Here is a 252822-nt window from a genome sequence, read left to right as displayed (position 1 = left end):
AGACGAAATAGTCTTGCAATATTTCGAGTTCACTCTGCATTCGTTTCGCGTTGCGGCACGCCAATCAAAATGGGTATAAATATGTGCGAGGTGGGCAACTTGCAATTGCAATGCTTCATTTGCAATCGTATTTACCATAAGTCTTCATTTTCACCAGCTTTCAACGCGCAATCGCGGCGAATAAAATAAACGGTAAGTTACGCTGGCGATCCGTTCTCAGACAAGCTTCACGCGAGTAGTATTCTTACTCGATTAATTAGATTCTACCAGCGATATTGCACCACGTGGACATGCAAGTACAATGTAATCAAGAATGAATGAATAGGCATAAAATAAACTTACTTTGTCACACTCTTTTTAAGATCTAACGCAGCGTTGTATAGCGTTGTAACTTTTAATTGCATGCTTTCGAGAAGAGAAGTGAAAATAGTGACTCACGCTTTTCTTTGATACATTATTTGATCGACAGTACGTTGCATTTAAAATAGTATTACTACAATATTATAACTATAATATTAATTAATGCTATAATATTATCGCATCAGGACAGTCAATTAGTTTTAAAGAGTAGCTGCGATTATTTCTAGTCTTTTCTTCATTTTGTTTCTTCGAATTAATTAATGACTTGTACATGTTGACTTGACAAAAAATCGTAAAACGATAATATCGTCGGTAAACTTTTTAGATTTCCATATCTTTGATCTCTTGAAATTATTATGTTTAACGTAACATCCATGGACGTACGGCGTACTTTATTAATTAAGTTTAGTGCAGTGTGGAAAGTATTTGTCCCTCAAATATATTCCCTTTGTTTTTTCTCTCTTGTGTCTCGGGAGCTAATGATAAATCGTTCATAAGCACGCGATTCCCAGCATTGACTGGACGCTGATAGGAACTGTGCGCGCGCGCGGAATAAAGCGCAAGCATATTAACTGTTACTCGCCGATCTGTTGAATCCTTCAGAATGCTCCCAATTAATTCAATGAACTTGAGGAATTTGTACGAGAAGATATCACTTAATCTATTATAGTTTTAAACGTTGTGAAACGAGTTCCGCCTTATACATTTTCCTAATTGTCATTGCATACGGAGCCGCTCTCTTTAAACGATTCAAACGGCACGTATGCCACTTTGACGAGAGTAATATTCAATTGCTAAACAAGCGCGACTGTCATGCATTATTTATCAAGTCGATTTTGTCGATTCGTTGTTAGCAATTTGGTTATACCGTTAAAACCTGACAAACGAAGCACAGCACTAAATCGTGCTAGCAATAAGGGTGCACCGTATAATCGCCCTATAATTTCGGGATCGATACACAACGGAAAGAGACGGGACGCACTGACATCAGCTGGTCAATTAGGTATAATGCGAAGAAAATTGTACGTAATGCTGTGTAGGGTTGTACGGGCCGCTAGTTAAATGCTTTACGACGACATTGGAGTCCGCTGCGAAACACGAGAATGTTACAACTGAAAAGTTACAAGTAGATACAACGTATATCTATTAATATAAACTTATTGATCATGTCAAAGATGATGGATTTTTGAAGATTAACACGACTGCAAAAGACATCCATATAAATCCAAGAAACTTGTAGAATTTGCATCAAAATTTGACTTTTTATCGTTTTGCAACAATTTTTATTTCAAGACAGTTTGTTATAATATATTACATCCTGTGTCAGTTTCTTCCATGAGAATGCGAGAGAATATTTCTGTTACACCTCTGTTGCAAGGAGAAAATAATAATAGTCATGTAATTTCTGCTGTAGCTAGAACGATATACTCACGAAAGTGATGGAAAGATGATGCATAAATTATCGCTGCGATGAAATATTTGTAAATCATAAAGCAATCGTTATTCGTGTCGGATAAACTTTTTTCAGTGCAGAAAAAAGAGCAGGTATTGTAAAGAAGCTTTGTAATTCGGCACTGAAAATTAGTAGGAAAGTCGATTAATTTTTCAACAAAAGTTTCACGCAAATTTTTGTCACCGGAACATGATGAGTATTCAGCGTAGTTTTTCATTGATCTAAAGGGGCATAAAATAATGAGGTTCTACATAATAAACGGCAATTATTTTTTAATTGATAGCGGAAAATTAATCGAAACGTCGGGTAACTTGAACATATCGCGTAAATCCTCTTAATAAATTGCACGCTGATTAATTCAAACGATACGGACAGATACGGGCAAGCGTTATTAAAGCTTTTAATGTCGTTCGTAACGCGAAGTGGTGAGCATTTCCTGAATTGTTAATAAGATTAGCCAACGCGTATAAACTGTCGAAATATTTCTTCATTTTCGCGGGGATTTATTGCTGATTCTCATCTGTTTCATATGTACGCATATCAAGAGTATCCTCGCGAATAATCTCTCATCTACTAGTAAAGAGAGGCTCATCTTACCTATCGCTTACGTGCTACGAGAATGTAACACTGTTCTCCGTCATTAGGAGTAGAAACCTTGTTCTGGTATCGCGTTGCTAGTATCTGATGAAATATTAATCATATTAAGATGATGTGACCGATACTAGTCAGAGGAGCAAAACAATTTGTGAACGATACCTCCTTGTCTCTTTCTATAATAATATTGTATTGTCTAAAAACATTGAATTTCTCTTCCGATAATCTCGAGCGGATTTCCTTTCTAATCTGGGATTTTTATTCGTATAGTGGACATACTTAGAAGAATAGCCTGAAGCAGCTGATGAGCTACCGGTACTCCCAAGATCGGATTTCCGTGAGATTTACTTGCTCGAAAAGCCGTGCGGTGAGTGTATCTTTTACCATTTATTTCGTGAAATAGTCGAAGGTGTTGATTCAGATAAATAGAGTAGTTTACACAGACCCACCCATAAAATATAGGATAAGGGAATTACCGGCAATGAGTGTATCGCGGATCTACAAAGAAACCCAAGGTGGTAGACAGCGTAAGATCGACCGTAGGGCGTGAGTGGATACGTGTTGGTGCGAGGACGATGGACGATGGTCCGTCGCACCATGTGCTAACTTAACTGAAGGGATTACGAGCTTAGTTAATGGATGCCTCTCGTACGGTCTGGGGTAACCACTGCGTTAGCCTATACCGGAGGTACGATGCCCCTTAGCGCTCGATGGATTTCCAAAATCTTTCGTAATAAATGCCGGGTTATGTGACTAGGGTCACCGCGGTGTTTCCGTGACCCTTGGGCCGTTTATGGTCTTTGGAATTAACGGCTTTGGCTAACATCGATTTTAGATTATCTTCGGCTAAGGGCCAGCCGCATTTCGCCAGACTTGCGCCACTTTTGCCACTTTCGCTCGTCGAAACAACCCTATTGCGGTTGAAAACACCACCCATTGTTGCGCCATTGGCAAAGCTCAAGAATCCGTCAATGACGTTTCAATTTTGACTGTTCTTTTAAAACAGTCGCTATTAATAAATAATATTAGACCTTCCAAACTCGAAAGTGCACTCGTTTATGCTTAAGAGAGTAAAGATGCTTGCTCCACATTTCGCTGATAAATCATAGAGGACCGATACTAAATTTCACGTAACTTTTTATAAGTTCTCGCGCGCGTTAGGCTTGATCTAGATGACCGAGAAAGTCGACGAATAATGCGCGCTCGCGTTATTTATCGCTGGCAGGTATGGTTGGTGAAAAGTTGCCTTGATATCTCGGCGAAGAGGCAAAGTGGAAGAGGCCCTCGGCACTCACAAATCTGCAGAAAGATATTGGCAGCTTGACTGGACTCGTTCTATTCTCAGCTTCTTATCGCGGTTCTGAGTTTTGAGTGACCACTTGCATTGAAACGATTTTTCCCTTTGTTACTTTGTTACAGTCTAATCCTTGTAGTGTCCACATGTGACTTTGCGCGTATTGGTGCATCAGCGTGCAAACGTGGAATTCCCTCTCTGACAATTTTTATCAAACCTGACATTCACGTATTATCAAAAACGCGTCATGAATGAAAGTCACGAAAAATTTCCGATTCAACATGATAGATTTAATACGGCAAACTGGAATGTCGCAAGAAGCAAAGTTGCGAAATTTTGCATAAAAATTGTTTATACCGGTAGTTTATTTGCGACAACAAAAGAGCCTTAATAAGACCGACCGTGTTGTTGCACGGGAATGCATATCACGTACCGTATGCAGTGAATTACACAGAAGTATAAACTGGTAGAGTAGAAGTCTGCGATCTGCGAGATACGGAATATGGCTGTATGTGCCAAGACTTTGTAAATGCTTTACAAGAAAAAGTCTCATCGTGAAAGCTCGCGAAATTCACGCTGGTTGTTTTCGTGACCACGATGATGGATGCGCGCGTCACCCCGATTCTATTCATAAAAATTGAAGTACGCAGGTGCAGGTTTTACTTTGGCGTATCCATTATCGTGTTCATTATTTTGCCAAAACGTAATTTTCCCTCCGGTTACATTTACGTTTTGTACGATGCATTTTTCGGTTTCGGCGTACGTACATACATCGTTGTTTCGCGCAAAATCGCCATGTCGCTTCTGAAATCGATACATTCATCTTAGCCGTACAATCGTCATGCAGACACATTCTGGCACCCCTGGATCGCCTTTGTTCGGCGTTACACGCAAATGGGTTTTATCATTAGCGTCCAAGCAGCCTCATGAATGCTTGATCGCCGCTTGCGTTCCGGCAACGGCAACTGCTACCACTGCTCGGTGGTTGCCGCGAATTCTTGATTTCTCGTATCCTCATTGGGGATAACTCGACAGAAACTGGCCGTGGCACAGGAGGTACATATACATAGGCGCGCCAATGGAATCCCGCGGGTTCAATTTTTTCCCCCGACCTCGTTTCTATTCGATCTCCCTTTTCCAACGAGCGATTCTTTCGCATTTTACATTCTGCCGTCCACGTTACTGGCCGCCAACACAATACGCACGCACGATCGACCGCAAAATTGCAAATGCATCGCGATTCTCTGCTCGCCGGTTCCCCCTTTTCCCTCTGTGTCTCTCGTCCTCTTTTTTTTTTGTTTCACGCACGTCTCTTTATCTGGAATCATAACTTTTTGCAGCCAGTCGATAAACTGCGCGTAACCATGCGTGTACGCGCACCGTTTGTCGCATCGCAGGTGCGGCAATACCGCAGGTGCTACATGCGCAAATCCCGTGTCGTAACAAATCCCCGGAAAACGGTAGCTACCGTGATTAACTCGTAATAAGCCGACGGAAAGGATTCGTTAATAATTGAGCTCGCGAGCGTAGGCGAAGTCGGACTCTCCGCGATAGTCGTCATACGGGGATACAAACTTGTCGTTTCACGGAAAGCAATTAAAACGCGTGGGTATTAAAATAACGACCTTAATTACGGCACGCCGTACGCCGTTGTTAATGCAGCGCTGCTGACGTTATTCCTGCACTTTTTGCATTAATTCAATCATAAGAATTTATTGCGTGTAATCACGTCTATTTAAATATTCCGATTATTTATTCACACGATATTTATCGAGACGAAGCTAACGCGCGTTAATCATCAATATCGAGCGTTAATTATCGATACGGTAATGAGAGCGACACAATCAGTGCGGCTGCTTGCTTGTAAAAAAGATTACAATATCCCCAATTGGAGTGACGTTCATTACCATGTTGATTTGTGAAGACAGACCGACATGACAGGGAGTACCAACGACTCCGTTGAAATTAGCGACGTCATCGTAATCTTTTCACGCATACGCGCGTATTGTCCTCGCGTGCATTAGGTGCGCGGTGGTCGGTCGGAGCTGTTAGGTCACTGTCATGGAAATATTTCCGCGGCAAACGGACAATTGCGTGTCCCGCGTTGGTTGCACGCGAAGAATTTTGCGGCCACGCCGTAGCCATGAACCGCATCGATGATGTGTGTATACCGGTCGTATATTTGACATATACCGCCGACATCGCTCGATCGATCGCTTTATTATTTTATACGTCACGTCCGCGATATCATTGAGGTGTCGCGACTCGTACACGTTTGACAGGTAATGGTGACTCTGATCATCAATAAAACCACAAGACTGCGATGCGAGAAGTCTTTAAAGATTGCTCTTTTTTCGCGGGATATCACGAAAAGAACCGAAAGACCAAGACAGCACTTGTTCCGTTGTTCAAGTTGCCGTTATTCCGAGTTAATGTCACCATTCACAACGCTACGCGAGTAATACGTAGTTTGCAAGAAGGTGACGCATTTGTCACGCGTTTAGATTTTACAAGAATTATTTTTGCCAGACAATTATATTTGATTTATGCAATTTCATCCAGACTGATCGCGTACCAGGTAAATAAGATCGCCGTTGATACAAGCGACCATCTAATGGCCGGTGCTTCAATAAAACAACGAGAAGCTGGGTGTCATTGACATCAGATTATCGATCAAAACTCGTTGAGTGCGCGGAGATCGTAAAGGCGTCGGTCGACGTTGCACCCTAAGGAAATAATAATTCATCGTTTGATGCACGCGATCGCGGATGAAGCATCGACGCTTGGATGAATTAATAATAAACACGTTGCATCCGCGTAGGATGTTGCTTCGCGAGGCGTACCGATGCCCGTCGCAACTGCGACTATCCTGACTCGGTCGATCGATAATATTAACGGTTAAATGGAAAATGCACGTCGAAGTGAAACGGCAGTTATTTGGGTCAGCCGCAGACAGATCGTGATGACCTTATTATTTCCGATAGGTGAGATCGATCGGAAATTTCTGATTTTCGCTAGCCGAGTTTTCTACTAGCGCAACGACACATCGCGGATAAGATTCTAGCAAACTTCAAAATATCCGCAATTTTTATACATTTCACGTTTGTCCAATTTTTTCTACGGTCGACATGGTTGGTCATGCGACTGCTTTAATTTTCAATGTTATATCGGGTACACATCTGATAGCCACATTAATCGTAATGCGGTTATTTATTAGCTTATGCGATTTTGCTCGAATTATGAATGATTCCCAGCTGAATTATCGGTAAGTGCGATCTAAATTAATTCACGCTTTAAACGGTAATAAGTGACGCAATCCGTCGATGCTGAAATTGCACGGTGTGTTTGATTAACGTCAGCTTATACACTCGAAGGTTTTTACTATAAAAAGCGAATGCACGTAAAGAGCGTTTGATTTTATTCGCATCGTCAGAAAAACAACGACAAAACTGCTTTTCCTGGTCAGTTATTTTAGGTTGACATTAAAACCTACGCGTTCTGCATCGTTCACCTAATTATATTAAAATGCGCGTAATGTGATGATACTCGCGCAGTTTGACAGGTGTACAAGCCGCTGAACATTACAAAAGCGAACTTCATGTCGAACAAAAGAATTAGACCACATGCGCGCGCGCGAGATATCGAATAAAAATAACGTCCGATGAAACCCTCGATTTTTACTGACAGTTTCCTCGCCGTCGAGTTTCCTCCTTAAATCTTCATTTCTATAAATCCATTCTCTCGTTCCTGGTAGCAGAATGGTGTAGTCAGTCTCGAGAAAGATTCGTATTAATGATCCTTTCTGTTCAACACCAATCGATTTCATTTACTGACTGCTAGGTGAGGAAAGGAGAGGAAATACGTATAATTCGTGTTATTCCAAAATTCTTGGGCAGTCAAACTTCAATCCTGATATGGTCGTCGTCATCTCGATTGCAAATGCAGTCAAATGAGAGTTTTAAGCTACTTTTTCATCTTTGCATTTTAATACAGTGAAAAATAGCAACTTGTTTTATTTTTTTTTGAATAATGCCATTAGTACAGTAGTAACGGGGAAACAAAGCAGAAGCATTATGCACGTCCAACACCGCGTGCCGTAATGATTGTTCTCTGCAAAGCGTTATCTTTCGCGCTTGAAAAGAATTGTTTCATCCCGTTTTATGCGCAATCGATCGCGCGCGCCGCGCTCAGCTTATCATGGACGACAGTGGGATACCCTGAAATTTACTTTTGCGTACTTACACGTACACGTTTGTCGCGTTTCGCCGAGCGGCTGATCGATCACACGCCCAACATCCTTGGGACGTGTCTTTTGTGCCTGTGCGGAGGATATCCGCGTCGAATCATCCTCTCCGCGCCAGGCACAAAAGTGTTCGATAGGCTCCTTCTCTCGGGCTTTGCCATGCCTACAGGTGTAAACCTACAAGCAGGGCTCCACCGAACCAAGATTCCGCTTAAGATTTACGAGGGTTTCACTTGTTCTCTCCGTCTCTCTCGGCACCTTTCCTCTTCGTTTCACTCCTTTGCGTCGTCTCGTCGCTCCTCTATTGAAAGGTACTTGAAAGACGTGGAGTTCTGTTGCACGGCCATGCAAATTAATACGGCAAATAGTAATCCTATCTCATCGTTCGGAACAAATCCGCAAAAGCTACAACACGTAAATCTCTTGCCGCATGTTCACAAATCTTTCTGAAAGATCGCGGCCATAAAAACAACCTTCATATCATCTCTTTGCATTTGTCACCGTTCCAAGCGCTCGTTTACAGTCTTTCATCCTTTAGCAGCAACAGGGGATTACTCATTAACTCGTTGCCCGTCAAATTCATATATTTAAGTAGCGACTGGGGAGAGGAAAAGAGGCAAAGTTCCAAATTGTAATGCTGGATGCAAGGGACGGTGAATGCGAGAGGATGGTCTCCATGGGATGCTCCAATTCCAAGAAACATAACGTATAGCTTTATAATTATTATTTAGGGGATTCTCTGTTACTTTAAAATATCTTACCGCCTCTCTCCAATTCATCTTATCAACATTTTTGCCGTCTCCATGTAAAAACGATATAAGAGTCAGGTTTATTTAGAGATTAAATATACCTATTGCTGTAGATTTTTGTCATTTCATAACTATAGATTTGTATAACAGTCGAGTTAATTAAATAAAACTACAGTCGATTGTACAGTGCTTTGTTTGAACCAAATGCACGTGTAGCATGTTGCTACATTATCGGACACTTGCTTTCGGTTGATCGAAGGATTTCATATATCCCGCACAATTCACTTGAAATTATAGCGCCGCATTCATCGTGTAATCTGCGTACATCGTTACGCGATTACGTAAATTCATGCTCTTGGAGCATGACAAACGATCGACCACGTGACGGAATATATTCCACACGTTGCAAGTATACAATTCAATTTTTATTCCCAAACGGATTCGCGTTAGCCGATATTTCGAGACAACCACGATATACGATTCGGTTCGGACATAATTTATGGTTTTCGCACGTTATCGTTTCCATCTAGCTCGGGAATAATCCCATCTTTACAGTTATCGATGTCTCGATGGTGGCTCAAACTTGGATTTCGCCCGACGATGTATCCTTGCAATCCGTTGTCGACCCTTCTTTGACGAAGGTCGGAATTGAACGATTATTCACTACGTGCTGTTTAAACGATTATGGCTGGACAAACTTGTGTGTAATGCAATATGTACTACATACACGTGTACTATATTACATTCATGCATTACACATGGAATCAGGAATTATCTATCCCTGTATGGTACTATTCCACTTTTTATACCCTCATTGCACTAATTAATTATGAATAAAATATTTTCTTCGACTAGAAATTCAAATTCATTTATCGGCTAATGGCATAAAATATTTAATTACATTCCTTTTAACTTACCGCGTAATGACGTCGGCCATAATATATATTTTTAACGTAATTTAATTGAAAAGCGGCGAAATTGCTCTGAAATTGTTATATTTATAATATTATAATATTATTAGCACATGATTTATCGAGTACCTTTACCAATGAAAATTAAGGATACGATAATTCATCCCTGCTGTTGTCGATTGGGGATTGAACCTAATCCAAAAATTACAAGTTTTCCATATTCGTACATTTATACATATGCATCTCTCGCAGGGAGAGTGCTTTGTAATCGACTGTGTTTACCCAAGCGTCTATCACGGTTTCTTCCTCGCTAGCGAGAGATAATATATCGCGGAAATTTATGCACGATCACGCTACGTTATGGGTAAAGCACTCTATAATTTGTCATGATACTATCGTAAAATATACGATATCCTGTAATGGCAATTATTATAACTCGTCATTCCGCGGTGATGGAGCACGGTGACACGCAGCAATTATTCAAATCGTGCGTACGACAAACCGATTAGTCGAAACTAACATAAGTTTCGGATGTTCGGAGATGAGACTCTCGAATAAGGGAAAAGTGTCTATTTCCTGTCTCGTCACCTTTTTATTACCATATCGATTCGCGGTCGTGCCATTTTTCCAATTTCCAACCCTGAGATTTGAGAGGTTGAACGCACCAGACTCCAATCACCGCGGACAGTAACGAGGGAACTGCTATACGGCAGTTTATCGGTATCAGTGATCCGTAATTATAATTAAACGTTAATCACGTAAAACCAGAGCCAGTATGCCGTTGAATTCGATTGCCTCGTATTAGGGGACGCGGGACGGAAGGCGGGGATTCAATGCTGGAGTACAGAAAACGATTGTTCTGGCAAACATTAATAATATAGTCCGACATTGTCCACTACATCCCCATGATCGAGGTCTCACTTAATTATCACTGATTTATCTCACTTTGACAGGTCATAATACAGTTCGCATGATTGATTATTATGCTTGATTAGATTTCGCTTATTAAACGTAAAAGCATAGTACTGTAAATGGTGTGGTTGATATTGTATCGTAAAATTATAGTACCAGTTAATAGTAGTGCGATCACTAATGGCATTATTTGTCTGTTTTTTTCCGAGCGTCAACAAGCTTTTGAAGCTTCGATCCTGATATCTCGAGCAAAATCCTTGTAATGATATTAAACAATTAAACTATTCTACTACGAATACACACGGTATATGTAGGAGAGTGTTTCTTGCATGGAATATCGCGTGCACACAAAATAATAATTATTATAATTAACGAGTAATATGTGTGCTACAGTTAATTACAGCTGCGTCCAAGCGTTAATTGATATTAGGAGTGTGATTTAGTTTTGAGGGTTTTGCAACGGATGGCTGTAGTGTCAGTTTGTTCCAATACCTGTTTCCAATAACTGTTGTTTCTTACAGTGTTGACATTATCCATCACATTTAGTAGCATTATAGCAATAGATGCAATAACAGTCGTGTTTATATCATCGTAAAAATGCAACTTCCGAAACAGCGTTTTCGACGTGCGTTGCTTTTGTTTTTTAATCAAAAGAAAACTGCGGCTGACGGTTATAGAATTCTTGTGGAAACTTATGGTGATTCTGCCCCATCAATTAAGACGTGTGAATACTGGTTTAGACGCTTTAAAAGTGGTGAAGGACAAAGAACGCTCGGGACAACGGGAAAATGCAGATTTGCAAGCATTATTGGACGAAAATTCAACACAATCCACTTCAGAACTTGCCAGAGCATTAACTGTTGATCGTACAACAGTTACGAAACATTTACATGAAATGGGAAAAATTCAGAAAGAAGGGAAATGGGTTCGACATGAATTATCGGAAAGTGCCATTGCGAACCGGTTGAACATTTGCATTTCGTTGATCGCCAGGCAAAAAAAGAAGAGTCTTTTGTCTCGGATTGTTACTGGGGATGAAAAGTGGATCTATTTTGATAATCCGAAACGCAGAAAATCATGGGTGGATCCAGGCGAACCATCAACATCCACTCCGAGACGCAATATTGACGGTTCAAAAGTAATACTCCGTATTTGGTGGGATAGTGTACTATGAGCTGTTAAATCAGCATGAGACTGTCACGGCTGATCGTTATCGACACCAATTGTACAAGTTGAAGCAAGCATTGGATCAAAAACAACCACCAATTGCGAGTAAACGACGGAAAGTGATTCTTCTTCGTGACAACGCTCGACCTGACGTTGCGTTATCAGTGAAACAAACACTGTTAGAGCTTGAATGGGAAGTCTTACCGCACCCCGCGTATTCTCCGGACATTGCTCCATGCGATTATTATTTGTTCCGGTCGATGCAACACGCTTTAGAGGATACACACTTTCATAATTTCGAAGAAGTGCGAAAATTCGTCGACGAATGGATCAACTGAAAAGAAGAGTGATTTTATCGTGGTGGAATCCATCTCTTGCCAGAAAGATGGGAAAAAGTGATAGAAAACGAAGGAAAATATTTTGATTAAGGTATTCATTCATTATCATATTGAAATACATGCGTTTTTGAGCAAAAAAAACCCTCAAAACTAAATCACACCCCTAATAGTATCGAGAGATAGGCAGAAAAGCATGAAAGCAATTAAATTCAGCGGATCTGTGCAGAGGAAGATGGACGGCGGGCTCAGATAGAGAAAATGTCTGTCGCGGCTGACGTTGAGTACACACGTTCGACATCGTTCTGGTTTCGAAACGTTTCCACGCTCGATTCATGGTCGTTAGGATCGAGAATCCGTACCGTACGAGCGAAATTATGCATCGGTCTCGAAGACGCGCTGTTATATATTATTCAGGCTCTTGTTCGTCGAAGTTGAACGACGGCACCGCACGAATTCATTCTATCTTGGCCCATCCGAGGAAGCACGGCTTTCTAAACGTTCTCTTTCAATCTTACAGGATAAATGAAATATTACTTTCATATTTGTGGCTAGCCTAGCTATGCCTGTGAAGCTATACGTACGTTCATGTCTCTCTCGTGAATGCCTCAGGGAACAGTCGCGTACTCTGCGTGGTCCGCGAGTCTTTGAAGAATTCTACGAGCACGGTGGCTGCACCGAGATTCAAGTCATGTTCCACGATCGTAATTGCAGAATTTTGATCGTTCGATTCTGGTTCTCTTGACGCCTGCGCGTTAAGAAGGTTTTTAATATAATCAATTAGATAGAGAATTGGACTTGATAACTTCATATTTTATAGAGATATGTCAGTTTACGAATTATCGATAAACGACAAGTCCGACAATGGATGTCCATCTCACCGCGAACGGTAATAATCATTTAATTGGATTACATTATCCACGACACCATGACCACAATATTCCACCACCGACTCGGACACACGTACGTACACGCACGTGTATACACACGAGTAACCGTCGGAGAGGGTCGTGCAGGCTGCAGTGGATTCATCTGACGCAATAATCCCGAATGACGTACTTTCGTGGCGAGTGCCTCAGAGTAAACCGATTACCACATCGGTCCGTAGAAAGGGGCGAGAGAGGTGGAGGACCGGGAGAATCGAATAAAGTTATTCACGCGAGCAGGGTGAGGGCACTGGCCAGGAATCCATTCCAGAGATGTACGTATGTGGCTACGTGGTATGCACCATCCACCTTTATTACTAGGGAGTCTTTCTTCGCTGCATCGTGTCCGGGTCGCGGGATCCACACATTCTCGAGGATGCGGCAACGATGAAGAAATTGCCGATCGCATGACGACTTATGATACGCGGGAAATTGAATCAAGTTAATGAGAAGGGTCGTCTACCTAAGGTTGAGCTATGCTCGTACATGCGTGCATGCGTTAATATCGCTCGTCGCTAATTATCGCTAATTTTGAAGAAGGAAAAGGATACTCCACGGGGAGGGGGGGGGGCGGCATTGTGAAATAAATATATAATAATATAATTGCGCGGAGAAGGATTATTCTCAGCAGGTTAACAAATGGAAGGGTTACGTCGAGACAATGAAATGTCTGGAAAATGCACAAGGGCAAAGCGACTAAAGTTATTCACGCGTGAGGGTCGGGGACGACCAGGAATTGCCCGCCATTCCATCTCGGAGTGGTACCTAGGTGTGGGCGAACACGAACATCGGGTATGTCGGAAATATCTTTCCTTAGCGTTAAACCTTGCGGTCTTTCAGGGACGAAGTTTCACGGTAATTTTATACCGATGTGAGTCTTAATTACGTCATCAGGCGAGCCTCTCTATATGCCGTCAGTAAGTCACGCCGTCCTTCTTTTTCGTCGCTTCGCTCGTCCTCTTCGATTCAATTACAAGCTTGTACCTTCGAATAAAAAAGAAAAAGACGAATTTTGCATACACTAATGATCTAGGATATTCCTGAATTTTTGAGCGATAATTCGGTCAATATATTTTGAAGACCTTTCTATCTATAATATAATAGACGTTTCTAGTACGGAAGGTCACTATAAAATTAAGCTGACACAACGAATCGATTGTCGAAACTGCATATTTCGAGACTCGTTCTTATTATAATAATTCAATCGGCTCTTACATTTTTACGTTACGTTACATTTATAGAAAACGGAAGCACGCAGCATGCCTTTCGTAATTACGATATCGCCATTTCGCAACTTGCTTCGTTTACAGTTTCTCGAATATTTCCCGAATTCTCTGTACACGTAGCATTCATACACGTAGCCGTACGCGAAAGTGCGATGTCTCGTATGAACGCAACAACCGCCGTGTCCGTCGCGTCGCGTCGTGTCGGTTGGACCAGGCATGCAGATGATGCGTCGCCGCCCAGGAACAGTGCCCTGAGTGCCCGCACGTCACCCAATTCGGATTCCTCTATATATCCGAGGGACCGAGTCGTCCCTCGCGATACTCGTTTCCACCATCCAATAAAATGGAAATGTCCCCGCTGCTGACATGCCAAGCGAAGAGAGGAAAGGCAAGGTGTGTCCGGGGAGAGAGAGACAGAGCCCGGCGCTTTTATTGTCCTGCAGCAGTAAGCAGCATGCTGGCACGCGTAACGTACATATATGGAAACACGCGTCAGCGTGGAACACACCGCGCGTCGGCGATCGTGTTTCTTTCGATGGGACGCGTCGAGTGCTTTTCATGGGGCCTGTATGTCTCGTGTACTTTTGTATCGAACGAACACGGGGGGGATGACGACGGCACCCTGTCGCACGTGGAACAATGTTATTGCGTACGCGGATCTGGGGGTCCGTAGCGAATAGCGCGAATCTCCGATCGATTTCACGGATGATGTAAGCTTCAGCTACCGAACTAATATTAGGCGATACAAAATGTAAAGAATATTGATCTGTGGAATGTGAATAATTCTGAACAATTTGAGTAGGCACGAGTCATACATAGAACATTACGAATATAGAATAATACGTATTAGCAAAGTTATCCTTGCAGTCGGAGTTTTTCGGCCGATGAGAAACGGAGTGACAATAGTGTAAGATCTGGAAAGATAGTCGAGACTGACAGGTCGTATAGAGGATCGAAATGAAAACAAGTTGATCACAACAGTAGGAGTATTGGCCGTACAGCCTAAGAGCTAGGCGTGTGAACCAGGGATCCCGGAGAGTTCGAGTTCAAATCTAAGGCAGTCTCCTAGTTATTTTTCGCCTCTTACAATTCAGAAGTGGGATAAAATCCGTTACCCCTCGAAGACAGTTGAGGTTCATCCGCTACCCCTCGGAGAGGAGGGAGTTGAGAAGCAGCTGGCCGGTAGTGAAGCCTGAACATGGAGGTCGGGACGGACTCAGAGGAGTGAACCAACATGGAGATTGGGAAGGACTCAGAGGAGTGAACCAACATGGAGATTGGGAAGGACTCAGAGGAGTGAACCAACATGGAGGTTGGGAGGGACTCAGAGGAGTGAACCAACATGGAGGTTGGGAGGGACTCAGAAGAGTGAACCAAAAATGGAGGTTGGGAGGGACTCAAGTGGAGTGAACTGACGATTTGGAGACATTCGGGGACGAATGTAATGTCAGGCTGGCCGAGCTGTAAGATCTGGAAAGATAGTCGAAACTGACAGGTCGTATAGAGGATCGGAATGAAAACAAGTTGATCACAACAGTAGGAGTATTGGCCGTGCAGTCTAAGACCTAGGCGTGTGAACCAGGGATCCCGGAGAGTTCGAGTTCAAATCTAAGGCAGTCTCCTAGTTATTTTTCGCCTCTTACAATTCAGAAGTGGGATAAAATCCGCTACCCCTCGAAGACAGTTGAGATTCATCCGCTACCCCTCGGAGAGGAGGGAGTTGAGAAGCAGCTGGCCGGTAGTGAAGCCTGAACATGGAGGTCGGGACGGACTCAGAGGAGTGAACCAACATGGAGATTGGGAAGGACTCAGAGGAGTGAACCAACATGGAGGTTGGGAAGGACTCAGAGGAGTGAACCAACATGGAGGTTGGGAGGGACTCAGAGGAGTGAACCAACATGGAGGTTGGGAGGGACTCAGAAGAGTGAACCAAAAATGGAGGTTGGGAGGGACTCAAGTGGAGTGAACTGACGATTTGGAGACATTCGGGGACGAATGTAATGTCAGGCTGGCCGAGCTGTAAGATCTGGAAAGATAGTCGAAACTGACAGGTCGTATAGAGGATCGGAATGAAAACAAGTTGATCACAACAGTAGGAGTATTGGCCGTGCAGTCTAAGACCTAGGCGTGTGAACCAGGGATCCCGGAGAGTTCGAGTTCAAATCTAAGGCAGTCTCCTAGTTATTTTTCGCCTCTTACAATTCAGAAGTGGGATAAAATCCGCTACCCCTCGAAGACAGTTGAGATTCATCCGCTACCCCTCGGAGAGGAGGGAGTTGAGAAGCAGCTGGCCGGTAGTGAAGCCTGAACATGGAGGTCGGGACGGACTCAGAGGAGTGAACCAACATGGAGATTGGGAAGGACTCAGAGGAGTGAACCAACATGGAGGTTGGGAGGGGCTCAGAAGAGTGAACCAAAAATGGAGGTTGGGAGGGACTCAGAAGAGTGAACCAAAAATGGAGGTTGAGAGGGACTCAAGTGGAGTGAACTGACGATTTGGAGACATTCGGGGACGAATGTAATGTCAGGCTGGCCGAGCTGTAAGATCTGGAAAGATAGTCGAGACTGACAGGTCGTATAGAGGATCGAAATGAAAACAAGTTGATCACAACAGTAGGAGTATTGGCCGTACAGCCTAAGAGCTAGGCGTGTGAACCAGGGATCCCGGAGAGTTCGAGTTCAAATCTAAGGCAGTCTTCTAGTTATTTTTCGCCTCTTACAATTCAGAAGTGGGATAAAATCCGCTACCCCTCGAAGACAGTTGAGGTTCATCCGCTACCCCTCGGAGAGGAGGGAGTTGAGAAGCAGCTGGCCGGTAGTGAAGCCTGAACATGGAGGTCGGGACGGACTCAGAGGAGTGAACCAACATGGAGATTGGGAAGGACTCAGAGGAGTGAACCAACATGGAGGTTGGGAGGGACTCAGAGGACTGAACCAACATGGAGGTTGGGAGGGGCTCAGAAGAGTGAACCAAAAATGGAGGTTGGGAGGGACTCAGAAGAGTGAACCAAAAATGGAGGTTGGGAGGGACTCAAGTGGAGTGAACCGACGATTTGGAGACATTCGGGGACGAATGTAATGTCAGGCTGGCCGAGCTGTAAGATCTGGAAAGATAGTCGAGACTGACAGGTCGTATAGAGGATCGGAATGAAAACAAATTGATCACAACAGTAGGAGTATTGGCCGTACAGTCTAAGACCTAGGCGTGTGAACCAGGGATCCCGGAGAGTTCGAGTTCAAATCTAAGGCAGTCTCCTAGTTATTTTTCGCCTCTTACAATAGTAACGGCTTAATTGAATTACATCGACCGCAAGATCGCGGCGTGCCAGAAGGAACATCATCGAATACTTTGTATGATGAATGAATGCTCCTATCCCGCGCGCGTTTATCGTAATCGTTCAGTTAAACTGGATTTAGACAAAAGTTGTAAGACAAATCTCTTGTACGTAGACTTCAGTAGTATAGATTTCAGTTGCGCATTAATTCGTTCATTTACTTGTTATCTATATATATATAAGCCAAATACCACTCACTCACTCACTCACTCACTCATCAACGTGCAGCCCGAACCACTGCACCTATCGACTTGAAATTTTAAGGGTATATTCCTACTATCACGTAGGTGCTCACTAAGGGTGGGTTTTCCGAAATTCCACCCCTAACGGGTGAGAAGGGGTAAAATGTGTTTTTATTTAATTCTACACACAATATCGCGGGCGAAGCCCGCGTGACGGGGGATGCTAGTGTATAATATTACAAGAAATTTCAAGATTCGCGTGTATCGTACACATGTGTCCGTTAATTGAGACTGCGTATTAGACGTTGTCTACATCGTCCATGTTATCAGAGTCGGTTTCCACCAGGAGGAGTTTGATGCGATATATTTGACAAGTTTCGCAAGACAAGTATGACACGACAATCCGCACTTGTTTGATCACGGACTGCACGACTATCCTAAGGGAGTAACAAGTAGGATTAAGGGATGATGTAGAGGGTTATCCATCCTTTGTGCGCACATGACATCAACGCCCTATCGCACACACATCTGTCACTTTTTTGATAAATCGAAATTGAAAGGTATTCGTTGAACAATCAGTCAAAAAGAAATTATACTAAAGGTAGGCTCGCTATCACGGGGTTGATGAAAATAGCACGACCGAGAGAGATTCTCTAGACAATTCTCTAGAGAGACAATTATATTACTCGGACAAACTCTTATCTGAAAATATTAAACGTAATCGTCTTTTTTTCCCAGATATCAGGTATCCATAAAAATAAAACGTAATAAAATAATAACTGACGATGTCACAGGTGCAAGAATGCAAAACGATCGATACTTTATATCGCGCTCATAAAAGATTCGCGTTATTTGCGTAAAAACAGGGAGGGAGATAAACAGTATTCGATACTACGCGAAGAAAGACATATACGAAGTTACCTTATCGGGGAGGTTCGATATAACGCGAGCTATTGGTATCGGGAGGTAGTAAGTTATCTGGTACATGTGCCCATCCAGCAGCCAAACAGATCCATACTACCGCCGAGTCGTCAGCGCGCGCGAATACATACGTCGCTTCCCAGCCTCGGAACTGAGATACGTTCGTTGGTCGCGGCATCGGCAACGGCAACGGCAACGGCAACGGCAACGGAAATCGTGTCTTCGCATACCGATGAGTACCGTACGTAAAGACGAAAGGGACGCGCTTGCGTTCTCGCGACGGGGAAGATTTTACGAGTAAAACGAGGCAAATCGAATATGCACTCAGTTGGAGAAACTATCGATTTTTGTGCACACGCCTGGAAAATATGGGTCACACGTGCGAACGTTAGCCTTGCGTGAAAATTTGTTACCGAGATATTCGTCGAGGTCGTCGAGCCATCGCCATCGCGCGCGGGGAAAGTCAATTTTGGGAGTTAAGCATGGATGCACTTTCGAACACTCATCTGACTTTATGAGTAACAGAAACGGGAGCGCCGCCAGCTCCCGTATGTATGCATGTAGGTACGTGTGTCCGTGTTCCCCGGATAGCTCGGTTGTTGGCTAGTCTCCAGAAAACCTTATTGTACGTTCTTCTATTACGTCGCGGAGATAGTAATAATTTACTTTGTATGTCGCACGTAGTCCCGCCAACTTTATGAGATTCCACCGGTACGCTTTCAATTTCGATTTTGCGTTTACAGAAGCCTGTTACGTTGTCGCGGTATTCACGGCGGCTTTTCTGTGTCGAGGACGATACAAGAGCGTTGAATAACTTAAGAAGAACACGATGCCGATTGCAATGTGGACCACGATATTTCGCCTCTTTATATTATGCTACACGAGTTCTTACGTGGTGCTTCGATGACGTCGATACTTGAACGAATTTCGTGAGGGTTCTTCGAAATCCGCACGAGAACTCGTGGAATGGGGAGAGGAGTGTTTAGGATCGCATATTTTACTGTCGGCAAAGGCCCAAGTACGAGTGCTCACGTTTTGGCTTTCTTCCAGGGCGCATTACAATACGCGCCTCTCGTTTACAATGCGAAAAAGCCAATTACGAGAAAATTTAGTGTAATCTTCAGTTTTTGTCGGATTCTTACCCACGCGTGTCTTATTTTCGCTTGCAAATGCATCATTATATACGAAAGATTGAAAATCTCACTTGAAATGTTCGATCAATTGAAATCAATCTCTGGTTTGCGCGTGCGGGCTATCGTCGAGTCGTACCAATCCTTTTACTGAAATAGGTGGAAAGAGTTGATGTCGCTGTTGTGTGCCCACTCTGCATCGGAGCAGTCGACGTGTAATATGTCCGCCTCTATAGAAAATCTATACAGGGTGTCCCGGGTTTTAACCGACAAACTGCGGGAGCATATTCTACTAGTGGAAATAAGAAAAAGTTCTTATATCGAGTTTGCTTAGAAATGCTTTATTACAAAGTTATAAACCAATATTCAAAAGAAATATCAGATAAGTAACAACGGAACATAGTGTAGAATTTGCAAGGTCGAAGATGTTTATGTTACGTGTATTCACATGTATTCATGTTCGCTATGTTGAAACGATTCAGTATGATTGTTACTTTCACAACAGTAGCCGTTAGATTTCAATCGTCGTGTCAACTAGCAATTACTAGCAATTACACTATCAGAATGCCAAAAGTGTTTTCAAATGAGGAATACACCGATATTCATTTCGTGTACGGATTCTGTGACGGAAATGCACGAGCTGCCGTACGAGAGTATCAACGTAGATTTCCTAACAGGAGAGTACCAGATAGATTTAAAGCAACGAATTACTAATTCAGTTACTGAGATGCAACAAAATTTTCAGGAATGTCGTACCGTAACAAATTCTGTACTACGTCGATGTCTAGCTTGTATCGATGTGCAAGGACAACATTTTGAAATGCGTCACTAAATCATTGCGTAGATAATTTATATTTTTGTGAAAAAATCCGTTGTTACTTATCTGATATTTCTTTTGAATATTGGTTTATAACTTTGTAATAAAGCATTTCTAAGCAAACTCGATATAAGAATTTTTTCTTATTTCCACTAGTAGAATATGCTCCCGCAGTTTGTCGGTTAAAACCCGGGACACCCTGTATAGTACACGGAAAATGGCGTACAGTACGCGCGTACGATAGGACCGCAAAACGTTGCATAATATGGAAACGAGCAGGGAAAGTGCCACTAGACGAGCATCTTTCTCTCTCGGTTTTATTCGTTCGTCGTAAATACGTAGTAGAATTACAGGTGTACACGGCGACAATGTCTGCCGAGTGCCGTTGGATTACGGCGAATAAATGAGCGTAATTAAGCTGCCCTGTTTTAAAAGACGGTAACTCTTTTGCATCGCTGAAGCTTTTGCATAGCTCGTATTCAAATTCAAGAATGCTCGATTTCTTCCTCGATTTTCCCTTCCTTCCTTCGCAATCTTTGATTATCGATCTACCCACTTACTTTGATCATGAATCGTGCATATTTTTAAATCTCATGTTATTAAATTACGATGCGTGCAATGGCCCGAATATAAGCATTGATTTTCATTTAACCTGTTATTACAATAATTTAAACCAGTTCATTTGAAAATAGAAAATTTAAAATGGAGGAATGGATTTTCAATGTTTGAAATCTAAAAGAGTTTTAAACGCATTCGTGTATGTATTCATGCGTAAAAAAAAGAGAGAGATAGAAAAATAGAACGTTAAAGCAATTTTCCATGGGGCATACATAATTTTTCTTTACTGTTACCAATTAGCAAATATTAAATTAAAGGTAACGCTATTTATCTCCGAAGCTAATGTAACGATAATAACGCGTATGCATGAAAGGAGATCTACTGAAAAGGTACTCCAAATTGAATTCAGTTACCACGGCTGGAGCCGGTATCGCATAATGCCGCTTTACTTGTAGCATGTTGTTGCCGAAGCGAGCGTTTGTATAATACTACTACTTCGTAACTGGGTACCTCTTAAGACTACCCCTACGTAGTCTCTTCGTGCAGTATACTCATATTACGTGTGTGTATGCGCTTTAAGACTCTTCTCCGTACAACTGACACGCAATTTTCCTGACTTTCCGTAACAACGGAATATCGTGTTGCATCGGACAAAATAAAAATATATTTCCCCGTTGTAGCAGTCGATATTATACCTCGTTACGTATGTAAACGTATGGCATTGGCATGTAGTGCAGTTAACACACCAAAGATGAAACTTAATTGCTTCGTGCCACGAAGGCTCGCACTATCGTAAATTGACCGAATTATTACGGAGCCTGTGAATGAACGGAGCTATGACGGAAACTCGGAATGATATTTCTTTTCCGGAAACTCGATTCGCGAATCTGTGAAATTGTTTTTGCAAGATGAGATATTTGGCAAGACGACATTAAATCCAAATTGTACGCTACGTACTTGGTCCATTATTGAGACGCTTGTTGTTCTCCTGATATCTCGAACGTTTCTTGATTCGATCTCATATCTGATCGCTTGCGTTGTGTTGGAGTATCACGTAAAACGTAACTTTTAAAAATAGCTTTGCCTTTTCACTCCGCACCCGAGTTCTCTTCAACAAGTGTTACGACAAAGGACCGTACCACGACTCACTGAGCTTTAATCGAGCACAGCTTGCTGCGCGAGATCGCTACATATGTAGTACATGCGTTACCGCAGAAGACGTTTCCGCCGCGCTTTGATTCACTCTTCGGAGGCACTTGCGAATGCCATGACGGAGAACGTCGATTTATTACCTTAAATCCTAAAGCTACCCCGAGCTTAATCATTCACGTTGCCCGGCGTAGCTCCACCATTTCGAGTGTTCTCCACGCATCTCAAATAAAGGTTCCTCAGGAAACTGACGGGATGGAATACTTTATAGGAGAAATGGAACGAATCAAACCCGATGCATCACGCTGTCTTTGAAGGAAAAACATGCACTTTACCGGGATGCTAAGTGTCGTAGTTTATCGAAGATGTTTTGCTTCTTTCAACCTCGTTTCCTTTTTGAATAACAAACCTAACGCAGACGCGGCGCGGGCGTCTCTCTCAAATATTCGAGATGACTTTCTCACTCGTATGTGTTTGCTGAACGCGAGATTTATCATATTCATGTCTGGGCTTGGATCTCAACATTTTCCATTTCTAAATCACATTTTGTTAAGTCGATCATTGTCACGGCGTACCATCACGAGAATAATTATCGCATATCGTATGTACTATTATGCGTTGCTAACGAATGACAATTAAGTACATTTAAGCTGTATGATATAGCTATAGTCGATAAACGCTGCCGCGCATTTATTGCGGCGAGAGCGTACGTGCTAAACTAAATATTTTTATTCAGTCAAAAACGACGACGAGATATTCCCAGCAATGTTTCTTAACCGGTCGTTGACTGGCGCAAGTAGCCCACGCATAGCGTGGTTCAAAATGTATGCGCTTTGCATTTTGCATTACATGGTATTATCGCATTACATGCGCGTCGGTGCGGATTCGTAAAACAAACACATCGGCTCGAATAGCGCAGTTACGGGCTGCACCCCACGGATGGCAATTTCGAAATTAAGGGGAAGGAGTCGCGTCGCGCGCGCGCGCCACATCCCGAAATTTAATAATCTCGGTAAGCACACGCTTTGCGGTGCATTATCACGGATAGAGCGAGTCGGTGCAGTACACCGCAAAGCGTTAAAAGGTAACAATGAACGCCGTGAGCTTTTCCCAGCGAGCCCGTGATTTAATGCGATCCACGCTTTTGCTCGCGCTTGTACGTGTCACGCAAGTGCACGCGCGCACGATGTATCACGTATGACAGAATGAGGGTACAGGATGAAAAAGTAGACATCTGCTGGTCAGTTTTTATCTGGTATAGTCTTTGTGGCATTTATATAATTGCCATTTTTATTGTTTCTCTAATTTCCAGTTTTAACCTAGGTTCTCTTTCTATTTAAAAAAAAAGAAAATATTACAGAATGTGCCACGTCTAAATGCCTATGTCGCAAGTGACGCCTGCATCTCGATTTTACGTTTGTCATTAAGTTAATTATCCCTCTGTCATTTATCTTAATTGACGCTTTTGTGAAATATTTCATATTTCATAAGCTAGAAACATACTTCGTTATTATTGCTCTTTCTTTCCCTCTTTATATTGCAGAATATTAATGTTTCCTAACAGAATACTTTTTATTCAACACCAATATTAAGAATTCGAATTTTATAGGGGTGGAATCTGAAATTTCAGATTCTCGTGATTAAGATTCAAGAATATGAAAGCGAATCGTGCTGGCGAGTCAGCTTTGAGAGTAAATGCTTTCATTAGTTTTGATGGGGCAAAGCGTAAAATGGTCGCCATCCCACCACTGAAGTAAATTTCAAAGGTACGGCATTGCTTAGAAAATGTCTCTTTGCCAATTATTTCATGTCGCTATTATTAAAAAAAAAAATAGAACAGGAAAGATTAATCAGAGAACTGGTCTAACAGAATTTTATTCGTGCATTGCATAAGAGAAATCGGTATGATTACGCAAATAGTAAAAAGGTATATATACGGTGCATAAAAAGAGCACGATTACAATTCATCATTTTCCGCGCACGAGTCGTCCGAGTGCGAAAAACGTATTTATGAAAGAACGAGTGATACATCTGATAGACGGCCATCATATTCACGGGGAGAAATTTTCTCTACTAGGGAACATTTATAAAAGGGTGCATACTGAAAGTAAAAATCGTGGACGCGCCGTATGACGCGCGGGAGGAAATGGAACTTTCGCACCTGCACCCTCCTTGACGAGGGGAACGGGTGGACAGAGGGGATGTTAAGAGCGTCGTCTCGAATCTCGCCCCTTCGCTTTAAGGAAGAAAAGGTTTAGTCACGTTCGCTCGAACATCGATCGGCCCTCGGCCATCGAGAACTCGACTCCGCTTCGTCGTGTGTTCCTGTCGTCCTCCTTTCGTACCTTTGCTTAAAAATTCTCTCTCGACTAGGATTAAATTCATGCACACTGTCGAGTGTATTTACCGATGAAAGCTGCGGGTTCCCATCGTTTCATCTTTCAGCGTTTCATGAAGTCGTGCAAGACATTGAAAGATGCCGTTAAGAACATTGGCGGCGTATAAAATCTTGAATCATTTCGCTTGGCAATGTGTCGCGTGATTCGTATTTCCGTGGCAAAACAAGATGGAAATATACGACGAGTCGTTACTCTTGGGAAAGATTAAAATTACGACAAGAAGAAAAAAGGCGGTAGCAGTTTCTGTGCAAACACACCGGAGTCACGGAGGATTTGTCTACCTTTCTGCGCGTTGCGCTTACTCGTATTATTCCCTCTGCTTACGTTGACAAGAAATTTTTCCGTCTTCAAATGAAATCGCGGTACTCTGTGCACACAGCGTGGTATTCGACGCGAATCTTTTTACGTTCCTCTCGCCTTTGTCGCGCGGGTTACTTTACGCTTCACCGCGTAGCCGGCCACTTTTGCGATTGAGGTTTGACTTTAGAAAGCCGACCATGGATCGACTCGCACTTCCTGCTCGACAGCTTCTTAGCCAATAAAGACAAAAAAGCGGTAATTTCCCAAATTTCTTTTCCGAGGGTCCAATGCGTCTGGCGATGAATAGAGATAACTTTTGTAAGATCTAGAAAGATAGTCGAGATTGACAGGTTGTATAGAGGATCGGAATGAAAACAAGTTGATCACAACAGTAGGAGTATTGGCCATGCAGTCTAAGACCTAGGCGTGTGAACCAGGGATCCCGGAGAGTTCGAGTTCAAATCTAAGGCAGTCTCCTAGTTATTTTTCGCCTCTTACAATTCAGAAGTGGGATAAAATCCGCTACCCCTCGAAGACAGTTGAGATTCATCCGCTACCCCTCGGAGAGGAGGAAGTTGAGAAGCAGCTGGCCGGTAGTGAAGCCTGAACATGGAGGTCGGGACGGACTCAGAGGAGTGAACCAACATGGAGATTGGGAAGGACTCAGAGGAGTGAACCAACATGGAGATTGGGAGGGACTCAGAGGACTGAACCAACATGGAGGTTGGGAGGGACTCAGAAGAGTGAACCAAAAATGGATGTTGGGAGGGACTCAGAAGAGTGAACCAAAAATGGAAGTTGAGAGGGACTCAAGTGGAGTGAACTGACAATTTGGAGACATTCGGGGACGAATGTAATGTCAGGCTGGCCGAGCTGTAAGATCTGGAAAGATAGTCGAGACTGACAGGTCGTATAGAGGATCGGAATGAAAACAAATTGATCACAACAGTAGGAGTATTGGCCGTACAGTCTAAGACCTAGGCGTGTGAACCAGGGATCCTGGAGAGTTCGAGTTCAAATCTAAGGCAGTCTCCTAGTTATTTTTCGCCTCTTACAATTCAGAAGTGGGATAAAACCGCTACCCCTCGAAGACAGTTGAGATTCATCCGCTACCCCTCGGAGAGGAGGAAGTTGAGAAGCAGCTGGCCGGTAGTGAAGCCTGAACATGGAGGTCGGGACGGACTCAGAGGAGTGAACCAACATGGAGATTGGGAAGGACTCAGAGGAGTGAACCAACATGGAGATTGGGAGGGACTCAGAGGACTGAACCAACATGGAGGTTGGGAGGGGCTCAGAAGAGTGAACCAAAAATGGATGTTGAGAGGGACTCAGAAGAGTGAACCAAAAATGGAAGTTGAGAGGGACTCAAGTGGAGTGAACTGACGATTTGGAGACATTCGGGGACGAATGTAATGTCAGGCTGGCCGAGCTGTAAGATCTGGAAAGATAGTCGAGACTGACAGGTCATATAGAGGATCGGAATGAAAACAAGTTGATCACAACAGTAGGAGTATTGGCCGTACAGTCTAAGACCTAGGCGTGTGAACCAGGGATCCTGGAGAGTTCGAGTTCAAATCTAAGGCAGTCTCCTATTTATTTTTCGCCTCTTACACTTTTGTATCAAGCGTCACGGCAGATATTAATCAGCACATAATAGATTTACATACAAGCAAATTGTCTTCGATCGACTTGACTAAAATTGACATCCTAGAGAGAGGTGACAATATCGTAAAGCTTCCGATACAACTTGCATACGTTTACATTAAACATTAAATGCGATTATCACTGAGTAAGCAAGCTGACACGCAGCACGACATTGCACTCGGTGTATTTGCATCACAGATAATCGACTAAGCAAGAACCCATGCTTATGAGAAAGATAATTTCATTTTATTCCTGTAAGATCACATAATCGCAAACTCACTTGCTGACTTTAAATGACAAACATGCGGCAAACTGATTGTCATTGTTGGAAAACATCAGTTGAATGGATTAATATTTTAATCTCGTCGAAAATGTTAAAAGCTTACGCATTGAGGTTTTATTTCATTCACAAAAAGCAATGTTTATAAGTATTACTATAATGTTGCGAACCATGGCGGTTTACCAAAGCGATGTTATTGAGAACATCGAAATCGCTATAATATGCCATATATGTATATGTATAATATATACGAAATGTTTTTAAATGTAAAATTAAATTTCGAAATTTGCAAGAGTGATACAACATACACAAATATTTCCATGCGATTCTTGTTTGATTTTAATCTGTAGAGTGGAGAAAAAGATTAAAATATATATTTGTAGACTCTGTGAAGAGTTTCACGATGCGCCAGAAATTCGATACGTAGCATGTTTTTACTGCACGTTTTTAAATCCGTTATATATCCGTAATATAGATATTATTATAGACGCATGTTAAAGTATTCAATTTCATACGGTAGAACGTATTAGTTCAATCGCTGTATTTCATATATTCAATCACATTTGGATTGCCTGTTGTAATTATATCATACATAACCCGGCAATCACACTGTATTATTAAAATGTAAAATTATTATAATATTACTTTTCTTTCGAAAAACGTTTATTTATGGTAAATATTACAATAAACGTGTGTAAATTTTAATTGACTCAACATTAACTCATGTCAGTAATAGTAGGATTATATATACATTCGCGTCTGAGCATTTTTCTCGTAATTCGTAAGTCACAATTTACCTAATTTTGAGTATTAGTACGCTACGTAACATGTAACTGATAATCTGCGAAATAGCCGTAAATGTGTAAGTAAATGTGTGTGGAGAGGGAGAGAGAGAGAGAGAGATTTCATAAAATTCAAAAACAAAACATGTATAAACATAATGAAGTTTTTAATCATCATAACTAATTGACAAATTTCGATTTGCGTATTGCCAACGAATTTTGATGATGTTTCACATGGAAGTCAGACTAACAAATTCATCTTGTAATCCAATCTGGCTTACTTCGTGCGTGTAACTCGAGATGTACATTTTCCAAAATTGATAGCGTTTAGGTGCATTGCAACAGATTTACGACTCATGCGACGCAATCGAAATATTTGATTCTATATACTATACATATTATCAGTAACATGAAGAAAATACTTACGCTTTGAAAAACACATTGATGCAGTAGCTTAATGACAAGAAAAGTAATTGTGGTATTACGTTTACGACACTTAAAACGTTTCATTACTTTAAAAGTAACTCGACATTTTTTTCAAAAACTCAGACCATATCAAATTTTAAGGTAGATTTCGTCTTTCATTATCATAGTCTCCTCCTCTTATTCGCTTTTACGTCAGTCTAGTTTCAAGTCGTAATTTTGTCTTTTTCTAGCGCCGAACTATCCTCTCTCTTACTTCTCTTAAACTCTTAAATTATACGAGTACCCTACAGTCCTCATACACGTTACAGAGTCTTTCCTTGGTCCTTTTTTGTGTATGTGCATGTGTGTCACTAACATGAACAAAATCTTTCTAGAAAGAAACATTGTGATATACTCTCGTTGGCGCTAAAATAAAATATTGTTTGCGCTTAAACGTTTTTAACGTAACATTTTCAAGCTGGGGAAAGCGTTGGAAACAGTTATAAAAATTACCATAGCGAATGATGTGTGCAAGCAGCGTTGTTTATAAGTAGTTTATCCACACGTAACTCGTAATTGCTAAATAGTCGTACATATTTTCGGTAAAACTGTATGTTTTCTCTTCCCTTTTTAGCAATTTGATACATTGTAATAGCAAACTGAATTGCTTTTAGCAAATTGATATTCAAGTTGATATCGCGTAGATGAATGTCGCTTGATATAAAATTAATAGAGTATGGCCCTCGAGTTTGTACGTACGAGAAAAAGCTGTTCCACTTATATGGGTCAATGTATGAATTTCATTAAGCGCTGCTCCCATTGGAACAGATTTTACCTTTCATTTAGCTATATTGGCTGAAACTTTCCAAAGCAGCCATTGACGATGTATAATGGTGTTTTGTATTCACGTATATAGAGTTTATGTATATCTGAACAGCTATGTATTCGATACATTCGACTTCATTGTTGAGCGCAGTCTCGGCCCGTAGGAACTTTACGAAGATCTCTCTGCGATCCAGTAGATCGACTGGGAGTCTTTGTTCGCCTTTGTTCGGTATCGTATCAACATCCGCATCTCCGCACAGTGGAGATCCTCCTACAGTAGTTTGCGTTACGTATGTATGCGACAAACGGCATTCACGGCTTTCGTTTTCAATGAGCGACAATCGCAGTAAGAGCAGCTTCATTTATTCGCGGATGTACTACTTACTGCTCGTTGTCATCGAGCGTCAAACTTTGCTGCCGAAGCGGACAACAGCGAGTACGTCATGCCGTGATGCATGCAGCGAATGATACAGAGTAGCATAATACTTCCAATCGACTTTCAAACTGTTTTCTTTTCACTTCGGAATGCCTGATCAAAAAAACGAGCAACTATATAATTTAACAAATAATTCATTTTCTACATCGACAGTCTCGATTTTTTTTTTTTGAACGTTGTTTATTTAGACCTTTATACCATTACATTTGATTACAAATAATAAACAAAATTTCTTCCGTTACAAATGAATTATGCTTCTGCGGGCATCTAAGGCACTCTCGGAAGACGTACACTGTATGTGATTTAATAACTTATAGCGTAAATGTATTAATGTGAGTACAATAACTAGGGCTGCGTTATGATATAATCGTTCTGATGTTTTGCCAATAAAAAAGGTTGTACCCAAAACATTTGGCAGACTTATTTCTTACGAGTGGTTTTTGTAAAATTTAAATAAATATTATGAATATATATATCGTCATTTGACGGGTCTTGTTCGCTAGGTGGGTGTTAGCCACCAATATTTCTTTGTATTTAAGCGGTGGGTATCCTTTCTATCACGTGTCGCACATGCGAAGCTGTATTTGAGGTCGTTTCCGTCCACCGAGCAGTCTGTTCGGGGTTCGAAATTAAGTTTTTTGTTTCTTTTGTGCCTTTTTGCATGATAGATTATCGGGATATTATTTTTATCTCGGATATAGTTGTTAACGTCTAAATAAAGAAACGCTTCAGAGGGCACGAATCCCGTTTTAATCGTCCTTTCAAAATATTCGGGGTTCGGATATAGTGCGCTATTGATTAAATTATTGTTAGTAATGTTTCTTATATTCGCAAAATAGTCTCTGGTTAATTTTAAGATAAAATTATCTACTCTACTGATGTTAGCTGTGTCGTAAAGCCTTGCGTTATTTACTTTTCGTTTGTATTCGTGCTCAGGAAGATTATTTAAGCCAGTACAAATTCTCAAGCATTTCCTTTCGAATTTACGGATCTCCTCCATTACTGAAGGACCGATATTGTACCATATCGGGCAGCTGTATGTAATGACGGGCCTGATTAATAGCTGATAGCATAATAATTTAATTTTTGTATGTAGATAACTGGAATAAAAGAGCCTCTTATGTAGGAAGAATGCTTTCTTTGCTTTCTCTAGTCGTATTTTTATATGATCATCAAATTGCATGCGCTCGTCTAAGTTTATGCCTAGATATTTTACGCTTGTTTTGTGAGGAATTGTCTCTCCTTCTTCCTCTCGATCAATAAGTTTAAAAGACTTATAATACTTTCTGACATTTCTATTCGCATTTTGCAGTCGTGTCCTAAATAAGATCGATTCGCACTTGCCGACATTGATACCCAATTTCCGTTGATTATAATAATTTTTTAATACAGTTAGGGTTTTTTGTAACGTTGCTTGGATTCTCGAGGGCCATTCGTCCCCATGGTAAAAAACTAAATCGTCGGCGTATGCAATCGTTTTGACGTTTCCGTTTGACCGTATCTTGATCTTGTCATGCACGTCCGACGTGTATATGTTAAAGAGTGTAGGAGCGTTCACAGTGCCCTGTTGTAGTCCGTTGCGGATGTTAAAATCTTTGGTCGATAGATTTTCACAGAGACTCGTATGGAACGAGCGCCCGCTGATCATGTTCCAGATCAGATGCACTAGGTCAGGTGATCGACAGTCTCGACACGCGTACTTTTATGTACGTACATAAGATGTCTTGAAGATCTTTTTGTATAACTAAAATGCCCAAGTTTCAGTAATGCTTCTTGCAACATCGCTAAAAATTAATAACGCGCAACGTTCGTTCGCAACAAAATGGACAATAAGTTTTGCTAAGGGATAAAAAACAGACGCATGATATATAGATTGGATTAATTTAATTGAGTAATCGTGAGTGGGAGTAGAGGCAGGGACCGGAAAACATCTCGTTGCGGAAGCACACGCCATGCACTCGTTGTTTTGAAAGAATAAAACGATCGTATGATATTTATCCGCTATGCATCGCTTTAATTGAAATCTACATGAAACAGAAACTACAATACCTTGCGCCCATGCAATTGTTCGAATCGACGTGATTTTAACCGACGACGTTACCGTTAAAATTTACACCAGTATCATAAAATCGTTTTCTCTGTGCTCCATCTTTACTTCATCCTTCCTGTTAAAAATAAAAGTACATCTTTAAGCTCTTCGATCAACTAGGCTGCTTACCAAGAATTATTTTTTCAAATGTCGCTTGCTTCATGCTTCTTAGCTTCTTTCCTTCTCAATGCCTCTCATATTTTATGTAATGCCGCAAAGCTGGTAAAAGAGCTTTTTGCATCGCGCAAATGACTGCAAATAGAATTCGATAATGCAAGATAACACAAAAAGACGATCCCGCGGCCTTTTAAACTTTGGAAAATGTAACCGAGTGTGGATGGCGCGCGGAATGAGAACCTTCATGTCTTTCATTTATTTCTGTGGCATCGCAAGTCTGCTCACGTTCTCATCCGTTAAGCTACTTCCTCGACGAGCAAACATCCAATAATTCCGTTCGTGCTTTTTTTTCCGTAGGGTAAAGCGTCACGGTTAAGACAGATTCCCAAGATTCGATTGCTTCCTGACAGCGCGCGTATGGGAAGCTCAGCTAAAGTATTTTCAGGGTTTTGTATAAACAACGAGAAATATAATCGCTTAACTGCCTCGTACGTGTCCGCAAGTTCAATAATCAGTTGCGATATTATGACTGCAATTATGACGTACACGTATAAAATCTTGAATGCTTTAACACAATATTTGTAGAGCTGTTCGTACTCTTCTTTTAGTACACATATACACACATATAGAATAATGCGTCGTGCACATTCAGTGCGAGCTGCGTAAAATAATCCGTATCCAATGTATTCGTACATATTCTATATATACGATAATACAATATATATCTCTTTTCCTCTCCGTTGCGCCGAAACAGCAGGTGCAAACGGCACAAGCAGCCGTTGTTATTTTCAAATTAAGAAAATTAATGTGAGAATGCGAGTCTCCAGTACTTTACAAAATTCTCTTTCTCGTATTGCGCGAGAGTCTCCAATACATAATAAAACCCGCGGGTGCAGTTGGCCTACGCTGGGATCATTACAGATTATTATTGGCTCTCTCTCTCTCTCTCTCTCTCGACGATGTTTAATATAATTTATTATCATAGATATATATATATACATAAATGTATTATCACACTGCCGTTTGCCTTCTCTTTTTGCGAATTTCTCATTTCCAATAAACATTGAAGAGTGTACGTGATGCAGGCCGCTCTCCGTCTCTCCAATTTTCCGTCATGTATGTGAATTCAGAAAATCATAAAAACCGATAAAACGGCAAACAACAGAATGTTTGCATTGAAATATTTTAAGCGAATGTGTTACGTCCCTGTTTTAGCGGGAACGAGCGCGTTGAATATTTTGTCATTCGTAGAAATTGAGTAAATAGCATTTTAGAATTTCTCCAAACAGCGAATATTCGATATGTATAGCATAGGATGCGAAAGTACCTTTGTCTCGAAATTTTTGTTTGCCGTTATTCGCTCGGGCGCGACGCGTCAAAATAAATGATAAATGTAGCGGATAATGCGACGTCGTGCGACTCCACGTGTCGCTTACTTGGCGAAGATTAGCTAAATTTAATGCATTTTACCAGCGACTTTTGCCCACATTTCTCTAACGCTCGTTTGTACGTTATAGCGTTATGTTTAACGGTGCGCGCGACTCCCGCTCGTTTCGTACTCCCGCTTTCTGGCAACGGGTGGAAATGAAATTTTCCAGCGTTACAACGAATTGGTTATTGCCACCAGCGATATTTCCTACGGTGTGCGCGCGGAAATTTACGGCCACCGTAAACGATCGATTATCTTTCGTTATAATATACAGTATATGTGTACATGTATACTGTATGCAGCTGCAGTATCCGTCTGTGCAATAGTATGTCCGAATGTGACAGTAGATGTAGTTCAAGTAACGGTGATAATCTTTCAGAGGAAGAATTCTAGAAAAGAGTACTCGGGCGAGTTTTTGCGCTATTGTTGTCGATATCAATAGCAATGCATTGTTTCGAAATCTGCCTTGTGCATTGCGGGATCATAGTTCTCTTGTTTATTATGATGTTCGTCGATAGTCGCGTAATCAGTTATCCGATACAGGATATCGCTAGGCTATTTTTTATTTTTCAAGTAGACAGAGATTGTGCTTTTTTAGGTTTTTTTAAAGGTAATTGAACTGTTTTGACATTTTTGTCGTATACATTATAATTCTATTCTAATACTAATTTAATGTTAATTCTCAAATCATTACTTGATATTTGCAAGTGGTTTTTTAGAGAATTTATTTAATTTCAAGTCACATAAAATGCACCGATACAAGATATTATTAATACATTTATCGTTTCGCGTTTATTTTCTCTTTTGGTGAGTAGCAATTCGATAATACAGAAACTAAAAGAGGATATTGTACCATTATGTTTACTACATTGTATAGTTGAAAGTAAGAGAAATTTGATAATAGAATCAGAAAAATATCATTGTTACGTGCATTTTAAACATTAGTATTATATTCGAAAGCACGCGGCATTCAAATATCGTGACGAGAATCGACAAATTTGACGCAGTTTTTTCCATCTGAATGCCGTTTTCAACATGAGCAACAATTCCCATTTATAACGAGAATTATTCGCTCTCTGGCAACGATAACGAGACGCGGATAATAGGAGAGTAACTGGTATCACGGAAACGTAACAATTTAGCTAGCCAATTCACCTTCGTGTACGAATACATTTTACCGATAATTACTAGCCATTTGATATAAATGCGTGAAAATTGGCTATTTTAATTGCTTATGTATATTGTAGTATGTTGAAGAAGGAAATTTGTATTATTTGCTCAACCGATTACAACATTACTTGGAAAATATCGAATAATATACGAGGGGAGATTCACTGTCTGTTATTTTAGAGACACGTAGATAGATTATCCTATGAAATATAAGTCCTAAATAGACTTGGACACAAATATCATTTTATGAGTTAATACTGTCAAGGAATTTTATTGTCGTTCCAAAAACTTCTTTTTACGTAACGGAAATAAATCCAAGGTAATTATATAATAACGTGGTTATTTCTAGATTAATTAACTCAGAACGCGCGGTGATCCGTCTATAATTGTTCTGATCAAGTTAGTTGAATTTTAAAATATGTAGTTATATGAAACTATATTTGAATTTCAATCGAATATGAAAGAAAATGTCCGCAATATCGATTGTATTGAATCGACCGGAGCGGGGCAATTTTTCATTCCCTCGTCGCTATCTTGGGACTGAGTTTCCGGGTTGTTATCGTACGTTGTCGGGAACGTAGAAACCTGTCGTTCATAATCCCGCAAGACAACGAAGGATTGGTAAAGCTATCGATGAAATGTTTCAGGGCGTATTAACATCAATCGTATTCTTTCTTCAGTGTGAGTATAGCGTGCGCGCTCGCTAGTCGAATAGAAATGTCGGCATGTAATAATAGAAATCTGGTTGCACTTGATAAAATGAAAAAAGCTGAAAAGATCCGAAAATAGGGTATAAATGGAGTTACAGTTAGAGTTATGATCGATTCAATTTCAACGATCCATATACGTATATATAGCTCGTTATATTGTGTCTACATAGATATTAAGAGAAAAACTCGTCTTTCGTTCTTGATTTCCAATGTATTATTAATCCACGTTATGCAGTCGTAACAAGTTAATACGTTGATACGCGGTCATAATAACGGTAATACTATAACTCGAAAAGACAGACAGATTTTCATTCGACCCACGTTTAAATTATTAATCGTCTCTTCGTTTCACGAATAAAAAAAGTTATCTTTTTGAATCGTTCATGGGGAGGACAAAATGAGCATCCTGTCGCGGATAATCTGATTGGACGGGAAATTTTGGAAGGACTCGGCATTTCGCATCGGATTAACATGAACTCGACCGATTCCGAACCTTCTCGCATCTCACCCCTTGGCTTTCCCTCGCCGTAGGGTTACAAAGCACGCGATACAAGTATCGAAGTCCCTGCTCGCTCTGCCGGCTCGGTCTTATCAGATGCCCAAACACATCGTGCAAATCCATCGAGATGCCATCGCGATAAAGACTATTCGAAGAAATAACTACATGGCGGAGCCGACGTTGAAATTATACACGCACTGTGTCGTGTATGTATATCGCCCTTTGTCCATGGCGATATCGTTCGGTGCGTGTCGCCGCGAGAAACAGCTACGGCTGATGGCTCGAAACGCAATTCGTTTTTATTAACTGCTCGGTAAAAAGTTTACGATGGCAGGGTAGCACGGGAGGAAGCTTAATGATTTATCGTGTCACCCCGATGTATCGATGTACAGTGATCGGCGCGATGCAGATCCGAAAGGAATAACACGACATTGCGCCATTGATGTTGATCCAATAGAGTTTGCTGAGTTGGTTTGATTGATTTAAAGTTGTTTCAAGTGACTACGTACATTTTTCACGGAATTTCGACAGCACGCGCGTCGTGAACGATTTATCGAAGAGCTTGGACGCTCGAAGCAACGTGATTTGTCGAAGGAGAGGGCTATTTTAATTCCGCACGCGAACCGCGAACGACGAGAGACCGCGGTATTACGTATCGGATCCGTAATTTCGCGGCGCTGTAAGGGGATAAGGGGATTCTCTGCGAGAGAATTTAGCGAAACGACAACTACGTCGCATCCCGTGCCTACCCTACGTCAGTGCTAATGAATTGAAGAGACTTAATTAAAAGATGTTTTCACGGTAAAAAAAAAAAGAAGGGGGAGCAAGACCTCGACGAATCGAGAAACTCGAGCGTACAACCCGTTTAAGTTAAAGGCACGGGAAAAGGAAGAGAAAATAAAAGGAAATAAGGACGAATACTCCAGCATAATGGAAGGGTTGTGTCTGCAGAAATAATTTACACAGCGCGTAACGACGTATTTTGGAAATATTACTCGGAATATCATTCGCGGTGCGTGGATACTTTACCTACTTCGCGTAATTACAACATCCCTCCATCATGGGAGAATCCCCGGCGTGCGTATATAATTTTAAAATACGCATTAAAAATTAAAAACGTATGTATAAAAATGCAAATTGTATTATTAAAATAATACAGCAACGTCAGTTGCACGTACATTGCATGTGCACGGCAAATGAATTTATAGTACGCGCGTGTTGCGGAAGGTAACGCGCGCATAGTGGTTTTCTTGCGCGATGTTATCGCGCGTATCTCTGACAAGGTAGCTTAACGCCATTTCGAAAGCGGAAACACGTTATGACTAATGCACTTACCTCGGTTTCGCAGTCTGGTTCCGCATGCGCCAGGTGAGAGATATCGGGAGGGGTACGGTGGTCGAAAAAGAGATCGTAAGCATGGCACAAAAATGTGAAAGCGTTGAATATTTATTGAAAACGAATTCGCTATGTACAAACGTATTAAATACAAGTGCGTGACATTTATACAGAATCGCCAGGGAAGAGAAGTACAGCCGGGGTGATACGTCTGACCACCGCCCGTACGGTAGTCAATACGCCCGCAGATAACAATAGATAACTGGCCCTGTACTAGCCGTTGTGCGCAATCTGCTTATTTACAACCCATTTCGCCGTTTATATTTGCACGCAGAGATTGCCGCGTGCGCCGTCGTTTTGTCGTGCGTGTGCAGCTTGAAGTCTAGCGGTCTGAAACGGGGATATTTATCTGTCCAAAGTGAGACTAGCGTGATGAGCGAGGGATGATGGAAAAGAGAAAGGAGGACAGAGAGAGAGAGCACATTATCTACTTAAATTATCTGATTGCTAACGGATGAACCAAAGGTCTACGACAGTCTACGCGAAGAAAGTCTCGGAGAATAAAATTACATTACGCGGAAATTTACGAATCATTAAATCACGATACATGCGGATTGTCGACTTTTTCCAAGTTTAGTAACTCGCCGAGCATTCTGCGAATGCGATTAGCAGAGATCAAAGAATACAAATGCCAAATTGGCAAACGCGATACCAGTCAAATAGCAACGACGGTGTTGCAATGCAATTTAATTAATTGAATTTGTTGTTCCAACTCGTTTCTCGTTTCTCGACTGGTGGATATCACATGTTTGAAGCGAAGAAGATCGCGTCTCTCGACCGATACCGGTCTCGATCGTGTTGAGAAACGAGCGCAAAGAATGAATAGCGGTAGCGGGTGGAGGACGAGTGGAAAAGGGCGAAAAAAGCACGACCGCGTGTTTCGTAACGAAGGCAGCAGATATTAAATTCCATCGGCAAACGTGGAATCCGCGTGTACTCGGAGCGTCCGAGTTTCGACTTTTGTTTGCGTCTAACGGCGAGAGGCGAGCGCGCGCGATCGGCTGCCCGCTGCCATTGGCTGCATACGCATGAAAAATAGAGCTCGTTTGAGCCAGTAAAAGAGAGAACGCGCCGTTCAATGAGAATCAGACTCCAACGAACGTGGATACGCTCGAGCGATACCCGAATAAATTGTGTAAATCTTTTTCGTTCGCCAGAGAAATGGTAAAGTTAAAGTTATTTTCTCATTGAAATAGTATTTTATATTTCGTACCAGCGATGACGTGCACTCTGTCGATATTGTCTCTTTCGATGTCTCGAATGATTACGTATCATGCGCTACATGTTACACTAAATGATATTCCGTTGATATTTCGAGGCGATATATCAACGAGTATAGGCGAATAGGGAAATTTTATTATGTCAATTTTGCTTGGTAGACATGTTTCTCTTAGTTTAGTCGGAAATACGAAACACGATGCTGCTTAACATGACCAACGGTCAACGGTAACGTGATATAGGACAGATATACCTATAACGGTATATACGCGCTGCATTCGAGAGGTATCTGCAGTCTTGTTTTTGCGGCTTCATCCACTCTTGCCGAGATGCACTCGTTCGAATAAACACGAAATCGCGGAATCGATACGTTTACAAATGGGATTTTCTTATGAAAAATTGTACAAAGTCCCTCCATTGTTCAGCTTAATAGATTATCGCTACGATGGGCATAAATAATCCGCAGAATTTACCCGATTAAGTAATAATCTACAACAATCCCCATACGAACGCTTTCCTCCAAGACATCCAAAATGCTTCCTACAGAAAGAACTGTCGTCGCGGACTATCCGTTCAAATGAACTGTCTCCTTTCAATTAAAAGAGTAACGATATGTGTGTGATATGTTGAATTTTTCCGTATGAGATATGTCAAGATATGATGAGGTTTTCTTACGGTACAAAAGAAGCTATACTTGTCTCAAATACCGACACGACTCTACCTACTTATGCAATTTTCTCAAAATTGAAAATAGACGAAATCAATGTAAAAAACTATGCGCGAACAATTTCCTTTTTACATTTCTTTTTGTAGGAAGAAACATGCATCAACGTAACTCGAATTGTATTCGATCACGCAAAAAGCCTCAGTCTAAAATTACAGCCGTATTATGTATTTATATTTTCAAGTAGTTATTATATACATATCGGATCCGTGTAAAAGATATATCCGCGAGTTCTGCATGATCGAACATTCGACTTTGGATTTTTTCCAGCGATCATATTCATCATATCGGACATTTCAAACGTTGAACACGAATGTACAAACAATCGGGAGAAATTTATATAAAGGCTGACTGAGATCGAGAGGCTGAGCCTCGAATTAGTTGCGAATTAAGATCGCAATAGATATCACTCGATATACTTGCTTCACTATCGCAAGTGGCAGTAGTGCTCAAGAGAGTTATCGTCTTTAGTTTTGTCTAGTACATTATCGTTGCGTACCGCGTACCTATAGACGATATTACAAATTTACTATTTCCACTGTCATCATTTAGCTCTATATCCTGTAATCGAAAAGTGAAAATCAGTATCGTTGAGAGAACGCCGCTCATTTACACATACAAGAGTTAAGAACTGGTATCTTATCTCGATCCTATTTTGCTTTTAATCTCGATATAGACGCTAAAGAAATATAGATTTGTTTAGGTACAATAATAAAAACAATGAAAATCTGTCAACTATTTAACCATACACACATTCACCGTTTCTAGGTCTTACCTATCTTACAGAACACGAGAGAAAGCGTGAGCTCCTTCTAGCTTGCACGAGACAACGTATCGGAATTTACGTGAATTTACGCAAAATTTTTTCCGATCACTTTGAACGTCGCGGAATATTTCTGTCACGTTTTGCGCAGCTCTTGATTTTTTTCCGCGGTTGCTCTCTCTATTGCATCTCATACGGAATCACTCTAACAAATATATAAGCCTTTTGTTATTTCACATTAACGATGGCGATTTACCTGGGAAATGAATTTTGCTGTTGGAGCATAGCCGATCAGATAAAGGACCTGGAGATTTCGGGTATAAAATTGGTTAGTTGCATAACTTTGCTCATCACGAGACGCATAAACAATTAAGCTTCCCTTAATAGAAAATGTTCGTAGTCCGTGGACCGTTTACAAAGTCACGAGCTATCGGATACTAGTTTGCATGTTGTGCCGAGCAAAAATATTTTGCCGGGTAAATCGCCCGTCTTTATTCCATGCTATAAACTTAACATCAGATCACACATGCTTCTCTTTTTTTTCGCTTCAGGATCGCGTTACATCCAGCTTGATAGCAAAGCTTTATGACTTGATAGGGCTTGCGATCCGGAAACGATTATGAGATGCGACCGCCAGTAGAAACATCGGTCCTAGACCGATGACCTAATCATTTTTACATCATCCATTAATCTTGTAACGTTCTTTACACATTCTACATATGAATATATACTGCAACCTCTAATGGTATTGTCAAACATTTATGCACTTTGGCTAAGCGCATCTTAAGCTTAATAGTAGTTTCAGGGAACTTAACGCAAACTCATGGCTTAAAATTACTTCTTCCGAACTCTTGGAGAAATGTTTCTTATATATAATATATGGCGCAACGCTCTGATTAATTTTACAGAACCTTTCTCTCAGAAACCATTTCGTTATTCTTTGTGCACTGATAAGCTCCTTGAAGCAACGTTCGTATAATTCTTTCTGCGCGCTGCTGCGGCGGGTATTCAATTAAAATGTTAACGAGGAATCGTCGTTCGAGTGAATCGGAGGGAAGGATATTGGTCGCGCGCGCAATTAAACCTGGTCGGATCAACGATAATTAGCTTGTCTATACATTTGTCTTCTCGAATGTGAACTTTGAGAATAAAACGGTCCTGCAAAGAGAACGAGTAGTTTCGCCTATGTTAAACTCCATCAGAAGCACATCGATCAATAGTACAGTCGATTCAGTTGTATGCACTCGCAATAAATTTCTCGCTTCCCTAAAACCAACAACTCACTTAATTAATTGTCTTAGAAACGATATATGTATACGCGCGCGCGATGTGTGTGTGTGTGTGTGTGTGTGTGTGTGTGTGGTGTGTGTGTGTGCTGTGTTGTGTGTAGATTTATGTTTCCCGAAGAAACGAGTTTCTTTCGCAAACGCGTCTATATGAAACTGATGTGTAAAAGGCTCAAAAACGGATAACGCAATCCCACATGCGAAAGTCGACTGACCTCAAGTAGGGATAAAGGTCCATTTTTTCCTTCGTTGAAGCGAATCGACTACGTTATTCGTCGATGGGTACGTACCACGCGCGATTTTCGAGTCCGATCCACGTATATCCCGAACGTGACGCGAGTGCTGTTACGGTGGGAATATCATAAGCTTGTTTGCTGACAGTATCAATTTCGGAACAGCGTATGTGCGATTTATCGAACGTGCTCCCCGCGTATTGCCGGCGCTAGTAACGTTCCATTTCGCGTATCGAATGCCACGGATCAAAATCATAATCTATCCGTTTCGATTGCGCGAGTGTGGATACGGTACCGTGGATACTCGTAATCATTATCGCAAGATCGAGTTGACTGGTCGATGATGTAATTTTTCTGGGCGATCGATGTGACGCCAGCGAGATGAAAATGCAAAGCAAGTTGCATTTTAAAGACCAACTGGAAGATCGAGCGATGTACCGCATACGTTCGGGCGTGTATAATTAAATATATAAATTTGATACATGCAATCCCACGTTATCCAATCACACGTATTTTCGAACAATATATGTGATCAGACTGTGAACGAACGTTGATTCATTCTTGACAACGTTAATGATCCGCAGCGCTTTGATTCGCGTAACGGCATCTCCAACGAGAAGGTAATTTTGCGCAGACGATGTTTTCGCGGTTTGAACACGAGTACTGCAATGACAATGATGTAATTTGTGCGATTTATACCGATTAGTAATTAAATTCGCAGAGACGCCTGGTCGGTCGAACGAAAAGATTATCGTATTAATGTAATGCCTGGTGAAATGCAATTCGCGTGCGATCAGCACGTGGCGGCGTGCTTGTACGCGCTTTCTTCGTGAACGCAGTTTCATGCTACAATATCATCGATACGCATACGACCACGGACCATCGCGGACGATTTACCTACGTCCATTTCGGACGATTTATGGATCGTCAATCTAGGTACTAACTTGGTCTGACTTGGTCTAGCTTGGTCGATGAGGGGCAGTTCCACCAATTGCCATTTAGTTCGCCGATCATAGAAAGCCGGATAAGGTTCCAGCCTTCCAGTTCTCTGTATCAGGTATCATTTGACTCACCGGGTTTGTAACCGAGATTTTTTCGTTGAAGAAACAAGTGAATCTCACGAAAGCTGGGTCGGTTGATGTCGTTCCTTTGCCAGCACTCGCGCATCAGGTCATAAATCTCTTTAGGGCAGTTCTTTGGCAGTGGTAGTATCATCTGTGCAAAATAAGCGAAAGTCCAATCTGGTATCACCAGTTACGCGCTACGTAAACTGCGCATATATTGGGTTGGCCAAAAAGTAATTACGTTTTTTTTTATATAAATAAAAGGCGAATTTTTCATGGGAAACAAAAACTTTATTAAACAATATATTGTCCATTTTTTTTATCTTTTGCCATTTTTCAGGCAACTTCATGATTCCGCGCTCAAAAAAGTTCTTATCTTTTTCAGCAAAAAACAATTCCAACAACGATTTCATATCCTCATCAGCAGTAAAGGTTTTACCATTCAAGGCGTTTTGCAAAGAACGAAACGAATGGTAATCTGATGGTGCCAGGTCTGGCGAATATGGTGGATGTGGTAACATCATGGTAACACATCCCATCCAAGCTGCAACAATTTTTCACGAGTGACCAAACTTGTACGTGGTCTAGCGTTATCATGGTGAAACACAACACCTTTGCGATTCACCAATTCTCGACGTTTCTGTTTGATGGCATCATTTAATTTATCCAGTTGACGACAGTATACGTCTGAATTAATGGTTCGATTCCTTGCAAGCAGCTCAAAATACACAATACCTTTAAAGTCCCACCAGACTGACAGCATAATCTTTCTTTGGTGAATATCTGCTTTTCAAGTGCTTTCAGCAGGTTCATCACGCTTGCTCCACGATCTTTTTCGTTTGACGTTGTTGTAGACGATCGGTTTTTCGTCGCCTGTTATCATACGTTTCAAAAATGGATCATTTTCCTCACGTTTCAAAAGAGAATCGCAGATGTCAATACGCTTAGTGAGATGAATTTCTTTGAGCTCATGTGCTACCCAAATATCGAGCTTACTAATGTATCCAAGTCGTTTTAAATGGTTCTCAACACTCGATTTCGGTATGTTAAGATTCTCAGCAATTTCTCGTGTCGTTAAACGCCGATTGGAATCGATCAGTGCCTGTATTTTGTCATCATCAATTTCGATTGGCCTTCCTGAGCGTGGTGCATCTTTCACATTAAAATCTGCAGATCGAAATTTAGTAAACCAATTTTGACACTGCCGCAGCTTTAAAGCATCTTCGCCATATACATCAGATAACTTTTAATGAGCTTACACAGCGTTTTTCCCTTTTCGGAAGTAATAAAACAAAATATGAGGAAAATGTTCTTTTTGATTTTCCATTTTGAAATCGACGGTAAAGAAACAATTGTTAACGAAATCGTGTAGTTTCTTTTTCTAAAAGAAGCTTGAACTGTGAGTTGTTAACCTACATAATGAATTTGCGGTTTAGAATGAAGTTAGTTACATTTCAAGACATGTATGTCCATCTATTGGAAAAAAACGCAATTACTTTTTGGCCAACCCAATAGTTTTGTTCAACACATTTTGTGTACACATAATGCAATACAAAAAGACATACGTACACTACTTTCATGTCACCATATTGACAATGAAACGGAAAATAGAAAATATCGCGATTTATAATATAATACGTAAAAAGGTATACTGTTATAAAAATCGCGCGCGACGAAACATACAACTGTATAAAAAGTATATGAAAAATGTTTCACGTTCACAATTTAATCATATCACGTGTACGGCCTGGAAAACCGGGAGGGCGGAATATTCGCACAATTCTTACGGTACGCGTGTTATTTTGACGCACCGTCGACACATCGCTCGTTGCGAAAACGAACGCGACGGACTCGAATGTGCGGTGCAGTATTTATTACAATATATTATATAAATTACGGCAGACAAGTAGTTTTGCCATTTTCATGGAAAACTCACTCACGCGCGACTCACTTTTATAATTACACGTTCGGCAATGCGCGCAGAGGTTTATGCAAACCTCTGTTTTCGTCAACGACATATTTGCGCTTTGTGATCGTTCCACATTTACTCTCACAGAAACACGAAATGTGCTAGCACTATCTTTGAGAGAAGCTGCGCAAAAAAAAACGGAGCAAGGTTGTAAGAGTCTACGGAGTGTAAGGTAATCAGAAGCCTGAAAGACCGAATAAATAGCAATGTTCAGAGCGCTGAAAGCACCGCGCGAGATACTCGACTCGTGAAATCAAGTACTCAGTGCGCTCATTACGTTAAGTACGTTGGGGACAATGAAGGTGAGATGTCGAAGGATTATTCCGTGAACTTACCTTTCGCTCATCCTCCTGATAAAAGTAAGTCGCGTTCTCCACTATTCGATGATCCGGGAACTCCTCGAAGGGTTGCTCCCGTGCGAACGTCAAAAGTTCCCACAGTGTGACGGCGAACGCCCAGACGTCACTTTTGCACGTGTATCTTCCCTGTGCGAGGCACAAAGCACATCCAAGAAAATTTCACAAATGTTTTATTTATTATGCAACGTTCGTTTAAGCACTTGCCTTCCCTTTCTCGTTTTACCCATTTTCTAATACGTTTATTTTCTGTTTACTTTTATGCGGTACAATCGTAAATAAAAAAATGCCCGGTCTTTCTTCTATTGGGTTGTTCGGAAAGTAATTTCGTTTTTCACAAAGAGATGTCGTTAGTCGCGTTCCTCGATACTTAACCTTACTCTAAGCGGCAAATTCGTTTTATATTTTGACAACTGACATTTCAGACGTTATTTAGTATCTTATTGTGTTGCGATCTGTCAAGTCATTTTTTTTGGCATCACATCAAACATGGAAAATCAAAGTGAGCATTTTCGTAATATTTTACTTTTTTACTACCGAAAGGGTAAAAATGCAGTGCAAGCGAGAAAAAAATTGTGTGCCGTGTACGGAGAAGATGTATTGAGTGAACGTCAGTGTCAGAATTGGTTTTCGAAATTTCGTACTGGAAATTTCGATTTGAAAGATGCACCACGTTCAGGTCGGCCAATTAAAGCTGATGACGAGAAAATAAAGGCTCTGGTGGATGCAAACCGTCGCATAACAACACGCAAAATTGCTGAAAGGTTAAATTTATCGAATTCGACCGTTTACGATCATTTGAAACGCCTTGGATTCGTTTCAAAGCTCGATATTTGGGTTCTACACAATTTAAAGGAAATTGACTTGATTCGACGCATTACCATCTGCGATTCATTGTTGAAACGTGAAGAAAATGAACCATTTTTGAAGCGAATCATAACTAGAGATGAAAAATGGATTGTTTACAACAATGTTAAGCGAAAACGATCATGGTCCAGGCAAGATGAACCTGCTCAATCGACATCCAAGGCAGATATTCATCAAAAGAAGATCATGCTTTCTGTATGGTGGGATTGGAAGGGAATCGTATTTTTCGAGCTACTACCAAGCAACCAGACGATTGATTCGAAAGTGTATTGTCGTCAGCTGGATGAATTGGATGCTGCCATCAAGCAGAAGCAACCAGAATTGGCGAATAGGAAAGGTGTCGTATTCCATCACGACAATGCCAGACCACACACAAGTTTGGTCACTCGCTAGAAGCTTTTACAGCTTGGATGGGATGTGCTACCACACCCACCATACTCTCCTGATCTGGCACCATCCGATTACCATTTGTTCCGGTCTCTACAAAATTCTTTGAACAATGTAAACTTCGATTCAAATGAAGGCGTCAAAAATCACTTGCTTCAATTTTTTGTCAATAAGGAGAAGGACTTCTATGAGCGTGGAATCTTAAAGTTGCCAGAAAGATGGCGAAAGGTAGTGGAACAAAATGGCCAATACATCACTGAATAAAATTTATTCTAAATATGAAAAAACCGCTTTTCATTTTTCCTTGAAAAAACGAAATAACTTTCCGAACAACCCAATATAATAACGTTCCTTCTATTTATAACACATTTTATCACGTTGATATTCGATTCGAGTAAGTTGGAGAAAAAAGATTAAAAGTAAGACTCGCTCGGCATAGAAACCTAATGTTTGAGCGCGAAGGAGTAATTTATGGAAACTGTATGCGTCTTCGAGTTTCCTAAAGTTCAACCGGGTAACTGAGTTAAGTCCAAGCTTCGCGGAACGCCGTAAAGCAGTTACTCGGTTTTACTCTTTTCCTCACATTGATAGCAGTGTACCTTCCGCTCCCATTGGCATGCGTATGATCCGTCAAGCAAACTAATTGTATGATAAAATATCAACGACAATCTACCGGCAACAACGTGAAAGTTTTAGCAACCGGTTCTCACTGAAAAAAATTAATGATACAAGCATGACGTTGTCTCAAATGGTACAAATGTATGAAACCTTAATGTGCCTTTTGCCCTAGTTGGGGAAAAATTGTGCAAGCGATCATCCGCTTTTGTCGAGATTTATAATTAGAGATTCGTCGAAACATTTTTGAAATTATCTTACTTGATTGCTCGAGATTGCGAAAAATATAATAGTGGGAAAAAGAGCAACGTAGACGGAAAACGTATGAAAAAGATGATGGAAAAGGCTTCGGTCGTATGCGCAGGAGCAATTTTGAATCGATTTACGACGAGCGATTGCGCACTTGACGTAAAATTACCTCGACTTAAGTACTTAAATTAGATAATATCTGCGCTGTGCCGGCAATACGTTGGGAAGATTGCACATGCGTGCGAAGAGTTTGCAGTTCGCGCATGTTCGGGAAGACTTTACGACATGATTCGATTATTTATCAAGTGAATAATACACAATCACGATGTCGTACATTATTACTTGTACGTTAATTCAGATTATTCGAGTTAAATAACAATTGAGAAACGATCTGCACGGGAGATGAATCGCAGCGTATAATAATGATGAAAGCATAATGTTAAGTATGAAATTATTCTCGTTCTTGCACTCCAAATGATGGTAATTTAAGATCGATGTTTCTTTTTACGGAAATTTTACACGAGCATCAGAGCGCGCAGGAAACTCGCTGATGAGATCGCTCACCGAATGATCTCACTCATGGAGAACGATCGTCTCCACGATCGCTAGACTTGATACGATCGACGCGAAACCATTAAATCGACGCTAATCCCGGATAATTCTTGAAGCGGTATTTCGCGCGTAGAAACGAGGTCGTTTCATTAGCGCGGCACAATGGCGGAGTTCGGATAAATGATGGGCAATAATGAAACATTAATGGCGTAGTCAGTTTGAAGCGACGCTGCCAACTAGCTATTCGATACTATATTTTCCATCCTCATTTCTGTTTCGTCGAATTACCATTTTCATATTAATTTGCCATTACGCGATTACGGCTCATATACGACTTCCGTAAATTCCCACGGCAAAGAATAGGGATGTTGATGCACACGTGCGCAATGCATACGTGTATAGTTAACGAACAACTAAATTAAATTTATATCCCTGATGCACGATTAATTTCCCAAATGGGAAGAAAACACTCTCAATTATATTAAATCGTAATTATATTAAATCAAAACTAACATAATTTCTCATTATGTTTTGGGGCTACTCTGACAAGGAAAGGTTTTTAGGTGTTACACTCGGATTTCAAAAATGTTTTGCATGCAGGTAGGGAGGTCCCCAAATAGAAGAAAAATTATAAAAGTAGCGGCCCAAATGCATATTTGCGCGCTATGTGCGCAATTTTCGATGTTAGGTTAATTACTCAAAAATGCTATTTCCAATCGAATTCTTTACATTTTTTATTTCACCTAATGCACAACGCTTTAAAAAGAAATCAAAACCAAAATTAAAACTGAAAGAATGAAAAACCTCCCTTGACCAGATCTTTTATGTCCTCGTTATGGATTCTGATCAAATCTATTTAAAGTCGCATACAATAAATCACGCAGAAAGAGCAAACTACGATTTGCGCGATGTACAATTATTCCAAATTGTGTGCATTGGCAGTTGCAGTAAAAAATTAAAAAAGTTACGATGCAAATACCATTTTTGAGCAATGGGCCTTTTTATACGCACTGTGCTCGCGCGGCACGAGATTACATTAGACGCTCGTATTTTCTAAACACACACACGCGCGCACACCCATACACACACACACACACACACACACAAAATTATTCAAAGCAATATAAATGTGCATTAGGTGAAATAAAAAATGTAAAGAATTCGATTGGAAATAGCATTTTTGAGTAATTAACCTAACATCGAAAATTGCGCACGTAGCGCGCAAATATGCATTTGGGCCGCTACTTTTTTTTTTCTATTTGGGGACCTCCCTACCTGCATGCAAAAAATTTTTGAAATCCGAGTGTAACACCTAAAAACCTTCCCTTGTGAGTAATATTTTCAATTCTGACGCGCGCGAAAAGTTTTCTCTCGTACAGTACAGTACATATATGTATATTAAAAGTAAATCGCGCGCGATCGCGCGTAAACAGGCTGTTTCGCACCGTTTGCTGCGTTAGCGGCGTCTGATCTGACTATACCCTCAGAAAGCATTTCTGATAACAAGACGAAAAATATTCTTGACTAATTTAATCATATTACAAGTATAAAAAATATGAAAATAAAACAATTTTTAATTTAAATCAGTAATTTCTATTCTTCTCTCTCGAATTAAATAAGATTGTCTTACTGTCTCGAGACAAGAGTAACATATACAAATTTATGCTTATATATTCTTGTATGTAGAATAAGTTGATATTAGCGCCACTTTATAGTAGGCTTTGTCGATGTCGACGCATCATTTTCTCACAGTTGCTCGTCGACTCGGCGCCGTCCTTTATTCGGATAAAACGGCCAATATTTATGTGTTGCAATCGAAAATCGGGAAAGTGTTTCTGTTACTTACAATGAATAAGTGCAATACTCTACAAGAAATATTAAAAGATATGGAAATGTAAGTAAGTATATACAATATACTTACTTGAGAAATAAGATTCGAGATAAGACATTTCCATATCTTTTGCACTTATTCATTGTAAATAACAGAAACACTTTCCCGATTTTCGATTGCAACACATAAATATTGGCCGTTTTGTGCAGATTCTACAAATTCTCTTACAAGAATAGAATAAGATGTCTTTTAGATCTCACAATATTCTGAAATCAAGAATATTTTGAACTTGCTACAAATTTTTATCTAAATCCTTCTGAGAAAATTAATGTGATAGCACCAAGATTATTTGAATCTAGATTTTCGAATTTTCTATTCAAGATTAAAATATGCTTCTTTTCAATAATAAATATGATTGTCGCTATAGCGATCTTATTTTATGATAGATTAAAGAGTAATAGCATTAAGTCCAGAAATCTTTTCTGTGGGTGTATAGGCGCGGACACGCTGCTGATGCAGCACGCTTGCATCGCTTCTAAGCGCCGGCGGAAAAATTTCGCTCTTTCCATCGGAATCTAGTTGGCATTGGTATTTTTTCCGAATTCACCACAAGTAAACGCGAACATCTTCCATTGCCGTTCACGTTGTACTTTCAGCGAAAACAGCCATGTTCCGATGTCGAAACTCGCGAAGCGGAACGATTTGCGTTCGGATTGTCGAGCTGTTAAGCCGGAAAAGCCGCTCAACATTGAATTTTCAAACGGGTATCGCGCATATTTTCTCCAGCACTTTTATAGCTCAATTACGCGTATCGTGCACTGCGATGGGCAAGCTCAATTCGTTAATACCAACGTGACCGCAGACGGCTCTATCAGCCTGATGTCGGGTGGTTTCGCGAATCGACAGTTCGATATTGGTCGCGTCAATCGAGAAATTAAAAGCAAGATATTCTAAATGCAATGCAAAACTTCATTTTCACTTCGTAATAACGTTGTTTAGAAATAAACGGACTTTGTTACGTAACGGATTAGACTAACGAGAAAGATAATGATTTATGGTTTCAGATGACTTTTATCGTGTAACGCATCGTTTTGCTTGGACGAATAATATTATAATAATTTCAATCCAATTAGCAATTTCTTTGAAGAGAAGAAGGCCAGCAAATATATAACAATCCCATTGGTAACAGAGTGATTTTTACGGTTGCAACTCGCTGTAATACACGAACAAAGCACTTGGTACAAGCGAACCACATGTATGCCAATAAGAACGATATTTTTATCGCGCCTATAAATCCCTAAGAGATCGTGCTTCTTCGATGCAGTGACCGCGATATGCATTTATGATGGATGGATGAAAAAATGATCACGACTTGGACAGAGTGCGCGATACGGCGGGAAGGTTTTACCTCCGAATGTGAAAAACAATGAAAAAAAAGTACGCATCCGAGTGAAACCGAATTTCATCGCGTGGATGCGTGGCCGTACTTCGTCAAAACGACACGTCCAATCCATGCGTGGAGTGAAATCAAAACGAGCCGACGTGTTCTCGTCTCGTGCCCCTTTCCTATTTCGTCCGTTTACGAGTGCAAGTCGTTTGCGCCAATTTGATTTATCCCCTCTGGTTTTATCTATAATTCTATCCAAGTTTTCGCATCGGCGATCTTTATTGCCAGTAACGGACGCGAGCTAAACTGACAGCTTCCGGAAAAAGGCGCACACTGTCGAGAAGTATACCGCGCGAGTGCTGAATTTTTCGATGTCTACTGGCGAAAAGAGACTTGAGAACGAGCGAACATAATGTACCATTTTAATATATAATATGAAGCAAGCATCTGTTGCCTTTATTATACACTCACCATTAGCATCGATTCCCATGCCATCCACCTAATTGGTAACGGAGGACGGCCTTCGATACGAAAGTAATCAGCCGCGTACGTGCTTCTTCCACTGCCTAAATCGGACACCTTAATGGTACATCCGCCGCACACTATACAATTCCTGAAAAACATTCCAACGTATTGATTTGTTAATATGCAGCCGTTTTGAGAAGATTCATTTTTTCCGCCAACTCGCAAATTTTCAACCGAAAATTCAATCATTTTTCGATCAAATTAACACTTTCATTCTTTTATTAACGCTGCCCGTGAGATCTCCGCTATGCTGTACAGCTGCGGTGTTCTATCGGCTTGTATCGAATGTAACGGCCAAATGAACATTTGTTTGAGTGCTTTATTTTATACAATATAAAAATATTCTACACACGCGGCAGCTCTCTGTATCAAAAAAACAAACAGTGGACTTTATCAAAATATCACGCGAGTATTTTTTATCTTAGCTCCCCCCTCTCTCTATTATACAGTATGCACGCGCGCGCGCGTGTAATTATAACTATTTTATTTATCCAAGTTGCATCTCTCTCTCTCTCTTTCTCTCTCTCGCAGCCTCACAAACTCAAGCAAACGATCGCGTTCAAGTTACTCACGGTAAGATCGTTGCGAGCATGTCGAAAGTGACGCTTGTGCAAAGTTTTGCGCTGATTTGCGCGTAAACCTTGCCGTTCATCGCGTTCCACGGTAAAAGGGGTGGCTCGCAGAATCGCGCGGGGATGGTTTAGTAGCTGCCACGACGCTTTTATTTTATGCGCACCAGTGGATACTTTCACACCCGTTATCAACGTCTGTGTGTTCCGCCAGATTTGCCAGCAAGTTTTTCTACTTCTGGTACCGTAAAAATCGAGCTCGTGTTGCTTTTTTTTGCTCGAGCATTCAAATGCAATCACGCTTTTACGATTTTTCGAATCGCTTCGAAACGTGCGGACGTACGCATCATGTTACAATTATTAAGAGACGAATTAAATTAAATTCTGCTAAAATTAATGCTTAAAAAAATTTCTACTTAAAATAATTCTGCTAAAAATCATTTTTGTGCAAAGTCTTTTGTAAAATATATTACATTATGAAATTAAAGGCCCATTATTATATATTATATTATGAAATTAAAGGCCGATATAAAATAATTATAAATATAAAATAATTAAAAATAATTATAAAAATTTTATAGCATTTTAGTGCAAAAGCGCACGACGTGAAGATCATTTGCGAAGCGAGTGAAAACATTGATTCATTGATTCGTTCTTCAACAGCTATGATTATTATTTTTCTGTTGAAACGTTGGCGGTTGACACAACTTATAAAACTGATGCAATTTGTCGAAAAAGTGGCCAGTCGCTATTTGCGTACATCGCTTAGTTCGGGACTCGCGTTTCTAATTAATCGCCAATGAATTTCACCCTTTTCGTCTAGCTTCTTCGTACCCTGGCTACTGTCGCGACAACGATCGCGCCAAGGGGCACGATATAATTAAGGTTTACGATTAGAGTTAATAATTCAAACACGTGAGCGTCAAACCCCTCCGGTCCTCCCATTCCCTTGCTTTTAATAGCTCTACGATATTGGTTGTCGTGCCGCGCTGTCGGCGTTGTCGGGGTTCAAGAGTTTCAGAATCGCGCGGAGGGTGGAAAAGCGTGGTAGATCTAGAGGCAAGAGAAATCGTTACGTATACAGACGCCAGAAGGGGAGACGATAAAACAATCGGCTACTGTAACAAAGCAATCCCGTCGTAATGTTCGGAAGCATGCTTTCGTACGCTTACGGAAAGACCTGGCTAGTGTATGCATTTATTGTTTGTTCGTTTGACGCGCTAAACGATTCCGTTGAGTGATCATGCCATTCAGCGAGGCCACAGTCGGAGATAAAAGCGTTTCACCTGAAAACGAATCTAAGATCGGTGGAATTTAACGAATGAATCAAAGGACACAACGGCTGTACCGGAACCATGCACTGTACTTCGATTACGTTATTTTACAATTACTTTGTAACAGCGAAATAATTAATTAATACACAAAGTTATGATGTAAGCGCATGAAAAAAGGCATGCCGCGCATAAAATTCTTTCAGAATTTGTAATTATATTAGGGGTGTGATTTAGTTTTGAGGGTTTTTTTGCTCAAAAACGCATGTATTTAAATATGATAATGAATGAATACCTTCATCAAAATATTTTCCTTCGTTTTCTATCACTTTTTCCCATCTTTCTGGCAAGAGATGGATTCCACCACGATAAAATCACTCTTCTTTTCAGTTGATCCATTCGTCGACGAATTTTCGCACTTCTTCCAAATTATCAAAGTGTGTATCCTCTAAAGCGTGTTGCATCCACCGGAACAAATAATAATCGCATGGAGCGATGTCCGGAGAATACGCGGGGTGCGGTAAGACTTGCCATTCAAGCTCTAATAGTGTTTGTTTCACTGATAACGCAACGTGAGGTCGAGCGTTGTCACGAAGAAGAATCACTTTCCGTCGTTTACTCGCAATTGGTGGTCGTTTTTGGTCCAATGCTTGCTTCAACTTGTACAATTGGTGTCGATAACGATCAGCCGTGACAGTCTCATGCGGATTTAACAGCTCATAGTACACTATCCCACCAAATACAGAGCGTTACTTTTGAACCGTGAATATTGCGTCACGGAGTGGATGTTGATGGTTCGCCTGGATCCACCCATGATTTTCTGCGTTTCGGATTATCAAAATGGATCCACTTTTCATCCCCAGTAACAATCCGAGACAAAAGACTCTTCTTTTTTTGCCTGGCGATCAACGAAATGCAAATGTTCAACCGGTTCGCAATGGCACTTTCCGATAATTCATGTCGAACCCATTTCCCTTCTTTCTGAATTTTTCCCATTTCATGTAAATGTTTGGTAACTGTTGTACGATCAACATTTAATGCTCTGGCAAGTTCTGAAGTGGATTGTGTTGGATTTTCGTCCAATAATGCTTGCAAATCTACATTTTCAAGCTTTCTTGGTTGTCCCGAGCGTTCTTTGTCCTTCACCACTTTTAAAGCGTCTAAACCAGTATTCACACGTCTTAATTGATGGGGCAGAATCACCATAAGTTTCCACAAGAATTCTATAACCGTCAGCCGTAGTTTTCTTTTGATTAAAAAACAAAAGCAACGCATGTCGAAAACGCTGTTTCGGAAGTTGCATTTTTACGATGATATAAACACGACTGTTATTGCATCTATTGCTATAATGCTACTAAATGTCATAGATAATGTCAAGACTGTAAGAAACAACAGTTATCGGAAACAGCTATTGGAACAAACTGACACTACAGCCATCTGTTGCAAAACCCTTAAAACTAAATCACACTCCTAATATATAGTTTTAAAATGTACATAAGATACGTCGTATTGAAAAAGACTTAATTATTCGCGCAGATATATTCATTTTCACATGATATATCCTTGTCAAAACGGAGGCAAGACTGGTGGCATCTGCGGTATATATCCGTTTAGTTGTGCCTCCGGAGCAACGAACCGGTAATACAGCAAACAACTGCTCATTAACGAGCAAGCCCTCAAAGCAACTTATGAGGAAACAGCGTACGCTTACCTTGTGGCAAGGTCCCGATGCACGAAGTCCATTTCCTCAAGATACTTCATGCCGGATGCTATTTGCGTAGCCATGTAAACCAATGTGCCGAAACTGCAACACGAAGAACAGGGTCGGTTACGTTGTAAAGTTTACTTGCAGAAACTTCTTGGTATACACACAGACGAGACATTTGCAACGGCGATACCGCAAACGGTGGACACTGCAACTCGCGGCCGAGTTATATATTTTTAACGCAAGTATATATGTAGTAATAAAATGAGATATTTTCCGTTACTTTATAAGGTAAATCTAACGATTCGAATAAACTTGCTAAGCACTCTCCGTATTTCAAGAAAGTACCAACTATCGTTTTTCTTTCTGTTTACAAGTAGGCAGACTAGTACTTTAAACGAGCGGCAAATTATTATTAATAAGAAAATGTTTCAAACAAGAAAAACAATTTTTAGGCAAACGTGAAGTAGATTAAAAAGCTTTATATTTAATTATCGCGTTACATATATACGCTTCCGTGCATTATTTCGTAACAAACAGAGTAGCTAGAGTCTTTTACATTGAAATTTTTTGCTCTTTTGTTTTATTTCTGATAAATTCAATTTAAAAATCGGACGAAGCGAGATGTGAAACGTACGCGTTAGTTACGATCGAGCATTTGCATTCGTTCGCATTCACTGAGAACGCACGTAGGTACGTACTACGTTTTTACTATTTACATTTTCCTAGTGCATAGGACGCGAACCATTTGCGTCGAAACGGTCCTGCGTGGTATTTCTGTGAGAGATACGCCGATAGAACCATTGCGATGGAGTAACGTATTGTCCTTCCTTAATAAAGCAAGTTAAGTCGTAACTTAACGGCGTTACGACAGAAACGTGCGTGACTTATGCGAAACAAACAATAAAATGTAAAACATGTTTTAGAAAAATCCATGCTGCGTAGTGATTGTTCGAATATATCGCCGTTATCTGTTTATTCGCCAGATTGGATAAGCATCCGCTGAAAGAAATCTTTAAGGTCTTCAGCTCGTTATCACGTACGTGCTTACTATACGCCTCTCGTGTTCTCGGATTTAATTTTCGGTATAGCGTCAAATCCCGTGGGAGCAGACGTGAATTTTCCAATGGCAATAAGACGCACCGTCTGATACGGTACCGTGTAAAAATTTGTCGGGCTGCTCAGCGTCGCGAATCTTAAAGCTTCATTTGCGACGTTGGCAAACTGCAATTCGGTTGCCGGTGCGTAGAAGCTGTGCCGTACTAAAAGCTCGGCTATCCAGGCTGATCCTAGATATTGGATTCGTTCGTGCGACGAACTGATTGCAGTTAAAACGACGACACGGGAGGATAAATGATAACGATTTCGTTTATGAATGACAGTACGTATGTCGGAAATTTAATTAACTACTTGGGATATGCGTCGCAGATGTGGTCGTTCAGCACAAGTTATTCAAATGCATTGCGCGCATTCAGAGCCGCGCGCAATAAAGCTATGCGAGTTAATGGAGCAACTGCTGTCGCAATGCATAGATGTGTGTCGTAGATTGCATTGGGAGAATCATTAAGTGGAAAAAATCAGTTGCGCAAAGAATGGGAGAAAAGAACACGTATGATGTACATATCATGTACGAAGTTGTCATTTGTATTATTACGATTTCATTACAGTCGTGGAGTGGTAATACGCATTCACGCGAATTATCGAGCATCCCACGCGCGTCAATATTTTCCGCGACACTCGATGAGAACAAAGCGAGATCTCCTACGGCTGCCTCATCTCGCGCGAAAGCTGAAAACGATCGCGCGGGAAAACACGCCTCGCCGACACCTGTCATGAGCACCGATGATCCTCTCCGTCGCTCACCTCTCATTTTCAGCCGATTTCTCGCATTTCGAGTACTTTCCGCATAGTTCTGGCCATCGCGCGTTTTCACGCGCCCTGCGGACGTGATTGGAACTGACGTTCTTCGCGGCGACAGAATAAAACAAAAATTCGCACGATCGCGTTCGACCGCGACTGCCTATCGTGCAGCTGCTCGCGAATTTGCTGCTCTCGTCGTGCATTTATCGTTTAACAAAATCCCACAAAACAGTCCTTTTACGCGAATGCGATGCGAATTAATTGCCGCGTATCCGATACTTTTACGATAGCTGAAAATGCTCGTGGCTTTTCGTCATGAATCTCGATAATTAATTATTGCAGAATTTCGTTTTAATTTATTGTTAATTAATCAAATGAATTTATCGTTAGTTTTGACTAAGTGCGTTTATCATTGATAATTTAAAGCCGATGCTACAACATGTACAATTAATATGAAAGTGCAATGATCCTACAAACGTAGAATATAGGACATGTCGAAATATGGTTCATTGATTTCTGTGTCAAAATGCTGATGATCGTATAATTATTTCTATTTTCGATGATACGCTATTTACTTTGAATCTCGTGATGCTGATTGCCAGTGTGCGAACGGACATTGATAATGCGTATCGCTTTTAAAACGATGCAATGTTACTGACGTTACAAATTATTATATATTATACGTGCCATAATATCAAATTTGTGCCCATTAAATTATGTTAATTACTCGAATAACGAACGTTCTCGCGGTACACGTACGCATATGCATTTTTCGTGATATGCCGTTTGCGTTATGTACCTGGGTGCAAATCGAATTCGCAAACGGTCTTCGCGACCAACCAACTTGGAAATACCGTAATGTAAAAGTACAAAAGTATTAAGGAGATTTTACCGAGAAGATCGCATCACAGATCTATTGTATATAGTCAACACAAAAGTTAAAGTCAGACAAAAATATCGTGTTTATCGCACCTGAGTGTCTTGGCAGTATGCAGGCTCGACGTTTCGGCGATGTGACTCTGCAGGTATTGATTCAAATCCCCATACTCGCCGTTTTCCAATACGATGCACATGGGATCGTCTTCGAGGCTGGCACCGAGTAGCCGCGCGACATTTCGATCGACGAGTCGTACCAGTCTCTTTGCCTCCTGTTGAAATTCTATCCTGCAAGACACATGGAGGCGTTTGGAAGTAATATCTTTATAGGTGCTCGGACGCGGTACAACGGTCGTGGCTATTGAATGCGGCGGATATATACATATATATATGTATGTATGTATATATATGCCGGAAATAACGCAGATGCTTTGCTCTCCCTGACGTTGCTCGAAAGAAAGAGCAGGAAGGTGCAAAAACACGTATAAGGATCAGGCACAGCGACCATTACGCGCTAGGCGTATCAGTAAATTCCAGCATTCGCGCGCACGCGACGGCAAGCGATGTAGAACGAGATGTAGATGTAGATGTAGATGTTCTATCGGATGGTTTATAGATTCGATCGTGGTCGTATTAAAATTCTCCATCGATTTATATCTCGCTAAATTTTCGCAAATTTTAGCCCGCGAGACGACGCTTATCTCCTCGTATCGTTAATCGTTGAAACGAAGAAAATGCATTATATGTGGAATGCATGCAATTAACGGAGCGATTGCGTTTCGTAACTGATTCATGGATTTTATCCGACCGTGAATTAAATGAAAAAAGTAATTAGTTCGTAATAAATATCGTACCATGTGGTAATTTGTGATATTCGTGCAGCAATCATTTGAAAATTTTGCATTTTCATTGACTTTTACGCTTTGAAAGCGCGTTTGCACTGCACGCGTACGCTTTTGTTTCGGGAAATAAACGGGAACACATAGTTTGGGTAAACGCAATTGTAACGTATCCAGAACAAACTGTTTTACAGATTTTATTAATTTTTGAGGGGTATCGTGAATCGATTTGGATATTTCATGCCACGCGTGCACGCGAGATATAAAATGATCGCGTAACAGAAAGTGTCACAGCGGAAAAAGAGATCTTCCTTCACGCGTTGAACAATTCAATCGTCAAACGACAAAACGTAATGGGATCAGATACGAAGAATCTATCAGGAAGGATGCGCGCGCGGACTTTTCCAGAATGTTGCAGCCGAACAAGACGAGAGCGCGGAAAAGGATAAAGGCCACCGGAGACGATCGTGTTCCAACGCGAAGTTGCATCTGTTTCGCGCGACGACACGGGTTCCGCGAGTTTCTCCAAGTCGGCAAAATGTATTTTGTAGACAATGCCATCGGTGATCCCGTCTGTGAGGATCATCCTTTCGCTACTGCGCGACGGCAATGTGTCGTTCGGCCGGGTGAATCCGGTGCGCTCTGTCGTCTGTTTCTACCTGTATCGGCCTACCCCGAACGAAAATCGCAATCGTCTGACAAACAAAACGTTCCTGTCGCGCACATCGCGAATGCAATGAAAGTAAATTTTTTCTATTGGCTGAGCCGCAGCGCTTACGGTCCCAGTTTCCCAGTTGCGAAAAGCTTTGTTCCCGCGCAGAATTTAATGTTTTTCTGGAACATTATTTTATATTTCTATACACGTTATGTAGGATAAATACGTGCTCGTGTAAACGAACGAAATAACGTACACCACGTAATCACGTACGGCGTTCCGTAATTCGAGATATTACTCGCTGCAATTTAGAGTTTTTATTCACATTGTATTTTATATATATGATATATTATGTATCGCGCCGAATTATTTTCTTCGTTTAATAATATTGAATAATGTATTAAACGTATTGCGCAGTGTCGCTGTGATCGGTGGTTATACTGGTTTTCAAATATTTCGTTGGAAAAAGCCTAAATGTGTGCGCGTGAGCGTTCCGGTTCGCCAAGTGGGTCGCAATGGTGGATTTAGGCAAGCGCGATTTCACACGTGAAAATTGCGAAACGCAAATAACATTCAACGTAAACAAGATTATCGATAAATATTTTATGCCGATCGGTAAATTGCGTGCTCTGTAGAGAAAGATATTTTAATGCACGCACAAGTTTTATGTTTTCAATTTTCTAAAAGCGCACAGAACTCATCGCTTTATGAAAAATTATATTGACGCGGACGTGTGCGCGCGCGCGAACGCGCGCTATTCGATTACGTGCCAATCATCGATCGCTTAAAGCCCTTCCGCATTATCCGGTCGCATCTACTTAATGCGCATAGCGTGTCATTACATTCGAAATCACTTTGTACCGGCGTTATTGAATTACGTCGTTAACCCGACGTTCTATAATTTACTGGAATAATTTTCTATCCGTCTATACGTACCACTTTCAATTTTTGTGTTTATTTGCCGCAGCAGCGGCCGGCGCGATATTACTTCTCGATTAAAGCTCCCGTATTGTGTATGTGCGATTGATGCTTCAAGTAAGCGTGTATCGTTTTGAATCCGATCACTGTGGAATCTCGTAAAAGCAAAGTTTCACGCTCATAGTATGCTCGCCTTACGTTTCACGTTCTAAATGAAGAAACATTTACACCGGATTCTCTTACCTAAGAGCGTCGGAAGATCCCGGTTTCAGGGATTTAACGACGACCAGATCGCTGCTGGTATTCTTGAAGACCTCGTCGTATCCGGGAAATCTGTCGACCTCACAGAGATGAACATCGCCAAAGTATCCGCAACCGAGATTCTCAACAATGTTGAGTTTCTCTCGCGGAAAGTCGAGGATACACTCGGGTGTTTCTTCCTCCTCCTCCGTGAGCATATCTTCTGGACTGTAGCTAGTCATACTGCTAGAGGCTTTTGCGCTCATCGGTGGCGGTGTACTCGGCGTCGGCGAGGGTGGCAAGGGTGGCAGGGGACTCTACGAATGATACGTGCAAAAAACTGCCACTGATTACTCTTTCTTTCACGAATACAATTATTCGCAAGTAAAATGTAAAAAGTAGTTTTTTTACTCGTGAAAGATATCTTTGATAAAAATGTTTGTACAATAAAAATTAAATTAATTTCAAGTTAAATCATTTCTGAATCGTGCGCTATACAACGTGTACATCTTTATGCGTAACACTGAAGATATCAGAGCTGACGTACGGATTATACAAATGGAATCGCGTTAGAAAAATGCTATAACGTTATTAACACGATCACGTAATAAATGTAATCACGATATATTCCTTTCAATCTTGCCTTCCTATAGAACCGAATCTAATAGTACGATCTAACGACTTGTACATGCACGTCCCATGAAACTGCCGTAATCAATAACCACGCCCTTTACATTATCGCTTTATAATCTGTGTATGTCCACAAACGACGGTTTTCTTCGCGGTAGTTATGATTGATAGTACTGCGTTGTTTCCTCGTTTTTCGGTCATTAATCCTCATAATTCACAGGATGAAGTATTTTGCGTCGTGCATATTGTGTAGAATAAACAAGCCCCGTTGAAAACGAGGTCGGAGCCCATACAATGGTGTATACATGCCATTAGAATATATTTCACGTAGCCTTAGATCGTTATCTCCTATAAAATGTATGGAATGTATCCTGATGTTATTGGAAACGATCAAGTAATATCGTTGTACAGTGCGCGCAAAGTAACTTTCCGAAATCCGGCGCTATCCACAGGCGTTCGACGATTTTTCTGCAACATTTTCATGCCGCGCTCTGTTAATCGTGTCGTACGAATGAATCTTACGCGAGAGTCACAATCAGTGACCGGTTTCGCACGAGGTTGCCTCCCTTTCGGCGATCGTGACGGAAATTCGATGGTCACGAGAGTGGCATTTGACACAGTTTCGCGTTCTAAGTACCCGCATTAATGCTACAGGAAGGCTTAATCGACTTAATCGGATCGCATGTCTGCGGTACATTTTTGCGCGACTCACCTTACAGATCTCTGTACTGGCGTAATACTTTTCCGGCGGAGGTGGTATGGGCGGTGGATTAGACGGATATTCTTGGACCGCTGGAATTGGCCGGGTGAGATTGATCGACGAGTTAAGCAAGAGCGGAATAACCGGTTGCACCTCCGAGGTGATCCCTGTCCGTGTAGTCCGGCGGAAAGGAATCAAGAAATTTGACAAAGTTAAAAATATAATCATAGTTGGTTGCCGACGAGAAAAATTGCCATCTGCAACGCCAACGTGCTGTTCTTTCGCATCGAGTTTCCAAGTTTCGGGAGATTGTTACTATTTTTTTAACGAGACTCAGCCAGCGGTGCCGCAAAACTCGTCACCCAACTGCCGCGAATCAAGTTGTTTCGCAAACTCCAAGGCAACGAGGGATTTCTATTCTGAATCTCTTGCCAATTTCTTCGCAATTTGTTAGAAGACTATTGCTACGTTTCGTATCGATTCGCGCAACATTGCGGCATGCATGAGCTGAAAAAAGCAAACGTACTTCATTTCCTTCGATGAATCACGACTGTGATATGTCGCGTCCGATAGTTAATTAATCAAGGGCTTCAGTCTAATTCGATTAAACAAGGTCGCGCAATGGAAAACAGTTTCTCTGCAAACTGTGGATCCCGCTGTGTCCAGCAAGCTGTGCCAACTACGAGACGCAACGGAATAGTTGGTCGACTATTCCAATTACGTCATGCGGCCACGGCGAAACCAGGCGCAGAGATTCGAAACCCCGACTTGACCGTCACTCGGGACAGCCCGTTAGAATTCCCGCGATAACACGAAACTGTCCATGTCGATACGAGCCAAGTCGCCGGGTACGGAAGTGAAAACGTCTTTGCGAAATTGGACGTAGCCAGGATGCCGATCGACCCCAGATATCATCGTTGCTTCCAAGCTGTGAGCTAATGTCGGCTAGAATTTATCAATTCCTCATGTTATTCACGTACGTATCTGTCTTATGTTAGAACGAATCATCGATTACCGATAGAAAGTAATCCCGCAGAGAAAGATAATTTCTACATGCATATTTCATTACGTTATGTAACTATTTGGGTAAAAGTATAGACACTTCTGCAAATTCAAAGTAAATCTATAAAAATGCGGAAGAAACCCAACGATACGAGACACTAAAATGCGAGCGGTCGCAGCGTTGATCGAACTAGTGGGCTAGAGGTTCTAGTATGAAGCGTTTCCCGATGAAGGAAAGTCAGGTCAAAGCTGAATTTATCGATCATTTTTCGAGTGCCCTCTCAACGCTAGTTCGAATTCGGTTTTGTGCAATATTCTACGTGCGTGCATGGATGACGATGACAGACTGCAATCTTTCCTATACTTGAGCGTGCATTTTTTAACTCTTTATACGAACCAGTATAATCCGTAACAGTTTTATGTAACTGCGGCGTCGTCGTGCTGTAACCGGCTGGATGATATTGCGTGGGAAGCGGAGGGCAAATTGGTCCTTTGTCATCACTCTCCTCCGGCACAGAGACCTGCAAACCCAAATATCGCGCGTCGATACATCTGACAATTGTGCACATGCGGCATAGGAGAACAGGACAATGTCAGAATGATTTCTTTGAAAAACTTCACAAAAACTTGTCCCGTATAATTTATCCAGTTTCCTCGTATTAGTATTATTAGGGGTGTGATTTAGTTTTGAGGGTTTTTTTGCTCAAAAACGCATGTATTTAAATATGATAATGAATGAATACCTTCATCAAAATATTTTCCTTCGTTTTCTATCACTTTTTCCCATCTTTCTGGCAAGAGATGGATTCCACCACGATAAAATCACTCTTCTTTTCAGTTGATTCATTCGTCGACGAATTTTTGCACTTTTTCCAAATTATCAAAGTGTGTATCCTCTAAAGCGTGTTGCATCCACCGGAACAAATAATAATCGCATGGAGCGATGTCCGGAGAATACGCGGGGTGCGATAAGACTTTCCATTCAAGCTCTAACAATGTTTGTTTCACTGATAACGCAACGTCAGGTCGAGCGTTGTCACGAAGAAGAATCACTTTCCGTCGTTTACTCGCAATTAGTGGTCGTTTTTGGTCCAATGCTTGCTTCAACTTGTACAATTGGTGTCGATAACGATCAGCCGTGACAGTCTCATGCGGATTTAACAGCTCATAGTACACTATCCCACCAAATACAGAGCATTACTTTTCAACCGTGAATATTGCGTCACGGAGTGGATGTTGATGGTTCGCCTGGATCCACCCATGATTTTCTGCGTTTCGGATTATCAAAATAGATCCACTTTTCATCCCCAGTAACGATCCGAGACAAAAGACTCTTCTTTTTTTGCCTGGCGATCAACGAAATACAAATGTTCAAATGGCACTTTTCGATAATTGATGTCGAACCCATTTCCCTTCTTTCTGAATTTTTCCCATTTCATGTAAATGTTTCGTAACTGTTGTACGATCAACATTTAATGCTCTGGCAAGTTCTGAAGTGCATTGTGTTGGATTTTCGTCCAAAATGCTTGCAAATCTGCATTTTCAAGCTTTCTTGGTTGTCCCGAGCGTTCTTTGTCCTTCACATCAGTATGACCACTTTTAAAGCGTCTAAACCAGTATTCACACGTCTTAATTGATGGGGCAGAATCACCATAAGTTTCCACAAGAATTCTATAACTGTCAGCGGCAGTTTTGTTTTGATTAAAAAACAAAAGCAACGCATGTCGAAAATGCTAAAGAGCTTTCGGAAGTTGCATTTTTACGATGATATAAACAAGACTGTTATTGCATCTATTGCTATAATGCTACTAAATGTCATGGATAATGTCAACACTGTAAGAAACAACAGTTATCGGAAACAGCTATTGGAACAAACTGACACTACAGCCATCTGTTGCAAAACCCTCAAAACTAAATCACACTCCTAATAGTAACGCAATAATCCCGAGAATACAATCAAATTTAGCATAACGCGAAAATGCACACAAAAATACATGAGAAGATGAAAACGAGATCGCTCCTATCACGTTATCCGTATCACGCTGTTTCAGCAACTCGATTTTCCAATTCTTCACTGTAATTGAAGGAATAATTTGAGGATCTGACGAAAAACCTGGTTGAATTTGGAATTTGTCGAACATCTCGCAGCAATGACGCGAAACACCGGTATCACTCGGTAATTCTCAACCTATTCTCAGCGCCGCATGGCGTAGTCGCATTTGCGTTTCTCCATTAGCGGGATTCGTCATAGTGGCGGGCTTTCGTCTGAAATGCGACGTAAAATCGCCCACCCGTAAAGCTCTTATCTCGCGTCACTTCCTCCCGACGCCTTTATCTCGGTTTGCAAGCCGTACGGAGGCGCATGAGGTCTTGAAACGGTCGAGCGATCGAGCTCGACATGCCACCTCAGGAAATTAACAGTTTTATTATAACAAACAAAGCGCGCGCTGGTCCCAGCCATTTGCCGGCATAAATGCGTCCCTCGTCTCTCTCGCCGTCACACTCTCGTTCTCTTGTCGCGAATAAAAGAATTGCCGAGAGAAACGCGAGGAGAGAAGAGTCGCGTGTATGCGAGTTGCGATATAATATCCATTGATTTTTGCGTCGCCCCGGGCGGGCACGGGCGTCGGGACTGACTCGCGGAGGCGTAGGGATGGGTGTTAATTTCCGTTTAGGGAGCGTTAGAGGGTGCCAGACTGGTGAGATGCTGCGGCGCGGTTGTTAAGATAAGATAACCACTTAGCCATCGGGATTCTACGCGAATCTCGTTCTACTCTTCTCTCATTCTCTCCCATTCGCGCCGCGCCGTCTCACCCGCGTATACAAGCGCGCACATGTACCGTGTAAGCACTGTGTGTGTTTCGCACCATCCTCGTCGCTTCTATCTTTCCCGATCGCTCGCGTTTCTAGTATGGGGGTCCGCCATCGACCTTGCCCATCTAACATCTCTTTCTCCATTAGGGCTATCTAAAGTCCTGTCGCGACTTCCTGCGCCCTTACGGTCGGGCATACAAAGTAATGTCGGCAGCTCGTTCTCATTCTCGTTCGATCGGACGCAGAAACGGTCTCCGACGATGGCAGTGTGAAAGTATTGTTGCCCGAGAGATAGTATCCAGATTATGGAACGGTTTTGTCGTACAAATAGATGCGATCCTTGATGAGACTAGCAAACCAAGTTGCAAATTCCAACTTTATATCCGTTTTTTTTTTTTGAATTGACGCTTTGATCGACGCTGAGATCGCATGATTAGCGAGACGAAAGTTGATCTCCGATTTTATAATACGTTGCCGATTAAACCTCACTTGCAAAGGTTTACTTTACGCGCACTCTCGATATCCAATAAGAGGAAAGAAATGGCATCATATGTGAGCAACCACTAACAATAAGAATTTATTAATACGCCAAGTTGTGTGACGGCGTCGTTAATAAGACGATATCTGGAACAACCTGAAATAACTCGTTTATTTTTAACGATAGAAAATAACGTTTTAAAAATAAACAGCTTATACGTTATCTAGAAGCTATAAAGAAGCTTAAGAAAATAAATTTCTCAAAGTATGAACTATATGTTCGACGGGTTGACAATTACACGATCAAGTAACTCGGAGAGGATGATATTTAATATTTTATGGTACGAATAAACGGTTTCTCGTACGTATGTACACAGTTGGAAAATTTGTGTTTTCTTGTTAAAAAATATGCCGGTTAACATTTTTGTGTTAAATATTTAACACATTCATGTGTTAATTTAACATGTTGCTGTTGTGTTAATTCAACTCAAGTGTTAAATTTTTAAAACAACTAAAAAAAAGTGTAAAAATCACACATTGTGCACCTATTTTTAATTTTACACAATAGATATGTTCCGTATTATTAGTGACAAGTTTTATCTGTTAAAATTTACAGAAAACTATGTTGAGAGTAAAGATGTATGTAAAAATAACTTTTTTTCGAGTTAATTTTATCATTAAAAATATGTTGATTTTACACAAAATTTATTTCAAATTACTTCGCATTTGCATTCATTTTGGGTTAAAATATTAACATAATATTAGTGTCACCATTTAACATATCCATATTATGTTAAATTAACACAAAAATTTATGTGGACCGTTTGGGACATGTGATATCTGTTAAATTTAACACAAATGTTTCAACTGTGTATGTATGTATGTATGTATGTATGTATTCAACACATTCGCGAGGCGCGAGATAATTCGGTCTCTTCTCCTTTGGAGCGTGATTTGTACGATCAATCGATCGTACAAAAGACCCCCCAAAGATTCGCGTATTCGTGACTCTTCACAAATCCGAATATGTTCGATTGCCGAAGAACGCTTCTATCAGTGTATCAGTCATCCAGTTCGATATTGTCCGACATCGAGAGCGGAAGACCGTTTCAATATATTTTCCCTTGAACGTAAGTTTGGTATTCCAAACGGAATATCACCTTGCGAAATATTATAAATTATTGAAGTTATATAGATAGATATAGGTAGGCAGAGAGAGAGAGAAAGCTTATACGTGTACATGTTCCATAGGATTTACCGAAGCGGCGTATTTGTTCAGAGATATTGCGTGTTTGCCCGCATACTAATCGCGTATCGAGTTCAACCGCGATTACGAGATCAGCAAACGATAGCGTCGAGTAATCTCTTAACGAGGCGGCTGAATTAAAGGCGCGGTTAAATTGAGTGGATTATTGATAATTTACGCGTGCCGAGTTTCCCCCGTCAATTTTGCCTCCTTATCCGCGTGGGACAGGAACGTGAAATCTAATTTTTCCAACGGAAGAATCGAAAAAATCTTGCTCCCATCTTCGTCGTGTTACGCATAATGCGATACATGCGCGATTAAAGCGCGAGGAAGCAATTACGAAGGCATTTACTACGCAGAGAAAGCAATTATGTAGCGTAACAAAATATCGGAAACTGTAATCTCATGATACACGCACGCAACACGTTCTCTGTATTTATACATGTAATATTTACACGAAACGTTGCCCTCGTATTACGGGTGTTACATTTCTTCTTTTTTTTTACTTTTTCCGCGTGTATGCCGTACTAATTTGAAAAAAATGTTAAAGCTGTTAATGCAACCGCCGGAAGTACAAACACCGATGCGAAAGGCGAGCGCTGTGCGCAAAGGCGGAAACGAGAATCGAAATCACGGAACGAGTTAGTCGACGAAATCCCTAAAGTGCTAGCGAGAAGATTCCGAGCACAAAACGATCCTCCATTAATTAGCACCAGAGTGCTTTTTGCCATTTTCATTACCATGAGTACATCTTTGCCTCTTTCCCGCAAAAGCTGCGCGACCCGTCCAGCTGTTTGCACATTTCCCAACTCTGTCCAAAAGTGTCTCGTTTCTCTTGTTTCACCTTTTTTATTAATTTTTCACGGCACTGACCTGCTTTTAATTAACGCGCTCTCGTCTTCTTTCTACTTTGGCACATTCTGCCGTTACAAAACGACCAAAACTTTTACGTGCGCATATTTATACGCTTGCGCGTTGCGTGTTCCTTGGATATTACATAATTAAAATATCCAAAGAGCACTTGAGCATTTTCAACTGTCATTGTAGTGATGTTTTTGGGCATGCGAATGCATGGAATGCATGAGAGTAAAGTTTTAAAACGTCGTTTCTCTTAACGAGTATTTTTCGGTGTCGAAACGCGTTCTCAGACGTCTTCGCTAATTCGATACGTAATCCTCAATTTGTCGAGCCGATACAATGTGCAAAACGTACACACGCGTATCGACCTTACATATGGTTAGAATTACAGCGCGAAAATCAGAGAGCTGGTTATTTGAAATTAAAATAATCTATTTTCGCGTTCGACCGTCCCTCGTATCGCGACGAGTCCCACGCGCTAAAGTCGGTAATCGCATTATCGTTCACTTTTACATGGGGACTTGCTCTGGCTCCGTTTGGCTCTCTTTTTTGGCGCGAATGCAGATACGCATGAATGCACATTCGTACAATACACATCACAATCGGACCACGTTCGATGATAATAAATTTTATAAAATTGAACGAAATCACGAGCGCGTATCGTCGCACTGCTGTTTAACCGTGGCATACGATTGCACGAAGCGCGCCCGCGCGCGCGCGCAGCCCTTAAACCGACATCGTCGCACGCGCAACGATGGTTTATTTACTGCAACACGCTAATACGTACATGTAATCATAATTCGATTTAATGTGATTTGTTAGTCGTGTAAGTAGCTTCACTTGTAACGCGCGAATAAGTGCTCACGTAAATTGAATAATCTCGCGCAATGAGAAATCTGGAACAAGAATTTGCTGCATCGTAAATTCTCGGGTAAGAGGAAAAAAAGCACAACACTTTGCGAAGCTTTAAGCGATATACTATCCCGCGGAGTTTCCCTTGAAACGTTTTAAAGCAGACCGATGGAGCTAGAGCGCCAGTCCAAAAAGAGAGGTTCTTCCATCATACTCGTTCGAAATAGGATCAGACGGATCGATGTGACGTCGTTTACGAAACAAAGTTTAGTTTTCACGGTCCATGATGCCGGGTAAATCAGAGTCGGAGTTTCGCGTCCCCTGTGAAGCGTTTTTGTGAATCTGCGAGGACTCGGCTCAGCTAGAGGAGACGGAAGAAAGAGCGGATGAGATCGCCTAAAGCGCTGAAGCTTGATATCGTCTAAAAAAAAACGTGAGGAATCGTGTTTTTAAGCGCAAAATTACTCGGGATCAATAGAGACGAACTGATTAATAAGTCATATTTCGCGTTATAGAGAGATTAATTAATTAAACGCTGATAGATGATAACACGATATTTAATTAACGAGATGCAATGAGTAATTATGCTATAATGAATTGCCGACTGTTTAATTAATAACAGTTGGAGATGTCCGTTGTGCGTGTGCCGCACGTCGAGATGACTCTCGAAGAAAGAAGTTATTATATTTTCTATGTGATTATGCAGTTACTGGCTCAACGTCGAATTGAGACAAGCGAGAGTAGGAATAAGCGATACGACATGAGTGGAAGCTCTTCTTGACCCATGTTGCTCGATAAATTGACAGAGGCTTTTCCATCGAGATAGACGTAGTCCGCCATTCTAGAGATCCACACAAACGAGGGTCGCAGGTTGCGCGAAGGGCAATAGGGTGATTTTCGTTGAAGAAGGGGATTGGGCTGCCTTACGTTCATGACGGGACAAGTAGCAGGTGGCTAATGCTGGGAACGTGAAGCAGTGCGAGAGCAGAGGGAGGCCGGGCAGCGAGGATAAACGAGAGGAAGAAGGCGTTTCGAGTGTATATGACGCCGCTTTAACGGCGGATGAACGACGAAGATAACGCACGTCTTCTCGGCGACGACGTTGCAATACGGCCATCCCGGCAGGTCTTTTAATTAAGTAGAGTCAGCTCGACTAACCGTGCACTTGTTCGGTGGCTGGAAAAAACTTGGCCGGAGACGGTATTGGGTTGTCGAAGAATACTTTGAGTGATGTATGGCAAGGAGGGAAGGAGACCTCGTGCGCATCTGTTCGAACTTCCTCGGGATGAAAAATATTATGAACATGTTTTGCTCTCTCTATCTCTCTCTCTACTTCTTACTCAATTTATTGGCAGCTGGAAATTATTGGATGCGCTTAATTCTATGTCATATGTATTTACGTGACCCACGACTACATGATAGACCGTTACCATACTGATACTGTATCAGATGTGACCAAGTTTTGATGACAAAAGACAATACAAGTTTGAAACTTTTCTATTGCTAGAATATTCTGTCGGTTCATTAATCACAATTAATATAACGCAAAAGAAAATATTTCAGACAGACTAATTAAACCCTGATAGCTAATGCTGTGACGGCGAATCTTCAATTCGTTTCGATAAGTTGTTAGCCTCGTTATTAATCGCCGGTTGTCGCTCCGTACGTTTCTCTAGTCGCCTTCGCCCGTGCAAACAGTTAAGTTAGGAAAGCTTCGAGGGTTTGCAAGCTCAACTGTCTGGCACTCATTATTTCTCATCGTTCAGCGGGTCGTTAATTACTGTCTTCCGTTATATCCCGCGAAAAAGGATGGAAAAGCTGTCCATTTCTACAAAGTTCACTTCACTTCGCTATTAATCCAGTTAGAACAACAGTGGCTTGGTAAACATACGCCAAGTTCTTCGAGTTCCTACTTTTCAGTCTGCCTCACTTTCCACGCCCGACTTGGGCCCAAGTATTAACTTTTTGCGTAACTGGTTAAATTCTCTTCTAACGTTATATTCCTCATCCTTACTTTCTCGTCTTCCACGAACGGCACTTTTATCTGTAGAGGTTGCTTCCTGCAGAGCTCACTTTTTACCTCGTTACCTCGCGTTGACCATCGCCGAGTAGTCGACCATCGCAAATCGTTGGTTTGATTTTGTACATTTGATAGCGGCCGGTCTGACAAGGGAAGGTTTTTAGGTGTTACACTCGGATTTCAAAAATTTTTTGCATGCAGGTAGGGAGGTCCCCAAATAGAAAAAAAAAGTAGCGGCCCAAATGCATATTTGCGCGCTACGTGCGCAATTTTCGATGTTAGGTTAATTACTCAAAAATGCTATTTCCAATCGAATTCTTTACATTTTTTATTTCACCTAATGCACATTTATATTGCTTTGAATAATTTTGTGTGTGTGTGTGTGTATGTATGGGTGTGCGCGCGTGTGTGTGTTTAGAAAATACGAGCGTCTAATGTAATCTCGTGCCGCGCGAGCACAGTGCGTATAAAAGGCCCATTGCTCAAACATGGTATTTGCATCGTAACTTTTTTAATTTTTTACTGCAACTGCCAATGCACACAATTTGGAATAATTGTACATCGCGCAAATCGTAGTTTGCTCTTTCTGCGTGATTTATTGTATGCGACTTTAAATAGATTTGATCAGAATCCATAACGAGGACATAAAAGATCTGGTCAAGGGAGGTTTTTCATTCTTTCAGTTTTAATTTTGGTTTTGATTTCTTTTTAAAGCGTTGTGCATTAGGTGAAATAAAAAATGTAAAGAATTCGATTGGAAATAGCATTTTTGAGTAATTAACCTAACATCGAAAATTGCGCACATAGCGCGCAAATATGCATTTGGGCCGCTACTTTTATAATTTTTCTTCTATTTGGGGACCTCCCTCCCTGCATGCAAAACATTTTTGAAATCCGAGTGTAACACCTAAAAACCTTTCCTTGTGAGATCAAGTAGAACGGAGAGACACACGCGTGCGCTGCAGTTATCGATCCTTTCTTCTTTTTTTGCAAATTTTAAGTATCTTGATATCTTCTATTATTTTGGAATGGTGACGAGAATCGACGGACAACAAGTCGCCATAATCTGCGTGCGAATAAAACAAGAGTGAGAGAAAACCGGAACTAACGTTATAGACCGTACATCGTGTGCAAGTCGTGTGCAAACTGTCCACCAGCGAGAGTGGTAAACGCGCAACGTTAATAATTCTTGTTGTTTCGTAGGACAGGAGTCGGAGCGGAATTTACGACAAAGTTAGACATTCCGCGTTAGAACGAGGTGTGAGACTGAAACGTCTCTTTCGCCGGAAAACGTTTTCAGCGGTAGAATGCTACGGCGGGGAGAATGCGACGTCAGAGAAAAATATCGTCGTTCGTGCATCACAAGATATCTCTCCGCACCTTTCCAGTTGTTTGTTTTATTACATTTTATTACATATTATTAAAATGGATGAAGCGTTAATATCTGCTGATTGAGGATCGTTGCAACTTTCCAACAAACTTCGTTACTGTTGATTATTTTATATTACGTAATAAAATTGTTACTGGGCCGAATAATTAATTTCTAATTGGTATGGAAATTGTATAGTTGTTTAGAGTACGTGATCGCATAAACCTCACGAATAAGAGCGGACAATCTCAGAGCTTCTCTTTAATCGTCGCAGCTCGATCTCGTTTGCGCCTCCGCCTTAAAGAAAATATTTGATCGTCGCATCTTCCCCTCTAGTTATGCGCACGAGCGCTCGTATCTAAACCGATGTACGTAATAGCTAGATATAAGCTGTTTTGCGCGATTGCTCAAAAGCCTCGTAGAGCGACCTGGAAGTGCAAAGTAAATAGATGTGCCTGTTCGGTTTATTAGAGCCGGAGGCAAAACTACTGGCGTTCAACGTAGGTCAGGAACACCGTGGAGAAATACCGCGATTGAGAAACAGAATCGTCGTCATTTACTAAATTGAAAGCGTCGAGGATAACGCGCGCGCTTATTCGCGCCATTCAATTTATGAATCGAACGATCCCTCAGGGATCAGCGGCTCGGCTCATCTATATTTGGCTTTTTAAGAGAGCTTCCACACACAATATTCTCATGTCCTCGTGTTGGATGACACGGTAATGGGGTTCGAGAGAAGCAGAATTATTTTATAGATTATATCGTACAGTACGGTAATATCTCACACGTCGCGTGAATAGGAGGCTCGCCCTATGAAAGTAGGAAAGGAAGGACTTTCCTGACGTGGCATTCTTTCTATGTTTCATATTTTATTGGGTTGGCCAAAAAGTAATTGCGTTTTTTTTTATATAAATAAAAGGCGAATTTTTCATGGGAAACAAAAACTTTATTAAACAATATATTGTCCATTTTGTTTGATTATCTTTTGCCATTTTTCAGGCAACTTCAAGATTCCGCGCTCAAAAAAGTTCTTATCTTTTTCAGCAAAAAACAATTCCAACAACGATTTCATATCCTCATCAGCAGTAAAGGTTTTACCATTCAAGGCGTTTTGCAAAGAACGAAACGAATGGTAATCTGATGGTGCCAGGTCTGGCGAATATGGTGGATGTGGTAACATCATGGTAACACATCCCATCCAAGCTGCAACAATTTTTCACGAGTGACCAAACTTGTACGTGGTCTAGCGTTATCATGGTGAAACACAACACCTTTGCGATTCACCAATTCTCGACGTTTCTGTTTGATGGCATCATTTAATTTATCCAGTTGACGACAGTATACGTCTGAATTAATGGTTCGATTTCTTGCAAGCAGCTCAAAATACACAATACCTTTAAAGTCCCACCAGACTGACAGCATAATCTTTCTTTGGTGAATATCTGCTTTTCAAGTGCTTTCAGCAGGTTCATCACGCTTGCTCCACGATCTTTTTCGTTTGACGTTGTTGTAGACGATCGATTTTTCGTCGCCTGTTATCATACGTTTCAAAAATCGATCATTTTCCTCACGTTTCAAAAGAGAATCGCAGATGTCAATACGCTTAGTGAGATGAATTTCTTTGAGCTCATGTGCTACCCAAATATCGAGCTTACTAATGTATCCAAGTCGTTTTAAATGGTTCTCAACACTCGATTTCGATGCGTTAAGATTCTCAGCAATCTCTCGTGTCGTTAAACGCCGATTGCAATCGATCAGTGCCCTTATTTTGTCATCATCAATTTCAATTGGCCTTCCTGAGCGTGGTGCATCTTTCACATTAAAATCTCCAGATCGAAATTTAGTAAACCAATTTTGACACTGCCGCAGCTTTAAAGCATCTTCGCCATATACATCAGATAACTTTTGATGAGCTTGCACAGCGTTTTTCCCTTTTCGGAAGTAATAAAACAAAATATGAGGAAAATGTTCTTTTTGATTTTCCATTTTGAAATCGACGGCAAAGAAACAATTGTTAACGAAATCGTGTAGTTTCTTTTTGTAAAACAAGCTTGAACTGTGAGTTGTTAACCTACATAATGAATTTGCGGTTTAGAATGAAGTTAGTCACATTTCAAGACATGTATGTCCATCTATTGGAAAAAAACGCAATTACTTTTTGGCCAACCCAATAATTTCTTTTATTATCTTATTTTATATGTGATAAAATCATACAAACCTTGAGATCACCCTGCTGATCGTAGAAAGTCGATGGGGCGAGAGCAGCCTTGAGTCTACGGTTTCTATAGAAGATAAACATGATCGCTGCGAGCAGCATCACAATTACAGTCGTCAGGATGCCAATCACTAAGCCGACGAACTGCCTCGATTCCGGTTCCTTGCTCTTATCTGGAACTGAGAACCGGATATACGCTTACAGAATGTGTGCACATAGTCTATATATAGGCGCGATCGAGTATATATAGTAAACAGATGCACCCGTCATGTTCGGGGATACGGAGGGAATCGATTAGCTCAACGATTAACGGTTACACCGCAAGCTCAGTGATCTTGCACATTGTCACTGGCTTACATCGCGCTCCAGAGGCAATTTACATTAATTAATCAGGCATCGCGCATCGTAGCGCCTAGAATTGCTTTTTAGGATGTGTGAGCAAGTAACGAGTAGTATGAGAGGAGGGCATTATTTCATACAATCTTACCTTTTATTTTCCTTAGTCGCGATTAAATAAATACGAATTAACCGTATTTAATGTTTAGAATCTTGAAAAAATCTCATTTCTCTTTATACTTTGATTTTTTCCACTCTCTTTTTATGAAAATTTTTGCGAAAAATTATTTATTAAATTAACACTTTTTTTTAAGTACCGACAAACTAATCTATTTCCGATGTTGAAAAACATTGTTTCTAAATGAAAAAATTGTGTTTTATTGAAAATAATTAGTTTCAATCTGCGTTGTTACGAGTGACAAAACTCTCGAGTGATCTTGACGGTTGACTGCGCTTCGAATAAAGCAATAGAACATAGATAACAACCGCATAGCTGTACTGAAAACAAACGAATTTTCCATTAATAATACCTCGGCGTCGCGACAGACAGCTGATCCGTGTGTGTATACGCGATAGTGAATTCACTCGCTCATGACGCTTGATGCATCAAGCAGCACGACCTATCACCGTGGATAATACCGCCGAAGTAACCTCGCATAATGTACGATGGAGCGATAATAATGATTGCGTTTATCACGAAGCTCTCGTAAACTGGCTCATGGGTGATCAGTGCCTCGATGAACAAAAATAATAATCCCCTGATGGCTTTCGTAATCGATCGGCGGGAGAGTGATCACTTGGATATTTTATAAATCAATAAACAGATGAAACAAACTATGATAACAAACTGTCATGACTTTTATTATAATAGAAGAATAATAGTACAGTTATCGATAATACGAAGAAACATGAGAAAAACAGAAATTTCTTTCCTTGTTTTCTTATAAAAAAGACTTTTATTTGGAAGTTTTGTGGATTACTCCTTAACATGATATTGCATAATAACGCAGAGAGCCAAGTGCTTTTTTAAACGAGGAAGCGTTATTTTTTCCGATATCTCAAGTCCTATTTTTGCTCCATGTATTCACAGATTATTATCGTTGGTGTACATTGGTACCTTTCTGTACGGGATAGCATGTAACGAGCATTAGGCACGTCGCACTTCAAGCGAGAAAACATAAATGCCTCGTCTCGCTTTCTTGCATTTTTTCCTCAGCGTGTTGAGTGAACACGCGAATAGTAGTCAAGTAGTTGTACACAGATATACTTCGAACAGGCACGCAAGCTTAGAACTGTTAATGGTCATAAAAAAATTTCAGCAATTTCGAGATTGTCGTTACGTAATTGAAAAATCTTGCGCTAAACAGTGTAAGCCACGGCGCGCCAGTAGAAAGAGATGCAAATTAGTACGTTTGTATCGATCCTGTCTTTGAGAACATTCAGAGTGTAATCAATCGACATGAAAAGTTTCGTTACCGGACCCTTTTCTTGTCCTTTTGTAACGGTGTCTCGGTACGCTTCAACGTCTCCCAATCGAATAAAAAGAAAGTTGAGGAGTTAATCAGATTAATTGCGTGACTCTTATTTGCCGTTATGAAGACGGAAAAAGTTGCCAATGATCGTCTTCTATTGATTAACGTACGGTTTAGTGCCATGTAAAATGCTCGAAATAATATCTTTTATGTTAGCAGATGTCTGGTTATCATCGAGTATACAATAATCTTTCTCGCCGATGATGTATCGAGCTCGTTGTTGGAAAGAACAGTGAGAAGATAATATCACGATACGACGAATGTCAATCACGCGGGAAATCATGAATGCATCTTACCAAAATAGTAACGAAAAAATCGGACTTACAAGCGTTATCTTTGCTGTCGTCCTTATTAAAAGTAGCCTTCACTTCGTCCCTCTGCAGTGGACCCTCGTTAGTCTGATAGGGGCTGCCGGTCGCCAGTACAATGGTACTCTTGTTCTTCGCCTCCTCGTCCTCAGTATTATTCCATTCGGAGATAACTGTGCATTCACAGGATTAAAGCCAATGAAATTTACGCAATCCTGTCAAGTTTATCAAATATTCGCAAAAAGTGTTTCGGTTATACGTTTGCACAACGAGAAACGTGCCGTTGCAGCTGTCAAGCCAATAAAAAAAAACAAACTCAATGTGAATGGTCAATGAAACTTGACGGAGATAGTTATTAAAAGTGAGTTTGGCTTTTGGCTGAAATGCGGAAAAAACGCAAAGGAACGCGCAGCGTCAACTCGATCCAGTCGTGCAAACACTCTTCGCGGCCACGGTATAGACGCGAAGAACTTCATTTGTATTCGGGGTAGTTTTCTACTACGATATCGACCGTTCGACGAAAAAGAACAGACATTGCGACCAGAATTTAATTCGTGTCACACGCAGCTGGAATTTCTCGTTAGGCAAACTGAAAATTAGCGCCGCGGCAGTTTATCGACTAATGGACACCAAAAAAATATTTCAATTTTCGGGCAGTTAGACGCGGTTCGTACGCGCAATTCATAAAAAGGAGAATTAATCGAAGTCGGACGAAATTGCCCTCGTAGCTTTTGCCGGGGTACGTGGCGTTCGTCCGCGCGGTTCGGTTCGTTCGCTGGAAAACTCGGTGCCAGTGCCGGGGAAGAGGTGGAGGGAAAAAGAGACGATATATTTTCCTATCGATGACGCGGCTCAACGAAGCGTTCGCATCGATGTGAATACGAGTTATGTGGTATACAGGTGACGAGGAACATTGGTCGCCCGTGTTGCCTCTGGACCGGTCGGTCCAACTTATCGCTCGCAGTCGAGGGGAGCGCACCGGAGTACGTCGAATGATTAACGACGTACCCACTCCCGCGGCTGACTCGGTGCAACGAAGCGGTATGGAACTTTCGAAAGCTTGCGTTGCCGGCAGCCTGGACCGGCAACCAGCAAGTTCCGTCTCGGATCGTTTGAGACGGATTAAAAGAAATATCGGTGATCGATAATGCGGTACCGTCGTTGTCAGATAAACAGTCATTGGGTAAGCTGCCGTAACAGTTGCGTTTTGCCACTGTCATCTTGGAACTGCGCGGACTCGGCCTTTCTCTCTTGAAACTTGATGCAGTTGAAAGACGATGTCAGTTTGCAATTGTACGAGATTGTCGATTGTTACAATTGTGCCAACTTGCATGATGACTGCATTACTATGATGCAAAACCGCTCTTAAAAACCATTACTAGGAAATGTTTGCAAGCGTTTTTCACATCGTTTTGTTACAAAGATCGCGGAACAGGGGAAAGTTTTCGCTTTTAAACTTTAAACCATAGTGCAACCACGATAACTACACAACTGTTAGTTTACAATCGTTTCATCAAATTTCAGAGAATGTCCCGGTCACATTGTTACGAATAGTGCGGTATTTTTCTGTCCTGTACTATTTTCCGCGTATGAATTACGCAATCTATATGGCAAGATTCGAGTCATCTTCTATCCGAGCAAAGCCATCGTTTCTAGAACAGGAACCTAGAAAAATGTCACAAACTGAAAACAATTAACGGTCAGTGCACCATTGTCCTTTGCGAGTTTGCAGAGAAAAGATTTTATTCTGGAAGACGTAACACAGAAATTTCTGTCTTGATGAGACGACATTGTCACATTTATTTATACAGGGTGTCCCGGGTTTTAACCGACAAACTGCGGGAGCATATTCTACTAGTGGAAATAAGAAAAAATTCTTATATCGAGTTTGCTTAGAAATGCTTTATTACAAAGTTATAAACCAATATTGAAAAGAAACATGAGATAAGTAACAACGGATTTTTTCACAAAAATAAAAATTATCTACGCAATGATTTAGTGACGCATTTCAAAATGTTGTCCTTGCACATCGATACAAGCTAGACATCGACGTAGTACAGAATTTGTTACGGTACGACATTCCTGAAAATTTTGTTGCATCTCAGTAACTGAATTAGTAATTCGTTGCTTTAAATCTATCTGGTACTCTCCTGTTAGGAAATCTACGTTGATACTCTCGTACGGCAGCTCGTGCATTTCCGTCACAGAATCCGTACACGAAATGAATATCGGTGTATTCCTCATTTGAAAACACTTTTGGCATTCTGATAGTGTAATTGCTAGTAATTGCTAGTTGACACGACGATTGAAATCTAACGGCTACTGTTGTGAAAGTAACAATCATACTGAATCGTTTCAACATAGCGAACATGAATACATGTGAATACACGTAACATAAACATCTTCGACCTTCCAAATTCTACACTATGTTCCGTTGTTACTTATCTCATATTTCTTTTCAATATTGGTTTATAACTTTGTAATAAAGCATTTCTAAGCAAACTCGATATAAGAAGTTTTTCTTATTTCCACTAGTAGAATATGCTCCCGCAGTTTGTCGGTTAAAACCCGGGACACCCTGTATAAAAAATATGCCTACGGTGTGATAAAAAAAAGGAAAAGAAAGTAAAGTTTTAAGTCATGCAATTTGCGCTCACATGTAGGTGATACAAATCAGTTACCAAAGAATTTTAGTAGTAAAAGTTGTTTGTCGTAAAAGAGGAGAATACTGAGAGAATGATTAACGATAGCTTGGTTCGTCTGGTGCAACGTTCCGGCTTCTCGAGACAAAACTTTTTGAGAGTGTGTGCTCGAACGATAACTAAGTTTCGTTTCCGTTTCGCGACCACGTGCTCTCATTCGCACAACGTGCCGCGGATACTCTTGCTTTTTGTTTTCTGCCCCAAAGTCGAACGAAAAGCAACGTAGAACTGAACGATTTCGGGTAACGGAAACTTTAAATGCTTCACGCCGTCTTCCGTTCGGAATACAATACTATTGCCCGACAAATACGGTAGGTTGTGCGCGTAAACGTGACAATCGCGTTCGTGTCTTCTTCGTTGAATGGGAGTGCGTCGCTTAAAATTGGAAATTGTGCCGGATCGCGCGATCACAGAAGAATGCTCTGAGACTGTTCTGTTTCAATTTTCTGGACCGCCTATTCTGATTTTCCGTTTAACTAAAAACGCGGTTATAAAATCCCGGCGAGAGAGCTCTCTCTTACCCGAAAGACTCAACCCCGGATGGAGGCTTAACTTTACCATTACTCTCGGGCGTCTCTCGATGCGACGCGAGAAACGTGCTACCGTGCGAGTGTTACCGTGAAAGTAATATCGGAAGATAAATCTCGATTGTGTGTGGCATGGTACGACGCGAAAGGCAGGAAAGAAGAGAAAAGGAAAGGGAGGAGGAGAATCGATTTTTCTCTTACCTGATTCGAAGATTACCTCGCTGAGCATGATCCACCGCGCCGCGAAGTAAAGTTGCAACTTTAGGAAGCGGCCGGCGCGCGAGTGCAGCTTTATGGTGACCTCGCGCGCCTGTTCGAGCACCTGATCAGGTATATAAGAGAAATGGACAGGTTCGCCGGTGAACTGATTTCCACCTGTGCCGAGGTAGACCTTGGCGTACGAGAAGACCTGCGAGAATAGAAAAAGAGATACGTGAGATTGTATGCGGGTCTCGTAACGAAGCGATTGGATGACACTATGGAACATGATCCATCCACGAGTGTGGTCCAGTCGCTTCCTCGTCCAGGAGTATCGTAAGACGAATATTCATGTATTGTATAACAATATATGAATTATTGTAACACGATGCATGGAAGGACTATGCTCGAGCGCGGCATCGATACTTTGCCATCGGCGGAAACGCTAAGCTCGAGAACAGACGGCAGAGCTACGCGAGCGGTAAATCGAGGGGAAATGTTTTTAAAACCGTTTAGAAACGGTGGAGGCGTGCAGCCAAATGTGTGATCGTGAAATTTACGATAGTTCTCCGAGCTCGTAATTCCCGAAATAATACTGGTAACGGCGCGAAAGGCGATACCTGCACATCCTTCGTGAAGTAATTGTTCATGTGTAGGTGTATGGCAGTGAAGTTCCTCGAGTAGTCGAACTCGAAAGTTATTTCCACCGGACGTCCAAGCATGTTGGGTGTGTCGTTCCGCCAGCCGACCCATTCGTATCCTTGAACAAACGGATTACCCGTTACAGAGTGTATTGCTCAGGTCCAGAGAAACCTGAGAAAAAGGTGGAGAAATCGCTGTCGGCGCGCTACGCATAACGAAATCTTTAATGTATTCATCATTTAATTCAAGCTTATAGAGCTTCTCAAGCATATCGTGAAATTAATACAATAATAAAAAAATTGCGGATAATTGCGGCTTTAATTAATTTCGAGTTGATCTTTCTTTGACAAAAAATTGATTGGGAGCGAAGCGGAAGGTTGACTTAAAAGTAAAACTGGGGACAATTTTTACATTATGTTAAATTTCGTTATAGTTTATCAATAGTTTATCAATATTTGACAGTAATTAAAGGTTTGCATGCGTTATTTGAAATTTATCCTTTGCGCATGGAGAACGCATTTAATGAAAATTGCAACGTAAACATGTCACGTAAAAAGATTTCGATCCGATCGTTTTAAATTAAAAACGGGGGTTCACGCGCTGCGGGCTGTGCGACGCGGCAGACCATTTATAGGTGCGGTGCACGCACCTCTACATATAAACCTATATAAACAAGACAATCAAATCTCTAACGTGAATAGTGGGAAATGTTTGCGTGACATCGAATTTATTTGGATTTATTTAGGTAAACGGAAAACGTGTGTCAAAAACGTAAATGTGTCCAACACCATCACTCGCACAGGTAGATATTTATTATATGCATATTGCGTCATCAGCGTGGATTACGAGGAGATATTAGTAAGAGAATGTCTAGAAATGATGGCTCGTTGTCATTTAAATCCCAGAGAGAGAGAAGGATTTTACATTTTTCTTCGCAATGTAAAATCCAGGGTAAAATCTTCGATATTCAGTGGGATACTATTAGAAAGAAAGAGTCTCGTATTTCGATCGAAAATCGTGGAGGAGTATCGCGGAATATCGTATCTTGTACTCCTTTTTACCATTTTAAGCCAAAATGTAGGCACGTAATTCTCACGTACGATCGTCGCAATTTTTAAAGATGTTTTCTCCCGCACAACTGCCAGAAATCGCGCGCAAGTGTTTTAGTAATAGAATTTAAATTACCCGTTTCAGATTCGCAAGTTGAGCTTCCGCATGGGACTCGTATGCTTTCTCTCTAGAAACGTTAATTACGTTTCGAGTTTGTTTTCGTGCTTTCTGTTCCTCTCGCTTCATTTCTCCCGGAAATGTTCCACTTGGTATATAGCAGCGCGAGAAGCGTAGTACGCGATACGGAAGAGTTTCGAGCTATGGAGCAGCAGCGGGGCGGGTTATTGCACGAGTCTCGCCATTAGACCCCACTATATGAGTGCATGTGGAAACACACGTGTCCCGCGGGAATATGCGGATTGAAAATGGACTGCAATAACCCTAAAGCCTGGCCGGCATAGCGTGTTATGCGTTTCTCAGAAATGCTCCTGTTACTTTCAACATTGGTTTCGAAATCCCTAACTCCGCCGCGTTGCAGCGTTTCTATTTCAACATCCGCAGAGAAACGCGGGCTATCGCTGTTCGTCATCCATCGCGCGCCAACTTACCGGATTTAATAACAAAACACTATAAAAAGCCATGCTATTCGAGCAGTTTGCGTTATTATTGGGAAACAGGAATGTACCATAGCAATAACTGAAATCATTTATTCGCTACTAGTGTGAAGTTTTCCAACATTGAACTTTTCATTAACGTCATAACGCTGAATCCGTTCCTTCAAATTCCTTTGCCTTTGTCTTGAACGAATTTGTTTCGTCAAGAGAGACGTCACGATGCATTTGCAACTAACAATTTGCATATGTTATACTTATTCGTCGTATTCATATTTCTCTACATGTTACGAAATACAGTTCGTACGCTCCGGTACACCCACAGAAAAGATTTCTGGACTTAATGCTATTACTCTTTAATCTATCATAAAATAAGATCGCTATAGCGACAATCATATTTATTATTGAAAAGAAGCATATTTTAATCTTCAATAGAAAATTCGAAAATCTAGATTTAAATAATCTTGGTGCTATCTCATTAATTTTCTCAGAAGGATTTAGATACAAATTTCTAGCAAGTTCAAAATATTCTTGATTTCAGAATATTGTGAGATCTAAAAAGACATCTTATTCTATTCTTGTAAGAGAATTTGTAGAATCTGCACAAAACGGCCAATATTTATGTGTTGCAATCAAAAATCGGGAAAGTGTTTCTGTTATTTACAATGAATAGGTGCAAAAGATATGGAAATGTCTTATCTCGAATCTTATTTCTCAAGTAAGTATATTGTATATACTTACTTACATTGCACTTATTCATTGTAAATAACAGAAACACTTTCCCGATTTTCGATTGCAACGCATAAATATTGGCCGTTTTATCCGAATAAAGGACGGCGCCGAGTCGACGAGCGACTGTGAGAAAATGACGCGTCGACATCGACAAAGCCTACTATAAAGTGGCGCTAATATCAAATTATTCTACATACAAGAATATATAAGCATAAATTTGTATATGTTACTCTTGTCTCAAGACAGTAAGACAATCTTATTTAATTCGAGAGAGAAGAATCGAAATTACTGATTTAAATTAAAAATTGTTTTATTTTCATATTTTTTATACTTGTAATACGATTAAATTAGTCAAGAATATTTTTCGTCTTGTTATCAGAAATCCTTTCTGAGGGTGTACCGCGCGCGCGTAGAGAGATTCATTCTCCGCGTTATAAATTCCTCGTACCTTTATCTCTGCTTCTCAACGAGATCCTTGAAAAGTGGGAAGTGCACGGCACCGAGAGATGCAAAGAATAACGGGGATCTCTCCTATAGTCTCGAGTCCATCGCATCACTGCTATCGCATTTCGACATCACCGAAAGAGAATCGCGGGTTTCTTAATAGCGACATAAGACCCTTAGAGTTTATTAAAACTTGCGAGAATTGCGATCGCGCGGCTTGCATTGTGTACCTGTATCTATACGCGATTTTGCGATTCCTGTGCGACAACTACCACGATATCGTCCCTTCCGTTTTCAACAATATACCCGGATCCGCGCGCGCGGTGGCGTTATATCGCCCTGACCTATCCGCTTTTATACAACCCCGTTCCTCCCTTAATATCGTCCCCCGAGTAAATAGTTTCCAGTTTCCTGTCGTCGCCGCCTTCGGTCGCTATCTACCATCAATTCTGAACCTTCACGAGGATCGTAAGATAACCACCTAGATGGGTATACCGTATCTACAGCTCTGTCCGTTGATGATTTTCCTCTTTAAACCGTTTTCGAACCGTATACAGTGCACGTAAATCGAAACTATGAATGATCAACTTGACCTGCCAACCCCTACGGATGTTCAATACTTTACTAAGCGAGTCAAAAGTTTGTTGAAAAAATATGGTTGTACGAGTATATTTGAGATTGATGTAAGCTACAAAAGCCACGCGGTATACAAATTGTCTGTAACGAGAGACAAGACAAGTGTGCAACAAGTCTGTTCACAAACTTTTCAAAAGCGTGAGAAAAATAATAAAATAATAAATATTAATCTATATCTATACTAATATATAAAGAGGTAAAGTTTGTTCCATTGTTCGGGGTAATCTCAGAAACTACTAAACCGATTTGAAAAAATCTTTCACTGGTGGATAGCTTAGATCTTCCTGAATAACATAGGCTATGTGCAATCGTCTTGCAGCTTCTAAAAATGTGCGCGTCGTAAAAAAATACGTTCTTTATGCTTTATATTTTCCAAATATACCGAGCGCCAGCTAGTATATTTATATACGACTTAACTCGTAACGAATAATTCTTGTACATCGTTTTTACAAACACTTAAAATGATTTACAATTAAATTGAAAATGTCGTTAACGTAGTTCAGCGCAGATCATCATAGGAGAAAGTTACGATGATTTTGGATGCAGGGATGAGGAATGTCGACGCGCGCAGTTGTGCCGGGTTTAAAAGTTTAAGATGGTCGAGATACGGCGAGATGGTGGTGTATCGGCGAGTGTACCAACGATGGCAAGAATGTCCCATGGCGTAAATAGAAAGACACAAATGTATCCAGAAAGCGAGTAAACCGCGGTCGGTTGCAGGTTAGCTCGTGGTTCAATATAAATGTAAATTGGAACAGATTCGAGCGGCACGATGGAGCACGGTTCGGCTTCGGAAGAGTCCAAGCTCTTTCGTCGACTCTGTTTCTCCGGCTTCCACTGACCCTTCTCACAATCGTACGCATCACGTTCAGAAAGAGAGAGAGAGAAAGAAAGAGAGTCGACCGATGGAAAATTTCATTTTCATTCTGGCATGTGCATCTCAGAAATGGACGCCATAGTATATTCTATCTGTTCAATTGAATGTAAAACCGTTTTCGTACATCCTTCGCAATTAAATTTTAACGGTCATTCACTTCGTGGGTGAGATTCACTGATGGTCAAGTATAATTTGCATCAGACCATGTTGTTCCGATTGTCGTCACTTTATTAAACGGGATATAGGAAAGCTGGTCCACATTGATCGAATCGTATAAAGAGACGAGATTATAAGAATCCGTTGCAAAGGGCAAATTGTGGCAGAGAAAAGCATGTATTTTTCCAATGTACCCAATGAGCCAAGTGAAACGATAAATTCATAAAAGATAAAACAAATGAAAATTCGTTAAATAATCATACGATTACGTCCGTATTTTAAAGCGGAAGAATCCGAGATACTCTTTAGCGAGATTCTCGTTGTACGTTACAAGTGTACCCGTATATTATACGTGCCACTACGCGAAACGTATTACGTAACGGCATCGTACGTAATGTCTCGACGTTAATCGAAATACCCCGCGCGTGTTCGAACAACGAATAACTTGCTCCACTGTTTTCTCACTGATAAGATAGAGTAAAGTGTTTGGAGCAAGAGCGTAATCGCTCGGAGGAGCGTGCAGCGCCTTCTTGGGCATTACGAAATTACAAAGGGGGATACGGGGGAGCCTCCGGACCGCTATTTAGTTCGAAGAAAGAAATTAACGAGTACGATAGCGTGAGATACCGATAGAATAAGGAAACTGGGCGAGGTTGGCGAGTAGGGGAATAACGTGGAGACGGCTCTATCACGCTAATCTAAGACACGATCTAGCGCCGGCGCTAATCTCGTTCCAGCACGAAGCACTCGTGTGCCTTACCCTTTCCGTTGCCGCTGACGTCCAATCTGAAGTTGTCGGGACCCTTTTGCCCGTCGACAAGTTGACCAAGTCCCCCGGAGAGGTAACCTCCTTCCTCGCGGCCGTCGTACGTCCTGTCGGAGAGGTCAACCTCGGAGCCTCTCTTGATTCCTTGGGGCATGGAATACGAGACGAGACCCTCTGGAAGAACAAGGAGCGGCCGGATATAAAAAATATACAAGCTTCTGAACTATGCATCATCACGTTGCTACGTGGTCGGACCATGAACGTTTTCTCCCGACAGTACGTGATAAGATTGCGGACGGTTACCGGTAAAGCGCACGTCGTCGGGAAAAAGTAACGAGGATCAACATTTCTAATCTCGGTGTCCCGAGGATTACTGGCATTGATCGATCTGAGAGTCTACAATGCGACACAGGCGTAGCACGCTTCAACGCCGAGATCCGCCGACTTTTCATTCTCGCGACGTTGATTCTCTTTCGATTTCTTGTTGCGCGACGCGTCGCATAGTTTTCGTTAAAAATGCGTCGAAGCGGGCGATTTGCGTCAGCAGCAAATGTACTCCTGGATTGTCAGGCGTCAATAAGCGCGAATGAGTTACATGGTTCGGTACTTGGAAGAGAAATGCCTCGCCATTCGCTCATATTACTCCACTATTTTTCCGTCCAATGCCGCTGAATTGTCTTTACGGATTTCAGTGAACGCACGAAGATGTTTCTGTCAAATTGCTCGACGTTTGTTTGAAACACAGTTGAAAGACGGTCCGTAGTGATCAATACATCGTGACGAAGCAAAGAATTTGAGTCGTCGAAACGTTCGTCTCGTATTTATGTCGTATTATTATTTTATTTTTCATTATCAGTCGTCGTCGATGAACGAGTAACGAGGAAGCAGCAGTATACCGTAATCGCGTAACGATAACTGCAAAACGTGTAATTATACATTTCTCGCTTCCATATTTCTCTTTCATCATGCACGCGCACATACACGAGTACGGTCCCCGGTAATGATATGGACGTTTGCTAATGCCATTCGTAGGTCACAATTTATTTTGCAAGTCGATATTATTGGCAGCTGCCGTAATTGTGCGTTAAACGATATAACGATGGTCGCAGTTATGCAGATGGCACGGATAGCGGATGCCGCGTAGTTCGTCGAGACGGGATTAATGTAGACGCAGCTGTGGCTCATAGCCCACGGTGATCGTAAATCTAAGTTAATCTCAAATGCGAGAGAGCCTGACGCGTTACATCGGCGTCTCGTCAAGACAGCCAGCAAAGGTCAATGACTCGTAAAATTTTTATCGCAAGATTTTTTTCCGCTGAACGAACCGCAAATTGGCTACATGCGTTTCAGTCAGTGCGTCATCGCGTATCCTCGTACATACACTTACAAACATCTGACACGTGAATAATAAAATTTCTCAGATCGAGCTCCGTAAAACGTATTTTATAATTTCTCTTTTTACACATTTGTCACGAACAACTAATGGCGAAAAAAAAGACATTATAGCTTGAAATATGTCGACTCGACTATATTTTTGCTGCCTGTAAGGGAGATAGACAGCAAGCTGTTTGCAAATAAATACATGATCGAGAAACATGGTAAAAAGGACAGTACGTGTACATTTCACTCACCCGTCCATGGACAGCCATAAAGCTCCACGCGCATGCATACTATGCGCATATGAGAGGTATAGGGAATAAAGCGGAATTTTGTCGCGACTATGGCTGGATCAAAGACCTGCTCCTTTTCCGTGTACGGATTATTATTGCCTATCAAAAGCTGTAACAGAAAACGAAACGTTTTTTAACGCAATTATCAGTAGGCTATTCGTAGATAAAAATTATCAGGTATCAGAGAGAGACGACATATGCCGGAGAAATATGGCAACGCGTTATCGAGAAAGGTTGCAATTTGAAATTCAACAATTTTTTATCACTGTGCATATGATATTCGTGTAGCGAAACGCGGAGTTTTTATGTATGTCGTGTTATACACAATGGCAATATACAATGAAATAAAGTTACCTGTACTCACATCCAGATATTCCCGTTCCGGTTGGAAAGTGGAAAAACATGCATGTATGCATGATTCGCACGGAGGGGGTGAATGTGTTTTTTCCACTCTTTTCTTTCTAATATTTATCGTGCCAAATTTTTTGTACTTTATTATACAATTTTCAACACAATGGTATCGTAACAAAAATGTATTTATTATTTTATCGTGATGCACACGATACGATTTCTGTTTATGATTTTCTGATTTCGTCAAACCTAGACGTGGATCTGATACTTCGCAAATTAATTATATGAGGTAGATATTTATCCTAAACTTGTGGGTTCGTTGGAAACACTAGATACTTAGCTTTCAAATAAAATTGTTTTTATTTATTTTGCCGCGACTTCTTTGCACGAAGATATTGATAATATTAATCAATCCGTGATCATGATCTAACAGCAGAATATAGTAATAGCCGGGTTACATGGCCGGATCACTGACCAATGAGTGTCGAGCACGTGCTCGCGTCCACGTGCTCGCGCGCGAGCATACATCGCGTTGAAAAATTACCTTTATATTGGGTTGGCCAAAAAGTAATTGCGTTTTTTTCCAATAGATGGACATACATGTCTTGAAATGTGACTAACTTCATTCTAAACCGCAAATTCATTATGTAGGTTAACAACTCACAGTTCAAGCTTGTTTTACAAAAAGAAACTACACGATTTCGTTAACAATTGTTTCTTTGCCGTCGATTTCAAAATGGAAAATCAAAAAGAACATTTTCCTCATATTTTGTTTTATTACTTCCGAAAAGGGAAAAACGCTGTGCAAGCTCATCAAAAGTTATCTGATGTATATGGCGAAGATGCTTTAAAACTGCGGCAGTGTCAAAATTGGTTTACTAAATTTCGATCTGGAGATTTTAATGTGAAAGATGCACCACGCTCAGGAAGGCCAATCGAAATTGATGATGACAAAATAAGGGCACTGATCGATTGCAATCGGCGTTTAACGACACGAGAGATTGCTGAGAATCTTAACGCATCGAAATCGAGTGTTGAGAACCATTTAAAACGACTTGGATACATTAGTAAGCTCGATATTTGGGTAGCACATGAGCTCAAAGAAATTCATCTCACTAAGCGTATTGACATCTGCGATTCTCTTTTGAAACGTGAGGAAAATGATCGATTTTTGAAACGTATGATAACAGGCGACGAAAAATCGATCGTCTACAACAACGTCAAACGAAAAAGATCGTGGAGCAAGCGTGATGAACCTGCTGAAAGCACTTGAAAAGCAGATATTCACCAAAGAAAGATTATGCTGTCAGTCTGGTGGGACTTTAAAGGTATTGTGTATTTTGAGCTGCTTGCAAGAAATCGAACCATTAATTCAGACGTATACTGTCGTCAACTGGATAAATTAAATGATGCCATCAAACAGAAACATCGAGAATTGGTGAATCGCAAAGGTGTTGTGTTTCACCATGATAACGCTAGACCACGTACAAGTTTGGTCACTCGTGAAAAATTGTTGCAGCTTGGATGGGATGTGTTACCATAATGTTACCACATCCACCATATTCGCCAGACCTGGCACCATCAGATTACCATTCGTTTCGTTCTTTGCAAAACGCCTTGAATGGTAAAACCTTTACTGCTGATGAGGATATGAAATCGTTGTTGGAATTGTTTTTTGCTGAAAAAGATAAGAACTTTTTTGAGCGCGGAATCATGAAGTTGCCTGAAAAATGGCAAAAGATAATCAAACAAAATAGACAATATATTGTTTAATAAAGTTTTTGTTTCCCATGAAAAATTCGCCTTTTATTTATATAAAAAAAAAACGCAATTACTTTTTGGCCAACCCAATAGTATCTCTAATACCGGCCTAATTTCACCGTTCAATTCGCAATTTCATATAATACTTTGCGAAAGGTGATAATAATGTTTTTAACTTGGTAAATGAATTTTAGGGAATAAACATCGTCCGCGATGTGTTCGCCACGACGCATTAGAACGTGTGCCGTGGTTATATTAAAGTACACTGATGACCATTGGAACATGTTTACAGCGCGAAGAACGTATCTCACGGGCCGAGAGCACCATTTTCTGGATCCGATTAGTAAACAACGGTCTTCCGTGAACCTCCTCTAAATGTAAATGGAAACGCTAAATCTGGGCTGAAATAGTCCCCTTTCCTTTCTACCCGCATCGTCGCGTACCTTTCGTATCGCATTGTACAAGTGCACGTAACGGTCGTCGCCATCGACGACGACGAATACGAGATTAACCATGAAATACGAACGTTGGCGTGCGTTGGCGTCCGAGGAAAATCAGGCTACCAGCTAGGATCGACAGGATTGTTTGAGAAACAAGACATACGTGTATATTATCGTATACGTTGATAGATGTACTAGTAAGGATAATAACGTTGTACCTACATCGTTCGCCTAGAGCGCTATGTAATTCAGTAGCTACGTTTGCATCCCATCCTGTTTTGCATTCTGGGCATTTGGACGGATTAGCGGGTCTCATCTCCCGTTACATTCGCGTCGTCGCGTTTTATCCGTAATTATAGGCTTATCTTAGCTCCCGAACAGTGATGATGCGCAGCGAACTACTGGTGCAAGTAATGTACATATACTCGTCACAAAAGATATTTTCAAAACTAATAATTAACGTTTCTTTCGAATTGCTAGAGTTATTAGAAGGATTAAAGGTAATTACCCCGAAAACGATTCTCTTACGGGAATAAAAAAAAAGTTACAATGCAATTAGATAATAATTTTATCCGTTTACTCTTTGTTAATGTTAATTTGCCGCCTAATTGCTAATTCATATTAAAGTGAAATAATCTGTTCCACCATGCAGATTATAGAATTGAGCAAAAAGCAATACAAGACACGTCGGATTGTTCAAACACGTTGAATGTCGTCATCCCAGAGAGCACCGAGTCCATGTTGAAGTATGAATATTCGCACGACATCAGCTCTCTCTCTCTCTCTCTCTCTCTCTCTCACACCACCACGCGCGCACGCGCGCGCGCGCTGCATGAAAACCGAGTGCGGTTCTAAACACAAGCGTGCACAAGCGGAGTAGATATGACACAAACGCTAATATACTCTATACACAGAAACGGAGCGTGGACCGACTTGGGGACATCAGCGACCATTGGCCTTTGCTTTGATTTGTGTCACCAGTGGTGCTACGATTAGAATTTCTAACCAGGAATCTGTTATTTCACGTTAATCGTATAAAGTACAGTATCTCGTGTCCACAGAGATAGAGGTTGAGACTTGGGATACTCACGCGGTCGGTAGAGCGCGGTTTTTCAGGATTATATAATAACACGTAATGAAATATTTCACGTGTTTCGATGCTGACAGCTGTCATTAACAAAAGTTCGTAGCAAGTTTTTAGTAACATTTATTTACAATATTTATTTCGAGACAATTATTACATATGTGTATAGATATTTATTCAAGTATATATATGCGCTGTTTTTTTCCACTACTATTTGTCATTTTTGCGGTAGCGGTCTTTATGATTTCTTTCTTCCGAACACGCAGAACTTTTTATGTTTTTCATAAGAAAAATTAAACAACGCTACGAATGTTTGTTACAACCCAATATTTGTTATCCGTCTATATTCCGCGATACGTTTGTTTTATCTAAATAATCTGTGACTTGTCTCTCTCTCTCTCTCTCTCTTACATATAATACAGGGTGTCCCGGGTTTTAACCGACAAACTGCGGGAGCATATTCTACTAGTGGAAATAAGAAAAAATTCTTATATCGAGTTTGCTTAGAAATGCTTTATTACAAAGTTATAAACCAATATTCAAAAGAAATATCAGATAAGTAACAACGGATTTTTTCACAAAAATATAAATTATCTACGCAATGATTTAGTGACGCGTTTCAAAATGTTGTCCTTGCACATCGATACAAGCTAGACATCGACGTAGTACAGAATTTGTTACGGTACGACATTCCTGAAAATTTTGTTGCATCTCAGTAACTGAATTAGTAATTCGTTGCTTTAAATCTATCTGGTACTATCCTGTTAGGAAATCTACGTTGATACTCTCGTACGGCAGCTCGTGCATTTCCGTCACAGAATCCGTACACGAAATGAATATCGGTGTATTCCTCATTTGAAAACACTTTTGGCATTCTGATAGTAATTGCTAGTTGACACGACGATTGAAATCTAACGGCTACTGTTGTGAAAGTAACAATCATACTGAATCGTTTCAACATAGCGAACATGAATACATGTGAATACACGTAACATAAACATCTTCGACCTTCCAAATTCTACACTATGTTACGTTGTTACTTATCTCATATTTCTTTTCAATATTGGTTTATAACTTTGTAATAAAGCATTTCTAAGCAAACTCGATATAAGAATTTTTTCTTATTTCCACTAGTAGAATATGCTCCCGCAGTTTGTCGGTTAAAACCCGGGACACCCTGTATACTGACGACAGGGCTAGAGAACACAAATTCCGTAGAAAATATCAAAAGAACTAAATGGAATTTGTAATTATGAAAGATTCGCAATTGTGAACGGTGCTCGAAGTTGTAAATGGTACGCGAATGGAACATGCTCCTCTTGAACGGTAGGACGCAGCGGTAGAGTTTCCGCTACATCGGTCGTCTCGAAACGAGCGACCGCGGATGCATTACAACTGCAACTGCAACGTGCTGGAATACAAGCCAGACCGGGGTCTACGCGATAGGAATAATTAATAGGCCTATATATAAAGACCGTGCCACGGGGAGACGCTCCTACGGTATCGTTTCACCGACGTATAAAATTGATGTCTACCCTAGTGGAAAGTAAAATCGTCCTGAACGCTTTGCTTTAGTCTATAATATATTGATACGCGTTACCAAAAATATTCTTTATCATGGGCAGTACGATATAACGAGCAAGCGACACAATTATCAGTTTATTCTGAAAAACATTTCAAAGTATTTTCCTGAAATGACAAGTAATTATGGACAATATAACTGCAAATTGATTGTACAAAATATTAGCGGACATTGCATAAATTTTACGCGATTTTATACTTCAATTATATTATACGCGTGTGCATGTGTAGCACATTCCATAGAGCTTTTTAATGTCAGTGATTTCTCGCTATTAAAATTCGTATCACGTTGCAATGTACAACATATTCGTCGGTACTTTTGTGAAATTTATATGATTAATATCACCGAGTTCGTTTATATATATCGCAGGATTACGGATTTTATTTTTGCGAGCTTTGGTGATAAAAAGACTCACGCCTTATCCTGAGATCTCTTTCCACTGCAAGCATAAAGACAGTTCTCAGGAGAGAGAACTTGAGAAGGTTAGTGGGTCGATCGAACGTATTTCGGTAGAAGACAACGAAGGAAGGTTCATGTTATACGCTTGCGCTTTTATAGCCTCGCTTCGAGCCGCTTAAGATTGCGCCGTTTCTTAAACGGTTTTACAACAGTGTTGCTACGTTATGTATGCTGTATGCATACGCGACTGCGTTTGCAGCTTTGTACTGTAAAGCAATTGTGGGCGCATCGATGTTGCGACCAACGACTCCTTAAAATATTATAAACGAGAATCGTCGCGTATCTGTTTGCGGTTTCTTTAAGTAAGTTACGTAACCGATGTAAATCGTATAACGTAAATCGCAGTCGCGATTGCTTCTTCAGGCAGTCGGAAAGATTGTCTCAGCGAGGTGACGAATGTTCTCAAAGAGTCGACCGTTATACCGTAATGTTATAACAATCGGTACGTTAACGTGGTTTTCATTAACTTGCCAGGATGAAGAGTAGGTGGTTCTCGGGCAGGTGAAAGTGGGATCGTCTTACGGAGGCGAAAAAGTGGAACGAGCTTACGCGGCGCGTCCCATTTCCGCTTGCCCGGCGTGTAGGCAATTACTTGCCCGGGGCACCCTCGTGGAAAGGAGACCACCTCTAATCTGTTTGCGGGCGAAATCAAGCTCCCCGCGTTCTCCTAATGAAGACTGTTTCATTTTAACGCTTTTAATCTTGCACCAAAAGCAGTCGCCAAAAAGAGTCTTACACCTGTTTGCCGACGTCGACGCGTCGTCGATTCGCGACGATGTCATTACTGCATTGTTTTTTACACCTGACCTTTAATCTTCTCTTTTGCTAGATATATCTAGATTAGCCTAGATTGCCTCGGTGCTGCAAGTGATTTGTTTTAACCCGACAAATTATGCTTTCCCGCGCGCTAATGTCGTTGACCTCGTTGTTAATCGTAACGTTACCGCGATTTGCGACAGCATCGTGGCGATGCAAGCCCTTCTAATCTGTTTGCGGTCGCCACTAGATTCCCAAATATCCTGCTAATGAACAAGTATTTAATTTTAACGTTCCTAATTCAAGGGAAAGGAATCCTCATTTGGCTGGATTAACGTTAATTAATAGGCTAAATTTTCTTTTCTCCGCTAAGCATGTTATAATAATTCCGACTAAACGACTAACTAAGGTAACGACGAAGAACGCTCTGTATAATGTGCCCACAAGACTAGTCAAAGCAAAGAAACGACTGTAGACTCTCTCGTATGGCCGAGTCCGATATGTGTCTAAAACCGATGGAAACAAACTTCGAAAAGCAAGGGGAAGGAAATTTAACCCTCCCGGTTTTGCTACTGTGCTCTGTCCGAGAGCTCTCAAGCGGATTGAAGCGCTCTCCTATCGAGATCGGGTTTCTAACGAGACTAGTATAAAAAGAGAGACGGAGAAAGAGGATCGATGCTGTAAAGTAGGAGAGAGCGCACAAAACGTAACCGTGGAAAATTGTCGCCGGTCCATGCGGTAATCCGCTAATAGCATGTCCGCGTACGGCCACGTACGGTAATCTATAATCCATCGGTACCAGTGTAACCAACGTGCATATGTCGACATAGCAGAGAACGCGTGCGCCGCAGCGTGCCACGCCGCACCGATGTGTATATATTTTATCTGCACATATTTATGTCATACCAACGTGGATTAAGAGCAATTTTATGGGGGCTTTCCTGCAATGACTATCCATTATTGAATTATTACAGAAAAACGGAGAGAAGGGAGAGAGAAGAGGAAGATAGGTGGATACATACGCTCGTATGCGCGTGAGGGGTTGCTGTTGTTACATGTACAAAAGTTTGTTGTTTCCGTTAATTCCGCAGTTCGATTAGCGGTTTCTTTCACAATTCACGGTATACGAGTGATTTTTCAAACAATTGTTACGAATCCAGTGCAAAAACATGCAACGATATCCGCAGTCTGATTCGCTTGACATCGAACGGCTCTTCTCCTTGACTAGTCTGATCAGAGACGGACCTTCGCTACTGGCAGCAGTACCGATAGTGACATGCAAACTTTCCGTTTTGAAGTAGTTATCAAAGTTTGAGCTTGCGGATGCAATTTTCTGCAGCAGTTACGCTCGGAAAGGTAAAAGTTCGATTAATCCGATTACGTAGTCACAGATAAAAGTTGTTTAACTCTCGGCTTAAGATTTATTAGGTGCAAGATATTCGCGGTCGGCGGAATCATCGCTCGGCTTACCTCGCGCTCATATTTTTCTCCTTAAAAATCTCTATGTAAAATCTTTATAGCAGTGTGATATCAAAATTCGCTGCGTCACCTCGGTCGGTTTAGCCAGCGGCTACATAATGAAAGCGAGCCCTTAGCCGCTTCTAGTTTCCTTTATTTTTTAATACCATACATCTGAGCAATATTATCGCGCGCGTACGGTCCGCGTTAATGGCCGCGGCCGTAATGATCGCGAGAACCGAGCGGAGTCTCGAGCCGAGGCATCTCGTAATGGTGTTCGCCATATTGCGATTTAAATTTCGCTGAAAATCGGTGAAAAAAGGGATGCCGGGTGCCGTGGAATGAATATGTTAATTGGCTCTGGAATTGGCTGTCCCTATCGGTGATTGATTAAAATTCGATACGTCGTGACGCCCGCGCGTTGGCCGAGCGAGCGCTGGACGAGAGGATGAAGAGAAACGAAGGGATAGCGAACACGGTCGGATAGGAAGGGAGAGTTAGCACGACTGGCAACGAACCGGTCGTTCGGCGAAGTTACTTTGCGGATAAACGAGATTGAAATTTCGATGGGAATTACCGTCGATACCTGTGGACTTAAGCGAACTGTCACCAAGTCAAACAGCAGCGCCGACTTGTCGATTACATCGAAGCGCGTGCCATTATCCAGCGCACCAGACCAAGAGAAATGGAAAAACGTCTCCGTCTGTTGCTCGCGTCTTGGTCTTTGCTATTCGACACCTGGCGTATATTGAATTGTTTAAGAAGTCGTTTGTCGAATCGTCTGAATTTTGGCTGAATGATGTTTTCGAATATTATGGCGATAGTACGTACACTGAGATATTTACCTATCCGTGTGATTAGTGGTTATCTCAATATAATGTTAGCCTCATGCGTTTTTAAAGGCTGCATTTACATATAATAATACGCGTGTATCTCGCGCGCATCTCCCGCAATGCGTGGAATCCCCCTGCTACGTAATAACTCTCGCGTATAGGATTTATCATAGTGCATCTCTGGGAATATTATCGCTGAGAGAAACCACTATGAGTCTTGTTTCTCGTATGCGTCATCAACCTTTTGCCGGAATTCGCCAGGTATACAGAGCGCGGCGTAATTTGTGGTACAAAATGGAAAAAGGGGCGATTTTACATGTAAAAATAAGCAGAAAATGTGGAACAAATTTTTTTCATGCGGTGATTACTTTTCGAGACAGTTGGTTTGAAAAATAAAAACAAAAATTAATAGCATATTTATATTTTGAAGTCTAGCTTAGATGAATTATAATATTTAATTAAGACTTTAAAGCAAATCGGAATCTGAAGACAACGCGTGTTGACATTTGACACCGTAAATTTTCAACTATCGACATAAACTGTCACATTTATCACATTTCGAGGAAAATGGGGCGTAAGCCGAGTGGCATAAAAGTACGAAAAGTGCGCAAAAGGACAGATAGAAATAAAATTCTAACATGAAAGAATAAACAGATTCATTTAGCTCGGTTGCGACAGGACAGGTAGGTACGTTGAAGAGGGCCGCGGTGCGAGGACCGCTCGTATTACAGAGAAGACGTATACGAGTTATACCGTGGATGTGTCTCACTCTTTCTCTCTCTCTCTCTCTCTCGCAAAGCCTCGTCCGCGCCGGTGTGTCGGCGTTAATGAAACACGTCCACCGTTGGCAATTGTCCCGCCGCAGGCACGACAACGACCGTCCAAACGTAAAAGGGAGAGGCGCTAGCTGGTTGGCTGCCGTATTCCGCTCCGTTTCCATCAGGTTGCGTCTAGTAGGTCCGAGGTCCGGCTACTCTCCGGCGTTTCGTGAATTTAGATGAGCCCAGCCTGTCCGGCTTAATTCGCGTGCACCTCATAAGAAGCGAGTCATAATCTCCCCCTCGCACGCAGGAGCGCTCGCACGGAGGACACTATTTCTTTTTTGTACCATTATTGGAGTAACGTCACGACCGTAAACCTTTTTTTTCGGTGCAAAAGTATAACTGGTTCGTTGCACGCGTCAGCCCGACACAAACTCAAAATATATCGTGCTCCTCACGCAAGATCGTCCATCACGTTTATTGTGCGCCACGTTTGCACGATCGCGCAAATTATCGCGCAAATTATAGCATTTCTAGGCACGAGGCACGAGAATTTTATTCTTGAAAATTTCCAACGAAATTGCACGACAATGCAAAATCAGATAGGCGTATTTTCCAACATGTCCGTATCGTATCGGTGCGCCATCGGTGACGCTTTTTTTCCTGAAGGAAAGCACGTGGCATGTCCACCACACTGCTGTCTCGATCCCTAATTGTCACCTATATTACCTCCGCGTTGCCTCTACGTTACCTCCGCCTCATTGCCGTTACAGCAAAACGAGCGAGCGCTTGATCGGATACCGGAAAACCCTCTTTCCGGTGCACTCACGTTACCCGCTTCGTCTGAGATGCAGGAGCGACGACCACGTCTACCGTGGAAAAATGCCTGCGGAGAGCTCGGGTCACGTACAATGGTGCGATAACGTAGTCGTTCGTTCTATTTCTTTCTTTCTTTCTCTTCCATGTCTCTCTTCCGCTCGCACTCGCGCGCCCGCGCTCATCCCCTCTCGTTTTCTCATTCAGTTCTCGGCCGTTCGTTCTCCCTGCCGGTATTCAAAGTGCAACGAGCAAAAGGAGTGAGCGCGTGTACGAAGATCACACGCCACCCAGATTGAGGCTGCAGGGTAAACGTTCGTGTTCCCTCGTACTCTTTCCTTTCGGGCGTTCTGTCCCTCCTTCACCTTCGATTCCGGCTTGCTCCGCTCTCTTCCTCTCTCTTTCTCTCGCTTTGAGCAAATCTGCGTGAAAATGGAAAGAACGTCTGATACGAAGCTCGCTGGAGGGAGAGCGTAAAGGTAGAAGTACGTATGTGCCTATACGTGTATGTGTATTCGTGCGTCCGTATAACCGGGTATGCATGAGGTACCTGAGAAAGAGCGAGCGAGCGAGAGAGAGGGGGGGGGGAGGGAAGGGGCGAAAGGAGAGAGGATGAGAGGTAACGGTGGCAAATATCAGAGCCCTTCTGATGACAACGGGGTCGAATAACGAGGCCCCGCCATCCACGATAGAACACGGTTCAGAGTTGAAAATTACTTCCGCGTCACGGAGCTTTTCCTGCGGGGCCGGACGACGACCCTCCGACGAGTACCAGCCGGAGGTGAGTTATGATAGTCTATCGAAGTAAGTTCGTTACCGATGAGATTCTTGATTTTCTATTTATCGGGGGAGACCGTAAGGTAGCTAGGTAATAAGTCTCGCGTAGCCATTGCCTCTTCTGGACGAAATTAGTTCTTGAAGAAAATATATTGCGGACGCCGCCGGTAAATACTGAAAAATCCCGGCTACGCTTTAACTAATCTCTTTTCTATTACCATCGGCAATTTGCGACGGGGCGCGATAAATTCATGCGAGCCAGTAAATTTTAACACTTATACCTGGTAATATCACATCGCGACGTTAAATAATGTTCATGAAGAAATAAAGTGCTGGATGATGAAGCGAGCGCGGGCACTCAAGAAGATGGCTACCGAAAAAGTAAATAGCGAACATTCATAAACGGGAGAATTTGAAAATGAATACGGAGGTGAAAGAAAGAAAGGAAGCGAGCTTTATGAAAGCTACTGCAAATGCGGTAATGCATTTTCGCGTTTAATTGTACAACTCATGGATCCCATATTACTATATTTATAGGTTTGCGCGCGTGCATTTTCCACATAATGGAATAGAGATGTAATAGTGAGCGCACCTACCGATACTATCTGAAAAATGAACCACGCTCGTTACGATTGATTATGACTTACTACACTGTTTCGGCGAGCGGAATAAATGCACTCGCTTTATTGTGCGTCCATTAAAATTCCATTTACCAATGGTAGATTGTGGGCTCGTAGGATAATAGCTGCAGCAGCACTCTACGCCCGATACAATAACGTTAACTACCGATTTATCATTTTCAATTATACCGTTTGATCGATTTAGTGTAAAATTTCTCTCTCTCTCTTGCACTTTTGAGTAATTCACAAAGCCACTTTACAATAGAAAATCCCCACAAGTAGTATCCCGATGTAACACGTACGATGAACAAACCGCGATCGATAAGAGGAAATCGAGGTAAATCAATAACTCGAAGCAAGGTAATAATACACATTTTTATGATAAATAATTGTATTCCGTTGCATATGTTATAGAATAACCTTTTCTTCTTCTATTAGGAGTCTTATATATTTTAATTTATCATTTTCTACTAATAAAAAGTGGTGCAAATATTATTTGAAAGCTGAGATTATAGCGTTTCTAACAAGCTATCATTGATCTCTGATAATTAACTAGCGAAATATAATTGACTAATTATAAAAAAGATTAAATTTCTACGAAAAATCGGTCATCCATATCATACATATTCGCGTGTCGTGTTGATCGCATATATTATATAATATAATTGAATCTGAATACATTTCGGTTTTGCGCTATGAATATTTTTGAACTAATTTTAATTTTGGTTGCCTAACATTTTTGATTAGAAAATGTAAAATGCAAGATATATGGATCGCTGGATTACGCGATTCGCGATTAAATTTTAAATAAATTCTCACTTTTTTATGTTTTTGAAAAGTTAACATCGAAGTTTGTAAAACATCATAATTTAACAATAAATACAACTTCGAAAAATATAGAAATAACAGTAAACGCGAGCAATGAAAATTAGGAATTTGCGAAAACCTATTAAACAAACATTTTTTAAATTATGTTTGTCCATCTTCGCGTAATTTCGTCGCCGCAAGCAAATCGCTTAACCGCCGTGATGTATTTTGACGGGCTAATGGATATCGCGTATGGATTATCATGCTAAAGAGACGTTAATTAACACGTCGCATCCAGTAATGGCTGTTCAACCGGGACAGAGGTTCTCACGTAGGCAATATCTAAATTGTTTATGACGCGTTCCCTAAAGAAATAAAATAGCGATACATTCACAAATATCATATAAATGAATTATGAATTTTATAATATCGTATATCTAATACCATAATTCGTGACCAGGTAAAACCAAAAATAGTGACCCGCATATAATATAAATGCTATAAAAAGTAAGAAAAAAGTGTATTTGGAATACTATATTCCATTAAATTTTTATATATGATTATACTTACAAAATATCACATTTCGCGTTTGTTTTATAAAATTACGCTGGAACCACCACGCTACATTTTTAACGTTGTGGTGAAACCGATTGCGATATTTGCGGATTAGACATTAATTTGTAACGTGTTCGATAAGTTAAGGGAGAAGACCCGTGTTAAATACAGGAAATCGAGCCATTTCGCATAGAATTTGATAATTTCCCCTCAATATGTATCTACACATGTATTATATGTACAAAATGAAATACAAATTATTAATATCTGATAATTAATTTCTGGCTATATTATACTCACACGTGAAAAGATTTCGGCAGATGTTCGGATATATAGATATTGTCGCGTTAAAATAACAAACATGTATGCGCATTGACTAATAAACATATAGCGCAATGACACGTACCGAAGATTAGCGTAGCTCAATTGCTTTTAGATACGACGATATTATATTTAAATACAGCTATATCAAGTAATCTATCTTCGCAATGCGACATCAAATTATGTAATTTACTGGCGGAAAATAAATTTCTCTCGTTTTGCAATTTTTCAATATTCGATCTTCAATTCTTGCCGCGTAACAATTCTTGCATTAAACTCATTTAAATAATCGAGAAAACTTAAATTTAACATATCAAACTCAAAATGAAACTCGAGCAAAGTCTGATTATTTGTTATTGCATTTCCTGTCGAAAGTCGGTAAAACGTGCAACGTGTTAAAAAATATGTAAAATTTCGATACTTTAAATAAACGAATCAATTGTTAGCTGCTAATCGATAAACCGGTAAAAGGTATGTGTATTTCAAATGCAAAACTACGTCTCTTCGCAGAGCGTACAGATGGAGAAATCCAAGGAATCACTTAATATCTGCAGACATGCAGTCAATTCCATCTTACGGTCCCCAGGAAAGAAATCTCGGGCGCGATTCGATCGATGACCTAGCCAGATGGTACCTACCTCCATGCCGCGCCGATTCCTCCATCGCACCCACTTGTTGAACCCCGGTCGCCAATACTCGACAAAGTACTCCTCGGTATACTCGACCCCGTGACCGTTGCCGAATCTGCCCTGCGTTCTAGTGGACGTCAATAAACGCGGAGTGTGCAGATTCACCTCCAAGTATTCCTTGCCTTCCTTGGTCACCATATTTTTCGGGCACCAAGCGCCGCCGCCCTTGTCTTGCCGTAGCCTGAGAAACGGAGGAATTATACTGGGAGTTATTACGGCCGTTCTTGCGGGAGGTACGTCGCGTGGAGACGGGCGAAGCACGCGCACGTAGAGTAGACACGACATATAATACATACATACATGAGCACGTTATGCTTTGTCAACTGTGAGCGAGTCATAATGTAATCGCACACTCGAGAAAAAGACAAAACAGTAAAACTGATATATCCAAGCAAAAGAGATACGTCCGCTTTGACTACCGTGAATTCATTATGTGGATGATGTAATTAATGGACCTTCCGTTCTGCTTTCTTTTCAAGACCAACGGCCGCCTGCGTGTAAATTAATGATGTGGCGATTGATTTACGGACGATCTTTGAATCTGAGCACGCCACCTTGTCGAGATTGTCGAGGTTCGCGCGGTTATTGATTATGAATCACTTACTTTACACCGAAGCTTTTATCGTGATAGCAGCTTCTTGTGGACAGAGGAAAATGGAAGTAATTTTTTTTTCATTTTGGCTATTGGAGCACGTGCAAAATGGAAAAAAGAGTCTCGAGAAAAGTGATCGATAGATTCTGAGAATAAAAGTAATGATTGTGAAAAATTACGTGACTGCATAGAAATTGATAATCTGTATAATCATGTAAGATCGGACGTTATTTCCAACGCATCGTGACACGAGCACGTACAGGGTGAAATGCATTGAAATACGTATATCCATACGCGCTATTATGTCATAAAGGGAGGGAGGGAGGATCACCATGGAAATATTTCAGCTGGTTCAGTCGTGGAGGATTGCTATACACATAGATGGCATGCCCGCATGTAAACAATAGACCAGGCGAAACCCACTGAAAGCGTTTGCGGTTAATTAGGCAGCAATGCTGTTAGCAATGTCCTGGCTCCAGCAAGCCCTCTTCCGTAACCTTGCGTTACAACATGGTAATCCGTAAATGTGGTATCCGTAATAGTTACTCGATTCAATAAACATGATTTTCTTCCAGTAAATTTCGCAATCATGCATTTTCTCCTACTACTACGAGTGCCTTGATGATCCGCTAGTTATCATCCGTGACTACCAACGAGGATTTAATCGCGAGAAAAAATTTGGAATTTTCCATAACTTAATACTGATTGCCCTGATGGAAAATTCACATGGCTAAACATTTTCAACAAAACGAATTGTTTTATAACACAATACGTTAGTTATTTGCTGCGCGAATCGCGGTTGATTTATTGAAATTTCTATTCACCGTTATCTGGTCGGGTGCACATCGACAATGACGCTCTCCCTCTCTCCTCTCTACCCACGTTTATTCATGATCGCCATTTTCTGTTCAACTTCCAATTCGCGATAACTGATTGTAATTTGATTTTTCATATAAAATAAGTTGAATTGTGCTAATTCAGAGATACCAATACATTTTATTATAAAATCAATGTGACGTCAATAAAACGGAAACTTTTTCGAATTCTCAGTTTTGGTTGAAAGGATATGAGAATAAAATTACTGCAGATTCTATTATACGATGGTTCTCCAAATATTATTTTGTTATCATATTTGGAGAAGTGACTTTTGGTGATGTACATACAATATTGACCGTGCTGCAGCACTTGTGCCGGTTAATTGTACTATCAACGTTTCCAGATGCTTCGCAAGTTGGACGTAAAAATAAAAGGAAACGGCGTTCCGGGAGTCGTAAAAATTCCCTTACGTGCCTTCTTCGAAGCAGAGGGATTCATGGCGCGGAAATGTCTCGGCCGGCCTCGTTGTTAAACGAAGGAACGTGAATGTGAGTTCGAAAATGTACTGTTTAGAATCCTTTAATTCACAAAGTAAAGTACTTAATCAGAAACTCTCATAGATTTTTATGGACGCCAATCGTAACAAGTTGGTCAAATACGCCGGGAAGGTGTATCGTTGTAACTGCGAATCGTTATCATGGCAATTAAATTTAATCGGTCTATCGACTAAGAAAATTGGCACAGTTTATAATTGGAATAATTTATTATTGCAGCATCGGAAACGTTGACTGCAGCTTGTAAAACATGTAATATAACGTATATCTTTAGCATTTTTGTGACGTCCGAATATATAAAGTGAGATTGGACATACAATATAATTTAGAATTGTTTGAATATTAGATTGGCAATATAAATTTTCTCGGGAATTTCACGAGGGATTTCAAGCAACAGAAAGATGCATATGCGGCGCGATTATCACCGTGGTATCGATCGCTTTCTCCGAAAATAGGTGTGGAGGGCGATCCTAATAGAAAGCCAATAGTCTCCTCGGTACAATTTACGGCAGCGAACCGACTAGCCATCGTATGGCGCGGTTACTCCAAAGTAGTCTCCTCGAGAAATGCATTAAGAGAGAGAGAGAGGTCTGCCCATGGGTCGACCAGAGGCATTACGCCACCTCATCAGTCGAAAGGTGCATTAGCATTGCTAATGATCCCCGCGATCGTTACCGCCGCACGCCGCACCTCGCGCACGGTGCACGTTTGTTATTTGGAAGTGGGCCACGGCGAACAGGAGGGTGAAACAAGACCAAAGTCGGAGGTGGCTGGCATCCCCGTTAGCTCGCAATAATTTCCGCGCGACAATATCTTGCAACGCGTAGCGTAGATATGCCTCCATTGTTTCATTCGGCTAAAAAAGGGTGGAACGCGTCATTCGGCCATAGAACCCAGTTGCCTTTTACGCGATATTTCCATGGCTATTAACAAATTGATGCGTTAAATTCAGTCCCCCAATTCAGCCGTCGCGTTTGCGAGTTTCAATCGCTCCTCGCTTTCCCGAGTATCTCTCGTAATTCTGTAAAACGTCCGACTCATGTGATTCATTCAATTAAGATTATTATTTTATCACGATAAACAGAGAAAATTCACGCGAGGCGGGCAATTTCCAGTCATTAGCATGCAAGAATATGCCACGTGCATTCGCGAATGTTACCTATGTACAGGTATAACGTACGCACGGTAAATATTGAATGTGGAGATACTATCGCGGAGTCGAATTACTTACGATCGATAAAATCCTTTTGTGATTTACATTCTCCTTGCGTACGCTGTCGTAATCATAATTTTTCATAGCGCGAATCGAAAGTCACGATCGTTATTCCAAACACGTCTGCGCGCACACAGGTACTTATGTACATACGTATATCTCACGATAGCTACATCTGATTTCACTCGGAAAGCTTGAATTTTCCAGGTGCAACAAAACGTTGCGCGCGCCAATCACCCTCAACTTCTTCTTTAAGGCATATTTATATTCAGGCTGCGCACACGAGCTCGCTTGTTTTCTTCTATTATCCCTTGGCGTGGCCAGTTTTACTTCGAGCTTTACTCTCCCCGTCCGCGTCGCTTTGAATGTCTGGTAAAAACTAATTAAATTTTCCCGTAATATGGCGATTTCGATGATAACCGTTATTACGTTTACGGGGAGACTGTGAAGAGAAACGCGAAACGAATAAAAGTGGCAGTGCGCAGTGGCATTTTACGTATTTTCAGGCTAATCCTCACGCTAATTAGACGCGAAATGAGCAAAACGATTACGTCCACACACAGTGGAAGACAAAAACGGCCTCTGTGCGAGCGACGCGGACTCGTCTGGAAACAAATGTTTCTACCTAGATTGCGGAGACTCGGCGGCGTCAGTGAAAGGCTTTTGTGCTTTCGGGCAAAAGAACGGAATTACGCAAATGTGGGGCGAGCGCTTTCTAAAAGATGCATGATTGTCATCTCTACATTTCGATTGTGTTCTTACGCTGTGTCCTCGAATAATCAAAACCTTTTACTAAACATCATGCCTTAATACGTGATTCAAGTTCACAGATAGGTTTCCATGAGATCTCTACGTTTTCGTCAACTTTGGTCATCAGATTTTCCATCATTCGCACACACACACAATTATCTTGATGCCGTCTTGTCCAACGTCGACTAACTACGTCGGGATAAAGAGATAAAGCAGGTTTAGCCGCGTTAGGCACGCTGTCGCTGTCGTGATTCAAAAGTATTTTTCCAAATCGAACTGTGATCCTATGTGCCGTCACTGAAACGGATTCACAGGTGACCTGGTCCTCACGGTCTATTCGCTTGATCGAGCTTTTCAGATAACACGTAGGACCATCATGGACTGCATGTGCAGCGAGCGCACACAGGGACACGCTTCAGCAGGGCGGGTTATAGCGTGCCGATGTGAGAAAGAACGACGCATATGACGCGTATATTCGCGCGCTCATCCACACACGAGCGTCATTCCTTCCCTCTTCCGAGCTTGCCGGCATTGTTATCGAATATGCCAGGAATGTCGCTGCCGAATATGCCATCAGCCAAATGATCCGTGAAAATTCCGACTGGCCTGTCCGATTTTACGCGAGCGCGAGCTTTTTCCTTTTTTCCTACGCGCTGCAACACCGAAGCGAATAGGATAGGACCATCGTGGAAAGAATGAAGGACGGATAGAGCGCGAGATGATACCATACAGATCCGGAATGTCGAACCATCGATATTAAAACGTTCGCAAATGGTAATAACATTTCGGAGTAACGCGCTTATCGTGCAACGTTATTGGGTAAACCTGAAGAAAAGGGGAGCAGTCTCCGATGACCTTGACCTCTACATATGTTATAACGGTGACCCTCCCGAGTGACCTTCAAAAGATTTTAGCCGGCGCTCGTTGTTTATTAACAAGTTATTAACAAAAGAAGTTTCGAAATAGATAATACTGAAGGAGAGTCTCCTCCTCACCGTTTTCGCGGGATTCAAAAGCGGGAATCAAAAACGGGGTTGGGTTGGGTTAGGTTATATTTTCCGACTCTGGAGCCCCGGACAGAGACGCATCGTTTTCAGCTCGCTTCGCGGGAGGGCGGGAGGCAGGGGCTTCGCCTCCCCCCCCCCCCGCCGGGTTCCGTCCCGTGTACTACGTGATCACAATAGATCTGTTCTTTTTAGCTGCACTACTGAACTAGTGCAGTTAGTTAGAATGAGACGAATATACTTTCTTTCACTCTAACTGCACTAGTTCAGCAGTGCAGCTAAAAAGAACAGACCTATTTTGATTACCTATTACACGGGACGGAACCTGGCGGGGGGAGGGGCGAAGCCCCTGCCCCCCGCCCTCCCGCGAAGCGGGCTGAAAACGATGCGTATGTGTCCGGGGCTCCTTGAGGGATTCTCACCCTCTCGCGTGGATCTCCATTCGTGTGGAAAATTTGTATAAAATTATTAAACTTCTTTTGTTAATAACTTTTTTAATAAACAATGACAGACGAGTAAAACCTTCTGTACGTTACTTAGGGTCCTCTATAACATATGTTAAAGTGAACATGATCGCAGCTGCTTCTCCTAATATATATAATTACACGAAAAAATCGATATCTCGAAAACTAATAGAGATTTAAAACTTTCAGATTCTTTTTTCCCATCCAAAATCCTATAAGAATCCACTGTCAAACTTTGGGACCACGAAAATTATAATCTTGCCGAAGATCCGGAAAACTATGTTGGAAAAAAATAGTTATTGTAAAAAAATATGAAGGGTGTATATTTTGCGGGCTCCCCCGATTGATTATCAATGTTAGAGCCACAACGAAGATTTTTATCAAAAAGCCAAAAAAAATCGAAATTCGGAAAAGGCCTTATTGTAAATAATTACCAAACTTTAGGTTAAAGCAGAGAATACTTTGTAAATACTTATAGTAAAACAAACTATTCTAAATAGTAACGATTCACTGCTTTAAATGACTTTCCTTCCTTCGTTCATGTACATATTCGTTGTTTATGTCTTTGAATATTCAAAATAACTACTACATTTTCGAAATTTCTTTTGTTAATAACTTTTTAACAAACAACGAGCGACGGGTGAAACCTAGTGCGGGTTATTCGGGAAGGTGACCTTTGTAATATATGTCAATATCATGTTCTTGCTTTGCGTGGACAGTTGAAAATTCGTGCAAAATCATTAAACTTTTTTGTTAATAACTTTTTAATAAACAACGAGCGACGGCTAAAACCTTTTGAAGGTCACTCAGGAATGTGTTCTCTATAATATATGTCAAGGTCAAGGTCATCGGAGACTGCTCCCCTTTTCTTCAGGTTTACCCGTTATTGTCCTATGTTGAAAGTGAGCCCAATTGCGCAAAAGAATTCATAATGAACGCATTGTGATACATAATTCTTTTCAAACAATTTTCTATATTTACACGGAACTTGCGTTAAGCGTAAGAATCACATAATCGAAATGTAAAGATGACCGATTGTTAAACAGCAATAACAGCAGTCGACGCTATTTAATTAGCGATAGTTAATTAGCGATATTTCACTGAGAAACCTGATCTCGGAGAAGAGTTTTCCCCGGAAGAACGTGCTTGATTATACGATTGAAAGTCTTAGTTATCGCACAATATGATTCGTCGCTCTGAGATTATCCTGTAGGAACGTTCGTATCGATTTCGCGACTCATCAATAAACTTCCATTGTGGATAACTTAATTAAAAGATAAAAATATATATGACTCTGTCTCTCTCTCTCTCCTCAACAAAATTGTGTTATTTAAAAAGCTTCTCCGACTTTAATTATTTCAATTTACCGTTCTTCCGAGAACTGTAAGCTTCGTTAAAACTTCTTCATTAAAGTACTTGAAATATTTTGTCCGCTTTGATTAAAATAATCAATCATGTTGAATTAACACTTTACTTAATCTTATATTAAACCCAGCTGTCAATATGATGTATAATATTTCAAGCGCATTGCATTGTTTGTAGTTAAAGTCGAACATACTGCATTAATCACGTTTCACGTTGTTCTTTTAACGATGTTTTTAAGAACACTGATCGAGAATCCTTCAGTCTGACGTTAAGGACGATAAATGTGATAAAACGGTAATGACATATACATTTATAATGCGTGCATCGTCTTATCGCGCCGCTCTTGCTTAAGTGCGAGTAAATAGTAGGGAGAGTCAGGATACATCCGGATCGATCCCGTGGGACGCCCTCGAGCAGTCAAACTCAATCTGCAAATGGGACAATCCCATTTTCGACGCCTCGACGGTGCTTGATCACTTTCCTTTAAAGTCCCTTGTAATGTACCTCGTATATTTCCCCTTAGGATCGTTACGATCGAAATCATGTAAAACGATGCGTTTTATTTGTTGCGTATACCACGATAACACTTGAATTATAATATATCATTATTCGTGGCTCGGATGTACAATAATGGATAGACCTCAATGAAGGAACAGACGTTGTTAACGCATTGAAATGAATTTATGTTGAGACTATTAACCCCTTGAGTGTCAATGACGGAAAAATCCGCCAAAATAAAACTGGCCAAAAGTGCTTCATGACGGAAAAATCCACATATTTCATAACGCCAATAAATCACTTTTGCAGTGCAGCAATTGAACTGATAATGCATACTTTAATGTTTTTGAGGTCGCTGATTATAAATTTGATATCAGATTTTAAAAATTGAAGATCACGGATCCAATATGGCGGATAATAATGTAAAAAATTTTTCCAAGTTTCATAAAAATTGGTATCCGGTAGTTTGGGTTTTCTAAAATCCAAAATGGCGGATGTAATGTAAATAAAATTTATGTTATTCTTATGGATATCTATATTTGATTTTGAAGGTGTTTGAGATCGTCATCTCTGGAACGCTCTACTAGGTCTGTAAGTTCATAATCAGCGACCTCAAAAACCCTTAATTCCAAAGTTTTTAAAGGAATTTGTCACATAAAAAAGTTCATGCACAGATAGCGAAAAAAGTCGAAATTTTCAAATATTCAGTCCGCCATATTGGGTCGGTCATTTTGAATTTTGGAATTCTGACCTTAAATTCCTGATCAGCACCACAAAAAACCCCGGAAAAGTGACTTACTTTATATTTCTAAGTTTATGTCATTGATAGCATCCTTGACACACAAACGTTTTTCTTGACACTCAAGGGATTGACACGTTTCGACCGCACGTTTTGAACGCATCATATCGTAACTATTCCCTTACTATTGCATACGCGTATTCCCAATCTTTACGCAAGACGATCGAGATCATTCTTTATTTCGACTTTACCTTCACTCTCAAAAATCAGTCCCATTGTCAGGTTTTCGATGACAGATATCCTCGGTAGCAATTTTCAATCGCTCGCAGCGCACAATGATTCAGCTGCCGTCCAGCGCGCGGCTTGCATAAATAATAACGCCTGGATCAACCCTGTGGCGATTCTATCGCAACGGACAACAAGAGAACATTAATATCGGCAACAATTTAGAAACTTTTCTGCAAAACCTACATGGCATCGCTTGGAATGGCGATGAAAATTGTCTGCGCGATCATATTTCAGCGCCGACAGCCCGCACAATTCGCCTCGACCGGAAACTATCTCGGACGAATATTTGTCTCGCGGGTCATGTTAAGCGGCCGAACGTTTTTTTCGTTGTGCTACGCTGACAGAATTCGGCATTGTCAACGAATCTAAAACTTCGAGTCATGTAGCGAATGTATCGATATCCAGCGCGCCGCACGGCGGTCGTTAGTGAGAGTTTCGTTCAACTCGCTTCGTGATTTTTCGAAACAACGAGAAATGAAAAGTTTCCTCTAACTGCACGGCAGCGCTCAATGTCCAGATATGAAAAATCGGGCTCGCTGCTAACGAATCTAGGTGCCTATATTTGTATATAATGGCCGGCATTGTTTTAACAACTGTTGTCGTCGCGCGTGTACGTGCGTCTGATCAGTATCGACTGGCCACCTTCAGACGGGTCGTAAAAAGCGTTCTTTTCTGTTTCCAGCATTGCCCAAACGTGATACTCGAGTCGAAACAAGGTGGAATGGCGTCTTCGCAAACGACCGTGCGCGCGCGATTACATCTAATTACAAAAGTACATTTAATCAGTTAAGCGTGATATTATCGAGTCGAGAGAGATCCGCTTTTTGACATTTCGTGCCGCGATTCCTGTTTCACGAAGCAACATGCTGCGATATAACTTTCAACACGCGTAAACCCAAGCTCTCGTTTTGAGAAAGAAAGTTTCGCGATTCGTGCACCAGTTGTACGTCCGTCTCAGAGCAAGGATATATCCCTCGTGAAGATTTCTTCGCACTTTGCCATTGCTAAGTAAAGCGCTATCTCAGTCGTACACGTGTATACGGTTGCTCAAGTGCTGCGACAGCACATTCGGAAGCAACGCGACTCGTCGAAATTCGGCCGAATAAAAAATATTTCGTCTCACGTTGCGTCAACTTAACAAGTGTAAGAGGCGAAAAATAACTAGGAGACTGCCTTAGATTTGAACTCGAACTCTCCGGGATCCCTGATTCACACGCCTAGGTCTTAGGCTGTACGGCCAATACTCCTACTGTTGTGATCAACTTGTTTTTCATTCTGATCCTCTATACGACCTGTCAGTCTCGACTATCTTTTCAGATCTTACAGCTCGGCCAGCCTGACATTACATTCGTCCCCGAATGTCTCCAAATCGTCGGTTCACTCCACTTGAGTCCCTCCCAACCTCCATTTTTGGTTCACTCTTCTCAGTCCCTCCCAACATCCATTTTTGGTTCACTCTTCTGAGTCCCTCCCAACCTCCATGTTGGTTCACTCCTCTGAGTCCGTCCCGACCTCCATGTTCAGGCTTCACTACCGGCCAGCTGCTTCTCAACTCCCTCCTCTTCGAGGGGTAGCGGATTTGATCCCACTTCTGAATTGTAAGAGGCGAAAAATAACTGGGAGACTGCCTTAGATTTGAACTCGAACTCTCCGGGATCCCTGATTCACACGCCTAGGTCTTAGACTGTAGGGCCAATACTCCTACTGTTGTGATCAACTTGTTTTTCATTCCGATCCTCTATACGACCTGTCAGTCTCGACTATCTTTCCAGATCTTACAGCTCGGCCAGCCTGATATTACATTCGTCCCCGAATGTCTCCAAATCGTCGGTTCACTCCACTTGAGTCCCTCCCAACCTCCATTTTTGGTTCACTCTTCCGAGTCCCTCCCAACCTCCATGTTGGTTCACTCCTCTGAGTCCGTCCCGACCTCCATGTTCAGGCTTCACTACCGGCCAGCTGCTTCTCAACTCCCTCCTCTTCGAGGGGTAGCGGATTTGATCCCACTTCTGAATTGTAAGAGGCGAAAAATAACTGGGAGACTGCCTTAGATTTGAACTCGAACTCTCCGGGATCCCTGATTCACACGCCTAGGTCTTAGACTGTAGGGCCAATACTCCTACTGTTGTGATCAACTTGTTTTTCATTCCGATCCTCTATACGACCTGTCAGTCTCGACTATCTTTCCAGATCTTACAGCTCGGCCAGCCTGATATTACATTCGTCCCCGAATGTCTCCAAATCGTCGGTTCACTCCACTTGAGTCCCTCCCAACCTCCATTTTTGGTTCACTCTTCTCAGTCCCTCCCAACATCCATTTTTGGTTCACTCTTCTGAGTCCCTCCCAACCTCCATGTTGGTTCACTCCTCTGAGTCCTTCCCAATCTCCATGTTGGTTCACTCCTCTGAGTCCTTCCCAATCTCCATGTTGGTTCACTCCTCTGAGTCCATCCCGACCTCCATGTTCAGGCTTCACTACCGGCCAGCTGCTTCTCAACTCCCTCCTCTTCGAGGGGTAGCGGATGAATCTCAACTGTCTTCGAGGGGTAGCGGATTTGATCCCACTTCTGAATTGTAAGAGGCAAAAAATAACTAGGAGACTGCCTTAGATTTGAACTCGAACTCTCCGGGATCCCTGATTCACACGCCTAGGTCTTAGGCTGTACGGCCAATACTCCTACTGTTGTGATCAACTTGTTTTTCATTCTGATCCTCTATACGACCTGTCAGTCTCGACTATCTTTCCAGATCTTACACAAGCGACAGGGAGAAAATAAACGTATCTGTATAATATAATGCGCATTGAGGTAAAGCAATCGGATATACACTTGCACGTGAAAGATCTTGTTCGTGAAGGTAGATTGGAAAATTGAAATACGCTCATCGACAATCGTGCGAAAGCACCCCGGTAAAGCGCGAAAGGAGAGTGAACGCTCGCGTCAGTGACGATTTCATGCGCGAATCTCCGCGATCGTTAACGGAGAATTCGTTTCGGTTGCTCACGATTTCCTGACAGTATGAGGAATAGAGAGAGGGAGAGAGAGAAAGAGAGAGATAGAAAGTCCCGATATGTCAACCTCGCTGATATTCGATGAATCGCGGGACTGAAAATCGTGCCCGTGTATGCCCGTGCCGATGCACGCGTACACACACGTGGACGCGCGCATACACATACCGAGGTATCGTATGCACATAAATGCATATATATATATATATACCTATATATACGCCCCGTGTGGCTATATACGTGTGTATTACGCGCAACGGGGTGTGGGTTTGCACGTACACGAGGCGTCCGTGTGTGCGACTAAATATAGGGAGCACGTTCACACGCTCGACACGAAACGCGGAAGCGGCGAAATAGATTTTCGTTATCGCCACGTTCTCCCCGGTTCGCATACGACAGAATAATATCTCTCTGAGGCAGATCGACTGCCGAACTTCTCCATGGAAATTCGATATCGCGATACGCCTCTTGCACTGATATTTTAAATCGCGTGATGCGAGATATTTTCGTGCGATCGTCACAAGTATCTCGGAAAGATGTTGAACAACATGTTTTTATATACGTTAAAAAACCTTCCACAAAGAGGCACATTATCCTTGTGCGAAAAAATATAATCAAAAACTATTGAGATGCAGCAGTTTTACCGCAAACGGATAAGACATGCCTAATATCTGGCTGATAATTCCATGAAAGTCTCGCTCTATTCTGTCTTTAACTCTCTGTGTTCACCGATCGTTAACCGTATCGACTTTTGAACATTCTGCAAGATGCATCCGGGACACAAATCTCTAACCGCCAAAAAGTCCGTTTCGCGCATGTCGCACGTAAATACAGCGTATCGTGTAGTGCATGCCTGTTTCGTTTATCAGAAGAATTCCACTGTTCTTGGCTAGGATCCCGGAAGAATGGATTGCCGGAACTGTGGATATCAGAATGTTGCAAGGCAGAGTCGCTGTTGCTCGAGAGTACGCGCGCAAGACTGTGCAACCTCTGCAGTTCCCGAAGATTTATAGCGCAAAAGTACTTTGTCACGCAAACGCGAGGCCTACGCCACGAAACTCGCGCGATGCATTTTGACAGTCGCGATATGAAACGCATCCGAGTGCCTGTTCCATCAGACGACGACGAAGACGATGGTGATGACGGCAATGACACAGTTGCACAAGCGATACAAACGCGAGAGAAAAAAGGAAACATGGAAACGCTCCGCGAGCGAGCGGAGGAGAGGATGGTGGTTACCATAAATCACCGAAACGAGAGAGCTACCGGAGGCACGGGGTTTTCGAATCGTAACAAAGTGGAAGATAGCCCAAGCTCGAAGCCTGGAAGAATATGGCCACCATTTTTCCTCGGCTTCGGCTGTTGAAAGCACACGTAACGGCGTAGGACAGTTTATGTCCGCGTGATTCTGGCTTCCCCTTGCCTGCGATCCTTTACCCTCTTCCCCTATTGCTTCTTCCGCACGTCGAAGATTTCGGCTTGTCACGCCTGGGGGGCCTCTGCGCCCCCATTTCTCGTATCCTTTTCCTCCTCGTTTCTAGATTTCGCTCGATCCCTGCTTCTTACGTCGAGTTGCCACCTCGCACACGCCTCCTTCTCGTGCCAACTCTAAAGCGATATGAATGGTCACCAACGCCACATACACAACGAAAAACTTTTTCGTTGCACCTAGCGGTACGCTACGTCCAGAGGCACTCTTCTTCTGTCCAGGCCTTTATCGATCGTGTCTCTTTGTGCGTGGACGCGCCGTCCCGCGTCCTCCCAACCTTCTTCGTTCTTTTGTCCTATTTTGTCCTATGTCTGCTCCTCCTCCATTGTCTGTCCTCGCATCGTTATTTGCGTCGATCTTGTCACCGTCACACGATCCCGTAAAACGTATATTAAAAATTAAGAAAAAGAAACTGTGATTCAATGCGCGTTGAGATCTCGGCGCTCGAGATTAATACAAATGAGAATTGCAAAACCGGGAGATACAAGACACACATACGTGTATAAATCATGGTAATGCATCTCGCACGTTACAATGTTTAACAAAGTGGCGTATTGCAAGGGATTTTACGAAACACCGTATAAAACTAATTGGCTTGTTAAAAGTATTACGTAGATGCGCGCGGAAATTACGTTTCCGCATTTATTTACTATGTATATCCTACTTATCCAGCCGGCGGAACGGATAACAATGACTTTAAAATATCACAGCGCTGCCTTGTCGCAACTCTCTCTCTAATAAAATGTCGAGCGATGCAATTTCGCAGTTGCGCCCAGAACCCGAGTGCGTGTACTTTGAAATGTAGTGCTTTAACGCTACGTGCATAACGTTGTATCATATTCCACCAAGTAGCGCATGCTCGAGCAATATCTTACTCGGGCCCTTTATCCCTCTCTCTCTCTCTCTCTCTCTCTCCCTGCTCTCTCCCACTCTCTTTCTCTCCACCCCGTTTTCCCAAAGGCAATTTCAATCTCACAATGGAAATCTATCCCTTAATCTATAATTATAATTGTGCGTTAGCGTGATGCATTTTACGTTATCTTTGCGGATTGTGCGATAGCACATGTGTATCGCGATAAACATCAGCTACTAAAGTACCGCGGCTGAGACTAGGTTCAAGGCTAAGATGCCCGTGGTATACCGCGAATGTCTTCGCGCGAGCATTCACGCTTCGTGCCACCGAAAAGATTTTATCGCGCGACGAGAGCTTCTAAAGTGATTATCAACCGGAAACCTAGAAACCTCCAATTATACAATCGTGATTTGTAGCGCATACGTATGTTACTTTGGTGCGTTTTTGTCACTTTCACGGTACCACGTATACCTATCACGCAAACCCGCTAAAAGTATTAAAAGTTTTCTTCCGCCAAATTAGCTGAGGAAAAAGTGTTCGCCGTAAAAGATAAAGATGTAAAAACGAAACTAATTTAACTTAATTAATTAAGACTCGAAGACTCTTTTTGATCTCTCGTATCAAAATCTGTACATGTGGAAATTGGCAATCCGCGTTGCAAAAATAAATGTGTAAATGTCCGAAGAGTACAAATAACAAGCGTAGAAACGAATACCTGACGGGCGTTGGAACGTGTGGTGAGCGACCCTGTGGACAACGTGGTAGACGAATCGCGGACCTGAAAAATTAACCGGTCCCGGGGTGTCGTACCCCTTTTGCGAGTGGGAGCAGCGCGCCTTGCTCTAATACAGATTTATTGCCACCTAAGAGCCGGAGCCGGGCGTTCTAATACAGGTATTATGCTGACGCAGGCACGAGGAATTTACACGAAATTGGAGGTAATTTGTAGGGGTCGAGGCGCTCCGCGCACCCCCTTCTGCCGTCGCCGCCGACGCTACCACCGACCCCCTTTCGGACGCTCTCTACCCTCCTATCCCCTATTACATCGTGCCGGACCTGTGTGTGCGGCCGTGTATCCCGAAACTCCTCAGTAACGACTTGCTCGAAGGACGTAACTCTCCAACAAGGGCTATCTACCTCGAAATATGCTGCCGCGTAGGCCGCTTTTTGATTTACGGACTAGATCGTTAATTAAAACGTCACGGCTGATCAGTCGCATACGGCGGTTTAATTAAAATTTTTTAATTGCCGAACGCGCGCCTACGTTAGATGAGCGATCTCAGTGCGACAGCATTCTCCCAAAAAGTGTGTCCAAACTCTCTATTTTTTTCTTCTTCTTCTTTTTTTTTCTTTTTCATCATCGACGTTGTTTTTCGTGGCACCCTAACGAGGGTATCGAAACACGAAACCGGTTATTATCGGAAATCGCGTCACGGTTTTCGCGGTGGGGTACAAAGAGCCTACCGTAAATTGTCGCGTATCGTTGTCGAGATCGATCCACTCGACACACGGCTCGCTTTTGCGGTCTACGTGTTCTAGATAGGAAACCCGTTATTAATGATGAGAGGATGAAGATACCGTATTCGCTAATGCGAATATCGTATCTTTGCACGTAGATGATATTTCCAATTTCATGAAATTCACATTGAACCGATACATTTTGATTTTTCCCATCCACTGCGCGAAAATTTCTTCAATTTCACGAGTATGAAAGTACGAGTATGAAAAAAAATGATTATAATTATCGACAAGTTAAGTTAATGAACGTAACTTAAAAGAATCATTATCGATCAAATAATAATCGGAATAATAATGACATTTTTTACAAAATTGATTTGTCATTTGTGCAAAGCGCCTATCACCTAAAGGATTTTCGACATTTCCTTTTTCCTTTTCGTAATAATCGCTATTAATTTATTTCCTGATAAGAGAGTTTTATAAGCGTGCTTTTGAGGCCATGTGTTATTTAAAATTTTAATACACCTCAAGGTGTGCACGAGGCGAACGCTATACTGGCTAGCGATTTTAATCTCGGCGTTGTAATAAGAAATAATAAGAAATAAAGTGAACCACGTAGCAGGTTCACTAATGCCGGTGCGCGAGACATACCTCCGCTAGTCACGCGATTTACATTACCCAAGTCCAAAATATTTCGATGTTACAGTTCGAATGGTAATTATTTCATTTAAATGAGAAACAGACAAGTGTTGGGATATCGAGACCCTGGTATGTTAAGAGGGTCGTGAATAAGAAGCTTGCAATAGGCAATTGCGATAAATGATCTTGGGACTAGAATAGATGCTTGCGAGAAAAAGCTAGATGTGCACCAACACGATCGAGCAACTTGACGGCAGCTTCGCAGATACGATTGTTCTCCTACCTGGCATGTTTCGGTCCAAGGCTGGGATCGTACATGGAACTCGCCGAGATGTCTTCATCGGGGATTTCTCCGCTTTCCATGCCCAGCGCTGTAGCGCATTGTCCTATAATGAAACGATTCACGATGGTGTTAGGCAAACTTCAATATCAATCTCCATTTCGTTAACGTCGCGCATCGGGGAGTGAAAATTTCGGATAGCAGATGATTGAGCGTTATCCCGACCAAGCAATTCAGCTATAGTCAATCGGATTGTGGAGCAATTAATTTTATTTGGCAGAGGAATTTACCGCACAATCACATATTATTATTGTAGTCGGATATTCTGATAATAATAGTTGATGCATTGGCGATTTTTTAATGACGGGGTAACGTGTTATCCCATACGGGATAAATTGTTGAATCAGCGAGAGTCAGTTCGGCCAATATCTTGTTGCGCGTTACAACGCGCGTCGTGCCTGACGTCAGTACGCTTAAACTATGGCAGTGCAGTTACGACGGAAAGTTTCAAAACTGCAGAATGCAGCGGACGTGGGATTAGCTCAGCCTCCGGAGCTACTACCGGCCGGCTATGGTCTCCATGAGTCGGCATTACCGCGAACAAAACTTGCTTTGGGTTTGTAACTGTCCTCCACGTTCCACCTACCGTCCGTCATACGGAGAAACTTCGTATTCTGCTTGTGTCGGTATAGCGCGATGTAAAATCTATGTCCGATTTAAAATTAATATCGAAATAAAACATTATTTAACCGCAATCTGCAAGTATTTATTATTTATAATTTGCATTATTTTCTTTGAAAATATGCAAACAGATTCGCGCAATCGGAATTGATAAATTACAAATTCTGAGCACTCCCCGACAACTGGAGTAATTCGATAAACATTCGATCAAGTGGATATCGGTAAGGCAATTGTATTTGCAACACGTATCCCGTGTCAACACGTACCTACAAATGTAAGCAATACAAAAAAAATGGAAAAGAAAAATATAAATTTGCAACGTTATCAATCGTGGATGGGAGCAAAATGTGAATACTCGTTATTGCAAACGCGCGATGAAACGGTTGCTGGATATTAATAAAATAAATATCAGGAAACTACATTTTTCGCAAACTGTGCCAAACGCTTTTTCCACAGAGGATAGTTAATATATATCGCAAAGTGGTTGGCGATGGTATATGACTCATTTAACGAGGTCCATTTAGGACAAGTTCTTTCCGTCGCGTGCTCGCTGTTTTATTAAAAAATTTTACAAATGGAAGTTATGACTTTTCCAGTGCGCTACAAACCGGGTCCTTTTCATTCTTCCATAAAAGTCTGCGTGCTTTTCCCTTATTATTAGACTTTATTACATTTCCCTTAGATCGCTCTTTTATTTGATCCAGTGACGAGATATTATGGGTCTCTATCATATACTACATCATTACTTGATAATCGCGGAAAAATTGTTACGCAAATAAAAGCGTCAGACCGTTTACTTATTAATACATATACATATATTTTTATTATCTCGGGATTTTTATTGTTTAGCATTGCGTGCTTGAATATCATGGATTTACCCTGAATAAAACAAGTGATACACTAATCACGGAGAGACACGCGGAGAGATACGTGAAATTCGACAATCAGGCGACGCGTTCTAACAAACTTTCGAGATAAAAGCCGGGAAAATAGCGTTACGTTTTCGCGGCGCACGTATGAAATTATTGCCTAATAAACGTGCTAGTTTCTATTCAAGTCGCGCAACTTGGATCATATTTGCAGCTGGCAGCCTTTATGCTGCATCCGTTAATGCGACATGGTGCGAATGAGATGAACCGTGTCGTAATTATTGAACCAACCTGGATATCGCGAGCCATCCCGCCACGGTGCATCCGATGTTTCGCGTCCGAGAATTATCCAACGGGATATTCGTTGTTGTTTGCAGCAATTGATCAACTATCGCATTGTATCTTTCCGACGAGGCAGACACATGATATAAAGCGAACATACAGAGTATAACGTATATTATTATTGTACGTATGCTATGTAATGTCTATGAGGATTTGTAATGACAATTTTCTGATCTGATTTTACGTGTTCCTTTTTATTCTCTTGGAACGATTGTTTAGTCACTTATTCGCGACACTTTAAATATTAATCGTATATCAAAGCGCAATACTTTTTCTAATAATTCGTATTATCCCGTACTGCAACGTTTGTACTTGAAGTACAAGAGGTCGTATCGCGTGCATTGTATACGATGATAACGGATATGAACCCGAGCTTTGGTGTCATGTCCTAAAGCGATAAGTCAACCTGACATATTGGGATATCCTAGACGCGATGTGTTTTCACGCAACGTGCAGGGTAATGAACGATTTCAATGATTTGTAACTTGATTGACAACCCGATTTGCCAAGAGCTTAAATATATTCAAACCACACCGAATAATTGATAGTTAATATTTATGACGGCATTAATTGTTAGCATTTCGAATCTAAATAAAACATTAATTCGTGTACGAGTATTGGGAAAATGGTCGAAAGACAATAACAAATGATGAGATTGAATACAAGTATCTAATAACGATTCGATATTATTTGACGCACATACGAGATAGAAGCTTGAAATGCAAATATCTGATGTAAATTTTTCGCAATTCTTTCTACTGTATATATATCGTAACCTTAAAAAATTGTCTTGATTTCCGTGAGTGAATATAAGAATAAAAAAAAGGACGAAGAATATGGCAACAATTGCAAGCTACTCTGAAAATTAACTTGATTTGACGCAGCGTCCTCTCTCTCTCTTTCTCTTGCAAATGATAATTAATTTGCATAGAAATATAACGGATGAGCGGTAAACAACGAACGGTGAGAGTCAGAACAGCGGCATGACAGAACGGATCGGCACAATACACGGTCCGCTCGCTCTTCTCGCATCTGAGCAGCTATTAGATAGTATTGTTAATTCATCGTGCGTCTGACATTTCATTTACGAGGGTACAATGCCTCGATGAGACCAGAACGTGTGTAGGCAGTACGGCATTATTGCGTACGCACACCGAGAAAAGAAAGAAAAACGTATAGCATAGCATGACATACAGCAGATTGTCACGCCATCCTGTTGGTGCCAAAAATAAAAGAGAGGAGGAAAAAGCTCGATACCGCTTATTCTTTCAAAATTCTTTATTAGCACGTAATGCTTTGAGATCGCTGTAACAGAATTACATTTTACGATTTTACTAAGAATCTTACCAACAATTTTGCCAACTGAAAGGAGATGGATCATCTTGACAAATTAATCCGTAGACGAGAGAGATTCCGTTTTTGAGAAATAATAAAATTACAGACGTACTCGCGAGACACACACACTTCTACTTTGGAAAGGGAATTTAGAAAAACTTGTTCCGTGGTCGTCTCCGCGGAATGCTTCGTCGAAGATTTTCAATCGACGAACGCGACCGTTCGACTTGGCGCGGTGACAGTACGCTCTGGGACAGTGAGAAAGATCGTAAGGGAACGACGAAACTTGGAAGGGGCCAAAGGAGTACCGGCACTTTTCGGAAGTCATCAAACTCGGATATGACGCGTCCGGGAGTTTGGATTCGACTTACCTAGATCCGTGCAGCGACAACGCGGCAGGGACAATAGGACGAAAGCGGCGATCAGAAGTCCTCGAAGTGGAGTTGGATCGGCGCTGGGACCAAGGACTGGCATGTTACTGGTGACCTGGGCCGTCGGCACGCCGATAACTTACTCCTCCTCATCACTAACTATCCGCGGTCCTGACCGCATCGGTCATCAAGCACGTTCCTAGCATCGTGATGGTCGCAGGGTGGTTACAGCTTCGCGTCGACGCCCTGAGAACGGAGTAATACGTGTTAATCATCCGTAGACTGAGCTGCAAATGCTCGCTCGACGAGTACTGATTATGTTACAGGTGATATTTGTGACAATCGACGATTTCCTCGGCCATCGTCCCGAACGCGACTTTCCCCTTACGTAGATTCGTAGTTTAATGTAATCGGAGCGCCCGGTTACCCCGCGATCATTGATAAGTCAATCTCATGCGGTTGGAGCAACGAGGCTCCATGAAAATAATGCCGGCTGTTACCGCGAACACGTACTGGTCCGTTAGAACGGCATTAAGGGGGGAGCCTGCTTTAGAACGTTGAAAATAAGGTATAATTTTACGAATTTTTTTGGAGAAACTATACAGCGGATTATTATAAAACTTTGATGCATTTATTAGTACATGTTTAAAGATAAAAAAAATTATTTTTTTATTTGAATATATCGCCTGTAGAGGTCGTCCTGGAGGCATTGTAAATTGGTGAACATTCTCCTGCCTCCAAATTTCATCCAAACTGAAAAATTGAAATATTTTCTTGTTATTTATGAATTCCCATCGTCGATGAACCTTTAATATTCATAAAAACATTAAGTTAAACAATTAGTTTTGCATGAAAAAGTTTAAAAACTTTGCCTAAAAATCGTACTTTTGTGTTCTAAGCTCCACCATTTTGGCACTTTTCAACTTTTTTCTTCTCTCTTTGGTTCATCGACGATGGGAATTCATAAATAACGAGAACATATTTCAATTTTTCAGTTTAGACGAAATTTGGAGGCAGGAGAATGCTCAGCAATTTGCAATGCCGGCGACGCGGCTGCACTAAGATTTCTCCAGGACGACCTCTACAAGCGATATATTCAAATCAAAAAATAATTTTTTTTATCTTTAAACATGTACTAATAAATGCATAAAAATTTTATAATGATCCGCTGTATAGTTTCTCCAAAAACAATTCGTAAAATATACCTTATTTTCAGCGTTCTAAAGCAGGCTCCCCCCTTAAGTGCCTAGGTAAATTTATCGATGACGAATAAAAGTAAGCAAGTGACCGTTGCCAAAGTCAAAGCGATAAAGTGGACACTCACGTATGACTCTGGCAACGTTTTGCGACGGTCAATAGAGTCAATGAGTATTTTCCTAGCCGTAGCTTAATGAGAGACTTTCGATTGAGGCGAGGACACTTAGTGGCAAATGTGATAATTGTCAAATGTGACATAAAATGCGATGCGTTCTCTATTCTCGCCAACAGCTATATAAACGGCGCTTTCGATATATTAAACCGATTGCCACTGGCAACACGGTTACGGTTATATTTATGGAAATATCATCGCTGGAACTTGCATTTGTCGTGCAAAGCGGAACTCTTATCGCGCTGACACGCGCTGGTAGCGCAGGCATCTGTTATCATTTTTGCAAATAGCGCTCTCCGCCTCCCTCTCCACCCTCTCTTCCGTCTTCATTTTACGCTGCCACAATCTCTACGATAAGAGGTCTATTTTGCTCGACAAATCGGACCTCTATATATACGTCGCTGCTACGGAAATAAAATCGCTTACGATCTCCCGACCCGGCACTTGGTTAAAAAAGTCACCGTTATACGCGAGATTAGTCGCGTCAGACTGCGCTGATAGCAACGGATAATCCGCGTCACTCCCGGATTACGTAACGGGCCATATGAGTCGTCGTCGACGAATAACGGAGGCATCGCTGTGCCGCGACGCGTGAAACTTTAATTGCGACGGTGCTATTAGCAAACGCGATCGTTTTCGGGGGAGAGGATCCACGTTGCTGCAGCTGCAATTGTATCGCGAGCGTACGTACCGTGTACACGCGCGGTATACGGTACGTACACGTATGGGATATCGCATAAGTACGCGCCTTCCATATGCTGCAATTGCAATTGCAACGCCGCACGGATTTCACGTCACGCCTCATGCATTATTCACACCTCGCCGGAGGCGAAATTATTTTTCCCCCGTTAGCGTTAGTATTATTAATTTTAAGCGTTAGTTCAATCTGGGCAACGTTTCCAACGTTTCGGGAAATAACTACCCGGTGAACGCACCCGGTGCATATCAGCGCATTTGAATGCGTCGAGTGCGTTCGCGCAATCGCGCGTTTCCCGATTGAGGTATCTAACAGCACTAGGCAGGCTGGGTGTACCGCGCTGTCGTCAGGAAATCTCTTTGAAAACCTGACATCGAATCGCGTGAGCGATAATACCGACATTCTTTTCGTAAGGACTCTGTGTGTATTTTCTCATGCCGCGTCCAAGCATGAACACAGGATATGAACGAGGCCCTAGAGCCGTCAGGAACAAGTGTCGCGCTCGGTATGTTGATACGAACTTTTGCAAGATACGACAATACGTATGCACCGAAACCTGTAATGGAACTCTGGATAGGTTGCTTTGAATACTCGATGGAGAGCTCGAGAATGGAAAGTCATCGGACCACGTTGCACCTTTTAGCGAAACCAAGCAAAACTCGGCGAGTATACGTATTACACACGAAATGGATAAAGCTCTGGCTTTAAGTTACACACACAAGTAACAAGCTGGATAATGGTGACGCGTTTTAAACTGGGAGTGACACAATACTGAGAAATGAGTGGCCCTCTCGGCACGTGAGGATCGTTAATGCCTCTCGCGCGCGAGCATACCTCTTTTTTCAAGATAAAGTACATCTACGGTTATACTGAGCTCTTACCGAGGCAACAACCGCCGGAGGAGGCACATCTCGCCTCACTAATTATTTATAATTATCGATCACTAACGAGCAATGTCCGGGAGAGATCGCATTACGTGCACCCCGAGGCCACGACATCGCAATAACGTTCGCTCCGTTTTCTCGCTCGTGGGGCTATTGTAGCACGGTTGCGTGATTTTACAAAATTCGCCTAAAGGGAGAAATAAAGAAAATTAGATACGAGACTGTACGGCACGTTCACGGCCGATCGTACTCGCGATGTAAATAAGATGAGAAATTCTCGACGTATCGTGTTACGCGCGCGAATGTTATGATGAGACCGAGATTTATTCACGGCGGAAAGTTATATCCGGCACTAAAGTTTCGTCTCGGCGTATATCTGAAGATATACACGACGTGACTTGTACAGCGATACATCGCGCCAATGATATTTACATTTTAAACGTCTCTTTAACATGCAGACTGAATGTAGGATAAAATGAGAATCTCCTTTTCTTTCGAGCCAAAGCCTTCAATTTTCAATCGCACCGAACGGCTGTATACATTTCCAGTAGTTCGTATCCTTGTTAGTGATCAGAAACTGTTACGCTGCCTGTTTGTTAACATGGTAAAAGGAATAGCGCTGCATTATTGCATCCTTTGCGCAAATTGGCACTTTGCACAAACGAAAGACGAATCGCCGTAAAAGTAAGCGAGACCGAATTGCCGAACAAGTGGTGATAAAGTAGGTGACAAAAATTCGTCGGTTATATTGGAACGGCGCTGGTAGCTCGGCGGACCACATCATGATACGCGAGAGTATTAAATGATTTATGCGTACCGTTCAAACCTGAAAAATTATCTTTTAACTTGGATAAACTGTAGCCCCGTAGTTGAAGACAGGAACAAGCGAGAGATTGCGAGGGGGTTGAGTTTTACGAAGTGCACTAGGAAGAAGGAGGAACCGACCGGTCCTTTATGTGCACTCGATACTTTCGATGGTCCGTGCAAAACAAATATGCCTATACGCAGGACACAAAACAGGATCGACGATGCAGAGAAGCGAGTACTGCTGGTCCAAAATGGACGCTCTTCCTTTTCTTCACGGGATACCGAGTACCGTCATTACCCCCCTCTCATATATACGGATAGCTCGACGCTCTATCTTCACCGAGTGAAAGAGGGTGGTCGGCAGTGGGAGATGGGGGATGGGGTAAACGGTAGGATTTTGCGATGCAAATTTTATTCCGCTCTCTTCCCTCTCTCTCTCTCTCTTTTTCCCCACCAGCTCCGCTCCTGCCCGACCTTCCTAGTCAGCCCTTTCCATCTATCTCCTTTCTTTTATTTCCTTGTAGTTTTCTTTATCTACGACCGCTGGTACGGCCCACTTTTTAAAATCATCTCACGGGAATTTTCTCTCGTGTCGTCGAGCACCCCGACGGAGTTATCGCGATCACCTCGCTCGGGCGGACACGCTTTTTCGCGGTTCGTCGCGATTTTCACGGAGGGAAAACCTCGGGGGAAAATCTTTGCCCGACGAATCGGCGAGGATGGCTTGGAGAACTCGTCGTAGATGCGGTAGCGTCGTACTTTGCGACCGGGGAGAGCTGACGACGCTGAAAGAAACGGAGGTTGCAGCCAGAGAAAAGCGCCGGTGAAATTAATTAATTCTGACGGGCTGTTATCTAGCCGCTCGCTCCTTCAAATGACAATACGCCGTCACGTTCGTCTTCATTGGAGGAAAATTCTCATTTCTTGGGATCGAGCCACTCGGGCCCTCGTGGCTTTCAGAATAATTGTCTTGATTTAATAAAAATAATTCGAAATATATGACTAGCGAGACGATGCGCGCGACTCTTTAGCGCCGAATCTTTCACGAGAGGAAACGCGAATGCAACGATCCCATTTGGAGACTTACTTTTCGATTCTTATTACTCGCTACACAGTGATTCATCAATTCGACGCAGATACGTCCCGCGAAGAGCTCAGTTGACCGGCACATTGATGTATCATTCTCTCGCAAAGCTTTCATGTGCTCCCACGTCTCTTTTACTCACACGCAGTTTCCAACTACATAATCTAAAAGCGTCCAACTTGCGTAATACGTTTCCTGTCTAGTTTTCATATAGATATTGATCGCTGTTCTCCTGTGGATCTCGCGTGTACATACCTCGTGCATGTACATATTCTACACACGGTATGCCTGAAAAATAACAAGACTAACGCAGTCATCAATTATTGATCGTACGTGCTAAAACTGATTATTTTTATTCGGAATAAAATTGGTCAACCAATGCATGGATAGACTTTTGAAAACCGTATACTATATATATATATATATATATATATATATACAGGGTGTCCCGGGTTTTAACCGACAAACTGCGGGAGCATATTCTACTAGTGGAAATAAGAAAAAATTCTTATATCGAGTTTGCTTAGAAATGCTTTATTACAAAGTTATAAACCAATATTGAAAAGAAATATCAGATAAGTAACAACGGATTTTTTCACAAAAATATAAATTATCTACGCAATGATTTAGTGACGTATTTCAAAATGTTGTCCTTGCACATCGATACAAGCTAGACATCGACGTAGTACAGAATTTGTTACAGTACGACATTCCTGAAAATTTTGTTGCATCTCAGTAACTGAATTAGTAATTCGTTGCTTTAAATCTATCTGGTACTCTTCTGTTAGGAAATCTACGTTGATACTCTCGTACGGCAGCTCGTGCATTTCCGTCACAGAATCCGTACACGAAATGAATATCGGTGTATTCCTCATTTGAAAACACTTTTGGCATTCTGATAGTGTAATTGCTAGTAATTGCTAGTTGACACGACGATTGAAATCTAACGGCTACTGTTGTGAAAGTAACAATCATACTGAATCGTTTCAACATAGTGAACATGAATACATGTGAATACACGTAACATAAACATCTTCGACCTTGCAAATTCTACACTATGTTCCGTTGTTACTTATCTCATATTTCTTTTCAATATTGGTTTATAACTTTGTAATAAAGCATTTCTAAGCAAACTCGATATAAGAATTTTTTCTTATTTCCACTAGTAGAATATGTTCCCGCAGTTTGTCGGTTAAAACCCGGGACACCCTGTATATATATATATATATATATATATATATATATATATATACTCGCGTATATAGATAGTATAGATGTGTAAAAAGAAGACATGAAATTATTTATAAATACGCAATATGTCTACACTCGAGAGAACCCTTCGGTTTTTCGGTTTTTTCCCCATAAACGCGACATTATTCATGCCGCGGTTTGGTGCGGTTGTTTATCATAACAGATATAGAGCAAGACGAATTAACGTAATCCTCGTTAACGACCGCAGAAACGACGCCAGACATTAAACTCATTTGCTCTTAGGGGTCGCGGCTAATCCAGTATGGATTACCCGCGGGAGAAAAAGGGCGGAAAAGGAACACCGGACGCGATCTCTTCTCAGGGGAGAAGAAAACGTACGGAAAGGAAAAAGTGTATGAAATTTAAAAGTCTACCGAGTCGCTCGTCGTTAAGCAGGGGTTTAGCGATTCTTTGGAGAGGATAAAAAGTGTATACGCGCGGGTTGCCCTTTTCTCTTTCTCTTTCTCGCTTTCCTGTTCTCTCTGTGTTCTGTGTGCGGTGGGCAAACGTACACCCGGTATGCTTACTTTACTCGGGCAGAATCCCTCAGCTCTGAATTCGCAGAGTCCCGTCGATAATGCAAGCATCGTTGCTCGTCTCGATGGAGACGATTCAGGTGAGGCTTCGCTCGGAATTATTCGGTTTGTACCAATTTCGAGCCCATCTCGTCTTCTCTCCGCCTAGTATCCTCCTTCGTCGACTACTACTACTGGTGTGCCGCTACCGCCTCTACTTCTATCCCACTACCCGTACTCGCCGCTGATCCAGTTGCCACGTACATAGTCGAACAATCGCACCGTCTTCTTAGAGGAACCGAAGGATTTGGGAAAACATGGTTATCGGATCGAAGAGCGGCACTTTCCTACTGGCGGAAAATCTCACGGGACTCTAAAGGCTGACGTTTACACCTCAAAGAGAAAACTAAAGGGATTCCTTCCCAGAGCGGAAAAATCTGATTTTGAATTTTGATCCACGTGTCAATCGTGTCAACTCTCCGCGCGCATCAACCGCTCTACGCGTCTATGATAAACAAAACGCATTATGCGAAAACGGTGATAAGATGCAAAAGTATATTGTACGTCATGGGGAACGAGTCAAGGAAAACTAAAGTCACGCCAGGCACAACTTTATAATTGTAATAGATGTCCCGTAGTCAACGGTACAATCTGAAGAATTACCTGCACGTGTTCGATGCATACGGCTTATTTTTCGGTTTCATTGCATCGTCGAATCGAAAGGGTTTAGTGCTTTCAGAACGTCGGCATTCGACGACCGGACGACCGGAGAAGTTGAAACTATCTCCACTGTCAAGTTAAGTACGCCACTTATCACCACTCGTCGCTGCTCTTGGAAACTATGAAGCTCTCGAGAGCTTTCTGCTCGGAGAAGAATTTTGCATGCAACGGCACAGCCGATATCGAGCGCATCCTTGTAAAACTTGGTCCGCGCTTCGGATTTCGTTGTCGCGGAGATGGAACCTCGGTATGGTATCGTCGGTCCTGGATATTAGAAATTTTCATCGAGTCAAACGAAACTCTGATAGCAATCGAGAAACAAACATGATGATGGAATTTTGTCAAAACAGGTCAGCTGTATTTTAACAAGTTCAAAAGCAGGGAAATTAATGAGGTGCTTTAAATTATGCTTTAATATTTGAATCACGGTTTAATCGGTCAAAATACAAACATACATTTTAATATTTTGCCAAACCAGATAATCGTACGTAATGCTGCTAAATTGCATGAGAAAGAAAAAAAATAGACGTTTCGCTGGCGCGTTCATTTAACATATTGTAATGCGTTACATTTGTACGCAATTTCTTTCTACGTGGAATGTTTGTTACCCTTCAAACTGTTTCAAATTTGTTTTACATTTATCATTTAGGTAATTATAAAACGGACGTTTCTTTTCTTGTATATTTTTTTTCTTTGCCGCGCTGCTATATTTACTTATGTCTATCTGGTACACTCTTGTTTTCTTCTTAAAATGAAACCGTATCTGAATATACGTATAATATTTTAAGCAGAATGGGTAATTATTTAGTTTAACGGAGCAACTTCGGATGACCTTGACCTTGACATATATTATAGAGGTCACCCTCCTGAGTGACCTTCAAAAGATTTTAGTCGTCGCTCATTGTTTATTAAAAAGTTATTAACAAAAGAAGTTTGATGATTTTGCACGAATTTTCAACTGTCCACGCGAAGCAAGGACTTGAGTTTGACATATATTACAAAAGTCACCTTCCCGAATAACCCGCACTAGGTTTCACCCGTCGCTCGTTGTTTGTTAAAAAGTTATTAACAAAAAAGTTTAATGAATAGAGCATAATTTTACGATATCATATACGTTTACGAAAGAGTATATTTGATGGAATTTTACCTTTAAATCAGAAATAGGTTTGGGTTAGGTTATATTTTCCGAAACTGCCCCGGACACATACGCTCGTTTTCAGTCCGCTTCGCGGGAGGGCGGGAGGGAGGGGCTTTGCCCTTCCCCCCGCCGGAGCCGGTGTTACAGATTTCACCGTACAGATTTTGATCACCTGGTACACGGCACGGATTCTGGCGAGGAGGAGGGGCGAAGCCCCTTTCCCCCGCCCTCCCGCGAAGCGGGCTGAAAAACGAGCGTATGTGTCCGGGCTCCAGTTTCGGAAAATATAACCTAACCTAACCTAACCAGGTTAGATTAGATTAGGTTAGGTTAAATCACTTTCCTTCCTTCGTTCATATTCGTCGTTTATGTCTTTCAATATTCAAAATAACTACTATATTTTCGAAACTTCTTTTGTTAATAACTTTTTAATAAACAATGAGCGACGGCTAAAACCTTTTGAAGGTCACTCAGGAGGGTGACCGTGACAACATATGTCAAGGTCAAGGTCATTCGAGGTTGCTGCGTTAATCTAAATAATTATCCATTATACTGCAATAAGAATTATATGAAATTTTTTGCACTAACATTCTACCGATGAAGCTGTCAGACTCGCAGTTTGGCGTCCCGTCCAACAGCAAACACTAAATCTCGATTCGAATACATATAGACATTGTATCAACAAAACGGATATTTGAAAGATTTTTGAGCATGTTAATGATTGGTATTCACTCCATTCGATCGGATGTTGGATTTCCGCCAATCAACGTAGCAATTAGCACGGTTCACTAAACTTGCTTGCTCAGTAATCGAGTGACTGCCCAGCTATCTTCCCAGTACTTTGCAATATCAACGTCATCATACGGCAAACAGTTAAGAGAACATTTATTCTAAATTCAAGCTAATTTACGAAATTCAGTCATCGTTTGCAGACGGACGACTTTACCTAAATGGAGAAATATAATCGTGTTTAACGGACCGGAAAACAGGAAATGAAATAAAAGGGGAGAAAAGTAACAACGTACAATATGTGTTACATGTCTCGTCGATTAATAGCACCAATTTGCGTTCGGAGATTTCACAATCTTATTTCAAGATATTACTACAAACATTTGCGTAAAAGTACGCGCGAATCGATTGAAACTACATTCTGATATGTTCCAGTTTAAGCGAAGCTTTTCCCCTTTAGCTGTGGGCTTTATTGTTATCTCACGGAATGAGAAAGAGACCTCTCTGTATTTCGCCTAGAGCGTCAAAATATCTAGGTTTAGCGGCCATCCTTTGTGTCCTGCACGCTACCGATATCTGTACGCTGTGTAGCGCTATAAGGCACTCGTGAATCCACGTGGTATTTTAAATTGCCAGGTGCTTGATAACAACTACCCAAACGGCTCCAGGCCGTTAAAACGTCAGATGGAAAATATTTCAGTGTCCTCCGATGTTATTCAATGTATCGCCATTGTCTGAGCAAACAGTAGCAACGCGAGTGAATCTAAATTGATATCTAACGTTATAAACTAATGCCCCAAATCCATTCACAGGAACTGCTGCCAACTGTTATCTTGCAACTCAAGCAATCTAATGTATCTTTAATAAGAATACCGCGAACGAGAGAACGCGTGTCGACGATTCGGTTTGAATTAATAATTTTACCGAAAGCTCAGCAGGTACACGTAGTGTACACTGCTACACACGTTGAAAACAACGTTGGAAGCAAAGTTAGTCCGATACCATCGTCACGGCTGTTCGGTTGTCGAAATTAATAAAAAAAGCGAAAACGTTCCTTTTTCTAGAGATTGTCAGAGAGTTTTGAAAACGGAACAATCGTGGCTGACAAATAGAGCGAATCGTATGGTGGGATAAGCAAGTTTTCGCTTGCAAGACCGTTTGAGGGCGAGATAATGAACGATAACTCGTGAAACCTGACAAGTTCGAACGAACGCCTCCATTATTAAGTCTCGTGATGCGACAATAGGGCGCAATTTGACGCAACCTGTCCTTCCATGAATAGCACAATCCGAGGATACCCCGTTTTGATATTTAAACGCTGTCCGTCTCCCCTTCCATACGCACACTTGGATCGAGGTATTCATGGCAGTCATGAAAAGCGACCCCAGGACATTTGTTGGTGGATTTCCTCGGCGCGCCGCTGTCGAGGAGAATGGCAACGCGCGGAACAATAAACGCCGGCCAGATGGAGGAAATATTTTAACACGCCGTTCGTTCTGTCATTCGTTCGGCCGGCGAAGTGAACAATTATCCTCTCTGTAGGAACATGCCAGCACGATTTCAACGCTTCTTGTTATACATATTTTCTAATCTATCAACATATCGAATTCCGTAATGCACACACAATGTATTACATATGTACGAACAAGCTGCAGTTGGAGAAATATTTTTCATTGCCTAAGTTTGGAGATTACTAGTGAAAGCAACGATATGACGTTTCAACATTATTTAATCATAAATAATTATATAAATAATAATAATAATAAGAATAAGAATAATCGTGCACGTGATAGTTCGCGACGGAGTTACGCCATCGCGATAAAACGTTAAAGTGCGATAACGTTATGGAAAATGGAATGTTAAGCTTGGTTTGACGTTATTTGTCTCCGTACGATCTCGAATCACGATGTAACGGTGATCAATGAAGCTGGATATCCCGGAATTCAGGAGGAACATATTCATCGCTGGGGAAATGCAAGATACAGCGTCTCGTGGCAATCGAGGAAGCGTAAGGAGCTAACTTGGAGAATAGAAGGCTCTTGAAGGAGCGGACCACTGGGATCGAGTCGAAGGAGGTTGTCGGGAACCAGGGTCTCGGAATAATCTCTTTAAGAGCTCGAGGTATTGAAGCGCGGTTTCAACGGAAATCTCCCGCGCACTCGACCACCGCAGCTTTCCTTCGATGGCCGCTGCGCGTTAATTCGCGCGCACAATCAATGCGCTTCCGTACGTTGTTGATACGCGGCGATATCATCGTAACAAAATGTTTTCACACGATTAACATGAATGCCACGTGTGAACGCGATCCGTTTCGACATACATCTCGTGACTCTTACCGGCAATTACCTACTTTTGTTACTCTACGGTGCAAATAATGCGTACTAGTGTTACACCCAATAAAACGGCGCGGGCGCACTCGTGCACCGAGCCAAGGATTAATTATGATGGATTATCTAATTAATTGCAGGAAGAAAAATGCTTTATTAATCGCTCTTTTTCAAGCGACGGCGTACACGCCGTTCTTTTCGGATTCTTATCGGCGGTGACCTCGTTCCGAGTTAATTGCGCGAAAAGTACACCCGGTACATTGTGCGCAGAAGCGGCAGCTATCCGGCGTAATTTGGTGGATGATGGACCTATTAAGAGCCGGCTGAAATGTTGCGCCATTCTCGACGATGTATAGCCGTTTCCGTTTTCTCTCGTCATCGTCATATTTTTCGTACGCTCGGTGACGTATCTTACATCGCGGCTCATTAATGACGCGCATGAAAAATGCAACGAGTGAACTTAACGAGGAAAGCGCGTGAACGCGTGCTTCAGTGTGTCAAAGAGCTCACGTTGACGCTCACGTGGGGAAACACGTACAAATCGTGACTACGTGTTTCTTCGAGCGCGAACGCGAACGCGAAAACGGAAGAACCGGGTTTATACCTTAATCGTAACATTTCTCCAAGTACGTTGCAATTCTATTACGTGCTCGCGAGCAGTGAAAATGGCGTTTTATGACGACAGTCTGGAAACTTTGGTAACGTCCGCGGAGCGACACAACTCACCCTATAAAGTCGACTTTATGGGAAAACTAGCGACCTTTTCTGCCGGTGCATTTCTTTACCCGGAGAAAGTTCCGCGGCGAGTCTGGTGCTTGTCAAAAGTCGCTTTGTTTATCGCAATTATCGGCTCGCAAACCCTCCTGTCCCTTCTAGGCGCCTATCACGATCTACCTATTGGTAATCGTAATTTAGCCGTGTATGCCCTTCCGCTTCCTTGCCGATATAAGATATATGACGTATTCGAATCGATTTCGAGAGTAACGCAAAAACACTTGGCAGGCTCATCTCGGTCTGGGACCGAGTCATGAACGCAGGGTCTCTACGAAAACTTTAGCGGGTGATTGGAAAATGGAAGAAGAGTTTCGGGAAATGAACACGTGCGAGAGAGAGAGAGGGGGAGAGAGAGAGAGAGAGAGAGAGAGAGAGAGAGAGAGAGAGAGAGAGAGAGAGAGTTGTAAGATCTGGAAAGATAGTCGAAACTGACAGGTCGTATAGAGGATCGGAATGAAAACAAGTTGATCACAACAGTAGGAGTATTGGCCGTACAGCCTAAGACCTAGGCGTGTGAACCAGGGATCCCGGAGAGTTCGAGTTCAAATCTAAGGCAGTCTCCTAGTTATTTTTCGCCTCTTACAATTCAGAAGTGGGATCAAATCCGCTACCCCTCGAAGACAGTTGAGATTCATCCGCTACCCCTCGGAGAGGAGGGAGTTGAGAAGCAGCTGGCCGGTAGTGAAGCCTGAACATGGAGGTCGGGACGGACTCAGAGGAGTGAACCAACATGGAGATTGGGAAGGACTCAGAGGAGTGAACCAACATGGAGGTTGGGAGGGACTCAGAAGAGTGAACCAAAAATGGAGGTTGGGAGGGACTCAGAAGAGTGAACCAAAAATGGAGGTTGGGAGGGACTCAAGTGGAGTGAACCGACGATTTGGAGACATTCGGGGACGAATGTAATGTCAGGCTGGCCAAGCTGTAAGATCTGGAAAGATAGTCGAGACTGACAGGTCGTATAGAGGATCGGAATGAAAACAAGTTGATCACAACAGTAGGAGTATTGGCCGTACAGCCTAAGACCTAGGCGTGTGAACCAGGGATCCCGGAGAGTTCGAATTCAAATCTAAGGCAGTCTCCTAGTTATTTTTCGCCTCTTACAGAGTCGTGAATTAAAATTTTCCTTCTAACGGGTAACGCGAAAGCCCCGCACTGTCCTTTCTCTCTGTCTCCCTCTCGCGTTCGTTGTCGCGTCTCCCGCGAGTTGATCGCGGCCAGCTACGAACACACCCGTTCAATTTGACTTGGGAACTTTTCGTGGACGGCACTTCGCGCTCCTTTTATTCGAGGAAACTCGCGAAACTTGAACGTCAGGGTAGACAACGGGTTGCGGTCGGAACGAGATGGGGTGAATCGCGCGGGAGATGAATAGCGCGTGCGAGAAGGAACGGCAAATAGTAGGGACGGCGGAAGACGAGCACGTAGCATAAGAAAGAGCGGACGAGCAGGGAGGGTGGGAATGATCTCCCTGGCACAGGGACGGTTAAACGATGCTTCATACACGAAAGGATATCGCGTCTGGTGGGCGCTGATACCAGGGAATGTTTCGCTGCTGTGCGTGTTCCTCCGTCCGATTCTCCTCCCTTCTTACGCTCCTCTCAGCGCCACGACACCACGACGCCGTGTCCCGTCTTCGGCTTCATCATGCCTGGTTCATCACTCACATGCAAATAGCGAACGTTTCCCGCGGCTGAGAATTTCCTGTTTATACGGCGTGCCGCCACGACACCCTTTCAAACTAATCCCCCTCTTGACGTATGAGCATTTCTCCCTGCCTTTTCCCCCGAGCGGACGTCTCGCTTTTCTTTCTTCTCGTCGAAGGAAAACCGAGACAGTTAAGAAGCGGAATGGGGGGGGAATGAGAGTTATTAGATTTCCAATATTTATGAAGCGCGCTACGCCACACGGTACCTCCAAGGGAAACACAATAATCGTTTCCGGAACGGCAAAGTTCGCGGGTTTGTAAAATCTAGTTACGCGATCCCGAGCGTAAGTTTGATTAAATTAAATAAGACCGGGGAGCGAGCGGTGCCACGAATCAACCGCGAGCGCTTCCTCGCGCGGAAGAACTTCCATTCCGTGGAGATCAAGAGTTACGCGAGTCGAAAGCCCGTCGGGCCATTCTTTGTGCCGAGATTTCAGAGTATATCGTATAACCGTCGGCGTTATAGCTGATTCTCTTTCCATTACTCTCTTTCTCAATAGCCTCGACGAAAAAAAAGGAGTAATTTTGGCGGCGGTGAGTCTACGAGGGAGAATTTAGCCGCGCCGATCTCACGGCGGCCACATTAACCGATCAGGACGGAAATGCGAGTCACGTAAGAGCGAGAGCGAAATTCGTCGTTTAGCTTTCGTCGACGTAGCCCTGTCACTTCGTACGTACAAGCGCAGCCAGAAGGAAGAGAGGGAGAGAGAGAGAAAAGGAAAGAGATGGTAGCGTGTGACGGAAAAATAAAAAGAACAGAGGTGGAGAGCGAGAGGTAAGAGAGGAGTTACCGGGGTTACCGGGGTTACCGGTAGAGAGAGAGAGAGAGAGAGGGAGTGACAGAAGGTGGTGGTGGTGAGGACGAAGATAGAATGGGACGCGATACGGACAGGGGCGTAGAAGGGTAGGTGAGACGTCGTGTGCGGTACTGGACTGGAGGTCTCTCTCTCTCTCTCTCTCTTTCTCTCTGTATTCGCGGCAGGAACTCGAACACTCGATAGTGTGCTTTAGAAAAATTCGTGACAGAACTGCTAAAGCGAGTGGCGCACAATTTACGTTATTAAATCGGCGGAACGGCTCGAAGCACCGGACGAGTGCTGCCTATTCGACGTTATTCCGCGTTTAAGTTCTCCTTTCGACTCGGCATTTTGCCCTCCCCGCTTGCGCGTCCCCGTGGTCACCACCGACCGCTTATACTTCAACCCCTTCGTCGCCGGCCGGGTGCCTCGTCCAGCGACGAATTCGACAACGGCGTTTCGCCTTCCTTGCTTTTCACGTACCTCGATAAGATTCTTCCAAGGGGAGAGCAAGGGGATTCCGGCACGGCCATAAGGCGACCTGGATTTCCACCGGAATTCAGGACTATACGTCCGTCGGTGGTCACGTCCACGCAACGCAGACGAATTCGAAATTATTCTTCGGGGTTACTACCTTCGACGACAATTTCTCGCGATCCTGATGGCTAGCGATCTAGCGGATTCGTGATGAGTGCTGATTTTGCATTTGGTATCTTTATCGTCGCAACAACTGCTATTGTTATATGGAGTCACATTATCGTCGGTCACAACTAGTTTTTTGAATTTCTTTGTGAAAAAAACATTTTAAACTACAAACGCGTACGGAACAGTAACAATAGCAAAATTATCCTTGCATGTACATATGTGATATTTTGAAATGTGAGTTTACAAGTCTGCTATAACGTTGAGATCATACGTAAGAACCATGAGGCGAGCAGTTTTTTCTCGTGAACATTACGTTGGCAGTTATTACATGTAATATATATACAATGTGTCGATTCACGATATTTATTACATACGCGTATGATGTGAAATAATATATTAAATCATAATATCACAAAACACACATTATCATTTCATCCGTAAACTCAATATCTCGCGCAAGCCAATCGCACCGCAACGAAATAAATATATTATTATTGCATTAATTGAAACTGTTATTTAAAAAATAGGAACTGGTCTGGAGTAAGCTTAAATAAAAATTTAAATGGGTGAAATAAACACAAAGAATTTTCGTTCTGCTAAATTCTAAAGTAGGGGAGACCGGTGTCGATTGTAACAAAAATTCAATAACATTTTTTTTTAGTAAACCGTTCGCAATTTTTGTTTCACATTTTTTTTGGAACAAACCTTCAAGTTTGGTGCTACTTATCAGATTTTTATAATATAGCTATCGGGAATCGTCTCGAAATATATTCCATTTTTATCGCAGTGCGACGAGCGTTACTATCGACACCTCTCTGGTGTTAATTGTAACAAATACTTTTATTATAAATAATATCGAGTAAACATTGAAATAATGAAACGAGAACAATGAAATAAACGAACAATAAAGCAATAAGAACCAAACAAAACGAAATTCTAAAAACCAAGTGAAACATAAACAAAAATATTAATCAGAGAGACAATTAATACATATAAAAGAAACATTTTTATCAGTGCACTGAGATGTTTGGCAGATTATTCCCCTTTCGGTTTTTCTTGGTCTTGGTTTCACCATTTTTCACCCGGTAGCTAAATAATTACCAAATATGTATATTAAAACATACGAAGTAAATGTATAGATGTCAATTGTAACATCCCAGGATGTTACAAACGACACCGTTTTTCGTGTTACAATCGACACTTCTATGCCATTTCCGAAATTATCCTGTTATTTTCTTATATGTTTCTTTACCTAAAATATCTAACCTACACAATAAGATAGTTCAGGCAACATATAATAATGGGCTGTTATCGAATTTTGGATAAATACAGTAACCTAAGCTGTGCACCAAAAAAGGTTTGTGAGAGAATATTTACTTTTGGTCGCAATTTCCGTAAATTTGGGGATAACGTGGACAACAAGAACGTTACGATAACCACATTCGGGACGGTAATGCGAAAAGTTGTCTCTTATTACTTAATGAAGGCTACTTCGTGTTTTTATATAAGGTGGCTCTAAAATAAGTTCTGTTACATTTGACACCTGTTACAATTAACACCGGTCTCCCTTACCCTTTCTCAGCGGTATATTCCCGACGGCCAGAAAAATCCCTATTTGCGAGTTTCCAACAAAACTATTTGCCACCATCCCATTGTACCGCGGGTATATACACAGATATATTCCAATGGCAAACGGTTCGTCGCGATCGTGATAGAAACAAAAAAAAGCAGACACTAGCAAGGATGGATCGTCTCCATAAAATATGATAACGTTCAGAAGCCTTATAGTTTCCAGTGAATGCGCCGTTGCAAAAACGTCATAAATATGCAGTACAGCAATCCGATGCGACAGGTTCGTTCTCGGGAGCTGCCGGTCCGATTTACTTTGCATAAACCACCGTACAAGAATTGCTGCTTGACGTACCGTTACACTGTTTAGCGCTCTTTTACGATGCAGTCACGATACTGGCCAAAATTTCGCCGACATCCACCGATACAAAAAATATGATAATTAATATGATTCGATTATCATGATACTGATGTGACTTGAGGAAATTTAATTGCCACAGTGATCTCCGGAATTGTAATTGTAATCAAGTTGATTGTAACTTTATACACAGGCGCGCGCGCGCGCACACTCACTCCCTCTCTCTCCCTCTCCCTCTCCCTCTCCCTCTCTCTCTCTCTCTCAGCTACAATATACCACAAGAAATACATTTTATGCACGTATCATTATGACCTTGCTACCTTGCCAATATTGGTGGATATTGGTGTAACGCGCATTCAACAATTTTCGCAAATAGTTAAACTGCTCAATGCTATTAAATGTGTCGTGTGTGCGTATAGCGTCGCTCTATATTATACGTTCCTTTATACATGCGCAAACAGTTAGCAAAATCTATTTCATCGCGACGCACCGTATTAACCGTATTAACCGAGTTGGCTATGAAGTAGTTGGGGAAGCGATACGTAGAGTTATTGTAAATCGGCTCTAAAAAATCGCCGCTCGAAATCGATCGAAATGCCAGATCAACATAATGTACGCGTGTATGTAAAATACAAGGGTAATTCACGTATGTATGTTAAACGTAGTAGAAACAAGTCATATACTCACGCGGCTTTCTAACTTCTGCTTGATTCCTTATTGTCAGTACAAAGGGCGATTTCTCTCCGAAACGGCGTTACCTCGTACCGGGAGAATTTAAAACGAAGTCACGATGCTCCCCCCGCCCCCTCCTCCCTTCCGTAAAGGATCTCGCAGAGTATCTACTCGCGCGAAATACTTGAAGATAAAGGCGCGTATAGAGGATAACTCGTGTCGATATATAGGATGTGCGATCTCTACCTCTTGCGAGAAACGTTTCTAGAACGAAAGCAAGAATACGCGACCTTCGCTCAAGTTGCACATGATATTCGCTTTGCATCAGCGTTATTCTGCTGAAATTCATCTATACCTATGCATCTATAAAAAATGATGTCATATAGCGCGTGTCAAATTTCTAAAGTATTTCGTATTGATGGAGATTAAATGTAATCGGTGTGCGTTTAGGTTTAAGAATATTGTAAGCACACCACACACAGACGTAAAATATTCTTATCAAGTTACATATATGAGCGCGCGCGCACACACACACACACACACATCACATCACGTGTATATGCGTGCACTCGCCCAAATTTGAATTTGATTTTCCCATATGTTCTCGCGATGATGTACAAAGTTGATGATGCACGAAGGCAGCGCAGCAGAAAGAAAAAGATATATTTTAAAACAAAAGGATAATATCATTTATCTGCTCGCAATTCAAGTACTCGATCTTCTCGAAACGTTCGAAGACTTGAATATTGCACGTAGCTCGTAATTTGGTCGAGCCTTTTGCTTTTCGAACGATGGTTACAAGCACAAAGCGCGTAGCGTAACGATAGCTTCATTTAATTTCCATGCGATTCAAAGCGGCTAAAACGTAACTGAAAAGAAAGTAAAGGGTATACAAATTGCGAATTTCGTTGCTTGTCCGCTTTCGACAATTTCGCGGTGTTGAAGACCGAAAGCTCGCTGAATCCTTTGACGCGAAACAATCCAGCTATACGCGGCAGGATAACGGGGTTTAATGCGTACAACTTATCCGGATATTCGCTGCATACCAATTCAATGGTAATTTCGAGATTATCGTTGTAGCATCGTTCATGTAGCAGCTTTAAAATTTGTTCACTTTTCCTAAGTATTGTATCATGTCAAAGGATAGCACGTAACAAGGATATTTATTTATTAAGCAGTAACAATTAGGCGTTTCTTCCTTTATGATAAGAAATAAATGAGATGCTCTTACTATCGCAGGAAAATGACTCCAAAATTCAATATTTATATCTTTCTCTTGCATGGAAAAGAAGGACTGCAACATTTCTAAAGGTACGCCGAGATATGTTTAAAATCGCTCATTTGTTGCTGTCTCAAATGTAATAGATGTCAAATCAACGAAAATCGTCATCTACAACTGTTGTAAAATTTTCCTCTCTAGTATAATCTACATTTTTCGTAGTCTGCAGGCGACGGCACGATCGATCGGTTTTCATCTTGAATTCCGAATCGTTTTCCAATACAAAACATGTATATACGCATATATACATGTACTTACTAGGGGTTTCGCATCTTTGTCCATTTTATTCCGTATATTTGACACAAACAAATGAATAAAAGAAACTCAATGCGAATTTCAAGTTTGGTCCGCGCACGATATCTTAAAATAAAATTTACTACTAAATTCTCTAGAATTTGCTTAATTCGGGGAAGAAAATTTATAGCTTGATCAAAATGCATTGCGTGAGTAATGGTACGGTGATAATCATTTTCACATCGTGACTGTTATACTCATGCATTCTTAGATCAGGAAAAAAGAGAGAGGAAAATAAAAAAGATACGAGGTGGTAAAAATTATTTCACAGGTAACGAACCTTATGATTATTCAACAGGCTTTAACCATTTCGTTTACAAAAGATAGCCAAGAGTACACAAATCCGATGAGAAAGATAATAAAGTAACGTCTGCATGTCGCGAATGAATGCATTTGCGTATTGCCTGACGAGGTGCAAAATTAAGAGATTGCCTGTCGGATGAGCGAAAATAAATGAGATTCTCTTACTGTCGCAGGAAAATGACTCCAAAATTCAATTTCTCTCTTCCTCTCTCTCTCTCTCTCTCCCTCCCTGTTCAACTGTTCTAATTAGACACTCAATTCCATCTCGGAGATATGTTTGGCATTTTAGAATTCGCACAATTTAAGTCTGAGCGCACTATTGTATCGACGTGTGGACTGCACGCAGGAGCTACGAAAAATGAAAACGGAATAGAAGTCCGTCAGTACCGGGGTGAATTGCTGAATCATGTAATTGTTACAGTTTTCATTTGTGCAAGTATAATTCATGTATATAATGAATAAAAAGTTTGTAAGCGTACCAAAGTCAATAAACGATAAACGATTTCTAAAAATGATAGGATGCATAATTATGTGGTAGTATCGATCATCCGTAGCGTACAACGTACGCGGTATGCGAGAAGGACTCGACAGAACGTGTAATTTCAAAAGCGCTTCGGAAGCTGCGAATTTAAAAGGAATACTGAAATCCTCCGGCAGGCAGCGTAACAACATCAAGCGTGGAATCAAGTGCAGTGTATGCGGCCAGAATTTGAGCGTTCCTTTGGGATTCTCGCGCCACGTCGAACCACAACACGTAGCTACCGTAATACCGCTCGAATTTTTGGAGCGTACTATAGTGCCGGCACAATATTGATCGTGCACGGTTCGTTCGTACTATCGTCCATCCTGTTGCATTTTTTAAGCACGAGAAATCGCTCGTTGCATATACATGATTCGCTGCCACCTGTCTCTCCAATTTACCATTATTTTTAGTGGTCACTTTCCTCAAGAATTTTACACTGCAGATCTTTACAGTATTGGTGTGTCATTTCACGCAGAGATGCGAAAGAATGTGTCTTGCAGTGTCGCAGTATAGGAAAATGTAAGACCGTAAATATGTCTCCCGGTATCGTTCAATTGGAACTAAATTAAAAATGTTGCTTTCCTGTCTCCAGCTCGTGCGACATTACGATGTGACAAAGATTCATGAACTCTCGTGTCACTAGTGGATTTTATTTTTTGTTCACGACCAATCGGACATTTGCAGTTTGCCACTGGCCCTTTGCGCATTGCGACCTGTTCTATTTTTCCTTTTTTATTTTGTTTTACTCGTTCTGCCGTTCGATGTTACCTCGCAATTTACAATCGCGTTCTCGCGTTACTCATTTTTTGGTAGAGATTTGCGTGATGGAAAATACGTGTGTTTTGATTTTACAAAACCCTATGTATAACCTACACGTATCTCTTTGTAAATAAAATATAATTTACACCTCTTTGCGCTTCAAAAGTAGCACCTCCGTTGCAACATCCCGCTCGATTGTCAATGGGAGCGCTGTACCGTAATGCCGTCGCATAATCCGTACCGGCTAGACGCGTATCACGATATTGTAGCGTAAATAGCATTATTAATTTAATAGATTTAATAGTACGTGTGTACATGTGTTATCAAATGATAAAGTTAGTAAATAATATCATGTGTCAAGACATCTATGTCTTGATAATCCAAACGAAAGAGTACATCAATCGGGAGTCAGTTTTAAACTGTCACTCGTTACGTCGGATCAAGAAGGAAAAAAAGTACCTATATACGATCGAATAATCGTGATTAATTGATGTGAATTTCGCTTTTCGCTTGTATACTTTACAGGATATTGTATTATATCCTACACATCATTTTTCACGGACGTATTCGTGAAACACTTTCTCACAGTGGCAGTATGTCGTTCCATTCCCATAGAGGATAATAATCAGTCCCATTCGTGAAAATCGTAAACGCATTTAATATTTGTGCGCCTCCAATGGGATTTTCCGTCGCATTGCGTGTTCGGTCCTTGCTGCTTTCGTTCCGTTTAATAGCCGGCGAGAGCTACCATAATCCATGATGATAAATAATTCCTATACTGGGGAAAATCCTTTTCAGCTTATTCACTGCGTATTACTCGTATATACGCGGATTAGAGTTTCTCTCTCTCTCCCTCCCTCCCTCCCTTACGACGTATTGGCCGCTATTTTCCACATTTGCTATCGTTTCACGAGCCAAACTTATAAGCAGTCAAGCTACTTCCATCCAACTTATATGGCAGATTTTCCGTTAAACTTGCACTATCATTCATGATTATTCAACTACAAATAATTATCCGTGCTTCAGATATTCTTATTTTGCAATAAAAATGTATATTTTTATATGCATCATGCGTATCGGAAAGGAGCAAAATATGCGCAGTATTTATGAATAATATAAGTTTTTCAATCGCAAATTGTTGACACGAGTCATGAAACATCCATTGTCAATCATTAACGATAACTATTAGCAATGTGTGTACGCAATGTTAGTACTGTAGTCTGTAACTGCAGATTATGACACAGATTCCTAAATTTACAAATTTAGTTAATGCATAGGAACGTATGGCCGTATTAATGATTCTACATTTTCCGGAAAGGATTACCTGTCGATAATCCGTTATTTCCGACGATTCGGGCATGGTATCTGATACGAACGTTGCATATTCTATCGCTATATGGATCCGTTAATTTTTTAGTGGCGCTTCCGGCAACTCCATTGTCGCGTCAAATTACCTCAATATTTAACACGGAAATTTGTCCATTCCAAAGTAGATCGTGTACGCGTGTGCGTTCTGCAGCATTTTATCGAATGGCATTTAAAAAGTCTGATGGACAAAGGATGTTTTGTGCGTGTGTACGTGTGTATTGTGTATGTATGAATATGACCTCACAGAGAAAAGAACACGAGGGCAGAAGGAAGATGGAAGAAATGACGAGACTCGAGGCGAGGTGGTGCTCATTAATCTTTCCTCGGTTCCTTTTCAATTTTCCTTCTCTTCCTTCTCTTTCCTTTGCGTACGGACGTACTTGTGCGTCGACAATATATATATATATATATACACGCTGCTTGCTCCTTGTACCTTGCGAAACGTTCCTCCCCCAGAAGGCAATTCTTGCAATTTATTAACGTCTACATCTCGGCATTTAACGTAACAACTCGGACTTTGTACGATACGGACGTAGACTCGGAGATGAATTTGTCGTGGTACATCTTGAATCTGCCACAACTGCTTTTACTACGTAAAGGATAAACCTTATGTGACGTAAATAAATTTAACAATTTTGCATTTTCACGACACAGCACAGACAACTCCCTCTCCTGGTCCATATGCGGTAAAATGAATTCTTCCTAATAGCGCTTGAACACATTTGAAATGTAAAGACGTTAGATGAAATATATGTAGTTACCTGAGGGCAGAAGGCAATTACACGCATCCTCGTATGTTTATACTGGAGTGCCGCAGTCTTCAGACGTTCATCTGACGGCACGCTTTCAATCTCTCAAGTTGATCTCAAAGTTGAAAGCTAACAAAACGAGAACCGCGTGATCGAAGCAATAAAACGAAACATTTATATTTACACGCGTACAAGAAAGTGGTTTTTGAAGACTCTCGCTTTACGTAGAAACAGTCTATTCCGTTGAATCGAAAGTAATAAGGTTGCGGAACAATCTTGGCTGGAGGGTGAAGAAATCTCGCGGAGCGCGCAAAGCTCGGGGATGGGAAGCGGTGGATAGCGGAACTCGGAGAAAACGGTGCCCCGGTGCTCCTCCACTTTTAATGAGCGGTGAATCTGCCTGTCCTATAATTGAAGCAATGTTGTGAGCGCAAATTGCAGAAACCCGCGACCGGCGCGCAGCTGAGAAACTACGACAGCTAGAAACGCAACCGGCTAAAACTTTTCGAGTGGCCAGATACTCAAAAGTTGCGAGTAAGCATTCCCTGCATCTTGCAGGACGACACATTTTTATTTATACACATTGGAAGTACTTATCGTTGAAACTTTTCTTTTTTTCATTAAAATTGCTCGCATAAAATGTCACGATTCGCGCGAGTACTTCTCATTGCCGAGCAACTAGAGACACACGTGTGTCGAGCACGAACGTTTAAACTTAAAAGCAACGAAGCTTTAAACAAAGTCGAGACTGTTTTTTATATTATATATCGAATCGTAAAAATTTTATTTAAAACATTTATTTAAATCCCCCGATGACAAAAGCTCGTATGCGTATAGAAACGAAAACAACGAGAGAGACTCAAGGAATAATATAATAGATTGCGATAATAGAAAATGAGAAAGAGAGAAGAAATAGAAAAGTACGTGTTTGTTTAATCATACTTTACAATTAAAAAATATGCAGCATTATAAAAAATAATTTCTTAATCGACTTTTTCCGTAGCCGCGCGTGGAAAGATTAAATCATGCATCATTTGAGCCAACGTTATGGTGTAAATTTGCATGCTCTCGGAAAGTCTATTACTTTACGATCTCGTGGTGCATCTGAAATTTTAACAGCATCGCGCGCGTATAATTTTAATTAAACGTTTCTCCATTGCAAACTATTTACAGTAACCTTGGAGATGTATATATTCTAAACAGCCGGAGTCAAATGTACTAAAAATACTAAAAATGTTTTTTCTTTCAAGCGTGGCGCGTACTACCGAGAGTTTCATTGTACATTATCGTTTCTTTTTACTACTATCGGCAATAGAAGAAAACTTTTAATTAATGCTTAATTTTTCTTGATTCCACTACGTGTAATTGAGAATTGAGAACCGCGGCGAAGACGGCGGCGACAGAAATTGAGCAATTGCCTTCGGGTAATGGATTCAGCGCGAGAAACTCATCAAAGGTTACGGTGAGTCATTCGAACCAGCAGATCGCTGTTGAAATGCCGCAATAAAAGGGATTTATCGCATCGTGAGCCGATGTCGCTTACATTCTCGTGAAAGATGGTTCTCACATCTGTTGTATACCGCCCGTTACTGCTGAACGCAGCAACAATGACGATTCCATCAAAAAACAAAGGTCTATTGAATTTATCGCGGTAGATAAATCTTATGTTCCACATGATAATAAGAGTAAAAGAACAAAAAAAGAAAATAGCACAATAGCAAAATAAAAATTCATCCAAAGAAAGGACCAAACTCGACAGATTCACTAAAAATAATCGTAATCGTATAATGCTCCGTGCACACTTGACGTGGCAATCCAGGAATCCAAAATGCGATATTGATAACAGATTTTTTATCACGTATGTTATGTTATTCACTGCATAAGCTACGATTTGCCGTGAAATAAAATATCATGCGCAAAAATTGCAACCGATATACATATAACATATATGCGCAACATTTCGTAGAAGCAGAGTAATACTGAAATGGACAGAAGTCTGGGATCTGGTTGAGACGAATAATAAACTATATAGATTTATTCGCTAAAGGTAAAAAACTGATGTGACTGGTGGATGGTACGACAGCAGAGTGCAGCGTACGCTTGATTAAATTGGTGCAGCGAGGGCTCGCGGCAACACGTGTACAGCACAACTCGTGTGGAAAAACGTCCCGGTAACACGAGCTATCCGTCACAATCAATCAGCATGGAAGGAATGTCGGCTAGAAACAAAAATGAGCACTCCAACACCTTTGCAACCGCCGTTGCTCGAGCTAATATGCGACGCGAGAGATCTGAACGTTTTCTTGTCAAATGTATTCAATGTGTACACGTATGTTCTTGTAGAAAATCTCATCGGCCATTTCCCCCGCGAAAACAAACTTTGCCAACATTTCCAGCGAAGGAGGAAAAATAGCAATTGAATAAAATGCCATGGAAAAAATTATGCAAGGCATTTATTGAATTTTCTTGCGTAATCGGAATTTCGACTTGATGGTTGTGATGAACCAGGACATAATGTATCGTCGTACATGCATGGGAATACGTGGGTATCTATGGACCACTGTGACTCCGACAGCAGAGAATTATCAGATATGATTCTCCATCAGCAGAGTCATCGTTTCGTGAAATCTTCACGGATCGATCGAGTGTCACAAAGTTATACGTATGTACATACGTTGCGACGTACACGTACGACCTGACATATATACGATATCGCGTTGGAAATATCGATCGAGCAATTATTCCGATGTGAGTTACGGCGGACAACGATCGTGAATTAGATTAAGCCGGTGACACATGGTGATATGAGTTACGGGATCATGTCCGACGAAGACCAAAGTGCCGTGGAGATAATATGGGAAACGAGGAGTGCACCGCACTGTATCTCACCCTTCCTCGCTCTTTCTCGGACGCTCCTCTCGCTTCGGCTTGCTCCACCCTGCCTCTCGGCGAACAGTTTGGCGTAAACGGCTATCTCGGACCGGTCAGCGAGATTAGCCGAATCGCATGGAAACACGGAGGTTGGTCGATAGCGTAATAAATTCCACTTGTTTTGAATTCTGATCATCGGAATCATAAACGAATTTGCCATCGAACAGATCGAACGTGTCGGACTGCTCTTAAAAGGTGTCTCGATATTCTCGAACCTCGAACGGAATAATACATGTCGCTCCGTCGTGCAGACTTTTTATTTGAATCTCTGTGCTTTCGAAATACGATGCTACTGTTCTGTTGCAGAAAGCGAGCAACTACATGCACACGTGTCAGGCCACCTTAATTCCTGGTTTTTTATTTTATCGAGCTTTTATTTTATTATTTTAATATCGAGAGAATATTACATGTTTCTTTCGTTGCTCTTTGTAACCGCCGTTCCATTATCCTTCTTCTATGTAACAATTTAGGGCAAAGGGATACCCTAGTCGGGTTAGTAAGATTACCCGGATCACGATGAAAGCACGAAGTTGTTTTCGATAGCACAGAAACCGCGATCTGCTTTCCGCTCTCTATAACGATTCCGACAAGCGATCCAATAAGTCCAGTATCGATTTATCGAGATTAAATTGAATTAAATTAACTACTTTTTCATTACTTAATTGGTTATTACTTAATATAACGCGTATTATTAAAGATACCTCGTTTAAAGAAGAGAGAAAAACATATCTCATGCAACCAAGTGACAAACTCACAAAATTGTACCATTTTATCTTGGATCAGATGTACGCAGTTGGTGTAAATATGATGCAAATCGACTCTTGACTTTCGACTTTACTTTGTCTCATTGACTATTTTGATTGCCTAATTTTTTCTCCTATCCTAGACCGAGAGCCCGCACATTATTCAAGTCTGCTAACTGACATTTCTTGTTTCGGTCTGATCAAGGGGTAATCATTGATTGCTCCTGATCGATGTCAAAGCTGATTGAACGTTCTCTCGCAATTTCCAAGTTCTCGTGCAAGCAACTTGTAATTTGTGACACTAGTCACGTTCCGACGCTTAAAGAAACAAAATGTAAAGAGAGAGAAAAATTGTTTTATCTACAATTGATCAAATAATTCCGGTATAAAAAGATTTGTACCCACGGGGAGACAAATCCTTTTACACAGGCGTCTCTGTCGACACAGAGATCATGGTGCTCATAGATGTCTCACGAAATATCGCAGTCGTTGGCAATCCAAGTGAAAACGCGCGCACACGCCTTTCCTCGCTGTTCGCGTTATAAATTAGCGGTGAACTCGCTTCTCCCTCGAGTAAACCGAGGAGGAACCACGAGGACTTGGACGATTAGACTCGTCGGTCGAAAGTTGTCCAAGTTTTCTTTCCCCCGGCCCACTTCGGCACCTTCTTCCAACATTCATATAACCAACCTACCGCACGCTTCTCGCGAGCTCCCGAAACTTACTTCCGTCGAAAGCATCGAAGAGCCGACGAGCGAGCGTGTCCGCAAAGAAGAGTGGCGCGAGCATCCGCGTTAGAGAAAGAAGGAAGGAACTCACGGTAGCAACTTTGCGCACACTTCCCTTTCTCCTCCTTTTTCTTCCGCTTCTTCCCTCGAAAACTGCATCGGCAACGAAAAGCTGATCGTACTCGCCGCGGAATCGAAGAGATGAAAAGCTAACTTTCGGGCGCTATCTGATAATATACCTAGGGCAATGGGATCGGCCGTAATTGGCCTGACTTCCTATCGATGTGAAGTCGATGGAGCCGTCGACGAAGAAACTTGGCTCCATCGATTGCTCCATACCGGCGCGCGGCGGCCGGGCCGACCCGCGGGTCAGCGATTCCAAGTGCGTTTTCCTCTCTCTCCTTCTCATCTCATATACATACACACAAACACATAAACATGCACATCTTTATCTTTATTCGACCGTTAGCGTTAGCGTTAGCGTCTCGTCGTTCTCGCGATCCGGTGTTTCTATCCTCGCCTCGCTTTCAAAATTTCATCTCTCGATTCGCGGCGCTCTTGCTCACCGCCGCTTTCGAGGACTCGAGGAGAGCGATGTTCGCATAATTCATAGGATTTTGGCGTTAAAGCGGGAATGGAAGTTTCCCGGCCTGGGCCCCGAGTAGCGAGAATTCAGCTAAGTGATACGCCGGTGCATTCCCATCATAGATTCTCCTCGTTGACAGCGACAGCGCCAACGAACTGGGTCGACTTTGGAGCACCCGGGTCTCTGTCCCTTGCCGTTCCCTCTCTCTGCTGTTTGTACATTGTTGGATGCTTTGTAGCGAATTCCGTAGATAACATCACTCGCAGCGGGGAATCGTTTCAAAATCAAGCAAATCAAGTAGTTATTTCCCTGTTTATCGATTGTTTAGAAACCCCAGCGAGATTTGCTTGCAAAGTTTACACTCTGCCGTTGCAGAGTTGGTAAATATACGTTTACCAATTTACAAGTACGATTTATACGCAAGCTACGTGCGAAAAGCTTTTTTGCACAAATTTGGCACACTGGATTTTGTCGCGAACGGTTAATTCTTCAATCTGTTATTCGCGATGTTGCAATAAATTATTGTCTTGCTCTTAGCAAACACTCGAAAGAGGCAACAATGATTAACGTCGCACTCTATCTGAATCTCAAGATATCGTAACAATAGTGACGAACGATCAATGCGAGGACACGTTTGGCGCTCGAATGGCTGATCGTTTGCGATCGAGGGAAGAGCACACGCGTGTGATCCTCAGGCAGTTATTCAATTTACCATTACTCGACTGTCGTATAGCTGTGTATGTGCTCCGTGTGCCGTTTCGTAGCAAACGTTGCGAATGTAGATTGTAGGATAATGCAGAGAGCATGCAGAGTGAAGACAAGATAATTGAACGATTATTTATTGAACCTTTGCACTCGGCATGTAGGATGCAAACTCGCGAATTCTCTACAATTACTCTCCCTCTCCCTCTCTCTCTCTCTCTCTCTCTCTCTCTCTATGAAATGCAAGATTACCCTGAGCGTGCTTATCGTCGGACTTTCGACCAAAGACCTTCATTAAGAACAATACCGCCAATGAGCTTAGTCGAACTCAACGCTCCCGACTATTGTCTTATCCACGACTGAGTACATGCAGTTTACTGCTTTGTAGTCAATAGCTACGTATAATAAGCACCCTGCATTACATAGTCAAATAATCGAGCCTGAACCTGCTGGTACTTGATATCGAACGCGAAATAATCGAGCGTCGGTGGTAATTTCTAATTTGCTGCGTTCGTTAAGTGGTTTATCTTTCTCTATTTCTCTCTCTCTCTCTCTATCTATCTATCTTCCGCGTTCAATATATTAGTACTCGCGCGTCTGTGTTATTATATAATTATGTATTCTCCCTCCTCTCCTAAATCTCTCCTCTCTGTTGACAACAACACCGCGAACAAACTGGGTCAACCCAGCTTTCGACTCATCCCTTCCTCTCTCTTGTCTGTATCTCACAGATTGTTCCACATTGCCGCTTCGCTGCGAGATTCCGTGCACGACGCTCGATATCACGGAGAAATAGAGAAGCAAAAATATGTAGCAAAGGAAAAACGAAGGAAAGAATAAAAAAATTCATTCATCTGATTTCTAAATCCCTATACGCGGCGTCTGTTACGTTCGATGCAGTTACGTTTCATTGGAGCTATGCGATACGGATTTAACGTGGATTTAATACTGGTACGCGAATACAAGTTTCACAATTTACGGATTTTACGTGAGAATGTTCGGCAAATTTATTATATTCTCTGTTACTTTACTCCCATTCGGCGGCTGATAATCGATGCGATAAAAATATGGTTCGACGTTACATGCGCGGGGACAGCTATTACATGTCCGCGAAGAATTACATCGTATTTTAAATTGTATGACGAATACCTCGGCCGTCTCATATCGGCAGAAATTTAATTAAAGTTCAATTAATACCCGTTAAATCCGTATTAATTCGGAAAATCAATCAGATTTAATTATCACCAATACTGTTGAACAGTTCAACCCGGCAAAACGAGATATTAAACGTGTCGGCAAACGTACTGACGCGAATCATTACTCGTTATTACATTTTCCTCGCGAATTCTGGCGGATATGATTCTCTGAAGAAATTCTCGCATAGTGACACTATTATCGTAACGTACTCTACTATGTTCTGCAACACAGAACCCAACAAAAAATTAACTCTATGTGATTTGCCATTTAGCGGATTATTCAATCCACATTCTGTTTTGTCCTTTGATGGACCGGGAGATGATTGTACCAATCGTATACACATTTCTCCGTCAAGGTAGAATTTGGCAAAAATGTCTGTCTTTGCGGGACGTAGGACGGAGGGAGATGAACGAGTTTGCGTGTCGATCGGTCAATCGCAACGCTTGTACCCGTGAAAACCGTGTACGTTGCTATACGCGGCAAACGGTCTACGACGCGAGCTCGTAAAATCGCCGAGAGATTCGGACGATAACCAGTGTTTTCCAATTTCCGCTACGTCAAACAACCAGCCAGATACAGGTACAAATGGCGATGATACTCGCCAATAACTCGAAATCCCTGGTCCATAAAGAGGCTGTTCCATTTTGTCTCGATAGTAGACACCGAATACATTCCGCGGAATCCTCTGTCGATTTCGAAGAGCCTTATCTCTTAGGCTCCATTCTTAGACGTTTTTAGAGAGATTTAGCTTACGTGAGATGATGTTATAAAAATAAACAAGCGTTTTACAATATGATATTAGAGGAGAATCCTTTATTATGAGATATGCTCCTAATATGAGATAATGGAGTTTCTGCTAAACTACTGAGCACCATCTGTTAATTTCACCATGAACTTATTACTCTTGGTGTAAAATGTATTTAGTGAAACATTCATTGTTCGTTATTGCGTTTAGCCTTTGCAAGAAAAGGTTTGTGAAATTGTGAACATGTCAAAGGAACTTAAGGTAAGTTTTTAAACCTTGTTTATTACATAATAAAGAAATGGTTGGCAATAAATTCAGTATGCAATGATAGAGTAGAATCGTAGTAACAGGAAAATACGCGATTTGTTGAATTGCTTAATTGTAGAGGTTAGATTTCATGATCGCGGCACCGCTAGGCGTGTGGCTCGTATAATGAGATATTCAAGGTACTCTTAATATGAGATAATTATTGCTCGAATATGAAGATTATGTAGTGTAATAAAAAGAAAGAAAATACTACGTTAAGGTTAAAGAAAAGTTAATACGAATTTATATTACGAATTTTTGTGTATTTAATTTTTATAGAATCTGACTATAGAGGTTAGAGAAAGAGGAAGCGTCGACAGTGGAATCGTGAAGATTTGGCGAAGGCTGTGGCAGCAGTATCTTTATAAAAATATCTAATAAAGTTTTTTACTTGCAATACTGATGTATTTTGCACTTTTAACACCGATTTCTCAAGGTATTTTATATTAGGAGCACACTTTCGCGATCTTGCGTAAAGCTCTTTTTTCAAATTTTTTTAATTTTCAGAAAAAATAATATTTAAATTAGATTTTTCATTTCACCAACCTAAAGCTTATTAAATTCTCTTCAAGATAACGTATTACATTTTTTAATTCTGCCTATAGATTTCCTTACATTCAGCAAAATCGATATGGTATCTCATAATCAGGGACTTTGGGGATACTACGATTTCCGAAACGCCAAGTTTTGACCGTGGATTCTTCATCTACAGGTCATTATAAACAAAACTTAAAGAGTGGTGAAAGTGGCTATCTGGTTTAATTTAGGAGATATGGAGGTTTTTAGTTGGAATTTGAGAAATCAACAAAAACGCTTTTTTACCAGTTGCAGACTATTTTCGCGTTATTCAGAACAATATAGGGTAAATATTGACAATAATGGAGCCCGCCCCGATGACCTTGACCTTGACATATATTATAAAGGTCCTCTTGAGTGATCTTCAAAAAGTTTTAACCGTCGCTCGTTGTTTATTAAAAAGTTATTAAAAAAAAGAAATTTAATGATTTTCACGAATTTTCAACTGTCCACGAAAAGCAAGGACTTGAGTGTGACATATATTACAAGGTCACCTTCCTGAATAACCTGCACTAGGTTTCACCCATCGCTCGTTGTTTGTTTAAAAATTATTAACAAAAAAGTTTAATGACTAGAGCATAATTTTACGATACCATATACGTTTACGAAAGAGTATATTTGATGGAATTTTAGCTTTAAATCAGAAATAAGTTTGAGTTAGGTTATATTTTCCGAAACTAGAACCCCGGACACATACGATCGTTTTCAGCCCGCTTCGCGGGAGGGCGGGAGGAAGGGGCTTTACTCCTCTCCCCCGCCAGAGCCGGTGTAACAGATTTCACCGTACAGATTTTGATCACCTGGTTCACGGCACGGATCCCGGCGGGGGGGAGGGGCATCGCCCCTCCCCCCTGCCCTCCCGCGAAACGGACTGAAAACGAGCGTATATGTCCGGGGCTCCAGTTTCGGAAAATATAAGCTAACCAGATTAGGTTAGGTAAGGTTAAATGACTTTTCTTCCTTCGTTCATATTTGTCGTTTATGTCTCTCAATATTCAAAATAACTACTATATTTTCGAAACTTCTTTTGTTAATAACTTTTTAATAAACAATGAGCGATGGCTAAAACCTTTTATAGTCTGCAAATAACAAAAAAGCGTTTTTGTCGATTTCTTAACTTCCGACTAAAAACCTCCATATCTCCTAAACTGAACCAGATAGCCACTTTCATCACTCTTTAAGTTTTGTTTATAATGACCTGTAGATGAAGAATCCACGGTCAAAACTTGGCGCTCCAGAAATCGTAGTTTTACCGGGACTTTCCTCTATATACAATTAAATTATTGGTATATACATTCATAGTGTTGTCGGGAATCGCACGACACACAGGAACGTTAATGACTATGAAAAAAGTGTTTCCGCAATAATGCGGTAATAATAACCGTCAGACGGGACATGTACGAACGATAAAGTTAATGAGGATGTAGATCGTGGCGACAGCACCCTCCTAGGACTCGTCGACTTTGCGTTGACCTGAAAGTAACAAGCATGGTTTACGGTGCGGCCGTAAACGATGTTCAAGTACGTCATGTCCATCGTATGCTCGCCATGTCAAGATACGAGCTGAAAATTAACAATAACCGTAAGCCAGGGATAGCGAAATTATGGCATTTGAGTATAACCGACGTATAACCGATTCGACGTGGATCTATGGAGGAAATACGAGCTTAAAGAGAGAAAGGGATGCTCTCCAAGAAAGTTGGCTGCTTTTCTGGAGCACGTGCTCATCTCGTCTTCTCGTGTGCGATGGATACGGAGGAGCGGGACATTACGTAAGTTACACGGTGAGGTAGGTACATGCGCGCTCGCCCGTTCTGTGAAATCAGAACGGGTTATTTCTCGGCGACAGGTGATACGGACTACTATCCGTTTCTGCATTGTATGCAGCTCGCGGCAGTGCGATGTGCCAGTGCCGGTGCGCCGGTGTGTACAAAGGCTCAGGAGAGCGTGTAGGCGCGCACGTCGGAGGCATGTAAGTATACATCGGACAACCGAATGGAACGACACGATGGAGGCATGGCATCGGACGGAAAGCTGAACTTTGCGTACCACATTCGAGGAGAATATCCCCGTGGGAGTATCGTTCAACTGCTCGATCCGCGTCGTGCCGCGGACGGCTCGTTTCGACGAGACAGCTGACAGGCTGGCTCACTCTCGTATCGAACGCAAAGATTCAATCGCGAATGCGGAAGATACGTTTGAATAAACTCTTGACTCTTGATACGAGGTACATATAACGATATACAGGGTGGCCCATTTTAATTTATACAGTCGATTTTTTAAAAAACTAAAAGAGATACGAAAAAATGTTTCAGACAGACATGTCACGATTTCGAGGGGGACATAAGATGATACCATTGGTTTGACCTTGAATAGTCGTTTGAAGGTCACGCGAAGATCACCTTCAATTTCTTAATTGAAATCCCAACTTTTTATTGCAGATTCTTATTCTCCATCGAAAAGTAAGTAACTTTTGTCTGAAACATTTTTCCGAAAAATGTCATCTTATGTCCTTAAAATGATCTTCAAGATGAGTTTTGAGGACATTTTAAGGACATAAGATGACATTTTTCGGAAAAATGTTTCAGACAAAAGTTACTTACTTTTCGATGGAGAATAAGAATCTGCAATAAAAAGTTGGGGTTTCAATTTAAGAAATTGAAGGTGATCTTCGCGTGACCTTCGAACGACTATTCAAGGTCAAACCAATGGTATCATCTTATGTCCCCCTCGAAATCGTGACATGTCTGTCTGAAACATTTTTTCGTATCTCTTTTAGTTTTTTAAAAAATCGACTGTATAAATTAAAATGGGCCACCCTGTATACTTTGTTCAGTGCGACACGATACCATCGAATATTAACATGTTTCGTCATGTCATTGTAAAACGGTTTTACAATCTTTAAGGAGGAAGAGAGAAGCAAAGAGATTTTTCTCCAATTGTTCAAACTCTGTGCCCGAGGAGGAAAAAGAAAATTGGCGATTTTAAAAGAAAGGAACTACGTAACTAGGTAGCTCCGAGAAACGATGAAGGAAATGGCCCTTTCCCCTTACGAACGGATGCTCTGTTCCTGCCACTCTGATATTCTAGAAACTCGAGCGGAGTAAACGAACCGGCGGTAAAGACAGATTAAGGATAAATTTATTTAGCCGGTACTTGCGCTAGGAACGCGCAACGTAGTAATGAAAGGCACAGAGAGAACTGGTTTCCATCAAGCTGACGGAAGAAGCATACAGTTAGTGATTTCAATCGCTGATTTCGATCGAACGGGCGCAAGTGCGCAACATCGCTGCGCGAGATGCTATAAAATGTCAAAGAGTTAGTTCTAGTTTCAAGCGTGTGATTCTTTCAGAAGACTACATTCAGACAGAGAGCGTAGACGACTTGATTGAGAATTTCTTGAGAATTACGTTAAAAAAACATGAGATCCAAGAGAGTAGGGCGTAGTAATTAATATAAGCCAACAATCGTACGTACGTATTTGAATGTACGAATCATACGAAATCACACAAACTTGGTGGAATTTGGTGGGACGAACGAGGAGGAAAAGCGTGTACTCGCGAATCCGGACGATTTCTCATGCGATAAATCATGCACACGGTACGTAGTATCGCCTCGCTCGATACACGTGCGTCCAACGCACGCCACGCCAACTACTACCTAGACATTATTTAGCAGTAAAATATTAGCGCAGCGAAGCCGATTAAATTACGGCGCCGCGAAGGCTTGCCGAGACTGCGATTACCTTCAGGTAATGCGGGATATTTAATTTCCATGGTTGGTTTCGATGGTGAAACAAGCGGATTAAGTAATTTCATTTCCCGGATTCTAAAGAGACTGGCAAGCCGGCTGGATTGGCCTCGGACGAAGGTAGATGATATGGTTACGTCCTATGCGTCATATACACACAGGAAGTGCGTATAGAGCTAAGGGAGAACGGGAAATAGAACTTTTCAGTGTGCTGCCGCGGCGGAAAAGACTGTCGGAATTGTCGGACAGTCTCGAATCGCCGGCGAATCATTCCGGGATTAAGCAAAGAGACTCGCGTTGTCGATTTCAATCTTCTTGCTCGTCGTATTCGGGCACGCTCTCCGTTGCCGGCTTGCCGCTTTCGGGGCGGATCGATTTGTACGATAATGAAGTTCTAATCTCTGACACGGCGGGCTACGATCGTCGTGGAAGACGTCCGGCTCGATATTGGAGACGCGATGCAGGAGCGACCTATACGCTAAGAGGACGCTTGAAATTGAATTATAAATTATATTCAAAGACGTTACTCGAAGGCTCGGCGAATGCACGACGAATAATGTTTCGTCCGCTGGGATTTAATTACGCTGACGTTTTGAAGTAATTTAACGAAGGGTATTGCCAACTTTGCCCGTGAGCAAGAGAAAGAGAGAACGGGAAGGACAAGAAGGGAGAAATTACACCATGTTTCTCGCGCGTATTTTATACATGTAATATAATATAATATATGGAATCGGGCTTGCATGTGCATGGGTTCAACTGAAGAGACATGGTATCAAGAGACACGGTAGTGGCTCGCGCCAAGTGCAGGCGCGAAGCGCGCACGGCTGTATATGTACATATATGCATACGCGAGTATAATAAATATAATTACGAAAAAGAATCGGAGAGACGATGAAACAATATGTTGGTTGCGTCTCACGGGAATGAGCGATGGAGGGACCTATTCTATATTTTAAACATTTCAAATATTTTCTATAAAAAGTAATATAGAAAATGTAACTTTTATTACACACATATATAAAACATTTGTTTTAAACGCGTAATATTTTTTATTTTCTGTTGTAAGAACGAATGATATTATTTATAAAATCCGTAAGTGTCATACATCTTGTATCAAAAATGATTATAAACAGAATAATATATCCGTTTTGAGCGTGGCGTTCACGCACGTGCTTCGTATCGATATTTAACGAGCGTAATCAACAAAAACTTTTTTTCGTGAGAATGTTCCGCTAGAGTAATCTTCTCTCTCGGGAGTAATCTTCTTTTCTGTCTGGGAGTTGCAACAATTATCAGTACGGTAACAATTACACGTTGTACTATAATTTTTCTTTATACAGACGCTGAATGAATGATGTTGAAACGAAATTACTCTCGTAACGTGATAATTTCGCGCTATTATTTTGTGACTCTTAGGTACCGTTCGTTAATTATTGTTCACGCGGGTAGTTCCATTCGAACACAGCCTCGTTCATTCTGTCTTAACGGCGCAATAATGAGCTTCGTCTTTCTCCCTGTTCCCGATTATTAATGCGCATTCTCTTCTACGCTGTTTTCGTTACAGCCGCGGTTTGCAGCAGTTTGTTAATGTCAGGCTTAAACGGTACAAACGGTGCTTCAATTATATCGTAAAGTACGACTATGCGCTCCGAACCGCGCCATTAGCGCGATATCTCCTGGCGAGTCGCGAAAAGAATCCGTAAATTTCTTACGAAACTTTCCGTAAGAAAATTACGGAAATACTACGTGGGTTCGGTAGTTGTATTTGGACGTCGGCGTATCAATATTTCATCGCCTAAGGAATTGGACATTAGGTACTTTAGTACCGTGTGCGGCTTTATCAAAATACCATACCTAAATTATTAAGAAGCAACGAAACTTTTCTTATTATAGATCGTTTAACTGTTGATTCATATTTCCGAAAGTTGCGCTTTGCGTTGATTTGCCGTTAACGTTCGGATATCGGATAACGTGCCCAAGGTACGGGCACTTGAATCGATTCAGCGAAAATGTCATTGCAAAACAGTCTCGCTCGACGTTCTCGTTAACGAACGAATGAAGAGAAACGATCAGTAACTTGGATTGCTGGCTTGTGCCGGCTGGCCAAGACTATCCGAGAACATCAATGTGGTTCGCATCGGTTCGAGGATAACGGATTGCACTGATGTTGCACTCGTGTTAAAAGGGATCAGGCTCGGGGAGAACCGGAGAGCGACGTATGCAAATCGATCGAGTGGGCGTTGCTTTTAAATCAATGTTCTCGCGCATTATGTGACCAATACGAGCATTTGCCGAATTGCGTGTATGCGTGCTCACCCCGAAACGGCCCCGATACGTCGGTATGGTTTTCGTATCTCTCCCGATGCGGCCGATCGCGGTCACCTGGGATTCGTGCAACGGCTTTTCGTGCGTAATCACCGGTGGAGCAGGATCGATGGAGCGTATTTCGGAAAGTTTATCAAAGGCATCACGATTCTTCCTCATTCTCATCCTCAGAGTTCGGTATCTTTAAGAATTGCTCGTTACACGCGAAAATACGTTTCGCGTTCAAAGAAATGCGCGAGAAGAATTTTTCACGTCATCGTCCGAACCGCCGGAAGAGCTCCATACTAAAGAATGTTATCGATCGGATAACGCCTATCGAGGTTTCACGATAGGTCAGAGAGAGAGAGAGAGAGAGAGAGAGAGAGAGAGAATATTAACATCGTTATGAGAGAACGTAGCAAAATTTTAACCAGAGAAGTGTGGCAAAATTTTCGTAGGAGAATTCACGCTGCACGCGAATTCCTCGACCAAATTGTCACCCTAGTTTCCTGGTATTACCCCATCTACGCTTCCATCTACGCAAAACGAATTTTTACACGCGCGCACGGAGCGCTACAGCGCCAAGAGAATCGAGTTTCCACCCGAGCGAAAGTTATTCGACACCGTCGGTGCAGGTATGGACGAGGGTGAGAACGAAATGTACAGAAGCGAACCAAGAGAGACGGGAGAACGCGAACGGAGAAATCTTTCGCAGCGACACGGAGCCTCTCTTTTTCGTTTTCTGCTTTTCCGGCCAGTGAAGTCGCGCAACATTCAATTTCCATGTTAGCACGCATCGGTCCATGATCTACTTTATATACGTGTGTGTGCATCTACGTGTAAATACCTATATATGCACACACACACACACACGATTATCAACAATAATTTGACACGCCTAGCCAAGCACACGCCGCTGCAGCCAAGTTGCGATAAACCGAGCCGGTCATTTGCACGCGTATGTGCGCGAGCGTTCAGGGATGCGTGCGAGAACGACACACGCGTGTGCGTTCGCGCACCGTCGAACGTGCAACGTTCTCGGATAAGCATGTGCATGCATGCACGCGTGATCGTTACTTCGCTCGACCAACGAATACGTCCATGCATTCGTGTGCGCTACATTGCGTGTCGGGGGCGTGGGGCGATTCACCGCAAGTAATTAGGTGATGTGTTTATCGCACATCAGTTACCCGCCGGCACAACGTGACGGGCCAACTAGTGATAATCGATTATCACCCTCGGATCGAATTTTTCACAGTTCGTCGGCATCGCGTTGCCGACGCGTGTGCACGTCGGATCGTCCGTGTGCGTGCGCGCGGTTATCTCGACTCGCGCACCTTTCATCTCAAAGAAAGCATTCGAGTGTCGACTGATTTAATGGACGAAATTTTCATCCAATTTACAATGAAGGAGAACGCTGTGCACTCATCAGACGCAATGCCTCGTTAAACATTAAAACTACCCGCAGATTTGATTTCTATTGGAATCTCGAGAACTTGACACCCCGATGTGATGGATAATGCTGCAAGAGGAAAGACAATCCATGACTATACCGTGCCATCATTGAGTTTTTCAACCCATCCTTCAACGGAGGCGAATCCTTGACGTTCGCCCAAAGGAAGCGGTGATCGATAACTTTAAGATCACGGCTTCTCTGGGTCACGGTGATCCGCACTGATAGAACTACTTTAGAAAAAGTCGAGTTGGAAAAAGACCGGCTATCTCTCTTCCTCTCTCTCTCTCTCTTCTCTATCCCTTAGCTTCTCGGTTACGACCACTTAAAAAGTGGAAAGAAGCTGTACGCCTGGTCGGGACGAAACGCATATAACGTAGAAAGTGTACGTCGTTTCGGAGCCAAGACGAAACTTTAGCCGAGAAATTGCGGGAAATTTCGAAATCGATCGAGTGGAAGGTCTTACGCGGTACCTTTCATATCGTCGACCTTTAATTCGACGCCGCGAGAGAAGGCAAAAACGTGCGACTGTGCAAATTAATGGGACACGCCATATAGTCTGTAATAATGTCTAATGAAGCAAAGTCTTGTTAATGTTGACGCGTTCAGGGAAACCAGGGCATGGTTTCCCTTTAACACGTTGTGTTTTGCGACTCGCGAGCAAAAATCGCATACAAGAGCGATACGCGATGCGATCTTTCTCAAGCAAATGGCTTTAAAGATAGATTTCAAGTGTGAAGGGAACAAATATAGACATTTGTACATAGGCTTCGTTGAAAATGTGTTGTTCGGTGATGGTTATTAAAATTGAACGATAGTCAGGAAAGCGCGAACGCGCTCCTGAACGGAGGTAGTTTCAACATCTCGTATTGTTTAACTGGAAAGTTTCTCTCGCTTGAATACTAGCCATGATTAAAGAGCCGCCTCGTCGGTGTTCTCGTCGTTTCCAGGACAGACATTGTTCTGAAACTCCTTGCCGCACGACGGACGCGAATCGACCGTTAAACGTTGCCTTCGCGCGAGACGGCATAATGCGCGGAAAAATAAGCCGGCATTAGCCATACGCGAGAATACGCAACGGATTATTTAACGGGAACGGTAACCCAGTTTTGCGTACCAGTATCTCTTCCCCCGTCAGTAACTCGCCGTGTGCATATCGTCACAATGGCGATCATCGAAGGCGGACAATGCGATTGTGCTTCAATGGAACGATCAAGTAACAAGGACGATCGATATAAAATTACACGTTTATGACTCGCAGAACCGCTCGCAGAGGCGCTTTTAACAAGGTGCCGATATTATAAGCCGTATTCTACGTGGCATCAGGTGCTCGAAACATTTGCAGGTGAAATAAATTCGGATGATTGCGAGCTTCGTTTTGTTTTTATACGCGATACGATTCCCGACACTAAAACTGGATGAGGCAGCCATAAAAGTGGACTATATTCGAGTTATAAAAGTTTTATGTTAGACAAGCGGGGGAAAAAAATAGAATTTTTAGTAAAACGCGCCGCGTCCATGACGCGCCGTGGAACGGTATATCAAATATTTATTATACACCCGATGCGCTTTTACATAAGGAATAATCGGATTTTTACCACTTTGCTACCGATCAATCAGGTTTTCCCACTTTTATCTGGAAACTGTCGCGCGCCTATCGCAAAGATACGACTGACGGACCTAATTTACTGTCATCGCACGTGAAGAACAATTCTTGCGGCCTCGACAACTTTTCAGTAGAAATTCCTGCTTTAGCCATTTCCCCTCGTCACTATTCAGGAACTTCACTCAACTTTCAAAGCTGTACGTGAGATTTTTTAACTCTCGAATCTCCGTCGAGATTTAACCATGGTCAATGTGTTTTTAATGGCTTCTCATATAGATGGTCGATCTACTTTGAAACCCGAACTTGCACGGCAAACTTCAACTAATGCAATTAATCGATATTTCCTTAGGCCAAATGGGGACTTACCACTTTCGAACGACGAGGCGTCTCGCGAAAGAAAATACCTCCTATATATACCTCGTGTGACTCATTAATATGATGCACCATAATTGCATCTACAATACCTGCAATATCGCAAAAGACGTGAGTATCGTAGGAGCATAGTCGCTCGTTTTTCACACCCCACGTTTGGTACGACTACGGAAAGCTCGGTGGTTCATTTCAGCGTGATGGCGTTTATGAGCTTGCGACGAATATACTCGATTGGATTATTTCGGATAAAGTTACTCCATGGCGGCATTGTGTCACTTTATCGACGCGGACTCTGGCGATCGGAGCAGATTGTTTTAATACGTTAACACGAGACGAGAAAGAGCGATTCCCCCGGATCGATGTGACTGTCACGCATACACACAATTTCGTTATCTGCAACTGGCGGGGACGGGCGGAGGGTGTAACAAAAATGGCAGCGAGACATCGTCGCACCAACACGACACATAATTTATGTGCACCCTGTCGCGAGGAGACTCTGCGATAATGAAAGAGTCGCAATGCGAGTTAATTAACTCGGCGAAACTGCAAAAAGAGACGCCGAAGTCGATTAGAACTGGATCTACTTTATCCGCTTACTCGACCGTTTCCATACTCCTTTCATTTCCTTTTCGTCTTACATTTTGTTTGTTGTTTTTTTGTTTCTTTTTATGGACGCGCGAAAACTTTTTGATTTATATCGCGCAGCGCGTTTGTCCGTATTTCTTGAAAAGTTTTTCTTTCATAATGCAAAGGACTACACTAGCGCTTAAGTGCCGTTTCGAACAGTTGCGTTAGCGTCATATCTTCGTGAACTGCTTCTCCGTTTCGCTGCGTTTCTCTCCGCATGAAATTTTAAATTACATTTCTCTTGTCAGACCGAGAAATATCCTTCTCCTTTTGTTATTTTTTGTTTTCTTTCCTCTTGTTTTATCTTCATAACAAAACGCACGCCGTGCGCCGAAACAGAGATTCCACAGCGTCAGTCGAGCAGAATTAACAGGGACGTTGCACGGGCTCGCGGAGCCTTACACACGCGGAGAGAGAGAGAGAGAGAGAGAGAGAGAGAGAGCTAGACGCTCCTTTAGAACGCACGCGCTTCTCCAATTTCCACCACTGCGGATTGTGAATTCAGCTTAACTAACTTAACTCGATTTCTCAGTGCAGTGGGTCATATCGGTAAATTCAAGTTACTTGTCTTTCCAACGCTACGTCGCGTCTCTCAATTAGTCGGAGCGCGGGAAAGCCTGTGACCTTCTTGGATGCACAGCGCGCGACTTCCGGAAGAATCACAATGAGCTGCGGCAGCATCGCCCTACGGTGAGACTATGGTAAACTCTCAAAGAGAACTTTTCGGAAACTCCTCTCAGCAGCGGTCTTGGAAAATGCTCGATCGTCATTCTCGTCGAAATAATTATAAATTGGATTGCGTAGATGTGGATGTACATCCTTGTGATCAACTTGTGTAGATTGCGAGACGTTCGCGTCTCCGATCAACCGAGACGAAAAATCGATAGCGATTTTAAGAAAAGAGAAAAAAATGGATGGGAAAACAGAGCGACCTCGCAAGCGCGTGTCGTGTCGTTTGGATGAGACGAGCGAAAACTCACGGCGTATAACGCGCGATACAGTTTGTCCGAATTGTAAAGCAAACCACAAGCGAGGGCGAAACTCTATGCAGCTAATAGGATTATGAATAATTAACAAACTGTCTCGGCCATTATATGAATCACGTCTAATGGATTTTGTATAGCCCCCGATGCAATTGCCTTCCGCGCCGAGAATCTCTCCGCGCACTTACAAGCACTGCTCGGATACCCACACAATCCCCTCGGTGAAAATTCCATCTCGCCCGAGGCATTGCTATTCCAGCGAACAAATTCCAGCGCCACAGCAATTAAATTCTAAGACGGTGCCGCTGATGAATCGAGCTTTTTTTAATTACGGGGAACGAATGCGGAATAAATTCTAACGAAGCACGGCCGCGCCTGACGGCTCGCGATAGAGCAACGTCGAGCGTCGAGGGCGCGCAGCCGATGGGGAAGGCGATGGAAAAGGCGGAGGTGGTTCCGCCGACGCCGACGGAACGCAGACGCATTCCAGACAGTGATTTTAACAGCGCCGTTTCTCGAAACATTAGGATTACTCGCGTAGCGCCGTCGTAGTTTAACGGCTTCCACATTCGAAAGTAATTAGGTTAATTCCACTAAAAGCTGCCGCGTGGCCGTGGCCACGCTGGAATTATCAGCAGTTTTACTCGAGTTCGAGCGGAAAAATAAGATTAACTCGAGGACTGCCGGGACAATGGGCGCGATTTAAAACGAAAAAAAAAAGACATGTAAGAGGCGAAAAATAACTAGGAGACTGCCTTAGATTTGAACTCGAACTCTCCGGGATCCCTGGTTCACACGCCTAGGTCTTAGGCTGTACGGCCAATACTCCTACTGTTGTGATCAACTTGTTTTCATTCCTATCCTCTATACGACCTGTCAGTCTCGACTATCTTTCCAGATCTTACAGCTCGGCCAGCCTGACATTACATTCGTCCCCGAATGTCTCCAAATCGTCGGTTCACTCCACTTGAGTCCCTCCCAACCTCCATTTTTGGTTCACTCTTCCGAGTCCCTCCCAACCTCCATTTTTGGTTCACTCTTCTGAGTCCCTCCCAACCTCCATGTTGGTTCACTCCTCCTCTGAGTCCTTCCCAATCTCCATGTTGGTTCACTCCTCTGAGTCCGTCCCGACCTCCATGTTCAGGCTTCACTACCGGCCAGTTGCTTCTCAACTCCCTCCTCTCCGAGGGGTAGCGGATGAATCTCAACTGTCTTCGAGGGGTAGCGGATTTGATCCCACTTCTGAATTGTAAGAGGCAAAAAATAACTAAGAGACTGCCTTAGATTTGAACTCGAACTCTCCGGGATCCCTGGTTCACACGCCTAGGTCTTAGGCTGTACGGCCAATACTCCCACTGTTGTGATCAACTTGTTTTCATTCCGATCCTCTATACGACCTGTCAGTCTCGACTATCTTTCCAGATCTTACAGCTCGGCCAGCCTGATATTACATTCGTCCCCGAATGTCTCTAAATCGTCGGTTCACTCCACTTGAGTCCCTCCCAACCTCCATTTTTGGTTCACTCTTCCGAGTCCCTCCCAACCTCCATTTTTGGTTCACTCTTCTGAGTCCCTCCCAACATCCATTTTTGGTTCACTCTTCTGAGTCCCTCCCAACATCCATTTTGGTTCACTCTTCTGAGTCCCTCCCAACCTCCATGTTGGTTCACTCCTCCTCTGAGTCCTTCTCAATCTCCATGTTGGTTCACTCCTCTGAGTCCGTCCCGACCTCCATGTTCAGGCTTCACTACCGGCCAGTTGCTTCTCAACTCCCTCCTCTCCGAGGGGTAGCGGATGAATCTCAACTGTCTTCGAGGGGTAGCGGATTTGATCCCACTTCTGAATTGTAAGAGGCGAAAAATAACTAGGAGACTGCCTTAGATTTGAACTCGAACTCTCCGGGATCCCTGGTTCACACGCCTAGGTCTTAGGCTGTACGGCCAATACTCCCACTGTTGTGATCAACTTGTTTTCATTCCGATCCTCTATACGACCTGTCAGTCTCGACTATCTTTCCAGACCTTACAGACAGGAATAAGAGTAAGGATCAACAATCTGCCGCGAGCGACTGGACATGCCGAGCACGATCAACCGCTCGTTATTACTCGAGATGTTACGACGTTACCGCGTCGACGGCGACGACGTCGCGATTCGCGCCGCGCGAGGTATAGGTACGTAGGTATCTCGAGATATTGAAACGCGCTTTGAAATACTCTCGACACGGCTCTTGCGTGATATCGTTCCATATCGGGACACTGGTTTCTCTGATCGCTCAAATTCCCAAGACCTTTTTGTATTCGAAGCGCGGCACTTTCCCGCGATCGAGGGATGTGACGCGGCGGTAGCGACGGCGGGCGGCGGCGGCGGCACCACCACGAAGAGGACGGAATTATCGATGTCACGAATGTACTCGTGCACGACAGCTACTTCCTGGCGCATTAAGGCCCGGTCACTGCTACTGCGACGGCAAGTTTTTCAATTTCCAGGCCTCGGAAACTCTCGAAAGCTGCCGTTATCATCCGCGGGGCTGCGTGCCGCCCGCAGAAGGGGACACGGGGGCACGTGTCACGCTAATCCAGAAGCCGCTCGCCCATGCAAGCGAGTGTAGCTCAGACATCGTCTGTAATTAGTTTCGCTATTAAATGACTTTGAAGTTTGCCCTGGCGATAAGCGCGGCTTACAGCGGCACCCAGCACCTTCGTCGTGTAACGCTCCGGACGAAACCCTGCTCCGGCGAAATTCTGCTGATTGCTTCGTCGAAAACATTTATCGCCAGTGAAAATGCATAGAGTTTCATATTCGATATTTAACGATCGTTTTCCAATAAGTATCGCGAGGCTGACGTAGACTTTTAATTGCGGCAAATGATTATGGCGCGCGGAATTTCGCAGCCGTTCGCTATGAACTCGTACAAGTTCGAGGATGTATAATAATACCGACGAACGAGACGCCGATAAAGAGAAACACGATGTGGAGCATCGAGGGAAATAGCGAAATTCGCACGTTATCAAAAACAGGAACGAATCGCAGAGCGCGAGTTCGATATTCCGCATTATTAATCCCTGCGCGTATTCGTAACGCGCGTTTGCACGATGCAGCTCCGCTCCGCATCGGCGAAACACGTCACGCGCCTCCTACGCTCAAGTAAAATAACTTTCGCTTCAGCGGATCTCCACCTTCCATCTCCGTAGCGTACAATAATTCTCTGCCACGGCACGGAGGCATTCTGCCTATTCGCTTAAGTTTGCCCCGAGCGAACGGTACGATGGGATGCTCGAATAAGTATCCCGGTGGTGCTCGTTGTAAATCTCATCACGCTTTGTCTCACGGTGGTTGCGATGGTTACGTCGCGCGATGACGCGCGCGTAGTCTCGCGCCGCCCAGACTATTCGAGGGATTTCTTTCGAGAGAGAACGCGGAGAAAGAACGAGAGACGAGAAGAGCGATTCGAAAATGATAAACCTTATGCTATCCCGCTGGTAAATTGCATTACGCGACGACGCGCTGCTGAAAACCACGAGCAACGAGAACGAGTGCCGCGGCGAGCCAATACGTAGATATTCGCGTCGACGGTAGTTACCCGCGTGAAATTGCTTCTTATGAAAAGTTGTTCGGAGAGGAGAAGGCGTTCGCGGTGGTCGGAGAAAATTGTCGGTCGAGCAAAGAAGATTGCAACGAGACCGATAAAGTATGGGGCGGTGCAAGTGCAAGCTGCGCGATACAAGCGTAGCACGGGGGTGGAAAGTCTCTTGGAGCCCTTTCTTGCGGTCTTTCTTGGGGCCAAGAGAAAAAGTGGACGAGGAGTCAACCGAATAATATCGCGCCGGTCTGTGCCTTTACTCGTCGGAAAGTTTCGAAGCAGCCGGGGGTTGCTTCGTTACGGCCGCGGCAGCTCCGTGCTTACAAGTAATTAGCCTAACGAGCACCGAGTCGAGGGCAAGGCTGGACTCGGTAATGCCCGGTAAGCGGCCGCGCGGTAAAACGCATTGGTACCTTGACATTTCGATTTCTTCGCGAAGGAGGCAAGTCTCGAATCGAGCGTAAAGGCCGTACGGAGTATGCGTATGCGGAACGAAGCCGTTTGAACGCACCACGCGCCACGACAGATAGCCTCTCGCTCGCGCGGATGAATTATCGCGTGATTGTCGTCGCGAAAATTTACTGCTGTTGCTACGCGTGTACGATGCATCCGCGATATGTACTTTATCGTGGAATTTTATTTTATCGTCGGAAATGCTTTCATTCCAAACACAAATAAATCAACACACGGATGGATCAAATGGATCACGTAGCTGCGCAAACCTTTCATTTTTATCCTATACACCTGTACACGTTTGCATTCCGTTACGCCGCGGAAATCAACGTTACACGATTACGTCGGTACGTAGTTTGATCTCGAACGCGAATCCGAGCATACGACCGTGTTGCGAACCAGATCCAGCTGAATTTACATTCGATTCTTCATTGGTTTTTCGGATTCTTTCTAATTTTAATCGTCACACCAGCAAAATGTACTATTACCGGCAAGCCAGCCGGAAAGTGTTGGCGAGAGAACGCGAGAGGCTGGTGTATCCACGGGATATGCATCGCTTGCTTCGGATTGCTTCGTGGTGAAAGCTCACGCGCTGCCAAAAGCTGTGTAATCTACAAGCCACACTGTTAGCGAGTCCACCACTATCAGGTGGTACATATTTTCTGGATTTAAAGCTTGAATGTATCTCGCAAGTTGCCGCTGTTTAATGGCTTATGCAGTGTAGGCGTACCAACTTATCGTTTTACTCCGTGCAGCTATTTAACGACAAATTAAACGACAACGCGCGTCGACTACTTTACTTTCGATGATCGTACGTCGTTGCAAAGTACTTCTGAAGATATGCACTTGTATATACGTTCGGTATTGGTGCTGCAAAGAGATTGCGGCGAAAACCAGATAGAGACGATATTCGGCAGGAGAAGGAGCTTCCGCATTCCCTCAGTAGCACTTTACTCGGTGCTCGGCTTGGCGATGCTCGGCAAGCGCGCGAAACTTTACGTCGGCGCGCATAAAGCGGTCAGAGGAGAAACACCGGACGAGTGAACGAACGAACGAATCCGCTCGTAGATCGCAAGCCTCCGGGACGACCTAATAATCGGCCGGCAGACATCCACGGTCGGGAGGTCGATCGAGGATTATACCCCGGAGGGAAATCCCCGAGAAGGAATCAGCACGATCGGCGGTGAACGACCTACACGGGCGTATACTCGTAGAATGCTACCGGAATCATTCCCGGATTACCTTGGGCGATCGACGATTTCGATCTCGGTACCGCGCCGGCTACTACACCGACACGGTAGATCGCGCGAGATCGTGGGAGAATCCCGTAGCTGCATTTGCTCTCGCGAGCCCTCGTAACCGTTTCGGTTTCTTCGGAGAAAGTGGAAGGCGCGATTGTTTTCTGCTTTATAAGGAGCACCTGCTATCGTTTCGCTGTGATTTCCCGAATTCCCGAATTTTTGGCGTTTCGTAGAAAGATTTTTCCCTGTAACGCGAGACAAGAATTTGTTCGTAAATATGTTTATCGGACGTAATTTTCATAGGAAGGAATAAAATGCAGCAATCGTGCAAGCACGATAATATTCTGCGCGGAAGAAGCAAATAAATAATTCAGAATTAATTTAATCCGTAAGTCATGTTATGTTTGCGTATTTGAAAAAATTGCTAAGATACACGTAACAAGTTCCGCGTTTACGTCGTATATTGTGTCTGGTTGCAGCAACGTTGCTCTGCTAATTATAAGACGCCAGGATGACGCAAGTGCCAAGATGTCTTAATAGCGCAACGAGATCCACCGTGTCTCTTACGTGAGACTCTATAGTTTGTACAAGAGCGCACTTGTCATTTGATATCGTGCCTTTCTCGCTTAAAATCAAAAGCGAGCGAGCGAGATATATAATAGAGAGAGAGAGGCTCTCGTTGTCCGGAGAGCCTGATGCGATCACGAAAGTACGTCTAATCTATGCGAAACTGAATATGCACCACGTTGGCGCATCTTACGGCAAATTTCTCCGGTAATTTGCATCCAAGTAAGAAACAAAATCGTTTCATAAAATCATAATGAGTCGCGCGTGTTTCCATTTCTTTTTCAATATTCAATAAAATCAATGAAGAATAAATGGGGTTTAAGACATCTGGCATACCTTTGTTTTCGACGATTACATTAGCTCGTCTCGAGAAAACGCCTTTTAATTCGCGTGTTTCGCACCACCGCGCGGAACGGCGCGGCGGCTTATGACCATGTATTATAGCTGAGGGTGTAAGCTCGAAACAATGGTGCCAGTCATATCATCCGCTTGGTATTCGCGGCACCTCCCGGAGCATAAGGACCAGAGGAGAGGAGAGATTTAACACGGAAATAAGACGATTATGGCTTAGCTTAACGTTGGAGTCGTTAAAATCTTGCGCGATATCCGCCTACTCTTCTCGCTTTGACTCTAAGGCGATATTACGAGCGCGTTTCACCCCAGTTGTTCGATCCGTCGAAGCGGAACGTCTATTCGTCACGAAACGGATTTGTATTGAACTCCTCGATATTTTGCTCACATCGTACTAGTGCAGTGCGCAGCGGAAAGATCCACTTGAGTACGTGCACAATGAAAATTTGTGCACATCTTAGGCGGCAAGAATACACGCAAGAAGACTTTCCTAGGTTGTTGGGCAACGTAATAACGTACCGCGGCAAGGGGTAGGCAGAACAAAAGATGCACTCTTGCGAGATAACATCGTAACCAATCGCGAATTCAAGATTTAATTTTTCGAAATGTTTCATGAGGTTCCTATTTACGTAATAATGTGACGTACGCGCGCACACGTATCTCCACAACATTAGTCGGAGGTAATTATAAAGTCCGCAGGGAATTCCGCACACGTATATGGGGAAGGCATAGTCGCACCTTTTCGCTTTCTCATCCATCTATCCCGGGAAGAAGGCGCGCCCCGCGTGCCTTCCGTGGATCGCTGCATCCCCCCGGAGGCACTTCTACGATCATCACGTCCCACGAAATATTATTGGTCTGCGTAGAGAAGTGTGCAAGGGCTGGACCGCTGTCCGATCGGATAAGTTTAGCAGGGCCAATTGGAAAAGTCGGTCAAGTGCTCTCCTGCCGTGCTGTCCGTATTTGCGGTCGCAAGGGAGGATCGTCATCGAGTGTCCAATAGGGTGATTCCCACGGGCGAACCGCCGGTCAGCTGTGAGCTTATTATTTCTGATAATAACAGGTCAACCGATATATCGGAGCGAACGGTTCGCGCGCGAGATTCCCGCGACGAATTCCCTCGTAGACATGTAATCCCTCGGTCCGCGGGTTGATTGGACCGACATCGGTGGGTCGTTCGATACGTGGCGATATATATATTTCTATTTGAATCCCGCGTGATCGTTCTCGTCCTCGTCCTCGTTCTCGTTCTCGTCGGCCGGATAGCGCGATGAAAGAAGTAGTCTCTTATAAAGTATGCTATCCGTGGAATCAATTTTAATCACGGTTCTGTCGCCCGAATCTATTTACTTGGAGATTGATTGCAATTTATAACAGGAGAAAAAAGAGTGTCCCTACGAGGCACAGTATAGTACAACGTATGTGAGATGCATGTGGTCGATGATGACACAGAATGTGATAAATGTCAAAATTTGCAACTGTGAATTGACAAATAGTTTCTATAAGAGTTCACGCGGATATCTACTTTTCTTTTTCTTTCCGATAACACGGACAACCGTCATTCGACTTTATTCGACTTTAAAGCGATGCTTTCTTTACATGTTCTTGATATGTAATTTCTACTCGTTCGAGCGGGCGCGCACGTAAACTCGATTTTGATTTCAGACGGGTCAAGTATTCATCCATTCACGTAACAAGATTGTTACAATCTACTAAGCAGCGTGCGAATAAGTTTCCATTCACGATATTGCGATAAATTAATGCATTTCCATTAGTCTCAGAAACCGTGTTTCAGCTTAGCAATGTCCATAGAGCATCCACGAAACGGGAAAACGCTGAAAGGAGATACTCTCTCTTTCCTCCCTCTGGTTCCGTCGCTCTAGCCGACTCTCGTCTCGTGCCGGCAAAGAACTTCCGTAATTCGCTTACGCATTCGCAATGGACTTATCCTTGCTTCCGTTTTGCACACTCTCTCGGCTTATCCGACCAGACAGAAATCTCAGAAAGGACTTATTACGTAAGGCACGAATAAAGAAAGAGGAAAGTATAGCTGGCCAGAAAATGGGAAAGAGACAGCTCATTAATTGGATGCAGTGATTCTCTTCCTCTTTCGTTCTCCAGCCGTCATGTACGATACAAGCACACAAGTCGTTTCAACTTTTCGCCTTCGCTTCATTCTTCAATTTACTGTTTTTTTTTGCGCGCCCATTTGTACCCATTATTCGTTTAGAGAGAGAAAAAGGTTATTTGAAAATAAAGTTCTATTTACAATATAATAGTCTGCTCGGACAGAACAGATGCATTATCGGCGACAAGTATGGCCACATAGTGATATCCTGTATTTTTTACCGCGGATAAGATGTTTGAAATCGGTAGGTAAATAATGAGCATAATTTATCTGCGTTGCATTTGTCATGTCGCAAAATCCAGTCACGGATATTGGAAAAACATTCAGAACGGCGGGCTACCGCCAATAAGATCGATAAAACTTGAGACGCGGTAACGACGTGAAAAATCTCCGGAAAAAAAACGGCGCGGGGGCGACGTTTTCGTTCCTCCAGTAATGGCAGTAGTAGTAACGGTGGCAATAATAGTAATATCATGATAGTTTGTAAGAGATTTTGGTATATTCTCATTTTCCGAGAGGCACTTCTGTCCTATTGGAGGCCGCGAGACTTGCTCGGACTATGCACGGTAATCGTACGGCAGCTGACGAAGGCTCCACAAGTCTGACCCCAGGCCGTCATGAATGATTCAGTGAGCGGACGCAGCACGGAGGGTCATTATCGTTATAAAGGGGAATGAATTTTACACGAAACACCGTGAGACGTTGCGCAATAACGCGTGACATTCATTCGCGAGGGAATAAGCTTTATCGCGTGCTACCAAAAAAACAGTCCGAATTAATAGATAATGGAGATAGGTAAACCATTCCGGGAGAGGTATCATACACGTGCTACTCTACTCACATAATACGCAATACGAATAAAAAGGCCCAGAAAATACGTAGTATAACATCAAGTTCTCGTTATTCGTTAAATCGAGTTTCCGCTGATTATGCATAGAATAAATGCAATTTTGCAATATTCTTCGCAAGTTGAACGATTCTCTACCAGCTGTATTAGCAATTTAATTCCTCTTATGCAACGAAGAATAATAATTCTCCCTCGAGTAATTAACAATTCACGTCACGCAAAGCAACTCTCGTTTGCCGACGTACTCGAGATCGGCGTAAAATCAGACGCACGCAACTTTGGTGGCTTTGGATCACTGTCTTTCTCTCTTACTCGGTGCTTTAAAGGCTTATCTTCCATTTTCCCTTTATGAAATTCATGTTACGGACGCCTCAAGCGAACCGATTGGATTGACTGGAGCGACCGCGTAACGTAACGCCATTTTTGGGGGAAACGTGAAAGGTGGCCGAGATTCATTCAGTACTACGGACTGCGGTATATGGATCCAACCGTAGCTTAGATTTCGATTTAAACGGAGCTTTGGGCGAGCGTCGAATGGCACCAATTTTCACGGGCCTCGTGAAACTCTCGATGTACAGAACGGATGAAACTTTATGAAATTCATGAGGGACGTCGGTGCACTTGCCGGCCGAAGTGGCCTGGCACGAATATTTCTTGGAAATCGTCGCCGCAGAGAGTAAGAAACTTTTCATGGATTTTTATATAAACTCCACGATCTTTGATTCAGCTCATAAAATTTTAAACTACGGATGAGTGACGGTATCGAAAATTGAATATCCTCAAATCCGAACCCGTCCGTACAAACGGAGCACGTACAGAGTGTACAGCTCTGACTCATTAAACGATAACAGGTCAGATAACTGGTCCGCGCGTTTACGTTCGCTTTGTGCTTTCATTCCACCATCCTGTTCAAGTGAAACTTAAAATACGAATCACTGTCAGAAATCTTTCAATATATAATATAATAATATACTAGTAATATGCTGTCCGCGCGCTTGCTTGAGCACTTGAGCACGAGTTGCAGCGTTTTTTATCTTTCGACGTGCGATTACACGATTCTGCAGGCATACGCTCCAACGGCTTGTGTATGTACGCACATAGCATACACGTAAAATAATTACGACATAATTGCGAACAGTTTGAACGAAAATAATCCCAAAAGCAAAAGGTTCCTCGAGAGGATCGATTACGTCGAATAAATGGTATCCGTTTCCCATGAACGCAAATGTTTCTTGCCGAATCTTGGCGATCAATCGTTCGGATCGGAGAGAGAAAAGACTATGGTTTGGGCATTCGCAGCTTTTAGAAAGTTAGTTTCGTGTGACCAAGTACTCGGGAACAACTAAGAGTGACCAGCGGCAAAAAGTTTTCTCCGCAGGAGCCGACTTGAAGCGAAGAGAAAGAGAGTTTACGGTATGAGTGCGAGAGTACGGTGGGGATCCGGAAAAGTGATCACGACTATATCGCGAGAAAGAAGAGTGCGCGCATTGATTCCAGTAGTTTGCAGAAGACGGCCGATGGTGGTGGTGGTGGTGGTGCGTTTCCATATGTATTCCGACATTTCAAGGTGGTCTCGGGCAGTCGATACCCTTCTTTATCATTTTTACGGCCAAGTAGAAGGCCGTGGCGGAAACGTCCGCATATTTATTCCCCGGTGGTGGCAATAAAACACAGGCCCGCGCGCACATCCGGCTGTCGCACTGTTCGTGTTTTTCCCATGGCGTATAATACCTCGCTCATGAGAGATTCGCGGTGACAAAAGGTTGAGGTACAAGTGCGCGTGTGCGCGTAAAAGAATTCGATTCTTGATTCGAGTAAAAAAAAATGTGGCCGAACGGAGTAGGATCACGAGCCGGCTCGCAAGCTTGATGAAACGTAGCAAGACTATTCGCCGGCAGATTCATCGGCTAACTTTAGCCACCTTGCTCGCGCGCTTCTTCCGTTCCCATCAAAGTTGTCTAACTCCGTAGTGGATGCGTTTGATAATGGCATACTTTAGAGTACCAAACTTGCTTCACGTACCTACCGCCGGCGCCCACTAGCGACTAGCCTAAAGCGTCTACTCTCTACCGTTGTACATGTTCAAATATTTTGTGATATTCGATATGCAAAAACAGCACCCGCATTTACTCGTATTCGCGTCGTATATCTGTCGACGGCCACGAGCGCCGTAAATGCAGACAGATTTCACTATCCAAATGATTGTACTTGGCTGACGTATTTTATACGACTGGTGATATCTCGCATCTCCACCATCTCTCGGGTGGATATCACGGCTAAACTTAAATTTTGCGAGCGTCGCCGTACACGGCACCCATTCTTCCTTTACACCCTCTGGGACTCACGAGTAATCGCAGATAGGCGGGAGGCACGGATCTCGAGACGTGGAGACAGACAGGCGAGCGGAGAGCAAGCTATCGCGCTACAGTAATCCCAGCCGTGTTTTCTGGCTCGGTTGCATTCGGGATTGCGGTATCTGGTACAGCGCGCATTGTCTCCGCGAAATACCCTCGCGCAAGGAACGAAAATTATGCTCCTTCACCACCCTCGGAAATGCTTTATTTCCTCGTCCCTTTTTTTCATCTCGCGCGCGATCGAGTCGTACCGCAAAGTAGCGGGATAATGATCAGCGATCACTACCGTCGCGTAAAGATCTCGTAAAGGTGGTTGAATGGACTCGACTTGGTCGTCTCTGGGAAGAGGGTCGTAAAGAGAGTGGCGTTGTGCATAAAAACAGTGAGGTGCGGAAAGAAAGGCGATACGCGAAAATAGCAGCGCGTGTGGGGTGTCGAGCCAACGAGCCCATCGCGCGCGGAAGACGACGTTTAGAGTCACCGTTTAGAGTGGCGTACACGAGTGACAGTAGAGCAACGGTAGCGCAGCAACGGAAAGAATGAAAGTTTAAATAACGCGAGCAGGAAACGCGCCACAGAGAACGGAGGAAAAGCAGGAGGGAGGAAGTCGCGTGCCACGACTCCGAGAAGACACCCTTCACCCCTATCTCATTCCGATCTCGAGGCACGCGTATCCCTCTTGCCCTCTCGCTAAGTGGATATCCTTCCTCGCTACTTCCTTTCCTTCGCTTGCACTTTTCTCTCTTTGCCACCGTTGCCGTCTCTCGTCACCCGACACTCAATTTATTTTCTCGATATCGCGACCGAAACTTTGACCGGTGGCGGTCCGAGGCAGCAGCCGGCTCATCATCTCCATCGGCTCATCGGCTAATCGGCCACCACCACCACCACCACCACCACCACCACCACCACTATCACCATCCCACACCGCGGACTCGACGCGAAAGAAAGTCACAAATTAATTTCAGCTGCGGCGATATTGAGGATTCGATGTCGATGAAATTCGTCGAGTTGAATTACGCTCGATAATTTCCGCGAGTCCGCGCGGCGGGAGAGAGGTATTTCGTTTGCAAGTATAATCCTATGGTAAACGCCGTAATATCAAGCGCACGAATTAAAACGACGAATTTACTTCGGGCTGGTAGCGAGCTGCGAAATCAAAGATGTCTCGGCAAACGAACGATGCAAAGGTCACGTTGTTGGAGGTAATGCATTCTTCGCGAATTCTTAAGAGCGAGATACGCCCTCGCTCTCGAGAGATGATGTCGATAAAACTTGGTAAATATTTCACTGATCGCCGCATCCTCCCCACATCCCATGGAATTTTCAGTTTCTTCTAGCAGCATCACGTGACATTAATTTCGCATCGCATCGAGTTTTCAAACGAAAAGCGAAATCGACGGACGATATGCAACATTTTACAGTGTCATCCGTGCGCGCAGTCGTGTTGAAGCTTTCGTTAATTATCATTAACGGATCAGCGGAACCGATCATCTGTGTGTGTGCGTTCGGCAATCGGCAACGCCGTATCCATAATCCACGCGCGTATGCGAGCCGAAAAGTGATTGTCGATATCAGCGTGAGAGAATTCCCGGCTTACGTGCATAATTAAGCACAAATATCGTCGCATAATTGATCGTGTACGTTACATTATGCAACATTATGCGGAGCACGATAACGGGGTGTAATTCAATGTATCCTGATTACGGCCCCTCTCTCTAACCCAGTTTCAGATTCTGATTGCGGGCCTGATTATATCTCGCAATGTGTCCATACGCGGTAGCGCGTGCCCGCTTTTTGACAATTGAACCCGACGGAGTTATGACCCGCAATCGGCCGGCACGCGCATCGACAATAAAATACCCGTTGCCGGCATAGTTGACAAAGGAGCAAAGCAAACGCGTCACGAGATGCATATTGGTCTCAACGATGGGGAGTTGTCGTGCACGTACAAAATATTTTTCATCTCACCTGGGAACGACACGCGGAATGTGCACTTTTATGTTCTCGCCCTGCATATTCACAAAGGACGCAGGACAAGCGCTATTAATGGATATTAAGGGGTTAGGCCACCCTTGATGCCCGAAAATTATGCCTAATTTTGACTATTTATTACGAAGAAAGAAATTGCTGTTTGAAAAATCTGTTTAGCGGACTTTATTATACATATATTCAAGAGTATAAACATATTTTTTATTTTTGCACAAAATAACTGTGTTCCATTCAAATTGTCGAACCATCTATTTTAGCAGATGGAAAACGGTGTACAGCATTTCAGTCAGACCGTTTATCCTAGAGCAAAATACAAACAATTTTCATTATCTACATGTGAAAGACTATTGAACTACGTAGGGATTTTTCAAAATATTGATTTGTTTCAAATTGGTGGCTATTTTTACGAAACTTATCATTTTTGCCATAAAATTTGCGTATATAAATGTTAATTGCAAAAAGAATTTTCAGTATTTTGCAAAACGGCTACGTAGTTCACAACAGAAAGTATTAAAGAATATTCTGTGAAAATTTCAACTCAATCGGATAAAAATTGTAAGAGTTATGTTGTACACCGATTTTGAAAATGCTGTTTCGAGAAAAACGCGTTTAAAGTTTCTTAAAGTGATTTCTTCTCTGTAAAGTTAAAAACGCATACCATTTATACCATTTGTATCATAATTCTATAACTACAAACTAACAATTTAAGCAAAAAAAATCGATTTTTGTAAACCTCAAGGGTGGCCTAACCCCTTAACGGTACGGAAGGAGAGACTGCGCGGACAGTACATTGATCCATCCATCTGTCGTACTTTTGGAGGAATTTTTCGAAGGAAGCTCGCATATACGAAAGCACATACGAGATACCACCGGTATCTCGGTGTACTGAACGGAGCTCGGAACTCGGTACCGTCCCCGGTACCTCTACGGTGTCTCGCCGCGACCGAAGAACCGTCGGCAGGTTCTGCTCTTCTGCCGGCGACGAAATAAGATACTTCGTGAAAGTAATTTCGCCGAGAAAAGTAAGTTTTCGCCACGAGTAATAGCTTCTGTGCCGTTCCCACCGACAGCGGCGGCACTCCACGCGGCGCGAGCACGCGAGGGGAAGGAAAAGAGGTCGCGGAGGTACGGAAGAGGGCCCCATCTCGAAGGCGGAACGCAAGTTCGTATTTCAGGGAGAGATTCCACAGTTTGGGCTTCGCCGCTGGCGAATGAGGGAGGGATTGGGGTTAAAGATCGGAGTGTGTAACTTTAATCGAGCCCCTCTCCCCAGCTCTTACATCCTGTTATTTGCTCCCCGCGCGGAGCTTTCCTCCGGCTATTTTCTATTGTCCCTTTTAAAGATAAATATGTGCGTGGCTCGGTCAGCACAGGCAATATCGCTCTCCACGAATGTGCGTCCGAAAAACTGTTCGACTCCCAGAGAATGAAGCGTCAATGCGCACACGTTGTAAGTGACTTGCCAGTCTGGAAAATCGCGGTTCCGCCAATCTTTAATCGTCATCTTCTCGGTTAAGTCTTGGTCCTGAGAAAGGCCGCTGAATTTGAACAAGGGCCACGGACAAATCTTCGATATGACACGAAACCGCAAGCTAATCTTGTTCGAATTACGATCTCGATACAACGAGACAAGTCTCCCATCTCGTGCCCACAATAAAAAAGCGTATATCTATTATATGTATATTGGGATATATCTAAGGATGTAAGGATATATCAAAGGCTGACATGAGGGACATACATGACCTTATACCTTGACTTTATCGGGATATTTTGACGTTGCCGACGGTAATCCCCATAATGAGACAATGTAGATCCCGCGAACGATATCACCGCATCCTACGAACCCGACTACGAGTGACCATTGATTACTGATTACTGATTTGAATACAGCGAACCATTAATTACTGCCTGAGCGTGCCCGATAATGCCCGATTGTGTGCTAAATCTGACAGCCTGCTAGGACAGAATGTTCATCCGCGCCCAAGCAGGCGTAATCTCGAGCAACCGCATCGCCATCGTCCGGCTTGGCGAAGCGACGTTCATTCGAAACATTATCGATCCCGACAGCATTCATCCGAGCGCGTATAGAATGACGTAATTCAATCGGACGAGGCGAGTGCTCGTTGAAAATTTGCCAAACTTTGTCAGAGTTTTCTTCATCCTTTTTCATCATCATATTTAAATGTACACGTATGTATGTACACGTATATGCATGTTCCACAGCTTCTTATATTTTGGCGGAACGCCACGAATATCTTTACACGAATATTTCGCGGCAGCTCTCGCGGTTCAGGATACGCGTGAATTTCGCGTATGCGCTGGTAAAAATAAAAAAACAGCAACAAGTTTACACATTTTTTTTGTTTTTAAACGCAAGCATGGTGGAGGGAAAATGTCAGCGTACGCGCACTAAATTCCGCCCGAAAGGACGCATTTTTTACTGCTTTTCTAAGCGTTGTGCCGGACAGAGTTAACGTACAATGGCGCGAAACGTGCTGGCGACGTAGCAACGACGCAAGGTGCGCAAACCGCTGACTCATTCCACCCTTCCGCCGCTGTCTCCCTTCGCGCTCATCGTCCACGACTGTATGTACGAGCATGACACGAGCGAAAAGAACGGAGCGAGAATGTGCATAGGCGATTTGGAGAGCGTGAAAATCACGCATGTCGTCATTTATACTTGGCCTCTCTCCCTCTACATTATGCATTTATATTAAATAATATAATATATTGGGTTGGCCAAAAAGTAATTGCGTTTTTTTTATATAAATAAAAGGCGAATTTTTCATGGGAAACAAAAACTTTATTAAACAATATATTGTCCATTTTGTTTGATTATCTTTTGCCATTTTTCAGGCAACTTCATGATTCCGCGCTCAAAAAAGTTCTTATCTTTTTCAGCAAAAAACAATTCCAACAACAATTTGATATCCTCATCAGCAGTAAAGGTTTTACCATTCAAGGCGTTTTGCAAAGAACGAAACAAATGGTAATCTGATGGTGTCAGGTCTGGCGAATATGGTGGATGTGGTAACACATCCCATCCAAGCTGCAACAATTTTTCACGAGTGACCAAACTTGTACGTGGTCTAGCGTTATCATGGTGAAACACAACACCTTTGCGATTCACCAATTCTCGACGTTTCTGTTTGATGGCATCATTTAATTTATCCAGTTGACGACAGTATACGTCTGAATTAATGGTTCGATTCCTTGCAAGCAGCTCAAAATACACAATACCTTTAAAGTCCCACCAGACTGACAGCATAATCTTTCTTTGGTGAATATCTGCTTTTCAAGTGCTTTGAGCAGGTTCATCACGCTTGCTCCACGATCTTTTTCGTTTGACATTGTTGTAAACGATCGATTTTTCGTCGCCTGTTATCATACGTTTCAAAAATCGATCATTTTCCTCACGTTTCAAAAGAGAATCGCAGATGTCAATACGCTTAGTGAGATGAATTTCTTTGAGCTCATGTGCTACCCAAATATCAAGCTTACTAATGTATCCAAGTCGTTTTAAATGGTTCTCAACACTCGATTTCGATATGTTAAGATTCTCAGCAATTTCTCGTGTCGTTAAACGCCGATTGGAATCGATCAGTGCCTTTATTTTGTCATCATCAATTTCGATTGGCCTCCCTGAGCGTGGTGCATCTTTCACATTAAAATCTCCAGATCGAAATTTAGTAAACCAATTTTGACACTGCCGCAGTTTTAAAGCATCTTCGCCATATACATCAGATAACTTTTGATGAGCTTGCACAGCGTTTTTCCCTTTTCGGAAGTAATAAAACAAAATATGAGGAAAATGTTCTTTTTGATTTTCCATTTTGAAATCGACGGCAAAGAAACAATTGTTAACGAAATCGTGTACTTTCTTTTTGTAAAACAAGCTTGAACTGTGAGTTGTTAACCTACATAATGAATTTGCGGTTTAGAATGAAGTTAGTTACATTTCAAGACATGTATGTCCATCTATTGGAAAAAAACGCAATTACTTTTTGGCTAACCCAATATGTATAGTATATAAATGTACATTGTCTGGACGACGATGACGTGCTTATATCACTGTCCCATTTAGCCGTCGCGCCGTTTCGAGCTGTCGGATGCGCAACGCGTAATATTGTCACAGATATAGAGTATAGTGTTTCTCGGTGTATTTCAAGTTGATGCATACGGTTTTGTCTAGGAAGCAACGAACCTCGAGAGGACGTCGACGGACTACGACGAGAAGTTGAATGCTTGGTATACAGTCGACTCGCTATGCTATTTGCCGACACCGCACAGTGAACGTAACACGAAGCCGGAATTAGCGTGCTCGCGCTACACTCGTCAAGCCCTGATTACGTATTCCAATCAGAGCAACTGATGAGAATCCTTACTTTTAGCGGAAACGTAACGTAGACAATATTAGAAACACCCGCGGGTGGATTTGCTTGGATCTAATTTATTACGCTGATTATATCACGCGTGCACACTCTGATAACCCAGGAAAACTCGTTTCTGTCGAAGCGGGACTAATAATACGCTGGACGACGTTTGTTGCAGCCCCGTTATTATTAGATTCGATCTTGATTCGTGGTAAATTCACAGAGAGAGAGAGGGAGAGAGAGAGAGAGAGAGATTCCTACACCAACAGAAAAGATTTCTGGACTTAATGCTATTACTCTTTAATCTATCATAAAATAAGATCGCTATAGCGACAATCATATTTATTATTGAAAAGAAGCATATTTTAATCTTGAATAGAAAATTCGAAAATCTAGATTCAAATAATCTTGGTGCTATCTCATTAATTTTCTCAGAAGGATTCAGATAAACATTTGTAGCAATTTCAAAATATTCTTGATTTAAGAATATTGTGAGATCTAAAAGACATCTTATTCTATTCTTGTAACAGAGAGGAACCTGAGAGCGGCCAGGCTGCCGTTTTACGTCCATATTTTTGCATTGAGAATTACAATAATTACAACACCGAATGTGTCGCGCCATACCAATACAAACTACCAAATAAATTGTCTTTTTTTCTTTCTAACTAATGTCGGTCGGTGTAATTGAAAGGTCCTTGTCATGGATTCGTTTTAATCCAAGATGGAATGCCTCAGATCAGAGGTACGCGCGCTAAGCAAGACGCGTGGCACGTGCAAAGCTGGGATTTTCCTTGCGCCTGTGGAGGACTGTAAAGGCAAGGGGGTGGCGAGAGGGGAATTTTCATTCCATGTATCCTTCGTGATCGAAAGATTACCCTGCGGTGGTATGCGTACCAGCAGTACATCCGACAGGAACATAAAAAGCTACAAGGAAGGGCTTCCGAAATCCCGTGCTCGGGCTGAGCATAACTCCTGAGGTTACAGTATCCCGCATACCGTGGTCGTACGTTACGACGCAATAAACCACCATCTCGGGAATCATGCCAGACATCTTCGAGATTAACCTCCTACCCCTCCTCCGAGCCCATCCCATTTCCTCGACAGTTTCGTTCACCCTTTATGTCGTACCACCCTGACGTCGTCCGGTCAGTTTCGTAATCTCGAGCTCATTTAAGCGGCCGGCACGCCACGTGCTTTCCTACAAGCCAGTTTTTACCGCTTACCGTCCGACTATAGACTGTCCCGACGATCGCGTTGGGATTTATCGCGCGCGCTGGATTTTGGGGATCCGAAGTGCGAGAAAGTTCTAAGCTCAATTGCGGCAGAGCCGCAATTCTCTCCAATAACGGACACGAGCAATACCCCGACCTCGTAAAAGTTGAGGTTGTCGTAGCGTGCAGCGCATACATCTGCAAGCTGATGATGTTTTCTCTATTGCGGAGAACTTATGGCTCGTGTCCACGTTTCTTTCTTTTTTTTTGGAGCTTTTTGTAGATAGCAACGCTTAGCTTTAAGCTGCCGGAGAATCTTCTTTTTCCTTCTCTCGTTGTTTCTTTTGTCAGCGAGGCGAGTGTGTTGTTTTTGGTATTTTGACGCCTACTGACAATTTCATCCGTGTCCTCGTGCAACGGCACCACAGTAAGAACTAACGCAAACTTGGAGGATCATTCCATAAAATAAGGCTCGCGGCACGTACTGTATTTTACTGTGTTGCTTTCATTTCCAGTAAATTGCAGCATTGGGAAATAAGGTAAAAGCGTTGTTCCCACGGGTGGCGCTTACTCAAAAAGAAATACAACGCGGTGATCAATCTTCATAACGCGTAGAACTCCTTTCGCGTTTCGAAAATAACGCAAACACTCGAACGGACCATTATCCGGACTCGGATGAAACAAATACATGATTTCGCGGGCAAAGAGCGTAAAATTGAACAAAACTACTGAAAACAAATGCAGAGAATGAATGAAAAGAAAAGAGGGATAGCGGACGCGCATAAACCGTGGCGTATCCCATGTTACGTGATCGTAAATCTTTCTCTTAACGAAAGTCTTTGTTGCAATTTATACGAGGGGAACCGGTAAATCATTTCGCGAACCAATGGAGTAATTTATAACAATTAAGTCCGGGCGGCAGGTGTATAGGTACCGCGAGACGCGACGCCTACGGTAGACGATATCCTTACAGTGAAAAAGGAATGCTGAAACTAGCTCCGGGCGCGAGAGAGCGGTAATAAGTCTTAATAAACGCAACAGTTGCGGAGTGTACGCTTCAAAGAGTGCCGAATCGTTTTATCTTTGCCATTTTTACTTTTTCCTCGTATTACTTTTGCGACAATCAGGATGCGATCTCGCGGATAATTAACTATACTGCGCGCGCGCGCGCATGTTTTCTTATGTACATGTACAATACAAGTCGAGTTAAGTCTCCTTTATTTTCATCTCGGCAATATCAGATTAAACGGATTCGATGATTCTTCGTGTAGACGACGCTCGTGTAGATGAATCAACTGGAAATTTCGTGAAAAAGAGAGAAATGTCGCGGTAAAACAGAAATTTCCTTCGGACAAGTTAAGCCAGGTGTATCCCTCGAGATAGAGATAGCAAAGACAGCTTGACGTATGTACGGAGAAATTGGGAAGAAAGTTATTTCCAACGCGAGTGATAGATTACGTGCATAGTTGGAACTGCGCATTTCTACGTTTGTCGATTTTGGAGGCAAACGAGAAAGCCGCGCGGAAACGGTACATTCGGGGATAAGCTCTCCTCCCCCTTTCTCCCCCCCCCCTCCAGAATTTTCCGAGCGCATCTACACGGGAGTGTCCAGATTTATCGGCGCGCAACGAGGGGAAAGCTAGCTAATGGAAATGTAAATCGGCCTTAGTGACTCGTTTGCATCGTAGGCGGAAGTGCACGGACCGGGAGGAAGTAAACCAGCGTGCGTGAGCGCGCGCGTAAATCAGAGAGTGAAAATAAATGTCGGGGAGGATTCGATTGCGGCCTCGAGTGAGGAATGATTCGTTCGTAGCAGTTACAACGTCGTTTTGTCCTGGGATAGCTTTCCGACGATCGCCAAATGAAAGTACCGACGGTACTTGCGGCGGTGTACTTGACGCGAAAACCGCGGTTGGAGCTTTCACGCGCAAAAATTCTTTCTCGTACGACTTTTGTTTCCGTTTTTTGCAAACAAACATGTGTAAGAGGCAAAAAATAACTAGGAGACTGCCTTAGATTTGAACTCGAACTCTCCGGGATCCCTGGTTCACACGCCTAGGTCTTAGGCTGTACGGCCAATACTCCTACTGTTGTGATCAACTTGTTTTCATTCCTATCCTCTATACGACCTGTCAGTCTCGACTATCTTTCCAGATCTTACAGCTCGGCCAGCCTGACATTACATTCGTCCCCGAATGTCTCCAAATCGTCGGTTCACTCCACTTGAGTCCCTCCCAACCTCCATTTTTGGTTCACTCTTTTGAGTCCCTCCCAACATCCATTTTTGGTTCACTCTTCTGAGTCCCTCCCAACCTCCATGTTGGTTCACTCCTCTGAGTCCTTCCCAATCTCCATGTTGATTCACTCCTCTGAGTCCTTCCCAATCTCCATGTTGGTTCACTCCTCTGAGTCCGTCCCGACCTCCATGTTCAGGCTTCACTACCGGCCAGCTGCTTCTCAACTCCCTCCTCTCCGAGGGGTAGCGGATGAATCTCAACTGTCTTCGAGGGGTAGCGGATTTTATCCCACTTCTGAATTGTAAGAGGCGAAAAATAACTAGAAGACTGCCTTAGATTTGAACTCGAACTCTCCGGGATCCCTGGTTCACACGCCTAGGTCTTAGGCTGTACGGCCAATACTCCTACCGTTGTGATCAACTTGTTTTCATTCCGATCCTCTATACGACCTGTCAGTCTCGACTATCTTTCCAGATCTTACATATGTATCTTTGAGTACGTACAAGCGCATAATGACGCATGTGCCACGTACATGCGAAAATTGTAAAAGTAATTGCTAAAATAGTCGTTACTTTGATTCGCGTGCTCATGCAATGAATTGATAAATATTTATCTCTGATAGTCTATTTGTATCACTAGACTTGAGACCCCTCGGGGACAGAACGGAAAGTGGCGTTAGTGGGAGGATCGCTCGTTTGTCAAGTACTTACTTTCGGCGGCGTTATAAAAGGACCAGTCGAGTCCTCGAAGAGAAGACCTCGGACGACTCGAGTACCGTCGTTTCCGTTAACTGACACTCTCGCCCCCTCGTTAGATGGACTTTATTCACGGAGCCCTCGAAATCCTGAATTAATGAGAGTCTCTCTCACCGTGATTCGAGCAAAGGACGCGGGTCGTTAGAAGAGACAGAGGGAGAGACTGAATACCCACTGCGGCTGTGTGTGCTCCTAGGTTTCTCCTAATATCGTTTAAACTTGCTCGATTCTTTACTTGACTGCAAAATTTGCGATCTGCAGTGTCCAATCGGCCCTATTTGCGGCACATGACGCTGCCACTACCCGAGATAAAGCGCGCGATATTTCCTCGACTATTTGTTTTTTCCGCGCTTTATACACTTTAACCGGGCTTTACGCGGGCACGGCGCTTCTCGCTCACTCGTAGTCGCAAAATTGCGCGAGAGTAACGAGCTAGCTCAGCGCGGCATAAAGTTTCGAGGCGTCGAGGCGAAATAAAGTAATAACCATAATTGATCTGATAAGTTATTACACGTTGACCGACCGGTGAATGCCGCGCACGAGATCCCCGCGTTCCCTTAGCATCGGGCCGATGCATGTGAATGCACGACAAACAGACGGCCGCAAACTATCCCTCTGGTGCTTTCGCACCACGGAGGAGAGCGGAGAAAGAGGGGAAGAAGAGTAGGAGGAAGAGGAATAGAAGCGGGAGGAGGGGGAGGAAGAGGAGGAGGAGAGAACGGGGAGAGTGCACGCGCTGCAGATTATTATGCAATAACGCCGCTGCGCTCTTTCCGTCCTCGCGTATCGGCTCGTAAAATCGTTAACGAGCATTCTTCCCGCCCATTCCCCTTCTTATCGAACCACAGCGGCATTTCACCTACCTATCTGCAGCCAGGCGGCAGTCCCGACGGTCGGAGCAAAGTGCTTCGGGGAAAATTAGGAGGACTTGGTCGGGAGACGCGAACATCGATATTCACCGGTACGAAAAAGCGCGGCGGGTGCTATTAGTCGGCTCGGAGCACGTCGGAAATTCGCACCCCCGGTGTTATATCGCTGCCGCGAAACTCTTCCGCCGGCTGCGATTGCGATCGCAATCGTCTGATTGATCGATATCCGATTTCTTTATCGACGATTGGACATTGGACGCGGCGACTATTCGCGGAGTAGTGCAGGTACTCCAGGCGGAACGTACGAGGGGCAAAAACGTTACGCGTCGTTACGCGAAAGGTGACAAATGTATGGAAATATGGAGGAATGTAGAATAGATCGCGTTCCAGTTCGACAGTTGATATTCCCACATTTTGCGGAAAGCGTCAAAAATTGAAAAATCTCCAAACCCTCCCGTGAATAAATTTCACGGGTGTGGCAAAATGCGTGGATCGTGGCATTTCATTTTCGCAACGCAGTTTTTGTTCGAAATTTTGATACAATCCACGTACCGCTTTGCTACGTACCGATACTTTAGTACTGCAAAGCGGCAGTTATCCGTTACCCGGAGCAAATTTGAAAATTCCGTTGCGTTACCTGTAACGAGCGATTCTCCCATTAAGGTATTCTCGCCCGCGGCTACTCTATCAACGGCGGGCGCGCGTTTCGCACGCATAAATCCTCGTTCGATCGGCCTTTAGCGGGCTTTGGTTCAATTAGATATCCGCAAATCTATCGTTTTGCACCCGTGCGCGTCGGCCGTTGTACGATTTTGTGCAATCTGCGGTGAAACGCGAAACAACACTCGTATAGATACGATCATAATGGCCGCCGGCATCGCATTATGCGCTAATTAGTGTTCCGAAACCTTCGGCACCACAAGATACGCGCGGCACTTGGCGCTTTTTGGCGGAAAATCATTTCCTTATTGTTGCGAAACGGTTCGTGCCGCGGAAATAAATGGATTCGCAAAATATATTTGACAATTGTCCGAAAGAGAACCAGAGAAGCAACTAAAAATCCGATAAACTTGAATCTCATTTCGAGACAGAAGTATGTGCCGCTACTACGAATTCTCATTTTCGTGTAAAAATCCGCAAGGGTTCTGCAAAGCTGCAAGGGTGCGGCAACGAAACTAACTGGATCTGTAATTACATGATTAAGAACATAGCTGGAACAGAGTAGGGAGGGAAGAATGGAGGAGATGCAGTCGCGCGCTACCGGTTTCCGTACGGTCGTTCATAAGGGAAGAGATTAGGACGGCGAGGAATCTCAATCAGGCGCAGCCAGTCTGTGGGGAAAGTTTCTTGAATCGCGTCCACTTGTTCATGCTCGGGATGCGAGACAGGACTTGGGATAAGAAGCAAAAGAGCGCAGGGGGGTGAGTTACATCACGAAGATGCATTGCGGGGCATGAACGAAGAATAATAACCCTTATTGACGGGACGGAAAAAGGAGGAGAAAGCGATCACTGATAACGCAGAAGAGAATCCTTGTTACGAGTCTTTTATCACCTGCATGCACGCAAATAATCGCGGTCTACCTTACGTCACGGGTCTTAGAAAGCTGACGTGTATTAATGTCCGTTTTACGCGATGACCACGGAATTACATCTGGCACGTCAGTTTACTCGGTCATTCATCTCGAGTAAGAATGAAATAAAAGCTCCTCTCGGAGAAAACGCGAGACGTCCTCGACGCTTGTACCAAGTACGTGGTCTCAAACACGGTCTAATGCACTATCGGTTTCTCGCGATCGTTCTCGAACAGGAATTACCGCGATGAAGAATCTCAATCAGCGCGGCAAGCCGTCCAATGAAGAACTTTCCTGACTCGCATCCACTTATTCACGCCCGTTGAATGAGAAAGAACGAGAGATAAATAGGCAAATGGAAGGAAACGAGCTCGGTCGGGAGGAAGGCGAGCGAGAAGCAATGAGGCCAGTTGCCAGCTACCAGTAAAATCGCGCATAGATAAAGTGACTATCCCGAGTATCCAGAGCAAACCTACATCTTGCGAGAAGAATAATGCGCGCAAAATTCACGCGAACACGAATGCGAGATCACGGACTCGCAGCGGCCGATAAACGGCAATTGACTAAAGTCTCTACGCAAATTAATTTTTATCTCTGTATTACGGATATGAACGAAGCGACGATATTGGCGTACACACTGGCGTAGGCGGAAGGAGGACAGATTCCCCAAGTCAGAAGAAAGATATATACGAAACCGATAGAACGCGGAACCGATGGCAAGCAGGAAGCGAGTGTGTCGAATTCGTGGCAAAGTTTGCGAGTGTGTCGTCCATCCCCCGGGATTTTCGCGGCAGCGTGGATTTTCGTGGCACGCGGATAGTACCGACAATACAATACGTAGACGCGTATGAGTTTGCGCCTACTCCCTTTCACGCTCGCCAGCATCCCACGAACTATACTACAAACTATACTACCATTACTCCGGTTACTTACACTCTTCTTACATTCGTCTTACATTCTCCAAATCCTTCCGTGTGTCTGACAAAGTTGCGCGCTTCGACAGCAAGTCCATAAATAAATCCTCGAGTCTCCTCTCTCGGAGGGATTTTATAGCTCTTGGGAATATGAGAGAGGAAATTGAAAGAAATCGTTAGGTATATAATCGTGGCGTATCGAAAAAGTAATTACCGCGGGCGTAGCTTTCATTACAACGCGCGCTGCGGTGAATATCGATATCTCGTTCGTGTTTAAAGACGAACAGGGGCCGAAACCCGAGACCGGACCGTTCAACTTCGAGGAAATCTCTCTTTACGTAAAGTCGAACACCGTGACGTTCGTCGGGGTGAATGAAACGCTCTCGCGTCTTGACACGTGACAGTTCGCGAGCGCGAGCGAAATTAATTAATATCCGTTTATTTGATAGCGAGGGAAATTCATGGCACAACGACGGGGAAGAGCGACCCGCCCTCGGCTCCGAGGTGGGCAATGCGTTCATGCGTGCGCGCACGCATCAACGATACCGTAATGTCAAGAGTTTTGATGCTCGAGTTTCAAGCAGCAAACTTGATACGAAACGCAGGCCCGAAAATTATGCAAGTTTCTATCCTCAGATTAGGGACTCGCGATGTATCTAATGGCGTTATTAGGGTCGTTGCTAGGAAGTGGTGCGCTCCTCTCCGAGAGTAGTTGATCCCAAGGTAGCACTAAATTTCTAGCTTATAATGCAAGCCAACTGAAGTATGAGGGAGGAACGGGAGGGGGGGAGTAACGTTGTTGCACATGCACGTGTTTCTCTACTCGCCCTCTCGCGACCATGCCACCTTCCAGCCTCATCTTCCCGCGGCGTTTGTATTATATCTCTTCCTTTTCGCTCTATCTCGCCGAAATATATGCAAACTCTATGGGAATGACCTTTGTCTGACGCGCAAACAAATATAATACGATGCCTAGAGCGTATACGGCGTGCTCTGCACGCGCAAAAGCGTCATAGCACGACGCTCCGCCTCTCGTACAAACACTAATTAGAATTTCCTCCGTTCTATGAAATTCCGACTTATGGATCTGACTACAAAGATTTAATTAACCTGTCACACGATATCCTGGCCTGGTAAAATAAACTGGCAAAATATACGAGATCATCAAAGTAATACAACGCGCGTTTTGTTCATAGGTATGTATATATTACGCGCGAAGAGCTCCTAATTATCCCAAACCTGAGGGGGATCTCGAAAACGAGCCAAATTACGAAAAAACCGAAGAGTGCCGTGTGGGACGTGTAAGTCGCACGATTAAAAACGGATCCTCGAGATTGCATCCGCGTTGCCTGCATTTCCTTATAACTAGGATTGGGCAAGGAATTTGGAGATGCTCCCTATTGCACGGTATAATATCGCTCGATTAGTAATATCGCCACGTTCGACGAATTCGAATCAAGAAACTATAACCCGACGCTACGAGAGGGAGAGAGAGACTCGGATCATCGACCAAGTTCATCCAATAATCGGTAGACCGCTGCGCTACAAAGTGCACGGCGAACATAACGAGAATCCGGCGTAGCTGGTATGCGAAAACGGTCCAACGTAACAGGTTCATTTCGGCTTCGTGCCACCGGCAAATGGACCAGGTCCATTTCGCGCACAAGTCGACCGAACGACCTACTGAGATAGGAATAGAAGGCCGGATGAACAGGAGGGAAAAAGGCAGAAGAAGCAAGAGGGTTACCGAACGGAACCAGAAAATAGGAGAACCCTTAATATCGTTGCCATGACGATTAATGGTGATTGTAGGAAAGATGACGTATTACTTTCGAAATGGAGTGATTTTAAGGCGAGATAGACCAGGCATTTGCTAAATCGAAACTTTCTCAACGGGATATGTCCAAGGAACCGGAAACTTGCCATCCCCCTTCTCTACTTGGCTGTGTTGGACTCGGTCGAGCTGCTTTCACGAATTCCGCGATCCATTCACCCAGCTCAAACCGAGAGAGAGAGAGAGAAAGTTAAAGGTCGACTGTCAGATGATTACCCTCGACTCATAACGTCTGCTTGCTTTTCGCGACGAAGCTGCGCTTTCTCTCTTCATCCGAGGAGAGAAATAATCGTTCGTAATAATGCAAAATAGTTCCGCGACTGCAGCCGTCTGTCTCTCGGGGCAGAAGCTTCGGATATTATTAGTTGTACTTAGTCAGTTGTACTTAGTCCAGTTCATCGTCTTATGAATTCATGAAGATACCACTTTTTTTTATATTACATATCCTGCGATATTATTGCGAGCTATGCTCGAGATACGATTTGTTTATTGCTACTTTATCGAAATGATCAAAGTGCACATACTGCTCTCATAAATGCTTGGAAATAGCCTTAATTGCGATATGATAAAAAGATCAGTGAACAAGTTCTCCGTCGTTTTACAGTCGAGTCAAAATTAGTAAATCTTTACTCGTAATTACGAGTTGGCGCTTTACATTGACAAAGAAATTGTTCAGGAACAACGTTAATTCGGAGAATCAACGGGGTTTTCATTTTATGATATGCTGTTTCCCCTTTAATTTTGCCTTTGACATTTATGTTGCAAGGTTGGATCTCAAGCAATTAATGCAAATCAATGCGTCGCGTTTGCATACGATCGCGATCTTCTCACGCTACGTGAGCATCAAAGAGAATATTGTCTTTTTTTGTCGGAGAACATTACTGGACGCACATTAACTGCATAATCATGCGGCAAGAGGAAAGGATAGAAGCAATATCTGTCCGACGCATTTGTCGGACACCCTCTCAGAAAGGCCGCAATTAACAATAAAGCACCGAGGTGTATCGAGGATCTAGCAGGCGTGTGGGTGGATTAGGTAGGTGACGTCGTGGCGTCAATAGAGCTAGCTCGACTTATCGCGATGTGCATACTCATTAAATACTCCGTGTACGGTCGCAGCGTCGCAATGTCGACGCGTTTGTCTCATCCTGCCGTCTCCGTTTCCATGGAATTTATCCTATTCCTTTCACGCGCTACTGCTTCATGTAAACCTTCATGTATAATTGTTAATAACGTTAACTTGCATTTTCGATGCGCTATCTATCGATGTACAATATATATCGCGATCTACTCGTGACACATCTTTTCTTAACTCGTTTCAACTGTTGTCATTGTCATTGAAGAACCATCGCCATTATTCATCGACATTGATCCTGTTCCGACACGTACGTGCAGCCTTTCCTTTCTCAACAAATGTAGAGTTTCCAGCTCTTCTTTATTCGTTGCGTTAGACAATACCCAGGCCGAACATAACCGAACTATCGATGACCGGAACAACGCGACAGCCTTTACACACGCGACTGTAATTTGCCGGGAATGTGGGAGATACCGTGTACAAACGAAAAACGCCGACTCGCGCAGCTCGTATGTATCGATTGCGATGTCACTCGTGGGAATCGTCGAGGATAAACTCGCGAATAGCATGGCACGGCGCATTCGTTTTGTTTATCCCCTCGCTCTCCCCTAGCCGCTATTTTTTCTCGTTCGGAAAGTTGGTTTGCTGCACACTCGTGGAAATGTCCGTGTTTCGACAACTATCGTTTAACGTCAAAGACAAAATATCTAATATTCTCGGCGGAGCACGAAAGTGGAATTTCTTGCTCACGTGGAAGGAGAAACCGCTAAAGCTCGTGTACTCAATAGTAGCTTAAGGCGCCTGCCTGCCTAGGTAACCCTTATCGTATCCGGAGGTTCACCAGCGAAGCGTGAAATTTAAACCCACCTCAGCCACTGCATAATCAACATTGTAAAATCAATGAAATCGAAAAGCGCAGTATAATCGATGAGGAGAGTCAACGGTCTTGTTGAAGTTTAAATTTTCAAGCGGTATTACTATAACATTTCATTTCTCCTTTCTTTTCTTCCTTCTTGTTTTCTCTGTTTCCGCGTTACGCGGTTACGAGATGAGCCTTAAGCACGAAGAAATGCACATGGTTTTACAAACTTTCCAAGGGTGAAATTTTTGCGCGGATTGCACCCCGCGAGTACACGTCCGCGTCGCGAATGCCCGTGGCTGAAAGTAGAAACAGAGTTAACTAGTCCGCCATAAAGTTCCATGCCACGCACGTGCACGCTTCATTTCACGTGGCTTCCGACAATGCCTTTCACCAAGTAGATTCTCCGACACTTGGACGTCTCTCTCCCTTCCTCCCTCCCTCCCCCCTCTCTCTCTCTCTTTCTCTCTAATTCGTGATTACGTGATCGTCATTTTCATCATGATTATCAAGTCGTTTTTCTGAGACGGACGAAAATCCCTACCGTCAATCTTCGTGTCACGTCAATTAACGTTCAACACAACAAGTGTTTCCGAGAAGTTTCAACAATATTCCGTGATGCACCGCTACGTACCCGTGCACACGTACCCGTATAAGTATAACCCGTGTAAGTTAGGTGAAATATTATTGCAAACCAAATGAAGATTAGCTCGAGCGGAGTGGATACTGGGGTCGTCACTTAAGAGTAATTCGAGAAATGAAGCTATAAGATTCCCACGTGTGGAATAATAGGAGCCCTCGACTGGAGCCTGCCTTCACGGAGCCGTTCATCAGTGGTTAAGGGTTAACTAATCCGTCGTAAAGTTCCGCAGCCGCGCATGACCCAGCTACCATAATTCACGAGGAGATGAGATCTGACTTTGGTCAGATCCGCGTTAGTAGCATTTCATGCATGATGTAATTCAATGTGTAGCTGCGCAACATTATTGCTGATTACGCGCACGTAATATATCATACGTATTCTATCGTGTTCCGTTTACGTACAGCTCTCGCAATAATTTTCGTAATACATTTTCTGTCATCGAGTCGCGTTAACGTCAGATATTATTGTAATAGCTTTCGCGTGTGCACCACTTTATTTATAAGCAGATACTCTTGCGACGAGCCGTATGCAACACTCGAGGAACCTCTTTTCTTCTCATAATGCGTTCTTTTTCCAATTTTATAACGCAATTCTTTTAAAACGATTTTCCGGCAAGCTCATACAATACCACCGATCGGAACGGTCCGTTATTGACCTATCGATAAATCATGAGAGAGCTTCCCGCGGGACTTTAAGAACCGAAATAGTTTGTTCAGCGAACTCTGATCCGCTGTAATGCATCAAACATCATCCCATGAGAAGCTTCGGCGCTTCCTCGATATGAGGAGTTTCCTTTCATCTTTGGATTTATTAAATCTCATCTTTCGAAAAATACCAATGCGAAGCTGCGATTTTCTCCCAGAACGCATTACAAGTTCATCGCGTGAAGTGGGAGATGAAGAACGCACCACGTAGAGTAGGAGGAAAGCATTAAATATTATTACATGCTCTGGTGGTCTCCTTCTTAAGTCAAGTAAAAGTAAGTTAAAAATAAGAAAGTTTTCTTTAAACGTGCGATCAAGTATCGATTTTCTTTAAAGGGCAGCCACGAACGCGCGCGAGCTTAGATACCGTTAGGATAACAAGAAACTTCAAAAATAGGCATTCGGATCGATGCGAGTACTGGGGTTGGGGTCCTTGGAACGGGACTAAGCGAACGAATATCGTCCCGATTCTCACGTTTCTTTCTTTCGCCCTTTTTTCGTCTCACGATCACATTATGATCGACGTTACAATTCGTAACGCGTGATCAAAGCAATGACAGGGAGACGAGCCACAGATTAATCGCGCGCGATTAACTCGAGAATTTGCAAGCGAATGAGAATAACTGGCGATTGGCAAGACAGGGACGTCTCGGCATTTCTCCGTCCGCGTGCGCAACGTAACGCAGTAGCGAACATTGTCGCTAATAAACGTCGAGCATGCCAGGTTGCCACTGCGAAAGAAAAACGGAAGACCGAGAGAAGAAAGGCTGTAGAATGACATTCATTAAGGCGAGGCGACAGTTAACCAGAGGTGGGGGAAGGAGCACAGGGGTCTTGAAACTAAACCACCACCACCACAAGCCCGCAACCTAATCCAATATAAATCTCCGGGTATAAAGCTGTTCCGATTAATGGCTCGACAAACCAATGTGGTGGGGACCAGGCTACGGTCATATAGCCAGAGCCGAGTCCCCCGAAGCGCGATCCCTCCACCCCTTCCTACCAACCCTTCCAACAGCCCGCTTTCCTATACTATTCGCTCCTCGCGAGCCACTCCTACCGCCATCACCATCAGCGTCGCCACCGACACGACCACCACGATCCTTGACTGGATTCTGAGTTCGATCGTAAGGAAGGAAGAGAAAGTACCGGGAAGAAGGAAACGAGGAGAGCTGGAACTTTAGATCTTCCAACACCTACCACCAACTTTATTCTCAACTTAAGAGATGGCAGAGCTAATGAGCTTTTAAATTATTTCATCGCGCACCGTACGAAGAAGGGGCGTCTACGCAAGCAAACAAAATTGGCAAGGAAACGCTCGTAAGAAAATATCCACGGCCGCGCGCGATTCGCGCATTTACATTGCAATTCGATTATCGAATATGCGACTAATGTTAATAATTGAATCGATTCGACTGACGCCGTTCAACGCGCGTCTCTCTCGTCACATTTGATTGATTGAATCGGGAAAAAAGAAGAGAAGACCCGAGAATCTTCCTGAAGAAAATCTTGAATGATAACGCGCGGAACGCCGAGTAAGATGGGCCGAGACAGCGAAATCTAGGGAAATCTAGCGACGAAAGCTATAACACTGTATAAGTGTAGGTGTGAAATATCGACATTACTGAGAATGTATACACGGAAATCTCTGCAAGCGGATGGCCGCGTGGGTCCATCCACGTGAAATGACGAATCGCTCTAATAACCGTGAAAGGTAGCGAAAGAGCCTCCCGTCTCTTCTCTCCAGAGACGTTCCCGTCCTTCTCGATCATTTCGCCGGACATCATCGAGATTTCTCTTCGAACGCCCCGTTGTATGTGTGTGTAAGTAGGGTGGGTAAAAGGTACAAGCGGATCGATGGCACGTAGCTAAGGTCGTGGCTCGCACACACCTTGATTTATTAAGAAGACTACGAAGCAACTAGTCGTCACGATGTCGCTACGATATTTCACTGTCAAAACGAATCTCCGATGCGTGTTTCTGAATGATAAAGAACCGAGAGCTTACGTGCTAGAAATTGCTGACGATTTGCCGTAAGTGGAGCGCAAAAGCGACTGCTTGTTCGTTAGATATCGAGCGGTACAATACTTGGAGTACAAAAAGATGTCGAGCTCCTTAAGAGATCGATAAGCCAACGGGATTTATATTGCGGACACAAAGTATACGCAAGATTTGCGACGAAATATACGACGAGCGTATTTTATATATAAATGCAACGCGATAACTTCTCGGGGGAAGAGAGAGACCACACATACACGACCGGTGAAAGTAGTGAGAGTGAAACGCCCTCCCAAAAGAGAGGAAGCAAACGCTCCCGAGTGGGTGTGGGGTCGGAGAAAAGCGCAAGATGCAAGACGGTTATGTACATCTATCTCTGAATATTGGAATAACTCGAATGCCGCTTTTCCGACGTTTTGTACCTCAGCGCCTCTACGTACACGGAGATATTCGGGCGATTGCCAGGAACACGACATTCTTTACGGGTTTCCGGATGCCCCCTTACCCCTTTGCCCCTTACCGCGGACAGAGCATGGAACGGGCAACCGCCGACGATGTGCGGTAAGCGATGGCTAAAAGCGACGGTAAGGAATTCCTCACCTTTTGTCGAGTATCAAGCTGGTGCGAATCGATGTCTCCAGCTTCGTTCGGTGCCGAGATTCCGCGCGATCCGCGGCTACCTTTTTTTTCATCCGTCCCGTGCTCTTTGTCTTTATCTACGACAGCATGAAAAGCCGCTGTAATCTCGATTCAAAAGAGCGAACGCGAAGGACGGGACGTGTTCGAACGATTTCGACGAATTCATCGCTCCTCGCAGCCGGTGGCTGCGATTGCTAGTAAAATTGTGCCTTGTGGCTCTCTCTCTCTTTCTCTCTCTGTGTACGCGCGCGCGCGCGCGCATGAAAATAAGAGAATCGAATTTCGTCGGGCGCGCGTTTACATTTCGACGTCTATTTCTGAACGTTCCGCCTAGCGAGCTTCGTGCAACAGGAATACTTCGTGCCACGGAGTAGGAAATTATACGGAGGTGAGCAAAGTCGATAAGAACTTTGATAATTGTTGATAAATGACTAGAAAGCATCTCGGATAAGACGTTGGCAAAATTAACTCCCAAGTCGAACATGGACCATACGGAAGAAGTACGGCATGCGATTTTAATATTTATTCTCGTTACATTTATTTATTGAAACATTTTTTTACGACAGTGAAAAATGCAGTGCGTTCAATGTTAATGCAAATTTTTATAAATCTAATAGCACTCTAATAATACTCTTGTGTAAAACTCTACTCGAAAAATAAAATCTGCGATAAAATAATAATATATAGAGGAAAGTCCCCGATTATGAGATACCATATCGATTTTGCCGAATGTAAGGAAATATATAGGCAGAATTAAAAAATGTAATACGTTATCTTGAAGAGAATTTAATAAGCTTTAGGTTGGTGAAATGAAAAATCTAATTTAAATATTATTTTTTCTGAAAATTAAAAAAATTTGAAAAAAGAGCTTTACGCAAGATCGCGAAAGTGTGCTCCTAATATAAAATACCTTGAGAAATCGGTGTTAAAAGTGCAAAATACATCAGTATTGCAAGTAAAAAACTTTATTAGATATTTTTATAAAGATACTGCTGCCACAGCCTTCGCCAAATCTTCACGATTCCACTGTCGACGCTTCTTCGTTTCTCTAACCTCTATAGTCAGATTCTATAAAAATTAAATACACAAAAATTCGTAATATAAATTCGTATTAACTTTTCTTTAATCTTAACGTAGTATTTTCTTTCTCTTTATTACACTACATAATCTTCATATTCGAGCAATAATTATTTCATATTAAGAGTACCCTGAATATCTCATTATACGAGCCACACGCCTAGCGGTTCCGCGATCATGAAATCTAACCTCTACAATTAAGCAATTCAACAAATCGCGTATTTTCCTGTTACTACGATTCTACTCTATCATTGCATACTGAATTTATTGCCAACCATTTCTTTATTATGTAATAAACAAGGTTTAAAAACTTACCTTAAGTTCCTTTGACATGTTCACAATTTCACAAACCTTTTCTTGCAAAGACTAAACGCAATAACGAACAATGAATGTTTCACTAAATACATTTTACACCAAGAGTAATAAGTTCATGGTGGAACTAACAGATGGTGCTCACTAGTTTAGCAGAAACCCCATTATCTCATATTAGGAGCATATCTCATAATAGGGGATTCTCCTCTATACATATACTGTGTTTATACGCGAGAAAAATAAATAATAAAAAATGTCTCTCCCCAGAGAAAAAGAAATGATAAAATAAATCTATTCTGTAAATTAACGCAATAAATAATGTTGAAATAATCTTGAAAGTGCAATGTTACACGTACTACATTTATACCACATTTAAAATATTCGTAGGATATATTTTATTGTATTATATATAATTATATAATGAAAATATATTACATTGTACACGTCACCCCTATTAGGCATCGTTCGAATGCGTTTCACGTGTGTCTGCAATTTGTCCGCAAAGTTCCGTATATGGGCTATCGACAGCTTCCTCTTAGGATATTCTCGCGTCGGACACTGCTTCCGGCCTCGCATGATCCAAACGCGACAAAATCCAGCTGGATCCGACTCGTTGGTCAAGTGTAAGTCCGTGGTTGACCTCACCTTCCGCCGAAAGTCTCGGACGTAATACGCGAATTCGACGCGATTATTCATAGTCGGAGACAGATAATCGATATTACGTCAGGTAGACGGGTGGCGGTCGGCGCGAGGTCTCCCCGACGACGTCGCGTCGGGATTCCAACGTCGAAACGTTACGAAAATCGATAATCGTCGAGGTGCAGGTGCGGCTAGAGGGGTCGAGGGAGGAGAACCGGAGCGTCGTGCAGACATTTGAATTATTCCCACCAACGTGGATGGGATGATCGACGTTTGACGCGGTTTGAAGCGCGGCCATTGTTTTCGATATGCACTCGGTGTTTGATTAAAGTTATAGCACGTGCCACGCGACACGCGGCCAAGGAAGTGCACGTTGCGACGATCGGAGACATCGTATCGATATCGACGTTCTAGCCGTCATTCTCATTTTAAGGTCTGACGCGATCTCTCTCTCCTCTCCTCCTTCTCTCAAAAAGAAAAGAGAAATAGAGAAACGGAAAAATAGAAAAGAAAAGAGGCATTGACATGTTGGGTCGTTATTGAAATTTCGAGGACACATTAGAAACATTTTATTCAGCCTGCATCTCGATAGGATGCAAATTTATGCGAAGAAATACGGTGGAATAACTAAAGGTAAAGTGAAAGTTCTTCGCTTTTCGCTCCGCGTGACGCTTGGTACATGACGCGCTATTGTTGGCGAAGCTGTAATTCATTCCGGCAGAAGGAGCAATTAAATATTGTCGGATAGTACGCTGCCATGTTTCAGTGTGGCTTGACAAACGTTTTCCGGGCAAGCGTGAGGCAAGCTGGAGAGCCAGAGTTTCTTGCATTTGTCAAAATTGCATACGTTTATTCCTCGTGTTGTTTGCTATGCCGTCGTGTCATCACGTCGTCGGCTGGAAACGCCAAAGAAATTTTGTTTTATCAAGCACTTGGTGCACGAAAGCCTCGTACAACAAGTCGAGGCAGATGAATCACTCGATGAAACTTACTGCTAAGGGAAGCTTACGGCTACTCTGTCGTTGTAACATCACGAGTTGATAATGGGTTGCGCAACATCGACACGCGGTACTAAAATAACGGCCACGAGTAATTACTCCGATTGCTATCCCGTTTTCGCGCGTTGTCGCGTCACGTTATTTCTACGCGAAACACGATCAGCAGGCTCAACTGCACATGGCAAAAAATGGTGAAAGAACGTCGAAAGGCGTTTTGCAGTTTTGATAAGTACTCGTACACATTTTCCCAGTTAATTTCGCTCCCGGTATATTTGCTTTATCGTCAGCGCTTTCGTCGCTTGCGAAACATTCATCTGAAAGTTTCCATCATTTAGCTCGCATCTGATCCTTTCAATGTTTCGGTTTAACGTACATTTATGATAGAAGATATTTCCCCCTGTATATGTCTGTCCCGTCCTGTCGGCGGTACATTATTATATTCTACATATATATATATATATATATATATATATCGTATACAAAGTAACGCAACTTTGTTATGAAATTATAATCAGACGCGACGTGCCACCAAATTATTACAACGAATCGCGTTACTCGACTATTCAAAGGATTACGAGCGAAAGCTCTTCGCGCGTGGCACAAAGTGTGACATTCCAGATATATTCTCAATTGTACAATCAACGCCTCGCGCATGCGCGCATCGACGGAAATTATCATGGGAACAGTAATTACAAGTTTCTGCTTTGACAGGATGCATTGTGTACGCGTACGCGTATATATTCGCCGTACGTTGTCACTATAATTATTACTAAACAACGTTGCGTTCTCGCTATTGCCAGTGCGACGAGCTATGGTAACAATGCCACGTCAAAGCGACGTCAAAATATTAGCTGGTAGTTGCGTTTGAGTGCAATGATCACCAATGCAGCAGAAACAAGGTTCCGCGTTGCAGATTGTGACAGTAACTCGCGTCAGAGAGTCAGCGGCAACGCAGGGAAATTAATCGAGGAAATACGCGCGGGGACGAGCGAGACGATATCCCGATAAATCAGAAGCAACGATGCGGATGCCGCGGCGTAAAGAGTCGGGAACAAAGTCGACTCTGGTCTCAATAAGGACGTAACGCGAGGAGACTAGAGTAACGCTCGATGCACGGATCAACGATCAGGATAAGCAAAAAACGAATCGGTAAATCGATCGATTGATCAATCCGTTTGGCAGATTAACTGGTCCACCGCCGCCGCCGCCATGATACACGGCAGGTGTATACGGAGAGCAGCTCAGATATGCAGCTTGATGCGGATGGCTAATTGTAAGCTAAGCTACTGGCAAAGTTTCGGCTTTAAATTCCCGCGTGCATGCATCGTGTGTGCATGTTACACATGCATGTGTATGTACGTTGAAAACGACGGTGTTATTATCGTTAACCCACGTACCTGCACGCTTGTAATCCGTCAGTGCGTTGTGCAGCTGACGCGTGGATATGACGAATTCCCCGTGCGCGAACTCGGACAATCTGGCCAAGTCAGTGTAACAGCAAACTGCCGGCATCAGTAATCCGTAAACAGCGTGTAATTAAAAAGTTGATGAAACACGCATCAGAGCCAACTACTGCTTAGTATTTTGTTACATGAATCCTAGTAACGAGCGATCGAGTGACGGGCCACCGTAGCTCGTTGTCAGCTCAGCCGAAAACTGTCTGTCGCTGCACTTTCTGTCTGAGTTTTCGTTCGTCTTGTTTTTCTACTTGTAGTTTGTTAATAGAGATCATTAAGTCGCCATATGTGTCGTAACCGCAAACATGGAATTGGCAACACTATTATAATTATCGTTAAACAAGCTTCTTCGTACGCGTGAGTAAAGGGTACAGCTGCCGCAACCGACACGATTCCGCCGGTGCGGGCAAAGCTTGCGCGCGTCAAAGCCCCAGTGAAGTATTACCCTGTGCATTCGAGTGCAATGATTACCGATGCAGCGGAGCGAGACGGCTTCGCTTTGGAAAATTTTGACGGAGTGCTGCCGCGAATGCCAGTAAAAGCTCTGGAAAAATGGATAGTGATGGAGAGACCGTTATGGTAGGTATAAATTCAGTTTGCCCCGCGAACTGAATTTCGTCGTATTAAAGTTTCGTGCACGGACTAGTAGGACGACCAGTGTCACACAAATATTTTTACCTGAAAATGGGGACTCTCTCTCTCTCTCTCTCTCGGCTAACTGGCGTTCCACATTCGCCATTTATTCGTTCGATTCGATTCTACTTTATCTCTTCTGTAGAGTGCTTTACACGTCCTTATATTATATTAAACGCCGCGACAGTAACGCATTATTGACAGACTGATATTTATCAATCAAGAATTTTTAGAATATTCTGTACGCTCTCTCTGGAGAAATGGGTTATAAATGTGACGTTTTCGTTGACGACTCTCCAAATTGATACGCGTTTATCTCCATTTGTGTCATATATATTTATATGTCGCGTATTTTAGTTCCCCAACCCAAGACTTAGATATCTATTTCCACATATTATATATTATCGTGTGTTCAAAATGAAGAGAAGGAAAGGGATTGGGAGCTTACTGTATTTTCATTCGAGAGAAAGAGAATTGTTCAGTATTGCTAATGCATCGCGGGGGTGGTTTTCGGTTCACACGTATCGCGCGTGAGCATGATACAGTCTAACTGTTACCTTGACTCAAGAGCTAACAAATGGCAACGCGAGAAACGGTCTCTAGCGAAACCGTTCAGCAATTATTGCTGAGAAATGCTGATTACCCTATTGAAATGGGAAGCGTCAGTATTGCTGCGCGCTTGGAATATCTATTATCTCCTTGGAAAGTTCCTTTACTGAACAAGTTACGGCATTTCTCGAAAGAATGCACGCTCAAGTATCGACCGTCGGATTTACCCTAAAAAGTACTTCCTCTCTTGTGTGTAGATAACGTGATTAATTACCTAACTGTACATAATCTGTGAAAATTACGAGATTACGAAAGCATTCCTGTTGCAACAAACGCATCGATTGCATCGTACGACAATAATCGTACATCGAGAGGGGGAAAGAGGGGGACAGGCGCGTTTGTCAGATTTGTGTTGTATCGCGTGGATTTTTTATATGGACGAAATCGAAACGCGTGCGTGTGAATCACATCAATTACACTTGCGTCATTAAGTCATTTAGACTTGCAAGCACGTTTTTCAGGCGACGTAGGTAAGTGACGCATGGGTAAAGCCTAGCGATAAACAATTTCATTCTCGTTTGGCAGGATGCATCACGGTTCGACGACGATCCGGGATGCAGATGCATCATCGGTAGTGCGAGGAACGATTAGCATGGCAGAAGGCCTCCTACGGTGTCGCGGAGGAGGCACGGCAGGAGTTAAGTAGCATTTAATTGAACGTTCCCCATTCGAGTTCGTTAGTATTACGGCACGCGCTTATAGCTTCGTAGAGCAGAACTCCTCCCCCCGAGAGCCAACTATTAGTAAGAATTTAATTATAATTAGCGGGAGATATAACGCAATATCGGCGGGTTTATTGATCCACGGCGTAAACATCCGCGGATAATCGCGACGAAGATCGACGAACGTCGTTGCGATGCAAACAACGAGATGTAGACGCACCGTAATATCAGCCGCGATGATTTGTCCCATGAAAGATTTGGTGTGCATTCATTTGGCACATTTGGCACGTCAGCGCGAGCAGGGCCACGATTAGCAACACTACCGTAATGTATATAATTGTTGCGCAAAACAATCGACAACGTTGATGATGAAAGAACGAAAGAAAGAAAGAAGAATGTTTATTACATTTATTTTGAGATGATACGTAAGTACGTCGACAGGAAGTGGTTTTCGTCAGGCAGAACTCGACAGAAACTTGTAGAAAATCACAGTATGAGGTAAATATGAGAGAGAGAGAGAGAGAGAGAGAATGTGCCTCGTGCTCTGTCACAAGGGGAGTAATAAAGAGCGAAGAAAGAAATGTACGAGAGGATCATGAGGGAAGTCGCAGGAGGGCAGGAGGAGTGTCAAACGAATACGGAGCATTCGAATGGCTCAGCCATTTAAATCACGATTTTTCCGACTGCACCGTCACTCGCAGAACCCGCCGATATACTGGTCGAACAAGATCACTTTCACGAATCGGACAGCCGTGCTTCGAGTGACAATTAAGGCTGCTATCGGACTAAGCGATCGATTCACCTTTTCGTCTCATCGCGAATGATCGTTACTCTTTCTTTTATACTTGGTACATCAGGGAATTACGAAGCCGTCAGGAACAAAATAAGCTCCCTACATATCTGTATTACGAGAGAGAGAAAAATACGGAGGAGAAATAAAGCGACAGATTACGAGAAAGGTTGAGCCACTTCACTTAAGCCGGTATTAAGCGCATAAATAACACAATAAGGCGAGACACACGGCAAGAAAAATAAATTGAGAGGAAAGGGTGAAAGACGGGAAAGGAGAACGCACTGCCCGCCCTTCACAGTTAATGTACCATAACTGCGCAACGCGCGTTACCACATGGTAATGGATTAAATGACTTTAAAGGGAGATTCTGACGTTGTTTAAACCGTACGAGAGAGGAAATGGCTTCTATTTTAGAATAGCAAACGCACTCGGCAATTAGTGAAATTAAATTGGTTCGCGCAATATGATTGTCGGAAAATGAATAAGTCGGCAAGTAAATAACTGTAGAAAACTGATATTTTCCTATATATATATACTTTATCGACTTGCACACCCATCTCCTTGGGCTATAGCAAGAGTATAAGCTAATTTGACCGTGGCAATTTGGTGCATTCTGATCCGTCTCGAGAAACGCAAAAACAACCGAACGCATTCGTGCTCATTCAATAGTCATATCCGAGTAAAATTTGCAAAATTATCGATTACACGTAGAATACGCGAGCGATCCGTTTGAATCGACATACAAATACGAATACTATTCTCTGCATTCGACGTGTTTTATCGTGGTCCATAATAGAGCCTTCTTGACGTGGAAAGGTTCGTTAACATTTGAAATATCGGCAGCATCCCTCGCGTGCTGTATTATTCACTTGCGTCCCAACCCGGCCGTTGCCCCGGGCTATTGCTACGAGCATCGTATTGGGCCGTTTAGCTCGGGTAACCGCGAATCGATATCCACTTTAATAGACGACCCAGTCTTTGGAGGAAAAACTCAATGATTCGATGAATCCTGTTTGAATGAAAAACTATCAAATCGCGTGCCGCGTCGCGCAGAGAACGCGCAATCGTTCTAGCGAGATTCAGAAATAAATATCTCGCAGTTCATAAACACGAAGTATGACTTTATCATGAGGACTCTCCGAGATTAATCAATCATTGATTATTTGATATGTTATAATCAAATAATGCAAAAGCTCCATGCGATGCATCCGTACAAAGATAGATAGTACAATTTGATTATAATGATTGTGAATTTATTTCCGTGTTTTTCTCCATCATCTTATTTATAATCATTACTTCATTTAATGATGAGGAAGATGTTCCAAGAATATAAGATGCATTGCACGTTTCGCGAAGCGTTGTTTTCCCTTTTGTTTGCTTTCTTTATGGATCGCTATTGAGATGACTATTTGCGACAATTTGGTGACTTTGATTTCGATTGAGAAAGAAACGACGAAACTTTCATTGTATCGCCTTTATTGATTCGACACACGTGGGGTTTCCTCATCAGCGCAAATTTACTTCGTTGGATCTTTATCCTGGTCCTGGTTACTGTTCAACCAAAATTCTCGCGCGTGCGAGCAAGCGTGTAAGCTCTACGGCCAGGAAGCTTTGTTAAGAAAAATGGCATATCGTAGGATACGAATTTATGTTATGGCAACGGAGAAACAATTTAACAATTTAATATCATTGAGAAAGGTCAGGGATATAAGATGCATGCTTTATGCATCAATAAATCGTATTTCGGTTAGATCCTTCGGCTTAATTTAAGAAGAGTTGATTCCCCTACATACTACATCATCCTTCTTACCCTCGTGTGACCATTGCGATTTTCCAGAGAATAAGACCCACGAAAATTTCACATGGACGAGCTAGCCATTTATCTGCACCGCCACGAGGAAGAGACGAAACGTTTCGAGGTGAAACCTTGGGGCAACGTTTTTCGCGCTATCATTCATGCCGTTGAATCGTGAACGCTCAGCGCTATCCATGCAGAATCTTTATTCGCTCTGCGATGCGATTTATGCACAAAACGATAGTAGAAAGACCGAGATCGAATGGGATGCTGCCGTTACTGATCGGATGCAGCCGCAGAAATTCATTATATCATAACTATACGTTGTTTATCGGGCGATACGCACGTGACACGTCATGTGTGAGGTAATCAATCATGACGTGTTACCACCAACGTAGAGAATTAACGATTTATGTGATATGACAATAAAGACTATTCGATTTATTATTATATACGAATTTACGAATCTGAAATATAATTATCTCTCTCTCTCTCTCTCTCTCCCCTTAAGCACACATTTCTCATTCTATATTCTTAACAAACGTGATCGACATTCTTCTCTTGCGGCTCTCTGCTTCCTTCGCCCAATAATCCTTTAAAATATTACATTTTATGACAGCATAATAGCGGCGAATTTATCGTGAATGTATCTCGAACGAGAGACCTCTATTTCTCCCGCGTATCCCGCTGTGAAAGAGAAGCGCGGCATCTCGGCGAAACATGTTCGCGCTATCATTTATAGCGCCAACGCGCGCTTACGCTGTGCCGCTATCAGTTCGCGTAAAATATTTGCGCATCTCTGGGTACGTCAAAAAATGGAAAGGAAGAAAGAGGAAAAAAACAAGAAACAAAGAAAGAGAAGAGCGGAACGCAAAACGCGCCGAGGGAGAGAGCTGCAAAAGGCATGGGGAAATGTCTCGCCTAGGGATAGCTGCACGAGCCTGCTCCACTTTCCACACACTGATATGGCATGTCCACCGTGTAAAATAAAACGCTTCCACCGTGCACTTTGCCGCGACCAAAACTCTCAAGCGGTCCACGATATTTTTTTTACTCTCGTTTCGTTTCCGTACCAAATTGGCCGCGACCGCCGCGTTTATATCGCGTTTAATATCGGCCTGCACGATGTGACGTTCAAACACGATAAAGCTTCAAGCGTGACGTAGACGCAATTTTTCGTTGCATCTACTGCATATACTGCAATGTGCGGGTAAGCGTAAAAAGAAAATGAAAGAAATTAGTGGAATATGAGGAGGAAGATCAGCAGTGCAGCAGTGGGACTGATAATCTCGTTCCACCTATCAGGGACAAACAGTTTTTACGGTCGTGCAATTCGCACGGACACGTACGCTACATGTACGCCTTGTGCTTTGCTACCGCAAATCTTGCGGTATCCTACGGTATGCTACACGGTTTTCTACGATGAAAATCTTCTCACGTGCCAAATCAAGGAACAGAGTGCAGCGTGATACGAAAGTTGGACAAGTTTCGATCTAACCGACTAATTTCTACGGATCGAAATCTCAGCTGAAAGTTTCGACTGTACGGTACTTTTACAGCTATGATTGTCAGTTCAGCTTAGCTAGTTTACTGACTTCATCTCCCGTGAAACGGGAGTACATCTATCCGCTAACTAGTTTCCAACATAAACAATAAGAGATCGTTGGCACGAATTTCCTGCTAAATTGCCGTGCGCCCAAATCGTTATCGCTGCACGAATATATTTTATTCGTAATTGATCTTCCCCGAGAATGCTCGATGCGACGACCGTACAGTAAAACGTGTACGGCAGATTTGAGACGACCGTTTCACGCGCGCGCGTTCATCGGTTGACGTTCGTTAAATTGTAACAATAAAGCGTGTAAATGTTAAACGTTAAATGGCCGCATTCCTGAAATGTGCGCGGTGTCGGGCATACGTGGAAGCAAAAGAGAAAATCCCGCTTATCCTGCTCGAGAGCGATCCCGCTTGCACGTGACAAGGAGGCTCCCGTTGGTCGCGTTGCGGTCACAATTTCCAAACTCGCGCGAGTCCCTTATTTAGGAGGAAGTGCTGTCCCTTCCCACGGGGGCATCAATTTCTCGAGCACGCGCGATATACCGCAACGTTTACGCGGAAATTCCATGCGGTGCTCTCCAGTGCAGCTAACTTGTCCCCAGGAGCCTGTAAGACGTATCTCAATTCTTGCGACACCCCCGACGTTTTCCCCTCCGTCCCTTATTCTCCGATATCTACTTTATTACAAGGTGTCGATAAATGTTGTAGATGGCCGTATCGATTATTTTATTGCTGCTGATTAAACGCGCAACCTCGCGAACAATATTAGCCAGTTATTCACCAGGTAATACCAGGCCATGTCATACCCAGATTTTGCTGTTTTGCTTAAATGGTTCGATTAAATGCTCGCTCGCAATAGTTTTTTTGCACATTGAGCATAAATAATTTCCTTCGAGATTAAATACACTATTTAATACCGTCAGGTGTATACGCGACATTTGCAGGCTGAGGAAAACATTAACGTGTCGCCCCAGTGCAATCCAACGAATTTCGAATTACATGGTTTTTTTCCGTATCAAGTAAATCTGTGTTATTTGATCAAATTGACATTAACAATTAAGATTTGATGAATTTTATCGTTGTAACGTACGGTTCTGTTTCTCGGAAGTGCAACCTTTCTTTTGCAACCTACGTGTAAAACACCTTCTTACTCTACACACACACACACACACACACACACACACACACACACTCTCTCTTTCTTTAAATCTTCTTCTTTATTAAAGTACATAAATAATTTTTGAAGAAGAGAGAGAAAACGGGATTACCCCCCCCCTCCACTCTCCCCAAGATTGCGAGGATAAATAGATGAAAAAGAATCAGTGACTTCGTTCGCATAACTTTGTCGAGTATAATCTCGAAATGTAGAATCGCGCGTCATTCATCGCGTAGAATCTCGTCGCGTAAACTCCGCGACGAGATTTGCTGTCAAACTTGTTTTATAAAGCTTACATCGACGTTGCCAATTTTCCCTCTAAGAAAAGATTTCCCTTTTGCACGAAGCTTCTCTTCGCCTGCTGGTGCTTTTGACCAACGGCAAAGATATTGACGTGGTTTCTAGCTGGTTACAACGGGACTCACACACACACCTACATATATCTTGGGGGTTACACCACATGCCCTCGGGCGCTATTGCAGGAATATTTAAAAGGCACGGTTAAAGTATGCGCGTCCTTGGTCAGGGGTTAAACACAGGGGCTGTTGCGCGTCGTCGTCGTCGTCGTCGATCCCATCGCCGTCGTCGTCGTCGTTCCGCATACGGATTTTCAATAACGCCTGTCTGTATCCTCGTCGGTATCAGAAAGAAAAGCATGCGAAACGCGTCCTTGTAGAAGGAAACCCGTCGGTACAATCGAGTACGCATATGCGCCTATTCTATCTCGATCTCCGGAATTTTCTCATTTTACGCTGTTCGATATTAAATATCGTGAGGTAAATAATCTGGCTGTAGTGCGCCGTGACGTATTCTCGTAATCTTTCATACAAGTGCCCAACTTTCCTCTTTATCGTTACACGCCATCCTCGTAATGGGAGGCCGACCTAATGAGATCTGGCAGGAACGAGATACGAAAAACCGGGGGTATTCTTATCGATCTCGCAATGGCCGTGCAATGTGCGAATGCTCTGACGTAAATTCAGTGAACGAAATTCGAAATTCCAGTCAGTATAGTTCTGGCAAAGTAATCGTCATTCGACATATACGTGTATGTCCATCGGACTTGTATCTTTCTACGCACTCGTGCTTCGTCCGAATGGCGTAACATGATGCAGGTAGATATCACGCGAAGCGAATCGGCAAGGCAGCTGTAAACGTGTCCATCTACCTGCAATAGTTGCACGCTATGTCGCGTCAACCGCGACAAAAGTCTTTCCCTTTGCACCCCACATGAGCAAATACTGAGCGGATTCGCGATGCAGCGAGCGCAATTTAGAATCTCGCGAAACGGCGAGCGGGAAGAAATTCTCTGGCGGCTGCATCGGCCTAATAAAAACGTCGCGCGAAAATGCCACTGCGTTGGCGGTCGTCCTATGCAAATCGGGTCGGCGCTCGGCGGGGTGATGGTGTCGGGGCAACGGTACGTCACGAGAAATTTTCGCGATATTGGTATTCGCTCTAGAGTTTAACATTGAAAATATGAAATTGTTTCGCCAGCGGATGGCTGGCGGATGACTGTGCGCTTACGATGAAATTTCAAAGCGGAAAATGTACGGGCGAGCGCGCGGCGCAATTAAGCATGGCTACGCGGCGAATAAATTCACATTGGGAGCGGAAAACGCGAGAAAGGAATTCACAACTTTGCATTCCATCCTTCTGATGTCGGAATGCTATCAATTTTCCATAAATACAACGGGTTTGTATTTTATGCCGTTCTTTGCTGAAGAACGTTTGCTGAAACATTTGCCGATGGTGCAAAGATACGAGAGAGGGAAAGAGAGAGAGAAACCTTCATTCGAGCGGTGTCATTCGAACGATCGGATACAATCGCTAAACACTCGAGAGTAATGACCATTAAACGCCCATTAATTGGTCAAGTTTACACGCGGTTTTCTCACGATTAATCCATATAAACGTGGCAGTGACCGACTGACTCGCTGGGAATCCGCGTGACAATGCCATCGACGTGGCTGTCCGAATTCCACCGTGCCGGTTCGAAATTACATGTATCAGTGGAAGAAGAAGTAAAAACGTGTATGCGCGTATATGCGGGGAGAATGCGGTTTATAACATCTTCTTATCTAGAATTTTTCAATCTCGCACAAGCACTTGCGCGCGCGCGCGCGCGAAATACGGCTCACGATAACGGAAAATGAATGCCTCGGCGCGCATAAGTGTATTCCCGTGTAGCAAAGACGGGGGTGTTAGTCACTCGACCTCACGTGACTACGAGCTTACATGTCGGTGGCAAACCAACACCACGCGCGGCAAACGTTCTATCTTTCAATCTTTCAATTTCTCATACTTTCGTTCTATGCGCGAGAATCGAATCACGGTTACCGATCGCTCGGTATCGTGCTCGGCACGTACGAAGAAATCGAAGCCAGGCTCGATAACGTTGCTTCACGTTTGCAGTTACTCGTACAAAAAAAAAACGACGAAAGAATATTCTTCACCGAAACAGACGCGAAATGCAAACCCGCGCACGTAGCGCAAAACTCTGAAAATAATGACACGGTACGTTTAATACACGCTAAGTCTAATCTCGTTAGCACAACAATTTTCAGAATATTTAGGACACGGCAACGCGCTCGCCCTTTGTATAATTGTCCTATAATTCCTGTCTTGAGACACCACATTTTTACAGGGAAGGGAACGCGCGTGCCTCTACTCTTCCATTATCTCACCGTCTTCAGTTAACTCGCGGAAAACCGCAATTTTGGATTCCGCCGTGTATAATTCGCGTGCACGCGCACCAAGTCCGTCGCATATAAAAGCGTAATTACTGTAATATTCAGTAAATATGCGTGCAATCCAAACAAGAGAATTCTCGGTAAGCTGATCATCGATTTACTCGTATATTACGTAAATTGCAACATTGCTTGTAGAAATTAATTAACGTAGTTCAACATAGGTAAGTTGTGCAAATGAAATTTAATAATGCATCATACGTAACATGCACGCCTATTGGAAGTAATTCCAGTTCGTTGGTGCTAATGTAACTAATTTTGAAGCACTCGTGAACATATTATAAAATGTGGTAATTATGCCGAGCACGAAATGAAACTCGATTGCAGATGAGTCGAGACTGGGAGAGGTTTCTCCCTTAAATCTGGCGCATGTTTCTTTTTTTTCGGGTAATGGCGAAAGTCTCCTTTCGTCGCCAAAGTAAACTACTGTCGACTACTGCTAATTGCGGGATCACGTGCCTCGAGGTCGCGGTGTGTGCATTCACGATAAGATTGTACTCGCATGATCTTAACGAGACCTCCAGACGAACAAGCGCGATATAATCGCGCGTTTCACTCGAAACAATGAAGAAAATAGGAAAAAAGAAAAGAAAAAGATTATAATGCGAATGATAAAAATTCCCTGGACTTCATAATTGCATCGCATCTGTTTAAACGAATAAAAAAGGGGACGATATTCCTTTTTTACATGGTTCTCTGATCTCTCATATTTTTAATAATCATGCAAATGAAACCGAAACAACCTCGCGGTAAAAAGATCGCAGTGAACCTTTACTCTTTTCTTTTCGGGCTCTTTCTTCTCGCCGCTTGATAGCTTGTTTTAATCCTCTTCGCCCCTTTCCACCTTCCATACCCCCCCTCCGCATTCTGGCGGGTATAGTAATGACGGACATTAACCAATTAGCGCCAGAGCGCGCTACCCTCCTCATCTTTCTCCGTCGTGGCTCAGGCTATTCTCAAACGGCCCGTGGAAGAAGGTTTCGGTCGATTATTTTCGGCATCATTGGCCAACAAAATAAACTTCGGATCCTTATAGGTTCAGCGAACCTTTTAACGAATGTTATTTATTTTACTTACATTGGTATTTTTATGACAATATTTTCATAGTGAAACATAGATACATAGTCAAGAGATGAGAGAAGAGTTATTCAATGAAATAAAAAATTTATAGCAAAATTTGTACTTTTGTGTCCGCCTTCTTTTTATCTCAAAAACAGGAAATATTGATTAGACTGCGATAAAGGGAACGACGAGAAGATCGTAAAAGGGTCAATGATGAATATTTCAAACACAACGTATGTCCCGAAGCTTTGTGTGATCTGATGAGATTGTGTGAGACCGTTGGTCAAATTACATGCAAATTAACTGCCAAGGAACGGAAGGGCATACCTAACGATTAAAAGCGTAAATGTGATAACTAAAAATGTATTTACTTGCTCAAAGCATCGTGCGACGCTTCTATCTTCGCTTCATAACAGATGTTTAAATATTCATGTACGTCTACGAGTATATCACGTGGCGACCTATATATCCTGTGTGTATGTGTGTGTATGTACATAATTGAATATTTATAAAATGTTCAAGACAAAAGATACAGAACCTATATTTCTGTATTCCACAATATTTTATGCTCTCTAAATCCATCGAAAAATTATATTTCGTATAAATATAATAGCAAAACACGAAGCGCCGTATTTCATAACGCGCGTTATTGTACAGTAGATACGCGATGCGTTGGTCTCACAAAACGCCATAAGTTTTAGTGTTACAAACGATATAAAATAATATTGAAAATATGAAAAAGTGCAGAATATCACTATCATGAGATATTATGAGAAATGGAAATAACAACGTTTGCGCACGTGTTTTATATGACGAATAGGTGCGCAATGATTTTCTAGCATACACCCATCTAATTTTAATCATCTGCTAAATTTTAAATTAAAGTATCCATTCTATCATGAGATGATGAGATCATGAATATCATGATGGCCAGTACGTGTATTGCGCGTATACGTCGACGATATTCTTTTTCTTTTTTTATGTAAGTTATAACGTACAAGATTCAATTTACCTTAAAATCTTGATTAATAATACAAAACGATTCTCTAGAATATTGAACGATATATATGCATGTGTGCACGCGCACATGCGCGAACAATGGTTTAATTAAAATGGCCTTATAATGATAATTCGGGTCGTCTCATTCGCCGTGGTGTGGTATCGTGTGTTATTTATATATATATATATATATATATATATATATAATCTATATATATATAAGCCAAATACCACTCACTGACTTATCAACGTGCAGCCCGAACCACTGCATCTATCGACTTGAAATTTTAAGGGTATATTCCTACTATTACGTAGGTGCTCACTAAGGGTGGGTTTTCCGAAATTCCACCCCTAACGGGTGAGAAGGGGTAAAATGTGTTTTTATTTAATTCTACACATAATATCGCGGGCGAAGCCCGCGTGACGGGGGATGCTAGTCATATATATAGCGTGGTAACGTGCGTACGGTGTGCATTTCAGAGCGTTTCTATCGTGAGGAAGCCACTGACCAATAATGTCCGCGCCGTTTGAAAAGGTTGTACAAGTAACACTTATTCTTATACTACTCACTCGAGACTCAGCTAATGTGCAAAGTTACGCTCCATCCCCGACGGGCACGGGTTTATGTTCGTCAACGGGAGCGCGCGCGCGCGCGCGCACACACATACACATGCACTGACACACGCGATAACCCTTGGGAATGACGGGAGGGGGAAGGGTGAAGGAAGGAGAACAAGGGGTGGCCGAGGACCAGGTGCCGAGTTCGGCACCGGTGCACAACGGGAACGTAACGTTAGACTAGATCATGTCAACCTCGAGGAAGATCTACCCTCTTCCGTCGTGCGCGCCGAGGAGGATTGGCTTCGTGCACGTCGAAAGGATGTCGCGCGCGCGCAAATTACGGGGTGCCTCTGCCCCGTGCAGGTCGCTGCCCGGGGAGCAACTCCGCCCGACGCGAGTCTCTCTCTCTCTCTATATATGTATATGTATATATGTATATATATATATATATATCCTTTTCACCTGTCAATCGATGCACACTCGATCACCAATGATCGTCGACGCTGTGAATAATGTGTACGGATTCCGCGTGCGCGATAGTCTTTGAAAGGAAATACGCGCGCTAGAGTTTGATTCGCGGGGGGTCAGGTGACCGTTCTCGTCGCCGCGATATTTCTTCCGATGGAAAATGATCCGATACGCTACGTTATCGTATTTTTCATTCGCCCGAGCGTGCCATCACGCGTGCCGTTATACAGAGGATATCGAGCGAGGAGCGACGACGTCGATGACGGTTTCAGCACGTTCCTCGAACGACCGAACGGTGATGATCTCGCGTGACGCAATTGAAGTCGGTGCCCGATTACACGTGGATCTTGTTGCACGATCGTTCGATCTGCCAAGGAATAATTAATTAATAATTGAACGATTGGCAGCGATATTCCGGTATCGCGCTTAGATTTTCCGAGCGGAGAGCGAGCGGCCAACACACTGTCGCGAGAGGGTGATGACGGGGACAACAACGATTTAAAATCGAGGCGACTGAAACATGCGGGGTAGTTTAAAGTGTCGTCTGTTGCGTGCCAGTGCACTTTCGAGTTCTCATAGATGTCTCATGTCTGTCAACATCCATATGCACGAAGCACAATGCTCCAAGACAACGCACAACGTGGTAAGTCTCGCGTGACAAGCTGGAGTATGCGCGCATGCACACAGCGGAGGAGCCGCGGTCTCGTGAGAGAGGGTGGCGCGCGACCCTGGCTGATGCGCGGTTCGAATACGACTGAGCGAGCCGACTCCCCGGCTCGGCAAGCCGAAAGGCACGAGCCGTGTTAACCGACTGGCGACGACGGACCGACCAACCTGCGCTGTCCTCCGCGCCGGCTGCTGGATACTCAATAATTGACCACATGTTTGCACTTTTGCGTGCGTATACGTGAACTGAAATTGTGCCTACAAATAAATAGATCGAAAAATATTTTTTATTTCAATATGACGTAACCATATGTAATATCGTTTTACGAAGGAATATAACTCCCTCCACTGTAAATAATGTCCCGTTTTATTTTCCTCTCTCGTCACATACGATGAAACGACCGCGACTCCGTAAGATCCGAAATTACATGTCACACACTCCGATGGCTCACAAATAATGACACGTAATGAAACTTACGTTCCATGTAGTTCCCCTGTGGCAACACACAAAATCCGCGAGAGATGTGCAATCTATGAAATCTGTTCTGAGATGCCTTGAAACGCGGCTGAACAATCCAATAAAGGATTTTTATCATAGATGAATGACAATATAACGTTCTTATATATACGATATAGACATGGGCGCTCGGAGGGGGGAGGGCAAGGAGGGGCAGTTGCCTTCCCCTGGAATTGAAAAATTGCAACGTTAAAATTCTAAATCATAAGCAAAAAAACGAAAAGAACAGAAAACAACAAATAAATAATACACATAAATTATATATCTGATAAGAAATTAAAATCTTCCTTGTTTTTTACTTGAGTTTCTTATGTTTAGAGGGACCTTAAGGTTTTGCCCTCCCTTGAATTTTTCTGCGGGCACCCATGGATATAGATAATAGGCTTTCAAGATTTTAGAAAAATAGCGATATCACGATACGAACTCCGGACTAGACGCTCATGTATGTGTATGTTTGAGAAAAATCGCGCAAAATGTGAAATACGTCGTGATGAGATTGCATAAGAAGAATATAATGTACCTAACACCGAGAAGTGCAATTCGCAGAAAAAAGAAAACCTTTCATTAGGGACGCGGTCGTACGTACGGTAACATCAGTGCACGTTTCCTACGTGACGACGGAGGAATAGATTATCGGAATATACGGAATTTCTTGCCCAACGCAACATGAAAATACATCCTCGCAAAGAAGTGCCCCTTCTCTGTGCCATCACTTCACACTCACTTCTCAATACGACTTTTCAGCATGGTTCAGCATTCGGACAATATTTGTCCGAAATTGTGCACGCAATGTAACATAACTGTAACTACCGTATAAAACTACCCAAATGAATAACTATTATATTAGGAGATGAAATCTTAGAACGCGAGATATATACGCGAAGATTTGTATAATCTTAGCATTTTAGTAGCGTCGCCTCTTCGCTCATTATTAATTTTATCAACGTCTACGATCAATTAAAAAAAATTATGTAACAAAAGCAACTGTCTATTTCTTTATTTCACCACATTTTATGTTTTACTTATTACTATATTTATCCTATTTCTATGTTATACTACATTTCCTGTATTTATCCTATTTCTATTCTACGTACGAACGTAACAGAACAAGATGTTAGTAGTGGCACTGTTCGATTCTTGATATCACCTTATAATTATAAGGAAAAACTATCTCTATCAACTTGTAGTAAGACTATAAGTAATGATTTATTTACGACAGATATAGATTTCATTCATTCAGCATATATTTTATACCGATGTCGAACTTTCGTCCGTTTCAACTTACGTTGTTTCGCATTTTATTCCCCTTAAACGGAACGCGGGGTTGCATTCGTGACAACGAGTGGCCATCCTTCAGCGTTTTTACTTTTCGCGTCGTTTAACCGATAATCTATTTTCACAAATATACGCGCGCGCGCGCGCGCGTGTATGTGTGTGTGTGTGTGTGTAAATATATATATATATATCTCGCGCGCATCATGCTCACGACGACGATCGGATTGATATCGCGAAACGCGCCGTGACGCGTCGTTTATCGCTCTTCCTGCAAGCTTTTTTCCGGGCGTAGGTTACGTGAAAAGGTCTGCTTCCTGGGTAAATCTAATATCGTTCTTACCTACGTCTCGTGGAAGAATGGAGACGCGAGGTAACGCATGAAAAATCGTGAGGTTTGAGAAGCCGCAGAATTTACGCAAAAATTCTTCTACTACTGGTACACTACATACATCGAGGGAACAGGTACATAATGCATTATTGTAATCGAACAATTACATCATATGATATGATACGGCAAGTTACGTCCGGCAAGTGCATCATTGCCGCGAAATAGAGAAGCCAATATTCGACATCTGAAATTACGTTACGCCAATATCATTAATACGTAATGTACATGTATTGTCTGGCGATGAGTAACGTATAAAGCACAAACGACGAATGATGTAATATTACATGTATTAATGCCCATTATGATTATTTCATTACGATTCCGATTTACGTTAAATTATAGTTCAATTATACAAGATATATGTATGATGTGTACAATATACAGGGTAGGCCCATACATTCTGGTTAGACTTTGAGATCTTATTAGGAAATTTAATTCTGAACAAAAAGTTTCCTATAAATGTGGGTCGAAAAATGCTTCCTTAAAAAGTTAGTGCCCAAAAACCTCTGAAATCACGGTTATTTTTTACATTTTTACAAACATCAAGGAAAATATGCTGTTTTTTAACAAAAAATACCGAAACAAAAGTTGTAGAGAAATTATCTTTCAAATGAGATCAAAGTAATTGTAGAACGTTCCATAGGTTTTGAGATAACATTTTTCTTTTCACCTTCTTCTCTTCCTTTCATCCACCTATGGTGATTGGTTTAACAATGCAGAAAACATGTATAAAATTTTTTTAGTGGAATAACTAACATACAAAATAAACATTAAAAATTAGCAAAGGTCATAACTAGTATAAATGAAAAGTATTTTTAAAAAGCTCTACCGTCAATAGCCGAAAAAACACTTTTTTGTACGTTTGAAACTGGTTATCTCAAAACCTATGGAACGTACTACAATTATTTTGATCTCATTTGAGAGATAATTTAAATTTCTACAACTTTTTTCGGTACTTTTTGTTAAAAAACGCTTACTTTCCTTGATATTTGTAAAAATATATAAAACTAGATGGCGCTTGTTCCTCGCGCGCTCGGTATTTTTAGAAGCTGCAAGACGATTGCACATAGCCTATGTTACTCAGGAAGATCTAAGCTATCCACCAATGAAAGATTTTTTCAAATCGGTTTAGTAGTTTCTGAGATTACCCCGAACAATGGAACAAACTTTACCTCTTTATATATTAGTATAGATAACTGTGATTTCAGAGGTTTTTGGGCGCTAACTTTTTAAGGAAGCATTTTTCGACCCACGTTTATAGGAAACTTTTTATTCAGAATTAAATTTCCTATAAGATCTCAAAGTCTGACCGGAACCAGTGATGCCAGATTCCGTGGATTTGATAGCATGTGGTACCATTCTGTCTCACTCTCGCTCGACTCAATTCGCCCGAGCGAGAGTGAGACAGAATGCTATCGTATGTTACCAAATGCACGGAATCTGGTATCACTGGCCGGAACGTTTGAGCTCACTTTACATATACACATAGGCATAATCATGTAGCTTACTTGAAAACGGAATTGCACGGTGCACAAGAACAAAGAACAATCAAAGTTATCGCCATTCTCTTCTTCATACATCTCTCTACATCTATTGGAAATTTTGTTAACAGAAATCGTTGAATATAGCGATATGTTACATGGAAATAATTGCTTTTTCGCTCGTAGAGGGAGAAAAAGCATGAACAATGTTAATGGACGACCCAAAAGATATACGTAGTTACTTTCAGTATCCGCGCAGCAGATGGTTCCTACTAAATCAGTGGACTCTAGCTTCGACCGTGCAACTCGTTCTTTTTCTTACCGCGTCTCTTTACGACCAGGCATTCTACAATTAGGTTTTACAAATAGTAAAGGGAAAATGAAGTTATTTTAATGAAAATGTAAGCTTTGTTTCACTTCCATTCTTCGCGTCTTATTCAACGTTCCATCTTTATCCTCAAAAGAAACTGTGAGATGAATATCGTGTGCTACTTTAATTTCTTCCTTCAGTTAAGAAACGCTCGAATGGAAAAGACGAGATTCCACAAATGAGCGATCGTCGATCAATCATCGTCATCGTCAATACATCGCGCCACAAATACAGACAGTGCCTCAACACCAGCTACGTCTTAATCGCTTACCGTATTTGCTAGGCTAACTTGGCGCACCATACCTCGACTTGAATATCGGGCCTAGCCAATGATTGGTTCACTCGGAAGTGGCAATCGAGTCACTGTTAAATCCATGTACGATGGTTCAACCGGGTCGAATAGCTGCATCCTATAATCGAAACGTTATAGCCATGCGCGAGAGTGTGGATCATGTTATACGATCGCCTCCCCATTAACATACCTATATACTTGCATACGTGTGTACGTGACTATGCTGAGCGTGTATCGTGCCGCGGATGCTTGCGCGATCATAGGTGCATGCCATTCCATACGGCGTCTACTTCCCCAGTATCGTTTTTGGCCGATAGAAGGGAGTTTATGGAACATGGAGACTCTCTCTCTCTCTCTCTCTCATCAGAATGTCCGACTAGCTTGTCTGACGCATTTTACGCCTAGTCTCTCTAACATCAAAGCCAATTCACCGAAAGGATTAAAGGTGATTCGCGCAAATGTATAATTATGTGGAGAAATCATGGCTCAGCCATTTTGTGCGTGTCGTCAAATCAGTTGTAAGAACAATGATGAGAAATATCGATTGGTGAAATTTTACAATTTAAGTCTTCCCTTTTTCTCTCTTCCTCTTCCTCTCTCTCTCTCTATCTCTTTTTCTCTGCCTCGCTTCCTCTTAAGATTGTAGATACTAAAGTAAAGAATTACACGTAAAACATTTCACGTTTTCAATATCATTTGAATAATGTTAATTAGGATTCTACGACAACAGCAAGAGACTAGAGTGTCAGTAGTTGAGCGTGTATCGTATCAGGAAGGGTATGCGCCAGGAATACAGTAATTATGATTCTAGGACACATCGCATTCAGAGGGAAATGAACTTGGCACCCCGACATGCGACTTCATTAACGAATGGCTACGCTGAATGGAACTAAACATCTCAGCTTCCCGACTTGGGAGTTCCAGTTGCTCCTAGGGCGGAAAAGGGGCTCAAGAAGGTCAAGTAGTATGATTAATCGCTCGTCGTCTAATTATAAATTAACACAAACAAGCGAGACGTCACTCAATATCTCCTTACTTTTCCATCGTTTTCTCGTTAGAAATCTATTAGACTAATTATCGTTGCGCAGCGTTGCTGTCTCAGTCAGACTCATCGGAAAACGTGTCAGGAATGCAATATATTAGATGTTTCGGTTAATTTTCGCTGTTGATTTGCTTGAAACATTTATTTCAATTACAAAGTGAATTAATTAATCAATCAAAATATTTTCCATCGTTTTGTATTACTTTTTCCCATCTTTCTGGTAAGAGATATGTTTCGCGGTGATAGAACGACTCAGGTTTTGAAGCAATTCATTCACTTTCGGACTTCTTCGTAATCTCGAAAGCGTGTGTCTTCAAGACCATGATGCATTGAACGGAACAAGTGGTAATCAGACGGAGCCAGGTCTGAAGAATACGCGGCATGCGGAAGAACCTCCCATTCGAGCTCTGTCAGCATTTCCTTGACGACTTTTGCAACATGTGGCCGGGCATTGTCGTGCAACAGAATCACTTTTCTTTTGTTGTGTGCGATTTGTGGTCATTTTTGATCCAACGCTTCAAACTGTATAATTGTTGTCGGTACCGGTCAACTGTAACAGTTTCATTCGGTTTTAAGAGCTCATAGTACGCAACACGTACCTTCTTGATCCCACCAAATACAGAGCAATGCCTTATGACTGTGAATATTGCGTCTGGCGCCGATGTGGATGGTTGACCTGGATCTACCCATGATTTTGTGCGTTTAGGATTGTCATAATGGATCCACTTTTCATCACCAGTGACAATCCGGTACAAAAAATTCTTTTTTTTCTGTCTGGCAAGCAGAGCAGTGGCGATAGATAAACGGTTCAGCATGTTCGCTTCGGTCAGTTCATGTGACACCCATTTTCCTTCCTTTTGAATTTTTCTCATTGCATGTAAACGAAAGTTCTGTATCAGAAACTATCGAAACTGCAACATTTAGTGCCTCAGCCATATCCTTGAGTGTTTGAGATTGATTTTGGTCCAATAATGCTTGCAATTCGGCGTCTTCAAACTGTTTTGGCTGACCTGGACGTTCCTTGTCTTTCACATCAAAATCACCACTTTTGAATCGTCGAAACCATGATCTTACATACAGGGCACATATTATAAAACTGGGCACGTATTATGGTACTGTTCGGAAACGATTCCGATCGGAATGATTCCGTTTTTTCCACATTTGTCCCTTTCTTCCCTTTCTTTTTTCTAGGGAAAAATGTGGGGAAAACGGAATCATTCCGATCGGAATAGTTTCCGAACAGTATCATAATACGTGCCCTGTTCGGAAACGATTCCGATCAGAATGATTCCGTTTTCCCCACATTTTTCCCTAGAAAAAAGAAAGGGAAGAAAGGGACAAATGTGGAAAAAACGGAATCATTCCCGGAATTCCTGGGCACGTATTATGATACTGTTCGGAAACGATTCCAATCGGAATGATTCCACATTTGTCCCTTTCTTCCCTGTTCTTCCCTTTCTTTTTTCTAGGGAAAAATGTGGAGAAAACCGGAATCATTCCGATCGGAATCGTTTCCGAACAGTATCATAATACGTGCCCAGATCTGGAAATGAAGTCGAATTTTAGTGGTGGGAGAAGTCACCTTATCGAAGCAGTTTTTCACTCGTGCTATTGTCGCTATGCATTGCTGCTGTTGAGGGATGTAGTGAAACAGACAGAGAACTGCTACTCTGTCTTTGTCGCACTAATTACATCCCTCAATCATCGCGCACTCGGCTGAAAATAGAAGTAAAAACAATTTCGTTAAGGTCTACCCCCCCCCCCCTACCGTCGTTTCCAGACCTGTATGTAAGACCGTAGTCGAAACTAATCTCTGCATGTTGTTTCTGATGGAGCAGAGTTACCATAAGTTTCCACTAATATTCGATGTGCTTCAGCTGCAATTTTCTTTATATCAAAGTAGTGGAGGAGAAACATATCGAAAAAACAACTTATCGCGTTCCTTTTGGAATTGATTAATAAAAATATCACTGCTTGCAAAAGTAAACCTTGGTAGACTGAATTTTATTGAAAAATGTCTAACCTTTAATATAGCATGAGTTCCAGCCACTGAACTACATATATATATACCATACTAGAACGCGCACGGCTATGCCCCCACCATTACTACCGCGGCCACTAAAGGATAGCTGCAGCGTTTCAGAGCTGTCTCTTTTTACCGTGAACTGTCATGACTGAAAACATCGTCCTGTCACGCAATCACACGCGATCTTCGATGATCATTATCTATTATATGGAATTATAAAAAAATTTAACCAATTTTAATATTTTGATCATTTTTTAGTGATGTTCTTTCTAACATACAATAGTTTAATATGAAAAAGAAATTAACTTGGTGGTAAATGGGTTAAAATGGGTAATACATCTGGTCACGTGGTCGACGTAGTTAGATAGACAGATCTGAGAACCGACAACTATCGCAGTCTCACATTTCTGACCGCCAATCAGCAGCGCGTTCCAGTATGGTATATAGTTTAGTGGTTTCAGCTATCACTACTAGAGTCCTAAATGATAAGAGAAGCGCAATTGTTACCCCCTCCATGCTTCCCATGGTCGCCATCTTGGGCCCATAGCCACAGTATAATGATATACAGTAGGGACAAGCACCCGTTTTCGAGTCAGCCGCGCAGATTTGCTTGCGCATCCCAAGCGGCCATGTTCTTAGGCGGTTTCCAATCCCGTTCAAAGTAAAGAACGCACATTATCTCCGTAACTGTGATCACATATAGATAGAGAAACATAACCAAACATAAAAATTCGCATATTGTATTGTATTGTTTGTTTTGTGCTTTTGTTAAAAATAATGTCTAAGAGAATACATCGAGTGTGTGCGGTGCAAAAGTGTTTTCACAATGATTCACAGTGATAATATATCATTTTTTCACTTTCCAAAAGAGAAAGAAAAATATGCATTACTTATGTATTTATGAAATATGTAATTTTTTTAAGAAAACACATTAAAAATATTTGCTGATAGCGGTGGTTTCTAATATTATTGATACGCTACTTGCCGCCCAAAGACAGCGGATCGGCTGAAAAAGATCAAAGGTGCCGACGCTCTTTGTCCCTACTGTGGCTGCGTTCCGTTTCACGCATAATGCGCATAGACTCTATAGTTTACGTGACATAAACTATAAAGTCTATGCGCATTATGCGTGAAACGGAACGCAGTCTGTATATCATTATACTGTGCCACAGCTGTCTATTTGTATACAACGTAGCTTTTGTATCTGGTTTATTTGGTTAAGGGGGGATCCTGATGTACAAGTCCAAAAAGTAAGGTATTTTCAGGATTTGTTTGAAGGTATTAAAAATCTCCAACCATTTCGGCAGTGGCCCAGTATATTATACCATATTTCAAGAATACAAAACAATTTTTTCATTGGCGGAAAGAAAACAACTCTTGAGATATATTGCCGAATGTTCGAAGGTGCAGAAAATGCCCAGCAAATTGGCGGGCGTAATAGCTTGGCGCAGTGTCGTCTGAAACAAAAAATTCTCGCACCGTTTTAAAGCTTAAACTTGTAATATGTCGGTGAACCTTTAAAATTCCAGGAAAGTTGGAAATTGGCAAATTGGCGGCCTTCAGAAGTCGAAGGTACGATTTTTACCCAAAAAATCGCTCCTTCCAGACTAAAAAAATATTTAAACAAAGTTTTTTGTTTAAAACATTTAGTTCACTGACAAATTATATTTATGAACTATAACTATGTTCAGTAGAAAACCGATCGGTCGAATAGTTTTCGCGTAATCACGCCCGCCAATGCCAAAAAAACAGTTTTGAGAAAAACGCATTTAAAGATTTATGGGTAGAAGGAAGCTAGAAAAGCCAAGTCTAGCAAATCTTACCTATACTTTTCGTTAATCCGCTATACCAGGACCATATAATAAGCCTTCGGCTTCTTCGAACATTTCATTTTGCTCGATTAATTCCTGTTTTCGAGCTAATCGAACCTCCTTAGTGCTAGTCAAGCTTCGGCGTTCCTGGCGTCTTATCCGGTTGGCGTCGACGCTATCGGCAAACATTTTACACGTCGTTCCAATCTTGATCTCCAACGTTTCCATTATCTTCAGGACTCCGAAAAAGCCCTCATTAAAGACGCAGACAGCAATAAAAGCGGCGATTTCAACTATTTTGCGGCCAGCATGTAGATGCTTTGGCGCGAGCTGCCACACAGTTGAATTATAACTTTCATTGGCGTTCTGTGTGTGGCCTCCCAAGCATCTTTCGAGTAATTCTTCTCTCGAAAGATCTTCACAAATGGGCAAAATATTTGCAGCTACCTCTGCGTGAAGTGGAGCTGGATGATTATACTTTGCTCCAAAGGTTTGAGCAAGGTTATATTTGCACCACGTGTCTTCGCCTTTCGGGCAATTTTCGTGCCTCAGATTTTTATTTGTAGAAATCATGTGCAAATATGTTGCCATTATATCTTTTTTCATGTTTTCTACAGATTCTACATTTCTTCTTATAGCAAGGCCATAGTATTTGGTCAGTTTTTTTATCAGAATATCAGTGAATTTTCCTTTACCTCCTAGTTTCTTTGTTTTTTTAACATTTCGTAGTCTAGACCCCATACGTTTCTCGATATGGCCTATGCATTCACTTTTGGTTATGGGAAAATCGTCTCCATATGGGTTCAAATCGACGACAGCCTTAAAGGTTTTTGAGTCACCATCGCCGATATAGTTGCCGTACTTGACACCGTACTTTTCTTGAGACGCAGTAAACATTTCAGTAATCGCAGTGACTTCCATTTTACCAGCGGAACCGTCATGGTTAGCTGTGCACTCCTCTTCATGATTCTCTAACCACTCTCTGTATTCATCTGTACCATGTTTTTTGTTCCAAACCGTACAAGCTTGGCAGTAACTGCTCTTCACGACAACGTCGATGATTTTTCCAGTGTAGTAAGCAATGAGAGATGTAACGCCATATAGCGACGTGAATCCTCGTTTTTCCTAGGATCCGTCTCCCGAAACTTTGAAATTATCAGGCGCTCTCTCTCTCTCTGCAGATTTTGTTCCTTCTCTTGTTTCACCGCTTTCAAGCACAAAGCATCGAACACAGCTTTCGCTGCAGTATAGATATGCTCAACAACACTATCATACATACTTTTACTCATTCCAGTCCCAATGTCCATCAGTCCGCAAAATAAATTCAATCCATCTCTCCCAATGCCTAATAATCGCATCACGAAAACCATTCGACGATTAATTTCGAAACCATTGTTTATGAAAGATCCTGAATTGATAAATTGTTGACCGCAGTGGCACTCAACAAGTTTGAATCCAAGGCCTCGATGTCCTGTTTCTTTGAACTGCACTGCTTGTTTACACGTTTTACAAATAAGAAACTGCGAAAGAGTACCAAAAACTGTCATGAATTCGATAATTCTATAAAAATGGGCTGGTATAACGCACAAATCTTCATTGGTGGCCGTTGACAATTTACGTGCGGTCGCACTTTGTCCCAGAGTATTGCCATCGTTATCAGAGAACTGGTTGCCATAAAATTTTCGCTTACGAGGCTTCGCCGTTCGTTTAATCTCCTCTTTACTTCCTTTTGGATATGACTGCATATTTTCACTTTTACACCGACAATGTTATTACGCGTTGAAATTCGGAGTACGACTGATGCTCGGAGTCGCATGTAGTGTATGTCGTTTGCCTAGGCTAACAACGAAACCGGAATTCTATTTATGAAGGACGTTCCCCCAAGAAGGTATAAGATTACTCGCCCGAAAACATCTGTTTATTGTCCTTCAGCACGTTGGGCGAAGGGTATCGGTAAAACAAACTTTGTGTCTTTGTCAGCTGCGGATAGATTGCGCGCCCGTATACCTGCGCCTAAAGTCACTAGATAGATAATGTACCGCAATCGTCCGCCATTTTAATTCCAACTACACGGTGTTTTCATCACAATTATGTTCTCTTCACATCTATCACAATATGTAATCTTTCTCAATGAAGATACAACGCAACGCTGCTTCGTAGAATTGCACTTAGTATGTTGATAAGTTGCATGTTTGCACTAAATACACTTCCAACGCCATTTTTATTCCACGTATTTTACCACGGATTGCGGTACTTTATCAATCTAGTGACTTTACCTGCGCCCAAGACGTGCTCCAAAAAACCAGTTTCGCTTCGAGTACGAGATTGGAACTTCACCAGCATATTCTTTGGGTCAAAAAGTACCGATTTAGCAAAAAAATCGATTTTTTGACTCGCTACATCAGAATCCCCCCTTTAAGGCCGTGGCACACGAAAAAACTTAAGCGTTAAGACTTAAGACTTAAGAGATACGACCAATTACAAGTTTTAAGTTTTAAAATGGCTGCTACGTTCTCGACTGTGATTAGTCGCATCTTTTAAGTTTTAAGTCTTAAGGCAGGAGCACAGACTTTTACATAAGCGCATAAACAGATGCATAAGGAATTTGATTGGTCCATTTCCTTATGCACATGCTTATAGACCAATCAAATTTCTTATGCATCTTTTTATGTTCTTATGCAAAGGTCTGTGCTCCTGCCTTTACTGCTTAAGTTTTTTCGTGTGTCAGGGCCTTTATTCTCAATAGAAATAGTACAGGTTATGATATAACTTTAACTTGTACAACATATCTAAGATGTTTCAAAAATGTCTCAGGGATATCTAAAATATATTTTTTTTAGAAAATAACATTACAAATATATTTTTTTCTCACTTATGGTATGTACACCGGTTGCACTTAGTTTGCCCCATAGACCTTATAGATATGGACTGGCAATACGTGCCAGACCGTGTCAGGAGGAGGTTGGAGAGAGAACTATGTTTCTCTCTCTGCTAGTGTACGGAAACATATACTATACAGTGGAACATTGTGATTGGTGCGTATGTAAGATAGAAGTCAAGCACAGAAAACATCTGTTGCATTTATTGTATAAATATTAAAAATACCTTTAAAAATAGTATAACAATTATCTGATTAGTTGAAATATCACATTTAAAGCACTTTTATCGATAAAAGTAAATTAAGAATAGGAGTCTATATGTTTCGAACTGCCGCTTGACTGACATGCGCAAAGCTTACTTCCGTACACTAGCAGAGAGAGAAGTACTGAAAAGCATGCTTTCTCTGTCCAACCTCCTCCCGACACTATTTCTGTACAGAAACTATAGCCAATGGCCAGTCCATATCTATGGCCGGTATTCATAGTCGAATCTTATATTTAAGACCGTCTTAAGTTTATCTGAAGATGCTGTATGGATCATTTCATTGGTTACGGAGTATCTGAAGATACACTTAAGACGGTCTTAAATATAAGATCCGACTATGAATACCGGCCTATAAGGTACCGCCGTATAGTTAGCAAACAAATATGATAAATTTTTTTTATTGCAATCGTTTGGGAAAGTTTAGGAAACCACTTTTAGAGTTTGGGAAATAATAGTTTTTTAATAATTAATGAAAATTAGTTGAGCGTATAGTTATCATTCCAAATAGTGTTCTTTTTCGCTTCTTTCAACGCCAAATCATTTGGGAAATACGCCTGTAATGTTTTTAGAGTTTGGGAAATAATAATTGCATCTCCAAATAAAGTTTCAATGTCATCAACCAGACTTCAAGCCAAAACGCTAGGGATTTTTTGACCATACCCTATATAATGGAAAATGTTTATAATCTTCGATATATCTCATTGTTTTCTAATGTTTTCTATTGCAATCATTTGGGAATCGTTTGGGCAAGTTTAGGAAGGCACTTTCACAGTTTGGGAAGCAATAATTTTTATAATTAACGAAGATTAATGAAGCGTATAGTTAGCAGACATCATGCTAAGGGCCAATTTCTTATTCTTTGATCGCAAGGAAAATAGCAAACTGTGATTGGTCAATTCTACGACTACAATTCATTGTAGACGGTCCTTTATGTGTATTTGTGCTTTGACCTTACACCTACGTTGTATCCACTGGACCTCTTGAATCTCTAGTAGGATATTTACAATAATTTTTTCATAAATTTCGTAGAGCTTTCGAGAAAGTTTGAGTCAGTTATATCCACATTGATCTAATAACAAAGAAAATTCTAGAAAGATTAAGTAAAATGCAAAACATAATGAAATAAAGAAGGAAACATGACATTTGCATCGTTTATCATGTTTCTATTATAAACAAGAAGTTTGCCCTAAAAGAACCAATCATGTTCGATTGCTACTCTAGCTAAAAAGTATATACATGCAACAAATCTAGTGATATTTATGTCAAAATTACATATCTGACATATGAGATACTAAACATTTCAACATTTTCTTGTTAAATTATTATTGTATTATTTCAGTGAACAATATAAGATATTTTTGCATAAGATAAAATAATTTTATTGTAAGTTTATGGTTTTTCCCATCACAAGTTTGTTATATCTTTATTTTCCACATCACAGGCAGTCTGTATACAAAGCATATAGAAGGAAAACGTCTAAGATATATGTTAACTTATAAAAACATTAACAAACAACGCGTATTGTATTTTAATTTCCATTATTGTAAACTGAAACTTTGTATCTATGTACTATGTGATGTTCTCGATATTAAGACGTTTCAATTTGGATACATAATAAATTTAGTTTTTGAAACAATAAAAATACCAAATTGAAAATATAATAATATTCATTTTATTACGTTATATATACATTAGATACTATAATAGAATATTGATACAATATCAGTTACCTGCATTTTAATTATCTTAGTTTAAATCAATTTGTTTAATCATCACTGCGTATTCTGTACATTAATCTATTTATACATATATTTTTCTCTTGTAAGGATCCATGGTTTTCTCCTACTTTTGATCCTAAGAGAAGATTAATGAATCTTAATTAATAACAACCATCATATTATTACCAGTAGTCAGATCTGTCACAACATTCCACGTTTTTTCAACGTCTAGTCCAATTAGAAAATAAAAATAAATGTTAAGTCCTAACTAGGTATTAATAGAGCTAGCTATGATTTAAAGAGTTTACCGAGTAAAAGTTTATAATCACACTTTTACACATGTATCATTTAAATCTTTCAGAAATTTTTATATCTCGAATTTAGCATTAGATTGACCACAATGTGTACAAGAAGACTATGCCGACGACAGTGAGATCCACACATAGGTATACGCAGCAATCAGAAGATATCAGGATTTTTCATGCTGCCAAGGTGAGGAAGTAGTAATGCACATTATGAATATTATTTTTAATTGCTATTGCTGTTATTGAAAAATAAAAAATTCTGAGGAATACTATATGCTGAATTGCTAGTTTTATTTTCTAAAGGTTTTCATAATATCGGAAAAGTATGTCGAATCACTATTTTTTCTCGCCCATCATATCTCTTTGTTTATTATAATATCGCAACTTCCTGCTTTCGATATAAGTTTAAAATTTCTGACATATACATAACTTATTCGGGATTCTAATCAGATATATTAACATCACGTGTGTTTAAAATTCTGCATAGAATATTTTATCACTATAAGTATTTGTATGACGACGAAAAAATGTTAAAAAGTGAAAGATTCTTCGTGCTTGAAATGTACGTTAAAGTAGAACTTGTTAAGAGTAATACAAGAAAACAAAGAAAATCTCTCTTTCTTCTGGATGAAAATCCATAGGATTCACGTTGTATTAAATACGTTTAGTAAAAACATCTAACGCACTGTACATTCAATATTATGCTTACAAATACGGTCATTTCCGCCGTCTTCACAAGTATGTTTTAATCATCATTTTCATTGAAAACCTTTACATACACATATTGCTATTGACTACCATGTTTCCACACATGCGCAATTTATCGATCGGCATATTTTATCTTCCTTTTTATCTGTTGTACTTTAAATGACGCAATGACGATGAAATGTTATAAAAGTTTCCAACCCTAATTGTCGTGTACATAAGAAAAAGTAAATTCGCCTTCTTTCTTGAAATATTCTTCTTTGAATAATATGTACAATGGAGTTCTTGTATATAATGTAAGAAAATAACACCACGCTCGGTCGATCCTGATTGAAGACAATCATCAATGATCGCCTTTGGGGGGATAAGTTCTTCGTTCACGTGTGTGGATCATAAAAAGTCTTTATATATCTTAAGAAATACCCATGGTGGGACTCTCAGCATCCGTTTGGCATGTATTGATTACAATAAATAAATAACGAACTGTTTGATGAATCGAGTGACGCATCATTTCCATGAGGTAAACTGACGAAACAGCTCAGGCTCCTTCACCGTAATCGCGGTCACCTACATTAATACGATCGGGTGCCACGGTTACACTGAAGCCAAGAATTCTGTTATCTACTTTGAATATCTATCCCTTCTTTGGTTTCTTGGATTTTCCCTGAATAAGAAAAGAGATACTTAATATGTAACGTTGTGCACACATCTGCCACAAACTACGTTTACACGGCCAAATTTACGTCGAAGTTACAAGATTGATGTTATAACAACTAACGTTAAATACCGTGTAAACAGTACTTTACGCAGGAGTTATTATACCGGTGTAATAACTCCGGCGTAAAACATGGTTTATACGGCATTTAACGTTACTTGTTATAACATCAATGTTATAACTTTGGCGTAAATCTGGCCGTGTAAACGTAGTCACTGTGTGACATTATGATTCTATTCTTACTTAATATTTAAAAAATATTAATATTAATGTCTAATTTACTTTCTACTTTGCGAATATACCTTTACTTCCTGAAATTGTGCAGGTGCATTTGGATTAACTGCCAGCGCTGGCTTTCACAAATCATCCGATTGTGCCTGAAAACGTTGCGCTGATCGCCACTTGCTTTGTTTCTCCAGGAATTGCTTATTAAATTCCGTGCTCTGCTTAGTGTCACCAAGATACAGGTGAACGTAATTTTTAACCTCATACGCCGATTCAACGTCCCGCACAAATCCAAGAAATGTAGAGATTGCGAATGCATATGTACGTGTACAAAAATTCAAAAATACATAAGAGAATTGTAATTGTAGCACAAAACTTACTATCCACAGACGCCTGTATGCTACTCAACGCTTTATTGCACCATTGTGTAAACTCGTCGGTCCTTGACTGTCATCGAAGATTATAAACATAGGCTAGGGTACAAACATCCCTAGATTTTTGGCTTCACGTCTGGTTGATGACATGAAACTTTATTTTGAGATGCAATAATTATTTCCCAAACTCTAAAAGTGGTTTCCTAAACTTTCCCAAACGATTCCCAAATTATTGAAATGGAAAACAATGAGAAATATCAAAGATTATAAACGTTTTTCCATTATATAGCCTATAGTCAAAAAGTCCCTAGATTCTGACTGCAGGTCTGGTTGATGACTTTAAACTGGATTATGAGGGGAAATCATTATTTCCCAAACTCTGAAAACATTACAAGCGTATTTCCCAAATGATTTGGCGTTGAAAGCAGCGAAAAAGAACACTATTTGGAATGATAACTATACGCTCAACTAATTTTCATTAATTATTAAAAAACTATTATTTCCCAAACTCTAAAAGTGGTTTCCTAAACTTTCCCAAACGATTCCCAAACGATTGCAATAAAAAAAAGATTTATCATATTTGTCTGCTAACTATACGGCAGTCTATAAGGTCTATGGTTTGCCCATAGGATTCACTGCGGGACCAACATGGCGGTCAGCCAATCAGCAAGTGAGACTCCGATTGCGCTTTTCTTAAGCCCCGAACACAATGCAAGGAACAGGCAATAAGAATAGGGAATAGAATCGTCTGTTTCATGTCAGTGCACAGATTCCACTGTGCGCTGAAATGAAACAGACGATTCTATTCCCTATTCTTATTGCCTGTTCCTTGCATTGTGTTCGGGGCTTTATTATTTAGGACTCTAGTCACTACATTTGCAGCTGGAGCCATCTACATGCGAACAGCGGAAATTAACCGAAACACCTAATATTTAATGCAAAAAATCTTGGTGGATTAAATAATATGTAAATTGCTATAATAGTACGGAAGGCAATTAAAAAAAATAAAAATGATTATAATTTCAAAGCGGTTTATGCAATCAATATAACAATTTACCCGATTGAAATGCTAGTTAACTTAACAGAACATAGATGGCAGTTGCTGGGATAGACCGTGATGTACATACAACAGGCAAGTTAAAAATATATTCAAATTACAGATTCTTGCACGGAGAAAATTAATTAAAAATAATTTTGCTAAACTAGCAATTTGTTTAGCTGTAAGAATAAAATAAGTTCTGTTCTATTAAATACATTATGCTGTAATATTGAATAATTTTAATAATTTATAATAGCAAAATTATTTTATTCTTATATAGCTAAACAAATTGCTAGTTTAGCAAAATTATTTTAAATTAAATGTAGGTGCTTATGGCATAAAAGAAATTCGTGAACACGTTTTATCGATGTTTTATTATTATGATTTACTTCAGCAAAATTTCACTTTTATAATACTCAACAGTTTGTGAATAACTGAACAGGACCAGTAGCGCTATATCTTCACGAGGATCTTAAGCTCTCAATTGAAAAATCTCCAAATAGCAAACTTGAGAATTTTACCTGAGATTACAGGTATTTCGGTATAGGAAGCTAGGATTAATATGTGTTAATATGTGTTAACATAATATTATGTTAATAAATATTTTTTATATTAGTATTTGAGTTTTTTTCGTAACAAAACCGATAACATTTAAAAATATTTGTATAGTGGAAAAATATTTTGTATTGTCCAACAATTTCTTAATAATATCATTATTAAAATTCATTATTATTATGAATATTTGCTATTAAAAACACGCTGTTATTTTTAAATTAACTAATTACCTTTAAATAATGATGATAATAATAATAATAATAATAATGGTATTACTAAACGAATACCATGACAAAATTAAAATACCATGGTAAAATTAAAAGAAGATTAAAAATATGAAGCAATTGATGAATGAGACGCAATTTGATCATAGTTTGTAATTACTTCATATCTTTATCTTATAACGGAAAACGAATAATGAAACGGGAAGAGTTAAAAATGCGTTGCGGTTTACCACTTCTCTGCCTATCCGATATTATCGCATGATAATTAAAAATTTTACTCTATGCATTCTAATTGTATACGTATCAAGATCGCGCAGAATCGAAGTGATTCTTAAGGGGAGATTCTCATGTAAACAGCCAAAAAGAAGTAGATTTTTTGGAATTTTTTTTAAAGAAAGTATTTAGTCAAAGTATCTCAAACTTTAGTAATACATTAATATATGAAAAAATACGGTAAAATTCCTGTTTAGGGGATCCACCTCCGATGACCTTGACCTTGACATATGTTGTCAAGGTCAGTGTCCTGAGTGACCTTCAGAAGGTTTCAGTCGTCGCTCGTTGTTTACTAAAAAGTTATTAACAAAAGAAGTTTAATGATTTTGCACGAATTTTCAGCCGTCCACGACAAGGTTTCAGCCGTCCACGACAAGGAAAAGGTTATATTTTCCGAAACTGGAGCCCCGGACACATACGCTCAGTTTCAGCCCACTTCGCGGGAGGGCGGGGGGCAGGGGCTTCGCCCCTCCCCCCCCCCCGCCAGAACCAGTGTAACAGATTTTACCGTAAAGATTTTGATCACCTGGTACACGGCACGGATCCCGGCGGGCGGAGGGGCTAAACCCCTCCCTCCCCGTCCTCCCGCGAAATGGACTGAAAACCGAGCGTATATGTCCGGGGCTCCAATTTCAGAAAATATAACCGGTAATTATACACATAAGGAGACGTAAGTTTCGAAAATATAGTAGCTAGTGCGGGTTAAAAACGAGCGTAGTACAGAAACGTATAATTCGTGTAAAATCATTAAACATTTTTTGTTTATAACTTTTTAATAAACAACGAGCGATGACTAAACCCTTCTGCGGATTACTCAGGAGGATGATCTTTGTAATATATGTCTAAGTCAAGTCTTGCTTCGCGTGGACAACTGAAAATTCGTGCAAAATCATTAAACTTCTTTTGTTAATAACTTTTTAATAAACAACGAGCGACGGTTAAAATCTTTTTTACATTACTCAGGAGGGTAACCTTGACAACATATGTCAAGGTCAAGGTCATTGGAGCAGGCTCCCCTAAACAGGAGTTTTACCAAAAATACAATATAAAAATATTTTTTTGGTTAAAAAAACATGTATATAAATATAGATATGGACGCCGCCTTCAGCGGCTTCGACGTCGCAGGCGTCAAACGGTGTGCATTCTAGCATCCGCTGTAATGGTCTGAAACTGAATAATAAAAAGATATTTATTAATTATAGATCAATACGCATCGTTTGAACCTCATTGAGCAAGAAAGAAAACTAAATTGAAAAGAATAGCGACATTTGAAAAACAATTGCAGTTTTTCCATAAAAATTTTTATTTTTATTGTGAAATAAAAATTATTTACTTTAAAAATTATGTTGATTTTTGAGGTTCATTCGATGAAAAATATAATTTTCTACATGTAGAGCACCGGAAGAATCCAATCGGTCTAATATTTTTTTAGTTTTCCTGTACACCAGTTTGAAAAAAGTGATTTTGAGAAAAACGCATTTAAAGTTTTCGATTATAAAAAGTAATGCTTTTCAATACTTACAGTCCTAATCGGCGATTCCAGGGCCATATAGTAGGCTTAGAAAATCGGTTCCCATTGTAAAGAGTATGCAGACTCTTATGACGCCGCGCGGATACAGCGACAGGAGCGACGAAGCCTCAGCAGCTCGAAAGAAGCTCGAGCTGCTCAAAAAGAAATTAATTTACAACAGCAGCAGTTATACGAGGACGCAGAAGGCCTATATACTTAAAGGTCGAATATCAACCTGTACTTTAGGGACATATTTTCCACATATATTAGAGTTGATTTAAGCAAAAACCAAAAAATCGATTTTTTTGACCTGTTACATGAGAATCCCCCCTCTTAATATTCGCACATAGACTATAAAACAGATCATTTACCATCAAATACACCCAGATAGCACAATGGATTCCTAACGTATTCCAGAAGTTTTCTTTTTTTTTAATTGTAATTCCTTAAGGAAATGCTGGAGTTGCTAGTGAACTATTTTTTCACTATAGTGATGGTAATTGCAGTTTCGAAAATTCTCTTTATTGCTTGTGCAGAATAAAAAATCCTTTTCCATAAATGAAGTATAGATAGAAAGAAAGTCCTGTAGAGCGGACTTTCTTTCTATCTATACTTCATTTATGGAAAAGGATTTTTTATTCTGCACAAGCAATAAAGAGAATTTTCGAAACTGCAATTACCATCGCTATAGTGAAAAAATAGTTCACTAGTAACTCCAGCATCCCCTTAAGAATACATAGGAGTATACTTTAAGAATGTATCAGGAAGTTACATGCACCATAATTGGACTTCCTGACAACTTTTTAGAGTATTCATTTCGAAGTACTCCTCATCAACAGATGTATACTTTATGAATTTAAAAAGAACAGTGTTTGAGAACAGAGAAAGAACTTAAAAATATGCACTAAAAACAATGATTACGTACGTTTACACATCACCTTTTATCAGGTCTAATAACATCCGTACTTCTACAGCCACCTTCTAAAGAATGGAATGGCTGTATTTGGCCAGCTTTAGAACTACGAATGTATTAAACCTGATTAAAAGTGACGCCTTCACGGAAAATAACTTATAGTAACTACTGAAATTACAACTATTGAAAACTATTAGTGCACATTACATTAGTAATTTCGCGCACTGTTGAAATTCGCACTAGTAGTCTGCACTAGTAGTCTGCACTAGTAGTCACATTTAAAAAAATTAATTTTCACCTATTTATCAATTAATACACTTTTACTATATTCACTCCTGAGCTTTGCTATTTGATATAATATATGTATACTCTACAAATTTTGTTACTTAAAATTTTCTTCTTACCAAGGGATTCAAACCTGAGTCGTTGAGCGCCGCAATCCTCATCCTAGTCCACTACGCTATCAAGTATATCTGATGAGCGCGTTTTAAATTCTTGTTATATACAACTTATACGACAGTGTGCTCTTAACGTTATCTCACAGTAGTGTAACGTATCATTCTTCGCCGTTTCGATTAAATTTGTGACAGTAAGAAATATTATTTGTAATAATGTTAAATTTATGGCATGTAAAAGAAGATAAAATTATTTATTTATTCATGTAAATCATTCTCAGTATTTGAATCTCTATAGATTCTCGAAAACTAGAAAGATTTGAAGGTTTATCTACAGTTTCAACTAAATAATGAATAAAATATAAGAATTAAAGAACAATCAGTTAAACTTGCATATAGCGATAAATAGGATTTTACATACTTGAGGAATAATCAGATTGTGTAACACTCTTCAATGCAGATTTAACAAGACGATGTTTCTGGACGCGTTCGCGAATTTTTTAAGATATAACATGACTTTGTTAAGATATGTACTGATTACAATATACAATTCAGTATACATTTAATGAGTATAATCTCATACAGCACAGAAGCTTGCACCAACATTGCAGCAACGTTGCAACGTTGCAAATTGCAATGCAACAGTACAAAGACATTGCAGAGATATATATCCGCAAAATACCAGCACATTTGTAGCAACATGACATTAATATTTAGGAAACATTGCACAATCAAAATTTGTAATTAATTAATATTAATAATTCATTTTATTAAAACATTGGAGTCTTCCTATCCTAACGAGATTCGTCCAAATCTATTCGACCAATGATGTATGATGACCAGAATCTGAACTCGGTAATATGCGGATGCGGTGTTTATCTCTTTCGACTATTTAAAGAACATGGTGGTTGTATGACGCGAGCATCATTCTAAAAGAAAGTAGTTACGTAAAAGAAAAAGGTAAGTACTTTTTTATAATATTATGTCTCATTATAGCACTTGTGTGCTGTTAAAATCTTGTATCTATTAATGTTCGGAATTGCATTAAAGGAATTTTCGGAAACCGAATCGTCTGAGAAATTGATCATTCGAATAGCTGTGCGGGTGATGTTTGTCTCATAAAGTCATTCGAGAAGTTTCGAGAGTTGAAATCGAGAAGGAAATTCGGGACAAATATTTTCTTTCTACGCTGTTTGTCCCGCAAAATCGAGACAAACATCAACCGCAATCTAACCGTTCACTCGCGATTTTTCTTAGGAGACATGCGCGAGGAGATGACGTCAGACGGCGACGGTCAATCGCTCGGCCTGCGGCTCGCTCCGCGCATGTTCCTTATCATCGGGCTGCGTGAGGCCCAACCATGTGCCAATCGCATGCGGCACACGGGGGTCACCCCCAAAACTTTGAAATCGATTGGGCCTAGCCAAAATTCACGGGTTCTACAAATAGAGCTCCAAGCGATCCGCGGACTCACTTCACAGTCAGTCTGCAAAGTATCAAAAGTTTTCTGGCAATCAACTAATCGCAAAGTCTGTCTCTTTCAGTGCGTGCAAATTCCGTCGCTCGCGGAATCGTCACGGTGATAAATTCCGTCGCTTGCGGAATCACCACGTTGATACTTTCCGTCGCTCGCGGAATTAAAACGGCGATTTGAACTTGTATATAGTGTACATAATTTATTTCAATTATATATAACTTTGTGCCGTTACAACAGACGCTTTCTTCTTTTGTGGTTCGTGGATGTGCTATCCGTCCCGTAATACCTCACGTACGTAACAATTAATTATAATAGAGAATCTCTATTTGCCTATCTCACGGTTTATATCACTATAACCTCAAAATTATGGAAATTCATTAGGAAACTGCATATTAATAGTTGTAATATTTTTAATAACTTTTTCTGTTATAGAAGCTGTTCGTGAAATACACAATCATGCTACTGATGCAGAAATTGCTGAATGCATTTTCAAGTGGCTTGCTCAAGCTCCGGTTAGGATTGAGAGATCAAAGTATGTCATTTTACATATAATTCTATACATACTTGCAGTATATGTATATTTTTATGTAATTTTATGCTAATATATGAATTTTAATTCCTATTTTATTTTTATAGGCAACATACAAACAAAAACGAAGAAGATTCAATTATTTAATTAAAGGAAAAATATTTTAACATAATTAAAGGAAAAATAATATCTCAAGAAGAGGATTTTTAAGTTTTTTTTATAAAGAACAGTTACTTTTTTATAACAAAAATAGAGAAAATGTTTATTTCATTTTTTATTACTATTGTTATATTACATATAATTGTCTATTTATGTTAATAAATAAAAATATTGAAATTATATAAATAAAAATATTTAAAGTATATAATAACGAATAATTATAATTATTGCAAATTCATTACATTACAATATTATTATGATGTTTCATTGCAATGTTCCGAAAAGCGGACATTTTCACATTTCTGCAATCCCATAGCAATGCTGCAGAAACATTTCGCAGTGAATTTGCAATGTTGCTACGTTGCGGCGGAAGATTCCTGCAATATATATGCAATCTTTGCGTGCTGTATGGGATGTTTCCACTAAGATATATATTATAATACCTAACAATAATAATACTATTCGGCAGTGATAAACAACAATATATACACAAGAATATAGACTGTTGAACACTAGAAGAAATAATGTTCACTATTGGTTAATATTGCAAACTTCTGTACACTATTAGTTCGTATCATTAGTTGGCATTATTAGTTGGCATTATTAGTTCGCATTAGTTCACATTATTAAATAATTGGTATACTAGTAGTGTATATCACATTCCAATGATTCCCACTAGTTAAGAATAATCAATAGTTAAGAACTGTATAGTGGACACTACTTATTACTAATGCAACACTAATCATTATAATAGTGATTACTGCTTAAAACTATTAGCGTTCAATAGTTACTATTAGAAATGCAATAGTTCTTTTCCGTGAGGGCGTGTAAACGTGTACAACAACATATAATTTCACTAATGTTGTATATAATAATTACGTCTATTTTTTTGCCATCTCGATAATTCATTGAATGGTTTTACTCGACGTTTCATTTTTGCAAACTAAAGTTTCAATGCAAATAATGTAAAACGTTAGATTAAATAGGTTAGAAGTAGCAGAAATTTGTATAAATATATTTAATTACGTCCAATCATATACACTCATAATTTATAACTGTGGATTTGGTTTCTCGTTGCGAATATCTCGTCAATATATAACAAATAATGCACACTCGTAAATATAACGTAACACTTCACTACGATTCCGCGGATGCCGTATCATTATACCTACTTCTACGATTTTCAACTACACGTTTTCAAAATCATGTAATTCTCCATTTAGGATATTCCTCACGAATTCTTAGAGTATTCGCGTACTGAATCGTGAAGTATTTATTATCATGAACTTATAATGAATACTTATGTATACTTCTAGATGAATTTGATTGTGAGCAATTCTTAAAGAATTCTCCAGATATTCATCTCTCTATTTCTGTAGGTACTCTTTAAAATGAATTCATTATGAACTTCTATTCACCTTTGCGCTATCTGGGCAGGTTATAGCAGTTACTACATGTATCATAATATACATGATATAAATATAGAAGTAACATGTAATATAATGAATGATGTACCTTATTTATATTGTGGTTACATAACATTTACATATATAATTACAATAATTGTGCTTTACATGAATAACATTATGTGTACGTGGGTCATAACACGTATGATTAACATTCTTGTTATATTATATACTAGCATCCCCCGTCACGCGGGCTTCGCCCGCAATATTATGTGTAGAATTAAATAAAAACACATTTTACCCCTTCTCACCCGTTAGGGGTGGAATTTCGGAAAACCCACCCTTAGTGAGCACCTACGTGATAGTAGGAATATACCCTTAAAATTTCAAGTCGATAGGTGCAGTGGTTCGGGCTGCACGTTGATGAGTCAGTGAGTGGTATTTGGCTTATATATATATAGAAGAAGATTATGTTTCATTGTGACAATATAATATTTATATAACTGTGTTTGCTATGAGGTTTGTTCGCGTCGCAGTGTACACCAGGGAGCACTTGGGTCACGGATAAAATGACAGTATTGGTCATTGGAGCGCGTTGGGGCGAATAGAAGCATGTTGGAGTAAGCGACGCGAACAAACTTATGTTGTTAAGGGGAAGCTGGAATCGTCTGTATTACCGACGGAGTGAGTAATTTTGTTTTAATAGATCTTTTCATTGATTACGCAAAATGAAAAATCCTTTTGCACAATATTAAGGACCTAATCTTGGCTGCGTTCCACTTGACGCTCGCAACAATCGCGAACGTCATTCTGTCTTTATTGCTCACTGAACATTGAATAAAGATAGAATGACGTTCGCGGTCGTTGCGAGCGTAAGTGGAACGCAGCCAATGTGCTCTGTTTCACTCTTGGCCATGATTTCACATCCGCACATATTCACAAAATTTTCAGAACAATGAATATTTTTTACTACGCTTCTAACTTCAATTCTAAAAGTATCCTCGTATTCATTTATCGTATCTCTAGTGTGGAAGGCAGTCATTTTGTACATACTAAGTGCTCAATTTTTATTATTGTACGACATTCAGCGATAAGCCTATAAGCTAACTATAATTTTTGATTTTTTTCCCGTTTCAACCATAAAGTCTTGTTTTCTACACTTCATTATTGTGTGTACTTTCATCCTGCAAAGGGAGTTTTCATTCTGTGAATTCAATAAAAAAATCCATTTCTTGAAAAATCAGTAATTTCGTCGGTAATACAGACGACTTCAGCTTCCCCTTAAGTGTATATTCAGATACTCCATAGCCAATGAAATGATCCATACAACATCTGCAGATAAATTTAAGACGGTCTTAAAAATAAGATCCGACTATGAATACCGACCATAAATTACATTTTGCAATCTTCCGCAATATTAATAGGATATATTAATATTAATAGGAATATTAATAGGAAAATATTAATAATTTAATAGAGGCTTTCATAAATAAGGCGTTATTCGGTTTCTTTAGTTATTCATTTGACGCATGCGCTCTCACCTATGTAAAAATTACGTATGTACATACTTGATTGGTCCGTCTGATAAGCAGCAGTACGCGGTCTAGTGTATTATATAAAAGTCTGTAGAACGACATCATCCGTGCGTGTTCCATACAGGCGATGAGTGGCGCTGCTGCGTATATGCTCGTGTTTATTGAATGAGTACGCCGTCACATACGGTAGAGACACCATGTTACCAGTCGACTACGAACGAACGGTTAGTGGACATCTTTAGATGTGGGAATGTGCATGGTATCAGGCGCGTATATGTCGAGTGTACAAAAACGTGCGTGTCGCGAATCAGCATAGGGAGTACCGTTGCGATTTACCTTATACTCGTGGTGACTGTCAGTGCGTCTTCATAAAACATAGAGCATTCCTGTGTTACCATGGGCTGAATGCTGCCGTGCCGTGTAGCTGTCAGATTGCACGCACGTACGCATGCATACATACATGCATCCACGCATCCACGAGAGTGTGAGACCAAGAAAAAAGATCCACATTCCCTAGAAGTCGAGAAGCGACAAAACAGCAATAGATGAATAATCGTAGTGAAAGCGAGAATACTGTCCGTTATTTTTCTCTCTTTTTTCTTTTTCCTTTTATTTTCGCGGTGTCTACGCGTAAACAAAGGACTCGCAACAACGAGAAACACATATATACACATTGAGTTCGATCCACCTGATGTTCGATCGCCAACGATGGAGCCCGAGGAACCTCTAATGCAAGGAATACTGCTATTACCGCCGCAGGGAATGTTGGGCCAGCTCAAGGTTGGTTCGTGTCGCGATAACTCGCGGAACGCGTATCACGCATCGTAGTGTTGCGCGATATCAGGACGGCGCGTCATCCGTAAAACGGCTGTTTGTCCTGTTCTTTCTCCTTCTCTCCACTTCCACTTCCTCTTCTTCTTCTCTAATTTCTTCTCTTTCTTTATCCTCTTCGCTATTTTTTTCGCCTTTTGGAAGTCGTTGGAACTGTTCGATTTGCAACAGGTGTACACGTGTGACGAGCACAATTGTTTTGCACAGTTGTCCCTGTACAGCCAGTTCAAGGATATTTACAGGGAATGGTTTATAGAGTTTTTTATATTATTATTTATTTTATTTTATTTATTTTATATTAAGATTACTTAGATTCTTTTACATTAAGCAGTTCAATTCTTTTTTGGACTTTATTTTCTTTATCAATCTCTAATTTTATAACGGATGTTTTAGATATATATTTGTACAAAGAGATTTGTAGTCTGATTACATGTTCTACAGAATAAATGGGACAAGATAGATTATTCGATTTTTGACTTAAGATAAGCTTGTAAGAGACAAATAAATTATCAACAAACAGACAAAAAGTCAGATAGTTATATTCAATACTTAATAAGCAATACGCTAAATAATAAGCTTGGGATCAGAATAAGATTAACAAATTCTATAAGTAAAAGTGCTTGTAAAAGAATTGTTAACAGTTTCTTTTACTCATTTGCCCATTTGTTTCTAGAAAACATGGCACAAGAGATTCTGTCAACTCTTTAGAACGAGTAACTATGGGATCAAGCGTGTCGAAATCTATGATAATCAAGAGGAAGCGATATTGCAGTCCCACTCACCGCGCATCATCACGTTAGATGCCTGTATAAAAATTGCCCCTAGCAACCAGTCGCACGTCTTTGTTGTATGTATTTTCTTTCTCTTTCATCTCTTGCATTTATATTTAACTTAATTTACATTTATAAGTACTATAGGAATTATTAAATCGCCAGTCAGTTATTAAAATTGCTGATATTTTATATTTATTGATTTATATAGATTCTAATTAACATTCATAATACATTCAAAATATATAGTTGCATGATATTTTATCCATAGTTGCCATGGTTTCAATTTTATGATTTTGTGACTTTCGTAGATAATTTTCTTGACAGACGTATATAAATCTTTGACTATGCTATTTCTGATCTTTTTTGAAAAAAATTTTATAATATCTATTTTTTTACTATGCACAGGTGGTGACTAAATCAGGAGTACACTATTTCGGCTGTTACTCAGAGATGGAGATGACGCATTGGATCACGGCATTTCAGTTGGTTGCCTTTAAGGATAGTGTGTCGAATCAAACGATAGAGGAGAACAACGATCTGTACTGCACGAGTGGGGAAGGCGTGTTCTCTGTTAAAGTCGTGGAGACAGACGCGTCTAAGCGGTGTGGATTGGAGGCAAGAAACTACACACTAGTAATTGCCGCGGTGGACATGAAACTGATGGACGGTGACATCGTTCTGTTCACGTGGCCGTACAGATACATCAGACGATACGGATATAGAGACGGGAAATTTATCTTCGAAGCTGGAAGGAAATGCGAGTCCGGCGAGGGTTCTTTTCGTTTGGAGCACGGTAGCCAGCAGGAGATCTTTCGATGCATGTACGCTAAAATGCGATCCATGAAGAAGTTGTTGAACGAAGAGAATAATCCGAGCATAGAATGCAATGACGCTCAATACCACGCGGCTTTATCTATGGAAGCTGGCTCCAGAGCGGCGTTACCGCCGTCCCCGAATAATTCTAGCAATTTGATCGAGATAGATTTTCCTACTCCGCAGAATTCCCAGAAAGCCTTTTTAACTTCGTCAAACGTGGATTCTACAACTTCATCGAGTAGATTATCGAGTAAATCTAAACCCGCTAAACCACCAAGAAAATGTGCCTTCAATCTGCTGGAGAAGAAAAATCTCGATCCGGAATTCTCGGATGTGCCCGCATGCGGGGAATATATAACCCTGAGTCAAACCAACTCACCGGAATTGTCTCACAAGAGCATCGGCAATGTTATACAGGAGGAAGAGGAGAAGCATCCGTATGACTTGGTGGAGATTAGAAACGACGCTTGGAGGACGCACGGTATCGACAGCGTGCATCACACCGAGAGAGTATTATCAGGCTTACCTAGCGAGAAAAAACAGGAGAACGACAATGACGATTTGCAATATGAGGTCATGATGCCGATACGTAATCACGATATGCCATTCCAGAATTCGTGCGCGAATAAATGCGGCATCAACGATACCGCGATCGCCAAACCGGCGATACAAAATATTGCCAAGATGGACGAATCGGATTACGATAAATTGGAGCACTTCGGATCCGTCTCGAAACTTAGTCAGAAATCTACGTACAAGTACACGAATTCGTCACAGAGCATACATTCCAACGCGTCTCACGGGGAAAATTCGAATTGCGGTCTCGTTAATCCAGCGTGGTCCAATTACGACATCGTCGAAGACATGACTGCCGTTAGATTAGCCGATGACAGTCACCTCGGCTACGGGATTATTCGGAAGAAGACGGATCACTCTGAGATGACTGCTGGTAATGCCACAAGTGGCCCACAACACAAAGTTTTTAACAACAGTGAATATGCGATCGTATCGAAACCAAAAAGAGTGTAAAATGCGCGAATATTCGGACACCAATTCATGCTACAATCATGCAATGAATTCCTTTTATAACAATCTTTTAGAAATCTTTATCTTTTCGTAATTAATTTTAAGTAGTACGAAAGATATACTAGTCTGTGCCACGTGGCTATAATATTATATATAATAATCATTTCTCGTTTCGCGAAATTTCTGATATACAGGGTTGCCCGATAATAGAGAGGTATCAACGTTCGTGAGATAATAGAGCGGGTTGAATTAAGTGGGAAAGTTTTGTGTCATTTTTTAAACATCTCGAAATTTTATTCTTTAAAAATGATACAGAATTTTTTTCCTCAACTCATTCTATCATCTCACGAGTATTGGTATCATCATTACCGGATATCCTGTATAATTATTGCTTCATTACAAAACGATACAAACAATTCTCGTATTGTCACTTTACCCGGTACCTATTTTTCTACATCTACTTTTTATAAAGATACTAGTCTTATTAATTATTCTGATGGTATTTAGACAAGACTAAACATCTAAAAATTGCATACACCGTGCCTTTTTAAAGATATATATTTTTTAACATTAATTAGGAAAGCTCACAAAGTGATTAAGATTTAATCAATATATATAGTTGACTGATTTATGAAAACACATATATAACACCTTACAAAGTGGAAGCATATTTTAGAATTAATGCCAAATTTATACTAAATTATCGTAAACGCGCGCACATTGAAATCTCTATCGACGCATGTGTGTATGCGTGCGCACGCGCGCGCATGTATACATACATACATACATAGATACATAGATATATTCGTGTACTTATAAATTCATTATTATATATTTTATTACTACTGTTACAATTTGGTTTGTAGACAGTGCCAGGCTTGGCGTCCAAAGGGCTATTTCAACATAAAAAAAATACTATTACAACTATCCATTATCATTATACTACTACATTCATTTTTATTATATATAAACTTTATTAGATAACCAAACTGCCTAAAGCCAAGGACTTGGTTTAAAAATTGATCTTGTTCTATTCTTTCATTCACTCTCCTACGCTCACTCGCACACACATACACTCTCTCACACCCCATCTCGCACCCTTTGTTCCTCTCTCTCTCTCTTTGCTTTTTGATGTCTCTCGTAATTCTTACTGTCTCTCTATTTCTCCCCTCATCTAATATATCCTTTACTCTCATCTCTTTCTTGTCATTTATGTACTTCATTACGTGCTCCGCTGAACTCTCCTCCACAGATCTTGCATCTTTTTTTTTCCTCTGTATCCCAATATCTATTTTTCTCTTCCTCATTATGCTTTTATATTTTGTATCTCTTATCCTTCCTTCTATCCATTGTCCTAATTTTTCTCTTTCCCTCCCTTTTATAATACTGTGTTTGCATTTCTCTCTCCCTCTCTCTCTCTAATTGTAAATGACCTTCCGAATTAAATCCGTTTTGATTGTAGAATCTTGTTTTTTCTTCTTCTATTCTTTTATACGTTTCTTTTTCCTTTACACGTTCTACAACCTTTTCTCGTTCTTGATCGTTTTTTTTTTCATAACTAACTGTCCTGTACCAGTGCACCCTGCTATCGTTCCTGTCTATGTCCGTTTCTTTATAAATAATGGCGTCCGGTGTACAGCAATCAAGATTCAGTGTCCATTTTACATATTTCTTTTGTACCTTCTCTAAATCCTCACTTCCTTTCCATCCCCATATATTATTATTCCTAACACTAAATATCTAAGTAACATCATCTTCCTCTCTTGAAATCATCTTTAAACTTAGGTTCACCTATCCCACACTTGTTTCATTACCATATTCATTTTCCTCTTCAGTTCCTTTATACGCCTTTCTTCCTTCCCGTTCTTTCTTAACCACACGCGCGCGCGCGCATACACACATACCCAAACACACTTTTATTACATTCATAGTATAATCTATGATTATATTTGTCATTTTGCTATACATAGAGAAAATTTTTGTTGAATGCGTAATATCATGCTAAAAATTATTGTATTTGTACCATATAATTAGTTTAGATATTTTTACATTAAAACTGGAAATTACATATTACAGGAAATAAAACCACTAATCTTTTCATTGTTATCAGTGTCTACAGACATTCGACGAAAATGGTCATTCAAAATGTGTACGACTAGTACCTACAGGCGCCTAGTAGTAATCAATTGCCGAGTATGATCAACGTCTGTAGGTGTTTAATTCCTTTCTTATCCGTAATATGAAGACAATATTAACAAGTATGTATCATGACGATTGCCATCAGCTCAGCCATACGTAGCAAGCGATTTGCTTTCGTATGGCTTGCAACTAAATGATTGTGTAATTAATATAATTTTTCTGATATATATTTTATTGATATATTTTTTAATATATTTTAAATGTCTCAGACAGAATAGAGAAAATATAACAGATCTTCAACTTACGCGAGTGCCAATATTTTCCAGAAAAAAAATGTCTGTGTATCTCAAGACGAAAATGTTATTGTATGTAGATAAGATATATATATATATATATATATATATATGATTTATATATATGATTTATATATATGATTTATTTGAACGATCTACGCGAAATTTGATATAAATATGTAAATATTTTGATACACAAATGTTTTTGTAAAAATATATGTTTGTGAAGGTGATTAATAGATCATCACAATTGAATTTGTACTTGTAGATATTTAATGTTATTCTGATGCAATTTACCATATATTTATAATGAGTCTCCAATTCAGTTCAGCCGATTGTTTTAATGCTTTGCGAATTATTTTATGGAATTGGAATTCTAAACGATATCAAAAAGCAGAAAATTTCGTATTTAAGACGTTATATCTCAATATGCATAAATACGTATCTTATTCTTAATTCTAACTTAACATCGAATCTACAATGTGAGGTAATAGTTTATACGTTATGTATAATGACCATTTTTTATTATATAGATGAACGAATGTAAATCGTATGTGCCCAGCAAACAAAATGCGAGCAATATGTTAGCAGATTGGCAACAGATTTCCACAAAAGTTGCTAGCAGATTGGCATCCGTTATGTCCGCATACGGCTTATAATCTGTTAGCAGATCCTGCTTACAGAATCTGAGAGCAGATCAGCGGCAGAAACCGAGCAGACTCTGCTAACAAGACTCAAAGTCAGATTGTCGACAGAAACCGAGCAAGATCTACGCGCGCGGAATCTGACGGCAGATTGACAGCAGAAACCGAATAGAATCTGCAGCTTTTGGCCATTCATATTTACGATATACAGGGTGAGTCACAAAGATGGGTACTCCTGAATATCTAAGAGGGGTTACGTTGTTGAAAGAAATGTTATATACGAAAGTTGTAGGGTTCAGAGGGGGACACCTGATGGTCACCTTGACTCTGACCTTGGAGTCAAATTTAGGGTTCATGTGAAGGTCAACTTTGTTTTCTTAAATGGAACTCCTTATAAAATATTGCATATTTAGATTCTACGGGAAAAAACAAGTAAATTTTATCTGAAACATTTCTTTAAAAAATGCTTCTATCAAAAGTTATAAGCATTTAAACCTTAAAGTAGAATGCATTGAAATTAATGATAAATTAAATAAAAGACTTTATCGTTTTGTTCTTTTACTTTATTAAATGTTCGAACTGGTGTCCATTAACATCTAAACACTTATTAATTCTTCTTACAAAACTTTGCCTAACTCTAAATAACATTTCTGGGATCACGCTAGCGCAAGCTTCACGTATTCTTTCTTTTAAGTCTTCATTCTTTGCAAGGGTAAACTACAAAAACAATAATGGCCTTAGGGTATGTACTCGATGTTAACGGAAAGAAACATAAACTCACACATTTATCAGAAAATGTTAATACAAATCTATTTAGTTTTGAGCTGGTTTTCATGCTATCAAGTTCGAACATCTCGAACGAAGAATACGTGAAGCTTGGCCCCAGAAATGTTATTTAGAGTTAGGCAAAGTTTTGTAAGAAGAATTAATAAGTGTTTAGATGTTAATGGACACCAGTTCGAACATTTAATAAAGTAAAAGAACAAAACGATAAAGTCTTTTATTTAATTTATCATTAATTTCAATGCATTCTACTTTAAGGTTTAAATGCTTATAACTTTTGATAGAAGCATTTTTTAAAGAAATGTTTCAGATAAAATTTACTTGTTTTTTCCCGTAGAATCCAAATATGCAACGTTTTATAGGAGGTTCCATTTAAGAAAACAAAGTTGACCTTCACATGAGCCCTAAATTTGACTCCAAGGTCAGAGTCAAGGTGACCATCAGGTGTCCCCCTCTGAACCCTACAACTTTCGTGTATAACATTTCTTTCAACAACGTAACTCCTCTTAGATATTCAGTGGTACCCATCTTTGTGACTCACCCTGTATGTTAAAGCATGTGTTTACTTTTAACACACTATAAATTGGCATTTTATATTACATTTTTATTATTAGCATTTATATATGTGTTAAAAGAACGCATTAGTTTGTGTGTTAAATTAAAGTACATTTGGCTTGATGTGTCTTTCTGACAGTTCGTTGCATAATCTCTCTCTTATTGTTAATTTATTCTAATCTGAAGTCCGAATTTTGCTTTCGAACTTCAGATTGCTTGCGGCGTGCGTGAACTACATGGACGTTGTCCATGGGAGCCTCTGTGCCGCAAGTGCAAAAATTTTCAGAAAAATTAATCATGCCAATTATCATGCCAAGGCGCATATATTAACTTATAACTGTTAGGCTAAATCTTAACATCGAGTAAGAACTCGATGTGTGCACCGCATAGCGGTGCGAAGCGAAAACGCATATTCCTAGCCATGTAAATTTGAATAGTGTCAAAAGCTGCAGATCCTGTTCGGTTTCTGCTGCCAATCTGCTGTTAGACTCCGCGCGCGCAGATCTTGCTCGGTTTCTGCTGCCAATCTGCCGTTAGATTCCGCGTGCGCAAATCTTGCTCGGTTTCTGTCGACAATATGACTTCAAGCCATCCCAGTGTTTTAAAGACGTCTTTGGGACATGTCCTAAAGACTTCGAAAATCGAGTCATAAGACGTCCTTAAGGACGCAAAAAAGATGCCTTTCTGACAATTTCGTAAGACGTCTTAGCAATTTCATGACGACTTTAAGACATCTTTAAGACGACATAATGTTGTCTGGGATGTTTGCAGATTCTGCTCGATTTCTGCCGCCAATCTGTTCTTAGATTTTGTGAGCAAGCTCTGTTACATGGTATTTGTCGAATTAATCGTTAATAACAACTTCTGTATCAAATTTGTTGTCTTTTGGCTGGCAATAGTTGATAGCAGATAGTTGGCATCATCTGCTTTCGGCAGACTTGGCTCTCTGGGTGATAACGGTATTCAAAAATAAAAAGATATTATCTTATGTATATTTTTTTATTTGCATAATTTCTTTTATGAAATTGTATATAGAGTATGTATCGTTATCATTTGAAGAACTTCGTTGGAAAGCCGTTTCTAAAATAATGTATCCTTTGTGTCACAAGTGATCTGCTGTTAGGAACATGAATTGTAATTGAAATAACATGTGGACATTTGTTGACGCTAGTTGAGCCTATTTTGGAACATACAAACACAACGGAAAATTAAGTTTTAAGGGTAAATATTATTATATAATACTATACTATATTTTTATGTGAATAAATATATGTATTACTAAAAGTACATTAAGGAATTTGTAAAATATATGCAAAGTTGATGCTTATATTATGGAATTTTCCATTTTGCATTTCTTTCATACTCGCAAATGTCAATTATAATATGTGTCAAATGTCAAGTGCAAGTAACAATTCGTAATCTGCAGACAAATTCTCCATATCTTACCATATTTTTATATACATGTATACAGGGTACCTTATTGACTGCATACTATTATATATTTACTTTTAATCATTAATATCTCCGTTAATATTGCGAAAATCACAAAATGGTAGAGAACTTTTTTGTTCAGCTAAGTCTAATAGGCTATGTGCTAATAGGTGGTATGCGAGTAATGAGACACCCTGTATATGTATATATACCCAGTAAGCAAAATGATAGCAGTCTGTCGGCAGATTGGTAACAGATTTAATCAGAATATGTTAGCAGACTGACATCAACTGCGTCCTCATAGGGCTCGCTATTATACGTTTAAACGGAAACACGTTTACACGTATAATTAGCATATCCGTTCATTAGAAACGTTTACCCGAATATACGTGTTTTAAGGTATTATACGTATAAACGGAAAACGTTTACAAGTATATTAAACATTTATCTGTTTATAATCGCGCCTTACGTATAAACATTTTTCTACAAGTAAACATTTTTCTCCACCTCTTATTTTTAATTTCATTGGTTCGTCATTGGCCGTTAATTATCCATTAAACATATCCGTATCTTTTTGCCATAAAATCTACAAGATTTCGTCAAAAAATACGCCGGCCCTTTAAAGTTTAAAGAAGAAATTGTAAGAGTATATATTGGGTTGGCCAAAAAGTAATTGCGTTTTTTTCCAATAGATGAACATACATATCTTGAAATGTAACTAACTTCATTCTAAACCGCAAATTCATTATGTAGATTAACAACTCACAGTTCAAGCTTGTTTTAGAAAAAGAAAGTACACGATTTCGTTAACAATTGTTTGTTTGCCGTCGATTTCAAAATGGAAAATCAAAAAGAACATTTTCGTCATATTTTGTTTTATTACTTCCGAAAAGGGAAAAACGCTGTGCAAGCTCATCAAAAGTTATGTCATGTATATGGCGAAGATGCTTTAAAACTGCGGCAGTGTCAAAATTGGTTTACTAAATTTCGATCTGGAGATTTTAATGTGAAAGATGCACCACGCTCAGGAAGGCCAATCGAAATTGATGATGACAAAATAAAAGCACTGATCGATTCCAATCGGCGTTTAACGACACGAGAAATTGCTGAGAATCTTAACATATCGAAATCGAGTGTTGAGAACCATTTAAAACGACTTGGATACATTAGTAAGCTTGATATTTGGGTAGCACATGAGCTCAAAGAAATTCATCTACTAAGCGTATTGACATCTGCGATTCTCTTTTGAAACGTGAGGAAAATGATCGATTTTTGAAACGTATGATAACAGGCGACGAAAAATCGATCGTTTACAACAACGTCAAACGAAAAAGATCGTGGAGCAAGCGTGATGAACCTGCTGAAAGCACTTGAAAAGCAGATATTCACCAAAGAAAGATTATGCTGTCAGTCTGGTGAGACTTTAAAGGTATTGTGTATTTTGAGCTGCTTGCAAGGAATCGAACCATTAATTCAGACGTATACTGTCGTCAACTGGATAAATTAAATGATGCCATCAAACAGAAACGTCGAGAATTGGTGAATCGCAAAGGTGTTGTGTTTCACCATGATAACGCTAGACCACATACAAGTTTGGTCACTCGTCAAAAATTGTTGCAGCTTGGATGGGATGTGTTACCATGATGTTACCACATCCACCATATTCGCCAGACCTGGCACCATCAGATTACCATTTGTTTCATTCTTTGCAAAACGCCTTGAATGGTAAAACCTTTACTGCTGATGAGGATATCAAATCGTTGTTGGAATTGTTTTTTGCTGAAAAAGATAAGAACTTTTTTGAGCGCGGAATCTTGAAGTTGCCTGAAAAATGACAAAAGATAATCAAACAAAATGGACAATATATTGTTTAATAAAGTTTTTGTTTCCCATGAAAAATTCGCCTTTTATTTATATAAAAAAACGCAATTACTTTTTGGCCAACCCAATATAACGTATAATAAACGTATAATAAATTGATAATAATTTAAATTGCGCTATACTGGCAAAGTGTAGATGGTAGGACAATATTTTTGTGCATTAGATGCAATGATTATTAGG

The 252822-nt window shown here is 41.6% G+C and overlaps 3 protein-coding genes and 2 long non-coding RNA genes across 7 annotated transcripts; 1 reads left to right on the top strand and 4 right to left on the bottom strand.

Moving 5' to 3' along the window:
- Window positions 1–36777: 36777 nt before the first annotated feature.
- LOC105278910 (discoidin domain-containing receptor 2) lies at window positions 36778–215176 on the bottom strand. The gene is made up of 18 exons (XM_011338353.3): window positions 213943–215176; window positions 120749–120994; window positions 117154–117256; window positions 101091–101322; window positions 87033–87180; window positions 85396–85575; window positions 80108–80247; window positions 79491–79698; window positions 76078–76233; window positions 73888–74063; window positions 62431–62554; window positions 61044–61198; window positions 59705–60018; window positions 57146–57337; window positions 54320–54412; window positions 50715–50856; window positions 44335–44484; window positions 36778–42181 (listed from the first exon to the last, which is right to left on the bottom strand). Exons 2-18 carry the CDS (start codon window positions 120849–120851, stop codon window positions 42020–42022), a joined length of 2778 nt encoding a protein of 925 aa, XP_011336655.1. The 5' UTR covers window positions 120852–120994; window positions 213943–215176; the 3' UTR covers window positions 36778–42019.
- Window positions 215177–223756: 8580 nt separating this feature from the next.
- LOC105278907 lies at window positions 223757–225203 on the bottom strand. Its single transcript, XM_011338352.3, has 2 exons — window positions 224282–225203; window positions 223757–223915 (listed from the first exon to the last, which is right to left on the bottom strand). The coding sequence occupies exon 1, from the start codon at window positions 225188–225190 to the stop codon at window positions 224294–224296; it is 897 nt and encodes a 298-aa protein (XP_011336654.1). The 5' UTR covers window positions 225191–225203; the 3' UTR covers window positions 223757–223915; window positions 224282–224293.
- Window positions 225204–229072: 3869 nt separating this feature from the next.
- LOC105286885 lies at window positions 229073–231649 on the bottom strand. The gene is made up of 2 exons (XR_003406963.1): window positions 231159–231649; window positions 229073–230805 (listed from the first exon to the last, which is right to left on the bottom strand). It is a non-coding gene; the product is annotated as an uncharacterized LOC105286885 (long non-coding RNA).
- Window positions 231650–234478: 2829 nt separating this feature from the next.
- On the bottom strand, window positions 234479–241931 carry LOC105281218. 2 transcript variants are annotated; one of them, XR_894272.3, is made up of 4 exons: window positions 241807–241931; window positions 241504–241681; window positions 235069–235208; window positions 234479–234716 (listed from the first exon to the last, which is right to left on the bottom strand). It is a non-coding gene; the product is annotated as an uncharacterized LOC105281218 (long non-coding RNA). The 2 variants fall into 2 exon arrangements; XR_003406964.1 differs by lacking the exons at window positions 241504–241681; window positions 241807–241931 and adding an exon at window positions 236374–237015.
- Window positions 241594–247357, top strand: LOC105281224 (docking protein 3). Of its 2 annotated transcripts, none has more exons than XM_011342309.3 (3): window positions 241594–241694; window positions 242975–243148; window positions 243480–247022. In XM_011342309.3, exons 1-3 carry the CDS (start codon window positions 241668–241670, stop codon window positions 244917–244919), a joined length of 1641 nt encoding a protein of 546 aa, XP_011340611.1. In that variant the 5' UTR covers window positions 241594–241667; the 3' UTR covers window positions 244920–247022. The 2 variants fall into 2 exon arrangements, with proteins under 2 accessions (XP_011340611.1, XP_011340602.1); XM_011342300.3 differs by lacking the exon at window positions 241594–241694 and adding an exon at window positions 241701–242250 and having other exon boundaries at window positions 243480–247357.
- The last annotated feature ends 5465 nt before the right edge of the window (window positions 247358–252822 follow it).

Source organism: Ooceraea biroi, chromosome 9 (genome assembly GCF_003672135.1).
Source record: "Ooceraea biroi isolate clonal line C1 chromosome 9, Obir_v5.4, whole genome shotgun sequence".
In the NCBI taxonomy this organism is placed as follows: domain Eukaryota; kingdom Metazoa; phylum Arthropoda; class Insecta; order Hymenoptera; family Formicidae; genus Ooceraea; species Ooceraea biroi.
This window is presented reverse-complemented; position numbering and strand designations above follow the sequence as displayed.

Excerpts from the sequence above, each read along its gene's own strand:
- LOC105278910 (XM_011338353.3), bottom strand. The coding sequence starts at position 120,851 with ATGCCAGTCCTTGGTCCCAGCGCCGATCCAACTCCACTTCGAGGACTT. Across the intron at positions 54,413-57,145 it reads CATACTGCCAAGACACTCAG|TTTCGGCACATTGGTTTACA; the intron begins GTGCGATAAACA and ends TTCGTGTTGCAG. Across the intron at positions 42,182-44,334 it reads ATCAGGAGGATGAGCGAAAG|ATGATACTACCACTGCCAAA; the intron begins GTAAGTTCACGG and ends TATTTTGCACAG.
- LOC105278907 (XM_011338352.3), bottom strand. The coding sequence starts at position 225,190 with ATGGAAGTCACTGCGATTACTGAAATGTTTACTGCGTCTCAAGAAAAG.
- LOC105281224 (XM_011342300.3), top strand. The coding sequence starts at position 242,179 with ATGGAGCCCGAGGAACCTCTAATGCAAGGAATACTGCTATTACCGCCG. Across the intron at positions 242,251-242,974 it reads GAATGTTGGGCCAGCTCAAG|AAAACATGGCACAAGAGATT; the intron begins GTTGGTTCGTGT and ends ATTTGTTTCTAG. Across the intron at positions 243,149-243,479 it reads ACCAGTCGCACGTCTTTGTT|GTGGTGACTAAATCAGGAGT; the intron begins GTATGTATTTTC and ends TACTATGCACAG.